Here is a 275,011-nt window from a genome sequence, read left to right as displayed (position 1 = left end):
AGGTGCCTTTTCTTACAATGGAACAAATATCAGAGTTACAATATGTCTCATAAGGGTCTTTTGATGTGTTGAATATTTCATCATTATCACCTGGTTCAGATGGTAAGGGGCTGCTTCTTGCAAAAGATTGCACAGGTGTCAGTATAAGTGGGATTTCCTTAGTGCTTATACGTCTAGGTATAAAATAACTTATAAGGCGTCCAAGTTTGACTCTGGCTTCACGACTTCCCTAGAACATGATAATGTTAGTGTAAGAAAGGTCTCAATTAAATGACTGTTACTTACATGCTGATATAATTTATAGTTTGTCGTGTACGGGTCCACAAAACCCATTTCATCGCAAACATAGTTCCAATTTTCAAATACCATAATGTAGAGCAGCTCTGTTCGAGCTTTTTCATCTTTTTCAAAAAATTTTTTAAAAAAAATATATCGCTCACTTTCCTCTTGAGTAGCTTTGATACTTTCTTTTGCACGTTCCATAGCCTTTTCGTTTGTTTGTTTGTTTGTTTTTATTCAAGGGTTATAGAATTATATAACATCAGCATCTGCGCTATCCTTCTTGTCCATACTATATATCTTTTCATTTTAATAATAAACTTTTAATTTTGGCTTCAACATTGCATCTCCAACAGCCCGAAAATAAGTTCTGATGCTAGCTTACGAGGAACAGAAGGTTAAAAATAACCAAATCTTCCCAAATTATCTCCACTTGTCTTCATCAACGCTGTATTTGTATTTTTTAATCCCTCATTATAAAAATTTGTTTGTTTGTTTGTTTGTTTGTTTTTATTCACATTATAAAAATTGTTTGTTTGTTTGTTTTTATTCAAGGGTTATAGAATTATATAACATCAGCATCTGCGCTATCCTTCTTGTCCATACTATATATTTTTTCATTTTGATAATAAACTTTTAATTTTGGCTTCAACATTGCATCTCCAACAGCCCGAAAATAAGTCCTGATGCCAGCTTACGAGGAACAGGGGGTTAAAATAACCAAACCTTCCCAACCTATCTCCACTTGTCTTCATCAACGCTGTAATTGTATTTCTTAATCCCTCCAAGCAGAGATAAAGCTTACAATCTCTTGTAAGCCAGTTAAACTGTTTAAGAGAGTCGACATGTCCATCTCTGGAGATATCCGTTTCAGTCCTTTTCTTTCCTCTTCAAGCAAAGGACACTCAACTAAAATGTGATGAACTGTTTCCAGCTCTCCACATTTGCAGTTGTAACTATCCTTTTCAATTCCAAACTTTTTAAACCATGCGCCAAAGTTGCCATGGCCTGTGCGAAACTGAGTAATATTACTCAAGATCCTTCGACTATCTTTCTTCATGATCACTCCCGTAACCATTTTGGAAAGATTATCAGTACATTTCGACTCCACTGTGATATTATGATACCACAGATTATAAAAATTTTAACTTTTTTTACTAACATAAATCTTAACCTTTGTTTTATATTGGCATTTTAGAAATACTCTAATATGAATTCACTTGGGCGTCTGGTGTAGTTGGCTATCACGTTCGCTTAGCATGCGAAAGGTCCCCGGTTCAACTCCGGTGTCGTCCATTTACTTTTTTATCATTTTGTTGCAAGTTTTTTTTTTTTTTTTTTTTTTTCAATACGTTATCTTTTACAATTATATTTAGATTTAGATTTAAATTTAAATTTATAAATAAAAAAAATGTATTTATTATATTGGTCTAAACCCCTTCATCTTTCATTCACTTTTTTATATATTTATATTTCATTTTTTTGTTTTTTTTTTTCGTCTTGCCCTGTTTTTCTTTAGTCTCGTTTTCCATTTTTTTTTTTTTTTTAATTTCTCTTTAAGCCAAGTATCTGTATGTCTTTTCATCAACACGCTGGAGATACTCGCGTTCAATCAGACTTTCAATACACTTCTTGATATCCGTGACCGAGGGAACAAACCGTTTTGATGATTGGTCAATTGTCTCTTGAATCAAGTGGACATGAGACAGCTCCTGGCGCGCCTTCATAATACGCACAATACAAGCGTCCAAAAACATGCGGCGGTCATCCACAAGACTCTTTTGCGTATCTTCTGCCTCTTTCTTTTGGTCATTCTTCAATGGCAAGTTCAAGTTAATACGCATTTTCTTACTCTTGAAATCAGTATTAAGTCGATACTTGGTTCCAGGAGCTGCAACAAGCGCCTCGTCAATGGTAGCTCCGCTTGTCTTCTTCTTGGAAGCAGAGCCAGCCTCATCAACATCCATGGCATCACCATCAGCACTGCTAGGCTTGCCGCTGCCGCTGCTACTACCATTTCCACCACTCATAAACAAGATTCGGGCCTTAAGAAGAATTGTCAGTGACCCCTTCAAAAAGTCATCGTCCAAGAGTGTAATATCTTTAAGCTGCTCAATTGTATACTCGAGCGCATCATTGAATGGAAGCAGAATGGCCATTTGGACCATCGATACCATGAGGGTAAAGCCGACTTTAGACGATTTGGAAATGTTGGCCTTGAGCTCACCTTTGGAAAAGTTCCAGAGCCACTGTAACTTGCGGCCAGTATGCTTGCCATTATAGTAACTTGTAAATTTGTCCTTAATGACAGTCAGCTCAGGAGGTAGATTAAACTGGGAGTTAAAGGGAGGCAATGGCCAGAAACTTTCAGCTAGCACGTAGGGGGTAAAGTCTCCCACAGGCTTGACATCAGCGTTATCTAGATACTCCTTAAACTGATCATGCATTTCTGTTGACACAGACATGTCCTGGAACATGCGCTGCAACTTGTTGGTGTAGTCGGAGCCGCAAATTCCCTTGAGCTTTGTAATCATGTTTGTCTCAGCGTCTTGGGACAGAGAAGTACCATGGACAAGACGACGTGCAAGGGTACGCGAATAGGCCTTTTCAAAGGCATCCTTTTCATCAACATACTGGAAGATAGTCATAGCACCGTCGAGATAGGCGTCATTGGATGCGCCGTCAGCATTCTTTGACGACTTGCGTAGCAGTGTGTCGCAGTAGCGGGCTAGCAAGTCTGGAGTCTTGATGGCGCGACCCTTTGCAGGTTTATTTGTGACGCTATTGTTATTGATGTAGTAGCGGCACGCATCGTCAAGCGATTTCTGCATGTCACTGTGGGAGTTGAATGCGGCTTGGACAAGATTAGTGTACTTGCTGTGAATGCGCTGCAGGGTATCAATATAGGCTTGCGTATCAATGCTAGATGCAGGGGCTTCTTTCGAGCCAGCCACCAAAGCATCGACAGCTGCCAAACCTTGCTCCTTAACATAAGAAAACAAATTCTTTTGAAGAGGAATGAGACCACCAGGAACAGATTCTAGGAGATAAAACATGAGCTTGAGGTCGCTTTCTCTGTCGCCCTTAAGAAGCGGGAAGAATTGTTCTTGAATTTCCTCAGAGTGACTCGAGACAAGAACCTGAACACAAGTGCTGCGCAAAATCTCTTCACTTTCTGGCCGCAGGTACATTGTAATTCTGCCAGATTCTTCGCGCAAGCGGTCCGAGGCCTTTTTGAGGTATTCCACAACGCCCATAGTTTGCAAAAACTCGGACGATTCCTTAGAGTAGTATGCAGCTGTGCTTTCAATAAACTGCGCTTCGAAAAAGGAGCGGTAGACAGTCAAGTTTGTCTTTTTGGTATTATTTTCGTCGAGACCAAGAGCCACACAGGATTGGACGACAGCTCGAATGTGCTGAGTAGGGACAGTTTCACCATCACGTTGCTTGTTGATGAGATCCAATACTGCGCCAATGAGTCGGCTGTGGATGGGATTGAAAAGGTCCTCTTTCCAACGAATGAGACATAGTGTGTTGATATCATGAATATGTCGGTGGCCTTCTTCTCGTTCACGCTTAACCCAATGCCGGTTAAGGTATGAGAAGATGTTGTTGAGGTAGCGTGAGCCAATAACATATCTATCCCATTTGCGGATATAGTAGTCGACAAGATTTTCGTCATTGTATATTGTGCTATTGTTAAGGGTTTCAGTCAAGTGTGCTGTGAGGTATTCAGCAAGGTGGTTGTAAATATCGGCGCCAATGAGTGCTGCGCCGCGGGAAACAGTTCCTGCGTTTGTGTGTGAGCTGTTTGGTTGAACGCAAAAGTTGTGAATGGCACTTTATGAAAAAAAAATTAAAAAATTAAAATTAAAATGACAATTCAATTAAGGTAATGGACAATGATTAATTGATTGATAGATTGATCGATTGATTGATTTTTTTAAATGGTTAGAAAAGAAAAAAATAAATAAAAATAAATAAATAAAAAAAAAAGTGGCAAAGTGTGGGGGCAAAGGGGGTGGTGATAGTAAGGAGGGGAATTGTATCTTGATTAACTCACGTGTAGACATTCATATACTAAGAAAAAAAAACAAGTTAGCAAAGTCAATTAAAGACAAAAGTTAAAAAAAATACGTACAAGAGAAGGCTCAATGCCTTGGTTAATATCTTGGATAAGGATTTTATCGACACCATACTTGATGAAGTTCCAACTGGAGAAAGTGAATTGTTAGTATTATAAATGACGAGAGAGAGAGAGAGAGAGAGAGAGAGAAAGAGAGGTGAGAAAAGAGAGTAAAACATACGTTTCATCGATATCGTTTGCAGCTGGGAACGGAAGACCCTGGGTCATTTTTGAGGTTTAAAAAGTTATAAGAAAGAGAATAAAGATTAAAAGGAATATTATTTATAATGAGAAGGGGTTTGGATGGTATAAAAAGATGCAAGATAGCAAAAAAAAAAAAAAATTGCTTATTGAAGCTTTATTTTTTTTTAAAAAAAAAAAAGCAAAGAACAAGAATGATAAAGGTTTATATTTTCCTGGGAAAAAAAAAAAAAGAAAATTTCAAAGGAATTATAAACTAGCTAATTAAAAAGCAAAAAATTGTTTTAATTCTCCAAAAAAAAAAAAAAAAAAAAATTAATAAAAAAATTCTTTCTCAATTTTTATTTTGTTTGTTTGGTTGTGATTTTAAAATATAAATTTGGGTTTACTTTATTTTTTGTTGACAAGGCTTTGGTGGTGATGAAAGTTTTGATGGTGTTAAACAAAAAAAAAAAAAAAAAAAAAAAAAAAAGATCAGCCACCACCTTAAAAAATGATGCGGTTATTGATTTGCGTGGTGCATTGTTGCAAAAAGTGTGACATTAAAGAAGAACAAGAAGAAGAATATGAAGAAGAAGAAGAAGATAAAAATATGTGGCAGTAGTAGTGTAACATAATAATAATCTCTATATTGCACGTGAGCAAATTATATAATCAAGTAACTCTGGTTATGTTAAAATAACAACGTTTGTTAATTTCCCCCCCCCAAAAAAAAAGCAAATCATCTATACATTTCAGTCTTAAATTTAATACCATGGTTAACACTATTAATAAATTATATTCATATATATATATATATATCCCATTTATTGTTGATCTCTCTTACCTTTCTCACTAATTCCTGCTCGATATCCGGTCCATGAGTCTAAACATAGAAATTGTAAAAGTGGTAATCCACGAAACAAGTATAACAATAAGAAATGATACCAGGGCCCGTTGGCGACCACATACCGCTCCATTGTACGGCGTGGGATCACCATTGAGAAGAAACCGGTAATCAAAATTCTTATTTGTTCGACACACCCACATGGAATCAAATAGAGTCTGGAATGCAAGCGAGAGATTGGCCGAGGAAAATATAATGAAAAGCAAATCTAACATGATTAACCGCATCTTTTCCTTAAGATCACGTAGTCCAAGAGGTTTTGATGAATACTCATCGTAAGAAATGTACATGAGATATGCCACCGCACAAGTCTGCACAACAATGGCCATAATGGTCGAGGCCTGTTGCGGGACTGCAGTGTAGTGAGATTTCTCAAAGATGGAACACGCTAGTCCAAGACCACATGCCGATAACACAATGTTGAACAATCGCAAAACAAGTGGAATCATAGACCCCTTTAAAAGTACATAGAAAATCTTGGGCAGCCATTTTTTCTTCTTTTTGGCCACATAACTTCGCATGTGTTCACGATAGTAATGTGGCTGATGTCTGTAGTCCCCACCCATAGGGCTGCGCAAATCCGTGGATCTTGCACGCTTTGATTCGTCTGAATAGTTATCATTGTAACCACTACTGCGACCTGCAACCCCTCGACCCATCGCCGTACCTGTTGCATATTTTTCTTGAGTAGCCGAGTCTAGTATCGGCTCGACACCATACAATGGTTTAGGTCTGTCGCGGTCGCTTTCCAGATCATCAAGCATGGCGCCACCAGGGATGAAGCAACATACTAGGTATTTAATCATAGACAACCCGCGCATCGGTAAGTTTTTAGATGGCCGTTCCGTGTCCACCTGACCGCCCCGCCACTCGTCGTCCAAATTGTTTTGTGCATTAAGTTCACTTGCATCGATCCTTGCAGACCGTTCAAATACTTCTGGGTGGATTGTACTGACCACAAATGGGGTCCAATGGCTTGCCCCGGATGCTAAAATGCTCTTCTCAATTGCAATCATCTCTGTGAGTTCGTTTTCATGTGCAATTACAGATGTGTTTTCCGAAGCTTCATCATTCTCATTTTGTTCCTCGGTATTTGTCGGGTGCTTGTTTGTGATGTACCCCCCGAGTCCGGCTTCTAGTAACCCGTCAAATTGCCGAGATACCGCCTTATGTGCTGCAGGACTAGTTTTGTTGTTAAGAAACTGCGCCCGATATGCCACAATCTTGCTGCGTAATTGTTCCTGTTGCAATTGCTGTAACTCCAGCTGTTGTTGTTTCTGAAACTCTAGTACGACCCGCCGCGCCGTCGCTGGATCCACATGTAGACCGCTAACTTCCTCTGTTTCCGTTGGTATTATTGAGCTCTGTTGTTTCATATGCTGCAGTGGGCTCGGAGTGCGGCCTAAGTGGATTGCTGATGAGTTTGGAGACGCTGCCGCGGAGCCTGGTGAAAAAGTCGATGCTGTTAAGTTTGCAAGTCTGCTATGAGCTTTGACCGCGTAAGGTGACCTGCTGCTATTGTTTTGTGAACTCAAAAGAGACTGCTGTTGATTTAAAGAATCTGGTGCTACTGATTCGCTTTCGCGATGCGCTTGAAGAAGTCCCTGTGTACGCCACACAATATCAGGTTCTCGAGAATGGCTTATTGTTGCTGGTCCAGGTCCAGATCCGGACCCTGGGGAGTTTGCATTATCGTCGAGGAAATCAAATGTTGGAGTCAGAGGCTCATTGTTTTCCAAAAGTAATGGCTTGGTAGTATTATTATTGGTATGATTGATGGGTGCGGGACTATATAGTTGATGAGGGCTTGGTGCAGCGCCAGGAGCTATTCCTGCAAGTGTAGTTTTGCGCGAAAGAAGAGCACGATCTGCAACAAATACTGGAATAGGCCGTGCAACAAGCGCATACTGACTATTGGAATCTCTAAGTTGGGACCCGTGGCGCGATGGAGCGGATGTACGGTTCGAGGATCGATTCATTTGTGTGGACAAATTTGTTTGAGTTGTTGCAGTAGAGTCGGTTAAAACTATAGGAGGTTTAATAGATGAAGAATTTGAAGAAGATGAAGAGGATGATGGAATAGCTAGCGATGGAGGTGACAAGAAAGTGGATTGGGTTGTAGTTGAAAAAGTTTGGTCTGCTTGATGGGTCAAATGGTTGTTACTGTTAGTACTATTAGTAGTACTATTAGTATTCAAAGCATTTTGGTGGTCGGTGTTTGGAGGCGGCTGAGGCCGTGCCTGGCTATTGTACTCGGAGGCAGAAGTGGTAGGTTGCTGATGGGTATCCGGAGAAGGTTTGTGGTCCGGCAAGAGGACTGGTAAAATGTTCGGGACGTTAGCCATTGATTATGAAAAATGGGGAATGGGGAATGGGAAATGTTGAATGATGATGAATGGTGATGTAAATGATTAAATATAAGGATTTGGAAAAAAAAAAAAAAAAAAAAAAGCAGTTTAAAATGGAGAAAAAAAAATTATGAACTGATGGTGTTTTTTTTTTTTTTTTTCTTTTTAGTGTGAAGCAATACTTGCAGCAACAATAACAAATAATATATATAAAATCTACGATTCTGGAAAAGCTTCTTTGTTGTTTTTTTTTTTTTTGTTTTTTGTTTTTGGGATTTAAAGTCTGAGTGCAAGACAAGTGTCTGGTGATGCAAGTGTAAAGCTGGAGAAAAGATAATTTCTTTCTTTTTTTTAGTTTCTATATAAGCTTAGGGATATTAGACTTTGAGTATTGACTGTTGGATAATCAATAAAAAAAGGGAAAGAAGCAGTGTTAGATGAGATTAATGAAAACAGGATTTTGTTAAAGAAATGCAATTTTTTAATGGTATATTATTTTTTTAAAAGTAAAAGAAAAAATAAAAAAATTTGAGTATTGGAATCTTTAAAGAAAACATTTTCTTCAATATTTTTGGTAATAATTTAAACTATTTTTTTTTTTTCACAATATAACGAAAAGAATTCAAAGTGTATAAACATCAAGTCATAAAAACCAAGTCATATTTTAAATTACTTAATTTGGACATCATTTTCTCTCATACCTACAAATTCATTCATCAATTATCTATTTTTTTTTTTTTTTTTTTCAAACAAAATTATTATTATTTTTTTTTTTTTTAAAAAAAAAAATTTGCTATACAATTTCTGGAAATCAATCCAAAAGATTATTATATATGTATATATAAAATTACAACATGCTTTAAACGACAACAATAACAGCATCATCAACAAATGGACTCCTTTTGTTTTTTTTTCAATTTCGTCTCCTAATAGTATAAAAAAAAAAAAAAGAGCACCAACAACACCTTAAAACAAACCTCCTTCTAATGAAAAAAAAAAAAAGTGTAAAAAAGAATTATTCAACAAGAAGGAAGATGATATAGGAGATAGATAAAAATAAAAATAAAAAAAACCACGCACAACACTTTCAAAAAAAAAAAAAAAAAAAAAAACATACACACGCTCAGTGTCTAGCGCGATGATCGCTTATCCTTCTCTGTCAGAATGGCATACGCCTTGCGGGCCAACTGTGGCACTGCGCGTTGTGAAATCATCTGGTTGCTATCAGCAGCTGCGGCACCAGATCCAGCGTCTTCCTTTGCTGGTGTCGTCGACGTGCTGTTGTTTCCTTCTTTATTATTATTATTATTATTTGTTGTTGTTGTTGATGGTGATGTTGATGTCGCTGAGCCATTGGTTGAAGTTCCATTAGCTTGTGAATCAGTACTAGGAGTACCCTCTACCGGGGTTAATTGAGTAAGTTTCTTAATGCTCTTGACAATCTCATCCGATTCCATGAGCAGCTTGCGCAGACGCTTGTCGTCCGATTCAAGAAGTTGCAAAATCATCCATGTAGCAATGTGCTGGAACATGGTCTCATCGCTCTTCAAAAAGGTAATCAAAAAGCCACGGATACCTCCAGATGGTGATAACCAGTGGTCCACGAATGCATTGTAACTGCTAGCCTTGTTGGAAAGGTTACCAATGGCAGCTGCACTATTACCTTGGATTTCCACATTTGTTGAGTGTGTCAGGACAATAAGCACGTCCAAAATACCCTTTTCAAAGAGAGTATTTTTAGGGGCATCGCCAAGGGCAATAACAGCAAGACATGCTGTCATTTCACTCTGGACACTGGGTGGGACATTCAAGATGCGTGCACGAATCTTTTCAATTGCGCCAGCTTCAGCAATTTCAACGCGGTTCTGTTCAGAACTGGCAGCCAGGTTACGAAGAGTCGAAGTGGCATGACACAAAATTTCTTCATTTTCACTCACGTCAAGAAGATGCACAAGAGGTGGAAGGAACCCTTCATTAACAATAAATCGCTCATTGGCCTTGTTGATGGAGACGTTGCGGATACAAGCAACAGCTGCAAGAACAAGAGGGACAGGGGTAGACTCGAGCAAAGCACGGAGATAGGGGAGACCCTTTGCTTGGACAACCTCAATCTGGTAGCCAGAGTCTGAGGCGAGATTGCGGAGTGCAAGTGCTGCCTGGCACTGCACGCGGGGGCTATTTTCCGGGCCCATAAGTTTGACGAGATGGTTGACGAGCATAGGTTGATCTTCAGCAAGTTTTTTACGGTTTTCCGGGTCGACGGCAATGTTACTGAGAGTGGTAGTGCAGTAGTATTGAACGTCTGGGTCCATTGACTCGAGAAGTGACACGAGTACTGGAATAGCACCGGCCTTGACAAGCTCCTGTCGGTTTTCGTCCGAGTGGGTCATGTTGAGCAGCGCACCTGTGGCATTGCGCTGGACACGCATGTCCTTGGAGCGAGCCAATTCCGCCAGCGGATAAAGAGCGCCCGAGCGCGCAATGATGGACTTGTTTTCCTCGTGTGTCGCCAAGTTTGTCATGCACCCAACAGCGTTGCATTGGACCTCAACATTGTCTGACTGCATAAGTCTGATAAGAGGCCGCAAGCCACCCATTTCGACAATAAGTTTTTTATTGTTGCTGTTGACTGCAAGATTTCCAAGAGCTGCACTTGCAGCACGTTGGACTTCAACGTCGGAAGACTCGAGAAGGAATAGAATTGGGCGAAGAGTATCACGGCTAACTTCACGGATGCCTAAGAGTGTGTTAGAAGAGGAAGATAAAGAAAAGAAAGTGAAAATATATATATATATATATATTTGTAAGAAACTTACACTTTTCAGTAATTTCGGCAAATGCAAGGGCTGCGCTTCGTTGAAGCTCTATGTTTTTTGAATTGGCCAAAGTTGTGAGTGCATCTAGAGGGCCGTTATTGAAAAAGTCAACCTCGTCGCGCTAGAAGAATTAGAATAAATTAGAATAAATTAAACAAAAAAAAAAAAAAAATTAGTTTTGTTTGAAAAAAACTCACGTTATCGAGATAGTGTAACAGAAGAGAAATAGCATCGCGCTCTTTTGCTAAAATATGGTTATTGACAAACCCTTGGTTCCCATCTTGGGAGCGTTCTGTAAATAGTGATTGTTAGTATTATAAATATTGGTAGTAATCAAATGGTATATATATATGATGATGATGATGATTTAGACTGATAAGATCCAGGAAATAGATGCAATCGCCATTTGCATATATTTTCACGCGTCAAATAAAAAAAGATGATGATGATGATTATTTTAGCCTTCCAGGAGAGAACAAAAATTAAGCAAGCAGTCCATTAAAGATTAGATTATATCTAGAACTTCTTGATATGCAATTAATGGTTTTCACAATTCAATCATCATCACAATGTCTTTATGAAAAAAAAAAATGTTTGAATTGAATTGAATGGAAAAGATTTCAAAAAATGAGACTTTTTTTGTTTTGTGTGCGGAAAAAAAGAAAGAAAAAACGTGTTTCTTGAGAGTGTGGATTTTGCAGTTGTGAGTTGTTGTTGTAAAAAAAAAAAAAAAAAAAAAGGCAGCAGCCACCAAAAAAAAAAAAAAAAGGAAGCAGCCATTTAGAACTTCATCAAGCAAGCCAAACAAGCAAGTCAAGTCAACTAAAAGCCCAGAATATAGAATTTTCCACCGTGGAGATGATAATGATGATGATGATGATAATGATGGTGATAATGAAAACTCTCAATTTGTAGAGAAACATTTTCTCTTTAAAAACAAACCAAAAAAAAAAAAAAAAAAAAAAAAAAACAAGGCTTCCTTTATTTTTATTTTTTTTTTTCTTTTGTCTCTCTCCTGTAGGTTCATCCAGATCTTTTATTATCAATTTGTAAATGTGATTTATCTCATCTTTTTTTTTTTTTTTTTGTTCCTGGATTCAAATAGATTTTTATCAAAAATTATAATAAAAAAAAAGACCCCCTCCCATCTCTGGGGGGAGGTTTAATTGATTGAGAAGTAAAAATAATAAAAATAATAATAATAACTTACCTGAACTGCAGCAGCAACCCATGGTGAACTAAGAATAAAAAATTAAAATAAAAAAGTCTCTCTGAGAGTGGCGGTGAAAAAAAAAAAAAAAAAAAAAAAAAAAAGTTATATAAAAAAAAAGAGTTTAAAAGTTGTGATTGAAAAAAAAAATAAAAAAAAAAAAAGAGAAGAGAAGGATTTTTTTTTTCAGTTGGTGAATGATGAATATATTAAGTTGCTTCTGAATGGGGTTTTTTTTTTTTTTTTTATTTTTATTTTTTATTTTTTGATATTTTTTATGCTTTTATTATTTTAGCAATTCTTTTCTTTCTTTCTTTCTTTCTTTCTTTCTTTCTTTCTTTCTTTCTTTAAAAAAAAAAAAAAAAAAACTTGAAGATTAACTTTGCTCTGCTCCACTTTTTCTTCTTCTTCTTCACCAAAGAATTCGTTTTAATTTCTTGTAAATTGTATTTTTATTTTTTGCTTCTTCCTTTTATTTTCTTTTTTTTTAAAAAAAAAAAAAAACTAGAGACAAAAACTTGTTTGATCGTATATATATATATATATATATATATACTCTCTCTCTCTTTCTCTTCTTCTTCTTCTTCTAATTTTTTTTTTTTTTTTCAACTGCTAATCTTTTAGTTTCCAAACAAAAAAGATAATATTATTAAAAAAAAAAAAAAAAAAAAAAAAAGGGGGTATAGTAGAGTAGTGAGTTAAGTTGAATAAAAAAGAGATTGTAGTTTATAATAAGTTATAAGTTGATTGCTTGTTTTATTTTTTTTTTTTTTTTGTGATTTGTGTTAAAATGGTGGTGGTGATGATGATGATGATGATGATAAGTTTTTGACGATAATTTAATGGTGGTGATGGTGGTTGAGGGTTGAGGGTTGAGGGTTAGTTTTCTTTTTCTTTTTTTTTTTTTTTTTTTCTATATCAATGGAAGAGAAAAATAAAAAATAAAAAATAAAAAAAAAAAAAAAAAAAAAATTTAAAGTGGCAGTTTTTTGTTTTTTTTTAGTGATCACACGGGGAGGGGTGGCGGCGTTGTTTTACTTATATAAGAAAATTGGCTGGCTGGCTAACTGGCTGGGTTTTGTGTGTGTGTGTGTGTGTGTGTGTGAGAGATTATTTAATTAATATACACTGTTTAATAAAAAAAAAAAAAAAAAAAATTTTTGAATAAATTAATGAATATTTTTTTTTTTTTTTTTTTTTTGGTGGTGGTAATGCAACTTTTATTCTTTTTTTTTTTTTTTTTTTCTGCGGCTGGGTGCAAGGCAAAACACACACAACAACAACAACTAACAGCCACAACAAACAAACAAACAAACAAACAAACAAAAACAAAATTATGTAGAGTACTCTAACTAGTTCTTAATTTACTTATACATTCTCTAATTTACTCATATATATAATGTTACAGTAGAGTATATATCTTCAACATCTTTCCTCAACTTGAATATATATCCTTTAAATTAAATTAATGGAATGTTTGTATCAGATAGATTCAATTTAATCTTTAAAAATTTAAAAAAAAAAAAAAAAAAAAAAAAAAACAATTCATTCATTATTCTATTTTATTTTATTTTAAAAAAAAATTTTTAAAAAAAAATTTCATCTCTATATAACATATATATATATATTAATCTCATAATAAATTTCTTCATACTTCATATAATAAAAATCTCTTGTCATTACTTGGCTACAATGTCTAGCTGCTGTAACCACTCTGCCCCAAACCAAATCTGTCCAAACCTCCGCAATGGACCCTTCTGTAATGCTCCACGAGGAAATCCTACATCCACCACATAATGCGACCAATCTCCCTTAGCCACAGTCCCAGACAAGTACGCATTCTGAATTCCAGTCAATGGCAACCCACACGACAAAACCCACCGTGCATTCACATGAGGCCATTTACTACTCCGACTACGTCCAATTCCTGTTGCACTATCAATTCCTGAAGGAATATCTAAAGAAACAACACCAGCCTTTTGTCGGTTCGCCCACTCAATGCACCCAATAACAGTTGCAGCATCATCCTCCCACAAGTCATCCAAAGTCGTCTGGTACCCTTGCAAACCATCAATAATTAACTCAGGAGGAGAATCCAATCCATTGATTTCGGCAATCAGCTGATCCAACCGTCGCACAATCTTACCACGACATGATTGTACCGCTTTGATTTGTACCCGAACCTCCGGATTCACCTGGTCACCTGCTGCTGCATCGTCATCACGTCTCAATTGTCTCGGGTCTTCGTCACACCCAACAACAACAGCAACAATACGTACCTGTCGGTTAGCCAAATGACGTGCAGCTGCTAATGCTCTGGCACCTGCACGTGTATTTCCAGCAAAAACAACAACAAGTGGTCGTGAGTTATGGTTACCATAAGTGAACCGAGATGATCCTCCAAGTGCTTGTAAAGCCAACCGAGCAACTCCACGGCCTGCATTCTCCGTAAGCATTGTCTCCGAAATTCCAAATGTTTCCGATGTCAATCTTTCCAGCTCCACCATTTGCACTGGTGATGCACACGGCACTTGCTTGCCATTGTTGGACGCAATGAACTTAAGTTCTGTGTAGATGAGTGGTCGTGAGGGTCTTCGTAAAGAAGTAAGTGGTGGAGGCGACGACGTCAAAAGTGCTGAAATATTACTCACACTGTCATCTACATCCACATCATCATCATCTTCTTCTTCTTCTTCTTCTTCTTCTTCCTCGTCCTCCTCATCAGCCTCATCCACATCATCAATTACAGCGTGATCAGATCCCCGACCATTACCATCATCATCCTCAGCACTCTGCCAGCGCGATTTGCGGTCATGTTGAATCACCATTTCACGATGTCCATACTTCTCTGGAGGTTGATATCTCGAAGACTCACCTTTGATCTTGTTGAATGCCACAAGTCGTTCACCAGGAAGCGTATGGTCTTGCTGTCGAATCTCATCAAACACATGTGCCTTATCGAACCTATCCAAATTGGCTTGGAAATCAAACTCAGTGTCTTTAATATCGGTAACATCTTCAGTTGCCCAGCCATCACTCTCAAATCCCATGTGTGAGTGTGTACGCAAATGGCTAGGAAGAAAATGCTGGTTATTGTTACCTCCACTTCCAGATCGTTTATTTCGAGTGCCGCGTTTTCCTAAAGATTGGCCTTCATACTTGGCCTTGGAGCTTTTCAAAGCCTTTTGGGTGAGAGAAGAAACTTTTTTGCCCTTGTTTCGTTTCATTAGTTTATTCCCTTGTTGTTGTTGTTGCTGCTGCTGCTGTTGTTGTTGTTGTTGGTGTTGTTGCTGGTGAGGAGGAAGAGCAGGATAACTATATCCATTCTTGGTATATGGGCTACCTCCATACCCTCCACGGCTTTGGTATCCATACTCAGAATCAATATAATCCCCATCTGTAAGAAACTGGCGTGGTCTAGTTCCAAAACCACCAGCTCCTCTTCCTGAGTGATTGTTCCCACCATAGTGATTACCTCCATTTGACCGGTTTTCTTGCTCAAAATCCACATCGGCCGTATAAGGATTTGAATCAACAGAGCTTGATGATGAGCTTACATTCCCATCATCATCCTCTTCATCTTCATCATCGTCTTCATCTTGGGGCCGAGGAGAAACTTGGAAATATTTATTCTGGGAGTTTCCAGAATCCGCAGTTGTTGTTATCTTAGCTCCAGAGTAAGGAGGAGGAGCAGGTGATGGAGCAGCAGGACCAGCAGAAAGAATTGCAGGATCATTAAAAATTGCAGGTGCTGGAGTAGTTTGCTGAGAAACTGAAGAACCCTGTTGAACAATGTGCTGCTGCTGTTGTTGTTGTTGTGGTTGTTGTTGTTGTTGTTGGACCTGAGGAATTATAGGCTGCGGATGAGAATAAGCCTGAGGCATTGCAAGAATAGGCTCACCATTATTATTACCATTACCACCTGTAGGGTGGGTGGGCACTGGTTGGTATACCTGTGGAGGAGGAGGTTGAGCCGGGGTCTCTGGGGTAATCACGTCGATACCCGAGACCTGGTCTCCTCCAATGGCATAGAGCGGGACAGTAGTACCAGAAGAAAAGAAGTAGACTTGAGAAATATAATTTGTTAACTAAAACTAAAACTAAAACTAAAAAAAACTGTTTATACATACCATTGCTAAGAAGTAATTGACCATTAGCTACATCTGTGACCACACCTTGGATGGAAGTTCCATCTGTGAGAGTGACCTTAACTGTAAGGTTTTTAAATTGCGATGCCATGGAACGTAGAGATGGAAATAAATGTTTCAAGAGAAGCCAAAAAAAAAAAAAAAAAAAAAAAAAAAAGAGAGAGAAAAAAAGACTTGAAAAGGTTTTTTTGTTTTTGTTTTGTTTTGTTTTTTTTAGGTTGCTTTTTGGTGTTTTGGTTGGTGGTGGTGGTAGTGATGATATTGATATGGTGGCCAGTGGTGGTGATAACAAAAAAAAAAAAAAAAAATTTTAAAAAAATAGAAGAAGAAGAAGAAGAAGAAGAAGAAGAAAATGCATTAGTCACGTGAGTATTAAATGATGATGATGATGATGATAGACCACCACCACCACCACCACCACCACCACCACAAACAAAAAAATATTTAAATCTTTATTAATTAAGTCTTTACAGAAAGAGATAACCAAAACAACAACTTGAATTCCATTTTAATAATATTAAGAAAGCTTTCTGTCTTCAAGTTGCTTAATCATTTTTTGAAAAAAAAAAAAAAAAAAAAGTATTAAAACTCAAATAAATAAATCTATATATACTACGCAAAATCGACATCTACAAAAGTCCAACTTTTAGAGCTTCTCATGACCAGCCTATTGTTGAGGCATTTTTCAATACAGTGGAATATAATTATTATCATATTATTTTTAAAGAACCATCATTCATTTTCATTAATTACATCAAATTCGTAAAATAGCTAGGAGACATTAATTACAACTTGGCGCCAACGAGCTCAGCGTACTTCTCAGTAGAGAAGGACTTAGGTCTCTCAATGGGGGCACCGACAGCACGGTCAATAATGACCTGAGGAAGGACACCAAAGGCACGAGAAACACCAAAGAGAACAGTGTAGTAAGACTCCTCAGTGAGACCGTAGTACTGGAGAAGGACACCAGAGTGGGAGTCCACATTGGGCCAAGGGTTCTTGGTCTTACCGTGCTTAGTGAGAACCTTAGGAGCAACCTCGTAAATGGTAGAAACGAGCTTGAAAAGATCGTAGTCAGGCATGTGCTTAAGAGCAAACTCACGCTGAGCAGTGTATCTAGGGTCAGTCTTTCTGAGGACGGCGTGACCGTAACCGGGAACGACACGGCCAGCGTTAAGAGTCTTCCAGAGATACTTCTCAATGGCCTCAGGGGTGATGTCGCTACCAACCTCCTTCTTGAACTCAAGGAGCCACTCAAGGACCTCCTGGTTGGCACGGCCGTGAAGAGGACCAGCAAGACCGTTAAGACCGGCAGAGAGGGAGAGGAAGGGGGAGGAAAGAGCAGAGGCAACCAAGTGGGTTGTGTGGGCAGAGACGTTACCACCCTCGTGGTCAGTGTGGATGGTCAGGTATAGACGGAGAAGCTCAATGAACTCCTTGTTCTCACCGAAACCGAGGAGGGAAGCAAAGTTCTTAGAGTAGTCGACACTGGCGTCGATGGATCCGAGCTTGCCATCCTTGAAGACGTTTCTGTAAATGCGGGCAGCAATGTTGGGGAGCTTAGCGAGGAGATCAATCGAGTCCTCGTAGGTGTAGACCCAGTAGTCCTTCTTGGGGACACCCTTCTCGTAAGCCTTAGCGAAAGAAGACTCAGACTCAAGAGCAGCGACGGCAATGGTGAATTGAGCCATGGGGTGAAGAGTGGCAGGGCATCTGTCAATGAGATCCTTAACGTGGTTGGGGAGCTCGGAGCGGGCAGCAAACTCAGCAGAGAGAGCGCGGACCTGGGACTCAGTGGGGACCTCACCAGTCAGGAGAAGCCAGAAGAGACCCTCAACGAGGGGCTCCTCACCACCGGGAGCCTTGGGGAGCTCCTTCTGAATGTCGGGGATAGTACGGCCACGGAAGCGGATACCCTCCTCAGGGTCGAGGACGGAACCCTCCCAAACGAGGGCCTTGATACCACGCATACCACCGTAAACCTGGTCGAGGAGAACCTCGCCAATGACGGTGTTACCGTGTTCCTTGCGGAGCTTCTTAATCTGTTCAATCTTCTCGGGGAGGAGCTCGGCGAAGCGCTCCTTAAGAGTGGGCTCCTTGGTGGAGTAAGCGCGGGCAGCGATAGCGGAAGCGGAGCGACCAGCAGCCATCTTGAGGGTAGAGGGGCGGATAAAAGTGTTTCTGATGAGAGAAGCCATTTTTAATTAGTATTCGAAGCGAGTATTTATATGTGTTTTTTGAGTCGTGCAAAGTCGCCGGAGGGTTAGACTAAGGGTGCCGATTATAGGGGGTGGAGAATAGAAAGAATGGACAAAAGGAAGCTTGTACTTGAGCGGACCAATTTGCCGAGATGGAATTGAGGGTTGAAAAGGATTTTTTTTAAAAAACAAAAAAAAAGAAGATTTAAAAAAAAAAAAAATTCTAAAAATCTAAAAAAGTTGGGAAAACCTGGGGGGATGCCTGCCTTTTTATAAAAATTACGAAATCACCGCCAAATTACCAAACTTGCGCAGATTATGTCAGCCGGACCCGCCTGGCCAATCACCCCGCGTGTAGCCCGCCAGTACCCAATTGAATTGGAGTTTCCTTGTCCCGGCGGGCGCTCTTATTGACATATAAAAAAAAAATAAAAAAAAAATAAAAAAATGTCGTCGTCGCAAACGGCTGACTGGCTGTTTGTTTATTTGTTTATTTATTATTTTTTTTATTTTTATTTTTATTTAAAAAGGTCTGAAGCGGTGCGGATTTCCAAGATGAATGATGGTGATGGTAATTGTGCCTGTCTGGCTGGCCTTCTTTGGCTGGCTATTTGGCAATCTAATTTAGTTTAGAGTGATGGTTGTAGACATAATAAATAGATAAATATAAATAAATATATCAATGGATATCAATGGATATCAATGGATATCAATTTATGATGATCTTTATAATTGACTATACAGACTAATGACAATCATGATTATCATCTTCATAATCATAATCATAATCATCATCATCATCATTTGGCTGGCCAACTGGATGATCTTCAACAATATACTTCCTTCCTTCCTTCCTTCCATACATTCCTACATCACCAACCACCCACCTACTCCTCTTGTTTCTTTTCCACTTCCCCCCGCCAGTCCTATCCATTCCCCCGCCAGCCCTACAGGCTCTTTAGGTCTTTGTGCCACGGCTCGTGCTTTGAGTGCTTCTAAACACCGCCTTCTGCCGCTTTCTGCCGAGAGCTCCCGGGTGTTCGGGCCCCTCCTTTAAAATTTCTCTCTCTCTCTCTCTCTCTCTCTCCCTCACAAATATATATATTTTTAACTTTTTTTCTTTTTTTTTTTCTTTTTCTTTATTTTAAATTTTTGAAATTTAAATTAAATGGCGGCTGGTAAGCAACACGCCCATTGGCTCTAACGGATTAACTGCGTCCGGATTATTTTTAATTATATATTTTGTGGAGTATATATAAATATATATATATATATATATATATATATATATTAAAAGCCTTGAGAGGGAGTTCAAAGTAGACTGACTGGATGGATTCTTTGGAGGTTTGTAAGCCATGCATTGTATAATAAGTGAATCTTTTATATTTTCCAATTACACACAATGGCGGCTACATGCTGCCTGTCAATCTCTCTGTCAATTTTATCTGGAGGTCTGTCTGGCTGTATGGCTGTCTGTCTGGCTGTCTGGCTGTATGGCTGTCTGTCTGGCTGTCTGGCTATCTATGAGCTCAACAGTCTGAAAGCCCTTTCACTTTTGCGGCCTTTTTTTTTTTTTAAGCAATAAAACACAAATAATAGTAAACAATCATAATGGCCCCTTTTATTTTTTTTTCTTTTATTTTTTTGTGTCTCCATACAAATTATTTTATTTATCATTCTTATTCAAATCATCATCATCATCATCATCATCATCAATAAAACGTAGAGAAAAATAAAAAAAACCTCTTTTCAAATTAATAAGTCTTGGGAAAAGACCTCATCACCTTTCAAATTATATACCAAAGTATATACTTGGCTAGACCTAAAGTCTATATCAGGAAGGTGGGGTCTTTTCAACCATCTTTACAATCCTTTTTTTATTTTTTTTTTATTTTTTCATAAATAAATTTTCATCGTCCATTTCTCTTTCATCGTATAGTTTTATTTTTTTTATTTAATTTCTTATTTTCCCCTGAATTACATTTTCATTATTTTTTTTTTCATTTCCTTCAATCCTTTCATCATCATCTTCTTCTTCTTCTTCTTCTTCTTTGACTTCCTTTTCTCCAACCGCCTAAATGTCTCTCAAGAAAGATCACTTCCTGATTTAGTAATATTGGATATCAATTGTATTTATTTATTTATTCATTCATTTTTAAAGCATATGTTTATATATATATATATATTTATTTTTCCATTTTATTTCTAGCATAATTGGCCTTTTGTTCATACCATTTCCGCTGCTCCAGACATAAATCAAGCCGAGGCCCCACTCTGATTGGCCAATTCGCCGTGCTTTTGCCCCTCCTTTTTTTATTTTAAATTAATAAGAATTTTTAATTTAATAAGAATTTTTTTTATTTTATTTTTATTTTTATTTTTATTTTTATTTTTATTTTTATTTTGCTGCTGCCTCTTCTGCCTCTTCTGCCCGTTGCTGCCTCTTTTTTTTTTCTGCTACTGCTGCTGCTTCTGCTGCTTCTGCTTCCCCACATACATTACGTAATTCACTGGTTCCCATTTCCCCGGAGAAACTAATTTATTAAAAAATTTCAAATTAATATGATTATATAATATTTTTTTATAATTAAACTATTTCACGTGACTTAAATATGAGGAGGTTTTTCCGAATCATTTTTCATATTTTTATAATTAATTAATTATTATAATTAAATTAATTTAAATTAATTATGGACTTGTAAAATCCGAATGGAACCTCTCATAATAAAAAAAAAAAAAAGTAGGCAATAAAAAAAAAACGCTTAATCTTAAAATAAAACCTCCAATTACTGGAAAAACCGTTCCGGGGCATCAGAAGGGTCTGATCAAGTCCAACCAAACAAACAAATAAACATGCTTAATACTTAAAACAAAATAAAATGAAAAATGAAAAAATGAAAAAATGAAAAAAATGAAAAAAAAAAAAAATATATTAAATATATAACTTTCAAAAAAGTTAATTCCTTCTTTTTTATTTTTTTTTTATTTTTTTTTTTCCCTCAATACTTAAAAATTCTTCCATTCATTCTAATTCTAGTAGTTGGAAAAAAAGAAAAAAAAAAACCCCGCGATCCGCACGTGGTACTCTCAAGCCAAGACCTTTTCATTCTTCCTTTAATCCTTTTTCTTCCCCCATACAAACATATATACAAACCCCCCTGCCCCAGACTCAAAATCAAAATCAAAATCAAAATCAAAATCAAAATCAAAAGCCTTCAAGGTATACTTTTTTTTTTTTTTTTTTTTGCCGCTGTTATTGATGATGTAAATATAAAATATACATATATATATGTATTTGAATGTATATCATCATCTTCTTCCATATCCATGAAATTTGTTAAAGAAAGCACGTCATGACCCTAGCCCTGGCGGAATCTCCAGATTTCATCTTAACTGTTGTTCTCAATTGACATGTTTTTTTTTTTTTTTTTTTTTTTTTAGTTTGAATTGATTGTATCGGAAAGTAGTTTTTTTTTTTTTTTAAAGTTTATTTATTGATTTGTGTCTCTCTTAAATTTGAATTTCTTGATATAAAAAAAACAAAAGATTTTTTTTTTTTTAAAGTGTAATTATTCCTTATTCTTCATTCTTCTTTATTCTTTATTTTTTATCTTATATTACCTCGTAACTTTTTTAATGATTGTAGAATAATCTTTTATCTATTATTAAAATCAAACTTCAATCGGTCTTCCAAATCCCGAGGTAACAAGACAACTGAAAATACACAAATAGAGATTGATAAAAAAAATCGCAAAGCGTTTTTTTTTTTTTCTTTAGTTAACAAGATATGGTACACTAATATTACTAGTATAATATTAAAAAAAAAAAAAAAAAACTCGTCGAATGGCTATAACCGGCTATACAAAATTTTTTTTTTTTCCCCAGATTAAAATCACTCAGTATTAAAGAAAAACGTAGTTGAGCCAATTAAGACATTTTTTTAAAACACAATAAAAAAAAAAAGAAAATTTAAAAGACTTCGATGATTGCATAAAACACATACACGTTTATTTACTCAATTCAATTCAATAACATACAATCTATAAACATCTCACACAACATTCTTAATATATATTCACCAAATCTAAGGGATTGAAAAAAAAAGTATCAAACATTGAATTAGAAAAAAATCAGGTCGCACCCGGAATCGAACCAGGAACCTGCAGATCTGCAATCTGATGCGCTACCATTACGCCATACGACCCGTTCTTGATGTCATTACATGTGTCAAGATCTTATTTCACACCACCTATTCAAATTTAAAACCCTAACCCCTATAGTTAAACTAACTACATGATATTTTACACATCTATTTTTCTATAAAAAACATTAACACTTTGCTTGAAGAGGAAAGAAAAGGACTGAAACGGATATCTCCAGAGATGGACATGTCGACTCTCTTAAACAGTTTAACTGGCTTACAAGAGATTGTAAGCTTTATCTCTGCTTGGAGGGATTAAGAAATACAATTACAGCGTTGATGAAGACAAGTGGAGATAGGTTGGGAAGGTTTGGTTATTTTAACCCCCTGTTCCTCGTAAGCTGGCATCAGGACTTATTTTCGGGCTGTTGGAGATGCAATGTTGAAGCCAAAATTAAAAGTTTATTATTAAAATGAAAAAATATATAGTATGGACAAGAAGGATAGCGCAGATGCTGATGTTATATAATTCTATAACCCTTGAATAAAAACAAACAAACAAACTAAACTAACTACATGATATTTTACACATCTATTTTTCTATAAAAAACATTAACAAAGAAAAATCAAATTAAAAATAAAACTAAAATATACAAGCAAAAAAAAAAAAAAACAAAAAAAACAATTTCATTTTTACACCAAAATCTCTTCTTTTCCTTTAAGAAATAAACTCCAAACGAGCACCATTGTCAACGACCTGCCACAACTGTAGATCTGCATACTCCGTAAGCGTCGCTTGCAGCTGCTCGTCTGTAAACCCCTTGGTAAACACCCGATTGCGTACTGTCTCCATGTCCCACGATGACACAAATCGCGACCCGTCGCCAAACGCCAAATCACGAATCACACGATAAATCTTAGACTGCACCGTGGCATCCGCATCAAAATCACTATGATCTGTACGTCCATTGGGCCCATCTTCCGGCGATGTCAGCGAAGCCTTGCATACCTCTAATAGCCTTAGGGCCTCCTCCACGTCTTGGTATGCAACTGTTTGCGAAAACCGCAACCGTGAGTGCGCCTGTGCCAACCGCATCACGCCCAAAAACGTACGTGGCGTCACATGAGAAAATTGGCGCTCAGTGTTTGCATCTCTCTTATGTGCTTGTCGCATCTTCACATATGCTGCAACAACGCTGTCTGCAACTTCTTTGGGACATGTCGGCCGGAACTGGCGAGCACGCGAAATGTACTGGTTAATTATGGCAGGAGATAGAGGATCAAACCCAAGATCTGGAGTTTCTAGAGTTTGATGCACCAGCGTGACATGACGAGCTAGTTGGATATCCGACTCACGAGTTGGGGTGTCCAACAACAGGAAAACCAAATCAAAACGCGACAGCAAAGCTGCAGGCAAATTAATGTTTTCCACAGGAGACAATCTGGGGTTATATCGGCCGTAGAGAGGGTTTGCTGCTGCCAAAATGGATGTGCGTGCATTCAGTGTTGTGGAAATTCCAGCCTTTGCAATTGAAATGGTTTGCTGTTCCATCACTTCATGAATTGCTGTTCTATCTGTGTCGTCCATCTTGTCAAACTCATCAATAGCACATACACCGTTATCTGCAAGCACTAGTGCACCACCTTCCAGTACCATCTCGTCTGTAACCGGATCTCGCATTACAGCCGCCGTTAAACCAACACCGGACGAACCTCGACCTGTGGTATAGACGCCGCGTGGGGCTACCTTGGAAATATACTTGAGCAGCTGCGATTTGGCCACACCAGGATCACCCATCAGGCAAATGTTAATGTCTCCACGAATACGCATACCATCACCCATTTCTTTTGTGACTCCACCAACAAGCAATAGCAGTAATGCCTTTTTAACATCCTCCATACCGTAAATTTCTGGTGCAATTGACTTGGCCAGTTTCTCATAAATATCTGGTTGGCTGTGTAATTCTTCAATCTGCTCCATCTCGGCTGATGTCAGCGTCAGCGCATCATATTTCTTCTTTTCGTGCTCAATAAACTGTGCATCAATAAAAGTGTCTGTCAACAGAGGGTTACCACGGCCCTTGGTGCGCCAACCATTTTGCATCGGAGTTGGTGTGAAAATACCACTAAGTTGCACAACATCACCCGGTGATAATTGGCGCACAATTGTGCCTGTCAGATGGACAGATATGTTTCTTGGAATATGACCAATGGGCACCTGATTTGACATTTCCTGAATACGGGCCTCTTGGAATGCAGAAAACTTGGATGCTCGTGTGGACAGGAAAAGCTTACCACGGGACTTGTTGCTGATACATTCTGGCGAGTGACACTCAATTAAAGGGGTAAATGAACGGCCCTTGACTTCTTGGAAATTCTCTGCACCACATGTGTCGCATGTATACGCATTTACCTCAACTGATGGCTTCACGTCTGAAACTCGAGTCACAATACCTTTAATTGTAATCAAGTGCCCAATGTATTCTGCGCGAATTTCACGTACAGCCAAAGCTTTGGCGTATGACTGAGATTTTTGACCAGGAGGCTTGATGTAGAGATGGTAGCGTCTGGTTAACTGGGGTGGGAAAGTCATTTCATCAGTACCCATGGCTGCTGCGACTTCCGCACTTACTCCTGCGCCGAGTACATCCAAGTTGGGAACACCATATGGATTGTTGGAATTGATTGCAGCTGAGCGCGCAGCCAAGTCAGCCTGAACATTTTCGTTACGTTGTCGACGCTGCGACAAGATAATATCCACAGTAGAAGTCTCATAGTCAATATCGACGGTAGGCTGGGGCATCAGATCGTCAACAACTTGAGAAAAGAGCTCGATAAAGTGAGTTGTATTGCGCACAATCTCATTTACGTTGGAAAGCAAGGATGATTCACGGTTTTGGCTCCCTCCTTGAGCCAATCCTAGCTGGGTATAGTAAATTTTAAGATCATCTAGCTCGATTAGAATAGTGTCGACTTGACGGTTGGAAATTTTCTGGAGAAGAGCCATGTACTTGGGCATGTTGATTGTTTCACTTCCTTCATCGGCCATCAGGACATCTTCTTCGTCCTTGTAATTACTCAGAAAGTCCTTAAAGGAATCTAGGGGTGTTAGAATGATGTTTATAGAAATAAAAGCTTAAACCTACCTTTCATGGCCTGGTAATTAACATTGATACGAATCGTAGGAAGCACTGAACTCATTATGGCAAGGTCATGTATATATTATATATTGGCTATATCCAAATAATGTAAATGAAAATATTGTTTATGGTAGCTTTGTTTGTTTTGATATTGTTGGTGATAAAAAAAAAAAAAAAAAAAAAAAAAAAAGAAAGAAAGAAACCATCCATTTTTTCTAAACAAACAAACAAACAAACAAAAAAAACTATTAGGGAACCACAACAAACAACGCGCTCTTGACGCGTATCTAAATAAAAAAATACGCGTTTTTGACGCGTGTTGCCTCATCTACTGACGCCCATTAGGTCGATCAGAACTCGGTCTCCGGCGCATCGGCGTTCCGTTTGGCTGATTTCGAGATGAATTCCCGTTACCTGTAACAAATGGAAGTCTTTGAGTCAAATCACTTCCACTTGACTCTCCATCAATGGAATCTCCGCCGCGACCTCCGCGTGCTGCTCCACCGGGTCCTCCGACTCCCATCCCAGAGCCACTTCCAGCTTCACCTGTCCGAAGCCCTTCATGACCTTCTACTGCGTGTCCGCCTTGGCCTCCTACTGCGTGTCCTCTTTGGCCTCCATGGGTACCATGACCTGGCTCTCCTGGTTGACTGTGTTGCTGGTTTTGTGTATGTTGATTGTTATTACTCATAGTGTGGTTATGACTTTATTATGGAAATACCGAATGAAATTGGGGGTAATGACATGGCTGTCTCAACAAGATGCTTTTCCATGTGGGTTCATGTGGCAAATAGAGTTTCCAATTTTTTTATTTTTTAAAAAAAACAAGGTTATTAAGTTATATGGAATACACTATAAACATTTTATTAAAAGACCCGAGAGTTCAATTAAAACCCGTCGGGACTCGGGCATTTGTTTAGCATCCCCCCCTTCCCCCACATTTATAGGCACAAAGCCGACCAAACGTCACTTCCACGTGATACGCACAATTTTTTTTTTTTTTTTTTTTTTCCAGCCACCCCCGGAGATCAAAAAAACAAAAAAAAAAAAAAATTGGCAAGTGGAGGCCATCAATTTGTTGAAATTACTAAGAAGATTTAAGGAGATTTAATAAGCAACAGTAATTTAATTTATTAATTAATTAATCAATTATAATTAATCACCCACACACCATCATATTTAGGCCCCTCCCCCATCAGTCAGGTCAGTCATCTTTCCTTCCTTCTACCATCCATCTTTAATTAAATCAAATCAAACTAATAATCAACCCATTTTCAAAAATGTTCACAGGAATCGTTGAAATTGTTGGAAGTATGAAGTTTTAACTTGATATTATTTTTTTTTTTTTAAAAAAAACCTAACCAAATAACCAAATAGCTGTACTTGAGCACAAGGAACTCGACCAGTCGGCCAGCGGCGGCAATGGCAATTCTATGGTCATTGGCGATGCCGAAAAGATCCTCGGCGACTGCAATCTCGGTGATAGTATTGCAGTCAACGGTATGTTAAATTAATACTGTATATATAAATACTCCATTCCTTTTTCTAACTTGCTCTAGGTGTCTGTTTGACCGTCACTGAATTTGACAAGTCTACATTCAAGGTCGGCATTGCCCCCGAAACCCTGCGCCGCACCAATCTCGGCCAGCTTAAGCCTGGCTCACACGTCAACCTGGAGCGTGCCGTGGCTGGCCACGTCCGTTTCGGTGGCCACTTTGTACAAGGCCATGTTGATACGGTTGCTACTATTGTGGAGAAGAAAAATGATGAAAATTCAATCGACTTTACCTTTAAGCTGAGGGATCCCCAGTACATTCTTTACATTGTCGAGAAGGGCTTCATCTCGGTCGATGGCGCTTCACTTACTGTGACTAGAGTTGATGACAAGGAGGCCACCTTCTCAATCATGATGATTGCTTATACCCAAGAAAAGGTTGTGACTGCGGCCAAGGAGGTTGGTGATCTCATCAATGTTGAGGTGGATCTTATGGGCAAGCTGGTAGAGAAGCAACTCAACTACCAGATTGAGCGCCAGTTTTCTTCAGGAAACCTGTCTTTGGAAGGTCTTGTGGGAAAGATTGTAGACAAGAAACTTGCTGAAAAATCTATTTAAACACAAAAAAGAAAGAGAAAACAAACACACACACAAAAAAAAAAAAATTATATAACCTAACTACTGTCTTCAAAAATCATGGAAACACCTTGGTCACCAGCTGTAATGACCCGTTTGCCATTGTCCTGAACAGTGAAACCAAGGATACCGTCAAAGTGACCATGGCCACGCCACAGCTCACGACCGCTGAGAACGTCCCACTTGACAAGTTCACCAGCCATGTCTGATGACAATAGCTTGTTGGATCCAGGAATGAACTTGATTGCAGTAATAGCGTCCTTAAGAGCCAAGGTCTTGCGGATGTTCCAGGAAGTCACATCGTAGAGAGTAATATCACCTTTGACATTTCCTACAGCCAAAATGGGTGAGATGGGTGCCCATGCCAGAGCCTCCACGGAGCGCTCCTCAAGCTCCACTGAGTCGTTTTGTGTATTATCGAAAACTTTGAGCACTGTACCACGCTCAACATTGATAAGGGCAACCTTGCCATCGGCAGAGCCGCAAGCAATGGTCTTACCAGAACCACTGAGTGCACAAGAAATCCATGCAATGTTGCCCTGGAGGTCATGTTCACGCAGAGAATAATTAGGGGTAGACTGATAAACATTCCATGAAATAATGGCATCATCACCAACTGTGATCAAGGTCAGCGAGTCCATATCGTCAACATTAGCAAACACAGCAGCGTTTGTGGGTTGCGAGTGGCCAATCAAGATGGCGACGTTGCTAAAGTCGTCCAGCGACATGACCCAGACAGAACCCTCGCGGGACCCAAACGCAAAGAAGGGCTGTTTAGGGTGGAATACAATCCATGTAATCTCGTCCACCTCTTGAACGCTTCCAACAAAGTCCCATTGTTGGCCACGCTTGGCTGACTTCCATGCGCGCACCTGGCCCTCCATATCACCAGTCACAACGTATCCTCCATCTGGAGAAAACCCACCAGCAACAACTGATTCCTTTTGACCAGGAAGTTCAGCTACCAGCTTGGGAGGCTGTGAGTTGGTTGTCCAAAGATATGCTTTCTCGTCCTCGCCACCAGAAATGATGAGTGGCAGAGTTGGGTGAGAGTCTATCAGGAAAATTGACTTGCCGTGCTTGTCAAAGTGTCCAACAGAAGTGTTGGTCATATCAAGAACCAGATTTCCTTCTTCATCAATATGGATATCATTACCGGCCAGGGCAAGTTCACCAGCCAGGTCTTCTTCTTCAATCTCGTACTGGTCATCCGCATCACCAGCATCCTCTGCTTCGTCGTCGACATCCATGATTTCCTCATTAGGGTCTTCATCAATGATTTCATCGACCTGAGTAGGATCAAGGTAACTTTCTTCTTCTTCTCTCAGGATGTGCGACATGACGGTGGCGATTGTATATGTTTTTTTGGTCTGTTTAGTGTATTTGTAAGAGAAAAAATCCCAAAGTTTCTTGACGAGGCTTTAATAAAAAAAAAATTTGCAAAAAAAAAAAAAAAAAAAAATTATATAAGCATAAATAAAACTTATAACTTTGACTTAAATAATTAAGTTACAAATAACATATCACATGTTTTACAACCATTTTTTTTTTTTTTTTTTTTTTTTTTTTAAATCGTCGTCGTGCGGCCTCTTTCGATCTAAGTTGCAGCTTTCCTTAAACAGCCCAAAAACAAACAACAAAAGGCAGCACTCCGCAGAATTTTTTTTTTTTTTTTATTTATTTATTTGGTTGTTTGTTTGCTGCCTAAATTTATATAAACCTAACCAACTAGATTTATATATCAGCAACAAAACCCTTTCGCTCTTCAAACACTCCTTTATCAACCATCCTTTACAAATAATGGCCGCCGCCTCTAGTGATATTGGTCAACCTCTGCTGACCTCCGCCGACGGCCAGGGCCCGTCCCATGATTTGGCTCCGTCTTACAACGACTTATCCAACCCTCAAGCCTTTGACAAGCTTAATCAGCGTCTCACAGCCCCTCAAGAAGTAGCCTCGGGTCCCAATGGGTCCGGTCCTTCAGCTCCACCAAAACAAACAGCTCCCGAGCCTCTGACGTTTGGTCGGGCCGCTAAAAACCTCTTCACATCGACTTTTGGCTTTAACAAAATCCCCTTCTCTTTCCTCTTCATTTTCACATACCTTTTGGTAGCGCTTGTAGTCACTCCAGTCCAAGTCCTGCCACCCCCAGGCGACTTGGCTACCGACGCTGGGTACCCAGAAAAGTTTCTGCTCGGGTCCTGGACAGACCTCCAGGAAATTTCTCGGTACTTTCACCCTTACTCGTCGCATGCAAATGACATTGTTCACGATTACATTCTCAACAAGGCTCGCGACATTGCATCTCACTCATCCATTACCACCATCCATACCCGTGACGACACCCGCAAGTTTTTGTTTGAAGAACCTGATGTTTTTGATCCAGAACTCACCGGCCGTGCCGTTTACTTTGAAGGTAATAATGTTTTGGTCAAGATTCAGGGTAACGACTCTGCTCTTGGTTCCATTCTTATATCTGCTCACTACGACTCTGTTCCTACCGCTTACGGCACCACCGACGATGGTGCAGGCATTGCGTCAATGCTTGGTATTTTGCGCTATTATGCTGACGAAAAAACCCCGCCTCCTCTCCGTTCCATCATTTTTAACTTTAACAATGACGAAGAGTTTGGTTTGTTGGGTGCTCAGGCCTTTTTCCGTCATCCTTGGTCTAATGATGTTGAGGCTTTTCTTAACCTCGAAGGTACCGGTGCTGGTGGTCGTGCTGTTCTTTTCCGTGCGTCAGATTACGGCGTGGCCAAGCATTATCGTGCTGCTTCAGCTCCTCATGCAAATTCGATTTTCCAACAAGGCTTCACCGACGGGTACATTCGTTCTGAAACCGACTACAAGGTCTATACTTCCAACGGTCTCCGCGGTCTTGATGTGGCTTTCTACAAGCCTCGTAACCTCTATCACACTCGTCGTGACTCAATTAGCGGAACTACATACGGTGCTCTTTCACACATGTTTACAAATGCTCTTGATGTCGTTCGTTCCATGTCTTCTGCTCCTGCAGGCGACTTTAATGCCACAGCGGATGACATCTCCCCGGCTGTTTATTTCGACATTCTGGGACAGTACATTGTAGTACTTCCTCTTGATCAGCTTTTCCAAGCCCAGGCTATTGGAATTATTGCTGGACCCATCATCATTGTTGGTCTTTTGTTGCTTGTACTCAAGACCAACTCCTGGCACATTGGCCTTCGCGGATGGTTCCGTGGTATTATTTCCCTTGCCATTTCCTCTGCAGCTGCAGTAGCCACTGCCAAGTGGATTGAGAGCAAGAATGAGCTTGTTGTCATTTCCCAGACATTTTCTCCCCTCTTACTTCTCTTTTCCATTTTCCTTTTGACAAACTACTTTATTCTGGGCTTTGCGGCTTACATTTACCCAGTTCACGACCAGAAGCTCGTCATTTTCCTAGAGATCTTTATCGTGCTCTGGGGGTTGCTTGTTGTTTCTACCATCCACATTTCCGAACGCAATGCTACTGGCGAGTACATTATCCCCATCCTTTACATTGTTTACTTGGTTGCTGTTGTATTTGGTCTCCTTGGTTTACTGTTTTCCACTACAGATGACTTGACCAGAACCAAGGAGGAGGTCGCAGAAGAGGAAGAGTCTTTACTTAATAATAGATATGACTCCTATGGTGCCAATGAAAGCGATTATGATAGCGAGGCTGAGGCTGAAGCTGCTGCTGAGGCAGCTGTTGAAGCTACTCAGGGTGTACCACACTCTTCCAATGCCCAGCAGCATACTCTTGCTGACCATAAAACCACCAAAGAAAAGATCCAGCACCTTGCCAGTAAGTCGCTTTCTTTGGACTGGTCGATCCAGTTTTTACTGGTGGTCCCCATTAGTGCTTACTTTGTCTACTCTTCCGGTTTACTCACGTTCGAGGCTTTGCGTGAAAACGCACAGGAGGGCGCATCGCGTGCTTCAGGCGTCTACACTGAGCTCACGGTGGTGGCCGTTGTTCTTGGTGCTCTTGTGTTGCCCTTTGTCCACCGCTTACACACTCTTGTTCCCGTGGTGCTGCTCGGCACTGTGATTGTGTGTGGTTACATTTCTCTTTGCTTCCCTGCTCTTTCATATGACTCGCCCATCAAGATCCGTTGGATCCAATCAATCGATCTGGACGATACAGCCGTAGTCAACGGCTCTGTTCCTGCTACTGTTTCTGTGCTTGCTCGCCAAGGATTTGCTTATGATGTCCTTTCGGACTTGCCCTCCATTAAGCGTGATAGCTTGCCAATCACGTGCAGACCTTTTGGCACTGATGACAATGAAGTTTGTTCTTATGAGGGTCCTCGTCCTTACGTCATTGATGGCGCTTCTAAGGAAGAGGCCGGTGATTACTCTCGTTGGCTTAATGTGACTGTACTGTCTACTCACAACAATGTTAAAAAGAAGGATTCTGTTTCTACGGAAGAAGACTTTGGTCCCTTCACGGGGTCCATTTTCATTGAAGCTAAAGATAGTCGTGTTTGCTCTTTGTCATTCAATACCACCATTTATAAATCTGGTGACAAGACTGCATCCTCCCCTGTACGTACTGTGACTGTGTTTCACGATAGTTTGGATGATATTAAGGAGCCTCAACCTCCTAGCAACTCAAGCTTGCGTTCAAGTGATGAAGATGGCCAGACTCGTCTGCCACGTGTAACTGATCCTGATACACTCAAGTATTATAAGGGTATTAATGATCTGACTGTACACAAGCTTAATTGGACTCAGCAAGGGTACCATCTTGAGTTTGTGTGGATTCCTCGGTGGTTTGAAAACAATAGCAACAAAGATGATGACAAGAAGGCAACAAGCAAGGCAATTCCTCTTCAGAAGAATGAAAATTACATGGCCACTTTTAACTCTAAAATGGATCAGCGGGAAAAGAATCAACAACGTCTTATCAATGTTCTTGACTATGAAAGTGACCTAGAAGAGGAAGACCCCACAACTGGTGCCGACAAGAAGGCTCTTGGAATTGAGGTGCGATGCTATTGGGGCGAGTACGATTCTGAGTCGATTATTGGGTCAGTGCCCGGGAAGGAGACGACGGTGCGCAAGGTACCTGCGCTGGACGAGGTGCTAGAGTACGGCCCGAACTGGGTGACATGGACCAACTGGGCTGCTGGGCTTGTTGAGGTGAAGAAGTATATTGAGTTGTAAAGCGGTAGTACGCATATTATTAGATAGAATTGACTTTAATAGTGTTTAATTTATTGTAATCATAATTCTTAAAAGTTTTTGATTTTATGGTACTGGAAAGGGAGAGGATAATGATGTTATTGATTGAAAAACAGTTTCTGTAGAGTTAGTTTGATCAGAGTTTACAAAATAAGAAAATCTAATATTGAAGTAATGAATCTGACTTCTAATATTGTATTCAAATAGTAGAAAATTAGTAATTTTTATTAAAAAATGAGATTGATGATAATCAAAAATTTTGTTATTTTTTTAAATAATCAAAGAATTCCAGTTGTAAGATTCAAAATTTCAATTGAAGCACCAATGGTAAAGATTTGATATTTTCCCAAAAAACCATTCTCTTAGATTAAAACTTTTTTTTTCTTTTTTTTTTTTTTAGTAAACTCAGCTGCTGAAACCTCACTGATCCCATTAAAAAAAATAAGAGTAACGGACTACATCGGAAAGAAACTTGAATAAAATGAACCTCCGAGTTGAATTTCTTGGTTGCCAGCCAGCCGTGCCACGGGTGCCAACCTTAAGGTTGATGTGTGACAAATTTTTTCCAGCCAAAAAATTTTAATTCCAGCAAAGCCTTAACTTTTCTGCCTTGTTAGCAACACACACCTCTCCCCCCCTTTTGCAACCACCAAACAACCTGCAATTTTTTTTTATTTAATAAAAAAAGACATTCTTTCTCTTGTCTTTTTAATTCTTACTCCCCACTTTCCCAAATGTATATATATAAGACTCAAAGTCTGCTTAAAAATAACCATTAAATCACATCTTTCCACTTGTTGAGATTCTAAGATTCTTCTCTAGCCAACTGCGGCCAGTTTTTTACTACCTTCTTAAACGCGTCACAAAATCTGCATTTAAGTTCTGCCTAACCTGCCTAACCTCTTCTACTTCACATACTCACCACCCAAAAATAAATCACCACAAAAAATGCCCCAGAAAAAGTCGGCCCGCCAATCAATAGCATCTAGCTCAGCGTCCTCTTCGTCGCACTCACCATCTCCAGATCCCGCTAGCACCATGTCAACAAGCTCGGGCTCAGCGTCATCTTCCGCTGCTGCAATCCAGCGCGCCGCAGCCTCGGCAGCACCTTCACCCGACGCCAAACCTCTTTCGCGTGCGCACAGCCGGGCGCACAGCAGCCACCACAACAAACACCACCACAATCATCACGCAGCCACAGCAACAAACCAAAAATTCCACCAGTCAAGCGCATATGCTTTCATCCTGCTGGCCCTCGTCTACCTCGCCTTCTTCAGAGGAGGTCTCGCAGCAGACCCGGCTGCAACAATGCTCCAAGCTGTCCCCATTGTCGTCATTCTTCAAGTATGGTATTGTGCCTCTGGCATGCTAGATGGCAGTAGCAGCAATACTTCTACATCAACCACAGCAGCAGCGGCCGCTGCAGCCGCTGCAGCCGCTGCGGCAGCTGCTGCGTCTTCAGGTACTTCTTCATCATCTGCAACATCTTCAACTACTGCTTCGAAACGCAAATCGGCGTCGACAGTTTCTTCTTCTTCATCTACATCTTCCGGACTGTCCTCTTCTGGCAACTCTAATGATCCTAATAAGACCCCAGTTAAATCAGCTCTTTTAGCTGCAGTTCTTGCGCTCATGATGTCAGTGCTTGTTTTTGGTCTCCTTATTCTGTTTGGCGCACCCGCATCCACCATGGTTCCATCCACGTTTCTCTGTGCCGTCCATATTTCACTGTTATCTGTTCTCCCGCTTGTATACATTTACAATCTCGATGCGCAAACTTGGAAAGATATCATTTCAGTTCGTCTTCCTCTCAACGGTGTATATGGTGCCTCAGTGGGTACCTGGGTTGGTGCATGGCTCGGTGCAATCCCTATTCCATTGGATTGGGACCGACCATGGCAACAATGGCCTATTACCATTCTTGTCGGAGCTTACATTGGCACAGCACTTGGAACTCTTATTGGTGCAGCATACCGCAAATTTAAATAATTTATGGTAAAGGGTAGTTATTAGAGAAAAATATAAACACAATAATAATAATGATTAATAGGTAAAAAAATACATAAAAACAATACCAGATTATACGAAACCAATTTTTTTATCATCTTTTATATTAATCTTGGTTACTAGTTTTAGTATCTTTGATGATCTTAACATTGGCTATCGTAAATTTTTGCAACAAGAAAAAGCTCCCCAATATTTGATAAATCAAATAAAAAGGTAAATTTTAGATTTAGTTTGTTAATCCGGATTAAATTTGGAATTAACTTAAAAGAAAAAAAAACATTTTACGGATTTCAGTATAAAGTAACTGGTTTTTAATATTTAAAGAACTCATACATCTTAATATTATAATTAATTGAGGATCATCTGATGGACCAAGCTCTACACACTTTCTAACAGTGGAATGTAAACAAAGAAACTGAAAAATGCTATTGTCAAGTTGTTATTGATGAAATGTATCTTTAACAGAAGACAAAGTATAAAAGTTTCTTTTGTTAAAAATAATGATAGATTAATTAGAATCTAGATTTGAAATATATTTATATATTTCATTTTCCTCAATAAATAAGTTGTAATTTCCTCATTTATTTCGATATCTGAAAATTTGAGTCTCATGTCAGTTTGCAAGTATCCATTTTTGAGGTGCTTTCAATTGTTCTCTTTATTCAAAAAGTAATTCCATTTAAAATTCTTATTTTTTAAAACTCTTTCTTTAGATAGAAATGGAGAACTAATAGCATTTTAAAAACTAGAAAAATATTTTTTAATGCATTAGATAAAAAAGAAATCACATAAAGTCAAATAACTTAAAAAAAATATTTCCATATCTGAATTGTTAATGTTGGTCACAGTTTGGATCAATAAATTTTTGAAGGTATATCATAGCACATGTTCATCGAACCAAACAAACTTGCAATAAAATACCTTGGAGGAAATAAAAATTTCTATTTTATAAATACCTCATCAATCTACTCAAGCAAAGTCAGGTCTGACGTTGCCATTTTAGTGTCAATTAAAACAAAATCTATCACAAGTAATAATAAATATTAATCAAAAATATAATTTCTATCATTCAATCTGACTGATAAGTTGTTCCATTTTGGCCTGCATTTCATTGACAATACGGTTATCTTGCACGGCTCCAGTGGTCCAACTAAACCCAATGGCCAAATCTCTGCCTTTAAATGACATGATACTCAGGTTAATAGCAGCACCCATAGCTGAAGGGGATTGCAAAAATGTTGGATGAATCAGAGTATATGCATCTTCTTTTGGTGCGGTGGCAACGATCGATGATACTTCAAATGACCCTGATCGCTTAGTACCTGGTTTAGCCTTGAAAAACCCTACAAGTGACGACACATATTTAAGCATGCCTGTATCGGTGTCTTTAATGCCTTTGGACAATTCTTCAGTAAATTTTTTTTTAGCCTGACGAGCGACAACCCACACTGAATCCCAATCTAAACCCAACTTAGAAGTAGGAACTACCACATCGATACCACAGACATAAACACCCATAGTGTCTGCGTCTACGCCTGTTTCCGGAGTCAAGTTTGGACGCAAATTTCTTGGTACGCAGCATGAAAGTGTTGAAAAGGATTCATCATTTCCCGTAAGATACTTTTGCAATGCAGCATTGAGAGCAACAGAACCAAGACCGACAATAGTTGCTGTCACAGAAACCCCACGAGTCTTTGCCACATTTATAATTCGAGTCATGTCAGATTCGGAAATGCGCAATATGGAGACCTTAGCTAAGTATTCTTCATAGGGAGCTGCATCTTCTCCAAATGTCTTGGGAACACTACCACCTGTCCATGAATGAGAGTTTGGGCTTGAAATCCAACCTTTGGACTGTAAGATAACTTTGGCAATGTTCCAAAGAGACTGTGGAAGAGGAGAAACTTGCTCTAATGAAGGATGAAGGCTAGCTTTTGCAGGGATTTGCACAATGGGAGAAGACTCAACAGTCCCTACCTTGTTAAGAGATCTAGCTAAGCTTTCTAAAAAAATTCTGCCAGTGGAACCATCGCCTAAGGAATGGTGATACGCAAACAAAACATGCATGGCATACTTTTTCTCGTCACCCAAGAGTACTGGTGTCAAATAGAGTCTCCAAGGCGGAATTGATTCAATGTCTGGGAATTGTGTTGATACCCTTGTTTCGAGTCCTTCAATAATTTCAGGATCGGTATCGAGCTTATTGAGGTCAATTGCTGAAGCCTTTAGTACGTTAATGAGCTCATTTGGTGTGGTTGATTCTGCCTCGCGTACTTTTTTTTGAGCATAAATCAAATGGTTGGATAGATTGATGGAATCTACCATTTGGAAAAAATCATTTTCTGTTCCTGAATCTTTTATTGTAAGTGCTAGTGATGATGGATACTTTTGAATGGTATCGTTAACAGCAGCAAAAAGGTTTTCCTTTGATAAGGGATTTTCTGTTTTATTTTGTGGGACAATAACTGCACTAAAAACAACAGAGAAATATTGGAAAAGACCGTGACGGATACTTGAGTACTTTTCAATAGCCCCTAGAGGTCTTGATTTAGTATTTTCAGATGAATTGACAGACATTTCTGTTGATTTTACTTGTTGAAATGTGTAAGAATGTTTAAATGGAAATAACAATAACAATAAAAATAAAAATAAAAATAGTTTAAATTTAAATATCGAGGCTATGCGTTTTATTTTGTTTGGTTCTGACGAGAGTTTAAGACGAGCCGCAAATTCCTAAAATGGAATACCCTAACCCTGTAATTATTATTATTATTATTTTTTTTTATTTTTCTTAGACTTAAAGTATTCAACTTGAATAAAAAAAAAAATTGGAACTCATACAAAGAAAAATTATCCGCGTACCGGGTCCCGAGTATTTTTTTTTTTTTTTTGATCTCAATTCTTTGATCGGTCCGTGCACACTTCTAATGGAAAAAGCCACAGTACTAATTAACTTTCAGAAATTGTCTTTCGCCTAGAACTGCTTTTGCCGCTCCATAAAAAAGAAAAACTTTGCTTTGCTTTGCTTTGCTCTTTATTTTTTTTTTCAAGAGTTTAAAAAAAAAATTTTTTTTTCTTCTTTTTTTTTTTTTTGTTTTTTTGACTAAACTGACTCGACTTTCCATTACAAATCAAAACAAACAATTCACAAACTTCTCCCAAATGCTCCAGTCATGACCAACCCGCGTCCCGACCCTGCGCCCGTCGTGGTTGTCGTAGGTATGCCATACCATCCCGTATAACAATCTCGTTCACACTTGCTCTAACAGATCACTAAAGGAAATGGCCCCGCAGCTCTTTTCCTGTCGTACCTGCTCCATGGCAATGTTCCGTTCTACGATCCAGCAACCACCGGACCGCACCCGGACTCCCATCTTCATTCTCTTTTAAAAAAATATTCTTATACACCATCTGGTGGCCCGTCATTGCTTGATGCTGTGGCTGATCTGACTGTTCTGGACTACATTAGGTCTCGGTACGTTTCCTTTTACTCTGTCAACACAAACCCCATAGCATTGCTCGTCGATACTTTGATTGCTTCAGATGAAGCTAGATTTGCATCGCTCGCGTGCAAACAATCCCGAATCAAATGGGTTCATCTGCCCGATACTGCTGTCCCCCACATTGTTTTTGGTGCAAGCCCAGCACCAGGAGGCCAATGGGCATTTTCAGACAATAATTCATCCGTACTTCACCCAGACGAAAAGGACCAACAATCTTTGTCTTATGCGGAAATGCTTTCATTGCCAGGATATTCCTTTACCGAATTTTTTTTAACAGCAAACACAAACCAAATTGATGACTATGTGCGACCATGCAGAGGCGACATTTCACGTTATTATGCAGCTTACCCTCACCAGTTGGGCCTGGAAAACGTTTTCCAATCTAGCACCGTTGTAACTTCAGTTGATTCCGTAATCAACGATTCGGGCGAACGCATTTTCCGTGTCGATTATTTACACCTTAAAGACCCCACAGTTCGATTAACAATTCAAACACCAGTGGTCGTCTTGGCTTCTGGAGTTTTCGAAAAACCACTAAAAGAACTTCGCAAAAATTCCATCCATCAACGACCAGTATCCCCAGGCATTATGCCTACACGGCTTCTTCCACCCCAGGGAGTCTCTCGTGAAGACTTGGAAGCCGATATTTCTTCACGGGAGCCCGCGGTTTTAGTTCCACAATGTGTTCCTAGTGATGGACCGTCACCGGCCGTGCTTGTTATTGGCTCAGGTGTATCTGCAGCTGAAGCCGTGGCACGGTGTGGTCAGACATCCAATGTCATCCACGCTTTTCAATGGTCGAATGCAAACCCCTCGCCTCTCCGCAGACTTGCCCGCGAATCTTACCCGGAATACGCACGCATTCTTAAACTCATGAAACGGGCCGTCAAAGCCCAGCGTGAGGCTTTGGCACAACCTACAACATCCCCCCACGACACTGGGCTTGATCAAGTAGCCATTACAATGCGACAGCCGCTCGACGACGGGAACAAGCCGCACTCTTGGTACCTGGGTGTCGCCAACGCGTTGGTTCAATCTGTATCTCCATGTGGACGTGTCACTTTATTATTACCGGGAGAAATGGGTAATCGTACAATCACAGCTAATGTTTCCAAAATAAAAATTTGTACAGGTAGATCTGGATCGTTGGAGTATTTGGGGCCTTCAGTACGTCGTTTGGCAGGTCTTCGGTCTGTAAATGCAGACCTTGGATCAATTTCTAAAACATTTCTAGAGACTCATGCTCGCGAGTTTTCAAAGGATGAAGTTTCGGATGACGATTCTCTTTCCATTTGCTCAAATGATTTACCTGATTGTTGTCCTCCTTCTCCTAAACCTGGAGCTGCGTCGTCACCTGGAACCTCATGTCATTTGCGCTTGGGTCATGGTCTTTATGCCATTGGAAGTCTCACTGGTGAGACACTTGTGCGGTTTATGCTTGGTGGGTGCATGTGGGTAGCTCATGATATAAATCTCAATCGTGCACGTTCCAAAGAACTATTAGCAATTTGATGAAAAAGTGGAGTGTTAAAACCAAGATTTCATAAATCTAAAAATGTCTTGTCAATTCTTTCTCATCTTGTTTTAATTTTTAATTTTTAATTTCTAATGACTTATCTTTTCGATCACAGCATTGTCATGTTAAGTTCTTTCAAACATCACCTCAGATGTAGATGTTTAAGCGTTTTAGTTGGTTATCTTGTAAAAAAAGATAAGAATTAGCCTGAAAGAATCTAAAGTAGAAATTATATTTTAAAATTTCAGAAAGCGAAAAACTTTCTATAATCTTTACATTTACATTTATATCTAGAAATTTAGTAAATGAAATGCCGTTTGTGGATGCTTACAACTCGCCAGCGGTTATATTGATAAAGTATACCTTGAAAAAAAGAAATCAAAATTTACAAGTCTGTCAATATATAACTAGCTAGTTATTCTTGTATTTAAACCTACTTAACACAATACCTTTTACTTTAACTATATGTTAATACATTTAGTAAATTTAGGTCTATTGAAATTATTGGTTTATTTCGAAAAAAAAAAGAGGGGGGGAGAGATATTCTTAATCATTAACAGTTATTTAGATTAGAAAGGGGATTTTTAGTAAACAATCAGATCATTGTCAAGGTAAATTTGAAATAAACCACAAAATTTAATACCAACAACCAGATAGAATATATATATTCAAGTCTTTGCTCTAGTTCTAATCAAACTGATTAGAAATTTGACAGGCTTGAAATTTCAATTGCCAATTCGGCTTATTCTTTCTTTCCTAAGAGTTGGTATAGGGTATCTTAATAGGAAATAAACCGTTAATCTCTATCAAACCTATGTTTGCTGATATTCAACAGCTACATATCTTTTGTTCTTTTTTTTTTTATTCAAACTTTTTTCTTGTCATATCTTAACCGTGCTTGTGCAGGACCACTTGGATCCTGATCAGGTTCGACCCATTCATATCCTTGTCCGGCAAATGTCCAGTAATCCATAAATGTTTGTTCACTTGGGCTTGTCTTAATACGTAATCGTCTTCTAGCAAGCTGTTCTTGTAAAACTGTTTTAGCAGCATTGTGGTTTACAGCAGGACCTTTAGTGGATTCAAAAGAAGATTGATTCGTTTTAGAGGCAATTTCCTCTGTAGTAGTAGGGTTGTTATCATTGTGGTAGTAGTTATAAGAGTGGGTGTATAATGTTTCTGGAGTAAGAACATTGGGTTGAGAAAGTTTCTCACCATAAACATGGAAATTATCCACAGTAACATCCACAAGCTCATCATACGCAACTGCAATGTAGTCCGTCATTCGGAGCTCAAGAAGCTTACGTGCCAAAGAATTATCAAGTCCCGCAGCGGAAGCATTTGTCACAAGAGTACGAGGGGACCGGACTGCGGCAACAAGACTCGTACAGAAATTGATAACTCCTGTGATAAACGATGTGCGCATAAACACCGCAGGTGCAACCTGTTGCCAAAACGCCATTCGTGTCCATTTAACACGTTGCCCAGAAAAGGCAGGAACTGTAAGGTACATAAATGAAGGGAAAAGTCCAGCACAAATTGTAAGAGCTGGTGCTAACGGTGTTGCCAGATAGTGTGTGACGGCAAGTGCCGAGAAAAAAAGAGTTGTGGATGCCGCACAGACTTGTGTAGATACCAAGTTCAGGTTTTGAATGCGAAGTGCACGTTGCTGCTCTTTAGGATTTACTTGAACATCAAGCATCTGTGAGTTTTTTGATTTCTTCAAACCGCTGGGCTCACGTTGGGGTATTGTGTCTACTGTTCCATCAGCGTGTGTATATATCACGCTTGCAGTTTGTGCTTCTGAGGAGTCCGGGACAAGCCCAGTGCGGGTGGCAATATCTACAAATGCAAAAGCAGCATCGTATTGTTCACGATACACTGCTAACCTCACAGCGGTCCAACAGAGACTTACAAAGTCAGCATCGATTTCTTGATCTTGTGGAATCAATGTGCCTGATGATCTCAATGCAGGGGGGACCAATGCTTGTGATAATGGTTTTGATAAAGGTATCAGTGGAGGAACCCAAGCATTGCTTTTGTACTGTCTGAGGAGGGCCAGGATATGATCAGTTGGGGGTGATGGGGTTGTGACAAGATAGGCATGGACACATTTTGGAGTAAGAACAGAGACATTACGGTCTAACACAGCTCGTAAAAGATTAAGCGGTTCTGTAGGTACATCTTTTAGCGATCTTCCAATGGCTTTGCGAAGATCATGTGTAACATGAGACTTGGACGCGGTAGTATGGATTGTGGTAGCCTGATCGTGAGAGTTATGGGTGCGTCTATGCAAAGCTTTGCAAGCACGAATAGCATCAAGAAGCAACGGTTCAATGTCTCGTGGGTCTGCGTTTTGCCGCAAAGCCCAAAGTGGCGATGCTCTAAGTCTTTTAGCTAGTGTTGTGGCATTAAACGGCGGGTCTGAGAGCTTTTGAAACAAGCCCATTCTTAGTAATATTTAATGATGATGATGTTAAAGGTGGTTGTGTAAAAGAAAAAAAAAAAAAAAAGTCCTAGTCCGTGATATATATATTTAGTGGTGGTGGTGGTACATACAAATTACTTAGTCTTTATTTTCTCTACAATTTCGATTTAATATGAGTCTTGAGGTTCTTACGGGTACCTTCTTCATTGACCCGCACAGAACCCGAATCGTTTGGCTCACCAACATCGCCAAACAGAACGACGGTAACTGTTAGATCATCACGGTAAGAACGTGAGATAGGTGCTGGGATAGAAACAAGCATTGAGACCTGCTGGATATCGGCACCACCCAGGGCATTGCGTACCAGATGGGTCGCAATGTTTTCGTCCTCGACTGTGAACCGTGGAGTTGTTCCAGGTTGGCGGCGGAAAACTTGCTTTTGAGATTCTGGGTGGGGAGAAATATCACGTACATGGACAGCCAACTCAGAGTGGTCAGCCTTGATGATGGTTCCAGCACTGGCTGGGACCTTAGTGGCAGGAGCAGGAGAAGCTCCATCAGTTGCACTATTACTGCTGCTGTCGGTCTTTAAGCTACTACTGCTTCCTGTACCAAAAACGCGGCCCCAGAGAGTTTTACTTGCTGTGCGTTCTTTAATTGTAGCCTGAACTTGTTCAAAGTAATCTGGCTTTTTCTTGTGCAGCCATTGGACAACCAAGCCAACAATTTCCTCATTCGTCAGCATTTCGTACAAACCATCAGTTCCCAAGACCAAAAAGTCACCGGCTTTCGGAGTGATGTGGGCTGTACTGACTACAGGTTTTGCAGTAACATATGGGGGTGAATGGAAATCAGCCGGGACACGGCGCCCGAAAAAGTACCGCACCATTTTTTCTTGAATGTCACGAGTCCATTTGTATCTGGCATCACCAAACGCACGAGTAGGTTCGAGCATACCTAGGACACGGCCTCTGCGAATGACAGTGGATTCTTCGCCAGGATGCTCTTTGCGGATTCTAGCAGCCTCTTCCATGTTTGATCCGGTTTGGTCCACACTTAGAGCACGCGCAGTCCACTCACCGCGTTCATTTACAGAACCAAGAACAGCGCGTGAATCGCCCGTCACAGCAACACGCAAGTTATTAGAAAAGGTGTCGTAAAAGGCCAGTAGGCCACAGGATCCCGAAAGAGCAGGAGCAATGTATTCTGCGGCACCAGCCTTGTCTGGATGAGCCATGAGTTTTTCAATGCTTTTGTGAACAATATCATTGTCAAGACGGACAAAGCCGTTTTGGATTGCCTCGTCAATTGCAGTGGGCGATGGAACAAGGCGGTAGATAGAGTCAGGAGTGGATTTGACATAGGTCTTGTCGAGCTCAGACAAAACATAGGCAATAAGGGCATCACGAAGTTTTGCTGATGTTGTCCAACCGGAATGGCCATCATAAACGCCCCAAAACATCCAATCACTGGAAACAGCTTTTGCCTCGGAGTCGGCCTTGTCACTGGTAGCGGTCAAAAGGGGGACCTGAACAATTTTTTCCGAGCGGTCATCTTCAATTGGAGAGTTTGAGGGTAACTGGGACACATCATAACGCACCACACCCTTGCCACGCTCGACAAAATATGATTCTTCAAGTTCACGGAGTCGTGCAGATACTTGTAGAGGGGTCATCATGGTGATTGGTTGTTTATTATTTTGTTGTGAGGATGAACGCGGGAGACCGAATGGAGCAGAAGTAGAAAATGGAGATGAAGACTCGAGAGAAATGGTAGCGCGGCGAGGGGCCAAGGTGAGGTAGGAGCCAGCCAAAAGAATTGAAGTAGCGACTACAGCGACACTGCTCCAGCGAGCCAAAGGACGAAATCCGGTGACAGAAGCTGTTGGGGGGGAAGAAGAGGAAGAAGAAGAAGAGGTAGAAAGCTGGCGACGAGGAGAAGGTGCGCGAGAAGGAGAAGGTGAACGGCGCAACGCAGCGCCTGTGTTAACGGCAGACACGATGGGTATAGAAGAGGAAGAAGAGGAGGAGATTGGAGATTGGAGACGACAACGGATAGCAGAGTTAGTAGAGCCACGGGACGCAGCACGGACTTTGAGCATTTTCAAAATGGATGAGAAGTGCAAATGAAGTCTAAAAAAAAAGGGTACAGTAGAGGGTTGGAAAAGAGGAAATTAAAAGACACAAAAGAAGGATATTCTATTCTATGGCGGTCTTTTTTTTTTTTTTTTAAGTTTTTTTTATTAAATAAGGTAAAAGAGGGCGGAATGAAAACGGAAATATTAATGGCAAAAAACGGCGATTTTGGCGGCAATGATGATTTGATGAGAGTTTTTTTTTTTTTTTTTTTTTTTTATTCACAGTCGCCACGTTGTTAATCGTAATGAAGAAATAATAAAAATATTAAAGAAAAGAAAGAAAAGAAAGAAAAGAAAGAAAAGAAAGAAATAAAGAAATAAAGAAATAAAGAAATAAAGAAAGCAATGTTGGTACACCCAAAGAAAGAAATGAAACAAAACGAAATAAAAAAAAAAAAAAAAAAAACTAAAATAAATGAAAGACCCGAGTGTCTTATGAACGTGTGCCGGAAAAGTTCCGGGTCCCGAGCAAAGCAACAACAACTTTTTGTTTTTTAAAAAAAATAAATAAATAAATAAATAAATAAACCGGATATATTACAAATATATTATCTAATAGGGTTTGGGTTATCAGTCTTAAATATACTTAAAATCATTCTGAAATATACATGACATTTCACTTTTTTTTTTTTTTTTTTTTTTTGTCACGAAATTTTTTTTTTTTTTTCACTTTTTTTTTTTTCTTTTCTTTCCAGCCCAAAAATATTTTTGATTAAAACCTTTTTCCCCGCCTAAAGGGAACTTGCGAGACCCGATCACACCATTAAAACCACCACCATTACCAGCAAGAAGAAGAAGAATACGACAACAACCCGCTACAATGCCTCCTAAAAATAATCGCGAGAAGACTGCCGAGACTAAAGCTAGGGCTGCAAAGCGTGTACAGAGCGCTGCCGACAAGACATTTGGTCTCAAGAACAAAAACAAGTCTAAAAAAGTACAAGAGTACGTGCGCCAAGTGCAAGCACAAACATCAAGCGATGCAACATCAAAGCGTGCTGAAGTAGATAAAGCGCGACGTTTGCAAGAAAAGAAGGCAGCCGAGGCAGCAAGAATGGAAGCACAGGCATTACTTGGTGCAGTGGTGCAACAAAAGGTACCATTTGGTGTAGACCCCAAAACAGTTTTATGCGAGGCTTTCAAGGCAGGTCACTGTCCCAAGGGCAACAAGTGTAAGTTTTCACACGATTTGGAAGTTGCACGTAAAACAGCAAAGCGCGATCTATATACAGACGACCGCAAAGCTGCCAAAGAGGCCGATACAATGGACAAGTGGGACGAAAGCAAACTGCGTCAAGTCATCATGTCGAAGCACGGCAACCCCCGCACAACCACCGACATTGTGTGCAAGTATTTTATCGACGCTGTGGAAAACTCCAAGTACGGCTGGTTTTGGGTGTGTCCCAATGGTGATACATGTAAATACCGACATTCGCTACCAGAGGGCTTTGTACTTAAGACTAAAGAACAGAAGTTGGCTGAGAAGCGAGCAGCCGCCAATGAGCCCCAAATCACTCTTGAGGAGTTTATAGAAACAGAGCGGGCCAAACTGCCCAAGGAACTTACTCCTGTTACTCTTGAGACATTTTCTGCTTGGAAGATCAAGCAAGAAGAAAAGAAGAAGAAGCTGCGTGAAGAAGAAGAACTTAAAAAGACCAAGGCAAAGGTTATTTCTGGTAAACAGCTGCTGCTATCTGGCAAGTATATTGAAGACGAAGACACATCTGAAGCTTGGAATATGGAAGAGCTACGACAGCGTGTTGAAGATGAGCCAACAGAAGAGATTCGCAATCAAGATTACGAATATGATAATGATTCGACAATCCCAGCCAAAAATAATGACAACTCTAATAGTAACGACCAGTAATGATTTTTCTTTCTTTCTTTCTTTCTTTTTTTTTTTTTTTTTTTTTTTTTATCAATATATAATAAAAATATACACAAGTTATATATATATACGCATCTTATCCACCTCCCATTGATTGATTAATTGACTTTTTTTTTTTTTTTTCCCCCCCCTTTAAAGATTTTTTTCCTTGGGAGTCTCATCATCATCCTCTTCATCTTCTTCATTACCAAGGTGGCTGGTCTGGATCGAAACATCATCCGAGTCCTTGGCCTTGTACTGCTTAGCAAACTCACTAAAGTCCTTGCCCTGGGCACTGGCATCTTGAGCAAGTGACTCCATCAAGTCATCATTGGCACCACTGCCCAAACCTGGGATCTGACCAAGGCTGCTGAAATCAGGCATACCACCGGCACCACCGCCCATGCCACTAAGCATGCTTTGCAGATCAGCACCGCCAAAACCAGCATCATTGCCGCCACCCATGCCGCCCATGCCGCCCATACCGCCAAAATCATCATTCTGTTCAGGTTGCTCATCCTGTTCATCTTCATCAACCCACTTATCAAAATCAGTCCGGATGTAAAAGACTTTCTTCTTTTCCTTAGTTAGTCTAGGCCAGTACTCTTGTTGAGCCTTAGCTTTCCGCAAAATAGCATAAGTGTGTCTGTCAGTGTGGGTAAACTTGGACAAACTAGGATCAATTTCTTCGTAAAGTTCGACAGTCAAGTCATAGTTCTTTCCCTCCTCGGACTCTCCAAAGAAGTGGAAAGAAGTAGGAGTAAGCTCCAAATGGGGCTTGGTAATGTCCTCTGCGGCAATGGTCACGTAAAGAACATTCTTTTCAGGCTCGGTGGCGCTAGATCGTTGCGCCCAAAAAACTAAAAAAAAAAAAAAGAAAGAGGTTAGAACAATGAGTATAAGATATGCAATGGATCATTGAGTATGCTTACCTTCAGGATGAGATGGCATTGTGTTTATTTATTTATTTTTGGTGATTAATCAATTGAATGATATTGTTGGTTAAATGGAATAAAAAAAAAAAAAGTTTAAAAGAATGATGATGGTGGTGGTGAAAAGAAAGAAAAAAAAAAAAAAGGGAGGAACGAAAGGGAAAAGTAAAAATGGCAATCAATTATTTTTTTTTTTTTTGGCCAGCAGAAGAGTCTAGAATATGTTAAACCAAAACAGAAATCACGTGGGCTTCTTATTCTCCTTTTTTCTCCCCACTAAAAAAAAAATAAAAATAAAAATAAAAAAAAAAGATTTATAGTGGCACCGCCGTGTTTTTTTTTTTTTTTTTTTTTTGGTAGACTTCGACTCGATAAGTTGCAAAAACCCCGAAATCAAAATCAATTAATCTATCAAACAAGCAAACAACGTTAAGATAAATTGATTTAATAAATACTTTAAGTTAGATTTAAATTTAAAATAAAAATTTAAAGTTAGTTTACTTATTATTTATTTACTTAAGTGTTATAACTAAATAACTTTTCCATTTTTCTCAATAAACTTTTAATCTGATTTTAATTTTTTTTTTTCATCTCAACTTGTTTAACAAAAAAATTTTAATAAAATTATACAAATAATTAAACCTCAATTATCATTAAAAATTAAAAAAAAAATTGGACTTAATTGACTGTTTTTTAAATTTGATGGCAATTGTACTTGATTATTTTTAAAAAATTGTCACGTGGTCGTATGGCGTAATGGTAGCGCATCAGATTGCAGATCTGCAGGTTCCTGGTTCGATTCCGGGTGCGACCTAATTTTTTTTTAATTTAAAGATTTGATAATTTGTTTAAAAGATTTTTTTTTTTTTTTAATATTAATTGAAAGAATTTTCAATATATATTTAACAAAAATATTTTGAAAAGTCTATTTCTGGGTAAGTTTAGTCGTTAGCAAATTTTTTATTCAAAGTTTTGTTTTATGCAACTAACTCAATGGCCCTATGTTTTGCTATGGTGAGGTTTTTAGTATATGTCTTCAAGAATACAAAGAATGAAACAAATTATTATTTTTTTTAAAAAAAAAAAGTTTCCTATAAAGGTATTTTAGTGGTATATTGTGTTAATGTGTAATTATATATATATATTTTCTTTCTCCTCAATCTTGGTCATATCAATTTTTTTTATTAATATTTTTTTTAAATCATTCGACCCCCTATTTACGTCAGTGTTTTTAAAAGTTCATTTCATTATATAAATATATATATAGAACAATGTTAAAGTTTACGGTTAATTGATAATTTTGAAGATCATTGATATATATATATATATATATATATATATATTTACTTGAACACTGTACCATTTTAGTTTGGCTTGAGAAAAAGGGCCCACAATATCATTTATTTTATTTATTTATTATTTATTTTTTTTTTTTGTAGAAGAATCTCATTGCTCTAATTATATCAAAACAATCCCAAAATAAACACAGATCATCATGAGATCATGGAAATAAGTTTGGTAAGTTAGCTAAAAAACAAACTTTAGCTCATTTTGTTTTTTTTTTTATATATATATATTTGAAATATTTTTCAAAATAATATGCAAAACATTCTTTGTTAAATCAGTCAATCCAGTGATGGCTCACTAGACTTTTATTTCAATATTTCCCCCCCAATATCATCATCTGAGGTTCCTTTCCTTAAAAAATAAAATAAATAAATAAATAAATAAATTTAAACTCTTGGCAAGTATTTTTTTGTAAATAAAAAAAAAGGTTTTCATTATAATAACTCATTGGATAAAAAAAAAAATTATTGAAAATTAGAAAAGTAAATAAAAAGCAGACATTAAAACCCTATTTTGCCGTAATCAATTGATATTTAATTTGTTATTCTAAACTACTACCATTTTCGTACCTCTGAATTCTTCAAAAAAGAAAAAATTAAAAAAAAATTAATGAAGCCTGGACAAAATAATTAAAATAAAAACATTAAAAAGAAGATTTGAATATCACTATTAATTTCACTAATAAACGCAAAAATAAAATAAAATAAAATAAAAACATTAAAAAGAAGATTTGAATATCACTATTAATTTCACTAATAAACGCAAAAATAAAATAAAATAAAATAAAAACAGCATTTATAGATTAAACTTAATAAACAAAACAAAAAAGTGTTGTATTTAAATAAATAGCCACATGTTTTCGGGATATTAGTACATTTTTCAAGTAGAACAAAAAAAAAAAAAAAAAAAAAAAAAAAAAAATTTTGGTAGTTCCTCGGTATTGTTCGGTAGAAAACCTTTGGTTTTAAGTACATAAACATCAAGGTGATTCAATGGTTTGTCAAAAAAAAAAAAAAATAAAGAGATAAGAAAGATCACTCTAAAAGATAAAAAAAAAAAAAGGAAAGGAAATATTTTTTTAGCTAGTGATAACCTGCAGGCAAATTTGAATATATTTTCAAGCTGGCAATGATAGTTTGAAAAATTCAGGTAAGGTTTGTAGTGTCAAAAACTTGTTTAAAATAATAAGAAATACTATATATTAAATTAAAATGATATTTAAAGATATAAAACAATGTTTTTACAAAACCGTAGCTTGTTTGTTTGTTTGTTTTTATTCAAGGGTTATAGAATTATATAACATCAGCATCTGCGCTATCCTTCATGTCCATACTATATATCTTTTCATTTTGATAATAAACTTTTAATTTTGCCTTCAACATTGCATCTCCAACAGCCCGAAAATACGTCCTGATGCCAGCTTACGAGGAACAGGGGGTTAACAATAACCAAATCTTCCCAACCTATCCCCACTTGTCTTCATCAACGCTGTAATTGTATTTCTTAATCCCTCCAAGCAGAGATAAAGCTTACAATCTCTTGTAAGCCAGTTAAACTGTTTAAGAGAGTCGACATGTCCATCTCTGGAGATATCCGTTTCAGTTCTTTTCTTTCCTCTTCAAGCAAAGGACACTCAACCAAAATGTGATGAACTGTTTCCAGCTCTCCACATTTGCGGTTGTAACTATCCTTTTCAATTCCAAAACCGTAGCCAAATATTTGTTAATTTTTAGAAACTATTTCAAGTGTGAAGAATATGATAGGGTTTTAAAAAGAATCGTTACGGGGTCGTATGGCGTAATGGTAGCGCATCAGATTGCAGATCTGCAGGTTCCTGGTTCGATTCCGGGTGCGACCTGACTTTTTTGTTATTTTTATATTTTTGTTTATTTTGAAGTTTTTTTGTAGTTGAAAAAAAAAGCTTCAAATTATTTTGGTTAAAAAAAAAAAAAAAAAAACAGGAATAAAAATCTGAGTATTTGATGTTTAAGTGGTGCTAATTTTAAACTTTAGTATTAAAGTTTGATTTCTGACAAATCATTGATTTTTTAAAAAAGAAAAAATTAAATAAATTAAATAAGTCAGAAAAAGTATAGAAACTTTGGAAAAAAAGAATATTAAGAATTAATTTTTTTTTTCTTTTTTTCATAAAATTTTCTGTATAATTGAGACACTTATTCACTTCAAAAAAATAAATAAATTTAACGTTACAACATTGCACTATTAACTTTTCTTTTTTTTCATACACAATTAGTTTTTAACATTCATAACGGCTACCAAAGACAATTCTTTTTTTCTACCCCCCCCCCCTCCCCAATCAACACTCCATGAAAAAAGAAAAAAAAAAAGAAAACAATTTGTTTATTGGCTAAAAATAACAAAAAAAATCAGGTCGCACCCGGAATCGAACCAGGAACCTGCAGATCTGCAATCTGATGCGCTACCATTACGCCATACGACCCCGTAACGATTCTTTTTAAAACCCTATCATATTCTTCACACTTGAAATAGTTTCTAAAAATTAACAAATATTTGGCTACGGTTTTGGAATTGAAAAGGATAGTTACAACCGCAAATGTGGAGAGCTGGAAACAGTTCATCACATTTTGGTTGAGTGTCCTTTGCTTGAAGAGGAAAGAAAAGAACTGAAACGGATATCTCCAGAGATGGACATGTCGACTCTCTTAAACAGTTTAACTGGCTTACAAGAGATTGTAAGCTTTATCTCTGCTTGGAGGGATTAAGAAATACAATTACAGCGTTGATGAAGACAAGTGGAGATAGGTTGGGAAGGTTTGGTTATTTTTAACCCCCTGTTCCTCGTAAGCTGGCATCAGGACTTATTTTCGGGCTGTTGGAGATGCAATGTTGAAGGCAAAATTAAAAGTTTATTATCAAAATGAAAAAATATATAGTATGGACAAGAAGGATAGCGCAGATGCTGATGTTATATAATTCTATAACCCTTGAATAAAAACAAACAAACAAACAAGCTACGGTTTTGTAAAAACATTGTTTTATGTCTTTAAATATTATTTTAATTTAATGTATAGTATTTCTTATTATTTTAAACAAGTTTTTAACACTATAAACCTCACCTGAATCTTTCAAACCACCACGGTTAATAGGAAACTTGAATGTCTTTTTTATTCGGTTAAATTAGTTTACATGTGATTCCGGGCCTTATACTTGGCGGAAAGGATAAAGAAACTCATGTGTTTTTGTAGAAATAGGTGAAGATAGATCGGGTGGGTTTGGGACCGACCAACAGGTGGTTTTCCGTGTTCTTCGTAAGCTGACATCAGGACCCATCATCTAGAGGATACCGGAAGCCTACAGATCACTGAAAAAAAAAACGTTTTAAAAAAAGGTACACTAATAAGATAGATAAACATTAAAATTAGGAAGTTAAAGAGATAGCGTTGATGCCGATAGCATCATATATACTTTTGGAACCGTTGAAAAGAAACAAAACCGTTGAGATAACTAACCAATACCAAAGAACATATAAATAATCTAGCAACTTTTGCAAAAAAAAATAATAATAATAATGGAGAAAAAACAAAGTTCTGTTAATTTTAATCAGGTTGCAAATGAAACCGGGAACATGATTCCAATTTTCTATTCCATTCCATTCCATTCCATTTCAATTGACTTGACTTGGTTTCGGAATGAACTTAATTAAGTTTATTCATTATAATATCCATTTTTTTCATGTATAAAGTATCTAATACAAGTTTAATAACAATTGATGGATGGTTGGTTTAGAATGTATTTAGGTACGAGGATTGTTAATGATATACCCTGAAATTTTTTTCTTAAAGAAACATTCCAAAGTTTATCAGTAATTGCATATTATTTTTTTTTATATTGATTTGATAACTGGTTTAGAAATGCTAAAGAATGAGGGGTTCAAAAAAAGAAGTAAACTAGGGAGATTTTTTTTTTTTTTTTTTTTTTGATTTTAAAATGAAAGCAATTCTTGTTTTAGCAAGTTATACAATTTGCTGTTGCAATTGATGTAATTATGGATAAATAGATAGATATTGAAAAACAATATTATTAAAAATAATTTTTTTTTCTTTTTTAATTAGATCAAGGAACGGAAAATTGAAAATTTCCTTTGGTAATATATCTTTATATTTTTCAATTTTTTTTTTAACAATTTGTGAGTTTACAAAAATTTGGTTTCTATATTATACTATTTATATTTTTATTCAACACAATTTGTTCAACCATTTATAAATATCAATTTTTTTAATAGTGCAATAAAAAAAATACATATTTACTAATTGATATATATATATATATCATTTATATAAATGAAACAGTGAATAAAATTGTGCGTGACATCAGGGTTTCCATTAAGATGAAACTGAAAAGCAGTATTTTTCCGAAATGGATTTGAATTTAAATAAGTATTAAAATGAAAAAAGAACAGTTTTAATACCGGCTCATTAAAAAGCCATGTTTTTTTTTTTCAAATGAAAAGTAACTACTTGAAAATATATATATCCAAAAAAAAAAATGAATTTCCTTTTTTGAAAAGGATTAAAAAATAAAAGAGTAAAGAAACACATTTTCGGATTTATTTGACATTTTATGTAATGTCCGAGCCATTAAAGAACCATTCTAACGTTGCATATTATACAGTACCGAGCGGATCGGGTGTTTGACAGTTTATCAATTTTTGTACGGCGGAGCATTGTGGCAAACGGTAACGAACTTAGTTCGTTTAATATTTCTTATTTTTTTCTTTTTCTTTATACACTATAAGGTAGCGGAGTTTCCGTTTTGGGAAAGGCCGAAAATTAACGTTTTCTGCTTACAGCATTTTTATTTAATTTTTATTTAATTTTTTTATTTTTCAATTTTTGAGCGGTGCCAAGTTGGGAGTGTCGGAACACCAATAATTGTATTGCACTTTTTGAAATAAAAAAAAAATGACAACCAGGAACTCGAGTAAAACTCGACATACTAAGAGCTGGTACGAGAACTTTGCAAAAAAGAAAAAATAGAAAAAAAAATAAGGGAAATTGAGGCGAGGCTGTGTATTTTGTATAACATCTTGTTGAAGTTGGCAGGTACCTTACATACATTGAGGATTATTCATATACAGGTAATATACATACCTATAATAAATACACACCTACCACTATTTTTCAACGGCCGCACATACTATAATTGAAAAAAACGGATCGATGACGCCCAAAGTCCAAGTATATATATCGTGGATAGATGATAATAAGCAAATGAGCACTGGGACGGATTTTTAAACAATACCGGTTCCGAATGGACTACGGGTTCCAACCGAACCAAGCGTTCTCAGATCAATTGTAAACTAGGTAAAAATACCCACGGAGCACTTAAAGGAGGGACGAACGGATAGAAATAGATATATTAGAAATAAAAGATGATATTAAGAAAGAAAACAAAAACAAGTCTAATAATGAGTCAATTCTTTTACAAGGTCTTTATTTTTTTTTATGATTTTAAGAAATAAAAATCCTATTTTTATAATTATCGCCAAGATAAAATTTCTGCACCTTTTTTTATTTTCAACAATAAATGTCCTCACCAGACGAGCTTCGCAGGATTTTTGGTGATGGAAGAAACTCGGAGTCTCCATTTTGAGCAACGTGGCAACTGAAGAAAGAAAAAAAGAAATGGAAGAAGAAAATGAAAATGAAAAAAGAAGCAAAAGGAAAAGAATAGGAATTGGAATAAGAAATAGGGACTGTTGTAATAGAAACAACAAATTCAGCACATGTGTAGGCTTTTGCTTTTTTTTTTTAGCTTTATTAACCTCGAGTTAAAATTACCGAGATGAAAGATAATCAAAGGAGGGGCTTTTCGATTTTAAATTTGAAAGCCCCGCCTGCATGGAGATTTTTTTTTATTTTTTATTTTATATTTTATATTTTTATATTTTTTTATTTTTCAAAGATTGAAGAGGTTTAGAGTTTTTTTTTCTCTTTAATTTTTATAAACATGATCATGAAAAAGAGCGCAAACAACCTTTGATGCACAAAAAACTGATTGTCTTTGCGCAGCATTTTGAAAAATGCAACAAATTTTTTTGAGGCAATGTTTTTTTTTAATCTCTCGGATTTCCGAGATTTTGAGAATCTGAAAAAAAAGAAGAAAAAAATATTAATGATTTTTTATTTTTATTTTTATTTTTATTTTTATTTTTCAAATTATTATTATTATTATTTCATTCTCCATACAAATATCAACAATTGATATGAAGACTACAGCAATTAGGCTTGGGAATAATGAAGGGTTTATTTATGAGCCGAGGAACTGTAGATTTTGGAGGGAGTTTATTACAACTGATATTGACCATTGAATTTCATCATTTTTCAATTCCATCCATTGTAGTTATGCATTAGACCTAAAGAGGTAACAGACAGAGACTTCCAGAACTGCATTTTCTGGGCGGGCTAAGTAACAAAAAAAAGTTTGTTAGAGGACGGTCGCCACAGTGGACTGTCGGAGCCTTTTGTTTATATTCAGAAAAAAAAAAGGAATAAATGAACAAAAAAAAAAAAAAAGAGGTCCAATGTTTGTACCAAAGAATAAACAAGACTGAATTAAATTGTAGTAGTTCATGTCTTTGATTTGAGTACTGTTTAAAAAAAAAAAAGAAATCCTTCAAACTAGTAAAATGGAGGGGTTTTTTGATGGGCTGGCTGTGTCTTAGTAGTAACACCTTTATGACTTTACTCGGTACTTGAAGTGACAATGCTCAGTAATTGATTATGAACACATCAGAAAAAGATTGGTCTTCAATAAGATACCTTATTTAATATAATATACCAACTACAATAAAAAAAAAAAACAAAGCAAATTGTGTTATGATGAATTATTTGTCATGATAATAATATTTCTAAAACTAAAATTTATTAAAATCCAATACAAGTTAGTTATGGATAGGTCGAGTTTATGATAACAGCATGCGCACTAAAACGCTTAAGCTTTCCATGCGGGCAATAAGCTCTCGGAAATAATAAGCAACAATTTTGAGGACAATTTTTTTCGGACCGCTTGTAATAATCCACTTTTTTTTGACAAAACAAAATAAAGGGACTAGGACCTTTTCAAGACATTACTACTACTACTACTACTATCTTCAAATGAAATAAATACTGGCTACTTCCCTCAATTATATTTGAATTTTTTTTTTATATTCTTTTTCTTTTAGAAGATTATAATAAAAACAAAAACCTATAACTCAATTCACTTCTTAAACCTCTTTTTTTTTTGTTACTTCTTAAACAAAACATCCTATAAATATCTTTCACATATATATTATCGTCATAAAAAAAACAAAAACAAACAAACAACAATAATCCCACTTACCTCCTTCATCTACTTTCTCACCCATCTATCTTAATCCCTCAACGATAATAATGGATTCAGAAAAGAAGGTGGCCCCTAAAAACAGCAAGGATCAAGATCCTTTGCAAGACGACACGGCCTCAAGCAACAATGAACCTTCTGGATATCATGAAGAACCCCAGAACTTCACCCAAGACTCTTACCACGACATTGAAAAACAAATGACCCATTCCGGTGCCGATCTCGCCCGTGTCATGAGCCAGCCTGATAATATCAAACGTCTCGAATCTCTTACCCGTGTTCTCTCAACTCGTCGTGTTGCTGTTCCAGGTCAAATCACCGGGCCTCTTGCTGTCGACCCTAACGATTTTGATCTCAACATTTTACTCAATTCAATTGCCCAGCGTCTTGACGACCAAGGTATCTCCAGAAAATACACCGGCTTTGCTCTCAACAACACCACAGTCTGGGGTGTCGATGTTTCAACAGCTTATGGTCCCTCTGTTTCTGAGCATTTGCGCTCTCTGGCCCTTTTCCCTAGATATATCAAAGACTATTTACACAAACCGATTCGACCTTTAATTCGCGATATCAATGGTCTTGTTCGTGAAGGTGAGCTGCTCCTGGTTCTGGGTAGACCCGGTTCCGGTTGCTCCACTCTTCTTAAAACCATTGCCGGTGAAATTGACACTTTTAAAAAGGTTGATGGAGAAATCTCTTATGCTGGTGCTCCTCAAGAAGAAATGCTTAGGCATTTCAAGAGTGAAGTCATTTACAACCCCGAATGTGAGTATTTTTTTTTGTTAAAGAATAAACAAATTGAGGGGAAATTTTGGCCCACAACTTGTAACTGTGGTACCCGCCCAAAAATTTCCATCACCATTTTTGTTTAGCCTCTTGGCTCGAGTTTTTTTCCTCCTCTTCCTTGTTTTGCCAAAACTTTAATTTAGAGCCGTTTACTAACTAACTATCTTCTAGTGGATGATCACTTTCCTCACCTGACTGTTGGCCAGACTCTACGCTTTGCTATTGCTTGCAGAACTCCTGAAACTCGTGTCGATGACCTATCTCGTGAACAATTTGAAGACTTTTTGCTCGAGGTGCTGGCTACTGTCTTCGGTCTTCGCCACGTCCTCAACACAAAGGTTGGTAACGATTACGTTCGTGGTGTCTCTGGTGGTGAACGTAAGCGTGTCTCCATCGCTGAAGCCCTCTCTGCTCGTGCTGCCATTTACTGTTGGGATAATGCCACTAGAGGTCTTGATGCCTCTACTGCCTTGGAATATACTCACGCTATTCGTGCTGCTACCAATTTTTTGAATAATGTTGGTGTCGTTGCCATTTACCAGGCTGGCCAAAACATTTACGATCTTTTCGATAAGGTCACTGTTCTCTATACTGGTCGCCAAATCTTCTTTGGTCCCGCTGAAAAGGCCAAGGCTTACTTTGAAAAAATGGGTTACTATTGTCCTGCTCGTCAAACTACTGCCGAGTTTTTGACCTCCGTAACTGATCCTAATGGTCGTTTGATACAGGAAGGTTATGAAAATAAAGTCCCGAAAACAGCTGATGAGTTTGAGGCATACTGGAAGGCCTCTCCAGAGTTTGCTCAGGTCCGTCATGAAGTTGAGAGCTACATTGCTGAATGCCAAAGTGATTCCACTGTTCAACGTTTCAAAGATGTCAAGAACGTCGAAAGAATGAAGCACACTCGTGTCAAATCACCCTACTTGATCACCTACACTGCCCAACTTAAGCTTGTAATGATTCGTGGTTTCCAGAGAGTTATTGGTGACAAAAACTACACCATCATCATGGTTGCTGGTTGTATTATTCTTGCCTTTATCGTTGGTTCCTTATTTTGGGACATTCCTGACTCTACATTTGGTGCCTTCTCGAGAAGTGGTGTTTTATTCTTTGGTCTCTTGCACATGGCTTTAACCTCCCTTGCCGAAATTAACAATGCATTCTCTAATCGTTCCATTCTCATGAAACAGAGAACTTACTCTTTTTACCATCCCTCTGCTGAAGCTCTACAAGCTGTTCTTTCTGGTTTCCCCGAACGTCTGCTTTCTTGTATTGCCTTTACCATTCCGCTTTACTTTCTTTCAAACTTGAATGTAACTGCTGGTCAGTTTTTCATCTTTTTGTTTATTTTGATTTTGGCAACTCTTACTCTTGGTGGTCTTTTCCAAATGATTTCTGCTCTTACCAAGGATGCCCAAACTGCAAACTCGGTCGCTGGTCTTTTCGTCGTTCTCATGGTTGTCTACACCGGCTATATGATCCCACTTACCCAAATGCACCCTTGGTTTAAATGGATCAGTTACCTTAATCCTCTTCGTTACGCTTTTGAAACCATGATGGCCAATGAGTTCCATCACCGTGAAATGCCTTGTCAAAACATGATTCCTAATGGTCCCACTTATCAGAATCTTCAACAAAATAATACTGTTTGTGCTTTTGCTTCTTCTGAAACTGGCCGTGAAACTGTCAATGGTGATAGATTCCTTCACATCAGTTATGGTTACTCTTGGGGTAAGGCCTGGAGAAACTTGGGTTTCTGCTTCATTTTCTACATTGGTTTTTACGCTATCAACTGTGTTGCTACTGAAATTCTTAAGCCTCTTCCTGGTGGTGGTGATATTCTTTTGTTCCGTCGTGGCCACATGCCTGCTGATTTCAGTCTAGAGGAGCCTGTCAGAGACATGGAGGCTCTTAAGCAAGAACTTGATGGTATTGGTAGTGGTGATGAAGAACCCGATCTATTTTCTTGGCAACACGTTGACTACACTGTGCCAATCAAGGGTGGTACTCGTCAGCTTTTGAATGATGTTCAAGGTTATGTCAAGCCTGGTACTATGACTGCGCTTATGGGTGAATCTGGTGCTGGTAAGACTACTCTTTTAAATGTTCTTTCTCAAAGAATCAATGTTGGTGTTATTACTGGTGATATGTTTGTCAATGGTAAACCTCTTGATGATACTTTCCAAAGACGTACTGGTTATGTTCAGCAGCAAGATTTGCACTTGGCTGAAACTACTGTCCGTGAAGGTCTTCAATTTGCTGCCCGTCTTCGTCAACCCGCTACTTATACTGATGCTGAAAAGATGGAATATGTTGAGAAGATTATCAAACTTCTTGGTATGGAATCTTATGCTGAAGCTCTTGTCGGTGGTGTTGGTCGTGGTCTTAACGTTGAACAACGTAAGAAGCTTTCCATTGGTGTTGAACTTGTTGCCCGTCCCTCTTTGTTGCTTTTCCTTGATGAACCTACCTCTGGTCTAGACTCTCAGTCGGCTTGGGCTATTGTTACCTTCATGAAGGAACTTGCTCGTGCTGGTCAATCCATTTTGTGTACAATCCATCAGCCTTCTGCTACTTTGTTTGAACAGTTTGACCGCTTGCTCATGCTTAAGAAGGGTGGTTTTATGGTGTACTTTGGCGATATCGGTGAGAACTCGTCTACCTTGACCAGCTACTTTGAGCGTAATGGTGCCCGTCCTTGCGAAAAGTCTGAAAATCCTGCTGAGTATATTCTTGAATGTATTGGTGCTGGTGCCACTGCTAGTGCGGAAAAGGACTGGGGTGAGGTTTGGAAAAATTCAAAGGAAAATTCTGATTTGACTCTGGAGATTAACGAAATTCATGAACGTCTTCGTGCACGCCCTGAAAAGACCCTCGATCACAGTTTGAAGACAAAGTTTGCTGCTTCGTACTGGACTCAGCTTCGTATTGTTTATGGTCGTACTTGGAGACAATTCTGGAGATCGCCAAAGTATATTTCTGCTAAGTTTATTCTCAGTACTGTCGGTGGTCTTTTGGTTGGTTTCTCTTTCTTCAACATTAACCACTCTATTTCTGGTATGCAAAATGGTATGTTTGGTATCTTTTTGATTTTGCTTATTTCCAATCCTATGTGTAACCAGATTGAGAGTTTTGCTCAGCCTTCGCGTGACTTGTATGAAGTACGTGAATCCAAGTCAAATACGTTCCACTGGTCTACCCTGATTTTGGCTCAATTCTTTGCAGAACTTCCTTATCACTTGGTCTTTTCTACAGTTCTTTACATTGCGTTTTATTTCCCCGTTGGCTATGCTCGCAATGCTCACATTGCTGGTTACTTTTGGTTCTGTTACTGTATTCTTTTCCATATTTATATTGTTTCATTTGGTCTCATGGTCTTTTACTTTTCTCACGATGCTGCATCTGCATCTGTGGTTACATCCATGTTGTTCTCTCTCACAGTTACTTTCTGTGGTGTCATGCAACCTAAGGCTCTTATGCCCGGCTTCTGGACCTTTTTGTGGAAGGTTTCACCTTACACTTACTTTGTCCAGGGTTTCACTGCCGATGTTTTAAGTGGCCGACCCGTTATTTGCGATGATTTTGAATACAATATTATGGAACCCCGTGCTGGAGAAACATGCGGTGAATTCCTTGCTGATTTCCTTTCAAGCAACCCTGGTTATGTTAATAACCCCAATGCTACTTCTCAATGCCAGTACTGCAAGTTTAATGTTGGTGACAACTTTTTGGCTACTGTCAATATGTCTCATGGCCAAAAGTGGCGTAACGTTGGTTTCTTCTGTGTTTACATTGTTTTCAACATTGTCTGCATGCTTGGATTGTACTACCTTCTTCGTGTCAAAAATGTGGAGATGCCTGACCTCAAGTCTCTTTTGACCTTTGGCTGGGTCAAGGATGTTGTTAAGAGTAAGGACGATCGCCCTGACACTGATATCTACCGTGAGAGACCGGAGGATGCTGCTATGGCTAGAGAAGTTGATGCTCATTTGAATATGAGACGCGCGTCTGTTGCCAATACTTCTGCTCCTCAGGTTTAAACCAAATAATTACTATTCATATAGCATAAGATTTTTTTTACCAAAGTTTCTGTATACTAATAATTTTGTTTAATAATAATAATAATAAAAGATTTTCACTGTAAACATTTATTTACAAATGAGGAATTCCATACAGAGTTCAATGATCAAGTTCTTTGTGAAATTAAGATCATCGCTTGTATTCTAAAGGCGATTGATCCCGATTGCCCACTTGCGGGGTTTTAGAGTTGTTAATGAAATGAAATTGAGTGGACCAAAAGAGATTAGGTTTTACTTGTTTCTGATAAAATTACAGTTAAAAGAATGGATCATGTCATTGGTTATAAATAAATACAAAATATGAGCCAACTCATTTATTTATTTTTTTTTTAGACAAGTTCAAATACACACCACAAATCCCTCATTTTATAGTTGGGTTTGATTTTGGAAAGTTTCGACAACGTTTACAATTTAAGATACAAAGAAAGTAAAAAAAAAAAAATCATGAAGGATTTTTAAAAAAGAAAAAAAAAATAATTGAAGCAATGACTTCATAATTAATAAAGGCCCAAAGTCTAGTGTATTATGAGAGTTAAAAGATATATCATCAGAATCCATATAAAAAAACACACCATCCGGGGGTTTGTCAACTTGTGTGCACATTGTAGTAAATAGTTTCTCCATTTTTTTTTTAATTAGTCTAACAAAGAAAAAAAATATATATGGCTCAAATACCAGACTAGAAAAGGCAGTTCAATCGAATGGGGAATAATGTAGGACTCGAGAACACATAAGTGACTCTCTATTAGAATATACTACAAAGAAAGAACAAAAATATTTTTTTAATGGCCCTACAATTCATTTTTTTTATAAAGACAGGTCACAAATAATCTAAAATGGTTCTATTTGGTTTCTATAGCTTGGATGAATATCATTCGATCGGTTGTATTTGTTTAGAAATTGCAATAGTACTATGCTTGGCTTTGTGCTGAGGAGTTTACTCCACACATTAACGGCCCTGGTGTTTTTTTTTTGTGAAATTCTAATTTTATCTGCATTAAAAAGTAACTCACATAAATGTCAACAAGATAACTTGAAAACAAGTGACTTTCTGAACTCAAACAATTCGGTAGTCTTGACCATATCATATCATATCATATCATATCATATCATAAGATATATATCTATATCTATATCTATGGTCTAGACCTGTAATGCTTTCAGGATTTATCGTATTTATGGATTTAATTTAATGTTTTAATTAGAAAAGCTCATATGATTTTTTTAAGAAAAGTTGAAAAGGATAAAAGAACGACTAATAATACATTTTAAAAAACACAAGGCTATAAAGGTTCAAACTATTATAAACACAGAATTTTTGAAGGATGATTTAAAAACAAAACGAAAGACTTAAAAACAAAACGAGGGACTAAAAAAAACAATAAGAATAAAAAAATAATACCATCACCATTAGTTTCTAACAGTAACAGGATCAACACCGCTAGCAATATTGCATTGGTGCATAAGGCGAGTTTCACCTTCGGAAAACTGGCCTGTGACGCTGTGCAAAACACCCTGGTTGTGGAACAAGGCCAAATCACCCTTTTTCCAAGAATGAACGTAAATGTTTTTGGGCGCAATGGCAGGGCGAATCAGTCTGTAAGCTTCTTTGCGTGCATCCTCCAGTTGCAAAACTGTGCCATCAGGACGGTGCATTTTGAAAACACAAGCACCATGGATCTGAAGATGATGTCTGCCTGTGACAGGATTGGTCCAGACCATGGGGAGTTTCTTGATTTTGGACTCTTCCCACTCAGGAAGCTCATCAAGAGAAACCTCCTTGCCCTCGGAAACCATGGTCACACCATCACTGGTGGCTCTAGCAGGAGAAATAAAAATGTAAGGATGGGGTGCGTATTCGACAGTAGTACCAAGGGCAAGTTCTTTATCTTCATCGGAAAGAGCATCAAAGGCATTTGCACCAGAAAAAAAGGCAGTGCCAGCTTGAGCAATTTCAATTTCCTCATCGGTATCTTCATATTTAATTTTCATGGTCTTGGTAGTTTCAGGAACATGGATACCAAGAAGGGTAGTGCATACTGGGGGTGAAAGACCGTAAAGTGCAGAGTCAATGTGCCATCTATAGAAGCGGGTGTAATTCTTTGCAACTTTGTCGTCAGTAAGAGGCTTTTGATGGAAGTCAAAGTGGGTAGGATGACGGAGAGTGATGGATTCCATTCCGTAATAATTTTTAAAAGTACCCTGGCCTAAGATCTGAACCTGGGGTTGATCTGGGACAGAAACACCATCACGGCGAAGAACAGACTTATAATGGCGGAACTCCTTGGAGTGTCCATAGCCACCTTCACAAGTGGGATCCATGCGCTTTGTAATTTGATACTGAGAGTTTGGAGAAAGATTTTCTTGACCAGGAATGACAAGTACACTGTAGGTCAAAAGACCTTCTTTGAGTTTTTGGAAATCTTCATTGTTAAGATCGGCAGGATCGGTGATGCCAGAGGGAAGAGTGACAACAGCACCAAGAGGAGCATCAGCGATAGGTGTAAATTCAAGTTCTTGTTGGTGGGGCATTGTGGATGATTTCAGAATGATAACAAAAGATTTAATTGTTTTCTTTTTGATATTTTTATGAATTGGAATTGTTTGTTTTGTGATAAGAAAGAAAGAAAGAAAAAAAAAACAATTAATTTATGGAATTAATTCCATATTTATATTTTTTTTCAATTATAGAGTCTTTCATCTTCAATAATCTAGTGACGTCCATTGTTAATGTGATTGTTATTGTTTTTGCAACTGTCAATTGCTGGTCGGGCCTTGCCGATGAGTTGAGAATTGTTGGAGGTTTGCAATTGCAATGTTTTTTGCTGGCTTTTTTTTTTATTTTTTTTTTTTTGGAGGCTGAAGAGAGTTTATTATCGTTTAACTAGTGCGGCTGGCTGTGTTAACCGGAAATTCCAACGGCAATTCCAACGGCATATCCGTTATTATTACTATTTTTTTTTTTTTTTTTTTTTTTTTTGCAAGCAAAAAGTCCTACCGCGGGAAATCTTTGACACTCTAGACTTAAGGCTTAGCCTAAATTCATCTAGAAATAAATCAGAAATCTCGGGAGGTTTCTTTCTTGCTTTCTAAGTTAATAGTTAAGCACTGAAATTGATCAAATGACAAGTATTATTAAGTAATGTGATGATAATAAATGAATTAAGGTAATATATTAAAAGTTAAATTTAATAGCAAGCAAGTTCTGCTTTAGAATTAACTTTCAAAGTTTGTTAAAACGTTGTTAAATTATTTATTTCTAAATACTTTGCAAATGCCCTAACCCTGGTGCGTATAACCTTGATAAGATATTATTTTCTTGTATTAATTTTAATTTGTTTAATTTGAAATCTAAATGCATAGAGTTTAAAATACAAAATTTAAAATATTTCTCCGGCTTTACACCATCATCTTGTAACTTAAAAAAAACCCCAGCAAAAACCCCCAATGGAAAGCATGAAAAAAAAAAACTTTGTTGTGTGCAGTGGTTTTTATTCTGACAAAAATAAAACTGAAAATGAAATAATTTTTAAATAAGATCAACCGATAGTAATTAAAAAAAAAAAAAAAAAAAAAAGGAAATGAAAGAAAAAGGTGAAGTCATTTTGATTAGTTAGCAAGAAAACAGAGACTTAAATTGGTTCTTAAAGTTTTGATCCAATCAACAAGATTATACAGTAATGATTTAGTGCTGATGAACTGCAATCTTATCACAATAAAAACTTTTATCATTTTATTTTTTTTTTTAGATTTAATTAATTCCAAAGATAACCAAGGGTTGTCTTTAAGGGTTTATTGTAATCAAGTTTTTAATTGCAACAGACAATTTTTTTTTTTGTTATAAATGTTTTTTCTTTTCTTTTCTTTTCTAGTTTGTTTAATATCAAGAAAATTGCTTTTTAATAAATCTCAAATAAAAGCTACTTTCACATAATCAATGAATACCAATGAATCTAAATAAAATCAAAAAGGATACACCCTTTTTTTTAAAAAAAAAAATTGAATATTAATACACTATACGTCTTATTTTGACTTTTAAGAAATCTTAGTAGAATAATTTCAAGGAATTAATGACTTGGCGTCCTTTGTTATGCATTAAATATGAACGGAACGGAGACAATGACGGCTGATTTTTTTTTTTTTTTCGTGAAATGACAACGGGTTATCACCGGCGCTTTATTTCTACATGATCTTACTGATTAAATCAAAATCAAAAACAAAAAAGAAACAGAATTGAATATTTCTTTTGAAAAAATAATAATAAGAAGAATCAATAATTTAATTTCATATTTCTCTAGTTTATTATTTAATGCTACCTCCTAGTCTTTAAAAAAATAAAAGTAAGTTCAATTTCCCCAGGTTTTTCTTCTTTTTTTTTTTTTTTTGCACTGAAATTGACTTGTGTGATATGAGTTCAAATTTGTGTAGTCCATATAATAGTTATGCTTACGTAAATTATTTATTTATTTAATATTTTGTATAATGTGTATCTTGTTCGGCTCAAGAAATCTCGCAACAAAAGTTTTCAATTTTTCGGGATTTTTGTTTTAATAGAAATTTTACATATATATATACATAGATCCTTCTTTCTCCAACCTTTTTTTTTTCTTTTTTTCTTTTATTTTATTTAAACATTTGTCTTTGGTATATGCAGTTTCCAGATAGGTATTTTTTTTTTAAAAAAAAAGCTACACACTAAAAGACCGAGATATAATCATTTCAATTTTTTTTTTTTTTGAAAAGAACCTTGGTAAGTTTATAATGATGCCATAGGCGACTGAAAACACACAAGGTATATATATATATATATATATATATATATATATACATTACTCTTTTCCACTTTTCATCTTTTTTTCATCCCCTTTAGCATATCCATTAGATACATTTAACTTGGACTGTTTGAAGAAGATTGTTTGAAAATATATCAATGAAATTTACTCTTTATTTAAAAAAAAAAAGAATTTAGGACTTTAGATTTATTGAAGTTTTATTCGTTAATAGTTTTTAACATTTAAGATAATACAAAATTATACCCCCCAAAAAAAATAACAGAACTTATGATTATATTCTCAAAAATACCATAAAAAGGAAATAAAAGAAACTTAATTAGCTTCAAATTGCTTTTGCCAGGAAATGACATCGATACCTCCAGGAAGATGCTGTTCGGCCTCATTTGGTGGAAAGCCATCCATGTGACCATTAGGCGCAATAAGGATCTTAATGTGCTTATCCTTGTGGTGGAGCAACTGATGGAACCCCTTATCGATTGCCTCTTCAAGATGGATTTTCGAGGTAATCATGGTACGAGCTTTATCCATGGACATTTTTCCAGTTGCAAATGCTTCGAGAACTTGATCCATGTCAAGGGCAGTGAGACCCATGGAGCCCATGTAACGTTTTTCACGGTTGGTTACAGCCATAGGCTTAAAAGTGGCAGTTTTATCTTGGGGCCAAACAGCAAGATTAACAACAGTTCCGCCCATTTTAAGTACACCAAAACCAAGGTCGACTGTAGCTTGAACGCCACCGCAATCGAAAACATAGTCAACACCCTCATAGTCAGGAGGTGTCAGCTCCCGGATACGTGCAACATTGTCTTCGATGGAGGCAAACGACGTGGGATCAAGAGCATGCTGAGCACCAAGGGCAATGGCCTGGTCACGGCGGATACTTGCAGGTTCGGAGACTATGATTTGAGAAGCCCCATGACCCTGAAGAGCAAGAATAGCAGCAATTCCAATGGGGCCTGCGCCAATGACCAGGGCCGTGTCACCTTCCTTGAAACCAGAGATACGGACGGCGTGCCAGGAGATACTCATGGGCTGAACCATGGCACCAATATCTAAGGGGACGTTTTCAGGCAGCACGTGGACCGAGTGTTCAGCAATGACCGAGTACTGTGATAGGCCGCCATTGTCTGCAGACAACCCACGCAGACACAGGCGTGCACAGGCATTGGGGGAACCTTGTTTGCAGGCATAGCAAGGTGGAGAGATACCCTGTTCGCGACAAGCATACGAGACGTCGACACAGACTCTGTCACCAGGTTTTGTGCGGGTTACATTGTCGCCGACTTGGACGACAGTTCCTGAGAACTCATGGCCCATGCAAAGTGGGAGCTCGATTCCAGAGTGGGAGTGTTTTTCTCCTGGTTGGGGGCCAAAGATAGGACCAGCCATGTACTCGTGTAGATCGGTTCCGCAGATTCCACAGAAGCCGACCTGGATAAGGACATCGTTAGGGGTTTTGAGAGAAGGTGGGGTGTTTGAGTCAGTGATACGGAGATCCTGTTGACCAAAGAGTTGAACTTGTTTCATTGGGTAAGTTAAAGTATGTATATGTGTGTTAGTGTGTGGGGGAGCGGGTATGTGAATAAGATGGAGGAGTAAAAATGGTGTGTATGGATAATAAAACTAAGATATTTGGAAATAAGTTTATGATTGTATAGTGATTAAATCAAGATAATATTCACTGAAAAGAGTAAAGTCTTAAATGAAATGAAAAAAAAAAAGAACTAGAGTGAAAAATGGAAAATAAATAAAAACAGATGAAAAAAATAGAGAATTATAATTAATCTAATTTGGTCAAGTAGGAAATGGGAAGAAAAGGAAAGAAGTTTTTTTTTTTTTTTTTTTTTGTAGAGATTGGCACGTATTAAGACTTTTTTTTTATTATATTTTATTCTAATTCCGCGGTTCCGCTATTAATCAGAATGAAGATTTCCAAAACAGACAGACCACAATAACAACAATAACAACAAGAATTGTTAACAAAGAAGGTTTTTTTTTTTTTTTTTTAAAGACCAATTGGTACTAAAATATGTCTGGCCAAATATGTCTTTAATTGGCAATATGCTAAGAAATAAGTGTGGCGATGGTAGTATATAGAAATATATAATAATAGTATATGCACATGGCCAAACAATGAAAGAAAGCAGTCCAAATTTTTTTTGTTGTTTTTTTTTTTCTACTTTGAAAAGTACGCTTGCGGAATGACGATGATGATGATGATATATATATATATATAGTTGCTATTTCAATTCTTAAGATAAATTTTGAAATTGTTTGTGAAATAATAATAATTATAAAGATTCATCAATTCTTCTTTCTTTTTTTATTCCGTCCAAAACTGCCAAAATAAATAATGGGCTTTTTTTTTTATTTTTGTTTTTGATGATTTTGATGATTTTTTCCTTATCTGCGCGGCTTATTGTTAGTATTTTTTATTTTTTATTTTTTATTTTTTTAATTTTCAAGTGGGATGTTTTTTTTGAGATTAATTTGTAGTTTAAATTATTCATAATTATTCATCATATGTCACATATGATTAATCATTATATAAACAGTCTCGTGACCAGATAACAAACTAGGAACTCTCAAATAACAATAACAACAACAACTCAATAAAACAAAATAAAATAAAATAAAAAATTTGCCATATAAACAACAATCCGTTGAATATTCATTCATTAAACATTTATATAATATATATATAATATATATATATATATATATATATATCCTACTAAAATGCCTACTATATATAGATTTAAAACATCACATAAACAAGAAATCGTAATAAATAAAATAAAATAAAATAAAAAATAAAACATTTCTCATATAACTCAAGTCTAAAGCTTCACTTCCCCCTATCATTTCTTTTCGCCTCCCCTTCGCCCCACATCCTTCAAATTTACTCGTACTCTTCGCTGTAAGCCAACTCACGCACAAGATCATGCCAATTGCCGCCGCACGAAGTTACAGTAGACTCGCCACGATCAACAAAGTCCTGGCGTGCATAAAAGGGAATAAGAGTGTCGTGTGCCAACAATGCAATTTGATCTGCAATGCGCAGCGTCGACAGCCGCTGAATGTAGTCCTTGAGAAGTATGGTACCCAGACTTTGGCCCTGGTATGAGGGCTTCACAACAAGACCATGCACAGCAATAGTGCGGCCAGGCTCGTAGTGACCAGGAACATAAGGTAACTTATCTGTATCGGCAGTAGAAACATCAAAAGATTCATCAGGGACAAGCATGCTGGCCTCTGTAACAACGGTAGATGCAGTCTTAGTGCCATGGATATGGGCAATGAGTGTCTCCTTTGCTGGAGTGCTAGAAACTTCATTAGCAGACTTCTTAAGAGATTGCAAGTCCTTGGACAGGTGCTCCTCAGTCGACTGTCCAGAAGCAGCAGCAGCGGCAGCAGTTGCATTAATAGGGTCATATTGGTGATTAAGACCAAGACCTTGCAAAACATTAGCATGAAGGCCTACAAACGTAGGGTTTCTGTATTCTTCAGTAGGTAAGATGAACTCTCGCACAAAAATACCTGCACAGAGTTCCGGACATGTTTTCAGGCGGTAAGCCAGCTAGTTAAAAAAAAAAAAAAAAAAAAAGTTAGAAGACAAGATTCAAAAGAATTCATTAAAATATTTACCTTTTCACGAGAGGCACGCTCCTCAGGAGGAAAGCCTTCGGTTTCAAGAGCCTCAACTTGGTCGAGGTCATTGATAGTCAGGGGTCGAATATAAGCGTGTAAGGGCAGGTCTTTGGTCATTGTGGCGGAGGCAGCGGCGTAGCGAATATGCGGCAGGCTGTTTCTATTGTTTTTGGTGTAATTTATAAACTTACGCAGCGTGCTCGAAATTTGTGGCGGCGGTGGCTGTTTGTTTTGAGGAGAAGGTTGGTGGGATTGTGATGGTGATAATATTGATGATGAAGAAAGTGATGTCGATGCTAAGTTTGTTTGGGAAGAAGAGGAGGAGGAAGAGGAATTGGTGGTGGTAGTGGGAAAACTTTCTGGGGAGGCAGAAGCGGAAGAAGGGTTTTTCTGCCTTGCAGTTACACCAGAACGGTGGGCGCTGGTCGTTCGCGCGGCTCGAGCACTTCTTGCGGTTGCTAATAATGCTGGACCATTATCATCATCTTCTTCTTCTTCTTCTTCGTATTCTTCTATTTTTTCATTATCATCATCATCATCATTACCACCTGTTCTAGTTGTTACTTTTGTTGTTTTAGTTGTTGATGTTGCCATAATAGTTGAAGAAGTTGTGGTCGTAATGGTGGTCGTGTTCACAGTACCCGGAAGTGTTTTGCGTTCCGACCCCACCGATGTCCTTGTTGGTCTCGGCTGTTGGAACGGAAACCTTAGTCCAGGTCCCTGCAAAATTTTGGCTAAAATTGCATTTGCCTTGGGATCTGGCCCCTCCACAAGAGCATCTCGGACTTGCGGGTAATTAGGGAACACGGCCAGTAACTGCTCATTCAGAGCAGCATGCTTTTCTAGAAGTTGTCGTTCTACTGAGTTTTCCCAGGCCCCGGTACTGGAGGTTACTTTCCCCTTCCCGGAAACTAGCGCACCAGAAGATCGTGCAGCTGCACGAGCATCCTTGTTTTTTTCAATTTCACCCAGTAGTTCGTCTGCTCGACACAGCAGCCGAAAGTCCAGGTTATGCGTATCAATGGCCAGTTCTGGCTTCAGTTGTAATAGCAGGTTGAGCGGCAGACGGACCGCTAGAAGAATAACTATGTATGCAATTCGAACCAAAAGAAGCGCGCCAATAAAATCTGAAATAAAAATAAGAGCTGCACGTAGTAATCGACCTGACTGAGCAAATTCGCGAAGCGCAGATAAAGATACAACTGATGGTGCTCCAACTGGATGTAAAATAAATAGCAGATAATACACTCCACCAAGATATATAAGAGTAGCAACAAGAGGCTCAGCAAGCTTACGCGTGTTGGAGCGTGCGTAGAAGGGGGTTGCAGCAATGTGTGCAGTCTTTGGCAATATGTCTTCCTCAAGAATGCGCACGCGGAGCATGAGCAGCTTTCTAGTGGCAGAGTCCATTTGGGAGGTTGTATAAGGGAATGAAAGAAGAATATATATTTATATACACTTAGAAGTAGTTCTTTTTTAGAAATTTAAAGTATTAAAGTCGTGAGATTTCTTTGTGTCGATGAACTAGTTCAGCATGGATTCGCCTGTTTGGAGGTTGTTGATGGTGGTAGCTATTTGAGTGGAATCTTTCGGTGCTGTTATGTGTGTCTGTATATTTTTTTTTTTTTTTTTTTTTGGGCGTGTTGATTTATAACCCACCGCCGCAGCTAGCCTTTTCATTATTCTTGGTGTTTCCTATTGTAGACGTCACGTGAATTGGTTATCACGTGGTGTAATCGCCCATTGTTTTTGGGCTGCTTCTATTTTTTTTTTCTAAGGCCACCACGCAACACACATCACAAAAAGCCGTGTATGTGTGAAAGATCCTCAACCAGCAACAAATTTGAATATTTGAGGGTGCAAAAGAGATGAACCAAATCAACATCACTAGTCAAAAGAAAACAAAAAAAATTTTACTAAATTTCATAAAAAACAATGGCATTAATTTCAGATGAAATACTTCAATCTCTTCTTACATATGAAGAGTATTTTGTTTACAAACTTTGGATGAATGGCTCATACAGTGCTATCCCCATTCCAGACCCAAAAACTTTCAACTGGAAATTTCATCAATACAAAATCCCCAAACTTTTAAATAAAAATAACATGGATTCTTTAGCAAATGCAGTCAAGATAATTTTCCCTGAAGCTGAACCTGAAATCATGACAATAAGTATTCTAAATTTTGGCTCCCAAGATTTGGTGATTCCATTAGATGTGATACAACTGGCTATATCACCCAAACCAACCTGGGAAAAGTCAGTCTGCTGGTTGTTCAAACATCAACCCAAATCTATACCACTTATATATGCCGTGGCTAAAGTCAAACTAGCTGAAGAATCTATGGGAAATGATCCAGCACTTCTCCAGCAACTTGATACTGCCAGATCGATCCCTCATTGAAACGGTCCACCGTTGACGCCACATATATATTAGTATTGCGAATATTTCAGCATGGCATGTGAAGTCGCGACATGTAGTAAAAGAATTTTTGGAAATCAAAACCCATAATACTTCATACTCTCTCAAAATATAATCTGATCGAGAAGAAAGGAATAAACTTTGACTTTTTTTTTATTATTATTCAGAATGCCTTAGTTTTTTCATATATATATTTTTTTTTGTCATCTCTATAATGCCTTCATCAAATGCTCTTAAACCGGCTTTAGCTTCAGCTCTTGGTCACTCACGTTCTCCAAGCACTTCCTCGATAACTTCAGTTGCCTCTGATGCGGTCCTTATCCCTACACCTCAGCCAGCACAAACAACATCGCCCTTAGGACCATCTGTCAACCAAGTAGATATCTATTCAGGACTTCCACCGTTACTTGTCCCTAAACCTCAGCAGGAAACCGTTCAACAGCGTGAGCACGTTAATGGAGAATCAGATGACGATGCTGGTGGTGCAAATTCAGGAACAAACCCTCCTGAAACTGTCTTTGGCTCTATGAGCAATAACCATAAACTGGATATACGGTATGTATTTACTCATAAACTATTACTGATCACAAACTAACTTTGCTTTTTAGAGGTAAATATTATCTTTATTTATAATCTTTCCCTATACTAACTCTTTCTAGCTAACCAACGAACATTCGAAGGTGCTTATGTTCGTACAGCTCTTGGCCAACTTTCTTTTGCTCTGGTAATTCTCAAGATTTTTTCTCGTGAGTTCCTTCCCATTGGTACAGTCTTCACTGTTCAAGGTATTCTTATCTTGGTCATTGCCTTTTACCGTCGTCATAAAACAATCAAGGACATTTTTACCGTTGCTGGAGGTTACCGCGCAGTCTCTCAAGATCATAACATTGTCTTCCAAACAAGTGGGCCAACTGTACTTCTTCTCTCATCAATAAGCATCTTAACCTACATTGCTCTTTTTATCCTTATCCAAAAACTTAGTCCAAACTATGGTGATAGTTAATTTTAGTTTTATTTTAATTTTTTTGTCATTTTTTTGTCATTTTTTCATTGTTTTCTCTTATAATCTACTTGTAGAAATCAAACTTATCCACATCGCTGCCCAACTTCACCTGGCTGCTATAAGCTTCCTCCAAATCACTTTGCAAAATTACATATCTGTTCTTGCGCACCGCCCGCAGACCAGCCTCTTGCATAATGGCTGCAATAATGGCACCGGAAAGTGGGTCGTTGCGAATAATAAGCGAGTCGAGATCCACCTCAGGAGCAAGCGACATTTTCGATGCAATTGTTGTAAAAATCAAGCGTCGCTCACGGCGGTCTCTTAATGATGGAAACTCAATCTTACGGTCCAATCGGCCCGGTCGCAGCAGTGCAGGATCCAGCGTGTCGGCACGGTTAGTGGCCATAATCACTTTGACATTGGAGGTCTGGTCAAAACCATCCATTTGGTTCAGAAGCTCAAGCAAAATACGCTGCACTTCACGATCAGCACCTGTCTGTGCGTCAAATCGCTTTGTCGCAATCGAGTCAATTTCATCAATAAAAATGATTGATGGCGCATTTTCCCTAGCAAGTCTAAACACGTCACGCACCATGCGTGGACCTTCACCAAGGTACTTTTGCACAAATTCAGAACCAACGACGCGAATAAAAGATGCTGTAGAGCTGTTTGCTACCGCCTTGACAAGCATGGTCTTGCCGGTACCAGGAGGACCATACAAAAGAACACCACGAGGAGGATCAATGCCAATCTGCTTGTAAAGCTCAAACTGAGTAAGAGGAAGTTCAACTGCTTCGCGAATCTCTTGCTTTTGCATGTCAAGACCACCAACATCGGCATAGGTAACATTGGGCTTCTCATCTGCGCCCAGCATGGCAATCGAAGAATCGGCCTCAGGTGGAAGAATATCGACAAGTGCATTGGAGTGACGATGCAAAGCAACCGATGATGACGGCTTCAGCAGCTCGCGGTCAAGTGTCGAAAGAATACGCACCGCATAATTGGAGCCTGTTGTTGAAGTGACAATACCCGTGTGCTGGTCAATCGGTTCCAAAAACTGCCCAATGACAAGAGGAACCGACTGAATTCGCTTGACTTCTTCTTGCGCCCGCACAAGCTCTCGCTTCAGGTGCCGCTGCTCGTCCTTGATGTAATCCTCCTGCAGTGTCAAAAGTTCATTCTCCCGCTCCAGTGTCTTGAGTCGGCGGTACTTGTCCTTAGGATCGAGTGCATCCACAATAATTGTAGTTCCGGGAGCAGCCGTCTCGCTCTTGTCCTTAATCTGTTGCTTCTTCTTAATACTAGGTGCTATTCCCAAAGCCTCCATTGTTAATTCTGTTGATTTGGTTTGTAAAAAAAAAATAATGGTTGTGGGTTGTGTTTGTTATGTATTTAGAGAAGTGAATTTAAAAAAAAAGGTGGCAAAAAATCAAGGTGGAACAAAAAAAAAAGTTGGGAGGCCAAAGAATTTGTGAACCGGGTTCATTTTTTGGTCACGTGAGGTCTTATCTTAAATTGTTTAACCAAAATCAAGTAATCTTGCGACACATTTCTGCTTGTCTTTAAACACGACAGTGTATTTCTTAATCCCCTCCACTAGAGATAAAATTCACAGTCACAAGCAGAATAAATAAACTGAACTAAAGAGTTAAATTTTTTTAGTATTCATGGTAGCTTGGAAGTTTAAGAGAGGTGTGTAGCCTTCTACACTCCTTCCAAGAAAATGAGGATATCTGAAAGTTAAACTCAAGTATTTTCTGTGTTTAATGAGAAAAAATTATTCAGGCTAAATTTTTAACTTAAAATAATAATAAAAAATCTTTTATTTGTTATTTTTTGTATTTATTTAAAAAAATAATTCCAATTTTTAACAATTAGTACAATTTAAACAATAAGTTCATTTCTTTATATAGCTCTCGGAAGGTTAAATCTCTTAATTATCGAAGTGTTACGATGGCCGAGTGGTTAAGGCGATGCCCTGCTATACGCTAGCAGTTTAGGCATTGGGTTTTACCTGCGCAGGTTCGAATCCTGTTCGTGACGTGAGATCTTCATACAATTAATTTTTTTTTAAAAAATGATGATTTGTTAAAATATTTAGTTATTTTATATTAATTTTTTCTATTAAAAATTTTATCTCTTCGCTAGATTACTTCTTCTTAAATATTGTTGTTTTTTTTTATGCAAATTGTAAAAATATAGAAAAAAAAACAAGAATACTGCACTTAGTTAAAATGATCTTCCCCTCAATATTTCATTTGGGTTCAATAGTTTGGCAACAAGGATCTCCAAGTTAAAATAAATTCAAATTCAAACTCAAAAACAAGTGTAAATTTAAGTGTACATTGTGGAAATAACGACAGGCAGAAAATAGAGCAAAAATGTAAATTTTATAAATCTTTCCATAACATTATGATAAACTTATTTAGATTGAAACAAGCCTAAAATGATATTGTATAGTTGAAAATATTTTACAATTGGGTTACCAAAATCAAAACTATATCTATAACCTGTCTTAGTAATTTATTTTGCATTGTGGTGGCAAAATTAATAACGGGTATAGTAACCATATCAATCTGAAAAAATTTTAAAATAAAATCGAAGATTTCGCCTTAAAAAATCAATTTTTTAGATAAAAGTATGAATAAATATCTTTATATATATTTTCATTGTTATTTTTATATATATGCTTTACTTACAACTATATTGCATAGAAGTAATTAGTTAGAATTCTAGTGTATGAATGTCAAATTTTAAAAATATTTGTCTGCTAAGGTATATTATTTCAAGAATGTTCACGGTTAACGTCTTTAAGTGCAAAAGTTAAAAGAATTAAAGCATCATAGGTAACTTTAAGAGTACCGGCAAGAATAAAACAAACCCATTGTTTGTGCAAACTTGCAAGATAACCTGCAATTGTTGGACCAAAAACCTGTGAGCATGTTTTGACGACATTGACCCACCCCATGACTGCTGTTCTTTCAGAGGAGCGCACAACCATGGACAAAAAGGCCTGTCTAGGAGCCACATCCATCTGGGAAGTGCAAGAACGTACAATAAGAATAATAAAAGTAACAAGAAAAGTGGAAGGCATAGGGATAAAAATGATTAGGAAAGAGGATGGGAAGTGTGTCAAAGCCATAGTAAGAACAGGGCCAAGACGCTTAGCAATAGAAGAACTGATAAGCATAGTAAATGCTCCAATGAACCCGGTGATGAAAAATGCGGTACCCAGAATCTCAGGGTTAATATGGAACTTAGAGGTAATGTAATAAGAAATCCATGAGAGTTGTACAAGCGATGAACCAAAAGAATCCATAGCAAAAAGACAAGAGAGTTGGATGACAATCTTAACAGACTCCGAGGAAAGTTCAGGAAGAAGTGAAAACTTCTTTTTGGTAGTTTGAGATGTGGTATCAGTAGGTGATTCTAAAAGAGAGGTATTTTCAGTAGGCTCGATATTACTTTTTGAAGAAAGGTAGTCATCAGACTCAACTCTATGAGTCAGAAACAATGAAAAAAGAAACTTGAGAGCGCCTAGCAAAGAAAAAATGACAAAAACAACTTTATAAGCGGCAAGTTCAGAGAGTTGGAGGTGGTTAGACATCAAATAATGAACAATCCAACCCCCTGAGATGTTTCCAGCAGCTGCAGCTAGTGCCGAAGCAAGCGAGTACCAAGCATAAATATCGTTGCGGTGGTCTGGAGGAACAAGATGAGCAAGAGTGGATTCCTCCACAGCCTTGAAAGGACCAATATCTGCACCAGATGGCGAAATGACACCGAAAACAGCAGCAGCCAGAAGAATATAAAAGTTGTTTGAAAGCGCAAATACGATACCGGAAGCGACCATGAGAAGCGCACCCACACAAAGAACGAGTCTGCGGCCTATGCGGTCTGCATTCATTGTAAGGAAGTAAGAGATTATGACATCGCCAATAAGAGTACAACTCATGAAGAAACCGGTACGATCATCGGGATATCCGTGAACGTTAAAGAACTGTACTAGGAAAATTGAGGACATGCCAAATGCGAGCATGCGAGCAATCTTGATAAAAATAAGAAGCAGGACATCGCGAGAGGATGATGCGAGTAAGTCAAGGCCAATTTCTTGGCTGAAACTTGTGAGAATCCGAGACATTTTATTAAATATAGTTGAAAGAGAATGGCAACGTTGATAAGAATAAAAGTCCTCCCATTGGCTTTGAATTTACTATTTTCTAAAGTAACTCTGGGAAATTAGACTGTAAAATAGAGTTTCCTGCAACCGACTCAAAGCATGTTTGAAATGAAATGAAGAAGGGAAGTATTTGATTAATAGGGTGTGAATAATTCTCAGATGAAAAAGTAAGAAAAGAGAGAAGGATTTCAACAAGGAAATGAGTTGAGATTTATTATATAATTATAAAACTGTAGCCGATATATTTAGTCATTGATTTTTCTTTTTTTTTTTTTCAGAAATAATATATTTTTGGTGGTAGTGTGAGCACTGAGCAGGTTACTGTTTTAGAAAAAACGTGCCTCATGTACTTAAGCAACCACAAAGATAAGCTTTGGAAAATTATAGATCTGACAGTTTGGTAAGTACTGGTATGTTTATAGTATATACCCCCATAATAAAAAATTTCAATTCAATAAATTATCGTCATTATTGTCAGTTTTTTCAACATCAAGTTACTGAGTGGTTTTTTTTCATTAATTTTTTTTTCAAATTTATTAATGTCCGAAGTCCGAATGACGGTCGATATTTGGTCTGGACAAAAAGTCTTCGAGAAGGCCAGACCGCTGACAAATTTCCCAAAATGGAAACTAATATTTTGTAATGAGGCTGTTTGTTTGTTACATCACTGAAAATATACTTGTAATTTAATATCTTAATTGCAACAATAATATTGCGGTTTTTTTTTTTTTTTTTTTCTTGTGCACTGCCCGCCCGCCGTTTGTCGCCCCTCCGGCGGCTGAGCCACCGCAAAAAAGTTTTTTAAAAATTTAAAATTTAAAGTCGTTTTTTTTTTTGTGTGTTTTTATTTATCACCACCACCACCACCACCACCACCTCCACTTCTACCATCAGCAACTAAAAAATCACCACCCATTATCACCACCTTTTTCACTATTTTTTTTATAATCCCCCCCAGCTTCACACAGCTACTTTAAAATATCATGTCCAAGTCTCTTGTGAGATCTATTAAAAATGTTACCAACGGGTACACCAGTACTCAGGTTAAGGTTAGAAATGGTATGTTTACTTTTCTTTTCGTTATGTTTTTACACATTCAGGGTCTTGCTAACGCGTCGTGTCATTTAATATATAGCCACTAGTAATGAACCGGTTGGCCCAACTTCCCAAGAACTCCACGAAATAGCCCAGCTCACTTATCAAAAGTATGTAAACCTTCATTTGTTTTATATAAATCATAAAGAGAAGGAAATTTTTGTCATTTTGCGCGTTTTTTTTTTGCTTAATCTAACCTCCCTTTTTTTCTCCTTTATTATAGCCATGAAGTCTTGGAAGTTATGGGTATGCTCACCCAGCGTCTTAATGATAAGGGAAAAAACTGGAGACATGTAATGAAATCTCTTACTCTTTTGGAGTTTCTTCTTCTTAATGGCTCTGAGGCAGTTGTTCTGTGGGCTAAGGAAAACATATTTCTTATTAAGACCCTATGCGAGTTCCAGTATCATGATGACTCTGATATTGACCAAGGCCAAAATGTCCGTGCCCGTGCAAAAGCCCTCACCGCACTTCTTCAAGATGATGACCGGCTTAGACATGAGCGCCGCGAGCGTCGTGGCCGGAATGGCCGCCGCCGTCATGGCGACTATGATCGTGAATTTGATGATGATCATACCAGAGGTTCCAGGAATAGCAGTCGCCGCAATGAGACTCGACGACCGTCAAGAATCCCTGCTGAGGATGAAGAAATGCGTCGTGCACTAGAAGAAAGCCGAATCACTGCCGAAGAAGAGGAAGAAGCTCGTCGTCAGCGCCTGAATGCAGGCGACGACGATGATCTTCGCCAAGCCATTATGCTCAGTCGCGAAGAAGACGAACAACGACGATTGGACCAAGAAAAGGCTTTTCAAATCAACAAACAAAATGAAAATCTCATTGACCTCAACGCCCCTGCTGTCCAGCAGCCTCAGGTTGCCATTCAGTATCAGTTCACTACCCAGCCCGCATATGTTACTGGCCAATACGACCAATTCGGAAATCCTCTCAATGGTGTTCTTTATCAACAACCCGTCACTACTGGTTATATTCAAAACATGTATTCTGTCGATGGTCAGTACACTGGTTATCCAGCTCAACAACAACAAGCCTTATACCAACAGCCTACTGGCGTTTTTACTACACAACAATACCCACAACAGCAAGTCCAGCCAGAACAGCAACCACTGGCGCCCATGAAGACTGGTTCCAACAACCCATTTGCAAAGCTCTCCAACCAACCCGCCACAACTTATACTGGACCCTCACTTAATGATATTCAGCAGAAACAGCAGTTAGAACAGCAACAACAACAACAACAACAACAATACTTCTTACAGCAACAACAAGCTCAACAACAAGCTCAACAACAAGCTCAACAACAGGCCCAACAGTTGCAGCAACAGCAACAGCAACAACAACCACTTAAGGCTGTTCATACTGGTCGTTCAGAACACGTTGAGGAACTCAACACTTTGCTGGCGACCGGCACGGGTCTTGATACCTTTGGTAACACTGGCGATTTGCGTATCCCTTCTCAACACACACGCTCACAGTTTATTAACTCGCAAGGTACTGGTTACCAGGCTGGGTTCCAGCAGGCGCAGACTACAAACAACCCGTTTATGGGTGCTCAGTACACAGGTGTCCCATCGACAAACCCTATCCAGCCTGCTTTCACTGGTTACGGGTTTGGAAATGCCCAGCAGTCTCAACAGTCTTATCAGCAGCAACAGCAGCAACAACAGCAACAGCAACGACAACAGTATGCTTATGGTGGACAGCCAAGCTTGATTGATATTTGATTACCCTTTATTCCGCAAATAAAAAAATTCTACTGTTGAATTCTAGTATCTTTTTTTTTTCTTTTTCATTTATTATTTTATTTAGTTGTTTCTTTTTTTTTTATAAAAAAAAGATATTTGATGTTTAAATGCCATTCTTTTTTCTTTTCCTTTTACATAATAACAATTGACTTGATATTTTATAATACCCGTAGATAATCTACCCATCATGTTCCAAAAGCTTGAAAAAACCTGAAAAAAAAAACTATTATCATTAAAAATTATTATTCAAATTAAAACATGGGAACTTTGTCTAACACAAAAAAGAAAATGTGAATAAATTAAAAGTACAAATCGTGGAACGAAAAAAAATAAAAAAAAAATGGGGATAAATTGTTTACAACGGTGCTCTGTTACCGCTTGTTGACTTGCCCTTGGTCTGGAAGCTTGTGTATAATCACGCTCCCTGTATAAGATGGCACCCGCGATATGCTTGCGCTTCCTGGAGCTGATCCTGATATAGGTGTCGATCTTCCAGAGCCTCCATACCCATACCACGGCTCAGGCAATGGGCCCGACCCGCCGTCACTATCAATTGGAGACCCAGAAGTCTGTCCCATAGACGAGCTCCTGTCTCTTCCGTCAGAATAAATGGACGACTTTAGCATACTTGGGACCAGTGGCTGAGACGATGTGGGTGTCTTTGGCGGTACAAAGCCTGGGCCTGGTGACTGAGCATTGGCAAGCGCAATGGCCAACGCTGCTGCTGGAGATGGTGGCGGCGATTGCGGAACATTTGAGTTTCCTGCTGCTGCTCCAGTCATCTCGGGACCTGAAATGCTATCTTCGCGATCCGGTGACCTTGACGAGCCACGAGACCAGCTTCGAATCTGTGACGCCATGCGTTTGCGCAACGATTGTGACGGACTAGAGTCTCGGTAGCTTTGCACCGATGTTGGTGCGCTGCTACTTCCACCGCTGCTTTTACGGCTCGGAATCCACCCACCGCCAGTCAGGCTTCCAATAACAGGAACAGCATTATTTCTTGAACTAGTGACTTCTTGGCTCGGAGGCACAACTGTAGTATATGTGGCGTTTGATGGATACCGCATCTGTTGCTGAGGCAGTATCATTGCCGGGGTCGCAGCGGACGTTGTCCTATACGGTTCCCCAAGACCTGTCGAGCTTGCGTTCATGCTGCTCGCTAACGTTGACACTGTTGTTAGCGCCGAGGAAGCAGGCAGCCCCAAAGGATCAAAACCCAGGGAGTTTGTACTGATGCGTGAAAGCGCGGCAGGAGGTAATGGCGTCCCAAAATCAGCCCGGAAAACAACTGCAGGGGCTAATCCGCTGTTATTGCCGCTACTTTCGGGTGGAGCCGTGGCGCTCATATAAGGCTGGCTAGAAGCCGACGAGGCCGACGAAATGACTCCTGTACTAAGGTCTGGTGTTCCAGGAACTGATCTTAAAACGGGTGATGTATTAGAAATGGGCATCACAAAGCTTGATGGTCCCTCGAAAAAATTGCTTCCGCCATCATTCATTTTGTTACGGGACGAGGCAGTGGCCGCAGCAGCCTTGGCTGCTGCCTCGTATTTGCTTTTAAGTGTGGCCATCAGCAATCCTCCAGAAGTTCCAGCACCATACTCTGTTCCACCAGAAACAGAAGCGCTTGACAATGGCCGGGGCTGAAACACGCTTCCACGGGGAGCCATGTCCTGTGCAGTTTTGAACACAGTATTGTACTCAGCTGCAGCAGCGGCTGCCAACACAGCTGCAGACTTGTTGCTTGCTGGTTGTTGGCTATCCAATCGCGTTGGTACTAGTGTTAGCTTAGGAAGAGTCCCAGCTCCGAGTACAGATGAATTGGAAACAACTGATGAAAGAGGAACGGTGACAGGTTCTACTGTAGAAGAGGTTGTACCAGTGTTGGAAAGACCACCAGGATTGATTGTTTGTGCTGCAATTCGAGAAAGAGATTCTGTGTTACTATGTCTTCTGGAAGTTTCCACCTGGTGAATAACGATGGACGTAGAAGAATTCTTGCGACTTAAGTGCGCATCATTTGATTGATGAGTAGAAACAGCAGGAATTATTGAATGAATATTTGAATCCGGAACATCAATAATTGCATTATGACTTGGGACTCGTGAAACTGTGAACAGCTGCTGCTGAAGCTGCTGAAGTTGTTGTATTTGCTGTTGTTGTTGCCAAATCTGCGAATTTCTTCGAACCTTGGGCTGACTCGGTTGTAAATGAATACTTGGTCTGCGACTTGCATTAGGACTGACGCCAATAGATGGGACGGTAAGTTGATTGTTTGGTAAAGTGCTTGCTGGTGCAGTTTGTCTTGTAGATTCGCGTAATATCTCAGTAACTGAGTTCACAAATGCATCTCGAGAACTTTCGTATTCTGGATTCCATTTTGTGGTTCCTGTGCTTGATATTGAAGAGCTTCTCCCTGCTGGTGCAATCGGCTGTGGTGAAGGCAAATGTCCCCCAGCACTAATTGTTGGAACAAGGCCCCAAGGATCTCGAAATGATGGAGGCGTGGAATTGTTTTCTTTATTCTTCCGTTTGCTTTTCCCTTTGTCCTTTTTGCTATTGAGTCCTTCAGCTGAATCTGGTGATCCATTTGAGGAATTCCCTTGACCATCACTATAATTAGATCGTGTAGAAACACGAGATGGAATGTTTTCGCTTGGTAATGAAGAATTCGTATGCATTTTTTTTAATGAATCCAAATCTTGGTTAGATGCCGTGCTTTTAAGAGGATCTGACTCGGAAACGTAAATTGGCACATTTGGGCTGGACCCATTATCATGAAGAGATGTGCTAGCAGTATTAACAGGTTGGAATCCGTTTTGGGCTCGAAAACTTCCAGCTCTTGATACATCAGTAGTATGTGCATAAATGGACAATGGTGGACCCTTAGCAGAGCCATCTACACGTATGTTGGAATAGTTTGTTGACATCATGAGACGGCGGCATGATTCCATGAACTCACCAAACTGATCCTCAGTTACCAATTCTCCGGAAAATCGTGCCCGTTCATATAGGTTGATGAAATCATTAACATGAGAGATTGGCATGTCAATTATGTTGATGTTGTGAAGGGTATAAATATAATCGCGCAAGGACATACCTGGTCCTCGAGCTAAAGAAGGATGCAATACTTCGGCCTTCATGGCAATCATTTCAGATGCCAAACGAATAACATCGATATATGGAGTATCTGCTAAGCGTCCAAGATCAGTAATTTCTGGTGGCATTAAGCCAGGATGTGAAATATGCAATGGGGGGTTTTGAAATACTGGTCGAGAGTTTCGGGCAATTTTTCGGCACCTTTCAAGTTCGGAAGTAATATTTCGGAACAATTCAATTGGAATATCTGCAAGACCCGGAATATATTGGTGAGGTATAGCTGCTAATGATCTCCGAGTCACAACAATTCGAGCAATTAACAAAACACCAGCGATAATGGCGACAAATGCATAAGAAGCCATAATTATGATCGCATTCCAGAATTGACCGGTGCGTTGAGATTGGATAATCATATCAATAGGAGTTGCAACAACCACTGCAGCAAAACAGAGAAAAAGAAACATAAGAGAACTACTGTAAAGCCAAGTTTGGAGAGTTTCTCGTGAAGGTCTATGAAAGGGGCTTTTTTGTTTATTAGGTCTATGTGTAACTCCACCATAGCCTGGCCATCCAACGCCTGTTCCACCGCTTTCACTAGTGCCACCAACACCAGCATCTCCAATGTTTCCAGTATTAATTGAAAATCTGCCACTTTCTGCAGTTCGAACCGGAGCGAGGCTGTTGGAGTACATAAATGTTAAAATACTATTGGGTCGACTGTTGCTGCTGAGTCGGTTGTTAGGTGATGCAAATGTAGTTAGAGGGCCTGATTCAGGAGAAACAAATTGTTCCAAAGGAATGTTGTCGGTTGAAGGCAATTCTGAAAGTTGGAGACTATCATCTCGGCTTCTGGATTTACTAAATGGGAGGTAACGAGACGAAATCTTTGAAAGTAAAGAATGTTCTTTGGAAAATAGACGGTGTGCTGTTCGATCATTTCGATTTCTAGTGCTTGAATTGAAACTACCTCTCAAATCTTCCGAAACACTTCCAGAGTTTCGATGTCCACTGCTACTGCTTGATCTATTAAAACTGTCTCTTCCTATCAGTGCGCTTGTATTTCTTGTTCGTGGTGATTCTGGAGGTCTAGCTCTCGATTTTTGCAATGGGTCTAAACCTTCCTGTGAATAACTTCCATCTACTGGCAGATCCGTAGGCGACGCATTATCGACAATAAATAATTTTGAAGGTTTTTGAGGGTCATATGATCGCCCAGTATTTGAGGAAACACTAGGTCGTGTACGTGATACAGAGTTTCCTCGTGATGCAGAAGATGAAGAGTCGCGCCGAGTAGATTCAGGCTCCAGTGCAGTTACTAGAGGAGTTAAAGATTCAATAGAAGAATCCGTCGGAACTATTGAAGAGGACCGTGAGTTGCTGGATAATGAAGCCATTCGGGGTGATATTGCTGTCGGTCTGGATTCCGACTGATGTCTTTCATTATCGGTAATAGCTTGCCTATCGTTCTTGTTGTTGTCAACCTTGGTTTTATCAGAGGCTCGTATTTGAAAGAGATGTCCACTTGGCATTTGATATATGAATACATATATGTTATTAGTTAAACTGTCGGTATAAACTTAATGAATCATTATATTATGGCATTTAAAAATAAAAAAGATGATAATTTTAAATGTAAAGGTAAGGTTGAACTGCCCATCTGTGATGCCAGACATGTGTGCGACGCCTGTTTGTTTGGGTAAGCATACTCTATTACACTTTTGTTACAAACATTTGCCATATCTGCTTATTAATAAAAAGGAGAAAGGTCAATCTACAATATTAGGTTCATGAAAGAATCAAAGTATCAGAGAATCAAAGTATCTGAGAATCAAAGAATCAGCGATATTTCGCTAAGCTTCTTATATATTAAACCCTTTACGATTAAACTATATGATCATATGGGATCCGTATCTGTCTTCTTGTGCATGGGACTTTGCAACTTCAAGAAGTCTTCAGAAGACCCCCAAATATTTTTTTTTCGAGTTTTTCAAAGACCGCTAAGGATCATTGAAAAAAAAAAAAAAAAAAATTTATTATTCTTGCTGTGACCACAAAAAGTAAATTTTTGTTTTATTAAATCTTAGAAAATCATAATGGTAAAAGAAAGTCATAAAGACCTACCACATGCCTAAGATTTCACAGCTTTTTTAATTATCAAAATATTAATATGCTGATTTATACTAGTCAACAGAAATTATTGTTTTTTTTTATTAAATTATTATTATCCATAACAGAGATTGTAAAGCCATTACTATTAAAACACGTTTTTATTGAATTGGGTATTTCCTATTGTCTTTTTTTTTTCTTTTAACGAATTTCATAAGAATCCATTTCATAAGAATTGCTTGGAAGTTGCTGATACTTAGGGTTAGACCAGATTCTTCTTTTAGTTCTAAGCTTCATCTTTTTCCAAGTTCTAGAGTCTCTGACAATGAAATTGAAAATAGCATAGCCAATAAAAACAACAACCATGAGAGTTGGAATAGTGAGGACCACATAAAGAGCGCTGTTGGAATTCTCGCCTTCATCAGTACTAAGAGTTTTGGGCTTCTTGTGTTTGATTGGTTGTCTGTAAAGCTTAAGATAAGTACCGTTGATAAGATTAAAGTCCTCGTCAGCAATAGTGTCCGGCTGAAGAGTGAGCATAACATCATGAACAGGTGAGCTTCCAATGAAAAAGTCCTCAACAATACGGAGAGGATAAACACCATCAAGGTTAGTCATCCACTCACTGGACCAGAAAGCATCCTCAGAGTCTCTCTTCTCAAGAATATTATCACGCTTTCCAATGCCACCGTACTTATTTTTTTCAATGTACGCAAGGTGAAGACGGACCTTATCAGCATTGGGGTAATGCTTAGTGTACCAGGAAACCCAGTAAACATCGTCCAAGATGAGATTGGCAGCCTCTCTGGGCGTGCAAAAGGGTTCACTAGAAACCTTGTCAAGTTTTCTCTTCTTGTTGAAGTAGCGATTGGGTGTGCATCTAATGATAGGGTTGAGATCACGATCCGTGGTATCTTCCGGAAGGTACTTAATTTCCTCATGAAAGGTATCTTCAGTGACACCCTCAATTATAGTTTTCAGGTTGACTGTAGTTGTGTATGAATCTTCGAACCATGTGCCGTAGTCCGGGCGACCATTTTGAGTGATGCCATTCTTAATCTTGGGTTGAATAGTCTTGATCTTTCCACCCTTGTCCAAGCTGAACCAAGGGTCAGGAGTTTTGATATCAGTTCTAGGAGATGCACTAAATGTGACACCCTCCCAAACTGTAGGAGTAACAACCTCGATGATTGTTGTTTCGGCGAGGGTTTTTGTGCGTAGCCACGGCTTTGGTGGTTCTGGTGTTGTAGTAGTTTTGGGAGCAGCTGGGTTTCGCTTCTCCAAGTCAGCAGCTTGAGATGCATCAGTAATAAGAGACTCTGGTGTGCTGGTACTAAAAGAGGTCTCAGGGGTGACAGTTGCTGCCACGGAAGCCATGGCTGCAGCAGATGTCAAAGCTGAAGAAGCAGCTAAAATAAAGCTATGTGAAAATTTCATATTTTTTTTAGAAGGAAAAAAACCCTGTGCAATAGCAAAGATTCAAAAGATCTCAGTTTTCAACAGGCTAAGCTTTTTGTAATAGGTTTTTCAAATTTTGAAAGGAAAAAAAAAAAAAAAAGGGAAAGAAAAGAGCAGCCTTATAAAGGGAGAAAAAATACAAAAGAAATAAAGGGATTGCCGAAGTAAAAATATTTTTTGTTGAGAATGTCGGCACGGTAGATGTCAAGGAGGTTAAGGCCATTTTTGAAGTTATGACAGCTATTAAAAGAATGCATGATCTCAAAAGACGCAGTTGACTATCAAAAATCACATAAACCCATGGAGTATATATATTTATATCAATGATGTCGACCTGGCATTTTATTTTTTTTTAAAAAAAAAACAAAAATACTTCACTACCGTTGGTTGCTAATTTTTTCTTTTTTTTTTGGTAAAAGCTACACTAACTTCACAAAAATTGAAATCTCGTCTTTTTACAAATCAAAATTTAATGCTTCTTGATTTAACATTTACATCATGTCAAATGATTTCTCCGGATTCAAATATCACCAAAAAAAAAAAATATAGAGATCCGTATGCAAACGCTTTACAAGAATTGTATCATCAAAAATCATTAAATTTCATAAGTAGGCTCTAACCTTTTGCGTAGCTACTAATATATTAGAGAAGAGAAAACTTTTTTAACATCATAACAAGTACGTAAAAGGGTAAAACAAGATGGAAAGGCAGACCAATAATTTAAAGTCTGCGACCACGTCTACCACCCTTTCTGCGGGTAGAGTCAGAGGGAACAGGGGTAACGTCCTCAATGCGGCCAATCTTGATACCGGAACGGGCAAGAGCGCGGAGAGCAGACTGAGCACCAGGACCAGGAGTCTTGGTACCGGTACCACCGGTAGCACGGATCTTGAAGTGAAGAGCAGTGATGCCAACCTCCTTGCATCTGGCGGCAACGTCTTGAGCAGCCAACATGGCAGCGTAAGGAGAAGACTCATCGTGGTCAGCCTTGACCTTCATACCACCAGTAACACGGGAGATGGTCTCACGGCCGGAAAGATCGGTGACGTGAACAAAGGTATCGTTGAAGGAAGCAAAGATTCTGGCAACGCCAAAAACAAGCTCACCTTCACGAGCTTGGAGACCAAGGGTAACGTTTTCTACGAATACATGTTAGTCACAGTTAAAAATAATGTACTCACTTTTCCTTTAAAATAGCAGGTCTGTTGAGATTCTCAATGAATCGTTGCAATCTCAAGTGTTTCAAAAACAGGCTGGTAATTTTCACATCTAGCATAATGCTTAATTAACAATTCCAAGATTCAAGCAAATACTCAAAAAAAGGCAATCAATAGTAAAAAAATCATTATAAAAACCCCCAAACCTAACCAAAAAAAAATAAAATGATAACCAAGTCGAACATTGAAAACATCGAGAAAAACAACAATCCAAAAGAATCTCGTACAGACACAAACTACCAAAAGGAAAAGTGAACGATCTTAAGAGAACCACGCTTACCGTTCTTAGGAGCCATCTTGATTTGTGTGTGCTGTGCTGAGATACAGTGGGACGTTGTCAACAGGGCAGATGAAAGGGAAAAGGGAAGAAAAGCAAGAAGGTGTGAAAATCTTTTCGAGTTTGATTCTGTTACACACTTGGAAAAAAATAGTGAGGTTGTCATACAATTACATAATAATTATGGAGTGAAATTTATTTAACCCTAATAAACCTAGCCCTAGTAATGCGTCACACACAGCACAAATCGAATTCCAAATAAAGAAAACAGTCACTTTTAAAGCTTAATATGATTGATACTCCGAGATGGAAATTTGAAAAACTGAGCGTCAATATTATCTCAATATCTAGATATAAGTCCTTAAATGAACAGACTCTATGAACCCCTTATATTTAATCAGGAAAGATTTTAAATTAATGTTATCATTATTTTCATTCAAATTTTCCATTGACTTTGTTTTTATGTAAACATGTTTTTATTAAAACTAATATCGATAATATTATGTATAAAGCAACAACTAGAAACTTATGTGGATATGTAATTGACTATACTACTTTGAAGTGTCCAAGTCTTCAGCATTTGAAACTGGTTGAGTACTTGCGGGCCGTTTTATTTTATTACTTGAGTTTTCCGTAGTTTGGGCATGAAACATAGAAACGTGCCTCGCGCTAGCTTTGTCAGGGCTTTGATTTCGAACTGGCGTTTTAAAAGGAGAGCTTAACATGTCGCTTCTTTTTCTAACTCGATATCCAGAACTGTTAACTTTAATGCTAATCTCACTCCTTTTCTCTTTTTTTAATGTATTGTAACTTTCCATAGAAAATTCCGCACTTGTATCTTCATCGTCTAACACGATTACTTCATTCTCTCCATCATTTTCATCATTCTTATTATTAAATGATGTGTTATTTTCAAGATCTTTCAAACATACCCCACCCATAGTTCTAGTTTTTTGACTGGATATTGGTGTGTCATAACTTGTGTCATACGAGTAGCTCCCTGTCTGTTCTACTGGTGTCTTAGGCTCATCAAGACAGGATGACAATTTGAGCTCCTCATCCCTTTTTAACGGTGTTTGAACCCGGAACAAGTTGAGTTTTTTATTGATTTGGGTGGTAGGTGTGTCGGGACGGAAGATACTTCCCTCACTTTGAATATTGTTACCATTGCTTCGTAAAATATTGGTTTGATTATTTTCGACAGTTTTCCTTTGATACACAGGAATTTTTTGGCCAAATATGTTAGACCTCGTAAACGACGACTTAGGCGCAGTGAAGTTTTTGTCTTTGGAACCAAGTGGGCTTTGCTTATAAACCGGAGGAAAGGAGTTTTGAATGTCAGAAAAGTCGTTACTACTAACTTTTCTTTGGAATCCCGTATTACTTGTTGAATAGGTGAATGATTTGTTTTGATGAGGAACTGTATGTGGAGGCGTAAGATCATTAACATCATCGAGAACTTGTTTTTTTGGTGTCACTGTCTCAAACGTTTCTTCTACTGGTGTACTTTGAGTAACTCCAATGCCAAATTTGCTGTTTGTCATCTCAAGCATTCCGTAACTGCTATTGTTAAGATCATCATCGTCTTCGTAGATTTCACTATCATCATTGTAAGATCGGCTGGCAGTGGGAGATTCGGGATCACCACAGAAACTAGAGTTTTGATGATAGAAAATAACTGCTGGGTTTGTCCTGCCGTGATGAGGAGAAAAGTGTTTTGTTTTGGGAACCTTATAAAGATCAGCTCTTGTCATGCTCAAGTTTGACATTGGAAGCCCGAAATGTCCATTTTGAAGCAATAATGCAAAAATAGCAATGCTATTTGCTACATCACTATCATCTTTTAGAATGAATTGTCGTGCATTCTGGCTGCTTTGGGATGATCGTCCTATTTTAGGTGTTAATGACATGGATAAATGAATGGTCTCTTGATGAAGAATATGTGCAAAATTGTATCTAAGATTGAGGAAATGAAAGGTGTAATAATACTAAAAGAAAACCAGCGGAGATGCACATTTTATATATTTATTGTATTTATTTTTAGTTTATTATCAATTCAAAACAAAAAAAATCTGGCATTGTTTACAAAAAAAAAAGTAAATAAGAATATTGATATCGAAAAGGTCAAAACTTTTGTGTTTGGTCTCATAATTTTTTTTGTTATGATTTTGAAAAATCGACAAATCTTACAATCAGCCGCATAAACGAAAACTGGAAATCTATTTCGTAACGAAACCCTCATTAGAATACCTGTTTGGATTGAGCAGAACGGAGTAATCTATAGTGATCATAAACAAACAAATAATCCATTAAATTTATTTTAATTTCTTAAATATTATTAATGATATTTTTAGGAATTACCATTATAATTCATGTTTTTATATTTGTTTTGAAATTAGTTTTACTTTCAAAAAAAAAAAAAAACAAGGCATAAACTTTTGAGTACAGAAAAAGGGCCGTTTACTCTCAATCAATTAAAACCAAAATTTAACCAAATAATAATTTGATTTCAATATAATTCAATTTTTTAATTTAGGTAATTAGTTAAAGTTATTATAAAAAAAATTCAATTTCAATAAAACGACTAGGATTTCCAACTGCCTTTGTTTCATAGGCAGTTTATGATGCCCATGGAATACAAAACTACCACTGTTTCACCATATCTATGACAGGGTATACTCAATCCCATAATGAAAAAAGATTACATATTGTTGCAAAATTATTGATTTTATTGATTATTTTTATACATTCAATTTAGTACACAGTTATTAATTTTAAATTTTGAGTTAAGTCCACAAGCAATATATAAGTTCAAAAAAAAAAAATAACCATAAGCAAGAAGACGATACATAACACACAATATATAATAAATAATACTTAAAACTTAAAGCTTAAACATACTACAGAAATAAATAATCTGATTACATAGTCTATTAGTCACATATAATGCAGTGATTGATAAAATTATATTTCCAGTAGAAAATGCTCTTGAATTCTCTAAGTCACTAAATATCTTCTCTTTATTATTACAACCATAGTACCACATACCTATTCAGTAAATCATCTTCTTTAATAAACCTACTGAAATTTCAAAATGCTACGATCTGTTGTTTTCAGAATTCAGAGACCCGCTTTTCGTAAAGTGACAAGCCAGCTCAATCGAACTTCAGCATTTCCTTTGGCCGTCCGATATTACAACCCTATGCAAAGAGGGCCTTCGCCACCTCGTTTGCCCAAGGAAGAACAAGAAGAGTTTGAAAAACTTCAGCGTGAAGCCAATGTTTCAAGAGCCTTCCAAGAGTACGATGCAGATAACGAAGAGTTGGATGAAGAGCTTTTGGAAGCTGGTCCTTCAATCAACGAAGAAGCGTTAAAGGCCCAAGGACTTCACCCCGATTTTCACTACTCCAACATTAAGCCTGATTTTGAAGGAGACACAAATCCTGTTACTGGTGAAGTTGGTGGACCCAAGCAAGACCCTTTAAGGCATGGCGACTATGCTTTTAACTGCCGTGTTACCGACTTTTAGGAAATAAAAATAACTAAGCATACTCTTTATCTAACTTTTTTTTTTATAAACACATCCACCTTTTTCTTTTAGCTAATGTTAAAATGCCGTCCTATTATTATTCTATTTTCTCGTCACGGTTTTTGATAAAAAAAATTCATGGTTTTAGATCAATACTGACTTGACCTGGTCGATTTTATTAAAAAAATATATCGTTTTGTATTAAGCCAAGCACACATTTTAACTTCCTGTTTTCATAAAAACATATAATTTGATCATCCATGATTTTTATGTTAAGGGTATATATTATTCATATGGAAAACTTATAATATTAGATGCTGTCAAATATTGACATTAATTACGGGTTCATTATGTTTTAATACTATCATAGAAAGGTTCCTAATCAGACCTGCTTATTCATAAATTCATATGAAAAAAATAACAATAATAATAATCATAATAATAACAGTAACAAAAAAATCAAGAGCGTTTACCATTTTAGTATAAAAGCTTCACATAGATTACACAAAGCATTGGGAAAAAATTAAAATTGAAAAAGTGAAACATTTAACTGTCATCCTTGAAATCGGCGTTTGAAAAATGAGCCAACAATTGCATACGGCTGAGAATTGAATTATCGAATAAGTCACCTAACCAACTCCCACATTAACATTCAAGTAAGTCATTGAGACTTAAGGGTTTAAACCCATATATGGTTACTTATATAGGTAAAAACTCTAAACAGGCCAGAGGGGTTTTCAATGCGCGATTTATGTCAACAAAACTTAAAATAACAAATATATTCAAGATCATGCTTAACTTAACCAATATTCAAAAATTAATAAAATTTACTTTTAGTTTCGTTAAAAATTCATTTTTATATTTATGCTACACTCAATTATTGTCACCAATGAAATCTGAATTGATTCAGATTTTGAAATTATCTTTGATGTCGTTAAGAACCCCTTCAAGTACATTTTTAGTATTGTTAATGATTTCGGTCCTAAAAATTATGTTAATAAATAAATCACTGAAAATGAAAAAAAAATAGACATACTCTTTTAAAATTTGCCTTTTCAACTCATTGCTAGAACTATCAAGAGGTTTAAATAAACTCATGTTATTGGACACTAAATATTTAGTTTGCAATCTGGCCTTTTCAAGATTTTTCAATTTTCTATCGTTTAAGAGCATATCAGCTTGTAAAAGTGCCTAAAATCATTATGTTAGAATAATCTAAAAAAACAAAAAATAAATAAAAACTTACTGTCTTTACTCTTGTATCTAAGCCTCTAACACCAGAAAGACTAGATTTGATTCTCTCAAGCTCAGCATTCCAGCTCTTCTCCTGGTTACTTAGAGGAAGAGAAATAGAACTCTTAGATGAAAGCGTGCGAAGAAGAGCATTAGCACGATCTTGAAGAGAAGATTGTCTTTGAGCAAGTTTTTCAACTCTTTTCAGTGGATTTTGTTGAACCAGTGTTTCATTGCGCTCCTGAAATTTTCTGACACTTGATATTTGGCGGTGTAGCTCACATCGCTGATCAATTAATCTATTGTGAATGGCAAGACCAATTTGATGAAGTTTAGACAGCTCTTCAGAAAAATAAACTCCAAGTTCATATGAATATGTCAATGTGCTAATGTTGAATCCAATTGGATCTTTCAATGATAACCCATTTCTGGGACGAGGGATATTAAACGAAAGCTTGTCAAACGCAGAACATATGTCGAATTTTTCATCTAAATGAGTAGGCGGTTTAATCTTCTCTGTCTCTGTAGCTGAAAACAATATCTGAAGTGGCTTCAAATTGGAATCGAGTAACGTATCTACCCAAACGTGATCATTGGTTACAGTGATGCTATAGGTTTTTTCAATTTTGACATCCACCACGCCACAGACTTTAGAGAAATCAAGTTTTTGATCGGTAAGTGATACGATTTTGGAAGCGTTTCGACTATCAAACACTTCATCAAAATTTTGAGGAGTAGCATCATGAATAAACTCAGTCACAAATTTACTCCATGGAGAAATGTCGATTCTATAAGCAAGTGTGTCGTTGATGATATAGAAGTAATCTTCAGCGTTATAGGGAACAAAAACTGAAGGTGAGTAACGTAGTCTTGAAAAACTCGGATCTGACAGTTGATTTAGAGATATAAATTCAACCACATCAAGAGAGGAATCAAAAGAAACCTCGCTTACATCCCAGTTCAAATCTATTCTATAAAGCTGCAAAGCCAAAAGAATTGAACCATCACTGTAAGTAGTGCAAACTACTGTACAAGCCCCATTGTCAATGGTACCAATATCAATAGCTTCCTTATAGTAGAATTCATCAGGATAAGGACAAATTTTAAATGGTCCTTGAAGCTGTGGAGGAAAAGAAGTTTCTGGTTTTTTCAAAACATAATACTCGTCAAATGTTCCATTCAGTAAATTTTGCCGCGACTCAACAACAGCAATGGATGCTTGAGACCAAAGATTCGAAGCCCAATCAAGTTGACGTTTATAATGGCGGCGAATAATAACCTCGCTACTATCACTGTGGCGATGTTCATGCTCAGCAGCTACAGCAGAATCAAACACAGTTTCAAGTTCGTTCTGGGTAAGTACAAACGTATTAGGAATGAATGGTGAAAGTGCGTATATATCACCTTCTTTTGATAGCACATAAAGTGTAAATCTCCCATATGGTTCAGATGATGATCCTAGTGCAATTGAAACTGCTTCAAAATCATTAATCTCATTTGCTAAAGAATGGACGCCTAAAGTTGTAGTCTCTGAGGACGACAATGTCAGCTGTACCACTTGTTCAGGAACATTGTTGTTCGTTAAAAGATCATAAGAACGAACTATGTTGTCGGATGTGAGAACGATCAAATTGGCATCGTACCTGTGGATAGGGTTCCAAATAATTTTTAAAACTCTCACATCACCATCTAAACAATAAGAACCAACATCACGACATCTATGAAACAGTCAGACAAATAATTCAAAATAATCGAAAATAACATACCTGACTTTCACTTCATCAAAGGGTTGATACATAAACCCATTTGGCGGGAGATCGCATACAACAACGCGCTGAATGCCTATTATAGCAAGAAGGGTTTCACTGGAATTGATTAAAATAGAGGTTATGGGAAATTGCACAATGGGAAGATTCAAAACCTATTGAAAACATGTCAGAAAGAAAAAAAAAACTAAAAATTTAAAAGACTTACTTTGTAATTAAGAGAATCAACCAAATTCGAGCAACGAACAGTATTTTCAACTGCATAAAACACATCAGTGCCACGGACTGCTAGTTTGTTTTGCAAAACTGTAGAACCCTGTGGCGATGAACTTGACGTTCTAAAAATTTTGTGCTTTGACAAAAGTTGATCAAAATCTGGAGTCTGCATTATAAGAAAACTTTCCAGAATACCAAATTTTAAACGAATAAATAAGATGTCACACCTGAACGAATAAAAAGCAAACAAACAAACAAACAAACAAACTGTAGAATATCAATCAAGTGGCGAGCAGAATGGGGTATTTAGTATTTATGCATTTTTTTCTGGTTAGGAGGTGGCAGGCTATTTGTAATAACTTAAAAGAAAAACAAACTTTGTAATACCTATTCATATCACAGCCATATCACGTGTAGGAAAACTTTATAAATTTGTATACAAGTCCACAAAACAACAAAAAGTTCAACATAAACATACTACAAACACACTAATATTAATTAATATTCCTTTCCTTGTTTAATTCAATTCTGTTATTTTGCTATTTTCTATGTTTAAAAGTTTTCTTAGGTTTGAAAATTAATCACTATTGAGATTTTATCATTATGTCATGGTCAGGTGTTGTTAAATACACACTTTCACCTAGTGCCTATGTAATCCAAAGCTTGTTCTATACTGATAAGAATGGCGATGTGGATATTGTTATCGTTAAGGTAAATGAATCAATGAATCAATAATTAATAATATCTAACACATAAAATAGACGGAATCAATCACTTATAAAGACAAAACTATATCTATTCTTTCTCGTATTTTGCAAGCCTCAGTTATTAAAGGAAAAACCAGCCAATCAAATGATATTTTAATACTTGCTTTGTTTTCAGGTCATCTTCTTTTTGTCGATCTCACAACTTGGTCAGTCATTAAAAATATTCAGATTCATGGGCTAAATACTCTTTCGTATCCTATTGATTGTGTCGGGTGGAATATAGCAAGTGATACACTAGGAAAAGTGGTGGCTCTTGCTTCTTCTAATTCTGTTAGGTTTTATACACCACCAAAGGATCATGATTTTAGCTCGCGACTTATAAATCACCATCAAATTAATTTGGACGCGCATATGATTTTCAATATTTTGTTTTTACCTTATCAGAAAGGAACTTCTTCTCTTCATTTGATGTTTGTCGTCTTATACCTGTCAAAACTAGGCGATATAAAAATAGCATTGTACTCGTGGTGGACAGAAAACTCTATAAGTTCTATTTCTCATTATGCCACCACGCCATTACCTCCCACTCTTGAATCCTGCTATCCATTGTTTATGATTCCTATATTTTGTAATACTGGCGCCATTTTACTTATCTGCCAAAACACTGAAACCAAATCGACTACAGCTAGTGTTATCACAGTAAACGACTTAGTATCAGCAACTCTTGAACATAAAGTAATAGTTTTACCTGAAGTGCCTACGGCTTATTACCAAGAAAACGAACTCTTTCGATTTTCTCAACTGACCAAGGGCTACAGCGATAAACAAAGGATATTTTTTGCTACAGAATCCAATAAAATATACCATTTATTAATCAACACGGAATCTGGTGATATGCACATTGAGGAGTTTCTTCAGTTACCTTTTTCGATAGGATCCACTTTGCTACTGAGATTTTATGATTCTAACAATGGAATGATAGTTGATTCATTACTTGAAAAAACAGACTATCTTTCAATTCATACGAATGGAAATGGAACTATCGGTGGGAATTTTTTCTTTTCAAAATCAGGGGACAATCATCAATTGTTATACTATGATAGATCCCAACACTGGGGCCCAATCCATGATGGTCTTGAAATTAACACTGAAAACTCTTTCTCATATTCGGATTACCATCATAAAAAAAGCGAAATATTTTTGGCTTCTGGAACTACATCCAATTCATGGGAATTAAATCACATACGCCACGGAGTTAGGGCCCTTCATCGATTTACTGATTTGCAGTTAATAATGGGATCTCAAGTTTTTAGTGCCAGTGCACCCCAAAGCGAAAATGATAATTTAGATTTAACGCCATTTAATTACATACTTACTACGAGTTTTGCTGGAACTCGTATTTTTAAATCCACATTTCTGACAGAAAGTCACGATAGTACACTTGGCGATCAGTTAATTGAAGAATTTCCACAACACTTACCGATAGACTTTTTGAACGAAACTAAAGCATTTTCTTCATTTAAAAACTACTTAATACAAATAACCACAAAAAACATAATTATTACTGATCTAGGCAAATCAACAATAAAAAAAGAGTTTGAATTTATCAGTCGAGCTCATATCTTTGAAAATTACATTTTGATTTCATCAATACCTTCAGATTTCGAAAACGACCCATTATCGCAATCAAAAATAATGGAAATAATTCTTTACCAGTTCGACGTCAATTCACCATTGAACATGGACTGCTTAACTTTTGTGGCAAAAACTCAAATGGAACAAAATTTTCTTACTGATGTGACGTCTTTATGGATATTACCTTCAAGTGTTGATGATTCTTCGCAATCTATCTATGTTTTTGTTAGCATTTTAACAGATATCAAGTCTAGTTTGAAAATTTTTAATGTTGGAAGAAATAAAGAATTGGCTGAAATTCAGCACATAACAAACGGAATTAGTACACCTGTTGATATTGTTTCAGTTTCTTCGGAAGATATATGGTACAATGCAATTTTAGTTGGTCAACGGAATGGCACATACTTTTATGCAGAATGGAATGATACCGAATTTTTCATACGCTTTTCTTACACCATTGGCGACTCTGTGGGTGTCAGATTTATTAAGGATGGGGAAAAAGTTTTTGCTCTCTGTGGATTTATTTATCGACTTTCATCTTTAGATTTTGTTTCTCCTTTTCGACCAGAACTTGTTGTTTTTGACAAGAATGAATTGGATTTCCCTTCTTCTTTCTGTTTGTTTTTATCTCAGAAATCTGATGAAAACGAAGCTATAGTTTTTGCGGCAATATTCGGTGACAAATTAGCTATAGTAGAAGCTTCTGGACGCTCTGGATATTTCACAAAATCTACACCTTTAGCTGGTCCACCTCGACAATTACTTTATTTAGATCACATTGGAATAATAGCAACTATTCTCAATTTTTCTTATGAGTTAGGAGATAACGAAGAAAACGCCATTCAACAATCTTTAATACAATTTATTGATCCTAAAATTGGTTCAGTTCTAGACATAGATAAATGGAAGCCAGTTTCACAAAGTTCAAAGCCAAATACTGGTGGTAATATCTATGGAAGTCATTCGGCCATTGAAAACATTGACAAATTTTTGTGTATGATGGTTTGGACTTTTAAAAAAAATACAGACGTCTACAAATATTTGGTTATTGCTGGCGAAACCAACAAAAAGGGACAGCTTTATTTGCTAGATGTACGAAGAAAAAAATCGTCACCAAGTGTGGAGCTACACAGAAGATTTTCTAAGTCTTTTAATTCTCCAGTTTTTTCAATTGATCAGCTTGATAATAATACAATAATATGTGTGACTTCATCATCTGTTGAGCTGTTACGGCTAGAGCTTGATTGTCAATCGGAGAGTGAAAAACCAGTTTATCGATTAAGCAGACTTGATTTTACAATGAACACCCCGATGAGACATGTTTCTGTTAAAAATCAATTCGTTTATCTTTCATCTTGCAACTCAGTGCAAGTTTACAAATATAATTATGACCGCCTCTCATTACTACAAAGTGAGGATAAAATGCGAACCAGCATATTTCAGATAGTTCTAGATGACAACACTTTAATAGTTACTGATTCATCTAAGAATGTTACGATTTATGGAAGCAATTCATATAAAGAAACCGTTACAAGCACAAATCTTGAAGTTTTATCAGAAATACAATTTCCAACATTAATTGTTAAAGTGTTTCCAATTACAGCTACCAAAAACAATTACCTATTAAAACACATGGATCCAGAACAAATATCAAAAGAAACAGGAAAGATCACACAAGATTTAATTGCTTTAGGGGTTGATGGTTCGATGTATATGCTGCATTTAATCAATAGGGAAAATTATAAGTTCCTTCGCACTAAAATTGAAAAATTAAATGAAACTCCATCTGCCGAACTAGAGAGTATCTTTTTGAAAGAAGATAAAAAACAAACCCGAGTTATTGATTTAGATGAAATGTTAAGACGACACTCTAATGCAGAATGGATAAAATTTTCAGCTCGGTTTAACCCAATCAATGAATACTGGTAAATAAATATTTAATATAGATTCATAATATTACTTTACTGCATATCTTTAATCTGGTCCAATAGTCGTGTTATCCGAGGTCCCATTTTTGGTTGACCTCTTCTAGTAAATTGATTCATCATTTCCTTATGCTTCTGCCGAGCTTTTCCTTTGCGTTCACGATCCTCCGTTTTTTGGCGCATTGTTTGATCCATCTGTTCTCGTTTTTGTCGCTTACGTTCTTTAATTAGTTCAAGTTTTTCAGTATGAGACAAAGCTTTCTTTTTGTCGTTTTCGTGTTTTTCATCTCTTTTCTGAGTTTTCGGGGTATAGCGAGATTTTTGGGGGTTTTCTTCAAAAAACCCACCATCCTCATCACTTTCCTCACCACTACTAACACTACTCTCATTATTTTGTTCTTTGGTATCATCGTCTTTTTTTTCGCTCTCTTCATTATCATTGATGCTTTCCTTTAAATTAGATTTTTTTGTAACACTTTCTCCTTCTCTTTCTAGCATTTTAAAGTATTTCCTTCGCATATTTGCACGTCTGGTAAGTGATCGACGAATATCAGCAGCTAGGTTTATGTTAGTTTCCAAAATTGAAAAAAAAAAGAGAATAGGTATAATATTATATAAATACCTTTTTTTTCATGAGCATTGTTATACTGTCTAAGAGATCTCTTATTATGTGATTTTGGGCGAAGGGTCATTTTGATAATGGTATGGTTTATATTCTTCAAACTAATATGCTTGGTTTTTTTTAAAAAAATGATGGAGAATTTTTTTTTGATCTATCTAAGCTTACATATAGTAATTGTTTCACGTGACCACATAATCCGGGTAATTCCCAAATAATTATCGGCTTAGTTCTATGATCCGCCAAACCCCGCCATATCCTTGAAATTCTGATTTTTTTCAGCCAGTTTATACAAAAAATTAACCTTGCCAATCTTTCATCATCTTAAATTTCAATACCTCTTTTTTTTTTAAAAAAAAAAACATTTCTAAAGCATCGTTGTTGACATCTTTGATCAAATATTACTTGATTTGTTTTCAAAGCTAACCCATTGGACATTTATAAAATCTCACCATTTTTTATTGAAAATTGAAAATAGTGAGGTAGCCCACTGGCACAGACACAAAAACAAAAAAAATTTTAGCATCACCACCTACATTCAAGCGTGTGTTTTGCAAGCCAGTTCTGACTTTTTAAAACCGCTAAGTGTTTTTCCAAAGCTTTATGGATTAGGAGGAAGAAATTGTTTTAATTTGGGGTTCTGTATAAAGTCATTTTTTAATTATTCTTAAGACATTAACTTGTATGTTTCTTTCTACCACATTTTTTTCATTCCTTTTTTTCTGGAATTTTCAAGTTTGCTAACTGCATGCTAAAGTTTTTATTCTTCATGTCGTCAAGTCGAATTGCGCATAGTACACCCCTCAATATTTCAAAGCATTCGGAAAATCTGCTATGGTGTGTGCAAAATTTGACACAAGATTTTCTTGCAGAGGCCTTAAGGGCTGAGGATTCTAAAAAATACAAAAAATTCGTTTCGTTAACATCGTCATTTCCTTTTCGCATTAAAAATTGGATTAACCAATACTCTGACTCAGACTCTTTGACCAGCAGCATTGAAGCTTGGGATTCATCAGATTCTACAAATTTTCCAGTCATTGGTCAGCCATTTTTTAATCGATATTCAGTACGATATTGCACGAGCAACACATTACCATTTACATCAGCATCGTCATTGCATTATTCTCTAAGATCAGCCCCTGTACATCCGGGATTTGTCTCATACAGTACTAAAAGCAAGCAACCTTTTGAGGATTCCAAATCAATATCAATACCTTCAATACCTTTAACCCCTGAGTTATCACTTAATCAGCTCATTTCAATAATTTCAGGGAAACCTATAGACCCAAATTCCCCAGATTTATATCATCTTGTGGAGGACGTTCTGGCTGCCAAAGATGTAGAGACGGTTCGAAGATTTCAAAAAATTAGAGTGCAAGTTTATCAATATCTTATTAAAAACAAAAACCCTCAACGTTTACATATTATTGAAAAAATTTATTCATCTATAAGTCCTAAGCGCCTAACCAAAAAAGACTTAGCAGCAAAATTACAATGTATAACTGAGTTAGAGCCAGAGCGAATTTCAAAAACTCTTACCGAGTCTCTCAGACTTTTTTCTCATAAATTTGTTTTGGAACTTCTTTTTTCTACAATAAAACAATTACAGAAACTTCCTATACCGTCTGCTTTAGCACCTGCAATCACTGATAAGTCTTTGTTTTCTTTCCAACTTTTTTCTTCTATTTTATTGAAACAGTTAGGTACCTTAAAACTCTCCAACATGTTTACCTATAAGACTGAAAGAACTATCCTTACAGACATGGTGTTTTTTGAAAATCCTAGGGATTTACTTCGCATTTTAAAAACGTTATTAGACGACAAGCCTAAAACCAACTCTTTGCTGGTGACAACAATTATAGACATCTTAACCAAAACCTATCGATTCGAACTAGCAGTTGACCTCTGGAATCTAAAATGCCAGCTTGGTTTAGCCAGCTCTTTAGATTTATATTATGCAATGAAATCCTATATTAAGATGAAATTGCCAGATGAAGCACTATTAATTTATAATAGCAACCCACGTCTGCATAACGACTGGCTTTTTGATATTGTTCTTGAAGCTTACGGTAAAAAGGAGGATTGGATTGGCATGCGTCAAGTGTTTGATTCGTTATTTGGTCGTGGTGAGCTCCCGAATTTGAATCACTATCGTATCGTTATGGAAGCCATTTCAAAAATTGCTCAAACAGATGTCATTGAGTTTATGTACAACAATATGCTTTCTCGAAATCTGAATCCAACTGTTTCTATATACAATGCCATTATGTATGGTCAGTATGCATTAGGTGATTTGGATGGAGTGAAGAAAGCGTTTGGCATGTTAAACTCTTCCGGACTTTCTCCAGACACATCAAGTTATAACATTATGCTTATGACCTATCGAGATTTGAAAGACCTAGATTCTGCACTTGAGGTATTACAGATGGCTACTGCAAAAGAGCACAAAATTTCTCGTGTCATCATCACAACAATTTTATCTCTTTGCGCTGAGCGTAAGGACCCCGTCAATGGACAAATTGTTTTTAACTGGATTTTGGAGTCTGGTGGCCACCCTGATCTTACAAGTTACAATGCTCTTCTTCACTGTTACGCTGAGTCTAAATCTAAGGTCAAATTTAAGGAGCTTTACCGCAGAATGCGTAAACTGAAATTTCCTCTGAGAATCGATACTGCTACTATTCTTTTTTCTTTTTATTCAGAAACTCGTGATATTGTCAACCTGAACAATTTGGTTAAGACTATGGATCATGAGAAGATTCCACAGGATAAGATCTTTTATTCGACAGTTTTGAAACATTTATGTGATTCTAACAATATGGAACAAGCTGAGCAAGTAATTGAAACCATGTCACAGTCATCCGAAAAACCTGACGTTTATCACTATTCTATATTGATGGATGGCTACTTAAACCATAAAAATTACGCCAAGGTTTTCAGTATTTACGAAAGCTTGCCTAGTCTCGGTATTGATCCTTCTTTCCACACTTCAGCAATATTATTACAAGCCCTTCAGTTGGCTAGCAAAAAATCGCCAGAGCTTAAGGGTAAATCTAAAATTCTGCTCACTGAATATCTTGATGAAAAAGACACTGTTGATTTGACTTCTTCTTACTGGCCTCGTTACGCAGTACCTCCAGAGCTTTCGAAGGTCGTCGCTCGTTCTTATGCTGATGGTGCTAAACCCGATGAAATCATAAAGGTTATGGAAAAAATGCAAGAACAACACGGTCCTGGTAATGTTATGGAGGGTCACATTGTATTAATGAGAAAACTGTTAGAAGCATACGGTAAAGCTCGTGATTGGGATAACTTTAACCGCTACTGGACTATCTTTTTCGAGGCCCAGCGCAAGTTCTATGTTCCAAAGGAAGTTTTTGATGAGGAGAATAGGGAGAAGAAAACAATTGATGTTATTCCCTATAAGGATCGATTCAGCAATGATGAAATTTTCCGTTACAAGATATTTCAAATCACTTCATTTGGTGAGTACTCCAACGTCATTGAGTTTCTTGAAATTATGCGATCCGAAGGTTATATTTTCAGCAATAGTTTGATTAATATGACAATCCGATTGCTTGTGGAAGAAGAGGTTGCCATTGTCGATGCATACCGTCTCGTGTCAATTTATTTGATCAAACATCAACTTGCTCGCTATTCTTTGAGGCCTCTTGTTCGAAAGAAAACAATAACATTGGAAGAGTACAACCGAAAGATCGGGCAATATAATATTCAACAAGAAACTATGGGGGCCCTTATACGAAATTTCCCCCGTCTAATTGATGCCACGATTAGGGCAAGTGGCGAGCCTGATTTCGCTGAAAAAGACGCGCTTCATTTACTATTCTTGCAATTGGGTCAAACCATTCGTCTATTTTATGAAATCTCAACTCGCACTAAATTTCCTTTTCGTCAAGGCAAAAAACAAAGGCGAGACGCACTCGCGAATATGCATAATGTAAATAACTAATTTGTATATATATATATACTATGAACCGTTTTTATTTGCGGTTTTTGATAGAATAATTTAGAAATGATTATTATTGTTTTCGATTACTTACAAGTTGGTATTTAATAAGGAGAAGGGAAAACAAACTGTGGTTCGCCTTCGAGATCCAAATGACCAAAAATTAAGGCGCCAACCCAAGGCTGGATGTTATATCCAAGTTTAAGAGTGGCGTTATTATTGTTAAAGGATTTTTGGACATCATACACGCTGTAGTGACTTCTTTGTCCCTTGAGATCCAAAACAGCCTTTTCTTTGGTAGTAATAATCTTGTCCCAAAAAGTGACTGAATTGGAAATATCTGGACGGCTCTTGCCACCATTGTACTCTGCCTCAAGATAAACAAAAACTTGTTTCGTATTCCAATTAAAAAGAGGACGCAAATCAGCAGAAAGGTCGAACGTTATTTTAGCGTTTTCCTTGCCTTTTCCATTGACGGCACCAGACCTTCGGGTGAACTTAACAGAGGTTTTGGGCTCCACTTTAAGAACAGTGGGTCTAAGTGAAAATGCGCCAGCCGAATAGAGCTCAGTATATGAGATGAGTGAAATAAGAACTGAAACTACCAAGATGACTGTGGTGTATATACCGAAAGCATTTTGGAGGCGTTGGAATGATGAAAACATTGGTGGTTATGTGCCTGGTTCAATAATTTTTTAGGTGGGTTTGGCAGAAAATGACAAACAATAATAGGTTCAGGAAATTTCAAAGAGGTGGCCTTTAAATGACTTGTTTTGTTACATTGCCACTGTGCTACTTATTTAGCTACCATAAGACACAAATTTCACCATCACTTTTTTTTTTTTTTTTCTATTTTAGTTTCAAATGGGCAGACACTGACTAGCTTAAGGATTGGACAAAAATGTTAAAATCAATAGCCTTGACACCCCCCTTAAACAGCGGGATTCTGACAGGCGCCGTCTGTATTATGGTTTCTCTTACTATTGGCATTGAAGCTACACAGGTTTCGCCATTCTTAAATACAAAAGTTTTTAACGATGCATATGGTGAACAAAGTGACTTCATCATTGGACTCATCACAGGAACTTTTCCATTATTTTCTTGCTGTAATTACGAAACTGTGTGTTTGAAAGAATTGAACTAATACGCTTTTTTATTTAGTCGGAAGCTTATTGCCCTCTTTTGTTGCCGGGAAAGTGAGAAGAAAGATTACAATTATATTTTCATTACTATTTTGGATGGTTGGATGTAAACCTACATGAGATCTTGTTGATTAATTCAGATGACTAACATTTTTATCTAGCTATGATTGTGTTTATTAAGACTGATGTGTCCCTTCTTCTTGTTGGCAAATCTATTAAAGGGGTTTCTCTCGGGGTTCTTTCTTCAGTGGTTCCAGTGTACATTGGCGAAGTGTTCATTGAAGAATCTGCTGAAAAACTCATGTCGTATTTCCAGTGTTGTATTCCTGCAGGTCTTTTTATTTCGTCTCTTGTGGCATATCTGGGAACTTCTGCTCCGTTTGCATTTTTTAAAAAAGAACTGCCAAATGTAAAAATCCGAGGTAGCTGGGCAATGGCATTCACACCCATGGCATTTTCTACAGGACTTTCTGTTATGATGCGAGATTCACCAATAGACTATTTCACACAGGGCTTGTCGAGTGCCACCATGGATCTTCTTCTTTTACAAACTCGCTCTCTTTCTAAAAAGTTGTCTGAAGAGGAATATAGAGAGTACGTCAATAACCGGTACTTTCAGATTACAAAAGCATCTAATAATGAGGTTAATGAAACAACGGCTGGCAAAGGCGTTGCTGTCGTGGAGAGAAAGAAAAGTATTGGCCAACTATTTAAAAGCTGCTTCAAGTCTAGGGACGTTCTTACGGCCATAATGACACAATGCGCGGTTCAGTTGTCGGGCATCAATGCGTTCATGTACTACTTTAACGAGATTTGTGCAATGAGCGAAATGGAGCAGGAATCAATTCTTCCTCTGGCACTAGGCCTTAATGGTGTCAATGTTTTGGCCAACTGCTTGGCTAGTCTTTATGCTAGGCGAGTTTCTCGTGTCATGAATATTATATATGGATTTCTTGTTATGGGCTTGTGCCATGTGCTGTTGGTTCTTGCGCTTCAGTCTAAAAAGTCAAACATCTCTAACGAAGCTTCACGCGCCGATGTTTCTGGAATTTTAGCCATTATGTACTGCTTTTTAGCAGTGTCTACGTTTTCCCTGACCATTGCTATTCAGTCTATTCTTTACACTGTGGAATTGATACCAGCAAATCTTGCGGAAATCGGCCTACCAATTTCTATTGCATGTGGATGGTTCACTAATTTTGTCTTGACATGCATTCTTCCTACGGCCTTTAAGTTTTTATCGGCGTATGTTTTTACGTTTTTTGCGATTTTCTGTTTTTGCTTCTATGCGACGTTTTTCCATTTAAAGGACACTCTTTCACAAGAGACTCAAGGAATTAAACAAGAAGACCAAGATGAATATCTCAATTCTGGCGAAAAGGGCTTAACTCGAACAGCAACAATCAGGGCACCAAGATTTAGAGCGCCACGCCTTACAGTTGCTGAAATCTCTGAGCCTAGTTTAATGCCGAACTATCGCGCGGGCCAAAGCTCTGCCAGTACTACATACGTGCAGGGCAATGACACGCTAGAAGAGCCACACACTGCAACTTTGGAGATTCAAGATGAGGGCGAAGAAGAAGAAAAAGAAGAAATACAAAGAATATGGGGCGCTGAAGACATTGGCGTAGAAAGTATTAGTCAAAGGTACTTGCGTAAGCCGAGCCATGAGATTAATATTGCAGCAGATTCACCGCTTGCACACTTATCCAAGGCGGTTTTGCGCAAGCCGAGTGGAGGGGCACGGTCGCAACTACATTCGACAGCTGGCTCATTCAAATCGACAAGTGTACGAAGTATGATTAATAATTCATTTGGAGGGCGAGATGATGACATGTATGAATAAGTAAGTTATGTAATGAAAAAAAAAGAGGGTGGTTAGTTAATCTAGATCTGCTCAGCAGGTGTTTTTGTTGTATGGGAGGCAAAGAAAAGGAACTTGACGGCCACAGAGATTCCTCCGTGAACAAGTAGAGAAAGACCAAGTAGGATGGCACCAGGCTTTCTGTCAATGGCAACGGCGGCGGTGGAGTCTGGAATAAAGAGAGCACGGAGGTTTCTTGCAAGGAAGATTGAGGAAAATGCGCAACCAAGAAGAACAATGAACCAACGGAAAAGGTCTGTAAACTTAGGAAGAAGGCCATCTAGAGGAGCGACAGCCAAGATGGCGACGGGGATCCAAATGATGTTGGAGTAACCGTAGAGCGAAACAAACGAAGTGATAGTTGCGTTTGGCTGAGTAGTGAGCAGTCCGAGGTAGTGAGCAGCTGCCCATAGACCAATGGGCCAAAGGAATGTGTATGAGTAAAGCATGGAAGCTGCTCCGGTCAGCAGATCAAAGCGATATTCGTAGTTTGTATGTTGGACTAGCTTTGAGATGATGACGCCTGTAACAGAGGAGGCAAAGAAAAGGGCAAAGATGACAGAAGAGGTGATCCAAAAAGGCCCATAAAGGTCCGGCAATAATGGGTCTGGATTATCTTGAGTATGGAAAAGGAAGACCTGACGAGTGGTAAAGGGATTGAGGGCAAGAACGCTGCGCTGGAGGACATCTGCGGTGTCGACATTGAAGTACTGGGCATAATACTTCAGAGAAAAGATTGAATGGGAGCCGTTTTGAGCTACTGGTGCCTGAGGTTGAATGTATTGAGGTTGAGCAGTTTGCTGCTGAGGAGTTTGAGGTGGGGGTTCAACCCATAAGGGCTCAGTGTCGGGTATAACGGACATGGTGATTGAAGGTTGTTGTGAGGACTTTTGATGTAAATAGAGGTTGGTTTGAATAAGACTCTAATATGGCTATGGTGGTGGGGGATTTTTTTTGCCAGCAGCTCAGGCTTGAAGTTTGTTACAGTTACAACACTTAAGCCGCACTATGTATAGGTTTTTTTTTCTTTTGAAAAAATGAAACAGGGTCCGTAGATTTGAGACCGAAGAGTGTAAATATAAGACTGTTTTTTTTTTTTGCCAAAGTCCTTCAATGTTTTAATATATGCATTTTTACATACTACGAAACTCATCAGAAATAGTAGAATACTTCTAAAAGACAGTAAAACACAAAAGAATAGCTTTAGTTACGCGTCGATTTGATAGCTTGAAGTTTTATTTAAGATCTAAACTCATAAATATTACCTCGACTATAAACCGACCACACACACATGGCGAATTATCAAGGTAGTGCGCCTTTCATTTTCGAAGACGATGAGGAGGACCGCGTTGTTTTAGGACAACCTCTGGGTGGATCTGTAGAATACACAAAACAATCGATAGTACAACAGTATAACTCAAAAACTCAAAACTATCATCCGGAGGAAGAAGATGAAGAAGATAATTACGACGATGTGCCACCACCTGTAGGTACTCAAATGCATCCACAAAAACCACCAGTACATGGGAATGAGAAAGTGGAAAACGGCAAAGGGGGAGAACAGGAAGCTGATCAAGAAAGTAGAGAAGAAGATGAGGAAGAGGGAGAGGGAGAGGGAGAGGGAGAGGGAGAGGGAGAGGGAGAGGGAGAGGGAGAGGGGGAGAGGGAGAGGGAGAGGAAGAGGAAGAGGAAGAGGAAGAGGAGGAAGAGGAAAATGACGAATTTTTGGATGATACAAAGATGTCACCAGGAGCTTATAAGCGACAATTGCATCAACGAATTATAAGGCAGCAGCAGCACGAAGCAATGATCCAGCAGATGCAACAAGAGCAAGCAAGATCTGCAGCAATAGAAAAGGAAAGAGCGGAACAACAAATACGCGAGCAAAAGAGACTAGATAAGGAGAGGCGAGATCGGGAGAAAAAAGAGAGGGAGAAGGAACGAATAGAAAAAGAACGGAAAGAGCAAGTGCAGAAAGAAAAAGAGCGAAAGGAACAAGAAGAGAAGCGATTGGAAAAGGAGCGACAGGAACAGGAACTAATCGAAAAAGAGCGACTAGAAAAGGAAAAAGAAGAAAAGGAAAAAGAAGAAAGGGAAAAAAAAGAAAAGGAAAAACAGGAAAAAAGGCGGTTAGAAAAAGAGCGATTGGATCTAAAGCGTGAGCGTAGAATGCAAAAGCTGGAGTTGCAACTGGAAATTGCGACACAGCAATTGGCTCAGCAGCAGAGTATCAGACGAATGGACGAAATCGGAAGTCAATCTTCAAGCCCGCGCAACAGTGTATTTCTAAAAGAGGGGTCTACGACCGGGTCTCCAAAGCAAATAAGGGCTAATACATCATTCCAAGGAGCGTCTACTGCATCAGAACAACAAAATTTATCTACGGGCCAGTGGCAGGTGATGGGACCTGGACCCAATCTGAGTTTTGTGGGGGCCACACAACGTAATTATGGATTTATGGGGACCCCTCCACCATCGGCTGCGTCCGGCATAGGAGCAGGAGCAGGAGCAGGAACGGGTTCACAACAACAAAGACCACAGGAGTCAAGCACTCCTGGTCCAGCGCTGGCGCCGGGACATCCTCCACCTGAAGCATGCTTGCCTGAGCACCTGATACCTGAGCCAGGACCTGGTGGGAAGCCAATCTGGGACGATAGTATGATTGACTTTCGGAGTTTACAAAAGGGAGATGATGGGTGGTTTGATCCTTCAGTGATTTGCACTGCAACAACTCATGAGCTTGTGGAGCGGGTTCAGCCATGGAATGGTGGGATTTTACATTTCCCTCGGTTTGTGAGTGATATCAAGTATGCCATGTACAACTCATTCCCGAATTTGATTCCCACTGAGGCAGCCAAAATTCTTGTAAGCAAGATGCCTGCACCAATTCGGAGCTCATTGCTAAAACGGGAGATTCCACGAATGGGAATGAATGCAATTGTGAGTTACGTTGAGCGAGGGTACGGGGACTTTGAGCAAAAGCTGCGGGAATCTGCCCAAGCACACTTGTTAACCACACATATGGGCCGGGTACGGGTTTCCTTTGAGCAGTTTTTGCTATACCACTCGTGGTTGACACATGTTTCCGGGCTTACTGACGTGGAGCGCATGAAGTCATTGGCAGCGTGCGTGGACCCAGCTTTGGTAGAGCGGTACCCTATTCGAGCATTGAGCTACGAGGAATTCAAGACAGAGCTATGGAAAAGCTTTGAATATGACTATGTGTTTAAGCAGTACATTATACAAGGGCTTGAAATAAGCCGACAAAAGATAGAGGAGGATCAGGCGCAGGATAGAGCGTGGCAGGAGTCGCTGCCAAAGGGAACTTCTGGGATTGATCCTAAGGATAATGTCACAGATCTTGTACCATACCAAATGAAGCAGCAACAGCAGCAGCAACAACAGCAGCAACAACAGCAGCAACAACAGCAGCAACAACAGCAGCAACAACAGCAGCAACAACAGCAGCAACAACAGCAGCAACAACAGCAGCAACAACAGCAGCAACAACAGCAGCAACAACAGCAGCAACAACAGCAGCAACAACAGCAGCAACAACAGCAGCAACAACAGCAACAACAGCAGCAACAACAGCAACAACAGCAGCAACAACAGCAACAACAGCAGCAACAACAGCAACAACAGCAGCAACAACAGCAACAACAGCAGAAACACAATAATTATCAGCATTCACAGCGCTCTCCAATGTCTGAGACCATGAGCAATAGATCAGCTCCTCAAAGCAGCAGTGGGAGTCATAGTAGTCACGTCGGGCACGGCGCTTCACACCGCGGTTCGAGCAGATCGAGCAGTGTGGATAGTAGCAGCATTCCGGTGGCCCCATCATTATGGTCGCCTCAGAAGTCAGGGAACCATCAGAAAATGCCTCCGCCTGCACGACTAGCACATTTGCGGCAAAGCACTTGCATTAATGAGACAAGTCGGCCAAGCAGCAGTGCAAGTGGCACCAATGGTGGTGTTGGAGGGAGCGGCTTAGCATCTAATGGGAGCGGTATGAGCCATTCTTCTTCTGCAGCGGGTCATAAACGCAAGGCTGGCGAAACCGAAATGGCAGGATCCATTGTGCGCCACAAATTGGGTGGCAGCATTGGGGGGTCTCGACAACGGCTGTTTGGCCATATGTATCGGCAGACATACCGGGCACACCACCTACCACTTTCTCTGGGTAGTAACATTGATGACTACAAAGCAATAGCTGCGGATCTCAAGCAAGCTCGTTGGAGTGGCTAGTTAGATTGATCTGAATGGAAACCTAGTGCTGTGACCTGGTGCTGTGACCTGGTGCTGTGACCTGGTGCTGAGACCTGGTGCTGGGACCTGATGCTGTTATATCTTCACTGTCTGGCCTTGCATCCTTCACTCCCCCTGCTTCCAATACACAGAGTCCAGCGGGGTTTATGGCTGTTTGCTGTGGGGGGATCCAGACCTGTTTCAAGCTGAGTCTAAGCAATTTAGGGTTTTTGTACCCAAAAAGCAAGCGGTATATTGTATATATATAAATAGTAATAGAGTATATAGGAATAGGATGAGGCGGTTATTGTTGTATTTAAAAAAGTTTGTCTTTCCTACTTTGCTTCTTTCTTCTTGCCAAAAAGAACTCCCAATTAGTTTTATCGAGTGACTTTTAAGGAACATTGTATTATTTGGTTTTAATTCATCATATATATTCCATCGTTTTTATTCATTCCTCTAGCAATCAATCCATCAATTTATCGATCAATTGACATTTTTCAATAATGCCTCCTCTCCCTCCCAGTGAACATGCCAGCTTGATTGAATGGTTAAGCCAAATCCCAGATAACTTGCTACTCTCACAGCTGTCTATCCCAGGCACTCACAACTCGTCAGCACACCACCTGTCGCTCCCGTCGGTGCAGTGCCAGGGAACTTCTGTGACAGACCAGCTGCGCCATGGCGTGCGGTTTTTTGACTTCCGCGTTGCTAAGCCGTTTTTGACTAACTGCGGGAATGCGTTTGGATCATCACCAGACGATTTGCAGGTGGTGCACGGCTCGTTCCCTGTCCGGCTGCCATTCCCTGTGAAGCTAGAAGACGAGCTCAATGAGATTTATGCGTTTCTGCAGCAGCACCCCACCGAGACGGCGATTGTATCGATCAAAATGGAAGGCGACACGTCGGTTTGGCAGGGCGATGATTTCCCCAACCTCATCTGGAACCGGTACGTGGGTCCTTCACAGGACAGGTGGTTTTTGGAAAACCGCATCCCGCAGATGGGCGAGGCACGCGGCCGTGCAATCCTATTTCGGCGCTTTGGGCTCAAGGAAAACGCCATTCGAAACGACAGCAATTTTGGCTTTGAAGCGGCATGGTGGAAGTACAATACGCCTGAGGACGATCGCGGGCGGTTTGTTGTGCAGGACTGGAATGAAGTCAATTCACCTGAGGACATTCAAAAGAAGGTACACTACATCAATGCACAGGTTGAGCGTGCTGTTTCGTACAATGCAACTGCGGAGTCAACCCAAGGTGACACCGCCAAGTTTTACGTTAATTTTTGCTCCGGGTCCAACTTTTGGGACCCGCGTTGCTGGCCTAAGGGTGTAGCCAAAGGCGTGAACGCCAACATTGAGGCCAATTCGAACGGAATGGGCTTCATCATTATTGACTATGCGGAGACTCGTGACTGGGAGATTCCCCGCAAACTAGTGGCCCATTCGCTCCAAGTTGCTCGCAAGCATGGTTGAGTTTTTTCAAGGATTAAAAAAAAAAAAGATATTTCATTGTTTAAGTGATGGGGGGGTTTTTTTTTTAAAAAAAATTATTTAAATAACGTAGTATTAAGTATAACTGGTAAAATCGTTTATTTTAATTATTTTTTTTTGTGCAAATATATATAACGCAATGGACGTAAACCTTGAACCACCACTTTTAATATATAAACCGTCAACTAAGTATATCATTACCAGAACTACCCTACACTTATCAATAATTCCCACTGCTTTTATTTCCCAACAATGACATCAATGTCATCCGCATTTCTAGGCCATGTGCGTATTTTCCTTGCTTCCATTCTGTCCGTCCTCTTAGTACTTGGCCACACGTTTGTCTTTAACCCGGTACGTGCGGCCACGGTTGTGGCGTGGCGGATCCTGCGTCTTGTAATCTTAGAGTACCAGCAACAGCAGCTTGATCATAACGGGTCTCCTCGCGTTCGTCCCAATTCTCCCAACAGTGATACGATACGTTTACTTGAGGATCCGCAGCTTACGGACCCAGATACCGGACCTGATACAGTCACACCTAACACACCAGCTGCGCGCACGTCTCCAGTGTTGGATTCGCAAGATATACATTATGAGGAGTTGCAGCGTCACAGGGAATACGAGCAGCTGGTAGCCGCAACATCTAATACATCAGCCGCCTCGGGGGAATTACAATCAGAAAGATCGGAAATTAGGCGTAGACGCGTGCACCGACAGAGCGCAGAAGCCAATTTGCAGCGACAGGACCGAGATGCAGTGGCTGCGGCTTCGCGTGCAGTGGCCCGTGCAGCTACCATGTCTGCAGTTGCAGCCGCGTTACGCGACATTGACGACGAGAATGATGATGATGATGAAGAAGATGGTGAGGAAGTAGAAATGGATGGTAACGGTAGTGTGATTTATACAGGGCTTTTGCAGACCCCCGCTAGGCTCTTTTTTGGAAACCTCAATGGCAACAACTTTGATCAAGAGATTAACGACAGTGAAAATATATACAACAATGACCATGATGATGACGAACATGATAGTGATATGGAGAACCTAGTGGAATGGCTGCTACATGCTACTGATACGCCTGAGGATACTCCTGTTGATGGCAGTGCATTGCTACGACTGGCAGGGACTCCGCGTCACAATCAGGGATCGCCGCACTGGCGCAGTTCATGGACATCAACATCGTTGCTTGGAGAGAATGAAAGAGCTACTACTAACTCAACTACTACAGAAGCAGTTGAAGACTCTACAGAACAAGACCGCATAAGAGATCGAGAGCGGCGGAGGGCTGCTGCACGAGCACGGGCACGGGAATCTGTCTATGGGCTGGCGAGCGGGATTGCACGAGCACATGGAGGGAGTCCAGGCGGTACCGGGTCCAGAAGTTCCCCCACTAATGGCAGTGGCAGTGGCAGTGGTACTCGGGGTTTGCGTACATTTGAGACCGGATCGTCATCCTCATCACCACAACTGCGCGGCTTAGGAATAGAATCTGGGACTTCTGCCTCAAGGTTTTTCTCCCAACTTAGTTTCTCGTCTCAGCCTGTGGGCAGCAGCTCCCAGCACCAGTCAGCAGTTTATTTGCCTGGAGGCACTTCCACCACAAGGTTTTCTCAATCTCAACCACTACCACCACCTAATATTACCAACACTAACACTTCCAACACCATCACAGCAAGAAGCAACACCACAAGACTCCCACCTCTAGCAATGTCTTCTAGAAACTCCCGTCCGAACGTCATTCCGGCACTTAGAGGAGCTGCAAATACTGTTGCTGGCGCTAATGCTTTGGGAGCTGCTGCTGCCGAAGCTGCTGCCTCTGCGGCCGCTGCTTCTCGCCGTACTAACTCTACTGCAAATTCTGCCAACAATAACCGAGCCTCGACCCGCATACCGTCGGCCTCATCGTCAGCTGCAAACACAACTACATCTTCAACTCGTCAAACACCAAGATGGCTCAGAAGAGCCTCTGGAACTGATGGTGCTGGTGCTTCTTCCTCCTCGGCTCTCCCATCTTCTGGTGAAGGGTTTGCCACATTTCCTCCCAAGACATATTCAGATGCGACCTGGGCTGCATTTGCGTCGTCTTTCCCTATTTCCAAAACTGAGCTCAATGCGCTCATTATGAATTATCTGATTGTTGAGGGCTACCAGTCGGCCGCACTAAAGTTTTCGCGCGAGGCAAATGTGCCCATTGCATCTTCCACATCACTGGCCAATGGCGAGTACGATGTGTCTCGACTTGGCTCGTCTGCAGTAGCTGCAGATATTTCTTCTTCTTCCTCATCTCCACAAAGCAGTGCCGACTTTTTGCCAGCTGGTCTGGCAGACGACACTACTCCAGGTAACATGTATTTCCGGAAAGAACCCCCGATCTTTTCTCTTGACTCCGTGCATGAGCGTATGGTCATCAAATCGCTTATTCTAACGGGTTCTATTCAGCAAGCTATTGAAAAAATTAACGATGTAGACCCCGAGCTTTTAGATACAAATTCAGGACTACACTTTTCACTGCTACGACTACAGCTCATTGAACTTATTCGCGCAGCAAACAATGCACGGGCACAGCGTAAAAGCAGCAGCAGTAACAACAACAACAACAACAGTGAAGACGCATCTGCAAATAGTGATCTTGATTTGATTCAACCGGCGCTTGACTTTGCATCGTCGCATTTGGCTCGCCGCGCACCTGCTAACCCCAAGTTCTTGGAGTATCTGGAGCAGACCATGGCCCTGCTATGCTTCCCCCCTGATAAACTTGTACCTCAGTTGCAAGAGCTCATGGACCCCAAAATGCGCAAGATGGTTGCTCAGGAGGTCAATACTTTGCTTTTGGCGCGCCAGGGTATTTCTGGCGAGTCCAACATTCACTCTCTAATTAGGCTATGGGGCTGGGCTGAGCGTGAGCTTGTAGACCATGAGGGTGTTTCCATCCCTGTTCTTAACCCATCTTCTTTAATAAACTAAAATTGTATGTGTATAAATATAATATTTTTTTTTAAAAAAAAGAGAAAGAAAAAAAAAATAAAATTGGTTTTAAGCCAATAAATAATTTATTCGGTTTTGTAGGCATCATCGGCTCGCTTGAGGTATGCGTGCATCTTGTTCACAGCCTCCTTGCGCACCTGGCGCAGTGGCACAGTGCCTTCATCCACCTCGCGGTCATCTTCTTGTGATGTGTCAATACCGTCGAGCACCAGCATTTTTTGCAAAATACTCTCAGAGATGAGACGATGATCGTCCAGTCGTTGACCTTTATCTGTAGGTGTGTTACTTTCAAACTTTTCAATCAATGGCAGGATCTTTTCTTCAACGAAATTCACCACATCAGCAACCTTCTCGCGCTCAGTTTTTAACGCAACAGGCTTGGTTGGCTCGGGGAATTTCCGTGGAATTTGAGCAGTAGAACTAGTAGAATTATTGTTATTTGTTGTCCAGACGTTTCCTCCAGCTGGTTGTTTCTTTCCCTTCTTTCCCTTTTTGCTTCCGGCAGCCTTGCGCGCACGGTCATTAGCAGCAGCAGCAGCAGACATGGCCTCGGGCTTTGATACATGGACTGAAATTAAATCACCAGTCTTGACGCCATATGACTTGAGCGACTTGGTACCATTATCCAATTTTTTGCCTGAGTGTGTTAGTGTAAATTTATTAATATCCAATGGCCTGCTGTTGCCACTAGCGACTGACAGTTCTCCACTATCAATCTGCACCACACCGTCCGCATCTTTGCGCTTGTACAATTTACGCACTGCAGCAGCGGTCGATGAAGTTTCTGACGAATCGGCCATGATCTTAGGTGTGAGCAAGCGCGACACCAGAAACTGGAGCGAGCGCAACGTCACACCTGCATTGGGATCAGCCTCGCTGTCAAAATCATCCTGGCTAAACTTCAAATGGTATTGGTTAGCACCATATTGCAAAGTTACCGAGTCCGGACCATGTCCGGGCATCATTGAGTTGAAAAAGGAGCCTGCCGTGGATGAAATGTTTTCAGAACCCGAGCGGGCATGTGAACGAGTTGCAGCGGGCGAGCGGGAACGCGAAGAGGATCGGGAGGAGGACGGCGAAGTGGCCGAGGTAGTGTTGGATGAGTCGTCCAATGAGCCCACACCCAACCAAGATGAGATTCGTTGCCACATTGTTTATGCGTTTTTTTTTTTTTATTTATTTTTTTGAAATAAAAAAGGTAGTGATTGAAATGGAGTCAAGTATTAAATACTTGGGGAGGCAATGGTAGTGAAGTGAAGGTGGTTATGGGCTGAGGGAAGGTCTTTTTTTTTTGGAGTGCAAACTAAGACCAAAAGGCTGAAAATGAGGTGTTAGTATGGAGCCAATTGGTGAATATTGAATATGAAAAAACCCTAACCTGAAAACATTGCTTAGTTCTTTCATTGTTGTTGTCGGTCATTTTAATTTCGGGACGCGTACCGATTTTTAAAATTGTAATCAAAACAAGTGCCGGCAAAGATAAAATATTATGTAACAACTTTGTAATAGCATTAAGCCGCACTTCCAAAAAAAAATTTTAAATCTTTCAGACCCAACAATTCTTTTAAAAAATCACCACAAACTAAAAAACCTTTCAAATTCATCTTTTTATTTTTTTTTTTATCTTCAATAATACCACAAGATACCATGGGAAAAGCTGTCAAAGTCAAATCGAATTCAGCTGCCCGTCAGACAACTACAGCTGCAGCCACCGGCATTAAAACCGACATGGGCACGGGCGCCGGCGCCAAAAAGACTTCGGTCTTCACCATGAACACAGGCATTGGCCAGCATATTCTAAAGAACCCCCTTGTTGCGCAAGGTATTGTCGATAAGGCTGACATCAAACCTAGTGATACTGTTCTTGAAGTTGGTCCTGGTACGGGTAACCTGACGGTGCGTATTTTGGAGAAGGCGCGCAAGCTCTACGCGGTGGAAATGGATCCTCGTATGGCTTCAGAACTCACCAAGCGTGTACAAGGCCACCCGGAATGGCAAAAGAAACTGGAAATTATGCTCGGCGACGTTATTAAAACAGAACTGCCACAACACGACGTTTGCATCTCTAACACACCTTACCAAATTTCTTCTCCACTCGTCTTCAAGCTGCTCACCATGCCACGACCCCCGCGTGTCGCAATCCTCATGTTCCAGCGCGAATTTGCTCTGCGTCTTCTTGCACGGCCCGGTGACAATCTGTACTGCCGTCTTTCTGTCAATACGCAAATGTGGGCTCGCGTCACACACATTATGAAGGTGGGCCGCAATAATTTCCGCCCGCCGCCCAATGTGGAGTCGAGTGTGGTTCGTATTGAAATCAAAAACCCACGACCAGACATTAGTTTTGAAGAATGGGACGGCATGTTGCGCATCTGCTTTGTGCGTAAAAACAGAACTATTTCCGCAGGATTCAAGAGTCCAACTGTGATTGAAATTCTTGCCAAAAACTACAAAACAGTAATATCTATGAAACAGTCGGATGATGACGCTATGATGGAAGATACACCTGAAGATGAAAAGGCTCTCGAGAATCTCATCAAGGAAAAAATCGAAACAGTTCTTACTACAACTAAACTCGGTGAAAAGCGTGCAGGAAAATGCACAGAAACAGACTTTTTAAAACTGTTGCATGCCTTCCATCAAGTTGACATTCACTTTGCTTAAAAAAAATAACATATATAGAGAAAAAAATTAGTATTATTAATGGGGTTATAAGCATAATAGAATTTGTTTTTTTTTATTAATTAGAATCATCATCATCATCATCGCCAACAAGTGTCCAAGACTCATCTGTCTTGTGTGTATCTTCGCTTGAGCTTGATGCAGACCCGCCGACAGAAGTTTTATGAATCGAGTGCCGGCTTCCATGAATACCATGAACCGAATGGCGGCTCCCATGAGTGGCGTGAATCCCTCCCAGGTGATGGTGATGAGGATGCCCGTGTCCTCCCTGGCTTCCAGTACTCGAGTTACTAGCCACGCTATTAGTTCTGCTTGGATGCGAAAACGTCAAACTGCTGCGCGTTCGCGAGGTGATGCTGCTCAAAACTGCTCCAGCGCGATTTGATGTAGTCCGCGCACACGTTTTATCAACTTCAACAGTGCTTTCTGTCGATGACGTAGGAACTGACAGCTCACTTTCAGACCCAGTCTCTTCCTCCTCCTCAGAGTGCCCAATAATCTTGCGGAACGTGCGCACTGGCCGCAATGTAGTGCTTGTTTTACTACTGCTTGCCTCGTTCGATTCAGGCAAGTTGTAGGAGCTGCCGGTAATGTGCAAGAATCCACGCGATGATGGTGACGATGACTGTCCTAGAGTAGGAGAGCTCTGCGTCGCAGCACTGTTACTGTTATTGTTATTGTTACTGCTACCAACACCACTAACCTCAAGCAGTGGCCGATACGCAAGAGAAGCAAGCGCACCAGCGTGTTCTGCTGATGCAGTAAATGTGCGCGAAATGGCACCACCAACAGGAGACAGAATCCCTGTAATTCCAAACGAATCGTGCTCTTTTTCAATTTCTTTCTGGCGACGCTTCTTGACTAAAGACATGGCGTAGTCCATTTGCCAGTAAATAAGCGCAATGGCTGTATCCACACCGTGTTCCTTACGAATCTTACTGCCCAGCAACTTGGCCTTCTTGATAACCTTCGGGTTGGTTGTCACTTCCACAATCGCCTTGGAGAAAGCATTCACAGTCAGTTTCTTAAGAAACACGCCCACACCAAGATCCTCAACGCGACCCGCGTAAAAGAACTGGTCCCCGAAAAACGGTTTAATAATGGTTGGCAAACCTGCTCGCAAACTAGCACCTGTCGTGCCTGAACCACCGTGGTGTACGGCTGCGTCAATCTGCGGGAACAGCCAGTCATGCGGCGCAGACTTAATTTGGAAGATTTCCTTGGGCAGTGGTACCTCTATTTTGTTGGCAGCGTCCTTGTCGCCAAAGCGTTCGGACCAGCCCTTAGATAAGATACACCGAACACCAGCTTTGAGCACAGACTCAACAACGGCCTTAGTCATTTCGGCAGGATTCGAAACGACAATAGAACCGAATCCAATATAGACTATCTTCTTTTTGTCCTTGCGTGCAGTATCCATAAAGTCAACAAGGTCTTGAGGCGGCTTAAATGTATCAGCAGCACCTTCGTCCAAAAACCAGTAACCAGTCACCCGTACCCAGTCTGGGTAATCCACAGGCGGTACCAAGACAGAAGGAGATACATTGTACAAAAATGGTACCTCGTTTTGGCGCAACAACTCCAAGTTAGTCTTGTCCAAACCGAGCTCTTTGACGCGCCATTTATTGACCTGACTAGAAATGCCTTTCCAAAAGACATTTTCAAATAACACATAAGTCAAATGGTTATAAGATCCGCCCATCTTTTGTTCGGGAACCATAAAAGCATGGGGATAAGTGCGTGTGCGTGTCCAGGGCATTGTAAAAGCGCGAAAGTATGGGATATTGAGAGCTTCGGCAACATGAATACCAGCCATGGCACTGGGACTCTCAATTATAACGTCTGAACCTTGACAGGCCTCCCAGGTAGTGTGCAGTAGTTCATCTATCCAGCCGCGGAACCTAGACGCTGCATCGCGCAAAAACGATACTGAAAACATTCCATGCTCAATCATAATCTTCATGAGCTCACCGGGATCGCCTGCAACTTCACGGAATTCAATACCATAGCTCTCAACCCAGTCCTTAAACTCAGCATGGGTAGCAATACGACACTTGTGGCCTTCCTTCAGCAGACCTTTGCACAAGGCAATATAAGGCTGTACATCACCTCGAGAACCAATAGTCACGCAGGTGAAATGATAAACCTTGCGAGGCTTTTCTGCCGTTGGAAGCAAAGGAGCAGCATGATCGCGCGACTCAATAATAGCAGGTGAAGTGCCACCATCAAGCACACCACCCTTGCTGCGGAGGGTATCTTCATAAGTGTGCAATCGTGCCAGACGTAGCCGCTCTTGAGGCGTGTGGACCGCCTCATCGTGTCCACCGAAGCTACTACTTGTCAGAGAGCCCTGCATGCGCAGCACATCCAAACGTTTGCAAGTCACAGCTTCGCAATCATCGCGAGCGGCTCTAGAGGAAAATTCAAAGAAAACATCTTCGTGTCCATGAATAACAATCACAAGCCCAGAGTACCCAAACTTAAAGCCATTTTCGGCAGAAACATTCTCAATGTCTTTGTAGGGCACCACCATTTTAGTCTTAGTTCCGAGAATCAAACTGCGGAAACACACAAAGTTCATGCTGACATAAATCTTGCCGTAAATGGGGATGGGTTTCTGAATATGTGCATAGTATGTAGCCACAAGTTCTTCATCCTCACCAAAGCTAAAGTGGGCTTGGAATCGCTTGTTGCTCTCCTTTCGCTCTTCATCGGACACCAAAAGCTTTTCGAGATCATCAGAATCTACATACTCATCGGAACCCTTTTGGTAGTGTTTTATAGTGCTCGTAAACATATCAGATACCTTGTGAACCATAGTTCCATGGACTCGCTTCTTCTTTTCAGCTTCTGTATGACCCCGTCCAAAACGAAACCCTGGAAGAAGACTCGTAGTAGATTGAGTGGCAGTTGGAAGTTGTGAAGTGGCGGTAGCCGCAATCGCAGGCATACCTATGGTAGTAGCAAGAAGAGTTGGTGAAACTTCTTCCAAATGACGTTCGCGTGAATGGTCTCGGGAGTGTGAGTTTTCCCGAGAAAGCCCGTCCATAGGGAAAATATTTGGAGAAACATCCATATAACTATCTTCTTGGGTCAGTATTGATGAATCTTCATGAGCTGTAATGTGTTCTTTTTGCAGCGGTAATACACCAGCAGCTGTATTTGCATTTGCTTGGCCAGGTTGAAGTCTACTAGGAGAGGTAGACCGCGACTGTGACCCGTCGCGGCCCACAATGTTGCGCACGCGGCGAGTCACACGACGGCCCAGCCCAGTCACGGACTTACCTGGGCTTGAAGCATCATCTGTGGGGTAAAGGATTGGTGAACTAGACCCCAAGCGAGTCGGGCTTTGGCCTGCGATGGGCGAAGAACCAATTGAGTAAGTCGAATCTGTAATCCTGCCCAATGTACGGCGTGACTCAGAGAGCTCCTCGACAAGCTTTTCAGTACCAATTTTAGGGTTGATGTCCTTTATGCCCTTTTTATCCATGACCCGGCGAATGGCCTCAAGGGGGACCTCGGACTTTTTAGAAGGATGAAGGAAAGCCAAGACATACTCGTCAATCGAAAAAGTTTCTTCTGAGTCAATTGCACGGACCTTAAGTGCGACACCAAATTCTTGAAGATTTGATTCCTCAAGGTCCACAATGTTTTCCACGGGAATCTTAATCTTGACTTGGTCACCTTCGTTTCTACTGAGGAAAATGGCACGTTGGAGAGACTTAACCCATAGTTGAGCTGAAACCGGATTGTCTGCTTTAAATGTGTGTGTGCGCTGTTCTGTTACCAGCGAAAAGAGCGTAGAGTTGTATTTATCACCGCCCGGAGTTTCAGGAACAAGATCTGCTTGAAAAGCAAAACGAAGATCAATAGCACCAAGGGGGAAGTACAACTCTTTGGCGCTATGATAAAAGGAGAGTTGGTCGGGCCGCAGAACAAACCAGCTCCGAGTCAAGCGGGACCCGCGATGAGCCATTTTGGAGAGTGAGCCACTCATGAGAGTTTTACCTTGGGTGCTTGGCAAAAAAGCTGTAAAACAAACGTCATTTTCAGTCACGTAAAGGCGACCTTCAAGCAAAATATGTCTAAGAAGCCAGCATGGATAATCTAAAAAAAAAGAAATCGAAAGGATATTAGATAAAAATTAAAAGGGTTCAAAAAAAAAGAGGGATTTCATACCTGCAACGAGAACGTCATCATCATTTACACCCAATGAACGAAGGGTTTCTGCGATAAGACCGGCGCGTTTCTTGCATTCTTCATCTTCATCTTTAGTCTCAGCCTTAGACTTTATTGATGCCGCACCGGATTTGCTGGAGCGGCGTGAGGCGCGGTTACTTGTGAGGACTAAGGAATGAATACTTTGAGTCAGACGTGACATGCTTTGCTGGTCTGTGTCTGTACTTGTGAGGGAAAGCTGCTGAATTTCGTTAGATGCGCTAGAAGTCTTGGGCTTTAGGGTGGAAGCATCGTCGTTTGTAGAAATCTTTGAGACGCGATCTAATTCTGATTCTGTATCGACTAGAGCGACGGGCTTAGATTCCCCAGCTAAAGAACTTTTATCTTCTTCGTCTTCATCTTCGTCCTCGTCATCATCATCTTCGTCAGTGTCGTCATTAGGAGATATACTGGCAGATTCATTAAAAAGTTTAAACAATGTAACGCCGATAGAGGATTGCTGAACAGCAGCAAGGTCCATTGAAGAGTTGCGTTTTTGTTTGTCGTCTTCAGTATCACTGAGATAGGTTTCAGGTTCTAGCTGAGCAGCAGGTGATGTAGGTTTTTCCATGGTAGTTAAAAAAAAAATATAGGTTTAAGAGTCTCTAGCCATGTAATGATAGTCAAATATTGAAATTAAAAAAGGGTGGTGGTTTTAAAAAAAATAAAAAAAGGTCCACGCTTTTAATCTTAAAGAAAATGTGGCAACTAATAGTATGCGATAGCAACTTTTGAAATGATGAGATGGAAACAAAAAAAAGAAGAATAATCGGGGATAATATATTCTTTATATATAATTTTAAGAAATTTAAAAAAAAAAAAGTTTAAAGAACTCACTCCAGAAAAAAAAAAAGTTTAAAATAATGTAATTGTACGGCAGGATGTAAGATAGACTTTGATTGATTATGTTGATGACGGGTTTTCTATACACAAACGGACACCCGGACACACGTGTGACTATATTGATGTCCGGGTACACCGGATTTTCAAAGAGTCCCGTAACCCAAAGAAGATTGACAAAAAAAAAAAAAAGGAAATTTACTTTAAATTGGTTATCACGATTGCTGGACTTAATTTTTAATCATTTTCTTGATTTCTTACAAAGAGGCAACAATCTCTGTAGAAAGTAAACTGTTAAAGGTTGATGCTTCGTGCACCATGTGAGGGCCACCTTCCAAATGCTGCGTTAAGGTTAAGTGCTTTCCCACACTTTACGGACATTGGAAGTCCTCTCCCCACCTTTTGTTCCCTACAAAAAGGTTTACCATTTCATCCCGCAATGAACAAGGAGACTTAGCCAAACACGTATCTTTCAATTTAGATATTTCTAATCCACACTGGAGAGTTCTTTGATAAAGGAAATATTTGACCCCGTTTTTATTGTTATTGTTTTTAAGACTTTAAATAAATAGGTCTTCTCTTTCTACTAATAATGCCTCACAAACGTACAAAAGAACGCGTCTGGTGAGCACATAAAAGTCTATCAGCAGCAACTTACTCGTGATCTTGATAGGCTTCACAGACAAGCCAATTCACATTAAAAGCGGCTTTAAGACATGTTTAGATTTTTCTTTTTTTTTTTTTCTTCCACATTCTTACTTTCAAAAGCTTTTTCTTCAATCGCCATTTTGATATTTTCGCTTCAACCGCCACCACAGAGGAAATTAGCATGTGCGCTTTGCATGCCGCTAGTCAGTGGGATGGCACACGGCTGATTCCGACTGTTGCAACTGTTGTGGGGAGGAGGAGGAGTAAAGCCTTTAGGCGGAAAATATACTTTATATGCGTATATTACGGTCCTTTAGAGTATCTATTATACCACTCCATAAGTCGAACAAAATAAAAAAATTTCACTGCCACCACTTTTTTTTTTTTTTTTTTGAAATTTTGCGCCATCGTGAAACCCAAAGGCTCCGCGGTCGCACAAAAATCCTTTCTTTCACCACCACCACTTTCAAAACATCATCACCACAAAACAACAACAACAAAACTCCTCCAAATCTTCCAACACCTCTTCGGCTGTTTGGAGATTCTCACCCCCTTTTTAATTTTTATTATTTGTGTCTATTTCTTTTATATCTAAGGAAATAAACTTTTTTCTTTTTTTTCTGTTTTCTTTTTTTTCCTTTTTTTTCACTCTCACTCTTGAGCTAGCAATACTCGTTTTATCAAAATGAGTGGCGGTAGATTCCCTCACTCCAGCGCACCGCTGGCTACTGTGAAAGAGGTTTGTTTTCATTCATTTAATATCTTTAATTCTCTTTCTAACTTACTTTTTCTAGGTCCAATTTGGTCTTCTTTCTCCTGAGGAAGTGGTACGTGTAACTGTTTAATTAAAAATTCTTGAAAGAGTTTTTCGCGTGGCTCGAAAAATTTCACTATACCCTATCACTACTACCCATGTTTATTTCTATCCCTTTCCTTATTCAGAGCTTTTTCATAAATATTAATGCTTTTCTACTTATATAGAGAGCTATTAGTGTTGCAAAAATTGAATATCCTGAAACCATGGATGAGACGCGTCTTCGTCCTCGCAATGGTGGCCTCAATGATCCGCGTCTTGGTACAATCGACCGCAACTTTCGATGCATGACAGTAAGTCTATATACATACTCCATCAATCAATTTTTATTTAATCTAACAATTCATTCTAGTGCAAACAAAGCATGGCGGAATGCCCAGGTCATTTTGGCTGCATCGAGCTTGCGAAGCCAGTCTTCCATATCGGTGTGTGATGCTTCAAAAAGAAAATTTTTTTTTCAACTTTCAAGAATGCTCTTCTAACACTTTTTTCTAGGTTTCATCAATAAAATCAAAAAAGTCTGCGAATCGGTTTGTTTAAACTGTGGCAAACTTCTTCTCGACGAGGTAAGCTTTTGAATATATTCTATTTTTTCTTTGTCCACTCTTTTTTCTAACCTCTATCTTTAGTCCCACCCACACTTTGCTCAGGCTCTCAGAATCCGAGATCCGAAGAGAAGATTTAACGCTGTGTGGGCTCTTTGTAAACCTAAAATGGTTTGCGAGGCCGACCCCCCAGAAGACGACTACAACGACCCCCTCAACAGCAACAATAAAGGTGAACACAACCACCATGGTGGTTGCGGAAACACACAGCCCACCATCAGAAGAGACGGCTTGAAACTTGTCGGCACTTGGAAGCGTGAAAAGGGTGAAGACGGTAATGCCATCCAAGAAAAACGAACTCTCACACCTTCCGAGATTTTAAATGTTTTCAAACACATTTCCAACGAAGACATTCGTCGTTTGGGTCTCAATGAGGACTATGCAAGACCTGAATGGATGATTATTACAGTTCTTCCCGTCCCACCTCCTCCAGTCCGTCCTTCTATCGCTATTAACGAATCCGCCAGAGGTGAGGATGATTTAACATATAAGCTTGCTGACATCATCAAAGCTAGTGCAAATGTTGCTCGCTGTGAACAGGAGGGTGCTCCTGCTCATGTTATTAACGAATTTGAGGCTTTACTTCAGTACCATGTCGCTACATACATGGATAATGACATTGCAGGTCAACCCCAAGCTCTCCAAAAGTCTGGCCGTCCTGTCAAGTCCATTCGCGCCCGTCTAAAAGGTAAGGAAGGTCGTCTCCGTGGTAATCTTATGGGCAAGCGCGTCGACTTTTCTGCTCGTACTGTCATTACTGGTGATCCCAATATTGATCTTGACCAGGTTGGTGTCCCCCGAAGTATAGCACGAACACTCACCTACCCTGAAGTGGTCACCCCTTACAATATTCAGAGACTGACTGAATATGTTCGCAATGGTCCCAATGAGCATCCGGGTGCTAAGTATGTCATCCGTGATACTGGTGAGCGTATTGATTTGCGTTACCACAAGCGCGCTGGCGACATTGCTCTTCAATATGGCTGGAAGGTTGAGCGTCATTTACTTGATAATGATCCTGTTCTTTTCAACCGTCAGCCTTCACTGCATAAAATGTCCATGATGGCCCACAGAGTTAAGGTTATGCCTTATTCTACTTTCAGACTGAATCTGTCTGTAACATCACCTTACAATGCCGATTTCGACGGTGATGAAATGAACTTACACGTTCCTCAATCCGAAGAAACTCGCGCTGAACTTTCTCAGATTTGCATGGTCCCCCTGCAAATTATTACTCCACAATCTAACAAGCCTATTATGGGTATTGTCCAGGATACGTTGTGTGGTATCAGAAAAATGACTAAAAGAGATACCTTTTGCGATTTTGAGCAAGTCATGAACATTCTCTTTTGGATTCCTAACTGGAACGGTATTGTTCCAGAACCTACTATCATTAAGCCCAAGCCTCTTTGGACTGGTAAGCAAATGCTTTCTATGTGTATTCCAGATGGTATCCATTTGAGACGTCTTGACAAGAGCCCTATTTCTCCCGATGACGACGGTATGCTTGTCGTAAAGGGTGAAATCATGTATGGTGTCGTTAACAAGAAGACAATTGGCGCTTCGGCTGGTGGTCTAGTCGATATTATCTTCAAGGAGAAAGGCCCTTACGCCTGCAGAGATTTTTTTGGAAATATTCAAAAGGTGGTGAACTTTTGGCTTCTTCACAATGGTTTCTCCATTGGTATTGGTGATACTATTGCCGATGCTGATACCATGAATACCATTACCAAGACCATTAATACTGCCCGCCAGGAAGTGCAAAAGATTATTAATGATGCTGAACGCAATAAGCTTGAGCGTGAACAGGGTATGACACTGCGTGAAACCTTTGAACAGAGCGTTTCCAAGACTCTTAACCAGGCTCGTGATAACGCTGGTAAATATGCCGAAAAGAGTTTGAAGGAATTAAATAATGTCAAGCAGATGGTTATTTCTGGTTCCAAGGGTTCTTTCATTAACATTTCTCAAATGTCTGCTTGTGTCGGTCAGCAAATTGTGGAAGGTAAGCGTATTCCATTCGGCTTTTCTGACAGAACACTTCCCCATTTCACAAAGGATGATTACAGTCCGGAATCTAAGGGCTTTGTTGAGAACTCGTACCTCCGTGGTCTTTCTCCTCAAGAATTTTTTTTCCATGCCATGGCTGGTCGTGAAGGTCTGATTGATACCGCCGTCAAAACTGCAGAAACAGGTTATATTCAACGTAGATTGGTTAAGGCCCTTGAAGATGTCATGGTCCACTATGATGGTACAGTCCGTAACTCCCTTGGTGATATTCTCCAATTTGTTTATGGTGAAGACGGCTTGGATTCATGCAAGGTTGAAAACCAACCTATTGATACTATTCCTGGAAATGATGACTCCTTTAACAACCGTTACAAGATTGATTTGATGGACTCATCCAAGTCGCTTAAGCCATCCCAGATTGAGAGTGGAAATGATATTATTGGTGATATTGATATTCAGCGTATTCTTGATGAAGAGTATCAACAGCTTGTTTCTGATCGTGAATTCCTTCGCACTGGTACCTTTTATGGTATTGAGAGCGGTTGGCATCTTCCAGTCAATCTTAGACGTGTTATTCTTAACGCTCAACAGATTTTCAATGTTGATCCAAACAAGGCCACCAACCTTACAATTCCTGAAATTGTAAGTGGCGTTCGCCAACTTCTCAATAAGATAATCGTTATTCGTGGTACTGACAAGCTGACCAAAGAAGCACAAGACAATGCTACTCTTTTGTTTAAGTGCTTAGTACGTTCTGTGTTTGCTGTAAAGCGTGTTGTTTCTGAGTACCGTCTTAATCGCGACGCTTTTGAGTGGGTCATGGGCGAAATCGAGTCACAGTTCTCTCGCTCCCTTGTCAACCCTGGTGAAATGGTTGGCGTGGTTGCTGCGCAATCTATTGGTGAGCCCGCTACACAGATGACTCTCAACACTTTCCATTATGCGGGTGTGTCTTCCAAGAACGTTACTCTTGGTGTCCCTCGTTTGAAGGAAATTCTTAACGTTGCCAAAAATATCAAAACTCCATCTATGTCTGTTTTCTTGCAAAGAGAACTTGCATTGGATATTGAACGTGCTAAAGATATCATTCGTTTTATTCAATACACTAATTTGAAGCAGGTTGTCAAGGCCACTGGTATCTTCTATGATCCTGACCCTACTACTACTGTCATTGAGCAAGACAAGGATATGGTTGAGACCTTCTTTATGATTCCTGATGACAACCTGCTTGCCCAGCTTCCCATGCACAGCCCTTGGGTTCTTCGTTTGGAGCTTGACCGTAAGAAGCTGGTTGATGTTCGCTTAGATATGAATCAAGTTGCTGAGAAGATTTCTGCCAGTTTTGATGGCCATATGGCTCTTATTTGGTCTTATGATAACGCCAAGGAGCTTGTTATTCGATGCAGAATTGTTCGTGATCTTAAGGCCACTGAGGAGAACATTGAAGCTGAAGAGGATCAGACTATCAAGAAGCTCATGTTCCAGATGCTTGACAATATCGTTCTTTGTGGTACTCCTAATATTCAGCGCGTATATCTTACTAAGTACGATATTCGGGAACCTGATGAGACTGGAGAGTACCAAAACATCCAGGCTTGGAATCTTGAAACTGATGGTTCTAACCTTGCTGATGTTATGTGTGTTGAGGGTGTTGACTTTACTAAGACCACATGTAACTCGTTTGTGGAGGTATTATCTGTTTTGGGTATTGAGGCTTCTCGACAATCTCTTTTCAGAGAAATCAGTAGTGTCTTGTCGTTTGACGGTTCTTATGTCAATTACCGTCATATTGCCTTGCTTGTTGATGCCATGACCTCTCGTGGCCATATTATGGCTATTACTCGTCACGGTATTAATCGTGCTGACACTGGTGCTCTCATGCGCAGTTCTTTCGAAGAAACAGTTGAAATTCTTCTTGAGGCTGCTGCGTCCGCCGAGCTTGATGACTGTCGTGGTGTTTCTGAGAACATCATGCTTGGTCAAATTGCGCCCTTGGGCACTGGTTCATTTGATATTGTTCTTGACGAAGATATGCTTGCCAATGCTGCTCCCGATTACAGTGTTGAAGAGAATGCAGCTTACCCATCTGGCACCAAATACATGGATGGTGCTGCTACCCCATATGATGGCAGATCTCCTGTTTACGATAACCAGATTGGTTCTATGGACAGTATTATGCCATTCTCACCCATTGTTAATTCTGGTGGAGATGATCGTGGTGGATTTACTGAGTATGGTGGAGGTGCCCAAAGTCCATTTGGTGCCGGTGGCTCGTCTACTCCTGGTTATGCGCCAACTTCACCATTTTCATTTGGCAACTCCACTCCTGGATATTCAGCTACTACGCCATATTCACCTGGCGGATCAGGCTATGCTGCTACATCCCCTGGCTATGCTGCTTCTCCAAGCTACTCGCCAACATCTCCTTCCTATTCTCCTTCTTCACCTTCTTACACACCTACTTCACCTTCTTATTCTCCTACTTCACCTTCTTATTCACCAACATCCCCTTCATATTCACCTACATCTCCCGCATACTCACCTACATCTCCATCTTATTCACCCACATCTCCTTCATACTCGCCAAGTGGAGCATCACCTGCCAGTCCAGAGTACTCTCCTACTAGCCCAACATTTAATGGTGGTGGAGCTTCTTATTCTCCCACCTCGCCAGTGTATTCTCCTACTTCTCCCTCGTACTCGCCGACATCACCTTCATTCTCTCCAAATGCTAGTTACTCTGGTGGTGGTGGCTCTCCATTGCCTTCTTATGTTCCTGGTTCGACCTCTTACTCGCCAACATCGCCCCAATTTTCACCTGGAAGCCCCGGTGGTTTCAATACTGGCCACAATAACAATAACAACAATAACAATGACCGCAGATGATTATGATCATAATGATGCATATAATAGCAGTGATGACAGGAATGGAAACTTTTGGAGTAATGGAATTTGGTTTTTCTTTTCTTTTTTTTTTTGGAACCAATGTATTACGAAATTCAAGCTTTTAAAGGATTAAAAAAATAATAAAATTTGAATAAAACAAAAAAATTTTAAAAATAAAAAGGATCCAAAAAAAAATTCTTAAACAAAAATCAAAAAATCAAAATTATGAAAATAATTTTAACATATAAATATATAAAAAAAATATTTGTCAAAATTTTATGTACTATTTTTCTATTTAATATAATCAGAAATTTCTTTTTTTTTATATATATATTACCTAAAATGGAAAGATGTATTTTTGAGGGCCCTATTTTTTTAGTCCATTTGCCAAGACTTTAATGTGTCCCCGCTCAATATTAGCCTCTTCTTTTTTTTCTACTTTATTTTATTGTCAAAATTTAAATTTACAGGAAGCGCAGCAAAGAAACACAGCCAGGATGACTCCGCTGTTACGCTGCTTGTGTGTCTCATATGTCAGAATTTTGACAATTATTCATTGGAATAAATGATTATCAGCAATTGAAAGAGTCCTTGTAAACAAAAATTTCTAGATGAAATATATATATATAAACCACTTTTCTCGAAAGTTCTTGTAATATAGAATTTTGTTTTGTCTGTGTTTCTGTTTTTCTTTGAATTTGTCTTTTTACAACAAATTTTCTTATTATTAAAAAGTACCCAGAGCAAAACATACATACCACGATCCAAAATGAAGCTCTTTCAAGCATTTCTCATTACATTAAATCTTATTATCACAGGCACCACTGCCTATGAAGACAAAGTCTGCAATTCCTCTTGTTCAAATATAGTTGACAAATTTTTGGGGTGCGAAACCAAGATTGTACCCGGTGAACTATATAACAGGTCATGTCTCTGCGTCGGAACAGCCATTTCTGTAAATCTTCAGTCTTGCAAAGATTGTCCGCGGATTTATTGGGCTACCGAAATTCCAGGCTTTGAACTGCAAACACTCTCAGACACTTGCAAACTTAATGTTACTATCGACACCCCCCCAGATCCAGTGAGCTCTGAAGACTCAGATGTCGAAACATCGTCGACCGTTGGACATGATAGTGAAAAGGGATCAGAAAGCGAGACTGTGAGCAACCCTGGATCAACTCCATCAAGTGACGGTGAAACAGGTGGAAATGGGAACAATAGCAATGGCAATGGCGGTGATGACAATAGTAGCCAAGGCAGCACTGACAATGGCGGTAGTAATGGGTCTGATGACAACTCGGGCTCTGATAGCTCTAGCGGTTCCGGTGGTTCCAGCGGATCTGGTGGCTCTAACGGATCTGGTAGTTCCAGCGGTTCTGGCGATTCCAGTGGTTCCAGCGGTTCTGGCGATTCCAGTGGTTCCAGCGGTTCTGGTGGTTCCAGCGGTTCCGGTAGCTCTAGTGGCTCTGGTAGCTCTAGCGGATCTGGTGATTCCAGCGGATCTGGTGGCTCTAACGGAGCTGGTAGCTCCAGCGGTTCTGGCGATTCCAGCGGTTCTGGTAGTTCCAGCGGTTCTGGCGATTCCAGCGGTTCTGGTAGTTCCAGCGGTTCTGGCGATTCCAGTGGTTCCAGCGGTTCTGGCGATTCCAGTGGTTCTGGTGGTTCCAGCGGTTCCGGTAGCTCTAGTGGCTCTGGTAGCTCTAGCGGTTCCGGTGATTCCAGCGGTTCCGGTGGCTCTAACGGATCTGGTGGCTCTAGTGGCTCTGGTAGCTCTAGCGGTTCAGGTGGCTCTAGCGGTTCCGGTATCTCCAGCGGTTCTAGTGGTTCCGGAAACAATGAGTTTTTGGATTGCACAGTTTGCAGTACATTTGCCGTTACAACTACTGGTTTCCGAGAAATCTCTTCAACCTCCGGTGCCAGCATTTATATTTCCCGTGAACTTGTCACGGATGTCTACACAATAATTGCATCACCAGTTTCTTCAGAGAATGGTGGATTCATTACTTATACTATTCCAACGGGGACCAGCGGGAGAAGCTCTGAGGCAACAGGTGTGAGCCCTGGAACTAATGCAGTTGGTTCAAGTGACGAAAACTTGGCCAGGTTTACAAGTGGTTGCTCCGATTGTCGTACTTCTCTTGTGACAACCAAAACCAACGGTCCAGTGGTTAAGACTACGGATAATGGAGTGCTTATTACTGTGACTGAAGACATAAACGTTGTGTATACGGTAGTTGCATCACCATTCTCATCGGGATCTTTGGCTGTATTTTTAACTAAGACCATTCCGATTTCATCTGTTCAAGCTCAGCAAAGCAATGGTATTAGTGGAAGCGGTAGTGGAAACAGTGAAGGAAGCAAAGTCAGTGCCAGTTTTGCAAAGTCAACTTATCAGACTGTAATAACCACTACCAGTAATGGTCAAGTTGTTACTGTGACTCAAAATATTGAAACTCAAGTTGCTGTCAACGGAGCTGGAACAGCAAGTAGTACTGCTGGTAGTAACTCGAGGGCCTCGACTACAGCCGTTGTGTCCGTGGGGTCTTCCTCTAAGCCATCGTCAAATTTGGAAACTTCTACCGCTGTACAATCATCAGCCTTGACTGCTTCTAGCGGTGCGGCTTCAAGAAAATACTATAAAGAGCTTTCGACTGCAATTATTGTAGTGCTTGTTTCTGGATTTTTATATGCTATTGTAGCCTAAATAGCGAAAGGTCAGGTTATTTTTTAAGGGTTAAGTTTATTTATTTAATACTACTTTTTTTATATATATATAGATGTGATAATTTAATGATAATTTAATGATAATTTTAATTTAATATTTTCAAATATTTTCATCATTTCAAGTTCTAAATTTTAACGAAAGTATTTGGTAGTTTTTTATGTATCAATTTATGGATCATATATGACTACAGCGAAGTTTTAAAAGCCAAGAATTTCAGTTTAAATATATTGGGGAGTTCGAAAGTATGGATTAGTGCTGAATATTAAACAAAGTTGAAATCAAGCCATCAAAGTTGTTTTTATTCTTTATAATTATAAATTTTAAATGTTGCAAATGCTTAACTTATGAGGAATTACAAGTTACTATGAAGCCAAACTAAATATATTGAAAATTCAAATACTTAAATACTCCAATTTATTGCTTTTTCTATTAATTTTGACCTCTTAAACTTCAAAAGAACTCAAGACACAATGCACCTTGCAAGGTGCAACTACCAATTGTCAATTGTGTCCTAACAAAATGAAATCCTTATTAAGAATTTCACAAACCTCTATTAAGGATTTCTTCTTCATTTTCAGCACTTTAATAACCAAAACATAAGTGGGTAATAAGTATTTTATTTTGTTAAGATACAATTGGCAAGGTGTCGTATCTTTTTAATTTTTCACAGCCACAAAAATAAATAATAGATATATATATATATATATATATATATATCTATTTATATCGAATTAAATCATTTTTTTTAGATAATAGAAATTTTCGCTCAATACTTTTCTGTTTAAAATCAAGCGCTGAAGCTTTTTTGGTAAGCTAGAAGTTTGATTATTAAAAACATAGTTCTATAGGTTTCTTGGTACTGAAATATACGTTTACAGTGAATGATTTAAAGCGTTTCACTAAAAAAAATTATCTTAAAAATCTTTTGTTCTTTTCAGTTAATTTGAAGCGTTGAATCGATTGAAAAGTTGCGTGCCTCAACTAAAATAAGTCGTTATTACTTGATGATAAGAAGATCTGCTCTTCTGCTGAATAGCAAAGAATGACCTCTAAACCCAATGCTCTAGTATAACGTCTAGTAATTACTAAGTCATCGGACCTTGTAAGGTCCTTATAAGGTCCGATGACTTAAATAAATAGTTCACGAAACAGTTAGTTCCGAGTTTCAACTATCGGATTGCCGAGCACTTCATTAGAAAAGGAATATTTTTATTCTATTTTCTTTGTGTCTTATTGCCATCTAATTTTTTTCCAATTGTTTATATATAAATGATTAATATATTAATAATTTACATCTGATTGTATATCTGATTCCTGTCAATTGACTTTCCCTTCACCTTCACCGGGAGTTTATAGATAGTTTTACTAAGCCTCAGTTAAAATTCATAGCCACAATGACACTAGCGAGACATACTGTACATATTCCTTTCTTCTCTAGTTTAGTCCCTCAGTATGTGTTAAGATATGTTCTATTTAAGGTCGGCTTCTGATAATCTTTATTTATATCTACTTGGAGGCTTTGAATATAATAAAAAATTCTATTATAAATGTTTAAGAGCTCAAATTTTGTTTGCACAAAAAATCTTTACAAAAAGAACTATGCATTTGCACATGGGCATTTGTACAGGTGATAAAGAATCAAAGATTTTAAAATAATTTCATATATATAGGAAATAATATATATTTATTAAAAAAGTTAAAAATATATTTTAATAAATATAAAAAATAATTCCTCATAATTATTGGTTATTATTAAAGTCTTTGAATACCAAAAACCTGAACAATAAAAATATCAAAAAAAAAGGACCTGTAGCCAAGAAAACAATTTCAAACAGTTTTCAATAAGTTAAAACTATGATTTTTAATGAAATGAAAATAATAATTTAAACTAATAATTGGAAATTGAGCATTCAGGTTATGTCGGTCATCAATTGATTTCAAAAAAAGATCCATTAAACCGAACACAATTTTCGACCGTCTAAAATTCTATTCCAACAAAAAAATTTTTGACCGATTTTTTGCTCGTTTTTAAAAACTAACTTAAAAAGTCATTTGACAAGAGCTGAAATTTAATTAATCACGTAAATTTTAGGCTTTTTTATTTAAATTTAGAAGCCATTAAAGAGGTTTGAGGAACAATAATTATTTGAATGAAAATTCAAAAAACTTAGGCTTCAAAGCAAATGAACTTTAATGTTTATTGTCAATGTTATAAACAATTCAAAAGTTTTATTTTATAATCAGTTTGAGTATTGTTATATTAGAATAAATAAAATGCTAAGTGAGAAAATTGACAAGGAACAAAGTATTTAAACACAAATTCATAATATTGGAATGATCTACAATTTAAAAATGTCAACATTTGGTTATTTTTCATCATGATGAAATAATCAGTCAGACCTACGTTCTTATAATGATCAAGTACTTTGGATCATAAGGAAAATCCTCTTATTATACAAATTATATTCAACATTATAAATACAAAATAGAATAAAATAAAGCAATCATAACAACTCCATTTCAATGATACTCATGGTTTAACGACTATTATATCTGTTGTTTCTGTTATTATTCCCACGGTACCCGCCGCCTCTTCCACCATTGTAATTGTTGTTCCCCCTATAATTGTTGTTGCCACTGTTATTACTGGAGCTAGCATTTTCATACTCGTTGTTGGTTCCCACAGATCCAAATACATTGTTTGCAAAGGGCTGGTTGGAAGTGGGTGCATAGTGTTGCTGGCCATAATTCTGATACTGATTATACCCTTGGCTGGAACCATCACCACCATATCCATTGTTGTTATCTCGTTTTTGATAGCTACCTCCTTGTTGACGGCCATTGTTGTTATATTGTCGGCCACCATTGTTATTGTAACTGCCACTTCTTTGATACCCATTATTACCGCCATTTCTGGGCCCATTATTGTACCCGCCACCATTGTATGGATTTCCCCGGTAGTTGTTATTGTTACCATTATAACCGCCACCGTTGTTGTTGTTGTTGTTGTTGCTATTATTGTTGTAGTAATTACCTCCGTTTCCAATAAAACTTCCACGAATTCCTTGCCGTGCTTGCAAATCAGAACCAGGAAGCTGTCCCGTTTTCTCAAGACCAATAAAATTGACAAAGCCACCAATGCGACCAGCAACTTTTAAAGGTTCGTTGCGACCAAGACCATTGTTTGGATTGTTGTTATTGTTGTAATTGTTGTTATTATTGTGACGGTTACGACGTTCGCTAATCTTTTGGCGAACTATGGTCTCTTCAGTTTGCGTAAAAACAGGATCTCGTAATTTGACACCACGCAACAACATACTCTTATTTGGGAAAGAGGACACAGGCATATCATAGGTCAAAAACATAACATTACCTTCAATTGGAACATCAGGCATGTGACCTTCCGATAGCGGGAAGTTAAAGATTTGCTTATTTTCAAATGCCGGATCTTTGGAGATGGTACCTGTGAGGCCTTTAGTTTGGTAGGCACGGAAATTGAATCGTGAATATTCATCAGCATTAGGTGCATAAACTTTCTTCATAGCCTGCTCAAAAATGACATTCTTGCCAGATACAATTAGAATTTCATTTTTGCGAGCGTTGCGTGCAACTTCTTGTGGTGTAAGTTGGTCATATTTGGCGCGAACCGCAGTCAGTAGACGTTTCTCGTCAATGAAGGGCAATATAGCTACACCTTGCCATTCAAACTTTTTGCCATTAAGATCAATCCGAAAGTCTTCAGGATAAAAATCAATGATTTCAGATTTAGGATCTGACATGAGTGGTCTGAAAACTTCAGGTAGGGTGTGACCACTTGACGCAGGCAACACACTCATTAGTTGTTCATATGGAGCAAAAGGCTCACCCTTGTTAAACTTAATTTCAATCTTGGAAAGATTGATAAAGTCAACAGCAAACGGCGCATAATGGTAAGGGAAGTACCAGTTCCATGATGGACACCCTTGATAGTAATATAATAGCACCCAGCAAACACCTTCAATGTATCTTTCGACAACGTCTCGGCGTTTGGCCTGGTTGTCTTCGGGAGCGTCAAACTTTAAAGTATAGTAACGGTCACGGTAGCCAGGTTCGCCCAAACGAACAGGGTCGGCATATTGATCCATGTCATCTCGACGCTCAAACCCATCATGGCCACGCTTAACACCAATTTTAACAGGGGGAGCTTTGGGAGCTTCACTATCTTCAGTTTCTTCGGTATCCTCAGTTTCTTCAGTTTCTTCGGTTTCCTCAGTTTCCCCATTTTCTTCAGCTTTTTCAGCTTCTTCAGCTTCTTCATCGTCTTGTTGTTCTTTTTCTTCTTCATTTTCCAGTTCCTTCTCTGCAGAAGCGCCCTTGAAATTTTTTGCTTTCTTTTCGGCTTTTAACTTGGCCTTGAGTACATCAGCAGCAGCCTTGTTTGCGATATTTGACATTGTGATTTCATTCCGTCGGGCAACAAGCTCAGAATTAGACATGTGCACTGCACCAACACTTTCTCCTGAAGGTGAATATAGTGGGATATTATCGAGTGGATGAACGGGAGCACGGTCGCCAGTTCTATTTTTGCTGATTTCAGGCTGAGGAACCTTTTGGTCCAATATAGTTTCCTCTAGTTGCTGAGCAGGGGAATAATTATGCTCTTGCTTCTGCAGCATTTCCTTAAGCATTTTAGGGTCCATTTCCTTCTGTTCCTTGCGTTTTTCGTCATCAAGGCGGCGTCGCTTGCGATCTTCTTCGACTCGAATTTTGCTGCGAAAGATATTGTCCTCTTGTTGACCAAGAGATCTCAGTAAGACCTCAGCACGATCAAGGTCAACGTGACCATCGCATGTAATGAAGCCTTTGAGTTTGCCCAAATTGCGGCGCCACATGTCAGTAAGCATATCAATACTGTTACTTCGAACGTCCAAACTTGGGAGATGGGGTAAGAAATCGTTACCGCAGAAAAAGCACATAAAAACCCAATCATCGATAGCACGCTCAAAGTCATATGCAAATGGAAGGTTAGGGACAGTCAGTTCAATTTCAAGATACTGGCGAAGTATATCGACGTGAAGCCAAATGAACGGCTTCTTGTGGGACTTTTCAATTTGAGCATCAAGTTCTAGCTTTTGTTTATCTTCTTCAGTCAAACCAAAGTTTTTATTTGGTCCAGACTGGGGCTTGTTTTGTTGAGCAAAGACATCTTCTCTGAGAATCTTAAAGTGCGGTTCGTGGGTGGCAAGGCCAAGGAAAATTAAGTCAGCATCCAATCCATAAATACAATGGGTGGTATTAGGGTCATGAGAGGGATCAGCGCGCTGAGAACGAATGAATTCCATAATTTTGTGTTCACCCTCTCCTGGAATAGAAGCATCTGAAATAATAATTTTAAGGTCACTCCAACCAGGATCTGAGTTAAGCTTGTAAGCAATCCAATAGCGCAAACTAATAGCAAGTGTATCCATAAAGGGTGTTCCAGGTGTGATGACATTGGAATCCCAGTGAGTTTTACCTTTGATGGCATCGTCAATAGTTTCACCACGAGCTTCAGCTTCATTAATAGCCTGTTCTTTAGCCTCAGCATTGATGCGAGACTCTCGTGCAGTGCGGAAACGACGAGAACGCTGTTGGTTCATTTTGGCACGTGGGGCAACTCCGTCAATAGCAATCATGAGAATCTTGCGTGGACGCGCCATGGTCAAAACACGGTCGGTGTATTTAAAGACTTCTAGCATCATTTCGTCCTCATTTTTAGGAGCTTCACGACCTTCAGGGTGAGTACATGGATGAACGATACCATTCATATCAAGATAGAGATTGTCAAGTTCATCGTTGGGATTGGGATTTCCGTAGTTGGGAGGATACTTGACGCCATCGATTTCAACGTCAGGCTCTTCAAGAACTGGAGATACTGTTTTTGGATATTTTCGCGATAACCATCGGAAAAAGGCGGGAACACTAAATTAAATGTCAGATATAAATATTTGAAGAAGAAAAAAAATATAATGAATTCACATACCCCATGATGGCTAATGATTATTTAAAAGAGCTGGTAAACGTTGAAAGAGAATGCCTTCGGATCCATCCGAAAAGAATTATCTGCCAAAAATTTTAGGGTTGTAAAGTCATTAGGCTGACTGAATGGCAAGAAGAGGGTGGCTTAAATTTTTTTTTTTTTTAAGAAAAAATTATTTAGTAAATATTAGTAATGTGTTATGTAATATTTGAATATATAATATGGATAACAAAAGTGACAATATTAACACTCCACTTTTTTTTTATGATAACGTCGAGTGTTTTTTTTTACTCTCAACGCAACAACCTCCTCATCGTTCTTAAATATATTTTCTCAACAACAATGACCCCAGTGACTTCCAGAGTTGAATATAGCCCTATTAAGAGGGCTAGAGTTTATATGAAACACGAAATGGGAATTCCTGAGCGGCGTATCGCATTGGAGGAAGGAATATCACCAGGGTCAGTGTCTGGCATCATTCGACGCTACCCTATACAAAAAGATGCCACCAGTTGTGCGCGGTCAGGACGACCACCAAAGCTTTCCGATAGGGATAAAAGGGCCATTTTACGACTTATCAAAAAAGATCCCTATATCACAACACATAATCTTATTGTTGCCGCTGGTTTAGATGTTTCTAAACGTACTCTTTTGCGATGGCTCAAGCATGAAGGCATTGTTCATAAACCCGCCTTCTGACGGTCGTTACTAACACTACAGATAGCGGAAAAACTCCTCAATTTAGTGAGGATGTATGAAGATGCACCAGAAAAATTTTGGAAGCATTGGATCTTAAGTAATGAGTCTACAGTTTCTCGTGGTTATGGCGAAAAGCAGGGGTGGGGTTTTTTGCTCAAAAGTATGTTTTATTTACATTACAATTCCTTCATCGATTAATAAAGAATAGGAACGTCTATTAGATATTCAATATTTATAGCCAAAATACAAGCTATCACGTCATTCTCAGATGTTCCGGGGCGCTATTTCTTTTTCCTCTCAATCGTCTTTTTATGGCCACTTCATGGAGACCCCGTATTTGCTCGCGGATGTGTTACTAGCCATTGTATTCTCGAATGCCTTCAAGATCAACTTCCAAAAATTGCAGGGCCGGGTTCTTTATTGGCTCAAGATAATATACCTACAAATTGAATAGTGCAGAACTGGCTATACGTGAATGGGAGGGTTACTTTAGTGGACTGGCTGCCTTATTCACCTGATCTTAACCCAATTGAGAATAAAAAGGATAGCACAGATACTGATGTTATATAATTCTATATATAACCAATAATGAAAAGAAACAAACAATTGAGAATATATGGAAACTGCTTAAGGAAGAGATCTGTGAAAAGATTTTCCGGACCTATTATTATTACCAAGGAATAATCAGTCATTAAACAAGTTATGTGAAGCAACTGTGGATGTTTGGGAGGATTTCCATCAGGACTTTATAAATAAGCTAGTCTTATCAATACCCTGAAGACTTCAAGTTGTAGGAGATACACGTGGCTGGTATACAAAATATAACGCAAGTATGTATCTCTAAAGAATAAGAAACTTATATCTCAAGTCACGAACCAATTGAATTGAATTTGATAAAAAAAAATCCAGCTTGAAAGTAATGCGGTCAAAACAGAAAAAAGTCTTAGTGATGTGGGTGTGTATAATCACTTATGTCCCCCTACTGTAGAATTTAATTATTTATATAAAGATCTTAAGGAAACAAATGAGAAGGTACAATATTGAGGCTAAATTTTATCAAAATTAGAATTGTAAAGATATATATAGATATATACTTATATTAAAAGATTATAATGATTGATATTGATCAGCGCCAATAAACATATGAGTTTAAAAATGATGAAAAGCCTTTTGAGTTTCAAGTTTTGTTTAATGAAAATAAGTCTTCAAAATGTAATCATCTTACTACAAGCAGAGGAGTCTGTGGATAATAGGGGAATCTAATCTTTAAAAAAAAAATTAATCCAAACCTTGAAAATTGTTTGCATTTTTTTTTTTTAGAACTGTGACAGTATTCAAAAAAAAAAAGGTTTTCAAAATGGAGATAAGGAAGAAAACAAGTATGAAATAGAAAATGAGTTTAATAGGATAAGACGGATATAATAATAAAACAAAAAACAAAAAACAAAAAAAAAGAAGGTAGGATAGAAAAGTTAATAATATAATTATAATGAAAAAAAATTACAAAATCAAGTTAAACTGTGCATCAATTTCAAAGATTTCAAAATTTTCAAAATTTTCAAAAAGATGGTTTTATGATAAAGTTTAGTTCATCATTGAATATTTTTTTTTTTTTTTTTTGATTTTTGATCCTCGGCTTAAGACGTTTTCGTTTACTACTACATTAACACTAAGTGAAATTTCTCTCTCCCCCCACATCAACAACCCCACACAAGCCAAATCACTTTTTTTCCCAGAATATAAAAATCCTTTCTAAACCCTCTCTTTTTAAAAATCCTCCTTTTTTTTTTTTTTTTTTTTTTTTGTTATTATTAATTTTATTCAACATACTTTAAAAACCGAATTTCTCTTTAGATACCACATAAAAAAAAATGTCAGCCCAGTTTACAATCCCCAAAACTCAAACTGCTTGGTTCTACAAGCCTGGCTCTAATGCCCTCCACAAACGCACAATTCCTGTCCCTACCCCACCACCAGGTTCAGTTTTGTTGCGCATTGACGCTGCTGGTGTATGCCATTCTGATTTACACATTCTTCACGGCGGTATTCCTTACAATTCTGAATTTATCCCAGGCCACGAGATTGCTGGAACCGTGGTTGCTCTCGGATCAAGCGTCGATCCAAATCAGTTCCCCGTTGGTTCCCGCTACGCTGTGCATTCTCAAAATGCATGCGGTCTCTGTGGTCTATGCCGCTCAGGTCACGACAATATCTGCCAAGCTAAAACCCGTCTCCAGATCGGCCTGGGCCACCCGGGTGGCTACGAAGAGTATACAGCTCTTCCTATCCGCAATCTGATCCGTATCCCGGATAACGTCCCTACAGAGGTTGCAGCTGTGGCCACCGATGCAGTTTTGACCCCTTACCACGCCCTGAAAAAGGCTAATATTAACGGCTCCACTCGTCTGCTGGTGCTCGGTCTAGGAGGTCTTGGTATTAACGCTGTTCAGATTGCCAAAGCTTGGGGTGCACATGTAACTGCTATGGATCCTCGTGCAGAAGCCTGTGAACTTGCACTGAAAAGTGGTGCAGATGCTGCTCTTCAAAAGTTCCCCCCACGTTCCCTCAACTTTGATGTTGTTGCTGATTTTGCTGGTGTCAAGAGCTCTTTTGAAATGGCCCAGAAACACGTCCGCCATCTTGGAACTATTTTGACTGTTGGAATGGGAGCCAATATTACTGAGTATCAGAATACCAAAATGTCCTACAAGGAAATGACGACTATTGGATCTTTGGGAGGTACAACCCAAGATCTTGCTGAGTGTCTGGAAATGATTTCCAAGGGTGTTATCAAGCCCCAAATTGAAGAAAACAAGCTAAACGATGTTAACGATGTTCTTCATCGTCTTGATAAAGGTCAAGCCACCGCCCGTCTTGTCCTTAAGGCTTCTTTATAAATTAAATTAGGTAGTTTTTTTTTTTTTTTTCAAAAAAAATATATATATCTTATATACACTAAAACATAAATTTGTTGGCATAAGCCATTGGTTTAACGTCTGGGTGAGGAACAGCTTCAAAAGTGGTAAAATCCAGCTCGTGATTTGGTCCTTCAATGTTAATGTAAGCACCCTTGTTACCTTGAGAATCGCAGTAGTTGGGGGCACTAAAGACAGTGTAGAGCTTGCCGTCAGGACAGTCATGAACCTTTTCATAGCCATCCATGCACACTTCGTGTGATCTAATGATAGCCTTGAGCTTGTTTTGCTTGCAGAAATTTTCAGTGACATCAGGTCCAAACTGGATGCCAACACCACGTTTAGACTGGGAGCGGCCAGGAGCAGTCTGAGGATCGGTCCATAGAATCTCCATCATGAGACCCGAGTTACCTGGTTGTTTCTGGCCAAAGCGGTCAATCTTGCGGATATCATCCAAGGTAACACCATCCTTAGAGAAGAGACCGCCATGGAGAACCAGGTAAGAATTGTTAATAAGAGTTGCCAGTGGGAGCAGGCAGAAAGACTCAGAAAAGAGCTTGAAAATATTATCAGATTTGTACTTGGCCTTGCATTCACCTTCAAAGCCATACATCTTATTCATATCATCGGCCTCGTGGTTACCGCGATTAAGGAAGAAAGAGTTGGGATACAGACACTTGTAAGCATAAAAGAGAATGGCAATTTCGGTAGACCAAGAGCCGCGGTCAACAAAGTCACCATTGAAAAGATAAGCGTGTGATTCAGAGGGGTATCCGTTTTTCTCAAAAATATTCATGAGATCAAAGAACTGACCATGGGTATCACCACAGATTGTAAACTTCTTGAGGGGGTTGGTGACTTGGAGTTCGACTAGGGTGGGATCATTAATAAAATGTTTCATGGCCTGCATGACAATGGCAAAGAGATACTTGCGATGTATCAGTTTTCCATTTTTAAAACGATCGAGCATGTCGGCCACAAATTCCTTGGTGACCTTAACGTCAAAAGTGCTAAGAAGTGACCTTATTTTGGCAAGAGCCTGTGACTCGCTCATTTTCTCGGAAGAAGTTCCATTGGTAGAAGCAGATTCAGTCTTTCCTCCATGGAAATCTATTTCAAGGGGGAGACCATCGTATGAGTCTTCAACTGCCATTGATTTCAGGTTGATTGACTCGATTGTAGAAGGAGCATCTTGGACTTCAATGGCCCGTGCAAAGGCCTTTGCACGGATGATTTTTTGACATGATGTCAGGTTAGTTTGTGCATGTTTATCAGTTGGGACGTTAGTGACAACGATCTTAAAGTCCTTGAGGGCTTCCGAGTGGCGGAAAATGGCAGCAAGAGCGACACCACGACGATAATAAGATTTCATGTACTTGGGGTTGATTTCAATGGCCTTGGTAGCATCTTCAATAGCCAGACCGTAGCTTTCTTCCTTGATGTTTACCTGAGCACGATTGGCGTAGTAGATTTCATTGTTTGGGTTGAGTTCGATGGCCTGTGTGTAAAGTTTGATAGCTTCATCGTAATGATTTTGTTGAAGGGCCTTGTTACCCAAAACTTTGAGGGCATCAGCCTTAGTTTTATCTTCTTCAGAGACCATGGTGATAAGAGGTTTTTGATTATTACTATTCAAAAAGAAATAGAATCAGATCCAAGAGTGTTTATAAGATGGAGGTGGGGATGGGAGAGAGGGGAGGAAAGGATTCTGTGATTATCACTGATTTGTTCTGGAAGTTGGTAGAATGGGCCAGTAGGAAAAAAGTGGCTCTAAGTCGCGTGTGATAAAAAAAAAAAAAAAAAAAATTAAAAATTTAAAAATTTAAAAATAAAACAAAAGAGGGTCTTTGCTGGATCTGAATCACCCACTACCACCACCAACAATATTTTTTAATTTATTTTAATTTATTTTAATTTATTTTATTTTAATTTATTTTAATTTATTTAATTTATTTAATTTATTTAATAAAAATTAAATTAATTTATTTTTTTCATAGTTACCCGGCTCCCTTTAAAAAAAAATTTTCAGTATAAAAAGCAGCCTCAAAACGCCTCCTTTTTTACATCTTTTTTTTTTTTTTTTTTTTTTTTTTTATTCTTTAACAAAACATCAATCTCAGACCCATTTATAATAATCTCATAGGCAAGCTGTAGATAGGTATAAACTGTTGATCTGGAGTTTTACCTATCATTTATTTATACTTTCCCACTTCTAGATCTCTCCGAACTGTCCTGGCCGTTTTGGCTGGTGGCTATCTGGGGACCTGTGAGGCTTTTAGGTGTCTGAGCGATGGAGAAGAAATTAATCAGTACATCATAGTACGTGCCGAGCTTGCATTCAGTTGCACTCACCCCGGCGAGTCTCCAAGAATACTGACACTTTTATCATTTATATTTTTTTTTTTCATTATTATTATTATTATTCTTCTTCTTCTTCTTCTTTAAAAGTTGAATTGATTGTAGATTTATTGTAAAATATCTTTTCTATATTGTATGAATTAAAAAAAAAAAATTTGTAGTTGTTTGTTTTTTTTTTTTAACTAATTTAATTAGTTGGTTTTAACCAAGTCTCTAATATAATTTTTTTTTTAAAAATAATTAGCACAAACAAATCAAATTCATGAGCATTAAGTTTTTATACCAAAAGACAAATAGATTGATAATTAGCTAAATTAACATCAAAGTTTCTTAAAAGATTCAATTAAATCACTATTAAATTATAAATTTTTATTACCTTCAAAGATTAGAAAATCTACTTTTCTTTCTTTCTCTCTCTCTCAAACTTCTAAAGTGATGTACCTCCCCCCACAAATAATCAAATAAAAGACTTATGCCCCAGATCTCAAGTTATATATTACAGCCGTACAAACGGGGGAAAATTTTTTTTTTTTTTTTTTTTTTCAAGACAAGGCTGGCAGAGACAAACACATGTGGGAGTCTTAAAGGCTCTCAGAAAATCTTTTTTTTTTTTTATTTTTAAAAATTCTCCACAGACAAGTTTCTTTCTTTCTTTCTTTCACTCTCTCTCCTTCTTCTTCTCATCAAGTCTCAGACAGTCTAATTTTTCTCCATATTTCTGTCATTCAAAACAATGTCCAAGCCAACCGATCTCGTCGAACAAGCCAAGCAAGCCGCCGCCTACAAGGCAGTCGACCTGCACTTCCCTGAGTCTCCCAAGGTCATTGGCATTGGCTCCGGCTCCACCGTTGTTTACGTTGTTGAGCGTATCGCCCAGCTTGCCCAAGCCAAGCCCGAAATCGCAAAGAACGTTATCTTCGTCCCCACAGGCTTCCAGTCCAAGCAGCTTCTCCAAGATGCAGGCCTTATTGTTGGTTCCATCGACTCCTATGCCGTTGGAGACCTTGACGTTGCCTTTGACGGTGCTGATGAAGTTGACCCCCAGCTTAACTGCATCAAGGGTGGTGGTGCCTGCCAGTTCCAGGAAAAGCTTGTTTCGCTGTGCGCTCGCAAGTTTGTTCTTGTGGCTGACTACCGTAAGAAGAGCGATGCTCTCGGTGTTTCTTGGACTCAGGGTGTCCCCATCGAGGTCGTTGGCATGGCCTACCGCAAGGTCACCGCCGATCTGCTGTCACCGGAATTTGGTGCTAAGAAGGTCACTCTGCGTATGGGTGGCAAGGCCAAGGCTGGTCCTATTGTCACTGACAATGGTAACTTTGTTTTGGATGCTGACTTTGGTGCCATCGACGCTGCCAGAGTCCCTATTCTTGACAAGGCCATCAAGACCCTTGTTGGTGTTGTAGAGACTGGTCTTTTTGTCAATGCCGATATTGCTTACTTTGGTGAATCAGATGGCTCTTTCAGCACTAGAGAAAAGAGCGCTTAAATAATACACTTTTCTCCACACCTTCCCCCCTCCCCCTATAGAAATTAATGAGTGATGATGAAAATTTTATAAGTAGACTATGTGTCGTTGTTGTCGTTCTCGTCATCGTCACCACACAAATCCTGAAGAAACTCCAGTAGTCGTTGCTGGTCCCGTTGTGTATGAGGCGTCCGCATCCCGGGATCAATGCAAAATAATGGTACCTTAAGCTCAGCCAACCGCGAGCATGCATATTTAACAAACTCTTCTTGTTGTCGATACACATTGCGGTAATACTGATCCATTTCTCTCATATTATCTCTAGCAATATCCTTGTCGCCATTCTGATTATTCTTTTTATCCGCTCCGAGAATCTTGAGGACATTTGCAAGCTCCGCCCGGCCACTCTTGCGCAACTCCTGTTTGCGCCGCAAGGCTTCTGCTCCTTCTGCCCATTGCTGCTCGCGGCTTTTTTGCTCTTCCATTAGAGTTCGCACCCAGTCTACAAACTGGGGGTCTTTGCGAGTCAATACATGTACAACATATTTGAGCGCATCAGAGTATGTTTTGATTTGCGACGGATCACTAGGGAGTCCATAATCCACTAAATGAGTCTTTTCTTCCTGAGGAGGACTAAACCTAGCTTCAGGCTCGTAATCTGAATCATTATCAGAAATCTCTCGGGTATCAGGGGCGGCTGAAACAAGAGCTTTAGGTTCCTTTACTGCAGTATTTCCAATTGACGCAAGCTGGCCCAGCAGTTGCATCAGCTGGTCATTCCCATTCATGGTGGTGATGTTTAATTATAAGTGTAAATGTATATATAAAGCAATCAGAGAGGGCAATATTCCGCATAATGTTTTGTAGTGGTTGTGGGTTAGGGGTTTCTTTCTTTCTTTTGAAAGTCGCCAACATTGCATTTTTCAAAGCCTCCCCTTTCAGCCAACTCACCCACAACAAACTACAACAACAAGCGACTTGGACAGCCCAACCAGCCAACATCTCTGATAGTTGGACCACCCGCCCCCCTGGAGAATACTGGATACAAAAGCAGTATACCCCTATTCAAGTCATTCCCTTCCTTTTTTTTTTTTTCTTTTCTTTTTTACTTGTTATAGACTACTTCTTTATCATGGCTTCCGCCATCTTTTTCCTGGACATTAAGGGCAAGCCCCTGCTGTCCCGTAACTACCGTGGCGATATTCCCATGAGTGCCGTTGAACGTTTCCCGCTACTACTGTTGGAGGCCGAAGAAGAGTCCTCTGTTGTTCCACCATGCTTCTCCAAGGAAGGCGTGCACTACCTGTACATTACACATAATGACCTGTACGTGCTGGCACTTTCAAAGCGGAACGCAAATGCTGCTGAGATTCTACTCTTTTTGCATCGCATTGTTAAGGTGTTAACTGAGTACTTTAAGCGCTTGACTGAAGAGTCGATCCGTGACAACTTTGTGGTCATTTACGAGTTACTTGACGAGATGATGGATTTCGGCCACCCTCAAACCACAGAAACACAAATCCTGAAGGAGTACATTACTCAAAAGTCTCATGAGCTCAATGTCCAAGTTCGTCCACCGGTCGCTGTTACCAATGCCGTTTCATGGCGCTCCGAGGGCCTCAAGTATAGCAAGAACGAGGCCTTTTTGGATGTTGTTGAGTCTGTCAACATGATGGTCTCGCCCACTGGCAAGGTACTACGCTCTGAAATTCTCGGCTCTATCCAAATGAAGTGTTTTTTGTCTGGTATGCCCGAACTGCGCCTTGGTCTTAACGACCGCGTGATTTTTGATCGCCAGTCCAACACAACAGGTCAGATTATCAATCCCAATGGTGGAGCCGGTGGCCGTTCTGCTGGCGGTAAGGGCTCGATAGAATTGGAAGATGTCAAGTTCCACCAATGTGTGCGGTTATCACGTTTTGAAAGCGACCGTACCATTTCTTTTATTCCTCCTGATGGAGAATTTGAGCTCATGTCGTACCGTCTCAACACTACAGTCAAGCCGCTTATTTGGATTGACTGCCAGATCCGAAACTTTTCAAACACCCGCATCGAGATTAAGGCACGCGCTCGCGCACAATTCAAGAGCAGGTCGCATGCCAATGACATTGACATTACCATTCCTGTTCCAGAGGATGCAGATTCACCCCGCTTGAAGGTGTCGCAAGGTTCTGCCAAATGGAAACCTGAATTGGCAGCCATTGTTTGGCACATTAAGAAGCTTGTTGGCGGCAAGGAAATTGAACTTTCTGCACAGCTCAACCTGCCGTCAGTGCGTGAAAATGACGATGGTGGGTCGTCCCTAGCGGGCGGTCGCGACAGCCAACCTTCGACATACCTTGAGGGTGGCAGCTCTGCTCAGAAGCCCATTTCTGTCAAGTTTACTATTCCCTTTTACACGACGTCGGGCATCCAAGTTCGGTACCTTAAAATTATTGAGCCTAAGCTGCAGTACCCGTCTTACCCATGGGTCCGTTACGTGACCAAGAGTGGTGATGACTACACGATTCGGATAGCCAGGTATTGAGGGTAATTAATTGTGATGAATGATAGTAATGATGTTAATAAGTAGGATTTGTAATTTAAAACTGGGTATCAAGTCTTTTGGACAACTCCATGAGTCTGAGTCTGTAAAGCTGTTGGATCTCTTGTTGCCTAGTTATGAAAAGGCTTTGAGGTTTTTTTTTTTTTTTTTTTTTTTTGGAAGGATTAGTTACAGTTACAACTTTTGGTTTTTAATATTTTTTGTTGTTGCGATACACTGAGTTTTTAGATAAAAAAAAATAGTTGAATAAATCTAATTTTAAATGTTTGAAAAAAAAAATTTTGAATTGAATTGAATTGAATTGAAGGTCACTTTTTCCTTTTGATAAGCTTTGGTGTTTAGATGTTGAAAGTAATACTGTTTATGTACAAGAACTTTTTTTTATTTTATTTTTGATTTATTTCTAAAAACTACAATGCAATCACGACATGAGTCTATAAATATCTGTACCAGTATTAAAATAGATAAAGAAATGTAAAAAAAAAAAATTAAAAAATAAAAGTCACAATCGCATTGACGTCAATTTCATCCGGGGGTTATTTATAAAAAAAAATAAAAAATAAAAAGTGGAACATTGAAAAGCCACAAAAAATAAAAAATGAAAGACGAAATCGGTAGTCAAAGAATTGTTTCCATTCAAGTGATGGCGAAAGATAAGCTTATCTGATATCTTTTTTTTTTTTTTGCTTAAAAAAAAAATTTGAGGAAAAAGTAACTTCATTGATATAAGATTCAAAACTTCATGTTATTCAGCAATAAAGATTTGCTTCTAGATTTAGATAATCTTTTTTTTTTACTAAATGTAGATACGTCAAATGGATTGTTTAAAAACATGAATTATTACAAAGACATTATTGTCTGGTAACTAACAAATGACTTAATTGGTTTAATTACAAACAATGGTTTTGTCTGGAGTAACAATAAATGGAAATTGATTCTAACTAACTTGTAGAAAATATAACGACAGAAAATGATGAATCCATTTATGCTTAATTATAAAGAAATATATATTTGTGAGTGTATGTAAAATTAATTCAATCTAATTCAATTCAATTCAATCCAAATAAGCCACAGTTGTAGCAATTAGACAAAACTATTAACAATACTCTAGTCTCACCTTTTCTTTCATTAACTTTTTTAATTAATTGAAAGTCATTAAAGTTTTTTTAACTGCTTTAAATAGTTTCAGTTTTATCCTTGAATTGGTAAATATTTATCAAAAAAGTAATTTTTTATTTTTTTTTTGAACTTATGACAGTCAAGCAATTCAAGTTCAATAATCAAAAAAGAATGAAGTAAAATTCTTCAATTTTATCCCTTATAATAAAGCGTATTGTATTAACGAGCTCTCAAGTTAATAATTGACTGTTGATATGACGATACATGTTTCTTGATTAATATTCATTTCTGTTCTCATTCTCGTTCTCAAAGATAAATTATCTAAAATTCTTACTTTTAACCAAGAAACAGAACCTTAATCATAAACCCCACCTTAATCGTCTAATCACAAGGTTATATATAATATTATCATCTTTTTCCTTGAGTCCGAATTACTGAATAGATTTGCTTTTATCTATTCACGTAATTCCTTAAAATGGTTTAAGCTTACGTTTGTCATTCAATTCTATAAAAAAATAAAAATAAAAATAAAAAAAGCCGTTACAATTACAACTTTTTTTTTTGACTATCAATATGCTCGTCTTTAAACCTCATTTTTAAAACAACGAAATTAGCGATCAAAAAAAGTTGTCAACATCAAGATTAAAAAAAAAAAAAGAAAAAAAAAAGGACGTAATATACGACCTCAATACGACAAGTTAAATATTACAAAGGGACATTAATTAAAAAAAAATATAAAGATATAATAATATTCATAAATTCGTTAGTAAAAGAGATTAGAAAATGATTAGGGGAAAAAAAAAAAGTTATTTATACAAATTAATCGTAGAGTCGTCGGTCAAGTTCTCGTAGCACATTGGCGACGGATGAAACTTCAACTTGCATCCCACGGGTTGTCAAACGACCAACAAGCTTCCCTAAATCCACTCGCTTAAAGTCTTTGTGCCTTGACAGAGTCTGATATGCGGCCGAGCAGGGAATGAAAGTTCCTGGGGGAGGTGTTGCAGACGCAGAAGCAGCACCAGCATCGCCTGTTGAAGCTGACGAGGAAGACGATGAACCTACAGAGGTTCCAGCATCAATCGAGGGTAAAGGGGTAGATACCGAGCCTTGAGAGTTAGGAGTAGAAGCAGATGTCCTCGGCTCTGTGTCCTTTGTTTTACTGGCCCCGCCACAGCACCCACCAGCCTTGCCCTTACCGCCACAGCACCCGCCAGTCGGCTTTTTGGCCTTGGGGTCTAGTGACGACCGAGACGACGAGACACGAGATGACGACAATCTGGATGCTAGCGTAGTGCAAAAGAGAGTTGACATGGGATCTGCTTGGCATTGCATGCAGGTCCCTGGGTTTCCTGTGCACCCACCTTGTTGATCAACTGGTAGAATGGATGGAAGCTTTGCTGAATCTCTGCGCACCGTAGGAACCGAGGTAGCACTAGCGACACCTGGCAGAAGAGAATCTGTACTATTATGACGAGATGATGGGGCAGATGCAGCGTTGCTAAAGGAAATGGGAGGAAGTGACGGGTCCGTGACAATGTCGGCCAGCGACGAGGCATCCTGGTCCGCCGACTCTGCGCAGAGACAAGGCGTTCCGTCCGAGCAAAACCCGCAGCGGTCGGCCGGCGTGCCCGGGTTGGTCTGGGAGAGTAGTAGAACTGCATTGCTTTCGTCGATCCCGACGCCGCTATTGCTTCGGCTATTGGAGCGCAGGAAGAGCGAAGTTGAAGATCTGTGTCGAGCATTTAGTGGCGGCAGGTCAATGGCCATGCGCTTTTGTGGAGCAAGAGAAGAAGTAGAAGAGGTAGAAGGTACAGAAGCTGCTGGTGGTGGTGTTGGTGCTGGTGCCGTCTTTTTGGGTTTAGGACGAGCAAAAACTGCAGTGAAATCCATTTCTAAAGGTTCCGAGTCATCATTTAGCGACGCATTGGTATTACCAGACTTTATTCTTTTAAAAATGGGTATTGTTTTGGCACCAGCATCGTCACGCCTTCGCTTGAGGGGGACTGAAGGCCCAACGCTAATGGGGACAGTTGGCGCAGGGGCTGTGGCTGTGGCTTGGACGGGTTCTAGAATAGCGACAAGAGTGGAGGTAGTTGGTTGTGAGGTTGGGTAAGGAGAGGGCATGTTAGAAGCTGGGGTAGAAGCATTTGAGTGATTACGTGGTGGACGGATGCCCAAAGACTCGCAGATGCAGTCTTCTTTGACACAGACGCCACAACCATCGTCATCATCTTCGTCATCATCATTATTGTCAGCTGGAGCGGTACCGACCGATTGTTGGCTTTGTAGAGGGGTTCCAGCTGCGCTGTTTATTGTGTGTGGTGAAGGTACGGAACCCATAGTTGCGGGATTTGAGTTTGCAGCCGCGTCATTTTTATTTGGTACAGGCAGCCGGATTTCCAAAATGCGGTCTAAAATGTCGAGCGGCGACTCAATCGAAGGCGCAGGAGAAGCCATTTGATTCATGGTCGGTGGGTAGGTAGATCCTGGAACCGCTGGTGAAACATGGTTACTAATGGAGTCGTTGCGTTGAGGGTATGCTGGCGGGTATGGATGTTGGTACTGTTGCATCTGCTGTTGGACTTGTTGAGCTTGTTGTTGCTGTTGTTGTTGCAGTTGCTGGAGTTGCTGCTCCTGGCGGTATGACTTTTGAAGGTTATAACTTTGAAGGCTGCTGCCACTGCTGGTTGGAGATATTGCTGAGGTGAATGGAGAAGAAGTGACTGGAGTAGATGCCTGAGAGCTAGATCTAGAGCGAAGCTGTTGCTGCTGCTGTTGTTGTTGTTGGACGATTTGTTGTTGCGTTTGAAGGGCCTGGAGTTGCTGTTGTTGCATCTTCTTAATTTCATTGCGGAGCTCGTTTAAAGACTCCCGAAGTTCAGTATTTTCCTGGGACACATTTTGGAGAGTATCACTGAGTTGTTTTTCCCGCATATCGCGCTCGGACTGTACCTCGGTAAGCATTTCCTCAAGCTCAACAACACGGGCTGCTCTGCGCTCGCGGAAAGCACGCTGGGCTGCTCTGTTTTGTGCCTTGCGTTTTGTAGGAGGAGTGTCTGTAGAGGGTTTACGTCCGGGCTTCGGACGTGGGGGAAGAACCCATACTTTGGAAGTAGAGACTTGAGCCACGGAAGACTTGGACGCAATAGCTGGAGGGGATATTGCGGTTGGAGAGCTGGAGGCAGTAGTAGTAGTAGTTGTTGTTGTTGTTGTTTTGGTATGGAAAGACGCTGATTTCCTGATTGTGGCTGAGGTGGCAGAAGCTGTTGGTGAAGTGGAAGAAGTTGAGGATATCATTGTGCTGGAAGAGGAGGAGGAGGTATTTGCTATGAGATTAGAAGAGTTTTGACCGCCTCCTTGAATATAAGTATTTGCGCTTGGGCGTCTTGCAGAGGAGGGTCTGATTGTGGGGGGTGAAGCAGCGTCTTCTGGGGATCTTGGGGAGATGGCCGAAAATTTTACAGAAGGCGCTGAAGCTGAAGACTTTCGTCTGGCCGTTGAGATGGAAGAGATGGTTGTGTTAGAGGTGGTAGGGTTTGTAAGGTTGGTGGTGGTGGGAGTTGAAGATTTGGGGGGGGAGGCAGCGGTAGCGGCGGCGGCAGCGGAGGCCAGTGGAATTTTGGAGGTTAGGGTGTTGAAATGGTGGGTTGAAGGGTTAGGGTTTGGTTTAAGGATTTGTGTGCGAGATTTGGTTGGCAATGGAGCGGAAACACCAATAGTAGCTGCAGTAGCAGTAGAAGTCAGAGGAGCAAGAGGAGCAAGCGGAGCAAGAGGAGCAAGAGGAGCCAAAGCACCAGATGAAAGCAGTTGTGAAGACTGCTGCTGATGATGACGAGGAGGTCCTGCCGCGAGAGGGAGTTTTGCGCCGGAGACGGGTTGCGGCGGCATTCTTGTATTTAGTGAGATAATTTTTGCTGTTGATTTTGGGAGTTATCAGATTAATCTGATGAGATGTTGGGTGTGTGTGTGGTAATAAATAAAAATAAAAAAAAAAAGGGGGGGAGGGAAGAAAAGAAGGAAATTTTTTTTTGAGCAGAAATTTTTGAGCTTTTTTGCGAGCGGAGGCAGCTGCTTTTAAATTTTTTTTATCAGATGGCCGCAATCGGAGACTCAGCAAAGTCAGACGAGGTGCTCACAGCCGCCATTGGACAAGTCTAAGTCACTTTGGGGTTTTGAAATTCCAGTTAGGATAAGATCAGCCAATAGGAAAATTTGGGAACTGAGAATTTCGTATAGCATCGTAATCAAATCAATCAGATAATTCCAATTTGAGAATGTGGGTTAATAAAATGAAATGAATTAAAATGAAATAAATCATGGCATGTGTCCACGTGACAAAACATAATTGTAATGGCACAAAAATTGTAACAAATTCAAGTTATATTAACTTACTAGTAGTAACATTTACAGTTATTTTTACAAGTTACCCAGTAATAATATGTATCCGGCTGAAAATTTTCGACTTAACGTTAAATACATAACAACCATTTCAGTTCATCCACTCTCTTTCACCACCTTAAACTTTCAGGAGTGCTGCCACTACCACCACTGCTAACACCATGGTTTCTGTTTCCCTATATACACGGGCTGCAAGAACCTTATGTGCTCGCTCAGCAGTTCTCCAACAAGCCTATGCTCGTGGATTCACGTCGTGTTCCATTTGCTACAATGAACTAGACGAGATTTATGACAACTTTAACAAGCATGTTGGCGATTCCAAACCAAAACGACATGATACCAAGTTACGTGATGGCCGAAAACCTCGCTTTGAGAGTGGGGTTCGACCACCTAGAGAGTTTAAATCTAAATCCCCCGACCAACCCCCTAACGCAAAGAGATTCCAAAAATCTGATGATAGATCCGGTACATCAAACTCAGAATATAAGACGCTTGATGATTATGATAAAGACAGTCCGCCTCCGAAACGATATCCCCCCAAAACTAAAGGAAGATACCAATCACGACAAGATGATATTAATGTCAAGCGGGAAATGTACCAAAAAATGAAAGATAACGAGACCATTCGTCGAAGTGTAGACGAAAACAGTGAGTTTGGACAATTGAAAAAAGTCATGTCCAAGGCTATTCCCAAGGACGACATCAATATTTTTAATTCAGACTCTTATTTCAACTTTAAAGACGAGGATGGGTATTTTAGAGAGGATTTGAGTCCCATCCGTATGGCGTTTAACTGGGAAAAACAAATGCAGGAAATGGACCAAGACCCCAAGTACGAGAAATTATCTGATCCTCACATCAAGTTTCTTGCCCAACTCAAGGATTGGGAAGAACGTAGGAAACGTGCTCGAATGCGCAAGTCTGGCTTTAAGTTTCCCGAGGAAATGCCTGGGCATGTTCCTCCAAAGCAATTGGAAAACCCCGCGAAAAATTACAATGGAGAGTTGGCGCGGTACATTGAGCCCAACAATGTGGAACTCAAGGGGGTCTCTAACAAGACTAAAGATCACGCACCTTTGTTGAGCCATAATCTTGATCGAGTACTTTTTTCACCTGGTGTACATGTTCTCAAGGATGACCGTACTAATGTTTACAACTTTTCACCATCTTTGGAACGCATCATGTCGATTAGAGACTTTGACTTTACCAAAGTAACGCCATTCACTCCCTCAGCAAATGACACTGTACTTTCGCAAACAGCTAAGGAAAACAATAAACTTTTTACTTCGTCGACATCGTCGCTTACCGGTATCTTTATGCAAATGCATTATCTCATTTCACGTAACCGTCCTCCAGTCACAACAGCTCTCTCCAAGGCTTTCCCAGAATCCAAAACAACTTTCACAACTAGCATGCGCAAGCCTGTAAGTGCATTTTTGCGATACCGCCCAGAGACTGAGACTTATTCTCTAGACTCGGACAAATCACAAGATGAGGAAATCATTTTATCATTGCTTGGCCAAGTGATGGAAACACAGCTTACAGTTGATGATAAGACTTTTAGAGGAGAGTATACCAAGCCGCATAAGCCTGAGGACTACAAGCAGCTGACCAACGCGCCTGCTAATATTTACCACTACTCAACATGTGGCGACTTTGTGATGCGATCGCAAATTGATTGTTACGACCCGCGGTTACCCGGCACGGGCACATTTGATCTCAAGACTCGAGCCGTGTGTGCCGTGCGACATGACCTTGACTACGCACAAGTGCACGATGGCACCGATTACCAAATTAAAGCAATCAAAGGAGAATGGGAGTCATATGAGCGGGAGCAGTATGACTTGATACGAAGTGCGCTGCTCAAGTATTCGATGCAAGCCCGCATTGGGCGCATGGATGGCATTTTTGTTGCTTACCACAATATTCGGAAAATGTTTGGGTTTGAGTATCTTCCCTTGGATGTTATCGACAAGGTATTCCACTCGTATGAAGCTTCGGAGAAAGATGCGCCGAGAATTGCGGCGGAAGAGTTCCGGGTAAGTGCAGAAATGTTGTCAATGATTTTGCGCCAAGTCATTAAGGCATACCCGAAACAATCGGTGAATCTTGTTTTCAAGGCACCATCATCTCCACGCGACATTGACCAGCAGGGCCATGCCATGATGGTGTTTGCACACCCAATGCCCGAGACGGTTGTAGACATGATTCAACGTGGGGTCGAGCCTCCCCCTGAGAGCGAACTCAAGACAGTTCCATTGATTGAGGAGGTGACAGATGAAGAGTTAATTAAGGGTCTGAAGGCACATAAAAAACAAATGCATCAGTTGCGATTAGATAAGAAGACTAAAACTGCTGGGAAGACTGTGTCAGAAATCACGCCTGAACAACTTGCTAAGCAGCGCGAGGTTTACAAGGAAATACTCAAGAAGGAGGCGTACTTGAATCGACGCACACTATTTGATTTGTTCCGGGATGGGTTTTCAGAGTCACACTTGAGGACTCGTGCATGGAGCATGACTGTGGACAATTATGTTGACAATCAGCTTGTTCCTGTGACCACACACCCTGCGCCAGGCCCTAACTCTGAGTGGACAGTTGGGGTCAAAATGAAGCCAGTGCAGCCCAATCTTGTTTTTGATAACCTGTCGTCAGTGATCCGGGACTACCTGGATGAGGCTGTTGAAGTGGAGCATCAAGCAGAGCTTGAGGCTGAGAAGCTGCGGAGTGAGTCTAACAAGATTGAAGAGAAGTTTACGGAGGAGGAACTTGCGGAGATGGGCAAGGATGGACAAGTGGCAAGCGACCGGACAATGTTGTCGTCCTCGTCCTCATCGTCGTCGTCGTCGCAAGAACTGGACGAGAAGACACGGGAACGACACTTGGTGGTGAATCCACCAAAGGTATTGCAAGTGGCAGAAGCCACTAAGTCCAAGTACAGTGCAGTACGGCCCAAGACAATTGCTCGGCTAACTTCGCGACCTGATACAGAGCGGAGGACGACAGAGGAGCTTGCAGAGTACGTTGAGCGTGGTGTTGCACGGATGCAGAAGCCTTCCAAGTTTCAGCGTAAGCTACGAGGGTTTGGTGAGCGGAGCCGGGCCGAGGCAGAGTTGACTACTAATGGTAGTAGTGGGTCTGACGACGAGCCCATTGTATGGACGCCCAAGGTGTAAATAAAGAAATAAATAAAGAGAGAGAGAGAGAGAGAGAGAGAGAGAGAGAGATTTAAGGGACCATTTTTTGTATATATATATTTGAAGAATAAGAAGAAGAAAAAGAAGAAAACACGAGAATATTTAAAAAAAAAAAAATTGAAATTGAAATTGAAATTGAAATTAAAATTAAACAAACGAAATAAAAATCAAACAGCCAGCGTTTCTATAATAAAGCAGAGAGGATTGAAAGGCGAAAAATAGAGAGAGAGAGAGAGAGAGAGAGAGAGAGAGAAAAGAGATCGAGGTAGATGGATTGAAATACATAAAAACATAAATAACCCAAATTGTTTCGTCTCAACTCCGTTTCCGAGGACGTGGAACGCGCTCAGTTTTTATGGCAGCTGCAGCAACGCTCTGGTGGTATGCCAGTTGTTGTTGTTGTTGTGAATAAATCTGCGCGTCTTGTGATTGTTGATGCTGTTGTTGTTCCGGATGTCCACCGTCCAGAGAAATGTATTGGTACTCCAGTAATTGTTCTTGATCCTGTTGCTGCTGATGTTGCTGTTGTTGTTGTTGTTGTTGCTGATGCTGCTGATGCGGTTGCTGATGCTGCTGTTGATGTTGATGTTGCTGTTGATGTTGCTGTTGTTGTTGTTCTAATAACTGCTGTTGCTGAGCATACTGTTCTTGTACCGCCAGTTCTTGTTCATCAATGACTCTTGCACGAGCATTCATATTATTCCGACTCACACCTGCTCGTCTCCCCAGATGTGGTGTGGTATGATTGTTGATGCTATTATTGGTATTATTGGTATTATTATTACTATTATTATTGATGTTATTATTGTTATTGTTATTGTTATTGATACTATTATTATGGCTTGCAATGTGATGAGAATTCCGGGCATGTTTAGCTGCAAGCACCTCTCTCTTGAGTTCTGCGCAGACTCCACGAGCAGCCTCTAAAGTCGCATACATGTCATTAATTTCAGCTTGCATTCGTCCCATTTCCAAGAAAATTTGTGACTGAAGTTCAGCCACTTGTGCAAGTGTTAAAGATTCTGCAACCGTATCAAATTGTACAACAAGGTTAGTTATTAACGCGAGAATATCAGTTGTTGATGCCGCTGAAGTTAACGCTGCTGCTGCTGCTGCCGCTGCTGCTGCTGAAGAAGACGAAGACGAGTTATGGTTATTAGAAGATGAAGATGAAGTGGCTGTAGTTGAACCTGAAGAAGTAGAAGTAGAAAGACCTGCTTGTGAGGAAGATGACGAAGGAGGGGAAGACTCATGGATGGATGTTGAGGTTGGATGAAGTTGTTGGAGATGGTGATGTATTTGAACATTTGAAGATGCTGCAGCGGCTGCCGCTGCTGCTGCTGCTGCTGCCAAAGCGTCTTGAGCAGGATCATCGAGATACTGTGCACTGGCAGCTGCTGCCAAAAGCTCGTGGTTCATGATGATAGCAGTGATGATAAGTAATAGTAGTAGTGGTGATGGTGGTGGTGGTGATGATATGAATTTGAATAAGTTTTGTTGGTATTAAAAAAAAAAAAAAAAAAAAGTTTGGCCGTTGTTTGGGTGGGTAAATAAAATTTTCGCGTGTTTGTTTGGAATGTTTTTTTTTTTTTTAGTGTAGAGAGCCATTTTGGTCTAAAAGGGATGGCACATAAACACACACACACACAGAAAAAAAAAAATAAAATAAAAAATAAACGCAGATTTGGAGATTCACATGAAAAAACAATTTAGTTACCATAATAATTAACAGCTCCCCCCTTTTTTATTTTTTATATTTTTTATTTTAAAATATTTTGATATTCAAGTTGAATATTTGAATATATTTAAATATACTTTGAAAAAAAAAAAAATAAATCAAATGTTATTAATTAAAATTAAAAAAGAGAGAGAAAAAAAATACCAATAAGAAAGACAAATTAAGTAAAATATAAACTAAAAAAAAAAAAAAAAAATTTATACAAAAAATTAAGCCAATGTTTTTTTTTTTTTTATTCTTTTTTTAATCTCCACCATTGCTATTACCACGAACTTCATCACGATTCCGATCATACTTGGCACGTGGCAAGGGAGGTACAGGAGCTGCTGGAGCAACAGGACTAGGTGGTGGAATATAGTCTTGTGGAGACTCAAATGGATTTTCCCGAGTATTATCTGCACTTGTCCTAGAGTCAGGTGCGTTACTGTTGTGTTGGGGCAAATCTTCCTGACGTGCTGTTGCTGTTTCAGCTATTACTGTTGCTGCTGAAGATGATGACGACGATAATATCCGGTTACGTGAGAAAATATAATACCCTGGCCCGGAAACAGTGCGTGCAGCAGAGCTGGTAGATTCAGGATCATTATTGGAACCTGAAGATCCTTGTAGCTGATGAAGGTAGCGCCGTGATGCCACAAAGCGCAGCCAGTTGGATCTATTTTGATCGTCTTCAGTAGATGCAGGTGTTGAAGAGGATGAAGAAGAAGAAGAGGGAGAGGGAGAGGAAGATGATGATCCATGATTATTTACAAAAGGTAGACTAGGGAGTCTTGGAAGTACCAAATGTCCTGAGAACCCAGTGGATGATTGTTGTTGCTGTTGTTGCTGTTGTTGCTGTTGTTGTTGTTGTTCGCGGAGCTGTCGCCGCAGCTCTGCTTCTTCATGAAACCGTGCAAGGGCCGCTCGGCGGGCCTCTTTGGGTAGCAGATGGGCGTTCCAGACGTCCAAGAACCGGTTAAAGAAAGATGTTTCAATTTGGTATCCTTCAGGAATTATTGGAGCTATTGCTGCTCCATTATTATGATTATGGTTATTATTGTTATTGTTATTATTATTATTATCATTCGTAGTAGTAGTAGTAGTAGTAGTATTTTGGACCTCTCCATTTAATGCATCTCTTGGATGATCGGGAATATCTGCACTACGCTGGATACTTAAATCAACACGACATAATGGACAATGCGAGGACGAGTTGAGTAACCAAGGGTCGACACATGGGGCATGGAAACGATGACGGCATGGAAGAACACGAACAATTTCACCATCGGCAAAGGGCTCGAAGCAAATAGGACAAAGTGAGTCGTCGTCTTCTGGGATTTCCAGTGGTTGGAGGGTCTCTGTGGTTGGGTACTGTACTGGTGGTGGAGAAGGAGGCGTCAGTGTTGTGTAAGTATAGTGGGGGGTAGTTGAAGCGGAAGTTGCAGCAGTAACAGCAGCAGCAATGGTGGTGGTAGTAGTAGTAGTAGTAGTAGTGGTTGTGGAAGAACTAACAGCCGCAGGTGATGACGCAGTTGTTACCTCGGAATCAGCTACTACTACTACAGGATCCGCCACGCGATCAATGCGAGCTTCGGAGGTCTTGGAAGAAAGAGTTGATAATTCATGAGCAGGCATAATACCGGATTCAATAATTCCTGGGTCTTTATTATTGGTAGAAGTAGTAGTGGTTCCAGTTCTTTGAGTGATGCGAACAGTGACTAATGGGATTGAATCTAGTACTGCTCGTGCTAGTCCCTTTGCACGTTGAGAATAGGCTGCACCTCCCACCAAGTCAACCTGAGACTCGTTATCTGGGTATCCTCCTGGGGGTGGAAGGCCGTAGCGTTCTGGATGCTTGTGAACACGGATAGCACCTGAGATGATGATGAATAGAAAGATGGCGGCAACTAAGCCTGTAACGGAATAGAGAATGGCCATAGGGACGGTTGAGTAATGACTTGAGGAGCTAGAAGAAGAAGAGCTTTTAGAAGGAATGGTAGTGATGACGGCGGTGAGATCATCTGTAGCGTTAAGACTTTGGACTATAGATTTTGAGACAATGGTGGAGAGGGTTGTAAGCACCAGACCCATTTGGGAGGCATAGAGCTTATAGGCGGAGGTGAAGTTACAAGAGTTTGAATGTAAGGAGTAGAGCAGGACACAGTCAGAGGATTGGACAGCATAGTTGATGATCTGGTCGGTGGCTGAAGAGCCCTGAGTGTTTGCGTCTTCATCACAGTTGATGAGAGCAATGTCTGGGTAACCGATATAGATTGATGTACTTGCACGGGTGGACACGAGGCGTCCGACACAAATTCCTTCAATGCCGTTTGAGAAGGTAGTTGTGCGGCCCACAGCGGCGGTGAGTGCGGCGACATCTGCAGACATGGTCATATTTGTAGCGTTTGAGACTATACGAAGAGACATGAGAGAATCGAACTGTAGGGTATTATTTGTTTGAGTGACGAAGTTTGTATCTGACGAAGTTCCGATAGGTACCGGAGCAGTATTGTTATTGCTGCGGGGGAGAAGGAGGCTGGGATATGTGTAGTGGATTTGAAAGGATGGGGATAAAAGAAGAGAGATGGTAACAATGACGACGACGAAGACTGCGGTGGTGGTGGTTAGAAGGACTAATAACAGAGCTCGGGACCCGCACTGCAGACGGCGGCGGGACCAGGGTGCAGAGAGGACCGGAGGCATTGTAGGATTTGTTGTTAAAGTTTAAGAGATGGTAAGAAGGATGGAAAGGAAAGAAAAGTTTAGAAGGGAAGAAAGCTGAATTTTTTTCTTTTTTTTATTTTTAATTAAAGTTGGGTTAATAAATTTAATAAATAAATAAATAAATAAATAAATTTAATAAATAAAAATAAAAAAAGGCGCAGCAGCAGTTCTAAGAAAAGCTTTCTAAACTTAACAACAAACTTTGCTAAAAAAAAAAAAAAAAAAAAAAAAAAAAAAAAAGAATTCTTTCGAAAGCGATAATCAAAGTGTTTATAAAAACAAACAATTACAATAATAACAACAATTTTTTTTTTAAATTAAATTTAAATCAAATTAAATTAAATTATAACAAAAAAAATATGGAATCAGAGCTTGAGAAATTTAGACAAGAGTGGCGTCAGGAAGTTCAAAAAAGGGCTATACCTGAAAAGTCTAAGATAAATGAGACTAGAAAAATTGATAACCTTGAAAAAAAACTTGAAAACTTACCTAAAAGAGTTCCATCATCATTAGGTCCTGATTTAGAAGTCTTCCATGGAGAAGAACCTCCTACTCCACGATCATTTACTCCTGAAGAATGTGATGCTTTAGCACTTTTTGAAGCAGCAGTTGAGCGTGAACACGCAGGAAAGCTTTCGGATGCAGTTGTACTTTACCGAGATGCATTCAGGGCAAATGATAAGGTTGATCGATTATACCGTGATAAGTGGTTTAGCCATGAGAATCAAAAGAAGAAAAATAAACAAACAAGTGGACCAATGACTGCACCAGAGACTCCTGATGAACAGGAGGATCAAAATCAAGATCAAGATCAAGACCAAAATCAAGATCAAAATCAAAATCAAGATCAAGAACAGGAACAGGAACTTGAAACCAAAATTAAAACATTAAACTTGAACCGTTCTGAAGATGTTTTACCTGCAGACGAAACTAAATATTCACCCTTTGCACATTCCAGATTACCCAACGAAATTGTGGAAGCTATTTTATGTCAAGTTGCATTGTTAGACCCAAGAGCATTTGTAAGGGCACAAGCATCATGTAAATTGTTTCATAGGGTGGCTGCACAATCACCACATATTTGGCGAGCATTGGCACTACGAGAATATCCTGATCAAAAATATGATTCAGAAGCATTTTTACAAGTTTATGGAGAAGATGTTTGTTGTAAGGATTCAATTAGTTCTAAGGAATCTGCTGCTCTTTGGCGTGATGGGACTAAATGGAAAGGTCAATGGCGTGCTATGTATATGCATAGACCAAGAGTTAGGTTTGATGGAGTGTATGTATCAACATGTAATTATGTGAGACCTGGTCGTGGTGATGGATGGTCTGCACCTATGATTATGGTGACTTATTATCGGTATTTACGATTTTTCCGTGATGGTGCGGTATTATCATTATTAACGACGGATGAACCCAAAGATGTTGTTCCTGCATTTGAACGAGGGAAGATTGGTGGTGGTTCATCTACAGTACGTCAAGATGGGTCGGTATTTATATTACCAAGAACAGTAGTTGGAGGTACATGGAAACATACTGATTCTCAAGGATCTATACTTGTACATACTGCAGGATCTGTTCCAGAGTATGAATTTTGGTTAGAATTACAAGTTCGATCATCTGGAACTCGAAGACATAATAAGTTAAAATGGGTAACGTTTTTTGCTACTGAAAGAATGACCGGTGCACGTACCGATTTTGGACTTCTTAATGATCGACCGTACTTCTTTGTACGCTATACTTGGTGATTTGTAGTGTATATAAGAGAATGGCTGATAATGATGATGATGATGATGATGATGATGATATTTTTTTTCTCATTTCCACGTGACTCTTTTTTTTGTTAAAAAATTAATAAAGTTAATTTAATTAATAAAGTTAATTTAATAAAAAAATTAATTTAATTAAAAAAATTAAAAAGTTGTCTGTGGCTGATTTGGCTGGCTGATTTTTGGATGGCTGGCTGGCTGACTGGCTGGCTGGCTGGCTGGCTGGATGATTTTTGGCTGATTTTTTGGCTGGCTGCTCAAAAATTTTCTTTACACAACCACCAAAAGCAGCCAAATTTGGTTTTAAAAGCAGCAGCAGCAGCAGCCGTCCTTTTTTTTTTTTTTTATTTTTTTATTTTTTAAAACCAAAATTTTTTATTTTTTTTTTTTTTTTTGGCTTTAAAACTTAACTTTTTTTTCCCTTTCCTTCCCCCCCCCCCTTTTTTTCTTTCCCTCAAACAACAACAACAACAACAACCGCAGGACCGACCCGGGACCTCAAGCCAGCAACCAAACATTGCCAGCATATCATTTCAAAACATTACTCTTTCTAGATAATTCTCTTAATCTTACATTCCTTCTTTCTTCTTCTTTTTGTATATTCTTTTTCTTTTTTTTTTTTTAATTTAATCATGTCTTCTGCCGTCTTGGCCTCATCCTCTTCTCAACAAACCCTCCCAGATACCTCTCATGGACCTTACACGCGTCCAGCATCGGTCATCTCTTCCGCGCACTCTTCTGCTCGGTCCTCTGTTGCTTCATCGTTGACTTCTTCTCCGACTCAACAACGCTCACCTACAGGGTCTCTAGTGGCATTACCTTCTGTAACTACCCCTAATACTTCCTCCACGTCTACCACGTCTACCACGTCTACCACGTTCACTGCTCCTTCTTCTTCTTCTTCTTCTTCCTCTAGCGCAGGCGCTTCGATTCATCTTGCTGCGCGGGCCGGAGGAACCGCCCATCATCGTCCTGCTCCCATCAATGTAACAAAGGCTAATGAGTCTCTTTTCATGGGTTCTTCTTCTTCTTCTTCCTCTGGAATGACTGTGTTGAATTCAACTACTACCCCCCAGTCTCCACGAGCTGCTTTAGTGGCCGGGCTGCGCTCGGCTACTGACCGTCGTGTTCACCAAAAAATGCTCCAACAACAGCAACAGCAGCAGCAACAGCAGTTGCAACAACAACAGCAGTTGCAGCAACAAATGAATCAGCTTTCACTTGATTCCAACGTGCTCTATGCTAGCACCCCTACCTACCCTGCCTCAGCAACAACCTTATCTTTCCCTGGATCGGCCCAGTATGCTACACCTTTTGCTCTTCCTCCTCAGTCTTCTTCTCCTCTTCAAGGTATGGTCCCCCATTCGGCTACAGTCTCTTCTTTTTCCAATGCTACAGGCCAGCAACAGCAGCAACAACAGCAGCAACAAATCCAGGCTCAACCTCCTCAACGTTCAGCCACCACTTCCAGTCCTTACTTGAACGCATTGGCTGCATGCTCATCTCCGGTCACGGGTCCTACTGGTGTACCTTCCTTGCATAATGGTGCATTTTTGGACCCTCCGGAATTTTCCATTTCTGCTCGTACTTTGTCACCTCCAGCTTCTCCTGGACCAGCAGTTGATCGTGTGGATCCTCGTCAGTTGGCTGCTCTTCATCAGCAACAACAAGAATTGTTGGCCACTTCGCGACTTATTGCTCAGCAACAGCAACGTATTCAAGCCAAAATGGCCCAAGTAGCTGCTGAAAATGCAAACAATAACAATCCAGGAACCGTTTTTGGAGGAGCCGGAACTACTTCAGACCTTATACCTTCTTCTTCATCTACTGTTTCTAATAATTCTTCTATTTCTACCTCTTCTTCTTCTTCTTCATCATCATCATCATCATCATCTTCTTCTTCTTCCTTTTATGACCGCCCGGCTAGCCCGTCGGTCCCCGTGCGCCCCTCATCTGCTGCAGGCTCCCTGGATGGAGCTCTGTTTGGTGCGCCTCCGGGACTTTTTTTGCAGACTGGATCTGCAAATCAAGGGGGTATCTATGGATCCTTTTACCAACAACCTCAACAGTCTCAACAGCAGCTACAACAACAGCAACAACAACAACAATTTATGAGTCCTATTTCTAGTGTATTTCCTTCTCAACAATCAGGAACTTCATCTTCCTCATTCAGTAGGTCCCACCGTAAAGCTTCTAGCTTGTCTGGAAGTGCGGTGGGGACTTTTGGCGGGTCCCAGCAACACCAGTCTGCATCTGGAGGAATGCATGGGTCAGCATATCGCAAGCAATACGTTGGTGGAGGGACTAGTTCATCGTTTGGTGTTATTGGGTCATCATTTTCTGGAACAGGACTTTTGACTACTAGTTCCAATTCCTCCTCAAATTCTTCCAACTCCTCCAACTCCAACTCCTCTAACTCCAACTCTTTGATATCTCCATGGAATCCGCGGGCGGCTGGTCCTCTGCCAGGAGCAGGAGGGTTAGCTAAGAACGCACCACATACACCGTCCAGCTTGTCATTTTCATCGACTACGTTGACACGTGGTCCCTGTGCCGTTGCAGCTATTTCCACGGGATCTTTATCATCTGCAACGTCATCTTCTTCATTTTTTGAAGAGGTGGCAGTTCCTGTACGACAACCAGTTGGTCCGCCATTGATGGAAGAGTTACGAGCGCGCCCGGAGCGCAACTTTTATGTATATGCTGGAGGAGTATCATCTACAGGAAATGCCGGCCAGGCGCCGGTTTAGAAAAGGGAAAAATGGGAAAAGAGAAAATGAAAAAAGGGACTTTGAAAGTTCCTTTTTAATGTTTGAAAAAAAAAAAGTTTTATAAGGAAATTTTTTTTTTTTTTTAGATTTTTTTTTTAGATTTTTTTTTTTTATAATTTTTTTTTTTTTTTCAAGTAGAAAGATCAATTGATTTGATTATTTATTGAAAAAGATTATCCACGTAGATTAATCTTGAATTGAATTGATTGACTGATTGATTGATTGATTGATTGGTTGGTTGATAGATTGATAGAAAGGGGGATAAGCGAAGGGGAATTTTTTTTTTTTTTGATGCCCACTCTTTTTTTTTTTTTTATTTTTTAAGGAAAAAAATTTGACGATGATAACAAATGATTTTGGTGTCTTAAAAATGGAGATTTTTTTTTTTTTTTGATATATTCAAATTAATATTCAAATTAATATTCAAATTGAAAATTAATGAAATGCGGATTATTATTTTATTTATTTTTTTTTTTTAAAACAAACTAAAATAAAAATTTAAAATAGCAACTTAAAATAATTTAATTTTGAAAAAAAAAAAAAAAAAAAAAAAAAAAAAAAAAAAAAAACGTTTTCAATAAATTTATTTCGTCATAGTTTTAGACAAGACGGATTTTAAAAATAAAAAAAAAAAAACGTTGCGCAAAAAACGTCACTACTAAAAAAAAATAAAAATAAAAACTCAAAATATATATATACTTCTTTATAATAAAGAAGTTTATTTCTTTTTAAATATATAAATAAAAAAAAAAAGAAAAAGGAAAAAGACTTTGTTGGAATTTATAATTCAATGGAAAAGGGGAATTGTTTTTTTCTTTTTTCTTTTTTTTTTTTTTTTTGAAAAAAGAGTGTAAAAATAAAAAAAAATAGCAACTTTCAATTAACAATTAAATACTTCTTGAAGAATTTATTTATTTATTTAGAATAAAACTTCAAATCTATTTTATTAATATCATATCATATCATATCATATAATCTCTCTTTTTTTTGTTTTTTTTTTCTTTTCAATCATTATCATCATTCTAATCAAAAAAAAAAAAAATATCTTACACAAATGTCCCAAAATAATCATTCAAATACCAAGAGAGGAATCCAACAACAAGTTCGATTCCCTAAAAATAATAATCCACGTTCTCATAAAGTTCATTTGCCTACTGATGATATGGACCTTAAAGTAACTTCCCCATCATTATCTTCCTCTTCTTCTTCAGATGATAACGAAGAAGAAGAAGATGATGATGATGACGATGATGATGGAGTCTTGCAAATCAATCCAACCCAATCCTTAGGCGCACAAACTGCCCAACAAGTCCATCGCAAAAACTCTGCAACAACTGCAACAACTAATCGTCAACCTTTCTTACCTATACCTCTTGCACCTTCTGCTTTCCTTCAAGCACCTCCTGCTACATCATTATCCTCCTCCTCCTCCTCATACACAGACATAACCAATATTCCTACAGTTCCTGTTCGTGCACATAGTCCATTGGCATCAACAGTTACAACTCCTACATCACCTCCACCTGTATTTGGTGCACGCTGGCGAGTTCATTCAGGATTAACACCACCCAGACTTACACCACAACAATCAATGCTTGGGATACCGGAATGGGTAACAGCAGCTGGAACTCACGATAATGGAACAGTCATGACAACGTGGTCAGGAACAGGTACAGGATTTACGAGTCGAAGTAATAGCTACAATAGTTTGGCTGAACAACATTTGCGAGGGATTGGTGGAATTGCAAGTAGTGTGGGCAGTAATAGTAGTGGTGCTGGGACTCATGCTCTTGGATCGCCATTGTTACAGGCTAACAATGGTCCGGAGGGGTTTAGTATGGGTGAAGGTGGGAAAAAAGAAATAGGAGAAAAAGAAGAAGAAAAAGAAAAAGAAAAAGAAGAAAGAGAACATCCGGGAGGGTATCCTGGGCGAGCACAGTGGGTTGGGGTTGGTGGGTGGATGCGCAGACTTGGACGACGGGTTGGTGGTAAAAGTGGTGAGTTTGTGGAAGACTTAGAGCTTGGGACGAGTGATCATAGTGGGTACAAGAATGATGGTGATGGTGGTGGTTGTTCAGGGATTGAATTACGAGAGTTAGACAGTGCGTTACACCGTTTAGCAGTTGAGGCTAGTGGAGGAGGAGGAGGAGGAGGAGGAGGACAAGAAATGGTGGCTACTCGGAGGCTGGGCACCACCATTAACAACAACAACAACAGTAATAACAACAATAGTTTTACAAAAGAAGAGTCAGAGGTCAAGGGAAAGGAAAGGGAAAAGGAAAAGGAAAAGGAAAAGGAAAAGGAAAAGGAAAAGGAAAAGGAAAAGGAAAAGGAAAAGGAAAAGGAAAAGGAAAAGGAAAAGGAAAAAACCGCGGACAGTGGAGGGTTTGTTGATCCCGAAGAAACTGCGCGCGATTTGGTGCGCGTACATTCTCGAGGAGGAGGAAGAGGAGGAGGAGGAGGAGGAGGAGATGGAGTTATCCATGGCCAAGTAGGATCGGCAAAGTCTGGGCAGCAGCAAGCAAACCAAAATATCGGGAGTGGCAACTACGGATTTCCCAGTAGGTTGAGTGAAACAATGCGCGCGCCACCGGGGGCAACCAGCTCAGGTGGTGGTGTGGGTAGTGGCGGGACTTTTGGCAATGATGGAAATGGCAGTGGTTACGTAGCAGTCGGTAACGTTATTAGCAGTAGTAGTAGTAGTAGTAGTAGTAGTGCTGGGGGGAATTTAGTGATGGCAAACTTGCATGGAAATTCCACAGTGCCTACAATAAATACACACTCAGGTACTGGGCCAACAACAACAACAACAACAACAGCAACAGCAACAGCAACACCAGCAAGATTCAGCTCATTTGGATTGGCCGGCGATGATCGGCTTTTAAATGATGAAGAAAATGATGATCGGCCACTCGGAGTTTTGGGCACATTACTACAGTTATACAATCAAACATCTACCATTGATTTAGCCAGTGAATCATCATCATCTCATACACCGATCTTAGGAAATTCAACTCCAGCAGGCTCAACATCATCACTGGTGGAACTTGCTTCTGGAGCCATGCGACGAGCACGCAAGGCTCGGTTACAGAAAAGACAAGCACACGCTGCACGAACTGCAGTTGCCGCACGTATTTCAGATGAACTTCAACGACAACGGTTTGTAGTGTTACTTGCACGAGCTTTGTTAGATTATGGAGCACCAACACACCGGTTAGAAGAAGTGGTGGCAGCAGCATCTCGTGCAGTATCAGTGGAAGGTCAATATTTGTATGTACCTGGATGCCTAATAGCTTCATTTGGTGATCGATCAACACATACATCTAATATGGTGCTGGTTAGGCCAGGAACTGGAGGAATCAATTTGAGTAAACTAGAAGCTGCACATCGAGTATATCGTGGAGTTGTTCGTGCACAGGTAGGAGCAGGGTCTGGATGTCGATTACTTGAGAGACTTTCAGTAGCACCTGTATTATATCCTCGGTGGGTGCTAGTTTTATTATTTTGTATATCATCTGCAGTTGTTGGTCCGTTTGGGTTTGGTGGTGGATGGATTGATATGCCTATTAGTTTTATTCTTGGAGGAGTTGTTGGGTTGTTGCAAGTATGTGTTGCACCAAGGTCTGGGCTTTATTCAAGTGTTTTTGAGGTAACTGCATGTGTTGTTGTTAGTTTCCTTGCACGTGCAATTGGGTCTATTCGTGGCTCAAGTATTTTCTGTTTTGCAGCCATTGTACAAAGTTCTTTGGCTTTAATTCTTCCTGGGTATATTATTGTGTGTGGTGCATTGGAGCTACAATCACGTAGTCTTGTTGCAGGAGCAGCACGTATGTTGCAAGCATTAGTATATGCATTATTAATGGGGTTTGGAATTTCACTTGGGTCTGCAGCTTATGGGTGGATGGATAAGAGTGCTACATCTGCCACAGTATGTGAGGATGGTCATGGTACTGCAGATGCTTGGCGTGGGTTATTTGTTCCATTATTTAGTGCTGGGTTAGCATTAGTAAATCAAGCATCTATACGTCAAATTCCTATGATGGTATTGATATCTAGTGCTGGGTATGCAGCATCATATTTTAGTAGTCAAGCACTTAATGGTAGTAATGGGACTACACGGGAAGTAAGTGCGGCAGCTGGAGCATTTGTGATTGGGGTATTGGGGAATATTTATGGTAGAATATTTTCAGGACAAGCAGGGATTGGGTTTACAGCAGCATTACCAGGGATTTTAGTTCAAGTTCCTTCTGGAATAGCAATTCAGGGGAGTTTTCTTTCAGGAGTAATTGGGGCAGATTCGATTGTTAATAAGAGTGGAAGTAGTAATGAAGAATCTGGGAATTCATTAAGTGCAGGAGTTGCAATGGTTGAAGTAAGTTTAGGAATTTCAGTTGGACTTTTTGTAGCCGCTCTTGTTGTTTATCCACTGGGTGGAAGGAAAACTTCAGTAGGGTTATTTACATTTTGAAAAGCCACAAGTTAAAAATAAAAATAAAAATAAAAATAAAAATAAAAAAATAAAACTTAAAAAAATAAAAATTTTTTTTTTTTTTTTTTTTTGGAATTTCTTCAATGTGGCTTGAAAAGAAAGAAAAAAAAAAAAGCCACAAATTCTTAAACAATCAATCAAGTGGCTTGTTGAAATAGAATTGATTGTGGCTGTTAAAGAATAATAAAATGAAAAATAAGAAGAATAAGAAGAATATGGTGATGATGATGAAGAAGAACTGCTGTTATTTAATTTATGTATATAACTGTGGCTTTAAATCTTGTGGCAAAAAAAAAAAAAAAAAAAAAAAAAAAATCATGTGTAATTATAATTTAAGAAATTTAATAGAAGAATGTTTTTTTTTAAATTTATTTTTTATAATTATTATAATTAAATAATAATACAAGTTTCTTTTTTTTTTTAAAAAAAAAAACTTGTAAAAAACTTGTAAAAAAAAAAAAACTTGAAAAACTTGTAAAAAAAAAAAAAACTTACAAAATTTGAATACAATCGCCTCATTTTTTTTTTTATATATATATATAATTTTTAAACTTATTTAAAGTTACCTGGTAATTTAATGATGACCTAATTTCTGACTACACCAAGCCACATTTCTTTAATTTTTTTCTTTTTCTTTTTTTTTTTTTTCTTTTTCCATATAATTAGCAACGCAACAGCCACACCTAATCACTCTAAATGACGCCATTTTGTAAACTCAGCATCTCATCTTCATCAAATCATTATAATTAAAAAAAAAAAAATTTTATATTTGAAAAAATAAAAAAATAAAAAAATAAAAAAAAAAAAAAAAAAAATCTCCACACATAACAAACAACACAAACAAAAACAACCAACTTTCTTCTTCATCCTTTGTGGCTTGCCAGTCAGTCAGTCAGTCAGTCAGTCACTCACTCAATCAATCAATCAATCAATCAATCAATCAATCAATCAAATTATTAGCCCGCATTCTTCTTCCGTTCATTTGTACGCGCCCCGCGCCTATAATTACGCCATTCTACACGGCTAAGCAATCAGTTTTTTTTTTTTTTTTTTTTTTTTTTTTTTTTTTTTTTATTGTAGTTATGTATAGTTGTTTGTTGTTGTTGTTGTTATTATTATTATTATTATTCTTTAAATATATAAACTTACAAACTTATTAAACTTATTAAACTTACTAATGACACCTTCTCCTCCTTCTTTTATTTTTTTTTATTTTTTTTTTTTTCTATCTCTTTCTGGACTAAAAACCCGGACATAATTATTATTATTCCTTTTTTTTTATTTTATATATAAATCTATCCACTTTTCCCTCATTTATATATAATTTTTTTTTATTTTTATAAAAATTTAATATAAGATTTCTTATACCTTTCCTTTATCAATCAAATTTACTTTCCTTTTTTTTTTTTTTTTTTTTTATTATTATTATTATTATTATCTCTCCATCATATCATATTAAACTCATAAACATTTCAATGCCTTCAAAATATAACCCAAAGGTAATCTACAATAAAACTGTAGAGGGTATCAAAGAACTCAACTACCGTGACCCACAATCTCCAATCTTAGACTCCTCAGAAGGTGTCTACCTCAACTCCCCAGATGAAAAACTCACTAAAGTCCTCGAATTCAACGAACCCGTCGTAGATGTTAGAGAATACACTACTGATCAACGCTTCAACCCTTTCCTCATCATCTACCATTACCTCATCTCCCTCTTCCCCATCGTCACTTGGATCTACAGATATAACCTCACTTGGCTTTATGGTGATCTCATTGCTGGTATCACTGTTGGTATCGTCGCTGTCCCTCAAGCAATGTCCTATGCTAAAATCGCTACCCTCTCCCCAGAATATGGTCTCTACTCAACTTTTGTCGGTGTCTTCATCTACTGCTTCTTTGCCACTTCAAAAGATGTCTGTATCGGTCCTGTAGCTGTCATGTCCCTTCAAGTCGGTCGCACAATCACTAAAGTCACTGATAAGTACCCAGAATATGCTGATAAAGGTCCAGTAATTGCTACAACCCTTGCACTCATTTGCGGTGGTGCCGCCGCTGGTATCGGTCTCCTCCGTCTTGGTTTCATTCTCGAGTTCATCCCAATCCCCGCTGTCATGGGCTTCATGACTGGCTCTGCATTTTCCATCATGATTGGCCAAGTCCCCAGTTTGTTTGGTAACTCAAAGTTTCTCAACACTCGTGATTCAACTTACCTTGTCTTTATCAACTTTTGGAAACAAATTAAACACACTAAAACTGACGTCGCCTTTGGTATCCCCCCACTCGTTGCCCTCTTTACCATCAAGTTCCTTTGTGACTACCTCACCAAGCGCGCACCCAAGTATAAAATTATTTGGTTCTATCTTTCCGTCCTTCGTAATGGTATCATCATTGTCCTCTTCACTGCCATTGCCTATGGTTGCTACAAGGACCGCCGCTCAAATGCTCCCATCTCCCTTATTAAAACAGTCCCCTCTGGTCTCAAGCACACTGGTGTCCCAGAAATTGATCACAATATTGTCACTGCCTTGGCTTCGGAAATCCCAGTCTCTGTTATTGTCCTCCTCCTTGAACACATCTCCATTGCAAAATCTTTTGGTCGTGTTAACAATTATAGAGTCTCCCCTGATCAAGAACTCATTGCTATTGGTGTCACTAACCTCATTGGTGTCTTCTTTAATGCCTACCCTGCTACCGGCTCCTTCTCTAGAACTGCCCTCAAGGCAAAGTGTGGTGTCCGTACTCCTATTGCTGGTATCTTCACCGGTGCTGTTGTCCTCCTCGCCATTTACTGTCTCACTGATGCCTTTTACTGGATCCCTAATGCAACCCTTTCAGCTGTCATTATCCACGCTGTCTATGATCTTATGGCTTCTCCTAAAACATCTTGGCACTTCTGGACCGTCTCTCCTATTGAATCTATCATCTTCATTGCTGCTGTCTTCATCACTGTTTTCTCCACTATCGAGGCTGGTATCTACTTTTCCATCTGTGCATCCTGTGCTCTCATGCTTCTCCGCATTGCCTTTGCCCGTGGCCAGTTCCTCGGTCGTGTCGAGTACCACGAACTCATTGACCCAACCATCATTTCTCGTAATGGTCAAATCGTCTTTGACGGTAGACTCTCTAAAGTCTCATCAAACACTTCTTCTAATGAACCTAAAAAGTCTGTCGCTTATGACGAAGAACAAGTCACCCCTGCAAAGACTGCCGACAACCAAGTCTTTGAAACTGAAATCCGCCCAGCCTCTGATCCAAACACTAACGTTTCTCCCGTCATCCCTCAAAGTTCATACCTTAGACGCTTTCGCTGGGTCCCCCTCAACCTCAAGAACCTCAATCCCAATGTCAAGGTCATTCCTCCTCCCCCGGGAGTTGTTGTTTTCCGCCCCAACGAGTCTTTCATCTATCCTAATGCATCCCGTCAAGTTGACTTCATTCTGGATGAAGTTAAGAGATCAACAAGACCTGCCATCATTGATATTCACCAAAAGATTGGTGACAGACCTTGGAACGACGATGGCCCTCGCCACCGCAAAATAGACCCTGACTTTGTCGATCCACGCCCTGTTTTGCGTGCTGTTGTCTTTGACATGACTTCAGTCCCCCATATTGATGCCACGGGTGTTCAAAACATTATTGATATTAGAGCTGCTATTCTTAACTATACCAAGACTGAAAGTGTAGAGTACCACTTTGTGGGTCTCATTTCTCAGTGGAGTCGTCGCGCTCTAATTGCAAACAAACTTGGTGTGGGTCACATTTCTCCCTCGCATCACCGCGTTGACGCTGCCGAACGCAACTTTGGTCCCAAATGGTCGGATGCCCCTGTCGCTGATTTCGGATACCCCATTGAGGAAATCCAAAAGACTGCTTCTGCCAAGTTTGATGATGAAGAAGCGAAGATTGGCGGTTATTCTGGTGAAGACTCCCCTGGTGGCGAGCCTTCCAATCACATTTTGCTGCCTCTTGTGGGTACAAATACTCCTTACTTCCACTTTTCCATGTCTGATCTCGACTACCTGTTTGAAGAAGAGGTTCCCGAGCAGCCTGAAATTGTGGTTGTTTAGACGTTATGCTTAATGACTTGTTGTTTTTGTTTTGTTTTGTCTCTTTTTTTTTTTGTTTGTTTTTGTTAAATTTTTTGAATATGTAAAATTGATATATAAAAAAAAGTTCTTGTTTCTTATAGAAAGTTTTTGAAATATTTAAAAGGAAAAGAAGTAAGAAGGTTGGTTTTTATAAAATCAAAGTGTTTAATTAAATGGTGGTGGTGGTGGTGGTATCGTTGAAGTTTTTTTTTTTTAATTTCCCCTTAAGCAAAGCCCGCCTAACCGTCCATTTTAACGAGGACGCGGGTTGTTTCCCGCACGCACACACACACACACACACACACACACACACACCACAAGCATGTGCTAAAATGAGGAGAGGCTTTTAAGTCTTCTCTCACGATAGGCAAAAATCAGGTTAACATAAATAAATTTAGTTATGTTAATTTTAAATTTAAATTTAAATTTGAAGTTGATATTAAATTTAAAATTAAAATTAAAATTAAAACAAAATTGTTTTCTAGCAGAACAGGATTGAACTGAACAATCTTTACTATTAAAATACTTTTTTATATACAAATCCATAATCTAAAAAATACTCTCATAAGATAACAGATGACTTTATTTTTGACATTTAAAAAAGAATATCTTTAATTAAAGATATTCTTTATAATGATATTGACTTTACATATATGCTTCTAAAACTCTTGAAGTAAAAACAAATATGTTAGTCTAGTTACAAGTCAAGTTGAAGTGAAATGAAATGAAATGAATTATTCATGTTAACTTCCATTTATTTGAGCAATGGCTTAAATAAAGTTATCGAGTAAATATAATTCCTTTTAAATTTTATTTACTACATAACTCATTACACCCCATTTCTTCCCTATAGACCCCTCAAGTCAAATTACCAAAATAGGAAAACAATTACTTCACTTAGTTCTTTATATTCTCACTATAAATACTACACACCACAACTAGATTTTAGTATTTTTCTTTCATTCTTCTTCTTCTTCTTCTTCTTCTTCTTCTTCTTCTTCTTCTTCTTCTTCTTCTTCTTCTTCTTTTTCCACCAGCCTTTGGCTATCATAAAATCTTTTCTTTTAATCTTACAAAGCACTTTCTTTATTTGCTTTTTTTTTTCTGTTATAATTGCTTGAATATTTATTCATCTTTATTTTTTTTTTTCTGTTATAATTGCTTGAATATTTATTCATCTTTATTTTTTTTTTTTAAAATTCTTTTATAATTCTTGCTAATTCCTTTTTTCTCTCTTTTTTTTTTTGTTTTTTTTGTTTTTTTTTTTACCATGTCTCAAATTCCTGATTCTTCACCCTCGGACTCGGAAACCTTGATTAACTTGGATTCCCCATTGGAACAAGAAAGCGATAACGATACCATTAGCCTCACTGGAACCGTAATCGACGCTGAATCCAATGACTCTGATTCCATTGACCAACCAAATACCAACAATGAGTCTGTAATACTTGACCAACAAGAAGACGACGACCCTTCAAATCAAGAAGAGGACTCGGAAGAGTTGTTGATTAATTACTATATTCCACCATTGCCGAGTGGATTCTTCTTACCATCGGACAAGTGCCTGTTTCGAAAAAGATATCCCTCAAAAAAATGGCCCCCTAAAAATTATCTCCCTATTCCTCGTCCTGACTTGTGCAAATCTCTAAAAGAGATTAGCTCGCTCCAAGAAGACAAGTATTATAAAACCATTATTTTGAACTACATTAATACCCGGATTTATGAATCAAATAAAGTGCAACATAACCCCAATGTACGCTCTTTTGATGCGTCAATTGAATCAATTGAAAGATTCCCTCGTGCCACTCTGGAAACATCAGTTTCTAGCAACTGTGTAATTAACACTGAATTTAGGGGAAACACAGGTACCCTGTTGCCAATGTTGTATGCAACCTCAGGGTATCTTCGAACTCTGCGCTTAAAGGGATTTGACAAAATCCCACCAGGACCTGTAAACCAGAGACCTGTGACAAAGTCTTTTATTAAACGTGTGCGACGTCGATTGGGCTTGGACCGTGCAGGACAACGCGTGGCGACGAGTTTGGGTGCAATTTGTGTGGTGGATTCTTTTGATGAAGATTCAGAGAATCAAATGAATTGTTATTATTATGATGATTATGATGATGAAGAAAAAAAAAAAACAAAAGAAAAAGAGGGAAAAAGTGAGTGTATTGGGGGAGAAGAAGAGATGACTGAGCCGGGAATTATGGGGGTGATTCGAAATCAGTTGCAGGTGATGTTGCGAGCATACAATGCATTTAATGGGACAAAGTATCCTGGCACAAGTGTGACACTTTGTAATCATGGCCCCATGAATAAGTTGCATGCGTGCATTTTTAAGCGAAGAAGAGGAGCTCTTGGCGATGGTGTAGCACAAGGTACCACCAGTACTTGTGGCCGCAATTGTGGCGATGGATGGCACCGAAACTGGAAATTTTGTGAGGGTGGCTCTGCCACTGGCGGTGGCTCAAATGACACAATTCTAAAGAAGGAGAATCAACAACTACAACGCCTCTCTCTTTCAGAAATAATACCAAGCACTTGTGTTCCCTCTTGTGCGCACTGTGATAGTACACCATCAATTGCACCTCCACCATGGCCATCACACCAGGCCACACAGGCCACTACACCTTACCTAGCCACAGAGACTTATCAAAACTCTGGTGATGGGCTTCTTACTGATGCCACTGTTGACAATGGTTTGGAGATTTGTACTGGCGACAGCTGTGCCACTGCCCAGAAGAAGCTGCGCAGGGAAGATGCACCACCACCACCACCACCACCACCATCATCACCAAACTCTAATGATTCTCTAGCGGGCTCCGATGAAGATTGGATTCGGAGTCCCGGTACTATGAATAGTGCAACAATACAAGATGTACTACTTTTAACAGAAAAGACTGGGCCAAACCAACATGTTCGTTTTGTTTTAGAGCCGCGCAAAGATGACGAGCACGGAACTTTGGCATTGTACTTGGTGCACCGACCCACGGGGTATATTCATTTGATTTTGTTTTGTGTTAATCAGCTTATTGAAGAACGTTTTAATTCTGACTCCTTGAACTTGGATGCTTTGGTTGATTCCGATTTTACCAGTGGTGGTTTGGATGTGTCGATGGATTTGTCTGAGTCACAAGAAGTTGAAACAAGACGTGATGTGGAAGCTGATGAATTTTTTTTTGAGGAATTTGAATTGAGTGATGATGATGGTGGTGATGATGAGCAAGATGGTGGTTATTTTCTTGATGAAGATTTCTCCAAACCTCTTGTTGAAGAGGAATTCCTATCACACCCTGAAGAAGGTTCTTTTCAGAAAGATGTGGAAGATATTTCCCAAAGTCAAGTGCAAGAGATTTACGGAAAAATTACAGACAAGGAGGTAAAAGAACAAGAGGAATATTATGAAGACCCGGGATTTTGGGAACCTCCAAGTGATATTGATGACTACAATGACTACAATGACTATGACACCGATGGCGAAAGTTTTGACGAATCCCAAAACCATGATGATGATGATGATGATGATGATGGCTTAGATCTTTAAAAAAAAAATAAAGATGAAACTTATTTACAATTCTTATGAAGGATTGAAAAAAAAAATTTTTTAATTTTTTAAAAAATTATATATATTTTGTAAAAACAAACAAGTATAAGTAATGGTAAAAAAAAAATTATAACCATCCTCTTCTTCATCCCCTCTATCAACGTCCATAATACCGCTCGCGCTGGCGTGGATCCCGCGAATAACCTTCTCGGTAGTGGTCTCGTGAACCACCTCCCCCGCCATACCGTGGTGGTGGCGGGCCGCCTGCACCGTACCCGTTCCCGCGGCCGCCTCCGTTACCGTACCCTGGCGGACCTCCATATGCACTATTGTTTGGGCCACCTCTGTGCTGATGCCGCGACATATCGCTCATCTGGTTATTCATGATAGTCTTGAATCCGTTAATCAGCTCATTCACCCCTGGGTAGCTATTATTGAGTAGCGTGTATCCGCCAGGAATGACCTTGACAGCCAGTGACTGTACAGGAGTGCTGGCACCCGTCTGATACATGAGCAAAAAGTACCCAGGCCGCTTGTGGTCGTAGCAGAACGCATACACGGACCGTTGCGGGTTACTCTTGGTATACGTGCGCAACCAGTCCTCGACCTCAGGGCGTGGCTTCTTGAGAAACTTTTCGTGATTCACCATCTGTTCCACCTTGCGTGCCATGGACTGCACGTGCATTACCACCAGCTCATCCAAATCACTATACTTGTGGCTCCCCACCTGCAGCGTATTTCCAATCGAAAAGTCGTTTGGTTTATCCAGCTCAAGCACATCCAGGTGCTGGAAAATACCGTCGGCAACCTTCCATGTCACCGCAATATGGTCATAACCTCGCGACGATGGGCGAATCACAACATCACCGTTCGCCAACGTAGCAAGATATTCTTCTGCCTGTCGTGCGTTGAACGGCTTGAAAAGTGGGTGGTTGATGATACGTGTTGCTCGTTGTTCGGCCTCCTTCTTCAACGCAATCTTGCGTTTCTCCGACTCCTCAGCCTCCACATTCCAGTACTTGGGATCCTTCTTCTGTGTTCGTCGTTTCTCTTGAATCTCTCGGATAGCCGTTGGAGCTGTGCTTAACTCTGCAGTGAACTTGGTGTAGCTGATATCCAAAATTACACCCTGTACCGTCTGTCCAAAGTTGAACACTGTGCTAGGATGCGGGGCTTCCTCACCAGGATCAAACATGTTTGCTAAACTCACATTCGCCTCAATGCCAGAAGACAACTGACCACTTAAGAATCGGTCGCCAACACGGCGGATATTCATCGGAACAACAACACCATTGTGGAGTGTGTCCTTGGTCTCCTGTGTCAACATGACAAAAACCTCCATGTCGGTTAAAATGTGGAATGGCTTTCGCAGCTCGTGGTAACGGTGTTGCAGCTCATCCTTAATTACCTCAAGAGTTTCTCGCTTCTTTTGGTTAAACTCTTTCTCCAGTTCCTTGGCGTACTCATCCAACAGCAGCTCGTTAAGCTTGTCAGTTTCCTTGTTGTTGATAAGATAAGCAACAACACCACCCTGACCCTCATAAGCCTCGATATCCTCCTCATCGAGTTCCAATGCATCGGCAGCAATCTTACGAGCAATTAAATAATCTTGCGGGTGAATTCTAGTCGCATCCAAAACTTCAACAAGTTCATAAGAAACTGGTCGTTCCTCGTCATATGGAATAAGAATGAAACTCGAACAGTTCATGAAAATAATCTTGCCTGTAATTTCATGTGTGACAAGCTCAGTGCGGTTAGACAAACTACCACCGTGGCTTTGAATACCTTGAAGCATGGTAGATGCCTTTCTTGGACCCAGACCAGCAACATAAGGAAGGAGATTAGCGATATAAGGTGTACGCACAGCTTCGTTAATGTCAACACCAACCATGTTGACGTAATCAACAAACACTGTTTCAATCGCATCCTCCAAATCGCTTTCACTAAGCAAATCTTGGAATGGATGAATCCGAATATCCTTAATGTTTTCCTTCAGTGCTGCATACTCCAATAATGGAGACTGGACATATCTGGCCAAGCCAATACAGTAAAGACTGAGCTTAACTTGGTCGGGGAACTCGGTTGTGGCACGCTCAGAGTTTTGGTAAATACGAGCAACCTCGTCTTGCACCCAAATCAGTTTAAGAGGAGCCGTGGAATCCATGTCAGAGCCAGCTGTCAGTTCCTCCTTCTTGATAATGTCGTCAACAATTTGAAACAAGCGGTTAGATGGGACTGTGAACCCAGCAATACCGACAACATCTGGAATGCGACGGTTTACCAAGTCAATAAACTGACTCTTGAATTGCTCGCTGCGGGGGTCGTCAAACTTGGCAAATTCCAAAACCTCGCCGTACTCATCAAGCACAGCAGCAAGAATGGCATCCTTGCCAATCTCACCCATACCCCAAGAAAGAGTAAGAATACGTGGGGTAGCTCCTGGAGAGTAGCCATGGGGCTGGTAAGGAGCTTGGTCCAAACATTTCGAAAACGACCGTCTGACTTCGTAGTAAAGCGAGCGTGTGCACTCAACACGTAGGTCTTCCTTGATGGTGTTGCAAATGTGAGGTATGATTCTGCGAGAAGTGGACTTAAAAATCTCACGGCGAACTTCGTTCCATTGTTTTGAAATGTCGGAAACATTGTCAGAAGCAATATATTGGGTGAAAAGCTCCTCAAATAAAGTCTCCTTATATCTGGGGTAAGAAATCCGAACAATAACCAACCCCTCGCTTTCAGCCTTGAGCATGCGGAGATACATTTGTGGACGGAGACGCAGATCCTCAAAAGATCTGTTGATGGCATACTTGATGTCATTGTAAGGACTGCCCTCGTCAATCTGCTTACGACCCTTGTCAGTGAGGATAATATCCACCTTAGCCTTTTCCCAAAATTTCTCACGGAGAGATTTGCGAATCCTAGGATCATGGAAAAACTCCTCAACAAGCATAGCTTGTGCATCGTCCAAAACTTGTTGTGGTGTGGTGTAGAGATTAAAGTCTGATTCCCCAATGTGGCTTTCAAAGCACCGCTCAGCAAGAGTCAGCGGGGAGGAGGGGTTGTCTTCTGCATAGTAAAGACGAGTCGAGGTGGCGATATTTTCGCCAACCTTTTCGGCACTAATGCCAAAAGAGTTGACAAGAGAGTAAACAGGGCCATCACGAATCTTTTCAAAACGAGTATATCTGCTTCGTCTTTTGAGCGCATCATGATTGTTTTGAGTAGAAGTACCGATGCCCTGGTCCTTAATTTTGCCAGAGTACCTGAACTGTATGTAATCCATAAGGTCTTGATAATCAACAAGCGAACTGGCAGTTGAAGACAAAGAACTGTAGGTAGAGTCGTAAATGACGAGACTGTCGTAAACCTTTTGCACAGACCTAGACTTTAAGTAAATGCCATGATATTCAATGTCCAAGTGGACAATGTGCCACAAGTCATCAAGACTAAGTAGCTCTTCAGTAACTGGTTTAGCCATGCTGGCAGCAGTTTCCTCGCCATCCTCATTGGTTTCATGCTGATTGGGTAGGGCGTATACTAAAAAGTCTTTACGGTGGTGCCATATGAAGGGGACTTCCAGGTCCTCACGAGAAATAAACTCCAAAACTTTTTCAACTGCTGTTTGAAATGGATCGCGTAAGTAAGGCTTAGAGTAAAATAAGGAATCTTTTTCAGATGAAAGTTTGGAAATAACCCATCGAACTTCATCAGCAAACTCAGATTCTGTAAGAAGGTAATCATCCTTGAAGTTGGCACGCATCAATTGGTAACGCTCAGGTAAATCTTTAGCACGGATTGCATTATCTTCATCCGTAAGAAGTTTTGCGCTAAGCTCACCGGGCTCAAAAACATCTTTGAGATTGGGGCCAACTTTTTCCACTTCCTCATCGCTATAATTAAGACCCTGTTCCAACGTTTCTTCACCTTCGAGCGCCCATTCGTACTCAGTGCCATCACCAAATACTTCAAAAAGTTCTTGAAGTTTATCCTCATCAAGACCCTGGTATTGAGAAGCCAAAGCTGAAGGCCCTCGGGAAGGCTTGGAAACGTGTCTTCTTCTGCTTTCATCTTCTTGAATTTGCTCTTCGTCGGAAAACTGGTCCTCCTCAATGAAATCATCAAATTCACTGGCAAATGGCTGTTTTTCAGGTTGACGGTGACTGCTTCCACCCTCTTCCTCGTCAGAAAACATATCGTTTAGACCACGCGAGCGTGAATCCTCATCTTGGTTAGCGCGTTTTAAACGTTTGAATTGGCGCTGTGACCTGGTTAGAACTCTATCAATCAAGAAAATTAAAATAAACATACCGAGTTAGAAGGCTTTTCAACTACACGACCTGTATTTTCCATAAGTAAATCAAGATCATCTTCGTCTAAGTCGTCATCGATTTTGCTGCGGCCTCGGGAACCTTCTTCTTCTTCTTCGTCAGAACGTGATCGGTGTCTTCTCTTTTTCTTTCTTCTTTTTCTACGAGCGCCTTCTATGTCGTCATCTTCATCGTCTTCTCCTTCATCTTCATCGTCAACGATGAATCCTTCCTTGATCTAAAAAAAAGTTAATTTTGGTCATTCTCAATGGCTTCTTACTTACCTTTTCTAATTCTTCCTCGTCATCTTCTTCTTCTTCAGAAGTGTCGATTTCATTATCACTGCGAGGGTTTTCTTCATCGTCATTCTCATCGTCTCTAAATCCCTCCTCTTTTTCGCTAAATTGCTGCTCCTCGTCGTATTCATCCGACATATTGGGGGCTTAAAATTTTTTAATAAGTATGTGTGTGTGGCGAGAATGGATGTGTTGAAAAATAAAAAAAAAAAAAATTTCAAGATACGCGTTCTAGTGGAGCGTTTTGGTGAAGTTGAGTTTTTTGGTGATGTTTGTGAATGAGTATTTTAATGCTTCCTCCAACGCGAAAAAAATTTTTCAACACTAAGCTAATTGCCCAAGGCACATTAGGTTTAGACAATAATGAACTGCAGGTTTCTGATAAACACAGAAAGCAAATTTTAATCAAATAATGGATGAAAAACTGGTGATTAATGGCTGAGTGTATAAGGGGTTTGCTTGTCGACGGTTGATTGAGCTAAGAAAGGTGGTGGTGGTGGTGAATTTTTATTGGCCATGTGTAATATACATGTTACATTACAAAAACATGTTGTAACAGATAATTCAAAGGATCATCTGAAATTTTAGACCTTTGTTTGTTTTACGCTCATGTGGTTTAAAATCGATTTGAGAGCCTTTAAAAAAAAAAAATGGTTATTTTCTTACAATATGCTAATAATATGAGTATGATTTTTTGCATGTATTGGTTAAATATTAATTCAAGGAAAAAATTTACTGCTGTTGAACCGAATTCAATAAGGGACTAGACTCGGGTTCACTAACTCTGCTTGGAGTTTCCTTGGGAAATTACATTGACACACCTAGTTTATTAGCTTCTTCCAGACTCAAGTACCCACTGTTCACAATATTTTCTATGGTCCAGTCCCAGGTGTATTGTATTCTTTCAGGATCTGAAGCAATTTTTGAGGTTTGAGTCTCAAAGCCTACCGGATTAAAGTATGCTCCGTTTTCTTCAAAAGTTAGGTCTGGTGACAGAGAAGCAAAAAGAGAATTGTAAGCGCCCTCTTCATTGGAAATTCCAACAACGTTTTGGAGAGAATTGAAGAAAAAGCCAATGATCGGCCCCACGATAGGTAGCCCCGTCCAAAAAGTGTTAATGTTTGTTTGTGTGCATATGCCCGGATGAACTGCCAACCATAAAATAGACGGATATCGTTTTTCTAAAGCTCTTGTAGCATGAATGTTTGCAAGTTTACTATTGCTGTATCGCAGCCATGCTGAAAGAATACCCGGAGCATATTTGTAAACGCGTCCAAGGTCTTTAGGTCCATCAGTGAAATAATGGCCAAGAGAAGATACAAAAACAACCCTGGGTCCACACTTTGACTTTAAAAGCAGAGGAAGTAAGCTTATTGTAAGGTAAACTGGACCAACGTGGTTAGTCTGAATCTGAACATCAAGATTGTCTTCATTGAGTTCAATGGGAAGAACCAAAGTTCCGGCATTGTTAACCAAAAGGTCAAGCTGTGACTCTTTGGAAAGAAACTCGGCAATACCCTTTTTGGTTTTTTCTAAAGATGAAAGATCCAGCTGAACAAAGTATATTTTCCCAAAAACTGCGCGAGCAGGCAATTCACCTTTGCGGCTTTCGGCTTCCACCTTGATTTTGGAAATGGCTTCTGCGGCTTTATTTGGATTACGCGCAGCTAGGTAGACGTCCCAACCATGAGTAAATAAATGGAGGACCGTGTAGTAGCCGATGCCACTATTTCCACCAGTAACAATTGCGACTTTTCTGATCTGTTCCGGATCGTTGAAAGGTAAAGAGTTTGGATTAAAGTCCTTAGGTGATGTTCCGAGAGTCATTAGAAAAGGTGTTTGGAAGAAATAGAAAAAAAAGGGAAAGAAGAAAAAAAGTACATTAAAAGTAACCCTAATCATTATAATAACTATTGTTCATGCCATGATTAGAGGTTATCAATTAATCAGCCGTATAGTGTAAGTTATGATTTTAAGATATAAAATTTCTGACTGAAAAATAGTAAAAAATGATTTTTATTGGATTATAAAAGTTACAAAAAATTGGCCTAAACAGTAGTTGCAGAAGAAGATGATGATGGTGCACTAGCACTAGACTCTGTTGCACTTGAAGGAATAGTATCTGCGGAATCGGATGATGATGGTTTGGATCCATTAAGCTTTTGAGCTTCTTCTGGAGAAAGGAATCCACGATCAACAAGTTGAGTGACAGTCCAGTCCCAGGTTTGCTGAATCTTTTCAGGATCAGAAGCAATGGCTGAAGGTTGAGTAACAAAGCCAACAGGAGTAAAGTAATCGCCATTGTTCTCCTGCGTTGTAACTTCTGGCGACAAAGCAACAAAAAGCGTATTATAAGAGCCTTGTTCATTAGATATTCCAATGTAATGGTTAATTGTATCGACAGTAATACTCGCAACATAGCCTATATACGGGAGATTACGCCAGTAGCTTAAAAGATTTGTTTGGCAACACACACCAGGATGAACAGCGACCGAAAGAATAGAGGGGTATCTTAACGCAAGAGCCTTTGCAGTTTGAATATTAGCCAGTTTACTGTTACCATAACGTAACATACCAGAAATAAAAGTGGGGATGTAGTTGTACAGCTTTCCAAAGTCCTTTGGATTGTCGGTAATTTGATGGCCAAGAGAAGAAAGGAAGACAATTCTGGGACCAAACTCAGATTTTTTTAACAAAGGGAGTAAGTTAAGAGTTAAGTAAAAAGGGCTGATATGGTTTGTTTGAATCTGAATATCAAGTTGATCATCAGTGATTTCAATGGGTAATGCCATGACGCCAGCATTGTTAATGAGTAAATTGAGCTGAGATTCCTTGGAAAGGAATTCATCAACACCTTTTTTGGTTTTTGCAAGAGAAGAAAGATCCAATTGAGTAAAATGAAGCTCTCCAAAAACCGCAATTGCTGGAAGATCGCTTTTACGACTTTCTGCTTCGGACTTGATCTTTTTGATGGCATCGTTAGCTTTAGTGGGATTACGAGCGGCAACATAAACCTCCCAACCATGTGTATAGAGATGGAGAGATGTAAAAAAACCAAGACCACTGTTTCCACCAGTGATTAAAGCAACTTTTCTTGTTTGTGCTGGATCATTAAAAGGTAATGAATTAGGGTTAAAGTCCTGAGGCAATGTTCCAAGAGTCATAATGAGTTTTAAAGAAAGAAGATAAAAAAGTAAAAAGAAAGAAACAGTAAATATATCAATGCAAAAACTCTTTGGTTAAAAAGAATTTCTGGTTACAAAAAAATTAAAAAATTGCAAATAACCTTTTCTTTTGGTGTTTCTTATTCAGCTAATGAGGAGTCAAGATCTAACAATAGAGAAACTCCAGTGTGATATGCTGCTTCGCCTTTGTTTCGTTCAATCTACTCCACCAATACCGAGATATACGGTTTTAGTCTGTAATATACGCAATACGCCTCACATTGCTATTTGAGCCAATTACAAATTATCACCTGACATTACACAACCATGTGACTCAACCCTAACCTGTAAATTTGTAACGCAATTTATCTTGATTTTTTTTTTTTTAAAAACCTCCAAAAAAAACATCCTCTCTTCACCTGACCAGACCACCTGACTTGAACTTTTTTATTCGGACGACGCGTCTTTTTTTTTTATTATTGAATATATACCCCAGCACTCGTTTGCAAGAAAGCTTCATACTGTGATTAATATAAATCGATATCGGTTTTTTTTAATCATCATTCTTTTAAAGACACTAAAAATAGGGTATGTTTTTAGCAAGCTGTTAATTGATGAAGAAATTCACAAAATACTACAAGGAAAAGAGGTTTAAGACTGACCCGGCGCGCATTTGATAAATATTTATTTATCATCACATGACATTGAAACGACGCGTCTCTTGAATATTTTGACAAAATATCCTTGAAGAAGATTTACTGACCAGAATGTATAGACTTATCAACTTTTTGAAAAGAAAAACTATGGCCAATTATTATTCCAAGTCTCTGGACTCGGAGCCTCGGTCCAAGCGTCAAAAAAACTTCCAGGAGGAAGACGCTGAAGGTACAGAGGATGAAAAGATAATTAAGACCCAGCCTGAAGACGAAACTACAGCTGAGGACTTGATTGACAATGAGATTATCCAACACCAGCAACAGCAGGAAGAGCAAGAAAAGGCCGCGCAGGAAGAACAGCGTAAGTCTAATAAGCGCACACGCGAAGAAACCAAACCTACAGAGCTTGGGGGTGTGTCTGCCACCGCTGCAGCTGCTGCAGCTGCTGTGTCTGCATCGGTCAATGAACTTCAGGAAAATGAAGAACATGAATCTGCTGGTGCTGCTGATAACACTGGAGTCAATGGTAGCACTTCTGGAGAAAAGGTTGACAATGAGTCTCCTTCAGTTAAGGACTCGCGTGTGGTTTCGTCTGACCAGCAAGCTTCTCTTGCTTCTTCGTTGCTGGCAGCTACTGCTACAGCTGCGCTTCGGAGCTCAAATGGCACGGAAAATTTGACGCCTACACCACTGACGGCACCTCAATCCATGTCCGGGTCACCCGTGCCTCAGTCACAGTCTCAGTCACAGCAATCGCACGGTGTGCCTGGGTCTAGTCACCATGGATTGCCACCTTCGCATAATGGACTATCGGCCGCAACAACAAGCGGACTACAATCTCCGCACCATGCTGCTACTACATCGACTTCAACGCACTTGGCTATGGCGGCTGCTGCGGCTTCGCAATATGCTCAACACAATTCCCAAATCCATGCTCAGCATCAGCAACTTACGCAGCAGCAGCAAGTGGCGGCTCTTGCACAACAGCAGCAAGGTGGAGTACTTGGACACCCCACGATTAGCCCACACAAGCCACCAGTGGGAAGTGATGAGTGGCACCGACAGCGGAGAGACAATCACAAGGAGGTTGAACGGCGGCGTCGCGAGACCATCAACGATGGGATCCGAGAGTTGGCAGAGATTGTACCCAACTGCGACAAGAACAAAGGTCAAATTTTGCGCCGTGCAGTTGAGTACATTCGTGAACTGAAGGAGTCAGAAACTGACCGAATTGAGAAGTGGACCTTGGACAAGTTATTGTCTGAGCAGGCCATTTCCGAGTACTCTGCTACAAATGACAAGCTTAAGAATGAGCTGGAGTTAGCCTGGCGTGAAGTTGCAGCTTGGAAAAAGGCTTGCACTGATGCTGGTATTATGAAGCCCGCTGATATTCAATAAGTCTTTGTTATTTGTTTTCTTTTTCTTTTTTTTTTTTTTTATTGTTTTGTTTATTTTATTCTTTTTCTTTATTGTTTTGTCTAGTGCTTTTTTTTTTTCCTCATCATCATCTTCTTCTTCTTCTGCCATTATTCTTATCTTTCCTTAATGATTTTTTTTTATTTCTGATAAATCAATTCAATAGTTATCAATAGGCGTATATAATAATGAATTGTCATCATTTGCAGTATGTTTGTGTTCTTTAATTATTTTGATTGTTGCCATTACTACTATCGCTACTATCATTATTACGACCTCCATAAACCATATGGACCTAAAACCATTTTCCAAATCCTAATTGTGCCGTCCTCGCTACCCGTCGCCAAAACAGCGTTATCCGGTGAAAAAAGAGCCGTATGAACGGGTCCATGGTGACCCCGTAATGTCTCGAGCAACTCTTCGCTGCTGTAGGCGTACACATGAACCCACAGCTCATCGGCACTGCTGGCCACTATCCACTTTTTTTCTACGTCAACGCACAGCGCCGACACTCGGTAGTCCGCGGAAAACTGCTTGACTGTTTCACCCGAAGACGCATTTATAAAGTGGCCCGTTTTGTCTGCCGCAATAATAAGCAGATTATGAACGTCATTATATTCCACCTGTCGTGTGGTTCCATGGAGATCCATCTCGCGCACTCGCTCCGGAGCACTTGTCCTCAAAGGCCCTAGCCGCCACCAGGTAACAAGTCCTTCAAAAGTCACCGTCACTACAATGTCTTCACGGATCCACAAAACAGAACGGATTGGAAGTTTTGTGGGGTTTTCAGAAGACTCATCCGATGGTTTGCTCACAGACCATTCCACTTCAATCGTCTGGGTGCCCACATCCCAAATGCGCACAGTTGAATCTTGGGATCCTGAAACAAGCCGCAATTGTCTTGTAGCTGCAGAAACGCCTGGGAACAAGTCACAGCTCCTCACAATAGAATTGTGAGGTAGCGAAGCGGCCAGGTCTCCAGTCTTTGCGTTCCAGACGTTGACGAGAAAGTCTGCACCGCAAGAGGTGGCTATTGCTCCATCACGACTCAGGCGCGTGCACCATATCGCACCCGTGTGTCCAAAATAAGTGCCAATCCAATCTCCGGTGACACCGTTTCTTAGCATTGGGTTTCCGTCTTTGAAACAGTTAGAAATTTTATTCAATTAAAGCAACCTGGCTTTAACTTCAAAAATCCAAAAAAAAAAAAAAAAAAAAAAAAAAAGACTCCTACCTTTGCATGCAGATATAATCAAGTATCTTGGATCTACTAGATCCTTACTCTGATAAAATTGATTTGCATTAGTAAGATGATTCAAATAATTAATGGATCTTTTTGGCTTTTCACAAAAAAAAAACACTTACTAACTCAGTCGGCCCGGGGTTTTTATTCAAGATACCTGAAAAGTTCAAGTGTGTGACGGGTCGTGAGTGCCCAGTACATGTCAAAGGCACAGCCTTGGCTAGAGATTTATGTAATCCATGGTTTGTTGGTGATGCTAATGATGCTGCGGGTATTGGCGCAGCCATTCTGTTGTGTGATGGTGATAGAGAAATAACGATTCTCTGAAAACGCAGTTAAAAAAAAATGGCCAGCGCGTATCTGTTGTAAATTAAAGTTCTGAATTAATGAATGAAAAAAGAAATTTGGTAGTATTTGCACCAAAGATTCCCTTCAATAGTGAAGAAAAACTGGTCCTTGTTGAACAGACTTGCCGTGACTACCCAAGGCAATGGATGATAGCGGTTAACGGCTGAAGGAGGTAAGCCGAATGGGAATCTTAAAAGAAAGGGGAGGAGAGGAGTGTTTAAGTATGGGTTTTTTTAAAAAAAAAAAAAAAAAAAGGCCCTTTTCTTCTTTACCTTTGCTAATATGTATGTATATATATATATATATACATTAAATTTAGTCTCCACAAAAAAACTCATAATTCCTGATCGGTTCCTTTGGTAAACTCTTGATAAAACTTTGGCAAAGGCTTATCATCATTTTCGCACCAAAGCTTGCCTTCAAATGATAAGCTGGCAGATGTGCCTGGATTACCAAGAGCTTCTTTCTGAGCCAGCTTAAGATATGATTGTGGAACAGGACCAACGTAATTGTATATAGCCATTCCTTTATCCTTCTTATTTCTGGAAAATTGCATATTAGAGGGACCCTTGCAGAATCTCCCAAGAATGTGAATTTTAAAAGCGTTGGAAGCATTAAGCCACTCTTCATTATAACCGGCGACCACAATCTTTTGAAGAATAGTCTCACTTGCCAAATGCTTGACAATTGGGCCGTCATCAAAATGCTTGTCTTCCCCATATTCGTCTTCATCATCATCGTAGTTATAAGACGATTGACGACATAATAACATTAAATTACGCGTTTTAATCGATCTCTCTCTCAAAAGTCCCAATAAGCTATCTACGCTATTAAGACAACTAGGGTAAGAAATCACCAACCGATCCAAGACAATACCTGGACAATATGATAGGACCAGTTTAATTCCGGCAACCACAATTTCACTATCTTGAAGGTGAACTATAACTTTCAGTGTTCGGAGTTTTGGCTTGCTCGAGGCCAAAAGTCTATCAATGTTAGTTCCAGCAAGTGCATTTCTGTGGTATTTTATTGTGCCTAAAGAAGAATGCCACATTTCCATCGTCAACTCTGTTAGATTGGTAAATTCTGGATAAGACGGAGGATTTGAAAAACAACAACCTATCACAGTATGAAAGGATATATTCATAGAAGTCACACTTGAAGGTATATAAAGATCAATACTGGAGGCGTCGTAGTCTTCAAAATGATTTAGTTTCTCCAATTCCAATAACGAATTTCCAATCAAACTCAGTTGATATTTCACTGAGCTTGCATCAATTTCTTCATAACCATTTCGCCTTTTACTGGAGCCTCCATTTCTTAAAGTCTTTGAGCGGAAAATTGCTACTGTCTCAAGATTCGGAAAGGATTTTAGTGGGGGATAATCTTGTTTAAAAATTTTACCGATGATTTCAATGTCTAATCTTTTGACTCGCTCGCGTGAACTTAGCTTTAGGCTGGCTAGGTAATCCAAATCTGAAAATTGGGCTCTGATACAAAGACCGATGTGATTGTAATTTGGAAAACTGTTACCATATGCATCCAGGGAGCGTAAAACCTCGTTTAGTCGTAATGAACCCTGATTAACGCTGAGCTCCACACGGGATAGTAATGGACATAAGCGTGGATTGATAAGCGACGTGCTATTACCAGTCATTATTACATGGCCATCTTCAACAATTTTAATCAAAGGTATATCACCCTTTGGATGACATCGTAAACACTTTACGCTTTTTAGCCATTGCGTAGTGAATGTAAGTGTTGATGGGAATCTTCGGTCAAGGTCCAGCCTTTGCGCAAGAATTGGCATACACAAACCCCTTAGTTTGCGACAAGTTAATGATAGTGGAATAAGCGATGTTGGGTCTTGAATACTGTTCCCAAAGGGGTCAGCTGCTAGTTCTTCAATGACTAAGGAAATCAATTCCTCAGGCAGTTTAAGGAGCATGGTATATAGGAAACTTTAAGGATGGAAGTCAAGGGGCTGAAGGTACGACTGATGGCAAAAAAAAATTAAATTTTAAAGAGCTGGATTATTATCAACAAAACCAACCGGTAAAATTTATATATACACTAAATATACACCACATGTTGAAAGACCAACAACAACAACAACAACATGTTTTAAAAGAAGAAAAAAAATATTGAAGACTAAGAGTTTACTTTTCAAAAACAGGAGTCTTCAAGCCATGATTACCATAATAAGGAGCAACCTCAGGTTCTTTCCAGTCCTTGAGAAGTTCTTCATCAACAATCTTGTATACTTCGACACCTAAGGGGCGGCAGCATTTCACCTGGCTGTCTTCATCAGTCTCTCCCCAGCCCCAAAGAGATAAGTCACCACCAGGGCATGCCGACAATGCACAAAGCAAGTCGATCTCGGCAAAAAACTCAAAGTGATCGACAGATGTCGAGGGACAAGTTTCCATAAAGTACTGCTCTTTTTCGTTCAAACCAGTGACCTGAAAAACGTTAAGAACGTCATGGACATCGTACTCGGTCAGCCCAAATGGCATCACGGCGCGCGTGAGGTTAGAGTGACAGTGAAAATCCATTTGGTTTCCAGCAAGAAGAGCATCGACGTAAGGATCGCAACGGGTTCCCAGAAGATCGTGACAGCGGCCACCCCACTTATCAGTACCGTAGTCAGTCAATGTGTCGCTAATGATGGTAGCCATGGGTCTCAAGAAGGGAAGAGAGGACCAAAGGCGGTCATAAGTAGACACATGACACTGGTGCAGCTGGCGAGTTCGAGCAGCCCAAAAGCGTTCGCGTGGGTTATTTAAGTTCCAAAGGTTCAAATCTCCCACTTGGGGTCCTTCGGGAGTGCTCAAGCGGCACACATGGCCTGCAGGAACCTTCCATGCCTTGGCAGATCGGATAGGGATAATGAATTTATCAACAAGAACACGACCCTTTTGGATGTTTTCTTTGGTACCAGTCTCAGCAATAGAGTTGTAGAGTTTGCGGTTAACGTAAAGTGGAGAGTCTGTGCTAGTTGGCAGGTAGGCCGGGGTTGGGACCTTTTCTTCGTTGCGGGCCTTTTGTTCAGAGTGAGAAGCCATAGTAAATTATCTGATTGATGAATATTTATTATAGAGAATAGAGAAATGAAATATTATGCTTTTGTAGTTATTGAAAGTGATTAAAAAAACCTTCATCAGAGCCCCCCACGGCCTATTTTATATGAAATCGAGATGAAGCCAAAACCCACCGTCTTTCTTCATCTTCTCTATCTTTTATTACAAAGATATTAAAAGCCGTTGTCGGGATTCCATTCCCTATATGTTGCTGCAACAACAACATCTAGAAAAAAAAAAACCGCTGTAAACGTTTACCCGCACTTTTCGGCGTCTATTGGCACAGGAATGAAAAAGACTTTTGGGCATATCTACAGTTCACATCGGGTTTTAGGACCCGATATGAACTGTAGAGTAACACAAACAAACGAACTGTGGAGTGATCTATCCTTAATGATTTTTTTTTTAAAAGTGATTCTAGCACTCTCAAATCTTTTAACGGGTGTTCTTTCCCATCATAGATAAAAAAAACTATACCTACAATTAAAGACAGAAGCTGGTAAAAGTTGGTGATAAGACTTTGGCCTGTTAATGAATACCTGAATAGGGGTTTGATTGTCACTATTTATAATGATACTGTAACAAAATTTCAATATCAAGTTATCTGCTACTATGGTTTTTTTTTTAAAGTATCCCAAGTTATCGAAGTTTATTTGAACTACTTTTTCAATTTATTTAAAATACATATATATTCTAAAATGGCTTTAGAATTCTTGATAGAATAAACACATTTTCTCATGATAAGCTTAACATCAAGACATCTAAAATTGATAACAACCTGCGTTTATTTACTTTGAAAGAGATTAGGCAAATCTGTTTTAAAAAGCCCAAATCAAAGAAGCCATCATAATTTGATACATATTCTATATTGCTGTTATGTGTACTCTTTTGCTACAACCAGATGAAATGTTAAAATTTAAAAGTTCAACATAACTTCGCTTTCAACCATTTTAAATAATGACAATGACAAAGATAAAAATAAATACATTAATAAATAAATACCAAATACTAAATAACGAATACTAAAAATACCAATAAATAAATAATAAACATATATATATAGATCGTTTATACGATTTTTTTTCTAACACCATTGGCTTATCATGGTTTAATGAGCCCAAAGTTGCAGAGTTGTGAAAAATTTGCCCTGCAAAAATTTCTTAGAAAATTCAGACTTGCTCTTGCTGCCAGCAGCATTGTAAGCAAAGTCTCGCTCAGCAATACTTGGAGTTGTGGCTTCTGCTACTGCAATGGTAGTAGCGCTTCCATTGATAGCTGAAGTTGAAGCTGATGCCGAAGCTGAAAAGGTGGAACCTGTGGTAGAAGGTGCACTTGCCAACATGCCATCTTCACTGGCTAATGTTGAAGGTACGGCTACAGATACACTAGTGGTACCTGGTGCGTCGTCAACAGCAGTTGAAATCACAGAACCTGACTGCCCGGGAACCGAAGACGATGCAGATACGGAAATCGACACACCACCAAAAGTAGAAGAAGAGGTTACTGGTAGAGATGTGAATGTGTAATTACCAGTACTGCTGCTAGAAGTGAAAGTTGGCACTACACTAGAGCTGGTAATCGAGGTTGCGGTAAAAAAACTACTGTTAGAAGTTGTGGGAGTTGCAGAATTAGAAGAAGAAACAGCGGCTCTTGTTGAAATTGTAGAAGATGAGATGGCAAAGGGAGTGCTAGAAACCGCTGTATTAGTGGAGTTGCCGGATGTGAAACAGGAGGATGTAGGCTCAAATGAAGAAAAAACAGAAGTACTAATAACACTATAAGAGGAAAAACTTTCAGTGACAGGAGAAGAAAACGATGTAGTCCAAGTAGAAGAAGCTTCAGTAGTAGAGGCGAGGATGGCTGTAGAAGTAACCCAGTTGCTGGTTTCAACAGTAACGGAGCCACTATTGGTTGCTGTACCAGTGATAGCAATGGTATAGGTAAGGGTTGTGCCCGGGATGGTAGTGCCAGGAATGTAGCTACCGGGGATAGTAGTTCCAGGTATACTGGTGGGAAGAATGGTGGTTCCAGGAATATAAACACCCTCCTTAGTAGTTCCAGCTACATAAGTTCCTGCAATTGTGGTTCCGGGAATCACTGTTGAGTACACCGAAGAGCCCGGAACGAACGAGGCAGGACAGTAAGTAACAAAAGTGTAAACAGTGACAACACCTGGTGCAGGGTTTATGTGAGATGGAATTGATGGTGTCTCTGTTAAGCTAGCTGTACCTGTGACAATAGAAGCTTGTTCAGAAGTAGAAGACACAAATGAGCTTAATATGGCAGTGGCCGTTGGAATGACAAGAGAAGTATTGAAGGCGCTGCGACTTGAAATCAAGCCTGAACTGAAAAAGCTGCTGCTAGATGGATTGGAGGAACTGGTGATAACAGAAGAGTAAATACTAGAAGTAGTGGGGACTGCCGATGAGGAGATACTTTCATAAGTATTTGTTGTGTTGACAAATACAGGTGTCGATGTTGGGACCTTAGTGGAAGAAGATGAGCTGATGGGGTGAACAGATGAAATTGACGTTGCCCCCGAAGTCAGCGTTGATGATTCCTCAGAGCAGAAAGTAAGTGTGACATATTTAGCTGGCTCATTGGCACCATCCTGGTAACAAACAACTGTGGGGTTTGGATAAATTGCACAAGTAGATGCGTGGTAAGATGATAGAGTTTCTGGAACAGTGGTTGTAGTAGCTGTAACAATTGTTCCAGAAGTAAACAAAACAGAACCAGTACTAGTAATAGGGAAGCTAGAAGATAAATCTATGGATAAACTAGATTCTGTTAAAGAAGTAGTAACTATTGAGCTAGAAAATATGGTACTGGAAGATAGGACAGGTTTAGTAGAGTTATTAAATTGATAGGAGGAAGAACTTGTAGTTGGAACATAAGTACTTGTTTCTGAAGTTATTAAAGTAGAAGAGCGAGTTTGGGGACGAAGAGATGCACCACTTGGTTCTGATGACACTGAAGATGAAACCTGAGTCTCGCAAGCTGAAACTTTGATGATTGTACCCTGATAAACAGACTCAAGAACAACAGTGGCCGGAAAAGTAACACCGTCTACAACAGAACCAGAAATGGTAGAGCAGGCAATTGTCGTAGGAGCAACAGTAATAACCTCAGAACTAAAACCAGAAGCACATGAGTATGTTGGGATCGAAACACTGGGTGTGCTAGTAATGGTCGAGAATGAGGCTGAACCAGTGATACTCGTGGTAGAGATGTTAGAAGAAACAATAGCAGAGCTGATAGTACTAGTAGCCGAAATCTTAGAACTTGTTATAGTGACGCTAGAAAAGCTCGAGACGGATGTTGGGGCAAAAGAAGAGCCAACACTTGATGAAACAGTAGAAGACTCACAGGCATTAACTGTGAGAACTGTGCCAGTATAAGATGTTCCAATAACAACTGTAACTGGTTTTGTGACTCCATTAACCACGGAACCAGAAATAGTCGCTGCACTAATGGTGGTTGGTGCTACTGTCACAATCATGGAGCTATAACCAGGGACACACGAATAAGTGGGAATTGAAATAATGGGTTTGCTGGTCACAATTGGCAAAGATACAGTTGGAGTTTCAATGACACTAGAGCCGCTAGTAAACGTAGGAGTTACTTCAGTTGACGATGTTGCAATTGTTTGAGAACTCAGGGTAGTTGAACTAGAGGATACAAAAGAGCTGGGAACTGCTGATGAAGACAGGCAAGCAAAGACAGTAAATGTTGTACCAGGGAAAACAGTTTCAATAAAGACAGTATTAGGGATGATGGAGCCACTAACAATAGTTCCGGTAATTGTTGATGCTTCGATTGTAGTAGCAGTGATAGTAACCACCTCATTGCTATATCCTGGGGCACAGGAGTATATGGGTAAAGAAATAACTGGAGTGCTAGTAACCGTAGAGAAAGCCACGGAAGAAGAAATTTCAACACTGGAGCTAACAATTGAAGAAATACTCGAAACTGGGGTTGGGGTTGATACAAAGCTCGAAGTCACTCGTGTAGCTTCAGAAGAGGTTACAATAGATGTGGAGGTAAAAGAAACGGTAATGGGCGTACTAGTGCTGGAATAAAATGAGGTACTGGAAACTTCACAAGCTTGAATTGTAATAGTTGTTCCGGGATATATGGTACCATCATAAACTGTGGCTGCAAAGGTAAAACCGTTAACAATTGAGCCCGTTGTTGTGGAAGGAGAAACAGTTGTAGGAGGAACAGTGATAAACTTAGGGTTATAACCAGAAACACAGGAATAAATGGGAATAGAGATGCCTGGGGTTTTTGTGACTGTTGAAAAGATTGCAATCGAAGATTCAGAATATACAGAAGATTCAGATACAGAAGAGGAACCCGTTAAACTAGTTGATGTTGTAAAAGATATACTAGATGAAACTACTGGAACTGAAGAAATAGTTGATGAGATCGATGTTGATAGTGGGACTGAATTGGAAGTCACGGAAGTAGCTGGCGCAGTTTCACAGGCATAGGCAGTTAAAACGGTGCCTGGGTAAGAGGTACCAATGACAACGGTGGCAGGGACAGAAACGCCGTTGACAACAGAACCAGCCACTGTAGATCCCTTGATTGTGGTTGCAGAAATAGTGAAAATTTCATTACTGTGACCAGGAACACAAGAGTAAGAAGGAATTGAGATAGCAGCTGTACTGGTAACTGTGTATGAACCAAAACTTGATTCAACTGTGGTAGAAGGAAAACTGGTCGAAACGCTAGTCGAAGAAACACTGGTTGAAACAGTTGAAGCAGAGATAGAAGAAATCGGGACAGACTTTGAAGAAGTGATAGAAACTGCAGTAGACGAAATAGGAACAGAGGTGAGAGGAATACTAGAAGAAACGGAAACCGAATTTGTAGTTACAGATAGCACCGATGCAGTTTCACAGGCATAAACAGTTAAAATAGTGCCTGGGTAAGAAGTGCCAATGACAACGGTGGCTGGGACAGAAACGCCGTTGACAACAGAACCAGCCACTGTAGATCCCTTGATTGTGGTTGCAGAAATAGTGATAATTTCATTGCTGAAACCAGGTGCACACGAATAAGAAGGAATTGAAGCGATAGCAGTACTAGTAATTGTTGAGATTACTCCAGTTGATAGTACACTTGTTGTTGATCGAGAACCAGTAACCTTTTCTGAAATTTGGGTTGAGGAAATGGGTATTGAACTAGACTCTAGCAATTTTCCTGAAGTTGATGTTGAAGTTGTAGAAGCTCCAGTAACACTTAGGCTGAAGCTTGTTACCAATCCTTTAACACAATTTCAGTAGTTAGTATAAACAATATAGTTGAATAGCAGTACTTATTGGATTTAAACAAACCTGTTTCTGTGCTGGCTATACTTGTGGAAATTGGACTACTATATGATGAACTAGATCTTGATTGCTCACAACCGTAAACAGTAATTACTGTTCCTGAATATGTCGTGCCAAGCAAAACAGTTTCTGGATAAATGACATCATTTGTTGTTGCACCTGGAATTGTAGTTTGACTAAAAGTTGTTGGAGAAACTGTAATCAATTTAGACTCATAACCCGAATTACATGAATAACTGGGGATGGTAATTTCTGGAGTGCTGGTAACTGTCGATTTTGAAGAAATTGTCGCGCTGGGTAAAGAACTTGTCGGTACTGATGAGGTTAAAGAAACAGATATTTGAGAGGACAAAACGCTTTCGAAAGTATTGGTTCCGGCTATATTTTGAAGTGAAAGTTAATATATTTAATATATTAATTAATACACATAAATAAATAAATAATAAATAAATAAATAAATAAATAATCGCTAATCCTATTAACACTTACTAGTAGTTGACTCAGTTATCGATACTAAATCTAAATCCAACTATTAGAATACACTCTTCCTTTGTTCTCACACACCACACATCAAATTATATAAATGCTTTTATCCATCTTTATTTTACCAATTTCCCGACTTACTTGAAACACCTTTTGTGGTAGAGGAACCAGAGCCAGAGCCAGAGCCAGAGCCAGAGCCAGAGCCAGAGCCAGAGCCAGAGCCAGAGCCAGAGCCAGAGCCAGAGCCAGAGCCAGAGCCAGAGCCAGAGCCAGAGCCAGAGCCAGAGCCAGAGCCAGAGCCAGAACCAGAGCCAGAGCCAGAACCAGAACCAGAGCCAGAGCCAGAGCCAGAGCCAGAGCCAGAACCAGAGCCAGAGCCAGAGCCAGAGCCAGAGCCAGAGCCAGAGCCAGAGCCAGAGCCAGAGCCAGAGCCAGAGCCAGAGCCAGAGCCAGAGCCAGAGCCAGAGCCAGAGCCAGAGCCAGAGCCAGAGCCAGAGCCAGAGCCAGAGCCAGAGCCAGAGCCAGAGCCAGAGCCAGAGCCAGAACCAGAACCAGAACCAGAACCAGAACCAGAACCAGAGCCAGAACCAGAACCAGAGCCAGAACCAGAGCCAGAGCCAGAGCCAGAACCTTCGGTAGAGGTGACAGTTACTGGGGAACCAGTGACGGTCTGAGTAACTGTATTTCCTCCACCAGTGGCAGTAACGGTAATGCACTGAGTCTCGGTAAGAGTTTGAGCAGCACCAGATGCGGTAATAGTTTGAGCAGCGCCAGTAACAGTAAGAGTTTGAGCTGGACCAGCAGCAGTCTCAGTGACATAGACAGTCTGAGAGGCACCAGTGGCAGTAACAGTAGCAGCTTCACCAGTTACAGTGACAGTTTGAGCGGCACCAGTGGCAGTAACAGTAGCAGCTTCACCGGTAACAGTAATTGTTTGAGCGGCACCAGCAGCGGTCTCAGTGACATAGACAGTTTGAGCGGCGCCAGTGGCAGTGACAGTAGCAGCTTCACCGGTAACAGTAATTGTTTGAGCGGCACCAGCAGCGGTCTCAGTGACATAGACGGTCTGAGCAGCGCCAGTGGCAGTAACAGTAGCAGCTTCACCGGTAACAGTAACTGTTTGAGCTGGACCAGCAGCGGTCTCAGTGACATAGACAGTCTGAGCAGCGCCAGTGGCAGTAACAGTAGCAGCTTCACCGGTAACAGTAACTGTTTGAGCGGCACCAGCAGCGGTCTCAGTGACATAGACAGTCTGAGCAGCACCAGTGGCAGTGACAGTAGCAGCTTCACCAGTTACAGTGACAGTTTGAGCGGCGCCAGTGGCAGTGACAGTAGCAGCTTCACCAGTAACTGTGACAGTTTGAGCGGCACCAGCAGCGGTCTCAGTGACATAGACAGTTTGAGCGGCGCCAGTGGCAGTGACAGTAGCAGCTTCACCGGTAACAGTAATTGTTTGAGCGGCACCAGCAGCGGTCTCAGTGACATAGACGGTCTGAGCAGCGCCAGTGGCAGTAACAGTAGCAGCTTCACCGGTAACAGTAACTGTTTGAGCTGGACCAGCAGCGGTCTCAGTGACATAGACAGTCTGAGCAGCGCCAGTGGCAGTAACAGTAGCAGCTTCACCGGTAACAGTAACTGTTTGAGCGGCACCAGCAGCGGTCTCAGTGACATAGACAGTCTGAGCAGCACCAGTGGCAGTGACAGTAGCAGCTTCACCAGTTACAGTGACAGTTTGAGCGGCGCCAGTGGCAGTGACAGTAGCAGCTTCACCAGTAACTGTGACAGTTTGAGCGGCACCAGCAGCGGTCTCAGTGACATAGACAGTTTGAGCGGCGCCAGTGGCAGTGACAGTAGCAGCTTCACCAGTAACTGTGACAGTTTGAGCGGCACCAGCAGCGGTCTCAGTGACATAGACGGTCTGAGCAGCGCCAGTGGCAGTGACAGTAGCAGCTTCACCGGTAACAGTAACTGTTTGAGCGGCGCCAGTGGCAGTGACAGTAGCAGCTTCACCGGTAACAGTAATTGTTTGAGCGGCACCAGCAGCGGTCTCAGTGACATAGACAGTTTGAGCGGCGCCAGTGGCAGTGACAGTAGCAGCTTCACCGGTAACAGTAATTGTTTGAGCGGCACCAGCAGCGGTCTCAGTGACATAGACAGTTTGAGCGGCGCCAGTGGCAGTGACAGTAGCAGCTTCACCAGTAACTGTGACAGTTTGAGCGGCACCAGCAGCGGTCTCAGTGACATAGACGGTCTGAGCAGCGCCAGTGGCAGTAACAGTAGCAGCTTCACCAGTTACAGTGACTGTTTGAGCAGCGCCAGTGGCAGTAACAGTAGCAGCTTCACCGGTAACAGTAACTGTTTGAGCGGCACCAGCAGCGGTCTCAGTGACATAGACAGTTTGAGCGGCGCCAGTGGCAGTGACAGTAGCAGCTTCACCGGTAACTGTGACAGTTTGAGCGGCACCAGCAGCGGTCTCAGTGACATAGATGGTCTGAGCAGCGCCAGTGGCAGTAACAGTAGCAGCTTCACCAGTAACAGTGACAGTTTGAGCGGCGCCAGTGGCAGTGACAGTAGCAGCTTCACCAGTAACAGTAACTGTTTGAGCGGCACCAGCAGCAGTCTCAGTGACATAGACAGTCTGAGCAGCACCAGTGGCAGTAACAGTAGCAGCTTCACCAGTTACAGTGACAGTTTGAGCGGCACCAGTGGCAGTAACAGTAGCAGCTTCACCGGTAACAGTAACTGTTTGAGCGGCACCAGCAGCAGTCTCAGTGACATAGACAGTCTGAGCAGCACCAGTGGCAGTAACAGTAGCAGCTTCACCAGTTACAGTGACAGTTTGAGCGGCACCAGTGGCAGTAACAGTAGCAGCTTCACCGGTAACAGTAACTGTTTGAGCGGCACCAGCAGCGGTCTCAGTGACATAGACAGTCTGAGCAGCGCCAGTGGCAGTAACAGTAGCAGCTTCACCAGTAACTGTGACAGTTTGAGCGGCACCAGCAGCGGTCTCAGTGACATAGACAGTTTGAGCGGCGCCAGTGGCAGTAACAGTAGCAGCTTCACCGGTAACAGTAACTGTTTGAGCGGCACCAGCAGCGGTCTCAGTGACATAGACAGTCTGAGCAGCGCCAGTGGCAGTAACAGTAGCAGCTTCACCGGTAACTGTGATAGTTTGAGCGGCACCAGCAGCGGTCTCAGTGACATAGATGGTCTGAGCAGCGCCAGTGGCAGTAACAGTAGCAGCTTCACCAGTTACAGTGACAGTTTGAGCGGCGCCAGTGGCAGTGACAGTAGCAGCTTCACCAGTAACTGTGACAGTTTGAGCGGCACCAGCAGCGGTCTCAGTGACATAGACAGTTTGAGCGGCGCCAGTGGCAGTAACAGTAGCAGCTTCACCGGTAACAGTAACTGTTTGAGCGGCACCAGCAGCGGTCTCAGTGACATAGACAGTCTGAGCAGCGCCAGTGGCAGTAACAGTAGCAGCTTCACCGGTAACTGTGATAGTTTGAGCGGCACCAGCAGCGGTCTCAGTGACATAGACGGTCTGAGCAGCGCCAGTGGCAGTAACAGTAGCAGCTTCACCAGTTACAGTGACAGTTTGAGCGGCGCCAGTGGCAGTGACAGTAGCAGCTTCACCGGTAACAGTAACTGTTTGAGCGGCACCAGCAGCGGTCTCAGTGACATAGACAGTTTGAGCGGCGCCAGTGGCAGTGACAGTAGCAGCTTCACCAGTAACTGTGACAGTTTGAGCGGCACCAGCAGCGGTCTCAGTGACATAGACAGTTTGAGCGGCGCCAGTGGCAGTGACAGTAGCAGCTTCACCGGTAACTGTGACAGTTTGAGCGGCACCAGTGGCAGTAACAGTAGCAGCTTCACCGGTAACAGTAACTGTTTGAGCGGCACCAGCAGCAGTCTCAGTGACATAGACAGTCTGAGCAGCACCAGTGGCAGTAACAGTAGCAGCTTCACCAGTTACAGTGACAGTTTGAGCGGCACCAGTGGCAGTAACAGTAGCAGCTTCACCGGTAACAGTAACTGTTTGAGCGGCACCAGCAGCAGTCTCAGTGACATAGACAGTCTGAGCAGCACCAGTGGCAGTGACAGTAGCAGCTTCACCAGTTACAGTGACAGTTTGAGCGGCGCCAGTGGCAGTGACAGTAGCAGCTTCACCAGTAACAGTGACGGTCTGAGCAGCGCCAGTGGCAGTAACAGTAGCAGCTTCACCGGTAACAGTGACAGTTTGAGCGGCGCCAGTGGCAGTAACAGTGGCAGCTTCACCGGTAACTGTGACAGTTTGAGCGGCGCCAGCAGCGGTCTCAGTGACATAGACGGTCTGAGCAGCACCAGTGGCAGTAACAGTAGCAGCTTCACCGGTAACTGTGACAGTTTGAGCGGCACCAGCAGCGGTCTCAGTGACATAGACGGTCTGAGCAGCACCAGTGGCAGTAACAGTAGCAGCTTCACCAGTAACAGTGACAGTTTGAGCAGCACCTGTTTCAGTGACTGTAGCAGCTTCACCTTTAACAGTTGATGTAACGTACACAGTCTGTGCGGCACCGGATGCGGTTTCAGTGACGTAGACTGTTTGAGCAGCTCCTTGAATTGTTGATACTTGAGTAATGGTTGCACCAGAACCAGTGACAGTTTGTGTAACGGTAACAGTACTTGCAGCCCCAGAACCTGAACCTGAACCAGAGCCAGAACCGGAGCCAGAACCGGAGCCAGAGCCAGAGCCAGAGCCAGAGCCAGAGCCAGAGCCAGAGCCAGAGCCAGAGCCAGAACCAGAGCCACTTCCTGAACCAGAACCAGAGCCAGAGCCACTTCCTGAACCAGAACCAGAACCAGAACCAGAGCCAGAGCCAGAGCCAGAGCCAGAGCCAGAGCCAGAGCCAGAGCCAGAACCTGAACCTGAACCTGAACCTGAACCAGAACCTGAACCAGAACCTGAGCCGGAGCCGGAGCCGGAGCCGGAGCCGGAACCTGAACCAGAGCCTGAACCAGAGCCTGAACCACTTCCTGTACCAGAGTTACCAGATTCGCTTGTTTCTTTAGCACTTGTAGTACTGCAAGAATGGCATCCACGCTTTTTAAGATCGTTTTCATCAGCTGTGATGGTCGCAATAAAAGTAGTTGGTTGACTGTCGGGGAGAACCGTGCTGAGAGCTGTAGTGAATGAGGTGAGTGTGGAGTCACCAACTACTGGAGGTGAAACAGTCCATGTGTATGCAATATTTCTTTTCAAAAGGCCGAGGTATGTGTAGTCGAAATCTCTGACAACCTTGTAGCTCCCGTCGTCAACTTCATTCTCTCCTTGAGGCTTCCAGATAAAGCCTGCTTCTACTTGAGAAAAGTAAGAAGCTACTGCCAGTAGCTTGATGAACGAAAAATTCATCTTGAATATATTAAATTGATATTAAAAAGGAATTGAAAGTGTTTAGTGGGTAATATAATTAAGAGTCTAAATTCTGTATTTTTAAGAGATCATAAAATGAATGTGATTTGATATTGAGAAATGGTTGATAATGATAAGAAAAAAAACAATTCAACTAGTAGATTCAAGGTGATATATATACTTTTTTTTTCAAATCCCATTATATCATTTTTTTGAATCTTTTATTATTAAAACATTAAACCTCCTCATATGGATAAGAAGATTCAATAACGGCTTAAGGAAAAAAAAAATAAAATAGAAAACCTAAATAAACTTATTTGAGATTTTGGTTCATAAAATCAGGGCTTCGTAATGTGAGAGAACTTAAACTACTATAAGGCTGATTTCTGGAAAGCTAAAGAGAATGAAGATTTTTAGAAATTAAGCTTATATTAAAACATAATTTCATAAAAACCATCTATTAATTAATTCTTTAATTTAATAATTTAATGAAAATTTCAAGGCTTGAATCAACTGATAATCTATTAATTTATAGCCATTGAAAATAATATATTTGTATTGTTATTGACTTGTCATATAATTTTTTTTTTTTTTTTCATTTCCTTTTTGTGAGCTAGCTAGCTTTCCTATCTTTTTCACAATCCTTATTATTTGGATTGTATTTTGTTAAATTTAAAAAGAAAAAAATCAATAGATTATAAAATCAAAAAATAAAAAAAAATTGAATAATCTTTCAATTGGCATGAAAAATTTCAAAAATATATATAAAAGCATTGTTTTTAACTGTAATGATAGCTGAAAATACATCTTATTTTTTTTGAGGGTAATATTAATAGGTTTATTTTCTTTTGAACTTATTTTTAATCATATTGATCAATCTGTCTCAAATTGATTTATATCAACTAATTAGTTATTCATTTGTGCTATGTTATTGTGTAATATTACAACCTTATATCAAATAGAATTAAATTGTTCGGGCAGCTATATATCTAATCAAAACTTGATTGTGTACGCCCTAAGCTCTAAATAATATTTTATTTTGCTATAAAAAAGATTTTGAAATTTCTTGTCATAATTAAGGCATAGACTATTATTATAGTTCTATAACACGAATATTATGAAATAAAATTTTAAGATATGTTTGCAAAGAATTTCAATTGGTTATTCTCGTTGAGAAAATCTCCAAAACTAAAGACTTTTTCTAAGTGGGTTCTTAGCTTAACCCAATAATAAAAACCTGTGAATCTTTGAAATATAATTTTTGCCCTTGCAGGATACAAGTTTAATACTTACTGAAAGCTATATTTAGTCTTTCATCGCATTCGTCACTTAGCGTATAAATTTTATTTATTTTTTTTTGACTGAAGTCTATTTTTTTTAAAAGATAATAATAAAGAGATGGCGTTTGATTTTATACAAATTTGGCAGTTAAAATATCTAGATTTGTTTCTATTAAAAATTTCAAGATCGATAGCTAATCACATTGAAGGAAATTTCTTTGGTACTAACATTATGAAATTTCTTATCGAGTTATAAATAATTCGTATGTTTTTTTAAAAACTAGCTAAATAATTTATAAAAAGAAATATTCATCTTTTAAACAATTTGATCTTATGAACTCGTGTGAAAAATCGTGAATTCTGATCAGTTGTTTTTTTTAAAAAACATCAAATAACAAAAATATATTAAATTTACTTTGTAATTTTTAACTAATTTAACAAACGAGCTGCTTTATTAGTCAATGTTTAATGAATTTTTTTATTCATTCATTATTCTAAATATCTGCTAATTTGATTCAAGGTACTCAGGTATTTTTGAAGCTTTACTATTGAATGAAGGAAAAGAAAACTTATTCGAAATAATGACATAAGTTAGATTAAAGTTTAACCGTAATTAAAAACATTGGAAAACCTAGAATAGAATTTACTGATACACAGACAGTAATCAGGGGTGATCTGGTTTAGTAAAAAAAAATATTTTTCAATTAACTGGTGATAAAATCAATTTTTCACTAATTTTGTGAACTGAAATTCATGTATTTTTTTTTTGGTAAAGATGTTAACAGTTTAAACCAAGAAAACATAAAAATGGGAAAAGGAAATATTTCTTGGATGGGTACTATTGATAATTGTGTCAAAGTCATTTGAAATTTTCCTTTGATATTTTTTTTTTACAACGCCGCAATAAAGTATTGTTGAGATAAAGTTTTTTGTTTTTTTTATGTAAGGAGAGACGTGAATCCAAGTTGAGAAAAAACGGGTTATTTTGCATATATTTTTTATCATCTTGGAATTTTTTTTCTTAAAGTTTTATTTTTTTAGCTATCTGTTTTATATCACGATACAGATGATGACATATGTGCTGGCTTTTAATACAAATAAATAAACTTAAAATGATTGATGAGAATCGGACCCTATTTTTTAGATAAATTTCCAATTTAGAAATTAGTTATGTATTAGCATGTATTTGAATGTATTCGAATGACTTCCAAAAAGGATGCCCATTTCAAAAACCGCAAGGTGTAATCGTCTCAATTAAGACGAATAAAATCATAGTAACTGGGAAATAAGCAGCACGTACATGCTATATGTCTTACGATTTTGTCTGATAGGGTCAGACCAACGAGTATATACAGTCATATATGACACTGCTTTAATTTTTTTTTTTTTTATTTCTTGTCTATATATAACTTGTCAAGAGTATAAATTTCAAAATTCAGGAATTGAATTTGCCATTCTGACACACATACACCATAAAGCTAGCAAGTTAGATTTTGTTTTTTTACTGAAAAACATAAACTATTTGAGTCTTATTCGCTATTCTTTTAAAGAAATCGCCTAGATTAGTTTGATACTTGATTTATTGAAAAGAAAATCAGTTTTAGTTTTTTTTTAGTAAACAAGAAGGTGTACTTTTAAGACTCTCAGAGTAGCTACATACACGAAAAAAATGTATGGTACCGGATTGGTTTGAAAGTTATCAATATATTAATAGCTTCAAGATTTTAAAATATCTATAATTCTAATACATAAATAGAAACCCCCCAATATGTATTTTGGTATCCGCTTATTTCCAAGGCTGAATGTTTCTTTTTTTAATCCACCTCAAATACAGCTAAAAATACCCTATTTTATTAAAGGGCCATTTGATAATGCAGTACCTAGTAAATTTTTAATTAAATTTTTTTTTTTTTTGCAGTAAATTTTAAAGAAACTAGCAGATATTTGTTCCAATTGACTTGGAGGAAAAGAGACAATACTCTATAATCTTAAAATGCTAATTTGATAAATGCAGTGGATGATCCTATATAGGGTTTTAAAATTAAATGGAATCGAAAATTTGCTAAATAGGGGTATTTAATTGTATCTTGGTTAAAGAGCAGAGAGACTACAATTGTTATCCCTGTTAAAGTGTCCATAAATAAACCATCAAAAGTACCCAAGCTTCTTAAAACTCCACCAGAATAATAATGATAATAAAGTAAGGGAAAAAAAGAGTGGAGGGTGTTAACTCTAACCCTTTAAGATTTTTTATGATATGTGCTCAGTATGTAAGTTCGATGCAATATTAACTTTCTTTTTTAAAAAAAATACATCCATGTGGACCATCTAAACGCCACGGGTTAAAAACGTGAGTAGCCAGTTACTCTGGCAAATTGTGGGGACAAGCAATCCCAAGTTAAATTCCACCCTAATAACTTTGTGTTCTGAAGGCCAATGCTATTATTATAATTCCTTGATATTTTGAAAGTTTTTTTCAAAGAATTGGAAATATTTTATTTTGTAGAGATATTTTCAAATCAGATTATGGGAAAGATAGTCTGGTTAAACCTTTTAAAATCTAGATTGGTTCTCTTGCATTAGAAACGAAAGTATCGATATGGATCTATCGCGTTTTTTTTTTTTTTTTTTTTTTTTTTTTTTTTTTTCAGGTACCATTTTTGAGCAAACGATCTTGTTTAATTGTTTTACAATCATTAAATAAAAACGAAAAATAAAGCGAAGGCTTAGTATATTCTTTCATGACAAGGAAATTTTCAATAGTAGCTATACCTGTTCGGAACTTGCTTGAAAATGATGTATTGTCGTTTAATAAGCTGGTTTGAAACTACATTATAAATAATTATTTATTAATGAAAATTGTCACCAGTTTTTATTTTATTTATTTTTTTAAGAATTATTTTATTTAAATCTTTAATTAGAAAGTATTTAGGGCGTTTTCTTTTCCTTTTCATTTTTCTTTTTCTTTTTCTTTTTTTTTTCTTTTTCTTTTTTTTTTCTTTTTACAACTTTTCTTCATCATTTCTGTTAGAAATAGTCAATGTACTTTGTGATTGTTTTATATATAGTGATCTATAGTTTATTGCCATCTTTGGAAAAGTGCAAGTTCCATAATAGCAGCCGTCCGAAACTTTTTGTTTTTTTTTCAAAGCGGGTAGACTAGTGGGTTAGTGGAGATGGTGCACTTTGGATGTTTAAGGTTCATGGTCTATTCAATAAGATACATACTGATTAAAGAGATATGTGTGAGATTCATTCTTTTTTAAACAATCGGTATACAATATTAGCACAGATCTCTTTTTTTTTTCTTTCTCTCTATGATTTATTATTATTGGATGTTTATTAATTGAGCCTAAATATATACGCCGTTCTTCAAGATGGGACCATTTTCTTCTTTTTTTTGAATAAAAGGAAATGATTTTTTTTTTTTTGAAAAACAAAATCCGAACCCGTTTCTTATTTCCCATAAATAATCTTCTTTGTTGCTAACTGATCGATTTAAGGTAATGTTTCAATAATGGCTGTATTACTGTCAATTCTTTCTTTTTTTGTCTTTGAGTGTAAACGCCATTTGAAACCTCATTGCCACAATATAATTAAAATAAATTACGCAAACAGTTTATTTAATAAATCTTCTTTCTTTCTAAAAAAAAAAATTTAAAAAAAAAGACTTTCTTGTAGCGAGTTGAAATGTTCGAGTCTGGTATTTATCGCTACTGTGTATGATTTTTTTTATGTTGGTAAAGTTACTCGTAGCCAAGGGGGGGAAAATAAGTCATCTTGAAGTTTACATTATGTTCAAAGTGAACTCCGAGTAGTTTTTTTCTCTCAAAACCAATTGAAAATCATTGCTTAAAGGAAATGAAAAATAAGAACGTTCCTGAATCATGCTTAAAGTATGTGCAACAACTTACAGTCAAATCGATTTGTCGAGGGAGAAGGGGGGAACAAAAGTTCTGACACCCTAAAGTCCCTTTTTTTCTCGTTACCCTCAGTGTCATTCTGAATAAAGTTAAAAACAATTGAGAATTTCACATTAACACAAACCAAATTAAACCTTCAAACATATTTGTATCATTAATCCAATTAATACTTTAGGGGCCGCTCAAAAAAAAAAAAAAAAAAAAAAAAAAAAGAAAAGATCCACATGTGTATTCAAACACACTTATGCATACGAAAGCCAAAATAAATTAAAAGCAATATACTATTAAACAGCTATTGAATTTTTTCGACTAGATAACTTATTTTCACTCTTATGTCATTAGGCTAAGATGAGTAAGGATATTTAGAGTACTCGTTTGAAATATAAGCAAATTTGTCCAAAAAAATGGGATAGCCACGTGTAAAACTAGTTTTCAGCTCAGACAATTGAATCTTTGAAAGCGCAGCGTAAATAAATTGAACATCAGTGGTTGCTGGGTTCAATATAGAAGCATCACAGCTCTCGAGAGTTTTGAGGTATTGATCCATATGGTAGATTGAAGAAGAAAATCTGGAAACCTTTCCATTCCGGTATTTAAGAATGCAGGCGAGTGCATGAATGCATGGAAGCTGAAGATCTTGATAAAAGGTGCAAGTGCATTCCTTTTTTTCCAAATCGACAGAGTACTCGCTAAGGGTCTGAGTTGCTTTAATTCTAATCCTTCTGATAGGTGTTGTTCCATCTCGATGAAAGTACAACGCGTCATGTAACAGAGGGATCGCAGACGTATTGTTTTTCAAACATCTAATTAAAGAGTCGTCATCGGCAGTAACTGTAAACAAGTTCAACGAATCATTGACCGGTTCAACGTTAAAAATATCAATGAAAAGAGTTGCGTGGGCCAAAGTTCCTGAGGCTGCAGGTACAAACGCGTGATCATCGGAAAAGAACTTGATGATGGAATTGGTTTGAATCTTTTTCCTTTGTGCAGCAATGATTTCCGATTGAAGGTTATTGATAGTCAATGGGAGCCTAACAAGGTTTTGTTTATAATTTGGTGCAAGTAACTCAAAAAATGCTTGGACATTGACGCTATAATTCCGACCATATCGAGGGGTTTTTGATATATCACTCGTCCAGTTGTTTAAACTTTCCAAAAACTTGTCATTTAAGTGAGGAAGTTTTTTACTGGCATAATCCTTGTCAGGGGATGAGATTAGCTCCATGAATTCGAAATCATTGGTGCGATGAGAAAACCGTTTGAGAATAGCCGACAATGTAACTAAGTGGCGGTTTTTGGGAAAGACTATTGACAAAGCATATTTGATTACTTCCTCAGGTCCTGAAATAAAACTGAATGATCTCTTTTCAAACAGGCCGCCATAAGCCAGCTTTAGTTCAGTGAAAAATTCCACGTAAGCCTCAATAGAACTAACGTCGGTAATACAGGCTCCTAGTACAGTAATATTGTGTTCTGGAGTATTTCCCACCGCGACAATGACGTTAAATGGGTCATATCCATTATTAGTGATATTCTTTTGTCCAATCTCTATAGAAGTGGTGGCACTTAAAGCCATGCGTCTCATGTCGGCAGTTATGATTATCATTCGTGAAAAAGACAAATGTTTGTACAAATTTATATTTGGATAATATTTGTCGAAATAATCGCCAAGGACATAAGGATTGAATTGAGTTCGATTTTCAACAAGCTGTTTATATTTATCAATAAAAGCAAAGTGCTTGTCGTGAGTTGAGCAATAGCCTGCATGTTGACCATTACGTTGATTCGCGCACTGATAAATGTCACAATAAGAAGGTAAATAGTCACTGGGCTTAGCGCCTTTAATCGTTGGTTTTAGATTGTCGATATAGGATGACAAAAACTCATCAGTTTTTTCGGGTAGTGTATCATCTGGATTGTTAGATGATGATGACAATGATGACGATGATGACGATGAAGTAGTAGAAGAAGAAGAAGAAGAAGAAGAAGAAGAAGATGATGATGAATTGTTTATTATTCGAGAAATTGAAGGGCGATTTGTAGCCGAAGCAGGAACTGCAAAACTAGAAGCATTTGAAGATGTAGAGTCTAGATTTTTCGTTTCATTTTCAATTTGGGAAAATGGAATAACTGAAAACATTCCAGTCATAGATGATATCCCCTTTATACGTTCATTTCGATCAGAAATCTCAGATAGAGTGGAAGTTTCAGCAAGCTTTTCTTGAATAGCTTTGGGGAAAAAGTGCATATCGGAAAGACGAAATGGGATTTCAAAAGGGGTATCATTATGGTTAGAATCCGATACATCGTCCCGCCCAATAGATTCCATGTCATTGTCTGAAGATTCGGAATCAGTAAAATCAAAAAAGGGAGTTCTAATTTCATCTACCTCAGGGTTTATAGAAACAGGTCTTAGAATAGGATTAGAATCTGGATTAGAGGTGGTGCTGGATCCATTATTTGATTCATTATTAGGAGCTGTGGAACCAGAGGATGGGTCTGAATTATTGTTGCTACCTTCGCTTTTTTTGGCGCCTTCGTTTTCGCGAGCTTGTTTGGAGGCACTAGTGTCATCTGATTTAATGAAGCGATCTTTGGTTTTATTCAAAAACGTTGATACTTGCTGTAATTCCCATTTCAAATCCATATTGTATTCGACATTCCATATGTTGGTATAGTTTCTAGTTCCAAAACTATCACCCGGTGAAATATATTCTGAAGGGAAAAGCTCCGAAGTATTTTCGAGCTCTTCAGGGAGTGGGAATATTGTAAAAGCTGAACGGCTCTCAATTTCAGCCTGATAAGGAGGAGAATGATAAAGTTTTTTTGTGGAATCAGTGTAAGTAATACGGATACAGGTAAGTGGCGAGTGGACTTGAAGATATAAAGCCGATACATGCATTGGAGGAATCACATCTCGGCGAGCCAAAAACATGTCATTTGCAAACGAATGGGCAAGCTCTTTTTGACTAATTAATTTGGCGTTAACTGTTCTGAAAAAATGATGACCTTCATTTACTTTAAAGATTTCTTCCAATAAGTCGTAATAAAGGTCAAATTCCCCCGGAGTAAGGGTTTTCTCTGGAGGTCGAATAAAATCAAAAACAAGTGCAATGCACTTGGGATAAGTCAACCGAGGCAGTAGTGCTGTGGAAGAAACTGAAACGTTTTTCCTCTGTGATTGGAAAACATGAGTGTAAGGCTCGCATGTGTGCTCATCAAACTTGATAATAATTAATGGAGTTCGGTATTGAGGAGGCAGGGGGCCCACAAATGGCTAAAAATTCCTAAATGTTAGAATATAAAAAAAAAAAAAAAAGATAATTACCCTAACTGTAACAGCAAACCGGCATTCTGGCTTATAACAATTGACGGCATACGAGTCTCTCGTAGTTTCCGAATGAAGTAGATTGAAAGGACGTAATTTAACCAACTGTGAATAGATTGTGATTGCAAGACGCGCCTCTTCAAAACTAAGAAACATGGAGCCTAAGCCAATTCGAAAAGATTTTAGTGATTCCAGTGCGTGCTGGGCATTGTAGTGATGTGGTGGCGCGTAAGAAGGACACGCGGTTGTTATTTTAGATAGAAGGAAAGCAGTATCTGTATTAGAAGAGGCTCGTCTACGCTTATTGGGCAAAAAGTGACGGAAGAGACTTGGGTCTTGGATTTTCAAAAGAGTGGGGAATGTAATGCTGTGTTTGTTTTGTTCAAAAATGTGTTTTTGCTCCAAGATTCTCAAAACAAGACTCGATTCGTTGGAGCCTAACTGGATAAAAGTGCTGGGGTTTTTTGTGTCACCAAGGAGGTTTTCAGATAACGGGATCAAAGCCTGCTTGTCCACGTCAAAATTATAAAAGATGGTGATATTTGTGAGAGATTTTATGTATACATAGTAGTAATTATTAGTGGGGGAGGTTGATGAAGAGGATGCAGGTGCTGGTACTTTAGGAGGCATTATGAATATTACTATAGTCGAGATGCATTATTATGAAAGAAAGAAAGAAAGAAAAAAAAAAAAAAAAGGAGAACTTAAGTCAAGTCTTCTTATTCAGTCAAGTAATCTGATAATAGTAGTTTAAGATAAAAATAAAAAAGAATGATTTGTGTATAATCTTAAGATGAAATTCAAAGATGGAGTATTTCTTTTTTTTTTTTTTATTTTTTTTTTTTTTTTGGACGTGTCGTGTAATAACAAAAAAAAAAAAAAAAATAAAATTGGAGGAGAAGTTCAAAAAATAAAAATAAAATAAAAAAAAACTGGAAAGTCGTGTTGTTGATCTCATATTTACACATAGTGATACAATCTACGCATTGAAGCCCACATATATTAGAGGATGCTTAGCGTAGAAAAAAATGAGGTGCATAAAAGTCACGTTTTTGGCTAATTTGATTTTGGTTTGGGTAAGAAAAATGACTGATCAGTCATACTTATATATATATATATATATAAGTATACTTAAAGCTCATATAGATATATAAATATATATATATATATAAATATATATATATTTATTTGTATTGTCATTCTAGACTTGAAAGAACTGTATAGAGATTCTTTTATAAGGACTTCAATGAGCCCTGTTAATTTTTGCACCTTTTGAAAACTAAAATAACAAAGTTACTTTATTTTCTGCACTACCACCAACACCACCATTTGTGCCACCACACAGTCTTGGCTTTTGTAGATTTAAAGCTCTCTGAACCCCTTACTCTTCAAGTTTTAAAAGATTCTGTGGGGTAGTATTATGATTTTTTGATGATTGTCTTCTTTTTTGAATATATTAATTTATTACGGAAAATGAATGGCTTTATTCACCGTATGATCTCGGTGGTCGGCTATTACCAAAAAAAAAAAAATTAAATAACAAATAAATGAAAAAATTCCCGCGCAATTTTTTTTTTTCTTCTTTGTGTACTTAAATTAGCCACCATCATTATTTTTATGGTGAACCACAAAATTTAAATCCGTACCTTGAATTTTTTTTTCTAAAAACATCTATTTTTTTTTTTTTTTTGCTTCAAGGATCTTTCTTTAGTTGTTTGTATAACTATTATTCTAACAAACTACTACACATCCTTGACTGCCTTTTTCTTTTTTTTTTTTTTTTTTTTTTTTTTTGAAATATCATGCTTAGGAGACTATTACCAATAGCATGCTTTGTGCTCCCATCGGTTGCCACAACCTTAAATGACAGCCCGATCTCTTTAGATCTCCGCAATACCGACCCATTTGAGGAAAACTCGAGTGGCCACGGAATAGTGATTAGCATTCTAGGCGTTATACTTTTCATTTGGTATTTGGCAATTATCCTAGTATCTCTAATCGGCGTTATTTTTGTGCGAATCAATAACGGCCAGTATCATCCACCAGCAGTTGACGTTAGGTTGCCGCGTGGACCAATGGTGGGTGGAAATCTTAGCAGCAGTAGAACCAACACTAATGATACCAATAGCAGTAACCCAGAATCTAATGACGATGAAATCGAAGGCGTTACAATTCTGCGGCCACTTAAGGGCATCGACACTGAGATGAAATCGTGCCTTGTGTCTGCATTTCTGCAAAACTACCCAAAGTTTGAAATTATTTTCTGCGTCGAATCACAGTATGATCCTGCGATTCCGATTGCGCAAGCACTTATTGATAAATTCCCTGCAGTGGACGCCAAACTGCTGATTGATACGGAGGAAACTCACTACGGACCCAACCCAAAAGTCAATAACCTTGCTAAAGGATACAAGCAAGCAAAGTATGATATCATCTGGGTGCTTGATTCCAACGTGTGGGTGGCTGCAGGTGCCATGTCACGATCAGTGATGGCTTTTAGAAAACCAGGCAGAGGTGGTCGCCGGATAAAGCTTGTGCATCATTTGCCACTATGTGTGTCGTTAGATTCCACAATGACGGCATCTTGGGGGTCCAAACTAGATGAGATGTTTATGTTAACTTCACACTCAAAGTTTTACACTGCGATTAACGAGGTTGCAATTGCACCCTGCGTCACGGGCAAGTCTAACTTGTACAGACGATCCGATCTAGATGCAGCCGTAGCCGTGAAACTGGCCAAAAAAAATGAGGAGCTTATTAAAAAACAATACAGACAAACGGAGAGAGCATTGACTCCGGATTTTAGCAAGTCTACAGAACAATCCATTCCTCTGTCGCCTTGTAGTGCATCAACCTCGTCCACTTCTCTAAGTAACAACTACCCAAATCAAGATAACACCATTAGCGTTTCTTCCAACCCCTTTTCCAATGAGTCCGAGGTGCTTCCAGGAACTGGTATTCGGAACTTTGCACAGTATATTGCTGAGGATAATATGATTGCAGTATGTTTGTGGGAAGATGGAGATGGACGAACACGCTTGTCGAGCGATTCTGTGGTGCAGCCGTTAGCCGATGTATCTCTTAAGGGCTATTGGGACCGCCGTGTACGTTGGCTGCGTGTGCGCCGGTACATGGTGTCTGCTGCTACATATGTGGAACCCACCACAGAATCTATATGTTCTGGAATTTTTGGTACATTTGCCATTTGTGTTTTGTTTTTGTCGACACCGGATGGTTTACCTCGGTACTGGTCATGGACATGGTTTTTGTTCCATATGGTGACTTGGTGTGTGATTGATTATTTCCATTTCCACGTTTTGCTGGCTTTTAAAAATATGGATAACGTGAATAGACCATACTTTGTATCAAAATACTTTTCGCCATTTGCAGGACCCATGGCGTGTCGCCCAAGATCGCTTCAAACGTGGCTGCCTGCATGGTGTTTAAGAGAAGTTTTGGCCTTCCCCATTTGGCTGACAGCTATGCTTGGTCAGGATATTTACTGGAGAGATCGGCCTTTTAGAATTTTAAATGATCTTAGTACAGAAGAAATTATAGAGTGATTGATTTAAAAATGTATTTGAACTTATTATTATTAAACATAGAATATTTTTTATGTTAAGACTTAAATAAAGTCCCCTCTACAAACTGGCAAATAATTGTTGACCGAAATATCAAATTAACAAATTTACCAATAAGCAATGTTTATGAAAAAAAAAGATTTGTTAGCCGCTATTTAAATTCGTATATAGTACCAATCTATCGATAAATCAATTAACTACCCAAACATTTGGATTGGGGCTAAAGAGCACTAAGATTTACAATAATATTTCAAATAGGGCTCAATGGAAATATTTTTTCCACCCCCCCTTAAGGTTTCCAGTGAAAACAACCGTCAGGTTTTTTAGTATAGAAATCATCATCATTAAAAATAAAAGCATACATAGAAGTACAATTGATTCGTATAAGTCATTCAAAGTCATGCAAGGGTATTAAGATCATCATGTTTTTGGTTTTTTTTTTTTTTTTTTTTTACTGCTGGTTAGAAGGGTAAAAGATATCATCAAGTCCAACAAAGGTTTCCTTGATGTTGCGGACAGACACAAATCTGGTAAGAATGTTACCAGAGCCAGCCTTATCGTTTGTACCTGACATGCGGGCACCGCCAAACCATTGCTGGCCGACAACGGCGCCTGTGGACTTGTCATTGATGTAAAAGTTTCCTGCAGTGTGTCGCAGAGCATAGGTGGCCTGGTTAATGGCGTCTCTGTCACGAGCAAAAATGCTGCCCGTAAGACCATACTTGGTGGCCTTGTCAACCACAGAAAGAGTTTGCTCAAACTCGGCATCCTCATAAACATAGACAGTAAGAACAGGACCAAAGAATTCAGTGCTCAGATAAGGGTGATTAGGGTCTGTGGTTTCGTAAATAGTGGGCTTGACGTAGTAACCAACCGACTTGTCGGCAGTGCCACCTGTTAACAGCTTGAGAGCAGGGTCTGACTCGGCCTGCTTGAAGACATTAGCAAGCTTATTGAAGGAAGGCTCGTGGATGACAGGACCAGAGAAGTAATGGAAGCCATTGGGATTGGTAGCATCACCCTGGTGGGAATGAATCTTTTCAGTTTCCTTTATAAGAAGGTCTTTAAACTCAGGCCAGATGCTACGGGGGACATAAGCACGGGAAGTGGCTGAGCATTTTTGGCCTTGGAACTCAAAGGAGCCACGAACAGTTGACTTGACAGCATTCTCAATGTCGGCAGACTTGTGGATAACGTGGAAGTTCTTGCCGCCAGTTTCACCGACAATTCTAGGGTAAGACTTGTAAGAGCCCAAGTTCGAAGCAATTTTCTGGTAGAGGGAAAGGAAGACCTGGGTGGAACCGGTAAAGTGAAGAGCAGCAAAGTCAGGAGAGCTGAGAACCTCTTCAGTGACGGATTGAGCATCGCCAGGGATAAAGTTAATGACACCATCGGGGAGACCAGCCTCCTTGAAGATGTTATAAAGAAGGTAGTTGGAAAGAACAGCGGAATCGGAAGGCTTCCAGACAACAGTGTTACCCATGAGAGCAGGAGCAGCAACGAGGTTACCTGAGATGGCGGTGAAGTTAAAGGGTGTGACAGCATAAGTGAAGCCTTCCAAAGGTCTGTACTCTGCTCTGTTCCAAGAACCCGGGGTAGTCTCAGTGGGTTGCTGAGCGTAAAGCTCTTGAGCATAACGGGTGTTAAAGCGCAAGAAATCAGAGAGTTCGCAAGTGGCATCAATCTCAGCTTGGAAGACGTTTTTGCCCTGGCCAATCATGGTTGTGGCAAGCATATCATAACGGTATTTCCCAGTGATGAGGTCTGCAGCCTTAAGGAAAACCGCAGCACGGTCAGCCCAAGGAGCGTTTTCCCATTCCAGCTTGGCATTGTTAGAAGCTTCAATGGCCTCACGGACTTGAGCAGGAGTGGTGCTGGAGACGTTGGCGACAACGTGCTCGTGGTTGAAGGGACTGCGCTGCTTGAAGGTGGTATCGTTGAAGATTTCCTTGCCACCAATGACGGCGGGGATATCTGCAGTTCCCTTGTACTTTTTAAGGGCCTTGAGAACACCGGCACGATCTTTGCTTCCTGGGGGGAAAGAACGGACGGGCTCGTTTTTGATCTCTGGGACCTTGAAAGTGGCCCATTGGGGCACGGCTGTGGAGTACGATCTGGCGGCGATAGCAGAGCGAACAGCAACGGTCTGCTTTGAAGACAGAGTTCTAATCATTATGAATTAGGGAGGAAGAGTTGATGATGAGAGAATAGAAAGAATTGAGAATGATAGAAGAAGAAGAAAGAAAGAAAAAGAGAAAGAGAAAGAGAAAGAGAAAGAGAAAGAGAAAGTTAAAGCCAAAGTCTAGTTATTTATACAGCTAGATCGCGGCCATCTGATCAAAACTGGGGGGCCCGAGTCGGTTAGTTGAGGTAAGGCTTTACTCGGCGATGTCATTAAGTGGAGGTGAGGAGGGGGTTTGTAGGGGGGGGGGGGGGATATCAGATAGAGGTCACGTGTGGACTTTTAGAATATTTGGGATTTTTTGGGATTTTTTAGGATATTGGAGACCCATGTTACCGTTTCTCAGCCCCACGGTTACTCAGTATTTAAGTGAGTTAGATTAGGGGCGTTCCATATATTTATATATATATTTTGCCGCAGTTGGGTGATTTAAAGGAAGGTGCCCGCGGGAATCATTTTGGGTAAAGAAAATGATTTGAAAAAAGAAGGTAGTTAAAGGACATAACTATATATAGAGGGTAGTGTAACTCGATATAAATGTCAAAAAAAAAAAAAAAAAATTTTTTTAGGGTTGTTTTATATATACGAAGTACAGATTGAAACTTTTGATAATGGAGTTTCACAGGTTTAAAAAAGGTTTTAAATGGAAAAAAAAAATTTGAAATAAAATAAACAGGGGGGGAATGAAGTTATTTTATTTGTTAAAGAAACAAGTATCAAATGACATTAATATTTGAAACTACATATAACAGTTTGAAAAAAAAAAAAAAAAGGGTTTGTTTGAAATTGAAATAAATAAATAAAAAATAAAGGACTTCTCAGAGAGAAATTATAGTTTTTCATGATATATATTTGATGACGATTACATTAAAAACTATATAGTTTATAACAAGTTTTGAAGGAAGGTTTCTTTTGGTAAAAGTTTTGGTGACATTACAAAAAAAATAAGTTTTGTTACATTGTTTTGTTACATTACAATATTGTGTCACATAATTGTAACAATTATTGCACCATTTAATTTAATTCAAAAAAAAAAAAAAATAATAAGGGAAGATTTCGGCTTTATGCGCCGTAGCACTTTTTTCTTTTCATCTCCAGCAGCTTTAAAAAGTTTTTTTTTTTTTTTTCTTTCCTTCTTTACATCCCACGGAATGTCCGACGGTAGTAGTAGATCTGCAGTTGACATCTTTGTTTCTCGTTTTTTTTTTTTTTTATTTTATTTTTTTCCTTTTATGCCTACTGTAGCTGTACTAAAATAAAATAAAATAAAATAAAATAATAAAAAGAAAAAGAAAAAAGGGTTATGCAATTATATTAACGTCCTCTGCACTAATTTATATTATTATTATTATTATTATTATAAAAGCCGAGTAAGGCTGGAAGAGAGGAAGGAGGAAGAGGAGGATTTGACAATGAGTGAATGACACAAGTGTATGACGATATCAATAATAATTGACAGATTAATTGATTAATTGATAGATAGAGATGAGATGAGTCAAGTAGTATGATGAAAGTACGCCATACCTTGAAGTACTAATAAGCAATAAGATTTTTTATATAATTATTATAATTTTTAAAGAAGAATGAAAAATGCTTGTATATAATACTACTACCAGAGATGGTTTTGTATTTGATTTATATAAACGCTACTTTTTTTTTTTAAAAAAAAAAAAAAAAAAAAAAAGTCTTTTCAGTTCAGTCCAACCTGTTGCATTTTGCACTTCACCATAGTATTTTAAATACATACAAGCAGTGCGCACTGCGTATCTTTAAAGTGAATGTGCAGGGTTTTTATTTTTTTCATTTTTTTCATTTTTATTATTTTTATTATTATTATTATTATTGGTTAACCCATTTTTAAATGATATTATTTTTTACTGTAATTTTCAATTCATTCAAGTACATATATATATATATATTTCTTTTTAGGTATTTCATATTTCCCGACATGGTCAATCGACCGATTTTGTAGTGACTGCTTTGATGAAAACGGGAAGGTATCTTTGATGGTATTTTTTTTTTTTGCAGTAACAACAGCAGCAGTAGCTTTATTAGTACGAACGGTACGGTGCGCTTACGGATAAAAAAGAAAAATAAGGTGTAAAGAAATCCGAGAGAAAGATAGATTTCCAAAATATCGATGATGATGATGATGATGATGATGATTATGATGATTATGGATGGATGGAAAAGGGTATTCCGTATACATCCAATTATTATTATTATTATTACTATTATTATTATTATTATTATTATTATTATTAATATGATAATTATAAATCACAGTTAGTATCATAGTATTAAATAGTAGTAAATAGTCAAAAAAAATTATGAAAAATTAATGTTCAAAAGTATGTTTCTTGAAAGATAAAAAAAAAATGAAAAAAAAAAAAAAACAGGGAGACATTTTGGTAACATTGAAATAGACAACGAGAACTACTACCAGTTAGGTGAAAAAGACGATTTAGATTTAAAATAAAAAAGTTCAAAGAGTATAAGAAATGTAATTTTTTTTTTTTTTTTTTTTTTTTTTTTCAAATGAATTGCGCATCAAGAGTTTGCGCATCACGCTTATGATTTTTTTTATACAACTAATTAGTTATACTTGCATTATAATGCAAGTAAAATAAGTCTTTCTTGCTTTTGAAAAAATGAAAAAAAAAAAAAAAAAAAAAGAAAGAAAGAAAGAAAAGCGGTTTGATTTGTTGTTGCGTACTTTTTGTAAAGTAATCAAGAAAGGTATTTTTTTTTTTAAATGATTTTTTAAAGATGAAAGATTTTTTTTTCTTTTTTAAAGATTCAAATAAGTTTAATAGAAAAGAAGATTTAAATTTTTTTTAGATTTTTTTTAGATTTTTTATTTTTTTAAACCGTTTATGAAAGAAGAAATGAAATAAGTAAAAAAAAATATATACAAAGTTTAAATAAACTTGGTTATATAGAAATAAATTGATATTTTGGGTCAATGGAACCCAAATTATTTTAGTTTAACTTTAACTTTGTTATAAATTTCATGCAACAAACTTGAATTTTTCTATATTTCTTCTTTCTTCTTTCTTTTTTTCTTTCTTTCTTTTTTATTTTATTTACTTTTTTATTTAATAGTTTGAATCAAATGAATTTTTTTTAAAAACGAAAAAAAAAAAAGTATGATATTTTGAACCTGTTTTTTTTTTTTTTTTTTTATTTTGGTCTGCGCACACTTCATTTTCATCATTGATTCTCCAGTGTGATATGCGCACTCTTTGATATTAAAATACGCTTTCAAATGATTGATTGATTATCATGTGTTTAAAAAAAAAAATGCTCAATAACTTAAGAGAAAGAAATATTAATACTTGAAATAATAATATCTACAAATAGTTTATGCTGAATTAATACTTTTTTTTTATTTTTTTTTTATTTTTTCCGTTTCTTCATCAGCGCTTTCTTTTTATCTTTTTTTTTTTAATCATTATTATTCTTTCTTTCTTGATAGTGTTATACTATTGTATAAACAACAATGATAATAACACTTTTTAGTAATTATTTATTTTATTATTTCTCTCTCTTTCTTTAAAATGATATTTGTAAAATTATAATTAATAAATCTAATGGTTTGTAAAGTTCCTCCTTCTTCTACCTCCAGAATTATTTAATTATTTAATTATTTATTATTATTATTGTTATAATAAATAAATAAAAATAAAAACTTGATTTTACTTGATTTTACTTGATAAAAAAGGGTTTCTTAAATATATATATATATATTCAATCTACTTTCCATCCATCCATCCCCCCTTTTTCACTATATCGATAAACGTTGGTCCCCTCCCATAACGTCATGCACTCATCACACGCGAGAGAACGTGCAAAATAACGGACGCGCGTCTGACAAATGAAAGGTGATGGGCAAGCGTGATGTGCGGCTTTTCCCACTTTTTTTTTTTTTTTTTTTATATTTTAAAATGTATTTATATGTATTTTTTATTTCCTATTTATTATTAATTTTTTTTTTTTATTTTGAAATTTTTTAAAAATAATCAATTAATAGATTAAAAATCATGATGTCAAGTTTGTATATAAATTAAGATCTTTAAAAAAAAAATTAAAATAATAATTAATTAATTAATAAAAAAAATTAAAAAAGAGATACAACCTCCTTTGTTTAAACGCGTAACGCGTTTTAATTTTTTTTTTTTTTTAATTTTCCTTTAAAGGGGGTATAAGGGATACTACTTATTTAGAGACCTGTTGCGGGTTGCACACTTTGCAAAAATAAAAAAAAAATAAAAAGAGAAAAAAGAGAAAAGGAGACAAATTGGTGCATTAAAATATTAAAATCAAATATATATATTTTAAATGGGAGATGGGATATTTTTTTTTTTTTTGTTTTTTTTATTTTTTAATTAATGTTATACCCTTTTGTCCCTATACTAAATACCCTCTCTCCCCCATTGTTAGATGTTGGTGACGTGGTTTACTAAAGGTCCTTTATGTTCATAATACTTTGTAATTTATTCTTATCAATTTTTATACTATTTTATTATTATCTGCATAATTGATTAATTGATTAATTGATTGAATTTACTACTATTGGCAATTTTTTTTTTTTGTTCTTTCTTTCTTTCTTTCTTTCTTTCTTTCATTGCTTGTTCCAAGGGAATGGAATATGAACCACGATATGCAAAGTTGTGAAACATTGAAGGTAAACAAATAAACAAATAAACAAAAAAAAAATGTATATAAATGAAAAAAAAAATTCAGTTTATATTTTATTACAATAACCTTTTATATCTGCAAGATATGGTGTTTTGATATTTAATAGAAAGTTGAATAAAACTAATTGATCAATTGATTTTGGGGAAATCTTTAAAATGTTTTATAAAGTTATGTTTTTCCAGTTATGTTTTTCCAGTTATTCTCTTCAAAAATACATTTATATATATATATTAATTTAACTTTTAAAAAAAAACAAGTTTTGCAATCCACCCAGATCTAATGGTAAAAGATTCTGTATTTTTTTTTTTTTTTCAAACATTCATACATACCGGGTGGGGAGGAAAAGATTAAACTTATAAAAAAATTTCATTTAATGTTAATATCTCATCGATATCAATGTATTTTTATTTTTATCTTTCTGTCACAGCAAGTCCCATTGAGCTATAAAGAAAGTTAGAAAGAGTTTATGCGAAAGATATATCAAGAAGGAAAGTGAGGGGAAACAGTGCAAGACTAGGAAGAAATGAGCAGTTGATAAAACCGAGTTGCTGATATTTTAAATAATATAATTTAAATAATATATAAATATGATTTTAAAAAAAAAATTCATTTTTTGGTTTTTTAAAATCAAGTTTATCGGTATGGGGTTGTATATATATATATATATATATATATAATTTTGATTTTTGAAAGAAAAGCCGTATGATATGGGGGGGAGTGATGTTACATCATAACTAAGTTAGCTGTCAAAAAAAAACGAGTTGAAAGATGACGTAGAAAATGAAGAAGATGAAGAAAAAAATGATGATGTTGATAGTTATAAGGAATTTTTTGTTTTTTTTTTTTTAAAGATTAGAGATATTAATGCTAGAAGATTAAATAAAATAAAAAGGGTTTAAAAGAGGGGATGTGGATCATAAGGTACCGAATTCATGCGAAATAAGATTGGAGAAGAAGATATAATATGAAAGTCTATTTAGTGATGAGATAAAACTTGATTAAAGTAAGTAAGTAAGTAAGTAAGTAAGTGAGTTAAGTAAATACAATTGAATATATGATTATAAACAATTGTTAATAATAGTTTTTTTATTTTTTTTTTCTATTTTAACCTAAGTTTATATATATATATATATTGTGATAGTAGAAATATAGAAACATATAAAAATTATTTGAAAACCATGAATAACAAAAAAATAAATAAATAAATAAATAATAAATCAGGGAAGGGTGTATGAAAAAAAGGATTTGTAAAGGAAGGGGATAGTTTAAACTAGGGGTGAGACATTAGAAAAAAAAAAAAAAAAAAAAAAAAAAAAACTTCCTCAGCGAAAGACATTTTAAAAGATGGAAAATTAAAAGGGGGAAAGAAAGAAACCGAGACATTAGAGGTTAATTTTTATTTAAATTTTTTTTTTTTTTTGGTTCTAAAAGAAAATAAATAAATAAAAATCTAGATTTATTTATTTATTTCAAATATATTTAAATATTAGTATTTGAATTGAATAGAATAGAATATAAAAAAGTATTTTTGATTAGTTGTAGCTTGATGGAATCTTTTAAATTGAGACAATTGAAATCTTTAGAAATTTTTATATATAGATCTATATAAAAAAAAATTAAATGTTTATATATCGATATATACGATTTAATAAATAAATTAATAAAATAAAATGGATATTTATATAATATAATATAAGACATTTTGTTTTTTTTTTTTTTTTTTTAATATCAAAAAATAAATTCATCATCGTTTCCATTATAATATTTTTAATTCATATTATTAAAAAAAAAAAGTCATCATGAATAAATAAAACTGGTAACGGGTTTAATAGATTGATTGAGATTTAGAATTGTTTACAAGTTTTAATGATGGATATGAAAGTCGTTGTTTATTATTATTATTATTATTATTATTATTATTATTATTATTATTATTATTTTTATTGTATATATAGTTTATATATAGTTGTCATTACTTTTAACTTTGAATATATTTATATATAAAAATTTTTTTTTTTTTTTTTTTAAAGAAATGAAAGAAGAAGAGTTGCGCAGAATTTTATGACTTATTTTTTTATGTGTAGAAATAAGTTTGCGCACTTTGCTCCCAAAAAAAGAAAAATAAATAAATAAATAAAAAAAAAAATAAAAATAAAATTTAAATAAAAAAAAATAAAAAGCGACTGCGCCAATCTTTGAATGAATGAATGAATGAATGAATGAATGAATGAATGAATGAATGAATGGTGAAACCAATTTGGTTGGTCAGTTTGCGCAGGTGCTTTTTTTTTTAAAAAAAATAAAAAAAAAAAAAAAAAAATAAAAAAAAAATCGCGTTGGTTTCTAAAGTGCGCACACAACAAATAAAAAAAAAAAAAATCAACTGTACACTCACACAAATACACACACAAATACATACACACACACACACACACTCACACCGCCTTTAAGAAAAAAAAAAAAAATAAAAATTTTTTTTTTTATTGAGGCTGAAGAAAAGGACATTATTGGTAAAGAAAAAAAAAAAAAAACGATTTGAATTTATAAAAAAATCTTTAAATAAAAAAATAAAAAATAAAAAATAAAAAATCTATAAAAAAATATTTAAAAAAATTAAAAAAAAAAAAAAATTTGAATTTATTTTTTAATTTTTTTAATTTTTTTAATTTTTTAATTTTTTATTTTATTTTTATTTTTTTATTTTTTAATTTTTTATTTTATTTTTATTTTTTTATTTTTTTATTTTTTTAAAAAAAAAACTTTTCTTTTTCTCTCTCTTTTTTTTAAACAGTGCTGACATAATATATTACTCATTAATTCAACATAAGCGATTTTTCAGCTTACATAAACCTATAACTTCTTCCTATAGTTTAAATTTAATTTTTTTTTTTTTGTTAGTCCTTCTTTATTATTTATTTTATTTTTTTTTTATATAAATAAAATCAAAAATCCTCTCCTTTTTTTTTTTTTTTTTTTTTTTTTTTTTTTTTTTTTTTCTTTCTTTCTTTTTCCCCAAGAATTCCCACTTCAGTCATTCCTTACTTAAACAATCATTCAGTAAACAAAACAACTTTCTTCAACTTTTTATTCATTCATTCATTCATTCATTCCTTTTTTTTTTTTTTATATTAAAATTTTTTCACCTTTAGTCATTCCTTTAAATAAATAAATAAACCTATATACCCATTCCACTCCTTTTTTTTTTTTTTTTATTGAATAGAATAATTACAATGAAATTCTCTGCCTCTTCAATCTTGGCCTTCTCAGCCCTTGCCACTTCAGTCGCAGCTGTCCCTGCTCGCAGTCCTTACCAGATTCGTGAGCACCACGCTCATAACCTTCACCAACTCGACAAGCGTGAAATCGTTTATGCAACCGTCCACCAGTACCGCTACTTTTACCAGAAACAAGTCGTTTACGTCGACCAAGATGGTGCTCCCTTCTCCACTGGTTGGGAAGTCGTCTCTGTAGCCACTGAGCACTCAATTCCTACTTCTTCTCAGGTCGCTGCTGCAACAGATGCTCCGGTTTCTACTTCTTCTTCTTCTTCTTCCGCTGCTGTTGATACTCCTACAACTACCTCTACTCCTGTTGATACTCCTACTCCTACTTCTACTTCTACTTCTTCCTCTTCTTCCTCATCAACTCCTGTCCCAGAACCTACTACCACCGCTGCTCCTACTTCTACCTCTATCTTTGTTCAGAACTTGAACAATCTTGCTTCTGAATCTTCTGCCGCTGATTCTGAAGATGATAATGATGAAGATGACACTGAAACTTCTTCTTCCGAAACACCCGTTGTTCCTACCACCACCTCTTCTACCTCCACTCCTACTCCTGAACCTACCACCTCTTCTACTTCTACTACTTCCACTTCTACCTCTACTCCTACACCTACCCCCACACCTACTCCCACTCCTACACCCACACCCACCCCATCTCCTTCAACATCCTCCACCTCCACCTCCACTCCTACCCCTGAAACTTCTTCTACTGAAGCCCCTACCTCAACTACCCTGGCTGTTGTTGTCCCCACCACTTCTTCTACCACCTTAGCTGTCGCCACCTCTTCTACTTCTTCTTCTGCTGCTGCTGACTCCACTGCTACTCTTGCTGCCAATGGTGGTGACTCATCTTCCAGTGGTTCAACTTACTCTGGTGATGGTACTTACTACGAAGCTGGTCTTGGTTCTTGCGGTTACACAAACACTGACTCTGATTACATTGTTGCAATCTCCCATGTCCGATTTGATGCTGTTAACCCTGGTAACCCTAATAATAACCCTCTCTGTGGTAAGAAGATTCGTGCCTTTTATAACGGGAACTCTGTTGATGTCACTGTGGTCGATAGATGCCCTGGATGCACTGAAAACTCTCTTGACTTTAGTCCTTCAGCCTTCCAACAGTTGGGAGATTTGGATTTGGGTCGTATTGAAATCACTTGGGATTTCCTTTCCTAAAAAATAGGGGGAAATAAAAAAGAGTTTACCAAAAAAAACAAACAAAAATTTAAGATTTACGAAGTTTATGCCAATACAAGGTTTTTTTTTTTTAACCACAAAATTGTGAACACATTCGCCAAAAAAATACACAAAAAAAATATTATTAAAAAACAAAACAAAAAGAAGATTTTAGATTATGACGACAACCTGGCTGGGAAGAAGTTTTTATTTATTTATTTATTAATTCTCTTGAGTGTTTGATTACATTTGAGAGAACACTTTTCTCCCCATTCCAATTACTACTGGTTATTATTCAAAAGATGACTTTCTCTTTTTGATTTAGATTTGAATTTTTAGAAGATGTAAAAAAAAAAAAAAAGAACATAAGAGCTGGCTCTTTATTTATATCATATATTTATTATATATATATTTTTAAAAAATAAAACAAAATTTTTTTCCTTTTTATTTATTTATTTATTTTTATATTTAACACAAAAAAAAAAAGTTGGATTTTCTTTTTTTTTTCCCATTAAAGTTTCTTTGTTTTAAACCTTCGCAACAATGATATTTTTTTTTTCTTTTGGTTTTGGTTGCAACATGCTGGAAAGCAGGCAGGCGCAGGCAGGCGCAGGAGGTGTTTTAAAAATAACCCTGTCTAATTGATTGATTGATTGAAAGATTGAAAGATTGAAAGATTGATTTGACATGACAAAAAATTTTCCTTTTTTTTTTTTTTTTTTTTTTTTTTTTTTATCTCTCTTTAAAATTTAATGATTTATTTCTCTTCTAATAAAACTTGTAATTGCTGAATATATATAAATTGAATAAATGAATTGAATTGAATTAAAACTAAAAAAAAAAAAAAATTAAAAAAATACCCTCAAATTTTACAACTTGTAAATCGCCTAACTTATTAAACAACTTACTAATCAGTAAGTAATTATAACTTACTCTTACTCTTACTTACGTACTTACTTACTTACTTACTTACTTACTTACTTCCACTCTTCTTCTTACTAGAATCAACTTCTTCATCTTCATCTTCACTATCTCCAATAAAAAACGGATCATCATCTTCTCCAACTGATCCATCTCCTATACTCCCTCTCTTTTCTCCAGTTTCTTTACCCTCAACTACTACCAACTTACCCTCTTCCTTTTGATCCTTCTTAGTACTACTACTATTACTACTACTAATACCACTATTCTCTTCTCCCTCACCTTCTCCCTCACTATTCTTCCCTCCAATAGCACCACTGCCTTCAGAAACAGGAACTGGTGATACCGTATTCAATGGCTCCCATTTTGTCTCACTACCACTCCGAGCTCGAGTCCCAGAATTTTCCTTGTTTACCTCTGGCCGCCGAGGTAACCGAGGTGCAGGACCACTATCGGCATCATCTTCATCATCATTGCGCATATCAATTCCATTAAAAACAACCTCCTCAGGATCCCGGTCATAAAACCGTTGAGTCCGCCCACCAGCTGGAACTCCACGGTATCCTTCTCTTCCTCCATATCTGTCATTATTGTTATTATTATTATTATTATTATTGTATCCATTATTGTAAGACCCACTATTGGAAGCTGTTGCTGCTGCTGCTCCTCCACCAAAGAAATTCGAAAACAATCCAGGTGTCGATTCATCTCCATCAATCTTCTTCTTAAAATTCTCAACCCAATTGTTCACTTTATCGCGAGTCTCATTAAACCCCTTGGTCAAGTTATCCCTAATTTGGGGCAGATCGTCATCAAAAAATGACCCTTCCTTGTACAAGTCATCATCATCATCTTCATCATCTCCCTCAAACCGATCATAAGCACCATCATAGTACCGCTGATGACTAGGTGGAACTGCGTGTCGGAATGACCCTCCAGATTCCCGGCGAGCATTCTTGTCCCGTGGATCATTGTACGTCGTTCCGCGACCCGTATCAGCGTACCGCACCCGTCGAGCCTCCCGAGCTGCTGCACCTCCTGTAGCCGCGTGCGCTGCTGCCGCTGCGCTTCCATCAAATTCCGCTGCAAGCATTCGCGCAAGTTTCTCATCCTCTTCAATTTGAGCAGCATCGTTGCGGATCGCTTCTGTTGCCGAAGCCTGTTTGGCCGCACGCTGTGATGCCAATGCTTCTCCACCTGTTGCTGTTGTTGTTGTTGTTGTTGCTGCTGCTACTGCTGGCTGTGTTCCCTGGCGGTACCGCGACGCGGGTGGACGGCCCTGGCCGTACGATGCATGCGCTAGTGATTGTGGTGGTGGAGGTGCCACGTGGTGGCGCTGGCCTGGTGGGTAGCGAGTTGGAGGTGGTGCAAATTGCGATTCGTCCAGCTTATAATCTGGGTCTGTAAGTGACAACAGGCCGTTAAAGGCAGGGTCCACACGTCCGCCAGATGCAATCAAAACTGCGCGCACTACTTTGGACTCTACCGTGGGGAAAGCTTCCGAAAGAGTTAGCTGGGCTTGAGAAAAGGGAGACAAGGGACGTGGAGGTTTGGGAGGAGGAGTCGGCGCGCGTTCTGCAGTATCGTCTTCGATTGAAACTGCCGCAATCTTGCCGCTCTTAATGTCTTTCTGGAGCTGAGAAAGAGGAATGTCATCAGGGTCAATTGGGGTTTCCTTGGATTCTTCCTTGAGTTCTTCCTTTGGTTCATCTTTGGATTCGTCCTTGGATTCGACCTTAGACTCATCCTTAGATTCATCCTTGAGCTCATCCTTAAGTTCATCCTTAGACTCTGTCTTAGCCTCTTCTTTCTTTTCTTCCTCCTTGGTCTCTTCGACTTCCGTCTTTTCGTCTATCTTTGTTTCTTCTTCTTTAGCCATGTTATCGTATTAAAAAAAAATAATTTAAAAAGAAAAAAAAAAAAATAATAATTCAAATGGGTGTATATATATATATATTCTTGTGTCGTATTTGGGTCGTTTCGTGGACTTGTTGATATGTGTTGTCTTTAAACAAACCGGCAATTTTAGGGGGGGAGATACGTGTGGAAGGCAAAAACAAAAATAACAAAATGGCCTGGCGGCTGTGGCTGTGAATGGACAAACAAACAAACAGTTAATTCTGCACAGCCAGGAAATCCCGCCAGAAAATCAGCCGAGGTTATCTAACCCTAGCCCATATCACATGATAAACCCTAACATCTATTAACTATAAAAAGAGCAGATTTTTTTTTTTCACCAACTTCTCTTCCTTTTTTTTTTTTTTTTTTTTTTTTTCTTTTTTCTTCTTTACCAAACATTCTTGGATTAGTTAGAACCCATTGCTTAGATTAACTTCATATGAGCTATGTGGCGTGGACACCCGAGATATAGCAAATTGTAGCTTACAAGTTTTCTCTTCTATTAGACTGATTGTGGATTATTTTTCATTCTTTTTCAGCCTACGGAACTATAACTCTTACTACATTTTATTTTTAAGCTCACGCAGCTTGGCCATGACGCCCTCACGCTCTTGAGTCCCAGTTACTTTTTGGAGCTCTGGGTCTTGTAAACGCATAAATGGATTGTACTTCTTTTCATCGCCAATTGTAAAAACTCCTGTGGTTTTCTCATGGCGTGCAACGTAACTAGCCAAAGCTTCAAGAGCTGGATGTGTACTCTTGTTCATTACACTTTCAACAAACTTGACGTTTGACTTTGTATACTCATGTCCTGGATACACCAAAGTCTCATCGGGCAGCCCGCCCAAGACGGTATTAAGAGCATGGTCCATTTCACGTGCATTGCCCTCAAAGAAACGACCACACCCAGCAATAAAGAGTGTATCACCAGTGAAAACAACCTTGTCACCAGATGTCTTGTCTTCAGCATAATAGCAAATACTATCTTGTGTGTGGCACGGCGTGTGCAATGCTCGAATCGCAACATTACCTCCAAGACTCAATTGCTCATTGTGCGCCGGTGTGGTTGTTACCAGAGGAGATTGCTTCCCAGCAATGATTGGCAGACCAGGATAATGTTTAGACTATAGTAAAGTTAGAAAAAAAAAAAAAAAACGAAAATAGTAAATCTAGGAATTGGACACACTAACTTACCAATTCTTCGTTGCCACCAGCATGGTCATAATGATGGTGGGTATTGACAATAGCTACCAGCTTGATTTCACCTTCTTGTTCAAGTTTTTTCAACACAGGCAGGACCCTAAAAAGGTTAGAAAAAAAAGAAAAAAAAAAAAGAGAAGAAGATTATTTTTATGTTTGACTTAAATACTTACTCGTGAGGCTCTGCAGGGTCAATGACCCAGCTGTTTTTGGTAGAGTCGTCGGTTAAGACGTAGGCGTAGTTATCGCCGGTACCCCAGCGCATGGGAATTGAACGGATATGCATTGTACGTTTTGTAACAGAAGATAGTGAATTTGATTGTGGACGGAGTGCTCTTAAAGTTTTAGAAAAGAAAGAATGCATGTCAAAAAAGACAATTAGGAAAAGTGCAATGGGAATTACTAGGAAATGTTTAAAAGTAATAGCAGCCATGAGGTTGAGGGAAGAAAGTAAAGGAAAGAGGATTGGATGGGATGGGATGGAATGGGATGAGAGTGGGGGTGGGTAGGGAGATCGGAGAGTAATAAGGAAGGACTTACGCCATACGAATAAAAATCATTTGTCAGCAACAAGCGGAGATCCGTAGACTACTAGCAATAATCAGTCTTTGTTTCTACAATAAAAGGGAAAGAGAAAGATATATATATATATTCCTTTTTTTTTTTTTTTTTGTTAACGTAAAACCCCAAAAAAAGAAGCTTGAAGACAGTCATCAGAAGGTCCATGCAGACTCGGAACTCGGGACTTGAGATTAGAAGATTAGAAGATTAGAAGATTGGAGGTTTTCGGGTGTTTTTTTTTCTATTTAGTTTTCAGTTACTATTTAGTAACTCACAAAAAAAAAAAAAAAAAAAATAAAATAAAAAAAAATTGAAAATGTGAAAGGCCTAATTCTGGCAGTGTATGCTTAGTAAAGAATTACTAACACTTTATATACTTTCTATACTTTATACTATACTTTCTAATAATATATGTGTCTCTCTCTCAAAAATTTTTCTTTTTTTTTTTTGGCCCAACAACTAACGCCTAAGCTACCCACACCAACCTTCAATCAAACTGAATTTTCCCCCTCCTAAGAAAAAAAAAAAAAATTTATCTACACACAACAGCCAAAAATCCACCAGTTTTCGTTTTATATAAAAAGTTCTGCTTAACTCACACATCAAAGGATTTCTCTTTTATCATTAAAAAAAAGTCTTTAAACTAGTGTTCATATTCCTTTTTTTTTCTTATCGCTTTTTTTTTTTTTTTTTTTTTTTCAAATACATAAATAAACCTTGTAAAAATGGCTGAATCCCGGTGGGCAGACTCTTCTGCTCAGGTATGTCCGATCTTGTCTCTTTATTTTTCTTTCCAGTCTAACTCAAAAATCTTAGGAACCAACAACTCTAGAAGAGGTACTTAAAGAATCTCAAGCTGACCAGTATGTTCTATAATAATCCTTAAAAGAAAAAAAAAAAAATTCCCCCATCTTATTCCCTTCTTTCTGACCTTCCTTTAGACAATGTGACTTGCAAGATACTACCATCAAGGCTTATAAACCTCCAGTAAAAGTCCTCCTCAAACGCAACCCAAACAACAACAATAATAATACTGGCTCAAACACTCCAGTCAGACGAACAGCTTCTCCTTCTTTATCTTCTGTGGCGTCTGCGGGCTCATCTTCCCCCTTAAGCTACGATGACAAGCGCGGTGGTCGTGCATCTCCAGCCAGCTCTGGAGCATCAACTCCTAAAAATAATACTTCACAAGCTCCACCTCCAGCTCGCGAAGATATTAGCGTACGTGAACAAAAGTATCTTAAAGCCCGTGAAAAGTATTTTGGCCCAGAGTCTTCCTCTTCGGATGATAACGATACATCAACCGATTATGAGTCTGCATCAGCAGCAGCCGCGGCTCTCAGCCAAGGCTTTTCATACAACAACAATAATAATATGAATACCCCTCTGGTTGATGCCTCTGAATACCACGAATACTCTCGCAATACTGATTACTCCCGAAGACCTCAGAAACCTCAGTACCCAGCTTACAACTTTTATTACCAAGGTGCACCATCAGCTCCGATCCCTCAAGGATACGGTCAGTATTATAATGGAGGCGGATACCAGCAGCAAGTTATCCAACAACAACAAACGCAAAATCAAAATCAAAATCAAAATCAACAATTTGCATTACTATCACAACAGCAGCAACAACTACAACAACATCAGCCAAACATTGATCTGAATGGGCCGTACGGAGCAGGACCTCAAATACAGCCCACACAATACCAAGCCGGCGGGTTCCAGCAGTACGTGCCCAGTAGCAGCGGTCAATTCCAGCAACAGCAACAACAGCAGCAGTACGGGTATATCAATAATAACAGTGTTAATAACAATGTTAATAACAACAACTGGGGAGGAAATGCAATAGGCGGCGGGTCCGTAGGAGGAAATAGCCCCAATAAAGGATACAAGAAGAATTACAATGGCAACATAAACAACAACATTGGTATTAATAACAACAACAACAACAACAACAGCAATATCAATAACAACAGCAACAGTAACAGCAATATCAATATCAATAATAACAACAACAATAATAATAATAATAATAGTAATAATATTAATAGCATAAGCTCAGGAAACAATTGGAACCGAAATAACATGGGTTCAAATGGTGGCAACAGTAGCAGTGGTAGCAACACCAGCGGGATGAGCAATAACGGATACGGGCGACGGCAGTATAATAACAACGGAGGGAAGGGGTATGGAGGATATTATAATGGCGGATACTCCAACGATGGATATAACCGAAACACAAGCTACAATAGTAATAGTCGGTATTGATTGAGATGGAGTTATCGATGTAATAATTGAAAGGGTGGTAAAAGAAAATTAACGAAAAAAAAAAAAATCTTTTTTAAAAAAAACATAAAATATAACTTTTCATTAAACAAAATCTTTTTCTTTTTTTACTTCAAAATAAGAATACTGTATACACACAATAAATGAACAAAAAAAAGTCTATCGAATATATATTTTTTTTTATTTGTACAAAAAAGAGTAAGCCTATATCCATGACTAGTCCAGAATTAAAAAAGGAAGAAGGAATGTAAGAAAATAAAACCAAAGCAAAAGAGAAATGAGAAGCAGTAAAGACAGAAAGAAAAAAAAAACAATCATCGTCTAAGCAAAAGAAAGACGTTTTCTTGCTTAAGATTGGAAAGCTTTCTGTAGCCACCTTCCAAGGCCATTAACAGACCACCGAATGAGATGTAACAAGAACTAAAGAAAAAATGTTAGTTTGATTTATCTTTCCTACTATTTTTACTATTTTTTTTTTTTATAATACTCACATAAAGTCACCAGAAGACTCCTCAAACTTGTAAACAGTGCCATACATGACATAATCGTAATCATCAGCCAGCGATCTCTCACCAGGCTTGGGTTCGCGCCAGCCAGTGGTTGGAGGTTTGATCTCTCCATCCAATGACAGTGTCTGTGCGATGGCCAATGAGATAGTATTGCCTTGTTGCAATGGGAACAGTTCGCAATTCACGTCGAGAGTCAAGCGAACTTGCGCGTCTGAAGATGATTGCGCAGTAATACGAGTCACGCGGTCATACCGGGCAGTGTCAACTGACTCCACCTTGAAAATGTCATCAAAAAGTGTGGCAGACATTGATGAAAGGATGGAAGGAAGAAGAGGAAGAGAAGGGTTGATTAGGAGGGGAAGATGAAAGAAAAGAAATGGATGGATGGACCTGGGATGTTGGTGGTTGTAAAGCCTGTTTTTTTTTTTTTTTTTTTTGTCAAGCAGTAAAGATTTTTTTTTTTTCAACTTGAAAAAAAAAAAAAAATTGATAATAATTATTACCAATGATGACTAAACACGGCTGTTAATATTGATATTCACGTGACATAAACATATAACAAAGTTAACTATGAGGCAATGTTCACCTGGTTCCAAATAAATAAATCTAACAAAGTGGTCATTGGAAAATGCCCAATACTAGTAAGAAAAATAGAAATAGAAATAGAAATAGAAACTAAAATAGCATTCCTTTTATAAAATATAATTATAATTATTATTAAAAAAGAAACATTGTTTGATAAAATGAATCCATCATCTTAATAAAAAAAAAAGAGAAAATAGATAGGGTCTTATAGACAAACCGTTGAAAACGGTTTTTAACAAACAATTGAAAAAAAAATGAAAATAAAGATTGTATTAACTAACTGACAGTTTTTGATAGACGGTATTCTATAAAAAAAAACAAAGGGTTTAAATAAATTAGAATAAAAAAGAGAAAGCTTTCTTTATATATTTTTTTAACTTATTTAAGATGAAGAAAACAGCTTAAAAAAATGAGGGCGTTTATAAGTAATTGATTGATTAATTGAACTACTAGCGGGAGAAAAAAAAAGGGTAAACAACAACAGATAAAGAAATTTACAGAGAAAAAAAATATTGATATAGAAATATATGATCAAAAAGTCCGTATAATATTATGATATCAATGGAATCCCGAAATAATGACCGAAGAGAGGAAGGTAAAATAAGAAAAATCTTATGAAAATTGACATTTATACAGGATTTTATCAAGAGCAATGATAAGTTTTGTTATTATTTTTGGAACAAAATTCAGAAAATGATTTATTTTAATTATATAAAGAAATGAAAAGATTGAAAAAAAAAAAAAAAACTTTTATTTTCCTTTGAAACGGAAAATAACTTTTGAAAAGAGAAAAGGATTTGTTTTTTTTTACTTGACAGGTATTATATAAACGTCTTACAATAAAGAACGTAATAACTTGTTTATCAAGGTGTAAATTTAAATAAAAGAAAAAAAAATAATATTGGAAAGTGTCGGGAGTTTAATATATATATAAACAATGTACCGCATATATGAATCAGTTTACCAATCTATTTTACAAAGGGAAAAGAGAAGAAGAAAAAGAAGAAATAAAAAATGATAGAAAATCTTTGAAAAATGATGATGAAAACTTTTTACTTTTTTTTTTCTTTACAGTTATTTTTAGAATAGCAAACGTGGGGTATTAAAAAAAATCATTGTATAATAATGAAAATTTTATTCATTTATTATTTTTCAAGTTTGATAACGAACGATACAAAAGCCAAGGAAATCAAAAGAAATCAGAAATGTCGTAATTTTAAACGATACCTTATGTACAAAAATTAAAAAAATAAAAAAAGATAAAAATAGAAATTAGAAGAATCATAAAAAAAAATGATTTAAATCTGGAATAAAATCAATATTGATATTTAAAAATGACGGAATTGTTGAATTGAGTTTTTTTTTTTTTTCAATGCACGTTTTTTTTGGTCGGATAGAAGTGTCATTTCGGATAGGAGAAAGAAAGAGAAATTTTATTGGACAATTATTGGACATAATAATGTATAAATAAATTTAAAAAAAAAAATCATAGTTTTAAAACAATAAGATTTAAATAAAAGAATATGAATAGACTGTTTTTTTTTTCTTAGTTCCGAAAAAAGAAACAGAGGATATAAGAGATATAAGAGATAAAGTATTTGTCCATTGAAGAAAAAACGAATGACATTTAACAAAAACATTTTTCAAAAAAAAAAAAAAAAAAAAAAAAACGGAAACCTCTTTTTTTTAACGGTCTAAAGAAAAAATTGATGTTGTTATAAGTATAAATTCAAAGAATAGAAGAATTGAAACAAGAGTTTTCATTTCTATTATCTTTATATATACAATACAAATAATTGAAGTTCCTTTTTTTTCTTCTTCCTTTTTCAGTCTTTTTTAAAAATAACATTGTTACATTTGTCTTTGACGATGTTTGGTAGTTTTAACTGGTGGAGAATTTTTGTATTTTATTTTTTGTATGTGAGCGAGAGGGAAAAAAAAAAAATAGAAGAATTGAGAAAATTCTATTTTTAGAATTCTAGCAAAGAAAAGTCATTTGTGGGGAGAGAAAAAAAAAAAAAAACTACTAAACAGACTACACAGCACACACTGAAAATGCAACATAAACAAGTCACACAACTTCATTGACAATTGAGATAAACTGAAATTGTTTTCTCTCTCTTTTTTTTTTTTTTTTTTTTCCCTTATTACTATCTATATATTCTTTTATTTACCGCACTTAAGTTTCTTCGTAAAACCAAAAAAAAAAGACTCATTCAGTGATTGGTACCCTTGGAAACTGGTCGTTTCCATATACTCTTTTCTTCAAGAGCAATGTAGCATCGAGTAATCATTGATGACGTGAAATTCTGAAAAAAAAAAAAAAAACTAGAAGTGTGAAAGCAGCATGTGTTTTGAAACTAAGAGATATATGAGTGCTGATCAAATAATGTGAACAGATAAGAAAAAAAAACAGAAAAAAATACAGTCGAATTGCATTGAAAAGCTACAAGCATCTAAAGGAAACACTGGGACAAGAACAGAATATTGCAAAAAAAGGAAATAGAAATAAAGTATATGGACATAACATATATTTACCTTAATTCTAAAAATAAAAATAGATAAATAAATAAATAAACTTATCCACTTTCAAAGTTATTTTATTTTATTTAAACATTGAAAATTTCGGAAACTGGGCGCCGCTATCGGATTCAGGAAAACCTATTTAAGCGAAGAAAGTTGACGAGAGAGAAGAAAAAAAAAACATAAGTTTTTTAGATATAGTTCTTTTGAAACGTTTTTTTTTTAGTGTTTACAATTGGTATAAAGAGATTTATGATAACATCTTAATTAAAGAGAGAAAAAAAAAAGGATCCTATTAGATTGCCGCACTCATTGCTTTTTTTAGAAAAAAAAAACGTTTGACATTTTGTGGGGATCAACAGTTGCACGATGAGCTTAGTCTCAAGTCTTGAGAAAAGAATAAGAAAATAGGAGGGGGGAAGACAAATAAAAAAAAAAAAAAAAAAAAAAAAAAGACTATTTCATCATCATTCTTTTCTTTATCTTTCATTTTCCCCCACTTTATAGTTTCTTAATACAATATTATTTTATCACGTTTTTCCCGCATTTTTTTTAATAAGAGGATGATAATGAGAAAGAAGATGATCATCATGAAGAAAGTTAAAATAAAGAAGAAGAAGAAGAAGAAGAAGAAGAACGTTAATGTTTCTATAATTAACTACAAGTCCCATTGTTGAATAAATCTCGAGGAAGTATTAAAAAACCAAAATATATAGAAAAATTTTGGAAAAACAAGATGATGAAGATGAAATATTTCACATGAACATTAAATAGATTGTAATTTTTATTTTATTTTATTTTTTTTTTTTTTTTGAAGAAGAAGAAAAAATAAAACAATTATGAACATAAAGTATCATACCATATATTATATATGACGATATCAATTTTTTTTATTTATTTCTTCCAATCGTGATCAAATAGAAGAGGGGATTTCATTTTTTTTTTTTTTTTTTTTTTTTTTCAAGAGTCAAGTTTCTTTAAAGTGGTTCATTAATAATAATTAGTTTATGGGATATCCATTTTGGTGTAAATGGTGCCGTTTGATTATAAACCAAAGTATTCTTCATTATTTTCAATTATTTATTTTTTTTCAAAATAAATTCAGGAAAACTTAAAAAAAATAATAATAATAATAAAAATAAAAAAGATAGAGCATGATTAAAATGTTTTCCAAAAAAAAAAAAAAAAAAAAAAAAAAACAAGTTCTATTTATAGTCTTTCTTGTGAAATAACTTGTAAATCTTCGTCTCTTTAAATTTTTTTTTATTTTTACTTTTGAAGATCGCTAAAATAAAAATGCAACAAGGAAATCATTTTGAACTTTTCATCTTTATATATCTTCTTTAAACACATCTTTTTTAATGAATAATTCAATAAGGAATAAGTTGGATGTCTCTAGTCTAAAATGAATATAAAAAAATTTGAAGAAAAAAAAAAAAAAAAAAAAAAAAAAAAGACCGCCGGAGTTCTATAAGCCACCGTTACAAAAATTTGTTACTTTAGTTTTTTAATTTATTTTAATTTTTTTTTCTTGCTAGGCTGTGTCATCATTCAGACTTAAACCAAGTAAAATAAAAAGCAAGTCAATCTGTCAATTTTTTTTTCTCTTTTATAGTTTGTAGTTTGTAGTTTGTAGTATGTAATTTTCATAATTTCTATACTTCTTTTGATTATTTCTTTTCAAAGATAAAACAATATAAAAAAAAGTAATATTCTTCTATTTTATGTCATCATGTAGATCTTTGTGAAATAAAATTAACAGAAAAAAAGATAAAAAAAAGTTTCAACGACCCTTCAAGCATTTTTTTCTTTTCAATTTAAAAACAACTGTCTCCTTTCCCACCCCGAGACTTTTGTTTCTATTTTTAAAACTGTTGACAGCCATCACAGTTAGGGCTTCGTAATAAACGCTCCGGCTTTTTTTTTTTTTTTTTTTTTCATCTCTCGCCATACTGGTGGAAACTTTTATTTTTTTATATATATATATATTATCAAGTTTATTAAACTTAAGACTTTAAGATAATTTTATTCATGAGGATTATTTAATTTTTTTTTTATAAAAAGTCTGATAATTCTCTTTAAAATCATCTTTTTCTTTTTTTTTTTTTTTTTTATTTCAATCTCTTTAATTTGAAAATAAAATAAAATAAAAAAAAAATTTCTATTTAAGACCGCCTTGAAAAGATTCAAAAATTCAAACATTCCTATCTAAGCCTCCAATCTTTTATTTTTCGTCCTCGTTTTGTTGCAACTTCTAACTTTGTTTTTTCTTTCCTTCCAATATAAAATTTTATATACACAAACAACTTCATTTAACCACCACCACCACCACCAAATCTTTCTTTCCTCCTCCTCCTCCTTTTTTTTTCCTTCCCTTTCCTTTCCACTTCTTTATTCTCAATTCATATATATATATATATATATATAATACCATTTTAAAATATAATTGTCTTTATATATATAATACCATTCTTTAATATATATATATATATATATATATATATATATATATCAATACAAACCATAGTACTCTACTATACTACTTATAGACTCATACTAGTATAGTAGTATACCATATCTTTAAACATTCTACCAAGACTCTTTCCATCACTACCACCAATCCGTTCATCAATAACAAATACTACCAACCAACCAACCAATTAACCCCTTTTCGCCACTTCTTCTCCCCTTCATCCCGCCACCATGAACCTGTCTCAACCAGAGCGCCACACATACCGCGTCTCTAACCAAGACTTCACCATTGACCGCCGCTTCCAGATTACCAAAGAGCTTGGCCATGGTGCTTATGGTATTGTCTGTGCTGCCACTTACACCGGAACCCCGGACGGCGCTCCGGGCCCTGGCGTCGCCATCAAAAAAGTAACAAACATCTTTTCCAAGAAGATTCTTTGCAAACGAGCCTTGCGCGAACTTAAGCTGCTCAACCACTTTCGTGGCCACAAAAATATCACATGTCTTTATGACATGGATATTGTAACTCTGCCAAACTTCAATGAGGTGTACCTTTACGAAGAACTCCTGGAATGCGACATGCACCAAATTATTCGCTCTCAGCAACCCCTAACTGATGCCCATTACCAGTCCTTCATCTACCAAATCCTCGCCGGACTAAAGTACATCCACTCGGCAAACGTCCTCCACCGTGACCTTAAACCAGGAAATCTGCTGGTTAATTCGGACTGCGAGCTCAAGATTTGCGACTTTGGTCTAGCCCGCGGTTACTCTACCGACCCCACCCGCAACGCTGGTTTTCTCACTGAGTATGTTGCCACCCGCTGGTACCGTGCTCCTGAAATCATGCTGAGCTTCCAATCCTATACAAAGGCCATTGATGTTTGGTCGGTTGGGTGCATTCTTGCCGAGCTTTTGGGTGGCAAGCCCATTTTTAAAGGCCGTGACTATGTCGACCAGCTTTGTCAAATCCTCAACTATTTAGGCACTCCTCCAGAGGAAACTCTTGCTCGCATTGGCTCCCAGCGTGCTCAGGAATATGTACGCAAACTACCCTATACGTCCAAAATTCCCTTTTCTCAGCTCTACCCCCAGGCAAACCCCGAGGCTCTTGATCTGCTTGAGCGCATGCTTGCTTTCGACCCCACGGACCGAATAACGGTTCAAGAGGCTCTCGAGCACCCCTACTTGCGTATCTGGCATGACCCTGCAGATGAGCCTGAGTGTCCAAAGGAGTTTGACTTTTCGTTTGAGGAGGTGGACGATATGGAGGCCATGCGTCAAATGATTTTGGATGAGGTTGTGAATTTCAGAGCAATGGTTCGCCGGCCTCCTGAGCAACAACAGCAGTTGCACATTGATGTTCATCAAGCTTCTCAGCAGCAGCAACAACAACAACAACAACAGCAGCAGCAGCAACCACAACCGCAAACACAACCGCAAACACAACAAGTCACCCAACAACAACAGCCCACTCAACAAATGTTTTCTGGACAATTCACAGACAATAGTCTAGCTATTCAACAGCAACTACAACAACAACACGCACAAATTCAACAGCAACAACAACAACAACAACAACAGCAACAACAATTGCAACAAGCCCAGATTCAACAACAATACCAACAACAACAACAATTACAACAACAAAATGCAGCAGCTGCTGCTGCAGCTGCAGTAGCAGCAGTCAATAATAAGCGGGATTCGATTGGGATTCCCTCAGATCAATTTCGGTACACAGACCTGCCTCCTCGACCACAGGAAAATATCAATGATGGCGAGGTAATTGATGCACTGGAGCGTGATTTGGAGTTTGGGCTTGATGGTCGATGATGAAAAAGTTCATGAGAAACAAAAAAATAAAATTTACAGTTTCTCTTTGAGACTTGCAAAAAAAAAAAACATACGACGTTTAATTTTTTTTTTTTTTTTTTTTTTTTTTTTGGAATCAACACTATTATCCATCGCCATCACCGTTTATAATTATAAATATCCTCATCATTAACTACCATTCATTGTCATTTTCATATTTATTCATCACCACCACTATCACTCACATATGAAGATTATGATTATGAATTTCTCTCATACATCCCCATTTACACTACATTTTATATATATATATTTTTTTTTTATTTGGCTATGATACACGAAAAAAAAAGACAAAAATTTACACACAAACATCATCTTGTACACGAAAACATAATTTATACACGTATTTATATGATAATAATCTCTTGGAAGTGCTAAATGTAAGCCTTTTTTTATTTATGTGTGTGTGTGCACACAACCTTTGCTTTGGGAAAGGTTGTATGCGTGTTTATGATTGCTACTGCCCACCAGACATTTAATAATTTTTCCTTTTTTCTTTTTTTTTTTTTTTTCCTTTGCTCTAAATGTTTCTGAAACTTGCATTTGAGATTTTAAAATATTGAAGATAACCTCTCGATTGCTTGACTTTAAGCCAAAAAGAAAGAAAGAAAGAAGGAAGAGGGGGGGAAAAAGGAAGGGAAGTGGATTAAGGTGGTCAAAAAGAAGAACCATTAACTGGTTTGATATGTAAAGTGAGCAGTCGTTACGACTGTATAGCAATAGTTACTAAGCCTCAATTTAGGATGCTTTTGCAGTTGTAAGGGAAATACGTTTAGGAGGACATTATGTCCATATAATATATATGTATATATTGGTGGCAGTAAACCCTTCTAGAAGGAGAAAACGTTAAGATTGCATAATGGGAATCAGAATATTAATTCCAGCAATTGATTATATATATATATATATATTTTTTTTTTAAAAAAAAAAGGGTTCTTGTGTTAAGGTTGTTGAAGATTTATAAAAGAAATTGGTTTATCTTCTATCATATATCAAGTGCTTATTTTTTTTTTTTTTTTTTATATTTATATTTTTAATCGCCGCGGAGTGTATTATATATAGATCTGTTACAAATGGTTGAAAATAATCAGCAACGATATATATATATATATATATACGTTATTCAATTATTAAAAGATCCCATTCTTTTTTTTTTTTTTTTAGGTGCGTTACGTGGACATAATAATTATGATTCTGGTGATGAGTTTTTGAATTTTACACGTTGTGAGTTTTTTTTTTTTTTTGGTTTCCTATAAGGTGATTATTTGCTACAAATAAATCCAAGCTATTTAGCTTGTGAAGAGAATTATTTTTATTTATTTTTATTTTTTTTTTTTTTAGAAATGGTTAACATAACCATTTTTTTTTTTTAAGTTATCAAGAAGAAATGATTGAATAAGAATAGTAGAAAAGAAATTAAGAAATAAGGGTGGGAAAAAAAAAACATTCAGGTATAGATATTTGGTTTAATGTGTATGATATATTATATATATATATATATATATATATATATCTATAGCTTAAATATCTCCCATTAAAACATTAAAAACTACTTAAGACCAAGTCTTAATTAAGGCATTAATACTCAAATTAAAAAAAAAAAAATACTATGCTAAGCGTTTATTTACAAACAATTAAATGTTCACTTTTCTTTCAAGTCTTTTATTTTTATTTTTTCTTCTTTCTTCTTTGTCTTTTTAAACCAATAGTTGAACTTACAAAAAGTCCAGCAAAGCCTACCAATGTCGAATCGTGAAAAGATTTTGCAGATGTTTTTATCATCACAAGTGTTTTATTTTTATTTTTATATTTATTTTACCGTTCATTAGGATCTGACAGAAAAGTTTCTAATATGGTGAATATAACAAAGATCATATAATTTTGAAATTTCAAGAAAAAAAAAAAAATCTAAGAACCAATCTATTCTGTGTGTAAATGAAAAAAATTTATATAAGAATTGTAAGACTTTATTATTATTTTTTTTTATCTATAATTATACATATTTATATCTCAAACTCTGTAATTTCCGCACGAGACATTTTTTCTCTCTCTCTCTCTTTTTTTAATTACAAAGTCATTTCAGATTCAAAATTTCTACCATCCATTAAAGCCATTTTTCACTTTTCTAGAAGTTTTTTTTTTTTTTTTTTTTTTCATGCCGTCAAGCTTCTTCCTCCCATAAAAAAAAAATTTTAAAATATTCAAAGACATTAGGCGTGAAAAAAAAAAATAATGCATTAAGAACGTTTAAACAATAACTTTCTTTTTTTTTTTTCTCCCCCTTTAATAACAATTACTACATCTTCTTCTTTCTTTTCCCTTTTTTCTATCTCTCCCATGTCCTTGTGTTTCAACTATTTGAACCATCGGCTCCTTGGCTGCTTTGGACTGGTAAAATTGAAAATCGTAATGACCGTGGCTGCATTTTGCTAACTGATTGTGTGTGTGTGTGTGTGTGTGTGTATGTGGGCAAAATTACTGTTTTGGGCTATCAACTATAGGAGTTGGTGGGTGGCCATTTAAAAAAGCCTTTTGGTAGGTAGTGGTGGTGGTGATGCGTTTTTTTTTATTTTTCTTGTTTTTTGAGAACATTCAAAGTCTTTCTTTCTTCTACCATCTAACCCTTTTTTTTTTTTTTTTTTTTTTTTTTTATTATTATTTATTCACAAAATTGTTTTAAATCAATAGACTTCATTCTTTTTTAAAATAATTTTCTATATATCTTTTTAATACTCCCTTATACCTTCATAATCAATCATGACGGTTGCTGGTGATAACCCATACCAGTCACTGGACGCTGCTGAGCAGCACCCATCTTCAACCTCCACAACTGTAAAACCTACAAGCAACGAGTCTGACCGCTCAACAATTTCCTCTATTCTCGAGGAAATAAATGACCATGCTGAGAAAATCTCAACTTCAAGAGCTCGTACTACCCCTTCTTCAGGTATCCACCGTGATTCCCATGACGACTTTGAAGACCTGGACTTTGAGCGCGCTGGCGGACTGCCAAATGACGATGACGAGTTTGACGACACGGCAGCAGACGACAAGGCTGGGTTTCTCGGCACCACTCCTAAAAATAATAAAAAGAAACAGGCTTCACGTAGAAGAACATTTCTAATGCTTGCCACTGGTCTTATTCTTTTCCTACTTTTAGGATTTTTCATGCTATATGCCATTCGTAATGCCCCAGCTTCTACTTCTTCTTCTTCTTCTTCTTCTACTACTACCACCACCCCAGAAACGACCTCAGATGCACCCACCACTGAAAAAACCTTATCGGGACCTGGCTTGTCTCAGCCCCAGATTGATTCCGACAAGAAGCTTTTCCTTATGAATACTTGGCGCACAGGAGCTCTCCGCGCAGATTTTGAAAGTCTTGAGTGGGTCCCACCTGCCCCAGGTTCCTCTGATGTTCTTTTGCTTGAAGAAAGCATTGACGGGTTTGCTCTTGTCAACTGGCCCGACCGCAGCTCCCGAAAAATTATCTTTACTTCAGACCAGCGCTCTTTCCTTTTTGAAAAGGATGTTTTCCTTGTTAGCAGACTTCTCCTCAGTCCGGACCAAAAGTACGCCATTCTCGTGGCAAACCAGATTAAAAACTACCGCCATTCTTCCTTTGCAAACTACTTTTTATACAACATTGAAACAAAGTTCACGGAACCTCTTTACCCGGGCCACCATTCCAGCAAAATCGCAGTCTCAAGATGGTCCCCGGCCTCTGACAAGGTCGCCTTTGTTTTGGATAACAACCTCTACATTCGCGATATCACCTCCCAAAATGTCGACCAAATTACTAAAGATGGTGGTACTGAGCTCTTCTATGGCCGCCCTGATTGGGTCTACGAAGAGGAAGTTTTTGGCGCCGACTTTGCTCTCTGGTGGTCCCCCAAGGGTGACTATCTCGCTTACCTTCGCACAAACGATAGCGCTGTTGAAGAGTTCCCCATCCCTTACTTTGTCCAAAAATCTCCAGCCTCGTCTCACCCTTACCCTAAAGTCCGCAAAATCAAGTACCCCAAGCCTGGTACTCCCAATCCTGTTGTCGATCTTTTGCTCTTGGACGTCAATTCACAGGAATCCTACCACGTTCCTGTTGAAAAAAATGATGAAGAAGATCTTGAAAAACTCATCACCGAAGTTGTTTGGACCGGTGACTCCAAGGCTGTTTTGCGTATCTCGGACCGTGATAGCTCTGTTCTCCGTGTTGGTGTCATTGATGCCGAAAAACGCACTGGCAATGTTTCCCGTCGCGTTGATGTTGGCAAAAACAGTGGCTGGTTTGAAATTTCTCAAAATACCCACTTCATCCCGGCTGACCCTGAAAAAGGACGCCCTGACGATGGTTACATTGATATGAATGTTATTGACGGCTACAACCACTTGGTCTATTACTCACCCATTGATAGTGGTGAGCCTAAGGTTATTCTCACTAGCGGTCCTTGGGAGGTTGATGATGCTCAAGTTGCATTTAACCCCAAGACTAACCGTGTTTACTTTACAGCCACCAAGAAATCCTCCATTGAACGTCATGTTTATTCCGTCAAACTTGATGGTACCGATTTGAAGGCCATTACCGATGAGTCAAAGGATGGCTGGTACGATGCAAGTTATTCTCCCAACAGCAAGTACGTCGTTTTGAATTATATGGGTCCTGAAGTCCCTTGGCAAGTTGTTCTTGACCTTGAAGCTGATGATATTTGGGGATCTGCTGTGCACCTCCAAGAAAATGATAAGCTCAAGGAAAAGCTCAAAGAATACGAGCTTCCCACCCGCATTTTTTCTAAAGTCAAAGTTGCCGAAGATAATGATGGTAATGACATTTTTGCTAATGCTGTGGAATACCGTCCTCCAGGCTTTAATGAGTCTTTGCAGTACCCAGTTCTGTTTTACGTTTATGGTGGCCCTGTATCACAGCTTGTTCAGAAAATCTTTTCTTATTCCTTCCAGCACGTTGTCTCATCTTCTCTCAATGCTGTTGTTGTAACTGTTGATGGTCGTGGAACTGGTTTCCGTGGCCGTGATTTCCGCAGCGTTGTACGTGGCCATTTGGGCCGCTATGAGGCACAAGATCAAATTACCGCGGCCAAGGAGTGGGCAGCTAAGCCTTATGTTGATTCAGAGCGACTCGCAATTTGGGGCTGGTCCTACGGTGGGTTTATGACTCTCAAGACGTTGGAAACTGATGGCGGTGAAACATTTTCTTATGGAATGGCAGTTGCGCCTGTTACTGACTGGCGCTTCTACGATTCCATTTATACTGAACGCTACATGCGTCTTCCTGGCCCCAATAAGGCTGGGTATGATGAAAGTGCCATCACTAATGTGAAAAACATTGCAAAAAATACGCGCTTCTTGGTGATGCACGGGAGCGGTGACGATAACGTGCACTTCCAGCACACATTGACATTACTTGACAAGTTTGATCTTGCTGGAGTTGAACGTTATGACATGCACGTGTTCCCAGACTCTGATCATAGCATTTTTTACCACGGTGCAAACACCATTGTCTATGACAAGTTGCTGCATTGGATCGGAGACGCTTTTTCAGGCAAATTCTTGACTCTGTTAAAAAAGCGTAGTGAGATTTGATTTTTTTTTTCTCTGTAGTTTTAACGATAAAGATATAATAATAATAATAATAATAAATATTGACTTTTGATAAAAAAATAAATAGATAAGTCTAGAATGTTTTTTTATTATTATTATTATTTTATTTCATTGTTTAATTGATAACATGGCCACATTTTTTGCATTTGCGTGCTTCTTCATTTGAACGAAACTCCTCAATGGCTTCCTTGACCTGAGTGCCGAGATCGTGCATGTGAAACTCTTTACGGTAAACAAGCTCTTTACATTCAGGACAGTACCATTGGATGGCGTCATGAAGATCTGTGGGTCTGTCTTGTTCGACCACAAGGCCGATTGTGTTTTCATACCGGACCGGATTGTGGGGGGTATTAGCTATACGATCAAAAAAAAAAAAAGAGTCAGACAACAAGTTAAAAAAAAAAAAAAGAAAGAAAGGATGAGGGTATTAAAGACAACAATACATACGAGGAAGCAGGAAAATCTCGCCTTCGCCAATTTCAATGTCACGAAACTTGCCTTCATCGACAACTTTGAGAGTCATATGGCCTTGTAGTTGGTGGAACCATTCAGGAGTTTGGTTAACGTGGTAATCTGTTCTTTCATTTGGGCCACCCACAATCTTTACATAGGTTGACGAAGAGTTAGTTTAAAGGTAAGTTTTTAATCAACAACAGCTTGAAAGAACAATGAATGGTATATATATTTTTTTTAAACATACCATGACGGTAAACCCTCCGCGGTGGATGCAAAAGTTGTTTACAGGAGGTTTGAGCAGGTGCTTGTTTTCAGCAATCCACTTGGGTAAGTTGATAGGATCAGGTAGCATATTATTTGTGTGTATTTATTTATTTATTTATTTAGACTGTTGTCTAAGAGAAGTGGGGTATTATAGTAAAAAAAAAAAAAAAGAATGGAGTGTAGAATTAGTAAATAAAAAAAGAATTTTTTTTTTAAAAATTAAAAAAACAAAAGAAAGAAGATCTTAGAAAAAAAAGAAGAGAATAGAGGGAAATAAATAAATAAATAAAAATGTTGGATGATTTTTCAGGATTTTTATGATTTCAAATGAAAAGCTGTAAGACCAAAAAAAAAAAAAAAAAAGCCTTAAATAGGGCAAGCAGGCAAGAAAGAACAAAAAAAAAAAAAAAAAAAAGCCCGCGCAAAAGATAGCCAGCCGCATACAAATTATCTAAGTCATTACAAATATTTAACTAGTGTTATATTAACATATTACATTTTTACTTTAACTTAGTTATAAAAATAACTTAAAAAATTGTCACACAAAATTTTGTTTTTTTTTTTGTTTTTGGCGCGTGTCTCTTTGTTTTTTACTCTCTCTTTTTTTTTCGCCACCACCTAAAAAAGAAACCCTCCATATAAAAAAAAAAAAAACATTTATATATACTACCACCAAAAAAAAAAAAAAAAAATAAAAAATCATCATCATCATCATTATTATTACTACTACCAACACTACCACCACCACTACAAAACAATTCCATCAAAATCATCCATTCTTAATATATATCCATTTAACTCTCTCAATTGGATACATTCTATATTATAATTGTATAGGTCTTTATTTTCACTAATCAAAGTCTACAAATATAACTTTCCTTCTTAATTCTCTACATCTTCCCACCCCACTCATAATATAATCGCCACCCAAACTCTGCAATGGCTGGTCCCGCAAAGTCACCCGCAGAACAGCCCTCAAAACCCGCTGCTTCTGCTCCACCCTCTTCTTCTTCCGATGCTGAGCCTTTGAAAGACCAAAAACCTCTTTCTAAGAAGCAACAGCAACAACAAGAAGAAGAGCTGTCAGAAGAAGATGAGAAGCTGAAAAATGAACTTGAAATGCTTGTTGAACGCCTCAAGGAACCTGATACCTCCCTCTATGCTCCATCCCTCGAGGCCCTCAAAAACTTCATCCGCACTTCAACTTCCTCAATGACAGCCGTCCCTAAGCCCCTCAAGTTCCTTAGACCCCACTACCCGGACCTTGTCAAGCTTTACGACACTTGGCCTGCATCCCTCAAGCCTCTGCTTGCAGATGTTCTATCCGTCCTTGGTATGACCTACTCCGGCGATGGCAACCGTGATTCCTTAAAGTACCGTCTTCTGGCATCTCCAGATCTTAGCACAAAACCATCCACTACAACATCAGCATCCTCCACGTCGATATCAGACGAAGATGACATTTCCAGCTGGGGCCATGAATACATGCGCCACTTAGCCCTCGAAATTGGCGAAGAATATTCTCTCCGCACAGATAACGACGAACCTACAGACGACCTGCTCGCTCTTTCGCTTAAAATTGTCCCTTATTTTTTGAAGCATAATGCCGAAGCTGATGCTGTTGACTTGCTCATGGAGATTGAGAAAATTGAATACCTCCCCCAGTTTGTCGACGCAACTACTTTTGCTCGCGTGTGTCTTTACATGGTCTCATGCGTCCCCTTGCTCCCACCCCCAGATGACTTGGCTTTCCTTAACACCGCCTACAATATCTACTTTACTCATGGCCAATTGACCCAAGCTCTTGCCCTTGCCATCCGCATCGACAATGAAGAGTTGATTCGTGCTGTTTTCGACGCCACCTCCGACACACTTGTCCAAAAGCAGCTCGCCTTTATTCTTGCAAGACAACAGTACTGGCTTGATGTTGAAGATGAGGATGTCCAAGAGTGCCTCTCAAATAACCTTCTTACCAAGAACTTTTTGTATCTTGCCAAGGAGCTTAACCTCATGGACCCCAAGGACCCTAAAGATATTTACAAATCCTACCTTGATGCAAGTGCATACCCTTCCTCTCACACCCTTGCCTCGGCAAAGCAAAATCTTGCTTCGTCCTTTGTCAATGCTTTCCTCAACTGTGGCTACAACAAGGATAAGCTTTTGACAGTTGAGTCTGAGCGTGACTCGTGGATCTACCAGACCAAGGACAGCGGTCTTACTTCCACAACTGCCAGTTTGGGTATGATTTACCAGTGGAATCCAACAGAAGGTCTGCAGTACCTTGACAGATACTTGCAATCCACTGACAAGAATATCAAGGCAGGTGCCATTTTGGGTATTGGTGTGGTCAACGCTGGCATCCACGACGATATCGATCCTGCTCTTGGTCTTTTGGACGAATACCTTGACGAAACTGAGGACTCCACCAGTGGCGAGAACTCCAACCAAGCATCTGCTATCCTTGGTCTTGGTCTTGCTTACGCTGGCTCTCGTCGCCAGGATCTTCTTGAGCGTCTTTGCCCTATCATTTCTGACTTGTCTCAGTCAATGCACGTTTCCTCTCTCGCAGCCCTTGCCCTGGGCCACATTTTCGTTGGCTCTGCCAATGGTGATATTGCCTCTACCATTTTGCAAACTCTGCTTGAACGCTCTCCTGAGCAGCTTTCCGAAAAGTGGACCCGATTTATGGCCCTTGGTCTCGGTCTGCTTTACCTCGGCAAGTATGAGCGCACAGAAGAGGTTTTGGAAACCATCAAGGCCATTGAGCACCCTATATCATCTGTAGTTGATGTGCTTGTTACCATTTGCAGTTATGCAGGCACTGGTAACGTTCTTCAGATTCAAAAGCTTTTGCACAATTGCACAGAAAAAGTTGAAACTGAAGAGGAAGAGGAAGAAGATATCTCACTCTCTGGTGTTTCTGCTGCTGTCGCTGCCGCTGCTGCTGCTGCCGCCGAGGATGGTGCTGATGATGATGAAGATGCTGCTGTTGCTGCTGCTGCCGCTGCTGCCGCTGCTGACACCACTAACGCCACCGAGGAGAAGGACACAGAAAAAACCTTATTTGACAGTCAAGTTCAAGGGTTCTCTGTTCTCGGTCTGGCCACCATTGCCATGGGCGAAGAAATTGGCCAGGAAATGGTTCTTAGACACTTTAGTCACCTCATGCACTATGGTGAAGCCCACATTCGACGATCAGTTCCTCTTGCTATGGGTCTTGTGTCTGCTTCCAACCCTGAGATGAAGGTCTTTGACACTCTTTCCAGATATTCCCACGACTCTGATCTCGAGGTGGCCATCAATGCCATTTACTCGATGGGTGTTGTTGGTGCCGGAACCAACAATGCTCGTCTTGCACAACTGCTGCGCCAGCTGGCGTCATACTATGCTCGTGAACCTAACTCTCTCTTCACGGTCCGCATTGCTCAGGGTCTGCTGCACATGGGTAAGGGCACCCTGACACTGAGTCCCTTCAACACAGAGCGCCAGATTTTGTCACGCGTATCACTTGCTGGCTTACTGACTGTTGCCGTTGCATGGATGGACCCACGCGAGTTCATTCTTGGTACATCACACTCTCTCCTCTACTTTTTGACCTCGGCCATTCGCCCCCGTATGCTTGTCACTGTTGACGAGAACCTCGAGCCTATCAAGGTCAATGTGCGCGTTGGTCAGGCCGTCAATGTGGTTGGTCAGGCAGGTAAGCCAAAGACCATCACTGGCTGGGTTACACACTCGACGCCTGTGCTCCTTGGCTACGGCGAGCGTGCGGAGCTTGAAGATGATGAGTACACGAGTTTAAGTCATGTGCTGGAGGGTATTGTTATTCTTAAAAAGAATGAGGATAGAATGGATGTTGATAAATAAATTAGTTTGTAAAATTCTAACCCAAATAATGATAATAAAAAAAAAAAAGAATTAAAAAGTTGATATTAACATGTATACTGACTGGCCTAAAATGGACATTAAATTGAGTTTAACCATGCAAATAATAGAATAAAAATATAACTTCCAATTTTTTTTTTACAACAAATCTATCTAATGTAACCCAAATGTATGAAACAAACCAAAAATGGTTTTTTTTTTTTTTTTTTTTTTTTTTTTAAAAAAAAATAATAATTTTCTTTTATAGTTGACCAGTAAGAATGGCCTCTGTAACGTAATTGATGTAGTCGCGCTTTGCCGACAACTTGACCCCGAAATGGCGCTCCAAGTGGTGTCTTATGCTCTTCTTTGTCACCGTCATAAGATCCGCAGTCGACAGAATCTCGCGAATCTCGTTTGTGATAGCCTCGTCCGAGGGCATATTGCTGCCACCACTTCCTGTGGTCGGCACGTTGCGGAGAACTCCCATCTCCACATCTCCAGCCTCGGTGGTGCGCACACCGGTAAAGCCCTTGTGCATCGAGGGTTCCCCATATGTAGAGCCCATCTCGGATGCAAGCCCAGGCATGCTGCTCATGGGCATCGAGTAGACAGACTTTGCAAGCACGTCTACGTTGGATTGTGCGTACGATGGTGCCACAGACTCGGCGTCCATGCGGTCGTACATGTCGTGGTAATTATTCCAAGCATCAGCCTGGTAATCTTGCCAGCGTTGCATGGGGATTTCCGAGGGATCAAAGTGGCCCTCACTACTCATAATGAGCTTCTTACCCTTTTCACCCATAACAACACGAGTACTACCCCACGAGAAATCATCCATGTACCAGAATGAGTAAATGGGGACAAAAAGTGAGAAAATGGGGATACCCAGAATGTAGAAAAACATCCAACCAACCATCTCCCATTTGCGACGCAGCAAAAAGATGAGAGCTTGCAGACCATAAACGGCACACAGCAAAATAATAGAAGTCAAGGGAATATTATCTGGCGTCTTACCAATCAAATAGAAAAGATAGGCAAGGTAACCGACGGTAACAGGCTGAACAATGGTACTGATCAAATCAAGGAAAACAATGAAACGCATAGAGAAACAGCAGAAACCACAAAGTTGCGACAAAGGAATCAGTTCCACCAAGTTATGGACAGTCGAGTTAATCCAACGACGTCTTTGAGACAAGAAAACGCTCCAAGTGTCGGGTGCCACAGTCCAGGCGTGTGCAACACGAAGAAACTTTGTTTTCAAATGTGAATTATGCTTAAGCAGTAAAGTAGTAAGGTAACGATCTTCACCGAGATGCAGCAGGTTTTTCATATGCAGTGTGTCAACGCGATTCTCGGCATAGTCGCGAACAATAGGGTGAGCAACAAAAACAGGTTTACCTGTTCCAGCTTGGTAAATGCGATACATTGAGAAACAACCAGGCAAACAGGTGACTGATCCAAACAAACTTTCAAAGGCCTTAGCAAGGTTATGCGAAATGTAATATTCATAGACCTGCATCATTGTAATGATTGACTTTTTAGAGTTGGAAAGTGCCGTTTCACCACAAATAGCTTGAATTTTACCATTGTGATGTAGAGCTGATGCAAGTTGCGCTGTTGATTCGTCACTGACTTCTGTATCGGCATCGACTTGCATCAAAAACTCGTAATACGCAGGGTTCACACCAATGACATTTTGAATCTGATGATAAAGTTCAAGTTCAAGAGGACTCATAGGCAAATTGTGATGAACACGGTTTAAGAAACGCATCAAAATCATTTGTGAGTCACGCTTACCACGGTTTCCAGGTCGATTAATCTCAGTTGGCTTACCAACTTTAACAAGAACAATGTATGGCACAATATGGCCCTGGACTTCGTACAACCCAGAGTAAATCTTTCCCATATTATGCTGCTTAGCACCCTCTCCCAAACTCTCAAAACTAAGCGCAGGTGGATCGAGATCATTGTTGTGACCAACAATGTCCAAAACGATGCGAGGGGTGGGACGATCGTTACCAGCACCAATAATCATACCATCACAAATAACAAACAAAAGCTTGCGCTTATCGTCATATTTGGTACGTGCCAATGAATCAATGGCACGGCGTAGCGATTCTTCATCTTCGGTATATGCCGGAACCTGGCAAATCAAAAAGTTTTCGATAGAATCTGGGACGCTCTTCTTGGAAAACTGCAAAGCAGCAATAAACTTGATGGCAATTACTGCTACCATGAAACATGAAATAGCGAGCAAAAAGTAACGAGCAAACATACATTTGACGGAACCTCTTGTATCGACTTTACCAATCAAAAAGATATTGTTCAAACATTCCATCATATTATTGCGTAATTCAAGATCAATATCCAAATTTTCCCATCGTTTTGTAATATCATTTCCATTGTTGGACTGAATTAAAGAAATGATCTCTGGTGCCATAAATTGAGTGTCAATTTGAGATTTGTCAACTTCTTCTCCAGCTGGCGCACGCACATTAAGATCACCCGCAACATATTGAGTAATATCATAAAGGTAACCATGAATAGAAGCCATAGTGCGACTCTCCTTAGTTAAAAGCTTCTTAATGTCCTTATGAGTATATCCCATATATGCCTTTTTGTAGTTGGAACGCAAGTACTTCATTTTTTCATAATACCAATCAGGACGAGAATCATTTTTAAAATAACGGAAATCATGATATTGACCATTGGTATCGGAATAGTTATAACCAGTACCCAAAACAATTGTAGGATCCACTGATCCATTGACACCATTACAAAGAGCAGAAATTTGAACAGGAAAAAGATCAGTCATGTCCTTGCCACCATAATCCAGAACGTCATCGGTTGGGACAATAGATGGGTAATGACTAGGAGCAAATTTAGTCAAATCCAAAACAACACCACGGACATAGCCATAAGTATGTTTGGGATCATTATCATATGTAAAGGATGTCATTTCTTGCGTTGAGTATACATGCTGAGTAGGACAAATCAAAATTGGGAAGCCGACAAGGAAAAGAATAACACCAGCACAACTTAGCCAGATTAATATGTTAATTGCAAGTTTTTCTCTCCAAGCAATACGAACATCTTTACGCGGCATTCTGCCAATAATCCTAATGAAGAAGTCAGGAATCCACCACGTCAACGTCCAGACAATAGCCATCCAAAATCGACGGGCCTTTGAAACAGGAACTTCATCAATTTGATCCTCATCTGCATTCTCCTTCGCATGGATAAGAGCATCTTTGGACATAGACTTAGTATCTGTAAATCTGAACATATCTCCACCAGGTCCACCAGCAGCATTGATAGATTTCGAGTCTGGATCATAATAGTAACCATCACCATCAGTGTAATTAGGATATGCACGGTTACCAGCTTCAAGGTAAATTTGATTGGCATTTTCAGCAAAAGACATCTTGGGGTCAACAAGTTGTAACCAAGCATTTTCAGACAAAAAGACACCTGAAAGACCGTACCTTGCATCACGTTCAGGCCATCCTCGAGATTGGATAAGTCGAATGGCCACATCATGTTCACTAATTGGAATACCAGATTCATCAGTAGTAGGCACAGTACCATCAGCGCTTGAATATCGAATAAATTCATTGAATGGTAAAAATACACTAAAATCAGTGGTTTTCACTCGTCTAGCAATTTCAGGGATACCAAATGCTTGGATCTGTTGTCTAACACAACGTGCATCAAACTGGTTTTTAAGACGACGATCGTTGGGCTTTAAACACACAACAAAGTATGGGTTGGCATCCTCAAAAGAATCAATCAAGCTGTCAATTGCATTGACAAATTGACCACTTGCATTTGCTTTTGAACTAAGTTTCTTCTTTTTCTTTCCTGCGCCATTGGCACCTGAGCCATTAATGCTTCGCTGTGAATTGCCTCGCTTTACCACTGAGGGTGCACGAAGAGGCTTAGAAGAGAGATGAGCTGCAACTACCTCGCTACCAAATTTAGAGTCGACAACAGCACTCGAACTGAAAACAGTTTGGAGGAAATCTGATGATGAGGAAGATGTGAAAAGATTAATAATATCACCGGAAATAATTTCAGAGTTGGCACTAAGAAGACCGTCTACCATATACTCAACTTCTCCAGCAAAATGACGAACAGTGAAAGATCTGCGAGAAGAAATGGCATCAAGAGAGGGGTTCTTGTCGTATCTCTTTCTGAAAGTGTCCATGAGTTCATTATCACTCTTCTCACGACGGGAATAATCATCAATGACTGAAAGGGCACCTAAAGAGTGGCGGAAAAGAGTGCGAACAGTATCAGAGTTGTCAAAGTACTCGCTTTGGGGAACAACAACTTCTTCACTTGTGAACTTTTCAACTGGTGTTTCAAAGTAACACTTGAGCATATAGTTATAAAGAATTTCATTGGCAGAGTTGTGAAGAAGCTTGTCAATAGTAGGAACACCAGATGAAGTCGAAAAGCCTGGGAAATCGACAATAGCAATGGTATTGTCGACAATGGGGGTAATACCTGCAAGGGCAGAGTTGCGGTCCTGAGAAAGGGAGGAGTTGATTTGTTCCATAATCCAAACAAATAAAAGTGTATAAAGAGCTCTTGCCAATTCATCAGCATTTTCTCGTGCACCCTTTTGGTCCAAAACCAAAGTAACTCTGTCATTTTTAATGTAAACTGTTTTATAGCTCAAAGCGTTTTCAAGAAGATTCGATCTGACACCCAAAAAACTGGCAATATATTCAAGGGTTTCGACATTATCAACCACAGTAGAGGGACCACGAGTGCCATCAGAACCAGTGGAACGGAAGGAAAGTTGACCGATATGAATAATAGCTGCAAGAACTTGACAAATATTGGCAATGTCTGTGCGGGAAAACTCAAGAGCTCTAAATGCAGACTTAAGTTTAGTGAATCGAGCATGATCATCAATACCTACCTTCATCTGGGTATGATGGCCAAGGTATTTGTAACGTGCTGAATGAATGTCATCCAAAGCCAGATGTTCTCTTTCAGAGTCAGACATGCCGGCAAGCAGGTAGTAAAAAACATGAAAGTTACGTTCACCAGTTGGAACGTTAGTGATACGAGCACGTTCAAGTCTATAGTCCAAAATATTTGCGCCAATGAGAGTGGCATCTTTTCCATATTGAAGTTCTAAGACATGACCTGCTCTCGATGCAGATATGCTCGTCATTGTTTTAGTGGTTGTGAATGCTGAAAAAATAAAGTCGGCATTTTTGATTTTAGCAGAAAGAGGGTTGTTTGCAAGAGCTGGACATAGCACCGGTTAGAATATTAAAATCGACAAAAAATATAATCAACTTACTTAGCAGGTGGCCAGAAAGACAATCTCGAAAGTCAGTTTTGCCAGAGCCAGATTCACCAAGAAATATTATGACTTGATTTTCACCGCGTTTGCATAAGCGGTTATATGCTCTAGCAGCAAGGTCTTTGAAGTTCTGTTCTTGATTGATGTCAAAAGGTGTAAATGTATTTACTGCCACAAGTGCACCTGTTGAAATGACAACATAAGGCATGCCCTGGTGGAAACGGGATGCAATATGAGAAGTGAGTGTGTGATCATTGATCGTAGCCAAAGGCAGCAACGAGATGTCATTAGTCAATGACATTGCAAAGGGTGGGGGATTGCAGACAGATAAAGTTGATTGAGATGCTAAGAGTTCAAAGATACGTAAGCTCTTTAGAAAAAAACTAACAGTTAGTGATGAAATCAGGGTACATAAGAATTTGATAATCATACCGATATATTTTAAAAAAAACTATTTGAAATAAGCGTAACGCTCATTTGGTTTTGAACTTTTCTTTAATTTTTATAAACCCAAAGTCTTGTTAGCTTGGGGAAATGAAAAAACTTATTGGAGAGAAAGTGTAAAAGGTATAATAAAAAATTTAACAGGTCACACAAAAAAGTGACCACTTGGTTTTTTTTTTTTAGGGGTACTTCTAAACTACCGGATGTTAAAGAGCAGCCCAGGAATAAAAGAAAGGGTTCCAAAAATTACAATAAAAGGATTATAAGATCTTGTCTGAAAGGTTTAAAAGAATTTAAAAAATCGCAATATTTATCAAAATCAAGGAGAAGGCAAGGAGTAAAAAAATTTGAATCTTAGAGTACAAAATATAAACCAGAAGGCTTGTTAAAGGCTGTTTGTTCCTCAGCTAGGCGTTGAAAAAAGGGTTTCTCATGTCTATTAATAGAACCCCTGGAAGAAAAAAATAAAAAAAAATGACCCAAAAGTAAACAATTGCACATGGATCCATGTGTGTAACAAACAAATTGCTATATATCGCAATATATATATATAGTAATTGAAATTGTAATAGGTACTGATGACAAATGATTACATACGTTAATTGTGATTTTGTACTTTGACTCTTTACGATTTTAATTTACTGCTACACTCCGACTATTGTTTGCTAAAGTAACCAGATTTTATATATTTACATATCAAAGCATTGCCATGAATCGTTTGTTCGGTACAAAAAACACTGCTCCAAAAGCCACATTGAATGATGCCATTTCAGGTGTATGTTGTTGTTAAAGTCTTAGTTCTTCTTTTGAAATTTTTAAAATCCTCTAACTTTCGTATCAATAGATTGATAACCGAGTGGCGTCTTTTGACGTTAAACTAGCAAAAATCAACGCAGAACTATCAACTTATCAACAAAAAATTGGTCGCATGAGAGATGGGCCTGGAAAAAATGCTTTACGACAAAAAGCCTTAAAATTATTAAAACAAAGAAAACAAATCGAAGCTCAAAAAGATGCTCTGGAGACCCAATCATGGAATATGGAGCAGGCATCTATCCAGACAGATAATTTGCGAAATGCTCTTGTTACTGTCGATGCAATGAAATCAGCAAATAAGGAACTTAAGAAGCAATACGGGAAAGTTAACATAGACAAGATTGAATCTCTGCAGGATGAAATGGCGGATCTGATGGATATGTCTCAAGAACTCCAGGATACCATGTCCCGAAACTATGCTGTTCCTGATGATATTTCGGAATCAGAACTAGATGCCGAGCTTGAAGCTCTTGGAGAAGAAATGGAGTTTGAAGCATCACAAAGTGAAGCTACCGGTTTACCATCTTATCTATTGGATTCTTCTGATTTACCTAACTTTGTCGACATGCCTGTGGATACACCTGCAGAAGCGGAAAAGAAAGAAGCAGAACCTGCTCAAAAGGAAACCGCTTCATAATTTTTTATTTTTATTTTTCATATTTTTTTTTAAATAGTTTAAACTGGGAAATCATTCAAATTTGCAGCCGGTTATCTGGGATTATTAGATAAAGTACAAAACCAATTATGTGCTTGACCTATAAAAGTTATTGCAAATATGGACTTTAAATGAATCAGAGTCCTTATCAATTGCATTCAACATTATCAAAAGTGTAGATAAATAATAATAACTAGAAGTAATAAAATAATAATTAAAGTCCAACAATGTATCAGCCGGGATACAATCCCAAGTAGTTAAGACTTAAATTAAACTTCAATCTTTCCAACAGCCTCATCATCGTCAGAAAACGATCCAACAGATGACATTTCGTCGTCAGAACTAGACTCGTCATCATTTGCATCAAGAGCTGCCTTAGATGCATACCGAGTGACGTATTCTAAAAAAAAAAAAAAAAATAAGGTCAAAATTCTAAATTGTTGGCAAAAAAAAAAAGTTATCTTACCCTGCACTTTTTGTTCATATCTCTTAGGCTCTCTCATTAATAACGCGGATGCATCTCCATTTAAAGGATCCGAAGGATTAGGGTATCTCAAAAGCTGTGGAAGAAACACTTCAAAGATATTCAACAGGTCTAAATGGTTAGCCTCTTATTAAAAAAAATTGTGTTCTTGCACATACCAAACATAGGACTCCAAGTCTGGTTTATCACATCCAAGCATACAGATCCACTGAGTTCGTCTATGTTAGGGTGGAAAACTTTGTTAACAAAGCCTATCGAAGGCGACTTGTATGGATACTGATCAGGGAGTTCAACGTGAACCTTCCAAATACCGTCTGCGTAAGGGGCTACATAAAAATAAGTTAGTGTGATTATCGAAGATCTATAGATCATTCGTTGGATTGCTATCATTATAACACATAAAAGCTCAGTCACATACTTTCTGCAGGGCCATTGAATTTGACATAAAATTCTTGCCTGAAAAAAAAAAGTGTGAATATTAATGAAAAGAAAGAAAAATAGCACATGATGGTTTCAGCAGGTAACAAGCGTGGCTTTCACTTCGCGGGGTAATTGGGATGACCTGCTAAGCTGGATGTTTGATAGGAGACGGAATGAAAAGAGATGAACTACCAAACAATATCAAGTCCCCTCGTGCAGTTTTTTTTTTTTTTTTTTTGGTCCTTTAAAGGATTTACATGGCTTTACAATAGACGGAAGTTTGAAATAACTGAAAGAATAAAAAAAAAAAAGGATAAACACATACATGTTATCGTTAACTAGAGTAACTTCGTAATCACTCATAAGACTATAAGGCAAGGGAAAGACATATTAGAAATGAATCAAATGGAACCCGTTAGGGTCGACAGTACTTACAGTTTCATAACATCAGTTTCAATGCGACGTTTGGGAGAACTGGTGATCTCAAATTTTGTTTAAGAGGTTAAAACAAGTTTCTTTTGAATCAAAAACAGAAGTTAATAGGTCTAAAAAGAGTGCCAGACCCAAATAAGAAAATAAGCAAAATACAAGAATAACCATACCTCATTGTTAATAGAATAAAAAATGCTAGTAAAAAAATCTATTGAAAATAAAAGGAATGATAAAGAAGATATGAAAGAAAGTCAATGAATGGTATGTTTAATGGATTTTATATGACAGTAAACTTTAAGTAAAAACCTGTTAAGGATTAAAACGTAAGATCAAAAGTAGGAAAGTAGAGGATCAAAAAAGAAGGCAAAAAAGAAGGCGAAAGAGTAGCAAAAAAAAAGCGACAAAAGATTTAAGAAAGAACAAAAGTTATAGAATAGTTTTGAAATACAAAGAAAAAAGAAAAAAGAGGAAGAAAGAAAGACTGTAGGTTTGTAAGTTATCAGCTATGATAAAAAAAAAAAAAAAAAAAAAAAAGAGCCTTCAGGCTGATTACCGAATTTTGCTCATCAAAGCCGATACGGTTCTTCGTGTATCGTGACCTGAACCAATGAGTCGTGTTATTACGTAATAAATTATAAGTTATTATAAATGTTTAGTTCAGAATTGTCACTGGGTCTTTCGCCTCATTCAAGATTCGGTCATAAAAATGGCAGACCGGTAGTAATTACCAAAAAGTTTATGCAGATCCAAATATTTAAGTGAGTAATTAAAAAGCAGGAAACAAATATATAATAGAAATAAATTTTAAAGATATTTAGGACGGTTGGATAATGGTAGAAATTTTATAGTCGATACAGTTTACAAGCTGAATTCACGAGTTAAGAGCAGTTTCAGAGCCAGGCCATCAGCAGATAAGTAAAAAGGATTGGTTTTTTTATTTAAAAAAATTCTTGTGATTATTGATGCTATGAAGGCTTGCCTAATTGCTCATGGAAGGACCTTGGTAAAGAACTTCAAACTCTGGTTCTTGTGCATTTCCTAAAAAAAAGAAGGCATTTAATCAGTGTATGATCTTCTTCCTTTAAAAGAAAAAAAAAATAGGTTGAAATTAATAACAGTGAAAAAAAAATCCGGAATGGGTGATTCAATTCGTGACTAAATATACATGGAAGGGTTTGGTTTTATGATGTTATTTTTTTTTGATTGATGAAAATTAAAGATTTGAAAGAAAAGGAATGGAGGAGGGGTGTTTATTTCGCTTTAGCAGCAGCTTGCTTACGCTTCTCTTTCTCAGCATTCTTGATCAAAACCTTGCCGATGAAGGTTCCGACACCAGCAACTGCTGTCAGTAACAGAACAACAGGAATTCTAATGGCCCATTCTCTAGGCAAAAACAACGACTGAATGGGACTTGACTCATCGACAAAAGGCTGAAGGAATTGAAAATGTACCAGTTAGACTTGTCAATCAATACACCGTCATTTCAACTTACCAAAACAAATGTCCATATGGTGTAGTAAATGAACACAGCAGTCGCAACAAAAATCATAGCAGCACCAATTAATTTATCAAAAGACTAAGCATGGCATTAGTATATTTTGGTTTGAACTCAAGTAATCCTGCCACTAATTAATTTGGCAAAGAATTTTGGTATATAAATATCCATGCTTTAAATAGCCAAATACACACCATTGTTGAAAAAGAACTCAAGTAGACAATAATCTTTAAATTTTGTATTCAGATTTTTAAGGAGTCGACAACGCAGTTTAGTTGATGGCTATGAAGGAGTGGGTATTATGCTATCGTCGTAGGAACGTGGGGTGCAAAAGAAAGAGAGGTGGAAAAAAGAGGATTTCGTGTTCAAAAAAAAAAAAAAACAAAAAAACAAAACTTTTCAAAAAAAATTAAGTCCAATGTCACAAGCTTTATATCACGTGCTTAATTTATGCCTAATAAATTGTTATCATTAACAAATTATTTTCAAAAACCTTGGAATCAAAGATGAATTTAACACATATAATATTATTTAAATTAAAGCTTATAGTATCTAAGTAGATTTCATGTTTATCTTATATGGAAAAAGAATCATTTTCAGGAGTGTTACTACAGTCGTTATACTTGCATCCTTCATTTTTCTGTCAAATAGCGACGTACGGCTGAATTTAAGTAAGCCTCATATCCTTAAAAAAAATTTTCCTGTACATGTCAACTTAATCACCAATACTCTAACATCAGATTAAAATGGCTGGCCCTTCAGTGAAATTAAGACCCTGTGAACTTTGCAATACCCGGAGACCAGTTTTGAAGCGTCCCAAAACAGGACAGAAGCTTTGCAAGCCGTGTTTCTATCATGTTTTTGAAACAGAAATTCATAATACTATTCAAGAGTCGAATCTTTTTTATCCTGGAGAAGTAGTCGCTATCGGCGCTTCCGGAGGCAAAGATTCAACTGTACTTGCCCACGTCATGAAGACCCTAAATGAAAGACACAAATATGGCGTCAAATTTGTATTACTTTCTATCGATGAAGGTATCCACGGATACCGAGACGATTCGCTTGAGACAGTAAAAAGAAATAAAATTCAATATGATATGGACCTGGAGATTGTAAGTTACAGCAGTTTGTATGGCTGGACCATGGATGAGATTGTTGCACAAATCGGAAACAAGAACAACTGTACTTATTGCGGAGTCTTCAGGCGTCAAGCTTTGGATCGAGGTGCGGTTAATCTTGGAATCAAGCATATCGTCACTGGCCACAACGCTGATGATATGGCTGAAACTATTCTTATGAATATGCTAAGAGGTGACACTGCACGCCTCGATCGGTGTACAGAGATTGTGACAGATTCTACCGATTCTCCAGTAAAGCGAAGCAAACCTTTGAAATATACTTACGAAAAAGAGATTGTCTTATACGCGCATTACAAACAACTTGACTATTTTTCTACAGAATGCACATATTCACCCGAAGCATTTAGGGGTACAGCTCGTACACTAATTAAAAACTTGGAAGCAATAAGACCTAGTGCCATCATCGATATTATATATTGTGGCGAATCTTTTGTGTTACAGTCAAAGGTAAACAAGCTTCAAAAGCAATATGATGCTGAATTAAAGGCGCAGAAAGAGGAACAAGCCGCACAACAGGCTACTGCACAAAAATTGGAACATGCAACAAGCTCGGACAAGTTTGATAAGTCTTCTAAAAAGGAAGGTCGATGTGAACGATGTGGGTATCTTTCTAACAATACAATTTGCAAGGCATGCGTTCTTCTCGAAGGTCTCAATGCTGGCCGGGCCCAGTTGCAAATTCAAATTGAAGGTAGTGATAGCACTGGTGCAGAAGGAAGTGCCTTGATCCGAAAGCAACTTGAATCAATTAAGATATAACAGAGATGACCTTTCACTGTATTATTCTAGACATCTTCAATGATTTATATTACACCTTTTTATTTTACGCTTTTTGCCCCCCATACGTTTGAATATTCTATTTCTTTGAACCGTGTTGTTGATCTTTTCTTTGTAGATTTACTTTGTTACAAGTATGTGACAAATCTTAATATTGTAAAAATAAAGAGGTTAGGGTATCCCACCAGCCTCAGTTTCACGCAGTATTGAATATTTCAGCATGGATCATAGTGGTGGAAGGGAAAATTTTTTTCAAGGAGCCAAAAGAGAAAACTTTTTGAACTTACCCACCACGCACGTCTTAAAAATAGTCGCCAACTGTACTAAGAGGCAGTTTTGCTCCAAGAACACCCCTAAGACACCGAAGGTATGTTCGATTTGAAATCTCCAGCAGCTCGTTTTTTTCGATTATTAGGTTATTTTTTTGGCAAAGTTAAGAAACAGTAAAAAAAGTTAGATTATGACTATGAATTATGGAATTACCAGGCAAATTTAAAAAAATTTCACCACACTCAAACACTTGAGGAAACAGTAAACAGTGGGTATCCACAGAAATACCCCCCAATGGAATTGCAATTTTTTTCAGTTTTTTTTTTTTGCTCCAATTTATAGCCTATATTTCTAGAGACAAACAGCATTTTTTTTCTCGCGTAACGACTAACTGTATTTTAGTTCTCCTTGCAACAATAGTCCACGATGTCGAGATTTTTCCAGCAACTATCATCCAGTGAATCTGACTCTTCTGAAGAGGAAAAGTACGAATCCTCTTCTGAAGAAGAATCTTCTGAAGAAGAATCCTCCGAAGAAGAATCTGAAGAAGAATCTGACGAAGATGAAAGCGATTCCGAGAGCGACAGTGACTCGGAAAAGGGTGGCAACAAGGCTAGCTCCTTCCTTAAGTCTAAGTCTAAATTTTTAAAGGGCGCCGAGAGTGACTCCGAATCCGAGTCTGAAGACGAGTCCAAGCGTGTGGTCAAATCAGCCAAGGACAAGCTTTTGGACGAAATTGACACCATTATCAAGGCCATCGACAATGCTAAAAAGATCAATGACTGGAATGCCATCAGTACCGACTTTGACAAGCTGATTAAGAGTGTTGAAAAGGTCACTAAGCAGTTCGGCATTACTCCTAAGCAATACGTCAAGGCTGTTGCCGACCTTGAAGACTTCGCCATTGAGACTACCAAGACTCAAAAGGCTTCCAAGAAGAAGATGAATGCATCCAACACTAAGGCACACTCTTCTACTACTCAGAAAGTCAAGAAGAACAACCGTACCATTGAGAAGCTTATTTCTTCTTACAGAGCTGACCCTGAAGCATTCTTGAGTGCTCCCGAAGCTGCCGGTACTACTCTTGTTCAGCCCAAGAATATTAAGATTACCACCTCCTTCAACGTTCCCTCCACCCAGGCTGAGGACGATGACTCTGGCTTTACCACAGTTGGTAAGCTTTCCGGTGATGCTTTCGCCACCCTTATTTCTATTGTTGAAAGCCGTGGTAAGAAGGGTGTTGATAAGGAAAAGCAGGTTTCTGAGTTGGAGTCTCTGTTAAAGTCTACTCAGGATACATATCTTCAGATTATTATCCTTCTGAGACTGATCCCTATCAAGTTTGACCTTGCTCCCTCTGGTCATGCTGCTCCCATTAATGTCTGGAATGAGGCAAGAGATTACACCACTCAGCTTCTGGACATTCTTGAGAACAATGCTTCTAAGTACCAGCTTTCTGATTCTGCTCCTGAGCCTGAAGATCTGGAGAAGGGTCTCCCTCCTAGAGAAGATGGTGTCCAAGAGATTCCCGGCAGCATTGTTTCGCTTGTTGAGCGACTAGATGATGAGTTCACCAGATCTCTTTTGGAGATTGACCCCCACACCACTGAGTATGTTGATCGTCTCCGTGATGAGAATAGCTTGTACACCCTCATCATCCGATCCCAAATCTACCTCGAAAACACTTCTAAGGTTTCTGTCGACCAATACGAATCCATCTCTCGCATCATTTCCAGAAGAGTCGACCACATTTACTTCAAGCCCAATACTGCTGTTATTGCTGGTGAGAAGGCTGCTTGGTCTGTTCTTGATGCTAAACTTGATTCTAAGATTACTCCTAGAATTCAGGATGAGGTTTCTGATGAGTTCGTTATTGATCTTGTGAGCAGACTTTGCTCTATTCTTTACAAGCAGCCCAACACTTTGTTCCGTACCCGTGCCATGCTTTGCCATATCTACAACTTCGCCCTGAACGATATGTACTACAAGGCCAGAGATCTGATGCTCATGTGCCATCTCCAAACCAACATTCACGGCAATGAAATCCCCATTCTTATTTTGTTCAACCGAACACTTATTCAGATTGGTCTCTGTGCTTTCAGAAAAGGTCTTATTGCCGAGTGCCAGCAAACTCTTTCCGATGTCATTCTATCTCCCCGATTAAAGGAGCTTCTGGGTCAGGGTGTCGCTAAGGCTTCCACCACCACAACCACAGAAGGAAAGCAGAGAATGCTGCCCTTCCACATGCACATCAACTTGGAGTTTTTGGAGTGCATCAACCTCACTGCTTCTCTTCTTATTGAGATTCCTGCCATTGCTGCTTCCGAGAACCAAATCGACGGCAAGAAGGTTGTTTCCAGAAACTTCAGAAGAATGCTCGACAACAGCTCTAGACAGGTCTTCACTGGCCCCCCAGAGAACACCCGTGACCATATTATGCACGCCGCCCGTGCTCTCTTGGACTGTGAGTGGACCAAGGCTCGCGATTTACTGAACACAATCAAGATCTGGAATCTTCTTCCTAAGCCCGAGGAAATAAAGGCCATGCTTGCTGAGAAGCTCCAAGTCGAGGGTCTCCGAACATATCTTTTCCGATATGGCTCTACCTACCAGTCTCTTTCTTTCTCCATACTTTCTACTTTGTTTGATCTTCCTGAAAGACGTGTCTACGCTATCATTTCCAAGATGATTGCTAACGAGGAGATTGATGCTGCTCTTGACCAGAAGACCGACTCTGTTATTTTCAGACAAGGCGTCGATCTTTCTCGCCTCCAAACACTGGCTCTTTCTCTTTCTGAGAAGGCTGTCCAGCTTGTGGAGAGAAATGAGCGTCTTGCTGCCGGTGGCCACCAGCTCACTGAAACCACAAAGACTGCTTCTAACGCCACCCCTAACTCCAACTCTAATGCCAACTCCAATAACACCCAGTCTAGACAATCCGCTGGTGGCAGAAATGACAATAGACGTGGACAGCAGGGCCAGGGTAAGCAACGTTAGACTGTGAAATTTGATGGAATAGTTGGGTAGGGGACGATGTGATTAAATTGTTTTTGTTATTTAATCTTTTGCAAAAAAAAAAAAAAGTATTAAAAATTTAGTTAAAAAAATATTTAAAATTTTAAAATGTATACATTGTTTTCTTTTTTGTAGTTTGCCGTATCTTTTATGTCTTGGACATATACAAAATAGTTATAAAATAATCTTTTAAAAAACTAACCATCGAAAGCAATTCCAATTTATTATTTCTCTATTAAAAAATGTAGCTTAAATCTACACAAAATAACTTCTCCATAGTACGCCCTCCAAATCCTCAAGCTGCTCAGAGGTAAAAGCCTTAGAATCAATGTGCCATGTGTCAGTGCGGGTATTCTTAAACGAGCCGAGCAGCGTCTTGACGCTCTTGCCAGTCATGCCAGGTTCCGACGCAACTGTTGCCAGTGTTGTGAGAACTTGAGGAATCCACTTAGGTGGTGGAGACTTGTATGGGAATGCAGTCACCAGCGAGCCCAGACCAAGAACAGCAGCATGACGCTTAATAGAAATAGATTGCGCTTCGCTATTTGGCGTACTTGTCCCGGAAATCAAGCGTCTTTCCTCAGCATTTCGTGGTGGTAAAGCGCGACGAATAGGCTTATTCTTTTGCAGGCTTTGCTTAAACTGAGTGTAAAGTTTCTTGATTAGTGCAGCCTGCTCGTCTGATGGTGAGCATCGAATCATTCCAGAAAGAGTTTCTGCTGCTGATTCACGCACCTCTAATTGGGAATCAGTAAGTGTGTCAGCAGCAGCTTGAATAAACTGCTGTCTCTGCTTGTGCGACAATTGGAATAGTTGACGGAAAAAGAACGTCTGGATGAAGGCCAGAATGGCAAGACGCTGGTGCCAATGTTCAGCGGATCTCAAGACCTGGACAATAGAGTCAATCAAGAACTGAAGTTGGGAGTGTGGGCAATACATATTTCCCATTCTGCGGAACACAGAAACCGCGTTTCGTCCTAAGTCAGGGTCTTCACTTAAGGTGAAAAGCTGAAGCATCGAAGGAATAATGACTGTAGGAAGAATTGGAATCAAACCAACACCACAACTCCAAGATACAGCTTGGATCAGGAAATGCGAAAGAGTATAAGCTGTATGGATATAGGCGTCAGAGCCACTTTCAGAAAGAGTGGATGCATTGTTCTTTCTTTCCAAGCGAAGATGCTCTAGCTTTGCAAAGCCGTCCTTGATATAGGACTCATACTTGGAATTCAAGAGATAGGCGGAGCCACCAAGGCCATCTTTGTACTCTAGCTGTTCTTTGATAAACAGCTCAACAGAAGGACACGACTCGTGAAACTGGTCAAAGAAAAACTCGGCAATTCCCTGGCCAACTCTGATGCACACATCCTTCTTGGGGTAGTCAATATGGGCCCAGTAGTGATCTACAATCTCAGGATCCACAGGTGACGACCAGCCAATGTATGAGTTCAGTTCTTGAAACAACATGGTACGAGATGTCTCCTTAAAAACGGAAGTTGAGTTCCTGTCTAAACGGAAACTGAAAATGTAATCAACAACAGTCTTAAGTCGTCGATGGTCAATGTTGGAGAATGAGGTGGAAATGAAATTTCTCCAATGGCGAAGGACATCGCGGAAAAGATGGTTTTCAATAATGTCCTTAAGCTTATTGAAAATGTACTCTTCCTTGAGGATGCGCGATTCCTTAGAAGAAAAGCTGAGAGAAAGTGCAAAGGAGCAAAGGAACTCAGCCATGCATCGATGACTGTTCTTGTCAGTGGAATCAAACTTGTCATCGAGGCACTTGAAAACTTCTTCCAAAGTGACTTTTGTGTAGCCCATTTCCAAAAGGCGCAAAATGTTTACAAGGAAGTACATGACGTGTTGCTGAACGCTCTCATCTTGTGCTGTCTTTTCTTCGCTGCTCCGAACAACAAGCTGCTCAATCCAAGCAGCATCAATATGTGCGCCAACCTGGGACATAAACTCGTTGTCTTCTTTGGAAAAATTGATGCTGTCGCTTGTGTCTAAGCGAGTTACAGCTATCCTACTTCCCCAAACAAGCCAACCAGGCTTAGCACCATCAACATAATAATGAGGATTTTCGGTATTGGACATCTCCTTCATAAATGTCTCGGTAAAGTTTGGTTCATTACTAGGAACCCAATATTTGTTGGGACCTATATCAAAACTTGCAAGTTTCTTAAAGTCATAATCATTGGCAGCGAGAAGGAATGTTCTGTTAAAAATACATTGCATGCAAGCCCCCGCAAACTGTGAAACATGGGGATGAGAGTTGAAGCAAAGTTTAAGGATTTTGATAGGAATGTCAGGGTGAAACTGAAATTTGGTTTCAACAATGCTAGCATATGAAATCACAAATCGCAAACTGTAAAGAAGAATTTTCCAATGAGTTTCATCTAACTGCTTGAGAAGAGCGTCTTCGACTTCTGGTATCTTTGCAATAATAGCCTTGTATTTAGCCTCATGGCGTACACGGCGCTTCTTGATTTCCGCAGAAACATCCTTTTCAGGTTTGAGGGTCTGCAAAGCATCATAGTTGAGCAGATTGATAGTGACAGGAACACTGACACTTTGTGCAAAAGTCTCTAAAAGAAAATGCGAAAGGTCATTAAGAACAGACTTGTCTGTCTTGAGTGCGTTGGTGAGAATCTTCAAAAACTGGGTAGAGTTAAAGAAGGACTTCTTGATATGTGACTGCAAAATTCGCAAAGCCAAAACTCTCATACCACTTTCTGCACGCTGAAGCTCATTCTTTTCCATTGACTTGAGAATGTCAGATACAATCCAGTTAACAATATGAGTTCGAGATTTCAACAAACCCTTGACTGCGGACTCCAGTGAAGACTGTGCTGTGCGGCAAATATTGGGATATATTGATACGGATGTAATCAATACATCGTTAATGAGAACCTTGTCAAGATCAGTAATTTTTTTGGGGCCACAATTATGGTAGATTCTAGAGTAATGGTAGAGAGTAGCACGCTTGGCCAAAATAGATCGAGGAAAATCTTTATGCAAGCCATCCATTCGGTACTTTCCAGACTCAAAATTGTAGACGCTAGTAAAGCTCTCACCAAGCTTGGCAGTACGCTCAAGACCAACATCAGAGAACCAAACCTTGTAGGCAAACAGAAGTGCCTTGAAAGATGCAATATCGTTTTCACGATCAGCAACCATATATGTGTGGATTTCATGGAGAGCATGAGCAACCTTGATGTGCAGCTTATGGATATTGATGTAAAGAGGATCAGATCTATTGTTCTCAAAAAAGTATCCTGTGGAGTATTCGCGGAGCTTCTTAAAGTCAAGTCCTTCGTCACTGAAATCAGCCTCGCCATCGTCCTCTGCAGAACGTTCCGTAACAGGAAAATCATCCTCTTCGTCACTCATAGTGTCGCTATAGATTTCAAAGCTGAACATCTCGTCATCGTCATCCTCAGCATCGCCATCGACATCGACAGCATCGTCTTCCCCACTAGATTCTTCTTTATTAAAAAGCATAACAAGTGAGTTAGGGTTTCCACTTTCGTTAAAAGAAAAATCATCCTTGTAATAATCTCGAAAGTGTGGATCTAGTAAAAGAGCAATACCAGACGTGGCAGTTCTGATGTAGGTAAGATTGCTAGACAAAATGTCAGAAATCTCAGTGATAGAGGCTGTAGATTTGGACTCTGAAGAAATAACGGCTCGAATATTAGCAAGAGACTTTTCCACGTGAACTTTATAAAGCTCATAAGCATACTCAATGCCTTCTCTTGAAATAGTATACCACTCAAACTTTAGTTCCCGGGAATTTATCTTTTCTCCCCAATTTTTTAAAGTAACATCTTTTCCGGCAACTTTATTAAATCTATCAGGAATAATGCCATAATCCTTAATCATAGTTAACGAAAGGGAAATAAGGGCATGATGCACCGCATTGGAAACATGGAAAACGATGGAACCCTTGGTATGATCACGAAGAAAAATAGTAAGTTCTAAAATCTCCTTTTTAAAATTTAGGACTTCTTCATATGCATTGCTTAAAGACATGTTAAGAATGGACAGATACCAAATAAGAGTTCTATCTCTGGGAAGAATTTCAGACCCGCTGCGAACAGAGCCAGCACCGTTTTCTAAAATCTCTGTCTCAATATTTGCTTTTAGCATGGGGAAAATTCGTGGGAAAACGCCTTGTGGGTTGTCACGGACAATTGTAGAACAAATGAGCGCAATAGCATCAGTCGCCGAGTAGTAAACATTGTTAGAAATAAAATCTAAAAATCTAGAAAGAACTGTTTCATAAAGATCGCCTGGAAGAGATGCCATAATAGCACTAAATGTAGGGCTGAGAAGCATAATGACGTTTGATTCTTGTGAAGCACGTTGTTTGTTGGATGATGGATCAGGAAGATTTTCAATAAGAGTAAAAATACGCTCAAGGAAATCAATTATAAACTCTCTGAAAAGATAAGTCGATGACTTCCAAACTTGTTCCAAAAGTTCAGGCCCAAGTTCGGGCAGTGATGTAACGGTTTGACGGAATTCATCCTCCACAAAAGACTCCTTTTGTTTTTCATCAGGAATGGAAACTTTGCTGGGGCCGGGTACCAATTCCTCCAAATATGCAACATCATTTGAAATATATTCCATGGCCAAGCCGCCACCAATGTCACCAGAAAGATCCCAGAACGGTGCATTAAGAGCAGCGGCCTGTATAAAGCTCAGGGCTTGGAATGTTTTGTTGAGATCATTGGCATCAATGCCAGGAATGGCTAGTGATAGGAGTGTTGTCAGGTGGATAGCATATCTGGGAGTTTGTGTAATAATTCTTGTTAAAAAACTAAGAGCCTTGAGAGAAGACAAAGTTCTGTGGGTTTCGACGACACCTTGCAAAGATGGGTATACTTCCTTTAGCACAAATGGTAACACCAAGTTAGGCGAAAGGTATGCAAGACCCTGAAGGCAGTTTAACGCACTTTGAACAGAAGAGTTGGACTTTGAGTGAATACTCATTAATGCGACACCACGAAGAGCAGAGACAAATCTATCCTTAACTTGGTCTGTGATCCTGCGTTCTTTGGGAATAAGAAACTCGTCATTATGTTCAGAGTTCCATCGGAAGACCATGTGCTGAGTAAGAAATTCGATGAGAACGGTAATAGAATGGCTCCATGGTCCATTGTTAGAAGGATGGAAAAATGTCTCAATTGAGTTGATTAAATTCTCAAGATGTTCAAGAATACCATCGGGCTCTAAACTTTCATTGCCTGAAATTGAAAAAACAATAATTTTAGAAATGTCGTAAACAGCTTTTGACTTTTCAGACTGCTTTCGAGATGCTGAGTCCTGTTCAGAGTAAACATAGGGAGAGCCACCTTGAGAAACTGAAATTTCCAAGACGCGAAGAAAGTTTGTAAACATGAAAGAAAGCTGTTCCTTGGTAAACATGCCGTACTTGCTCATTTTTATTAGCTTCGATTCAATACTGTCCAATGCCAGGTCAGATACTAGCTTAATGGCGCACATGTCATGGTAAAGTGAGCTTGTGACAAACTTCCAAATATAGAAAATTGTGGGAAGATAGGTCTGATGAGTAGCCTCCATTTCAGTAATCTCGACATCAGTAGGAAGAAATGGTGAAATTGCACGCAGTAAAAACAAGGATTTCGATGCATAAAATTGAAAGTTTTTAATCTAAAAAAAGGAAAATGGAGCAAAAGTTAATGTTGGGTTGAATTGAGAATTTTTGTATGAGTGTTGGACACTTACTAGCGGCAAAATCTGATTATAAAGCTCCTTAGTTTCATTGTAGTCGTAAAATGAGCGAGCCATTCCTGCGACTCTGAATAAAGCAGAGGTAGATTTTGAAAGACTTAGTTTTAAAGGATTTGATTCACCGGGAATGAATCGATCCTTAATGGCCATCATCAGGGGCTCTGCACGTAATTTAATATCAGAAGGTTTTACGTAGCGAATAAATGTCTCGTTATCACAAAGCCACACAAAGGTATTTGCAATTCTTTCTAAAGTTGTTCCCTCGACATCTGCCAGCGCCAGCTCGTAGTATAAACGAGCAAGTTTGACACGCGTTGAAAGAGGCATATCAAACTTGAGTTGCATCCACGAGTTAAGTTCGCGGGTCCAGTGAAGAACCGTCGAGTTTATGGTGGATGCAACGGCATGATCCTTGTCCCAGGACTCAAGAACAATATAAATGTTTGTAACGATATGGTCTAAATGAGCAAGTGCATCTTTCTGGGTTTCTGTCTTGTAGGGTAAAAGTTCTTGGTATGGGAACGTTCTGGGGTGAAGTCTATAGATGTTATCAAAGTCCACGGGTTCAGTGGGTTTAGTAAGGTCTGTAGGCACAACAGATTCACCATTTGTTGGTTTTTCAATGTTTGTCATAATTTGTTATTTTAAAATAAGGGTGAAAGAATATTGATGGGAAAAAAATAGATAAAAAAATAAAAGGAAGAAAAGTTTAAATGAGGGGTTGAAAGAGTAAAAAAGGCGGTGGCAATGGTGAAAGTTGGTGGTAGTGAGGAACAAAAAACAGAAAATATAAGCGGCTATCAAAAAGAGTGGCAAACCCAAATGTTAGTGATACTGTTACCAATAGCCTGCAATACCCAATCACGTCAAATTGATTCAGATAAAATACTTACTTTGGTATTTCCGTTAAAATGAAAAGATGAAATAATGATAATGGAGTTAAGTTTTTTTGTATATTTTTTTTATCTCCAGGCGTCCAGTAGAAATTTTTTGTTCAAAGATTGGGAGGCAAAAAAAAAATCCTGAGCTTTGAATCACCGGATTTTAAACAAAAACGGCAGTCAAAAGATATGAGCTCGAGTTTCCTCTTGACTTTTCTTAAAAAAAATCAAAAGATTTAAAAGATCGGAGTTAGTAACAACGATTCTAATCAAATTTTTATTTTGAAGATTGTTATTTGAGTGTATTGAAGATGATGACAATAAGAAAGAAGTGGTTGTTAGACGTGCAAAGTTTTTTTGTGTCTGTTGTGATAGTGGTGGCAATGGTGGTGGTGTTGACAGATGGCGATGGGCTCCACCCAAAAGCATACAATACGTGACCACCCCACCCCATACAACTTATGGGCTTTATTTAAGT

At 38.6% G+C, this 275,011-nt stretch overlaps 88 protein-coding genes across 88 annotated transcripts; 39 read left to right on the top strand and 49 right to left on the bottom strand.

Moving 5' to 3' along the window:
* Positions 1-1,835: 1,835 nt before the first annotated feature.
* SAPINGB_P005144 (uncharacterized protein) lies at positions 1,836-4,633 on the bottom strand (the record flags this gene model as incomplete). The annotated part of the gene is made up of 4 exons (XM_031999859.1): positions 1,836-4,119; positions 4,343-4,359; positions 4,421-4,493; positions 4,587-4,633. The coding sequence occupies 4 exons, from the start codon at positions 4,631-4,633 to the stop codon at positions 1,836-1,838; spliced, it is 2,421 nt and encodes an 806-aa protein (XP_031855750.1).
* Positions 4,634-5,440: 807 nt separating this feature from the next.
* SAPINGB_P005143 (uncharacterized protein) lies at positions 5,441-7,837 on the bottom strand (the record flags this gene model as incomplete). The annotated part of the gene is made up of 1 exon (XM_031999858.1): positions 5,441-7,837. One exon carries the CDS (start codon positions 7,835-7,837, stop codon positions 5,441-5,443), a length of 2,397 nt encoding a protein of 798 aa, XP_031855749.1.
* A 1,133-nt stretch (positions 7,838-8,970) lies between these two features.
* SAPINGB_P005142 (uncharacterized protein) lies at positions 8,971-11,888 on the bottom strand (the record flags this gene model as incomplete). The annotated part of the gene is made up of 4 exons (XM_031999857.1): positions 8,971-10,577; positions 10,657-10,777; positions 10,854-10,948; positions 11,867-11,888. The coding sequence occupies 4 exons, from the start codon at positions 11,886-11,888 to the stop codon at positions 8,971-8,973; spliced, it is 1,845 nt and encodes a 614-aa protein (XP_031855748.1).
* Positions 11,889-13,545: 1,657 nt separating this feature from the next.
* SAPINGB_P005141 (uncharacterized protein) lies at positions 13,546-16,105 on the bottom strand (the record flags this gene model as incomplete). Its single annotated transcript, XM_031999856.1, has 2 exons — positions 13,546-15,932; positions 15,997-16,105. The coding sequence occupies 2 exons, from the start codon at positions 16,103-16,105 to the stop codon at positions 13,546-13,548; spliced, it is 2,496 nt and encodes an 831-aa protein (XP_031855747.1).
* A 694-nt stretch (positions 16,106-16,799) lies between these two features.
* SAPINGB_P005140 (uncharacterized protein) lies at positions 16,800-18,212 on the bottom strand (the record flags this gene model as incomplete). Its single annotated transcript, XM_031999855.1, has 1 exon — positions 16,800-18,212. One exon carries the CDS (start codon positions 18,210-18,212, stop codon positions 16,800-16,802), a length of 1,413 nt encoding a protein of 470 aa, XP_031855746.1.
* A 4,859-nt stretch (positions 18,213-23,071) lies between these two features.
* SAPINGB_P005139 (uncharacterized protein) lies at positions 23,072-26,184 on the bottom strand (the record flags this gene model as incomplete). The annotated part of the gene is made up of 3 exons (XM_031999854.1): positions 23,072-25,452; positions 25,500-25,544; positions 25,830-26,184. The coding sequence occupies 3 exons, from the start codon at positions 26,182-26,184 to the stop codon at positions 23,072-23,074; spliced, it is 2,781 nt and encodes a 926-aa protein (XP_031855745.1).
* A 589-nt stretch (positions 26,185-26,773) lies between these two features.
* On the top strand, positions 26,774-27,606 carry SAPINGB_P005138 (uncharacterized protein; the record flags this gene model as incomplete). Its single annotated transcript, XM_031999853.1, has 3 exons — positions 26,774-26,804; positions 26,871-26,993; positions 27,053-27,606. 3 exons carry the CDS (start codon positions 26,774-26,776, stop codon positions 27,604-27,606), a joined length of 708 nt encoding a protein of 235 aa, XP_031855744.1.
* A 56-nt stretch (positions 27,607-27,662) lies between these two features.
* SAPINGB_P005137 (uncharacterized protein) lies at positions 27,663-28,964 on the bottom strand (the record flags this gene model as incomplete). The annotated part of the gene is made up of 1 exon (XM_031999852.1): positions 27,663-28,964. One exon carries the CDS (start codon positions 28,962-28,964, stop codon positions 27,663-27,665), a length of 1,302 nt encoding a protein of 433 aa, XP_031855743.1.
* A 460-nt stretch (positions 28,965-29,424) lies between these two features.
* On the top strand, positions 29,425-32,799 carry SAPINGB_P005136 (uncharacterized protein; the record flags this gene model as incomplete). The annotated part of the gene is made up of 1 exon (XM_031999851.1): positions 29,425-32,799. The coding sequence occupies one exon, from the start codon at positions 29,425-29,427 to the stop codon at positions 32,797-32,799; it is 3,375 nt and encodes a 1,124-aa protein (XP_031855742.1).
* Positions 32,800-33,765: 966 nt separating this feature from the next.
* On the top strand, positions 33,766-34,806 carry SAPINGB_P005135 (uncharacterized protein; the record flags this gene model as incomplete). Its single annotated transcript, XM_031999850.1, has 1 exon — positions 33,766-34,806. One exon carries the CDS (start codon positions 33,766-33,768, stop codon positions 34,804-34,806), a length of 1,041 nt encoding a protein of 346 aa, XP_031855741.1.
* A 1,083-nt stretch (positions 34,807-35,889) lies between these two features.
* On the bottom strand, positions 35,890-37,401 carry SAPINGB_P005134 (uncharacterized protein; the record flags this gene model as incomplete). The annotated part of the gene is made up of 1 exon (XM_031999849.1): positions 35,890-37,401. The coding sequence occupies one exon, from the start codon at positions 37,399-37,401 to the stop codon at positions 35,890-35,892; it is 1,512 nt and encodes a 503-aa protein (XP_031855740.1).
* Positions 37,402-37,997: 596 nt separating this feature from the next.
* Positions 37,998-39,839, top strand: SAPINGB_P005133 (uncharacterized protein; the record flags this gene model as incomplete). Its single annotated transcript, XM_031999848.1, has 2 exons — positions 37,998-38,043; positions 38,104-39,839. 2 exons carry the CDS (start codon positions 37,998-38,000, stop codon positions 39,837-39,839), a joined length of 1,782 nt encoding a protein of 593 aa, XP_031855739.1.
* Positions 39,840-40,708: 869 nt separating this feature from the next.
* Positions 40,709-42,292, bottom strand: SAPINGB_P005132 (uncharacterized protein; the record flags this gene model as incomplete). The annotated part of the gene is made up of 1 exon (XM_031999847.1): positions 40,709-42,292. The coding sequence occupies one exon, from the start codon at positions 42,290-42,292 to the stop codon at positions 40,709-40,711; it is 1,584 nt and encodes a 527-aa protein (XP_031855738.1).
* A 133-nt stretch (positions 42,293-42,425) lies between these two features.
* Positions 42,426-44,372, bottom strand: SAPINGB_P005131 (uncharacterized protein; the record flags this gene model as incomplete). The annotated part of the gene is made up of 1 exon (XM_031999846.1): positions 42,426-44,372. The coding sequence occupies one exon, from the start codon at positions 44,370-44,372 to the stop codon at positions 42,426-42,428; it is 1,947 nt and encodes a 648-aa protein (XP_031855737.1).
* Positions 44,373-45,228: 856 nt separating this feature from the next.
* SAPINGB_P005130 (uncharacterized protein) lies at positions 45,229-46,275 on the top strand (the record flags this gene model as incomplete). The annotated part of the gene is made up of 1 exon (XM_031999845.1): positions 45,229-46,275. The coding sequence occupies one exon, from the start codon at positions 45,229-45,231 to the stop codon at positions 46,273-46,275; it is 1,047 nt and encodes a 348-aa protein (XP_031855736.1).
* A 153-nt stretch (positions 46,276-46,428) lies between these two features.
* SAPINGB_P005129 (uncharacterized protein) lies at positions 46,429-47,226 on the bottom strand (the record flags this gene model as incomplete). The annotated part of the gene is made up of 2 exons (XM_031999844.1): positions 46,429-47,135; positions 47,208-47,226. The coding sequence occupies 2 exons, from the start codon at positions 47,224-47,226 to the stop codon at positions 46,429-46,431; spliced, it is 726 nt and encodes a 241-aa protein (XP_031855735.1).
* An 8,743-nt stretch (positions 47,227-55,969) lies between these two features.
* On the top strand, positions 55,970-60,745 carry SAPINGB_P005128 (uncharacterized protein; the record flags this gene model as incomplete). Its single annotated transcript, XM_031999843.1, has 2 exons — positions 55,970-56,684; positions 56,877-60,745. 2 exons carry the CDS (start codon positions 55,970-55,972, stop codon positions 60,743-60,745), a joined length of 4,584 nt encoding a protein of 1,527 aa, XP_031855734.1.
* A 1,449-nt stretch (positions 60,746-62,194) lies between these two features.
* Positions 62,195-63,316, bottom strand: SAPINGB_P005127 (uncharacterized protein; the record flags this gene model as incomplete). Its single annotated transcript, XM_031999842.1, has 1 exon — positions 62,195-63,316. One exon carries the CDS (start codon positions 63,314-63,316, stop codon positions 62,195-62,197), a length of 1,122 nt encoding a protein of 373 aa, XP_031855733.1.
* Positions 63,317-65,889: 2,573 nt separating this feature from the next.
* On the bottom strand, positions 65,890-67,104 carry SAPINGB_P005126 (uncharacterized protein; the record flags this gene model as incomplete). Its single annotated transcript, XM_031999841.1, has 1 exon — positions 65,890-67,104. One exon carries the CDS (start codon positions 67,102-67,104, stop codon positions 65,890-65,892), a length of 1,215 nt encoding a protein of 404 aa, XP_031855732.1.
* Positions 67,105-68,479: 1,375 nt separating this feature from the next.
* SAPINGB_P005125 (uncharacterized protein) lies at positions 68,480-70,638 on the bottom strand (the record flags this gene model as incomplete). The annotated part of the gene is made up of 2 exons (XM_031999840.1): positions 68,480-69,157; positions 69,226-70,638. 2 exons carry the CDS (start codon positions 70,636-70,638, stop codon positions 68,480-68,482), a joined length of 2,091 nt encoding a protein of 696 aa, XP_031855731.1.
* A 525-nt stretch (positions 70,639-71,163) lies between these two features.
* Positions 71,164-71,631, top strand: SAPINGB_P005124 (uncharacterized protein; the record flags this gene model as incomplete). The annotated part of the gene is made up of 1 exon (XM_031999839.1): positions 71,164-71,631. One exon carries the CDS (start codon positions 71,164-71,166, stop codon positions 71,629-71,631), a length of 468 nt encoding a protein of 155 aa, XP_031855730.1.
* Positions 71,632-71,863: 232 nt separating this feature from the next.
* SAPINGB_P005123 (uncharacterized protein) lies at positions 71,864-72,652 on the top strand (the record flags this gene model as incomplete). The annotated part of the gene is made up of 2 exons (XM_031999838.1): positions 71,864-72,131; positions 72,309-72,652. The coding sequence occupies 2 exons, from the start codon at positions 71,864-71,866 to the stop codon at positions 72,650-72,652; spliced, it is 612 nt and encodes a 203-aa protein (XP_031855729.1).
* Positions 72,653-72,716: 64 nt separating this feature from the next.
* SAPINGB_P005122 (uncharacterized protein) lies at positions 72,717-73,979 on the bottom strand (the record flags this gene model as incomplete). Its single annotated transcript, XM_031999837.1, has 1 exon — positions 72,717-73,979. The coding sequence occupies one exon, from the start codon at positions 73,977-73,979 to the stop codon at positions 72,717-72,719; it is 1,263 nt and encodes a 420-aa protein (XP_031855728.1).
* Positions 73,980-75,437: 1,458 nt separating this feature from the next.
* Positions 75,438-76,793, bottom strand: SAPINGB_P005121 (uncharacterized protein; the record flags this gene model as incomplete). Its single annotated transcript, XM_031999836.1, has 1 exon — positions 75,438-76,793. One exon carries the CDS (start codon positions 76,791-76,793, stop codon positions 75,438-75,440), a length of 1,356 nt encoding a protein of 451 aa, XP_031855727.1.
* Positions 76,794-77,815: 1,022 nt separating this feature from the next.
* On the top strand, positions 77,816-79,669 carry SAPINGB_P005120 (uncharacterized protein; the record flags this gene model as incomplete). The annotated part of the gene is made up of 3 exons (XM_031999835.1): positions 77,816-77,891; positions 77,968-78,037; positions 78,151-79,669. The coding sequence occupies 3 exons, from the start codon at positions 77,816-77,818 to the stop codon at positions 79,667-79,669; spliced, it is 1,665 nt and encodes a 554-aa protein (XP_031855726.1).
* Positions 79,670-80,061: 392 nt separating this feature from the next.
* Positions 80,062-84,321, bottom strand: SAPINGB_P005119 (uncharacterized protein; the record flags this gene model as incomplete). The annotated part of the gene is made up of 1 exon (XM_031999834.1): positions 80,062-84,321. One exon carries the CDS (start codon positions 84,319-84,321, stop codon positions 80,062-80,064), a length of 4,260 nt encoding a protein of 1,419 aa, XP_031855725.1.
* Positions 84,322-85,099: 778 nt separating this feature from the next.
* Positions 85,100-86,335, bottom strand: SAPINGB_P005118 (uncharacterized protein; the record flags this gene model as incomplete). Its single annotated transcript, XM_031999833.1, has 1 exon — positions 85,100-86,335. The coding sequence occupies one exon, from the start codon at positions 86,333-86,335 to the stop codon at positions 85,100-85,102; it is 1,236 nt and encodes a 411-aa protein (XP_031855724.1).
* Positions 86,336-87,076: 741 nt separating this feature from the next.
* SAPINGB_P005117 (40S ribosomal protein uS11) lies at positions 87,077-87,869 on the bottom strand (the record flags this gene model as incomplete). Its single annotated transcript, XM_031999832.1, has 2 exons — positions 87,077-87,495; positions 87,854-87,869. 2 exons carry the CDS (start codon positions 87,867-87,869, stop codon positions 87,077-87,079), a joined length of 435 nt encoding a protein of 144 aa, XP_031855723.1.
* Positions 87,870-88,401: 532 nt separating this feature from the next.
* On the bottom strand, positions 88,402-89,760 carry SAPINGB_P005116 (uncharacterized protein; the record flags this gene model as incomplete). Its single annotated transcript, XM_031999831.1, has 1 exon — positions 88,402-89,760. The coding sequence occupies one exon, from the start codon at positions 89,758-89,760 to the stop codon at positions 88,402-88,404; it is 1,359 nt and encodes a 452-aa protein (XP_031855722.1).
* A 1,184-nt stretch (positions 89,761-90,944) lies between these two features.
* Positions 90,945-91,379, top strand: SAPINGB_P005115 (uncharacterized protein; the record flags this gene model as incomplete). Its single annotated transcript, XM_031999830.1, has 1 exon — positions 90,945-91,379. The coding sequence occupies one exon, from the start codon at positions 90,945-90,947 to the stop codon at positions 91,377-91,379; it is 435 nt and encodes a 144-aa protein (XP_031855721.1).
* Positions 91,380-92,285: 906 nt separating this feature from the next.
* SAPINGB_P005114 (uncharacterized protein) lies at positions 92,286-94,766 on the bottom strand (the record flags this gene model as incomplete). Its single annotated transcript, XM_031999829.1, has 5 exons — positions 92,286-92,361; positions 92,416-92,570; positions 92,626-94,330; positions 94,379-94,533; positions 94,587-94,766. The coding sequence occupies 5 exons, from the start codon at positions 94,764-94,766 to the stop codon at positions 92,286-92,288; spliced, it is 2,271 nt and encodes a 756-aa protein (XP_031855720.1).
* A 431-nt stretch (positions 94,767-95,197) lies between these two features.
* Positions 95,198-98,865, top strand: SAPINGB_P005113 (uncharacterized protein; the record flags this gene model as incomplete). Its single annotated transcript, XM_031999828.1, has 2 exons — positions 95,198-95,305; positions 95,356-98,865. 2 exons carry the CDS (start codon positions 95,198-95,200, stop codon positions 98,863-98,865), a joined length of 3,618 nt encoding a protein of 1,205 aa, XP_031855719.1.
* A 32-nt stretch (positions 98,866-98,897) lies between these two features.
* On the bottom strand, positions 98,898-99,553 carry SAPINGB_P005112 (uncharacterized protein; the record flags this gene model as incomplete). Its single annotated transcript, XM_031999827.1, has 2 exons — positions 98,898-99,418; positions 99,484-99,553. 2 exons carry the CDS (start codon positions 99,551-99,553, stop codon positions 98,898-98,900), a joined length of 591 nt encoding a protein of 196 aa, XP_031855718.1.
* Positions 99,554-100,249: 696 nt separating this feature from the next.
* Positions 100,250-103,450, top strand: SAPINGB_P005111 (uncharacterized protein; the record flags this gene model as incomplete). Its single annotated transcript, XM_031999826.1, has 1 exon — positions 100,250-103,450. One exon carries the CDS (start codon positions 100,250-100,252, stop codon positions 103,448-103,450), a length of 3,201 nt encoding a protein of 1,066 aa, XP_031855717.1.
* A 101-nt stretch (positions 103,451-103,551) lies between these two features.
* Positions 103,552-104,112, bottom strand: SAPINGB_P005110 (uncharacterized protein; the record flags this gene model as incomplete). Its single annotated transcript, XM_031999825.1, has 1 exon — positions 103,552-104,112. One exon carries the CDS (start codon positions 104,110-104,112, stop codon positions 103,552-103,554), a length of 561 nt encoding a protein of 186 aa, XP_031855716.1.
* Positions 104,113-104,348: 236 nt separating this feature from the next.
* Positions 104,349-106,435, top strand: SAPINGB_P005109 (uncharacterized protein; the record flags this gene model as incomplete). The annotated part of the gene is made up of 2 exons (XM_031999824.1): positions 104,349-104,553; positions 104,751-106,435. The coding sequence occupies 2 exons, from the start codon at positions 104,349-104,351 to the stop codon at positions 106,433-106,435; spliced, it is 1,890 nt and encodes a 629-aa protein (XP_031855715.1).
* A 41-nt stretch (positions 106,436-106,476) lies between these two features.
* Positions 106,477-107,316, bottom strand: SAPINGB_P005108 (uncharacterized protein; the record flags this gene model as incomplete). Its single annotated transcript, XM_031999823.1, has 1 exon — positions 106,477-107,316. The coding sequence occupies one exon, from the start codon at positions 107,314-107,316 to the stop codon at positions 106,477-106,479; it is 840 nt and encodes a 279-aa protein (XP_031855714.1).
* Positions 107,317-107,744: 428 nt separating this feature from the next.
* On the top strand, positions 107,745-110,704 carry SAPINGB_P005107 (uncharacterized protein; the record flags this gene model as incomplete). Its single annotated transcript, XM_031999822.1, has 2 exons — positions 107,745-107,939; positions 108,125-110,704. The coding sequence occupies 2 exons, from the start codon at positions 107,745-107,747 to the stop codon at positions 110,702-110,704; spliced, it is 2,775 nt and encodes a 924-aa protein (XP_031855713.1).
* A 506-nt stretch (positions 110,705-111,210) lies between these two features.
* Positions 111,211-112,179, top strand: SAPINGB_P005106 (uncharacterized protein; the record flags this gene model as incomplete). The annotated part of the gene is made up of 1 exon (XM_031999821.1): positions 111,211-112,179. The coding sequence occupies one exon, from the start codon at positions 111,211-111,213 to the stop codon at positions 112,177-112,179; it is 969 nt and encodes a 322-aa protein (XP_031855712.1).
* A 270-nt stretch (positions 112,180-112,449) lies between these two features.
* Positions 112,450-115,158, top strand: SAPINGB_P005105 (uncharacterized protein; the record flags this gene model as incomplete). The annotated part of the gene is made up of 1 exon (XM_031999820.1): positions 112,450-115,158. The coding sequence occupies one exon, from the start codon at positions 112,450-112,452 to the stop codon at positions 115,156-115,158; it is 2,709 nt and encodes a 902-aa protein (XP_031855711.1).
* Positions 115,159-115,244: 86 nt separating this feature from the next.
* On the bottom strand, positions 115,245-116,330 carry SAPINGB_P005104 (uncharacterized protein; the record flags this gene model as incomplete). The annotated part of the gene is made up of 1 exon (XM_031999819.1): positions 115,245-116,330. The coding sequence occupies one exon, from the start codon at positions 116,328-116,330 to the stop codon at positions 115,245-115,247; it is 1,086 nt and encodes a 361-aa protein (XP_031855710.1).
* A 496-nt stretch (positions 116,331-116,826) lies between these two features.
* Positions 116,827-117,843, top strand: SAPINGB_P005103 (uncharacterized protein; the record flags this gene model as incomplete). The annotated part of the gene is made up of 1 exon (XM_031999818.1): positions 116,827-117,843. The coding sequence occupies one exon, from the start codon at positions 116,827-116,829 to the stop codon at positions 117,841-117,843; it is 1,017 nt and encodes a 338-aa protein (XP_031855709.1).
* Positions 117,844-117,919: 76 nt separating this feature from the next.
* SAPINGB_P005102 (uncharacterized protein) lies at positions 117,920-122,650 on the bottom strand (the record flags this gene model as incomplete). The annotated part of the gene is made up of 2 exons (XM_031999817.1): positions 117,920-121,968; positions 122,041-122,650. The coding sequence occupies 2 exons, from the start codon at positions 122,648-122,650 to the stop codon at positions 117,920-117,922; spliced, it is 4,659 nt and encodes a 1,552-aa protein (XP_031855708.1).
* Positions 122,651-124,252: 1,602 nt separating this feature from the next.
* Positions 124,253-129,882, top strand: SAPINGB_P005101 (uncharacterized protein; the record flags this gene model as incomplete). The annotated part of the gene is made up of 6 exons (XM_031999816.1): positions 124,253-124,306; positions 124,362-124,394; positions 124,549-124,674; positions 124,734-124,806; positions 124,877-124,947; positions 125,011-129,882. The coding sequence occupies 6 exons, from the start codon at positions 124,253-124,255 to the stop codon at positions 129,880-129,882; spliced, it is 5,229 nt and encodes a 1,742-aa protein (XP_031855707.1).
* A 769-nt stretch (positions 129,883-130,651) lies between these two features.
* On the top strand, positions 130,652-132,586 carry SAPINGB_P005100 (uncharacterized protein; the record flags this gene model as incomplete). The annotated part of the gene is made up of 1 exon (XM_031999815.1): positions 130,652-132,586. The coding sequence occupies one exon, from the start codon at positions 130,652-130,654 to the stop codon at positions 132,584-132,586; it is 1,935 nt and encodes a 644-aa protein (XP_031855706.1).
* Positions 132,587-135,144: 2,558 nt separating this feature from the next.
* Positions 135,145-138,613, bottom strand: SAPINGB_P005099 (uncharacterized protein; the record flags this gene model as incomplete). Its single annotated transcript, XM_031999814.1, has 2 exons — positions 135,145-138,547; positions 138,609-138,613. The coding sequence occupies 2 exons, from the start codon at positions 138,611-138,613 to the stop codon at positions 135,145-135,147; spliced, it is 3,408 nt and encodes a 1,135-aa protein (XP_031855705.1).
* Positions 138,614-138,947: 334 nt separating this feature from the next.
* On the top strand, positions 138,948-139,304 carry SAPINGB_P005098 (uncharacterized protein; the record flags this gene model as incomplete). Its single annotated transcript, XM_031999813.1, has 1 exon — positions 138,948-139,304. One exon carries the CDS (start codon positions 138,948-138,950, stop codon positions 139,302-139,304), a length of 357 nt encoding a protein of 118 aa, XP_031855704.1.
* Positions 139,305-141,175: 1,871 nt separating this feature from the next.
* On the top strand, positions 141,176-142,201 carry SAPINGB_P005097 (uncharacterized protein; the record flags this gene model as incomplete). The annotated part of the gene is made up of 1 exon (XM_031999812.1): positions 141,176-142,201. The coding sequence occupies one exon, from the start codon at positions 141,176-141,178 to the stop codon at positions 142,199-142,201; it is 1,026 nt and encodes a 341-aa protein (XP_031855703.1).
* Positions 142,202-142,259: 58 nt separating this feature from the next.
* On the bottom strand, positions 142,260-143,822 carry SAPINGB_P005096 (uncharacterized protein; the record flags this gene model as incomplete). The annotated part of the gene is made up of 1 exon (XM_031999811.1): positions 142,260-143,822. One exon carries the CDS (start codon positions 143,820-143,822, stop codon positions 142,260-142,262), a length of 1,563 nt encoding a protein of 520 aa, XP_031855702.1.
* Positions 143,823-145,310: 1,488 nt separating this feature from the next.
* Positions 145,311-146,063, top strand: SAPINGB_P005095 (uncharacterized protein; the record flags this gene model as incomplete). The annotated part of the gene is made up of 1 exon (XM_031999810.1): positions 145,311-146,063. One exon carries the CDS (start codon positions 145,311-145,313, stop codon positions 146,061-146,063), a length of 753 nt encoding a protein of 250 aa, XP_031855701.1.
* A 77-nt stretch (positions 146,064-146,140) lies between these two features.
* Positions 146,141-146,830, bottom strand: SAPINGB_P005094 (uncharacterized protein; the record flags this gene model as incomplete). Its single annotated transcript, XM_031999809.1, has 1 exon — positions 146,141-146,830. The coding sequence occupies one exon, from the start codon at positions 146,828-146,830 to the stop codon at positions 146,141-146,143; it is 690 nt and encodes a 229-aa protein (XP_031855700.1).
* Positions 146,831-147,174: 344 nt separating this feature from the next.
* Positions 147,175-148,569, top strand: SAPINGB_P005093 (uncharacterized protein; the record flags this gene model as incomplete). The annotated part of the gene is made up of 1 exon (XM_031999808.1): positions 147,175-148,569. The coding sequence occupies one exon, from the start codon at positions 147,175-147,177 to the stop codon at positions 148,567-148,569; it is 1,395 nt and encodes a 464-aa protein (XP_031855699.1).
* A 1,956-nt stretch (positions 148,570-150,525) lies between these two features.
* SAPINGB_P005092 (uncharacterized protein) lies at positions 150,526-153,597 on the bottom strand (the record flags this gene model as incomplete). The annotated part of the gene is made up of 1 exon (XM_031999807.1): positions 150,526-153,597. The coding sequence occupies one exon, from the start codon at positions 153,595-153,597 to the stop codon at positions 150,526-150,528; it is 3,072 nt and encodes a 1,023-aa protein (XP_031855698.1).
* A 671-nt stretch (positions 153,598-154,268) lies between these two features.
* On the top strand, positions 154,269-157,283 carry SAPINGB_P005091 (uncharacterized protein; the record flags this gene model as incomplete). The annotated part of the gene is made up of 1 exon (XM_031999806.1): positions 154,269-157,283. The coding sequence occupies one exon, from the start codon at positions 154,269-154,271 to the stop codon at positions 157,281-157,283; it is 3,015 nt and encodes a 1,004-aa protein (XP_031855697.1).
* Positions 157,284-157,619: 336 nt separating this feature from the next.
* SAPINGB_P005090 (uncharacterized protein) lies at positions 157,620-158,723 on the bottom strand (the record flags this gene model as incomplete). The annotated part of the gene is made up of 1 exon (XM_031999805.1): positions 157,620-158,723. One exon carries the CDS (start codon positions 158,721-158,723, stop codon positions 157,620-157,622), a length of 1,104 nt encoding a protein of 367 aa, XP_031855696.1.
* Positions 158,724-159,285: 562 nt separating this feature from the next.
* SAPINGB_P005089 (uncharacterized protein) lies at positions 159,286-161,724 on the bottom strand (the record flags this gene model as incomplete). Its single annotated transcript, XM_031999804.1, has 1 exon — positions 159,286-161,724. The coding sequence occupies one exon, from the start codon at positions 161,722-161,724 to the stop codon at positions 159,286-159,288; it is 2,439 nt and encodes an 812-aa protein (XP_031855695.1).
* A 380-nt stretch (positions 161,725-162,104) lies between these two features.
* SAPINGB_P005088 (uncharacterized protein) lies at positions 162,105-163,496 on the top strand (the record flags this gene model as incomplete). Its single annotated transcript, XM_031999803.1, has 1 exon — positions 162,105-163,496. One exon carries the CDS (start codon positions 162,105-162,107, stop codon positions 163,494-163,496), a length of 1,392 nt encoding a protein of 463 aa, XP_031855694.1.
* Positions 163,497-164,149: 653 nt separating this feature from the next.
* Positions 164,150-166,267, top strand: SAPINGB_P005087 (uncharacterized protein; the record flags this gene model as incomplete). The annotated part of the gene is made up of 1 exon (XM_031999802.1): positions 164,150-166,267. The coding sequence occupies one exon, from the start codon at positions 164,150-164,152 to the stop codon at positions 166,265-166,267; it is 2,118 nt and encodes a 705-aa protein (XP_031855693.1).
* Positions 166,268-167,342: 1,075 nt separating this feature from the next.
* SAPINGB_P005086 (uncharacterized protein) lies at positions 167,343-170,756 on the top strand (the record flags this gene model as incomplete). Its single annotated transcript, XM_031999801.1, has 1 exon — positions 167,343-170,756. The coding sequence occupies one exon, from the start codon at positions 167,343-167,345 to the stop codon at positions 170,754-170,756; it is 3,414 nt and encodes a 1,137-aa protein (XP_031855692.1).
* A 1,496-nt stretch (positions 170,757-172,252) lies between these two features.
* Positions 172,253-174,847, top strand: SAPINGB_P005085 (uncharacterized protein; the record flags this gene model as incomplete). The annotated part of the gene is made up of 1 exon (XM_031999800.1): positions 172,253-174,847. One exon carries the CDS (start codon positions 172,253-172,255, stop codon positions 174,845-174,847), a length of 2,595 nt encoding a protein of 864 aa, XP_031855691.1.
* A 1,291-nt stretch (positions 174,848-176,138) lies between these two features.
* Positions 176,139-178,412, top strand: SAPINGB_P005084 (uncharacterized protein; the record flags this gene model as incomplete). Its single annotated transcript, XM_031999799.1, has 1 exon — positions 176,139-178,412. The coding sequence occupies one exon, from the start codon at positions 176,139-176,141 to the stop codon at positions 178,410-178,412; it is 2,274 nt and encodes a 757-aa protein (XP_031855690.1).
* Positions 178,413-178,569: 157 nt separating this feature from the next.
* Positions 178,570-183,153, bottom strand: SAPINGB_P005083 (uncharacterized protein; the record flags this gene model as incomplete). The annotated part of the gene is made up of 3 exons (XM_031999798.1): positions 178,570-182,670; positions 182,721-182,957; positions 183,004-183,153. 3 exons carry the CDS (start codon positions 183,151-183,153, stop codon positions 178,570-178,572), a joined length of 4,488 nt encoding a protein of 1,495 aa, XP_031855689.1.
* A 669-nt stretch (positions 183,154-183,822) lies between these two features.
* SAPINGB_P005082 (uncharacterized protein) lies at positions 183,823-184,842 on the bottom strand (the record flags this gene model as incomplete). Its single annotated transcript, XM_031999797.1, has 1 exon — positions 183,823-184,842. One exon carries the CDS (start codon positions 184,840-184,842, stop codon positions 183,823-183,825), a length of 1,020 nt encoding a protein of 339 aa, XP_031855688.1.
* Positions 184,843-185,063: 221 nt separating this feature from the next.
* On the bottom strand, positions 185,064-186,179 carry SAPINGB_P005081 (uncharacterized protein; the record flags this gene model as incomplete). Its single annotated transcript, XM_031999796.1, has 1 exon — positions 185,064-186,179. One exon carries the CDS (start codon positions 186,177-186,179, stop codon positions 185,064-185,066), a length of 1,116 nt encoding a protein of 371 aa, XP_031855687.1.
* Positions 186,180-186,982: 803 nt separating this feature from the next.
* SAPINGB_P005080 (uncharacterized protein) lies at positions 186,983-188,233 on the top strand (the record flags this gene model as incomplete). The annotated part of the gene is made up of 1 exon (XM_031999795.1): positions 186,983-188,233. One exon carries the CDS (start codon positions 186,983-186,985, stop codon positions 188,231-188,233), a length of 1,251 nt encoding a protein of 416 aa, XP_031855686.1.
* Positions 188,234-188,520: 287 nt separating this feature from the next.
* Positions 188,521-189,781, bottom strand: SAPINGB_P005079 (uncharacterized protein; the record flags this gene model as incomplete). Its single annotated transcript, XM_031999794.1, has 3 exons — positions 188,521-189,389; positions 189,486-189,534; positions 189,617-189,781. 3 exons carry the CDS (start codon positions 189,779-189,781, stop codon positions 188,521-188,523), a joined length of 1,083 nt encoding a protein of 360 aa, XP_031855685.1.
* A 395-nt stretch (positions 189,782-190,176) lies between these two features.
* SAPINGB_P005078 (uncharacterized protein) lies at positions 190,177-191,790 on the bottom strand (the record flags this gene model as incomplete). Its single annotated transcript, XM_031999793.1, has 1 exon — positions 190,177-191,790. One exon carries the CDS (start codon positions 191,788-191,790, stop codon positions 190,177-190,179), a length of 1,614 nt encoding a protein of 537 aa, XP_031855684.1.
* Positions 191,791-192,001: 211 nt separating this feature from the next.
* Positions 192,002-192,907, bottom strand: SAPINGB_P005077 (uncharacterized protein; the record flags this gene model as incomplete). The annotated part of the gene is made up of 1 exon (XM_031999792.1): positions 192,002-192,907. One exon carries the CDS (start codon positions 192,905-192,907, stop codon positions 192,002-192,004), a length of 906 nt encoding a protein of 301 aa, XP_031855683.1.
* Positions 192,908-194,030: 1,123 nt separating this feature from the next.
* On the bottom strand, positions 194,031-204,136 carry SAPINGB_P005076 (uncharacterized protein; the record flags this gene model as incomplete). Its single annotated transcript, XM_031999791.1, has 4 exons — positions 194,031-198,196; positions 198,268-198,639; positions 198,751-198,780; positions 198,886-204,136. 4 exons carry the CDS (start codon positions 204,134-204,136, stop codon positions 194,031-194,033), a joined length of 9,819 nt encoding a protein of 3,272 aa, XP_031855682.1.
* Positions 204,137-209,682: 5,546 nt separating this feature from the next.
* On the bottom strand, positions 209,683-213,297 carry SAPINGB_P005075 (uncharacterized protein; the record flags this gene model as incomplete). The annotated part of the gene is made up of 2 exons (XM_031999790.1): positions 209,683-212,616; positions 212,668-213,297. The coding sequence occupies 2 exons, from the start codon at positions 213,295-213,297 to the stop codon at positions 209,683-209,685; spliced, it is 3,564 nt and encodes a 1,187-aa protein (XP_031855681.1).
* A 1,172-nt stretch (positions 213,298-214,469) lies between these two features.
* Positions 214,470-216,230, top strand: SAPINGB_P005074 (uncharacterized protein; the record flags this gene model as incomplete). The annotated part of the gene is made up of 1 exon (XM_031999789.1): positions 214,470-216,230. One exon carries the CDS (start codon positions 214,470-214,472, stop codon positions 216,228-216,230), a length of 1,761 nt encoding a protein of 586 aa, XP_031855680.1.
* Positions 216,231-216,699: 469 nt separating this feature from the next.
* SAPINGB_P005073 (uncharacterized protein) lies at positions 216,700-218,421 on the bottom strand (the record flags this gene model as incomplete). The annotated part of the gene is made up of 1 exon (XM_031999788.1): positions 216,700-218,421. The coding sequence occupies one exon, from the start codon at positions 218,419-218,421 to the stop codon at positions 216,700-216,702; it is 1,722 nt and encodes a 573-aa protein (XP_031855679.1).
* Positions 218,422-226,361: 7,940 nt separating this feature from the next.
* SAPINGB_P005072 (uncharacterized protein) lies at positions 226,362-227,591 on the top strand (the record flags this gene model as incomplete). Its single annotated transcript, XM_031999787.1, has 1 exon — positions 226,362-227,591. The coding sequence occupies one exon, from the start codon at positions 226,362-226,364 to the stop codon at positions 227,589-227,591; it is 1,230 nt and encodes a 409-aa protein (XP_031855678.1).
* A 973-nt stretch (positions 227,592-228,564) lies between these two features.
* On the bottom strand, positions 228,565-230,391 carry SAPINGB_P005071 (uncharacterized protein; the record flags this gene model as incomplete). The annotated part of the gene is made up of 1 exon (XM_031999786.1): positions 228,565-230,391. One exon carries the CDS (start codon positions 230,389-230,391, stop codon positions 228,565-228,567), a length of 1,827 nt encoding a protein of 608 aa, XP_031855677.1.
* Positions 230,392-230,971: 580 nt separating this feature from the next.
* Positions 230,972-232,044, bottom strand: SAPINGB_P005070 (uncharacterized protein; the record flags this gene model as incomplete). Its single annotated transcript, XM_031999785.1, has 3 exons — positions 230,972-231,535; positions 231,606-231,711; positions 231,785-232,044. 3 exons carry the CDS (start codon positions 232,042-232,044, stop codon positions 230,972-230,974), a joined length of 930 nt encoding a protein of 309 aa, XP_031855676.1.
* Positions 232,045-232,897: 853 nt separating this feature from the next.
* SAPINGB_P005069 (uncharacterized protein) lies at positions 232,898-234,443 on the top strand (the record flags this gene model as incomplete). Its single annotated transcript, XM_031999784.1, has 3 exons — positions 232,898-232,933; positions 232,989-233,035; positions 233,114-234,443. The coding sequence occupies 3 exons, from the start codon at positions 232,898-232,900 to the stop codon at positions 234,441-234,443; spliced, it is 1,413 nt and encodes a 470-aa protein (XP_031855675.1).
* A 332-nt stretch (positions 234,444-234,775) lies between these two features.
* Positions 234,776-235,278, bottom strand: SAPINGB_P005068 (uncharacterized protein; the record flags this gene model as incomplete). The annotated part of the gene is made up of 2 exons (XM_031999783.1): positions 234,776-234,881; positions 234,953-235,278. 2 exons carry the CDS (start codon positions 235,276-235,278, stop codon positions 234,776-234,778), a joined length of 432 nt encoding a protein of 143 aa, XP_031855674.1.
* Positions 235,279-240,781: 5,503 nt separating this feature from the next.
* SAPINGB_P005067 (uncharacterized protein) lies at positions 240,782-242,383 on the top strand (the record flags this gene model as incomplete). Its single annotated transcript, XM_031999782.1, has 1 exon — positions 240,782-242,383. The coding sequence occupies one exon, from the start codon at positions 240,782-240,784 to the stop codon at positions 242,381-242,383; it is 1,602 nt and encodes a 533-aa protein (XP_031855673.1).
* A 2,796-nt stretch (positions 242,384-245,179) lies between these two features.
* Positions 245,180-248,017, top strand: SAPINGB_P005066 (uncharacterized protein; the record flags this gene model as incomplete). The annotated part of the gene is made up of 1 exon (XM_031999781.1): positions 245,180-248,017. One exon carries the CDS (start codon positions 245,180-245,182, stop codon positions 248,015-248,017), a length of 2,838 nt encoding a protein of 945 aa, XP_031855672.1.
* Positions 248,018-248,150: 133 nt separating this feature from the next.
* On the bottom strand, positions 248,151-248,843 carry SAPINGB_P005065 (uncharacterized protein; the record flags this gene model as incomplete). Its single annotated transcript, XM_031999780.1, has 3 exons — positions 248,151-248,389; positions 248,483-248,636; positions 248,736-248,843. 3 exons carry the CDS (start codon positions 248,841-248,843, stop codon positions 248,151-248,153), a joined length of 501 nt encoding a protein of 166 aa, XP_031855671.1.
* An 851-nt stretch (positions 248,844-249,694) lies between these two features.
* SAPINGB_P005064 (uncharacterized protein) lies at positions 249,695-252,622 on the top strand (the record flags this gene model as incomplete). Its single annotated transcript, XM_031999779.1, has 1 exon — positions 249,695-252,622. The coding sequence occupies one exon, from the start codon at positions 249,695-249,697 to the stop codon at positions 252,620-252,622; it is 2,928 nt and encodes a 975-aa protein (XP_031855670.1).
* A 259-nt stretch (positions 252,623-252,881) lies between these two features.
* Positions 252,882-258,422, bottom strand: SAPINGB_P005063 (uncharacterized protein; the record flags this gene model as incomplete). The annotated part of the gene is made up of 3 exons (XM_031999778.1): positions 252,882-257,887; positions 257,943-258,315; positions 258,417-258,422. The coding sequence occupies 3 exons, from the start codon at positions 258,420-258,422 to the stop codon at positions 252,882-252,884; spliced, it is 5,385 nt and encodes a 1,794-aa protein (XP_031855669.1).
* A 676-nt stretch (positions 258,423-259,098) lies between these two features.
* Positions 259,099-259,842, top strand: SAPINGB_P005062 (uncharacterized protein; the record flags this gene model as incomplete). Its single annotated transcript, XM_031999777.1, has 2 exons — positions 259,099-259,164; positions 259,234-259,842. The coding sequence occupies 2 exons, from the start codon at positions 259,099-259,101 to the stop codon at positions 259,840-259,842; spliced, it is 675 nt and encodes a 224-aa protein (XP_031855668.1).
* Positions 259,843-260,129: 287 nt separating this feature from the next.
* On the bottom strand, positions 260,130-261,371 carry SAPINGB_P005061 (uncharacterized protein; the record flags this gene model as incomplete). Its single annotated transcript, XM_031999776.1, has 7 exons — positions 260,130-260,260; positions 260,327-260,455; positions 260,503-260,670; positions 260,763-260,800; positions 261,090-261,131; positions 261,200-261,238; positions 261,367-261,371. 7 exons carry the CDS (start codon positions 261,369-261,371, stop codon positions 260,130-260,132), a joined length of 552 nt encoding a protein of 183 aa, XP_031855667.1.
* Positions 261,372-262,446: 1,075 nt separating this feature from the next.
* SAPINGB_P005060 (uncharacterized protein) lies at positions 262,447-262,888 on the bottom strand (the record flags this gene model as incomplete). Its single annotated transcript, XM_031999775.1, has 3 exons — positions 262,447-262,626; positions 262,689-262,772; positions 262,886-262,888. The coding sequence occupies 3 exons, from the start codon at positions 262,886-262,888 to the stop codon at positions 262,447-262,449; spliced, it is 267 nt and encodes an 88-aa protein (XP_031855666.1).
* A 549-nt stretch (positions 262,889-263,437) lies between these two features.
* On the top strand, positions 263,438-264,589 carry SAPINGB_P005059 (uncharacterized protein; the record flags this gene model as incomplete). Its single annotated transcript, XM_031999774.1, has 1 exon — positions 263,438-264,589. The coding sequence occupies one exon, from the start codon at positions 263,438-263,440 to the stop codon at positions 264,587-264,589; it is 1,152 nt and encodes a 383-aa protein (XP_031855665.1).
* A 714-nt stretch (positions 264,590-265,303) lies between these two features.
* Positions 265,304-267,874, top strand: SAPINGB_P005058 (uncharacterized protein; the record flags this gene model as incomplete). The annotated part of the gene is made up of 1 exon (XM_031999773.1): positions 265,304-267,874. One exon carries the CDS (start codon positions 265,304-265,306, stop codon positions 267,872-267,874), a length of 2,571 nt encoding a protein of 856 aa, XP_031855664.1.
* Positions 267,875-268,147: 273 nt separating this feature from the next.
* On the bottom strand, positions 268,148-274,285 carry SAPINGB_P005057 (uncharacterized protein; the record flags this gene model as incomplete). Its single annotated transcript, XM_031999772.1, has 2 exons — positions 268,148-273,571; positions 273,647-274,285. 2 exons carry the CDS (start codon positions 274,283-274,285, stop codon positions 268,148-268,150), a joined length of 6,063 nt encoding a protein of 2,020 aa, XP_031855663.1.
* Between the last annotated feature and the right edge of the window lie 726 nt (positions 274,286-275,011).

This window comes from Magnusiomyces paraingens (genome assembly GCF_902498895.1).
Source record: "Magnusiomyces paraingens strain CBS 517.90 genome assembly, contig: contig4, whole genome shotgun sequence".
Taxonomy (NCBI): Eukaryota; Fungi; Ascomycota; class Dipodascomycetes; order Dipodascales; family Dipodascaceae; genus Magnusiomyces; species Magnusiomyces paraingens.
The sequence above is the reverse complement of the archived record's forward strand: the minus strand, read 5'-3'. Positions and strand labels throughout refer to the sequence as shown.